The sequence below is a fragment of the Chamaea fasciata genome, unplaced genomic scaffold (assembly GCF_029207755.1).
Source record: "Chamaea fasciata isolate MVZ Bird 193981 ecotype frontalis unplaced genomic scaffold, bChaFas1.0.hap1 SCAF_27, whole genome shotgun sequence".
In the NCBI taxonomy this organism is placed as follows: domain Eukaryota; kingdom Metazoa; phylum Chordata; class Aves; order Passeriformes; family Sylviidae; genus Chamaea; species Chamaea fasciata.
In genome coordinates this window covers 3,136,928-3,399,215 of record NW_027094112.1, presented here as the reverse complement: position 1 = coordinate 3,399,215, position 262,288 = coordinate 3,136,928, and the positions used below count along the sequence as shown (strand labels likewise).

At 58.5% G+C, this 262,288-nt stretch overlaps 32 protein-coding genes across 56 annotated transcripts in view; 13 read left to right on the top strand and 19 right to left on the bottom strand.

Moving 5' to 3' along the window:
• Positions 1-1,846, bottom strand: part of ZNF385C (zinc finger protein 385C) — a 58,804-nt gene extending 56,958 nt beyond the window's left edge. For 2 of the 4 annotated variants that reach the window (XM_066204822.1, XM_066204824.1), the window contains exon 1: positions 1,795-1,842. In XM_066204822.1, the coding sequence (XP_066060919.1) occupies positions 1,795-1,831 (37 nt within the window). In that variant the 5' untranslated portion in view covers positions 1,832-1,842. Of the gene's footprint in view, positions 1-1,794 lie in introns of all 4 variants that reach the window. The other 2 variants (XM_066204825.1, XM_066204826.1) reach the window with 2 other exon arrangements.
• A 10,612-nt stretch (positions 1,847-12,458) lies between these two features.
• Positions 12,459-16,715, bottom strand: DHX58 (DExH-box helicase 58). Its single transcript, XM_066204948.1, has 12 exons — positions 16,538-16,715; positions 16,258-16,459; positions 15,969-16,159; positions 15,642-15,758; positions 15,290-15,416; positions 15,027-15,209; positions 14,687-14,943; positions 14,408-14,557; positions 14,010-14,171; positions 13,553-13,743; positions 13,264-13,360; positions 12,459-13,012 (listed from the first exon to the last, which is right to left on the bottom strand). Exons 1-12 carry the CDS (start codon positions 16,703-16,705, stop codon positions 12,833-12,835), a joined length of 2,025 nt encoding a protein of 674 aa, XP_066061045.1. The 5' UTR covers positions 16,706-16,715; the 3' UTR covers positions 12,459-12,832.
• Positions 16,716-17,183: 468 nt separating this feature from the next.
• On the bottom strand, positions 17,184-23,794 carry KAT2A (lysine acetyltransferase 2A). The gene is made up of 18 exons (XM_066205180.1): positions 23,437-23,794; positions 22,726-22,849; positions 22,502-22,647; positions 22,031-22,120; positions 21,702-21,883; positions 21,260-21,451; positions 21,064-21,170; positions 20,810-20,917; positions 20,587-20,723; positions 20,245-20,453; positions 20,048-20,174; positions 19,690-19,800; positions 19,457-19,600; positions 19,086-19,200; positions 18,957-18,993; positions 18,759-18,822; positions 18,470-18,554; positions 17,184-18,246 (listed from the first exon to the last, which is right to left on the bottom strand). Exons 1-18 carry the CDS (start codon positions 23,653-23,655, stop codon positions 18,053-18,055), a joined length of 2,391 nt encoding a protein of 796 aa, XP_066061277.1. The 5' UTR covers positions 23,656-23,794; the 3' UTR covers positions 17,184-18,052.
• Positions 23,795-24,561: 767 nt separating this feature from the next.
• LOC136301802 (heat shock protein 30C-like) lies at positions 24,562-25,429 on the bottom strand. The gene has a single exon (XM_066205013.1). The coding sequence runs from the start codon at positions 25,320-25,322 to the stop codon at positions 24,714-24,716; it is 609 nt and encodes a 202-aa protein (XP_066061110.1). The 5' UTR covers positions 25,323-25,429; the 3' UTR covers positions 24,562-24,713.
• A 784-nt stretch (positions 25,430-26,213) lies between these two features.
• Positions 26,214-27,143, top strand: HSPB9 (heat shock protein family B (small) member 9). Its single transcript, XM_066204999.1, has one exon. The coding sequence runs from the start codon at positions 26,274-26,276 to the stop codon at positions 26,991-26,993; it is 720 nt and encodes a 239-aa protein (XP_066061096.1). The 5' UTR covers positions 26,214-26,273; the 3' UTR covers positions 26,994-27,143.
• A 1,932-nt stretch (positions 27,144-29,075) lies between these two features.
• RAB5C (RAB5C, member RAS oncogene family) lies at positions 29,076-41,098 on the bottom strand. The gene is made up of 6 exons (XM_066205122.1): positions 41,010-41,098; positions 32,890-33,133; positions 31,702-31,853; positions 31,296-31,418; positions 30,485-30,578; positions 29,076-30,095 (listed from the first exon to the last, which is right to left on the bottom strand). The coding sequence occupies exons 2-6, from the start codon at positions 33,053-33,055 to the stop codon at positions 29,980-29,982; spliced, it is 651 nt and encodes a 216-aa protein (XP_066061219.1). The 5' UTR covers positions 33,056-33,133; positions 41,010-41,098; the 3' UTR covers positions 29,076-29,979.
• Positions 41,099-41,344: 246 nt separating this feature from the next.
• On the bottom strand, positions 41,345-51,209 carry KCNH4 (potassium voltage-gated channel subfamily H member 4). 2 transcript variants are annotated; one of them, XM_066205198.1, is made up of 16 exons: positions 51,131-51,209; positions 48,400-48,633; positions 48,134-48,265; positions 47,843-47,985; positions 46,697-46,940; positions 46,327-46,484; positions 45,808-46,015; positions 45,497-45,691; positions 45,101-45,300; positions 44,498-44,747; positions 44,179-44,393; positions 43,195-43,242; positions 42,742-43,109; positions 42,503-42,606; positions 42,337-42,416; positions 41,345-42,251 (listed from the first exon to the last, which is right to left on the bottom strand). In XM_066205198.1, exons 1-16 carry the CDS (start codon positions 51,204-51,206, stop codon positions 41,790-41,792), a joined length of 3,117 nt encoding a protein of 1,038 aa, XP_066061295.1. In that variant the 5' UTR covers positions 51,207-51,209; the 3' UTR covers positions 41,345-41,789. The 2 variants fall into 2 exon arrangements, with proteins under 2 accessions (XP_066061295.1, XP_066061296.1); XM_066205199.1 differs by having other exon boundaries at positions 42,337-42,413.
• Positions 51,210-51,730: 521 nt separating this feature from the next.
• Positions 51,731-52,364, bottom strand: HCRT (hypocretin neuropeptide precursor; the record flags this gene model as incomplete). Its single annotated transcript, XM_066204796.1, has 1 exon — positions 51,731-52,364. A coding segment is annotated over one exon (453 nt), but the record flags the coding sequence as incomplete, so codon positions are not given.
• Positions 52,365-54,085: 1,721 nt separating this feature from the next.
• Positions 54,086-64,000, bottom strand: LOC136301738 (inactive phospholipase C-like protein 2). The gene is made up of 6 exons (XM_066204930.1): positions 63,821-64,000; positions 57,092-59,581; positions 56,667-56,870; positions 55,973-56,048; positions 54,457-54,566; positions 54,086-54,349 (listed from the first exon to the last, which is right to left on the bottom strand). Exons 1-6 carry the CDS (start codon positions 63,998-64,000, stop codon positions 54,164-54,166), a joined length of 3,246 nt encoding a protein of 1,081 aa, XP_066061027.1. The 3' UTR covers positions 54,086-54,163.
• A 1,163-nt stretch (positions 64,001-65,163) lies between these two features.
• GHDC (GH3 domain containing) lies at positions 65,164-68,282 on the bottom strand. Its single transcript, XM_066204973.1, has 8 exons — positions 67,989-68,282; positions 67,777-67,907; positions 67,126-67,702; positions 66,703-66,886; positions 66,542-66,613; positions 66,300-66,433; positions 66,082-66,170; positions 65,164-65,989 (listed from the first exon to the last, which is right to left on the bottom strand). Exons 1-8 carry the CDS (start codon positions 68,194-68,196, stop codon positions 65,789-65,791), a joined length of 1,596 nt encoding a protein of 531 aa, XP_066061070.1. The 5' UTR covers positions 68,197-68,282; the 3' UTR covers positions 65,164-65,788.
• A 443-nt stretch (positions 68,283-68,725) lies between these two features.
• LOC136301739 (signal transducer and activator of transcription 5B) lies at positions 68,726-84,127 on the bottom strand. 4 transcript variants are annotated; one of them, XM_066204931.1, is made up of 19 exons: positions 84,046-84,127; positions 74,306-74,443; positions 74,032-74,188; positions 73,859-73,948; positions 73,534-73,708; positions 73,329-73,459; positions 73,073-73,224; positions 72,845-73,000; positions 72,585-72,764; positions 72,363-72,450; positions 72,107-72,229; positions 71,865-71,957; positions 71,521-71,727; positions 71,254-71,348; positions 71,057-71,187; positions 70,219-70,389; positions 69,972-70,023; positions 69,657-69,764; positions 68,726-69,589 (listed from the first exon to the last, which is right to left on the bottom strand). In XM_066204931.1, the coding sequence occupies exons 2-19, from the start codon at positions 74,431-74,433 to the stop codon at positions 69,463-69,465; spliced, it is 2,364 nt and encodes a 787-aa protein (XP_066061028.1). In that variant the 5' UTR covers positions 74,434-74,443; positions 84,046-84,127; the 3' UTR covers positions 68,726-69,462. The 4 variants fall into 4 exon arrangements, with proteins under 4 accessions (XP_066061028.1, XP_066061031.1, XP_066061029.1 ...); XM_066204934.1 differs by having other exon boundaries at positions 70,234-70,389; XM_066204932.1 differs by lacking the exon at positions 84,046-84,127 and adding an exon at positions 78,137-78,161.
• A 6,174-nt stretch (positions 84,128-90,301) lies between these two features.
• On the bottom strand, positions 90,302-103,418 carry STAT3 (signal transducer and activator of transcription 3). Of its 3 annotated transcripts, none has more exons than XM_066204939.1 (24): positions 103,334-103,418; positions 99,418-99,564; positions 98,734-98,878; positions 98,476-98,574; positions 98,127-98,222; positions 97,962-98,043; positions 97,483-97,577; positions 97,123-97,274; positions 96,537-96,695; positions 96,345-96,437; positions 95,605-95,664; positions 95,289-95,318; positions 95,076-95,169; positions 94,946-94,993; positions 94,674-94,757; positions 94,485-94,583; positions 94,197-94,332; positions 93,915-93,967; positions 93,733-93,827; positions 93,322-93,461; positions 92,741-92,956; positions 92,472-92,514; positions 92,022-92,134; positions 90,302-91,943 (listed from the first exon to the last, which is right to left on the bottom strand). In XM_066204939.1, the coding sequence occupies exons 2-24, from the start codon at positions 99,543-99,545 to the stop codon at positions 91,888-91,890; spliced, it is 2,316 nt and encodes a 771-aa protein (XP_066061036.1). In that variant the 5' UTR covers positions 99,546-99,564; positions 103,334-103,418; the 3' UTR covers positions 90,302-91,887. The 3 variants fall into 3 exon arrangements, with proteins under 3 accessions (XP_066061036.1, XP_066061037.1, XP_066061038.1); XM_066204940.1 differs by having other exon boundaries at positions 92,744-92,956; XM_066204941.1 differs by lacking the exons at positions 90,302-91,943; positions 92,022-92,134 and having other exon boundaries at positions 92,468-92,514.
• A 663-nt stretch (positions 103,419-104,081) lies between these two features.
• Positions 104,082-119,131, bottom strand: CAVIN1 (caveolae associated protein 1). Its single transcript, XM_066204956.1, has 2 exons — positions 118,510-119,131; positions 104,082-106,495 (listed from the first exon to the last, which is right to left on the bottom strand). Exons 1-2 carry the CDS (start codon positions 118,927-118,929, stop codon positions 105,830-105,832), a joined length of 1,086 nt encoding a protein of 361 aa, XP_066061053.1. The 5' UTR covers positions 118,930-119,131; the 3' UTR covers positions 104,082-105,829.
• Positions 119,132-121,458: 2,327 nt separating this feature from the next.
• Positions 121,459-149,094, top strand: ATP6V0A1 (ATPase H+ transporting V0 subunit a1). Of its 8 annotated transcripts, none has more exons than XM_066205272.1 (22): positions 121,459-121,530; positions 121,713-121,854; positions 122,001-122,079; positions 122,400-122,497; positions 123,034-123,162; positions 127,460-127,563; positions 128,797-128,923; positions 130,150-130,232; positions 130,838-130,931; positions 132,213-132,425; positions 133,018-133,168; positions 133,409-133,548; positions 134,316-134,473; positions 134,930-135,020; positions 135,811-135,929; positions 136,230-136,446; positions 137,017-137,124; positions 140,046-140,153; positions 140,736-140,753; positions 142,560-142,677; positions 143,079-143,250; positions 147,782-149,094. In XM_066205272.1, the coding sequence occupies exons 2-22, from the start codon at positions 121,738-121,740 to the stop codon at positions 147,873-147,875; spliced, it is 2,538 nt and encodes an 845-aa protein (XP_066061369.1). In that variant the 5' UTR covers positions 121,459-121,530; positions 121,713-121,737; the 3' UTR covers positions 147,876-149,094. The 8 variants fall into 8 exon arrangements, with proteins under 8 accessions (XP_066061369.1, XP_066061367.1, XP_066061370.1 ...); XM_066205273.1 differs by lacking the exon at positions 121,459-121,530 and adding an exon at positions 137,863-137,931 and having other exon boundaries at positions 121,666-121,854; XM_066205274.1 differs by lacking the exon at positions 121,459-121,530 and adding an exon at positions 137,863-137,931 and having other exon boundaries at positions 121,669-121,854; positions 127,481-127,563.
• Positions 149,095-150,239: 1,145 nt separating this feature from the next.
• NAGLU (N-acetyl-alpha-glucosaminidase) lies at positions 150,240-154,363 on the top strand. The gene is given in 8 exon segments (XM_066205238.1): positions 150,240-150,545; positions 150,547-150,603; positions 150,605-151,077; positions 151,198-151,345; positions 151,476-151,622; positions 151,807-151,892; positions 152,060-152,316; positions 152,508-154,363. Coding segments are annotated over 8 exon segments (2,691 nt in total). The 3' UTR covers positions 153,725-154,363.
• A 395-nt stretch (positions 154,364-154,758) lies between these two features.
• On the top strand, positions 154,759-156,359 carry HSD17B1 (hydroxysteroid 17-beta dehydrogenase 1). The gene is made up of 6 exons (XM_066205166.1): positions 154,759-154,855; positions 155,022-155,183; positions 155,482-155,661; positions 155,737-155,830; positions 155,931-156,114; positions 156,189-156,359. The coding sequence occupies exons 1-6, from the start codon at positions 154,759-154,761 to the stop codon at positions 156,357-156,359; spliced, it is 888 nt and encodes a 295-aa protein (XP_066061263.1).
• Positions 156,360-156,679: 320 nt separating this feature from the next.
• COASY (Coenzyme A synthase) lies at positions 156,680-160,583 on the top strand. The gene is made up of 9 exons (XM_066205284.1): positions 156,680-157,307; positions 157,630-157,844; positions 157,995-158,126; positions 158,301-158,490; positions 158,854-158,918; positions 159,702-159,786; positions 159,912-160,009; positions 160,099-160,245; positions 160,496-160,583. Exons 1-9 carry the CDS (start codon positions 156,692-156,694, stop codon positions 160,550-160,552), a joined length of 1,605 nt encoding a protein of 534 aa, XP_066061381.1. The 5' UTR covers positions 156,680-156,691; the 3' UTR covers positions 160,553-160,583.
• Positions 160,584-160,824: 241 nt separating this feature from the next.
• On the top strand, positions 160,825-164,593 carry MLX (MAX dimerization protein MLX). 3 transcript variants are annotated; one of them, XM_066205286.1, is made up of 8 exons: positions 160,825-161,172; positions 161,368-161,404; positions 161,540-161,629; positions 162,059-162,165; positions 162,383-162,482; positions 162,746-162,845; positions 163,083-163,284; positions 163,397-164,593. In XM_066205286.1, the coding sequence occupies exons 1-8, from the start codon at positions 161,038-161,040 to the stop codon at positions 163,451-163,453; spliced, it is 828 nt and encodes a 275-aa protein (XP_066061383.1). In that variant the 5' UTR covers positions 160,825-161,037; the 3' UTR covers positions 163,454-164,593. The 3 variants fall into 3 exon arrangements, with proteins under 3 accessions (XP_066061383.1, XP_066061385.1, XP_066061384.1); XM_066205287.1 differs by having other exon boundaries at positions 160,847-161,082; XM_066205288.1 differs by lacking the exon at positions 161,368-161,404 and having other exon boundaries at positions 160,844-161,082.
• Positions 164,594-164,764: 171 nt separating this feature from the next.
• PSMC3IP (PSMC3 interacting protein) lies at positions 164,765-166,553 on the bottom strand. Its single transcript, XM_066205289.1, has 8 exons — positions 166,428-166,553; positions 166,241-166,347; positions 166,086-166,175; positions 165,906-166,017; positions 165,647-165,792; positions 165,466-165,519; positions 165,328-165,387; positions 164,765-165,248 (listed from the first exon to the last, which is right to left on the bottom strand). Exons 1-8 carry the CDS (start codon positions 166,456-166,458, stop codon positions 165,189-165,191), a joined length of 660 nt encoding a protein of 219 aa, XP_066061386.1. The 5' UTR covers positions 166,459-166,553; the 3' UTR covers positions 164,765-165,188.
• Positions 166,554-167,638: 1,085 nt separating this feature from the next.
• Positions 167,639-174,409, bottom strand: RETREG3 (reticulophagy regulator family member 3). The gene is made up of 9 exons (XM_066205285.1): positions 174,199-174,409; positions 173,569-173,675; positions 172,395-172,425; positions 171,186-171,312; positions 170,407-170,491; positions 169,887-170,024; positions 169,342-169,421; positions 168,854-168,986; positions 167,639-168,380 (listed from the first exon to the last, which is right to left on the bottom strand). Exons 1-9 carry the CDS (start codon positions 174,393-174,395, stop codon positions 167,947-167,949), a joined length of 1,332 nt encoding a protein of 443 aa, XP_066061382.1. The 5' UTR covers positions 174,396-174,409; the 3' UTR covers positions 167,639-167,946.
• A 197-nt stretch (positions 174,410-174,606) lies between these two features.
• On the top strand, positions 174,607-181,586 carry TUBG1 (tubulin gamma 1). Its single transcript, XM_066205203.1, has 11 exons — positions 174,607-174,739; positions 174,954-175,066; positions 175,583-175,750; positions 176,015-176,083; positions 176,895-176,974; positions 177,567-177,693; positions 178,377-178,463; positions 178,671-178,820; positions 180,108-180,260; positions 180,521-180,682; positions 180,899-181,586. Exons 1-11 carry the CDS (start codon positions 174,691-174,693, stop codon positions 181,094-181,096), a joined length of 1,356 nt encoding a protein of 451 aa, XP_066061300.1. The 5' UTR covers positions 174,607-174,690; the 3' UTR covers positions 181,097-181,586.
• Positions 181,587-182,396: 810 nt separating this feature from the next.
• Positions 182,397-189,467, bottom strand: PLEKHH3 (pleckstrin homology, MyTH4 and FERM domain containing H3). The gene is made up of 13 exons (XM_066205233.1): positions 189,263-189,467; positions 187,305-187,360; positions 186,547-186,635; positions 186,226-186,420; positions 185,891-186,048; positions 185,608-185,731; positions 185,104-185,401; positions 184,799-185,006; positions 184,435-184,571; positions 184,198-184,318; positions 183,669-184,118; positions 183,401-183,592; positions 182,397-183,320 (listed from the first exon to the last, which is right to left on the bottom strand). The coding sequence occupies exons 1-13, from the start codon at positions 189,413-189,415 to the stop codon at positions 183,138-183,140; spliced, it is 2,364 nt and encodes a 787-aa protein (XP_066061330.1). The 5' UTR covers positions 189,416-189,467; the 3' UTR covers positions 182,397-183,137.
• Positions 189,468-191,584: 2,117 nt separating this feature from the next.
• CCR10 (C-C motif chemokine receptor 10) lies at positions 191,585-193,667 on the bottom strand. The gene is made up of 2 exons (XM_066205261.1): positions 193,656-193,667; positions 191,585-192,667 (listed from the first exon to the last, which is right to left on the bottom strand). The coding sequence occupies exons 1-2, from the start codon at positions 193,665-193,667 to the stop codon at positions 191,585-191,587; spliced, it is 1,095 nt and encodes a 364-aa protein (XP_066061358.1).
• A 2,153-nt stretch (positions 193,668-195,820) lies between these two features.
• On the top strand, positions 195,821-204,298 carry CNTNAP1 (contactin associated protein 1). Of its 2 annotated transcripts, XM_066204945.1 has the most exons (24): positions 195,821-195,916; positions 196,978-197,079; positions 197,232-197,425; positions 197,525-197,672; positions 197,869-198,072; positions 198,140-198,324; positions 198,410-198,553; positions 198,887-199,148; positions 199,226-199,375; positions 199,443-199,614; positions 199,703-199,809; positions 199,915-200,034; positions 200,176-200,379; positions 200,470-200,626; positions 200,782-200,909; positions 201,023-201,190; positions 201,267-201,485; positions 201,563-201,802; positions 201,878-202,114; positions 202,291-202,418; positions 202,529-202,622; positions 202,740-202,973; positions 203,096-203,143; positions 203,229-204,298. In XM_066204945.1, exons 1-24 carry the CDS (start codon positions 195,838-195,840, stop codon positions 203,417-203,419), a joined length of 3,915 nt encoding a protein of 1,304 aa, XP_066061042.1. In that variant the 5' UTR covers positions 195,821-195,837; the 3' UTR covers positions 203,420-204,298. The 2 variants fall into 2 exon arrangements, with proteins under 2 accessions (XP_066061042.1, XP_066061041.1); XM_066204944.1 differs by lacking the exons at positions 195,821-195,916; positions 197,232-197,425 and having other exon boundaries at positions 196,960-197,079.
• Positions 204,299-204,725: 427 nt separating this feature from the next.
• On the bottom strand, positions 204,726-216,525 carry EZH1 (enhancer of zeste 1 polycomb repressive complex 2 subunit). Of its 2 annotated transcripts, none has more exons than XM_066204946.1 (20): positions 216,458-216,525; positions 215,814-215,934; positions 215,340-215,468; positions 214,926-215,045; positions 214,306-214,426; positions 213,444-213,617; positions 212,482-212,584; positions 212,065-212,228; positions 211,219-211,310; positions 210,474-210,648; positions 209,857-210,053; positions 209,364-209,455; positions 208,791-208,831; positions 208,238-208,363; positions 207,541-207,719; positions 206,965-207,060; positions 206,513-206,594; positions 206,298-206,378; positions 206,094-206,178; positions 204,726-205,984 (listed from the first exon to the last, which is right to left on the bottom strand). In XM_066204946.1, exons 1-20 carry the CDS (start codon positions 216,466-216,468, stop codon positions 205,924-205,926), a joined length of 2,250 nt encoding a protein of 749 aa, XP_066061043.1. In that variant the 5' UTR covers positions 216,469-216,525; the 3' UTR covers positions 204,726-205,923. The 2 variants fall into 2 exon arrangements, with proteins under 2 accessions (XP_066061043.1, XP_066061044.1); XM_066204947.1 differs by lacking the exon at positions 216,458-216,525 and adding an exon at positions 216,231-216,246.
• Positions 216,526-220,479: 3,954 nt separating this feature from the next.
• On the top strand, positions 220,480-222,816 carry RAMP2 (receptor activity modifying protein 2). Of its 2 annotated transcripts, none has more exons than XM_066205254.1 (4): positions 220,480-220,621; positions 221,669-221,779; positions 222,159-222,261; positions 222,392-222,816. In XM_066205254.1, the coding sequence occupies exons 1-4, from the start codon at positions 220,561-220,563 to the stop codon at positions 222,645-222,647; spliced, it is 531 nt and encodes a 176-aa protein (XP_066061351.1). In that variant the 5' UTR covers positions 220,480-220,560; the 3' UTR covers positions 222,648-222,816. The 2 variants fall into 2 exon arrangements, with proteins under 2 accessions (XP_066061351.1, XP_066061352.1); XM_066205255.1 differs by lacking the exon at positions 220,480-220,621 and adding an exon at positions 220,714-220,819.
• A 309-nt stretch (positions 222,817-223,125) lies between these two features.
• Positions 223,126-225,825, top strand: VPS25 (vacuolar protein sorting 25 homolog). 2 transcript variants are annotated; one of them, XM_066205229.1, is made up of 6 exons: positions 223,126-223,215; positions 223,342-223,487; positions 223,576-223,629; positions 224,042-224,130; positions 224,614-224,689; positions 225,189-225,825. In XM_066205229.1, exons 1-6 carry the CDS (start codon positions 223,169-223,171, stop codon positions 225,299-225,301), a joined length of 525 nt encoding a protein of 174 aa, XP_066061326.1. In that variant the 5' UTR covers positions 223,126-223,168; the 3' UTR covers positions 225,302-225,825. The 2 variants fall into 2 exon arrangements, with proteins under 2 accessions (XP_066061326.1, XP_066061327.1); XM_066205230.1 differs by lacking the exons at positions 224,614-224,689; positions 225,189-225,825 and adding an exon at positions 224,464-224,607.
• A 4,695-nt stretch (positions 225,826-230,520) lies between these two features.
• On the top strand, positions 230,521-242,646 carry WNK4 (WNK lysine deficient protein kinase 4). Of its 3 annotated transcripts, none has more exons than XM_066205350.1 (20): positions 230,521-231,062; positions 236,163-236,335; positions 236,515-236,735; positions 236,816-236,973; positions 237,489-237,577; positions 237,652-237,871; positions 237,941-238,271; positions 238,431-238,561; positions 238,632-238,699; positions 238,790-238,931; positions 239,013-239,129; positions 239,203-239,358; positions 239,647-239,704; positions 239,836-239,970; positions 240,105-240,667; positions 240,987-241,083; positions 241,198-241,624; positions 241,737-241,939; positions 242,059-242,156; positions 242,236-242,646. In XM_066205350.1, exons 1-20 carry the CDS (start codon positions 230,622-230,624, stop codon positions 242,251-242,253), a joined length of 3,846 nt encoding a protein of 1,281 aa, XP_066061447.1. In that variant the 5' UTR covers positions 230,521-230,621; the 3' UTR covers positions 242,254-242,646. The 3 variants fall into 3 exon arrangements, with proteins under 3 accessions (XP_066061447.1, XP_066061445.1, XP_066061446.1); XM_066205348.1 differs by having other exon boundaries at positions 230,540-231,062; positions 241,195-241,624; XM_066205349.1 differs by having other exon boundaries at positions 230,541-231,062; positions 241,195-241,624; positions 242,233-242,646.
• A 154-nt stretch (positions 242,647-242,800) lies between these two features.
• Positions 242,801-243,490, bottom strand: COA3 (cytochrome c oxidase assembly factor 3). Its single transcript, XM_066205352.1, has 2 exons — positions 243,256-243,490; positions 242,801-243,175 (listed from the first exon to the last, which is right to left on the bottom strand). The coding sequence occupies exons 1-2, from the start codon at positions 243,452-243,454 to the stop codon at positions 243,063-243,065; spliced, it is 312 nt and encodes a 103-aa protein (XP_066061449.1). The 5' UTR covers positions 243,455-243,490; the 3' UTR covers positions 242,801-243,062.
• A 162-nt stretch (positions 243,491-243,652) lies between these two features.
• Positions 243,653-247,521, top strand: CNTD1 (cyclin N-terminal domain containing 1). The gene is made up of 7 exons (XM_066205353.1): positions 243,653-244,101; positions 244,190-244,265; positions 244,499-244,670; positions 245,141-245,303; positions 245,751-245,895; positions 246,265-246,361; positions 246,711-247,521. The coding sequence occupies exons 1-7, from the start codon at positions 243,930-243,932 to the stop codon at positions 246,870-246,872; spliced, it is 987 nt and encodes a 328-aa protein (XP_066061450.1). The 5' UTR covers positions 243,653-243,929; the 3' UTR covers positions 246,873-247,521.
• Positions 247,522-247,809: 288 nt separating this feature from the next.
• BECN1 (beclin 1) lies at positions 247,810-251,910 on the bottom strand. Its single transcript, XM_066205351.1, has 11 exons — positions 251,746-251,910; positions 251,596-251,663; positions 251,460-251,518; positions 250,978-251,068; positions 250,584-250,720; positions 250,222-250,416; positions 249,869-250,015; positions 249,235-249,384; positions 249,086-249,146; positions 248,486-248,628; positions 247,810-248,200 (listed from the first exon to the last, which is right to left on the bottom strand). Exons 1-11 carry the CDS (start codon positions 251,870-251,872, stop codon positions 248,032-248,034), a joined length of 1,347 nt encoding a protein of 448 aa, XP_066061448.1. The 5' UTR covers positions 251,873-251,910; the 3' UTR covers positions 247,810-248,031.
• Positions 251,911-252,072: 162 nt separating this feature from the next.
• PSME3 (proteasome activator subunit 3) lies at positions 252,073-258,262 on the top strand. Its single transcript, XM_066205163.1, has 11 exons — positions 252,073-252,178; positions 252,738-252,770; positions 253,048-253,110; positions 253,587-253,691; positions 253,991-254,039; positions 254,626-254,738; positions 255,232-255,300; positions 255,506-255,573; positions 255,724-255,778; positions 255,988-256,074; positions 256,541-258,262. The coding sequence occupies exons 1-11, from the start codon at positions 252,137-252,139 to the stop codon at positions 256,619-256,621; spliced, it is 765 nt and encodes a 254-aa protein (XP_066061260.1). The 5' UTR covers positions 252,073-252,136; the 3' UTR covers positions 256,622-258,262.
• The last annotated feature ends 4,026 nt before the right edge of the window (positions 258,263-262,288 follow it).

Here is a 262,288-nt window from a genome sequence, read left to right as displayed (position 1 = left end):
TCATCACCCTGCCCTGAACTCTGCATAAGGCGAGAGAGTTTCTGGCTGACAGAATCACACTGGCAGCTACTGAGGAGCCAACACGGCTCCTCCATCCCCACGGAGCCCTTCCACCCAAATGACAAACATCATCCATCTGGGCTGGATACTCCATTGGAAAACACCTGCAGTCACTTAAAAAAAGTCAGTGGTGGTGGACTTGGACGGTGGTGGCTGAAGAAACTCCCAGCCAGGCTGGCAGCCGGGACAGAGCCTCATTTATCTGCGGGCTGTCAAACACAGTGGCACTGCCCATTGATGCTGTTTTCAGGCACCGTGCCCCACATGCAGACACAGCAGCTCACAAACATCTCCACTCCCCACTCAGACCACCCCCAGGTAACCAGGGGTGAAGCCAATGTGTACACAGCGCTGAGCAGGGCAGGGCCAGCTCCTGGCTCTCATTTTCACCCAAAATTGCTCCCTGTGGGGCAGAGGTGCTGCTATACTTCGTGGGACCCACAGACACATCCAGCCCTCGCAGGGGCAGCTCCAGCAGCAAGGTGCCAGTGAGCCTGGTGCTGATCCCTGCTCACTGGTGAATCAACGCTGAAGCCCCTTAGAGCCTCCAGGAGTGTGATGCCAGGCTCTAGACCCCTCACCTTCACACAGAATCACCTCCTCTACTTAAGCAGCACTTTCAAATTTTGCTCCGAAAACAAATCGCAGCCTCTTGTGCCAAGATGTTGTTTCCCCACACGCCCATCCAGCAGGATCGGCGCTCACCGCCCTGCCATGCCGCTGCCAAGGGCAGGCACAGGCACGTCCCTGTGCCGGGATCCATGGGGTTCGCTCTGGGGCAGAGCAAGCCACAGCCCGGCTCCACCCCGATGCAAACTCCTTAAAAGCTTCCACCATAACTCACTGCTGCTCCAAGTTAACAGCAAAGTCTATTGGTAATGGCCGGGGGAGAGCGGTCAATCTGCTGAGTGCGGATCCTGCTTCTCCCTCCACATTCCTGGGCCAGGGGACCCCGCTGCTCCCACCCGGAGACACAGCCACCAGAAAGCGCTTTTGTACAGCTCTCTGAAGGTCTTTTTCCGTAAGAGCCAAGAGTCCCCGTGGAGGCAGCCAGAGCCTCGGCTCCATTCCCAGCACAGCTCTCCAAGTCCCGATCCCAGCATGGACGCATGCAGCTCCGGGCACCCTGCGAACAAGCCGGTGGACACGCAGGGTCGCTGCGCACGCCGACCAGCACAGTCGGGCCCAGAAGGGCCCAAGGACCACTCCACCGCCCCCTGCCCCGACCGGGCCACACGCCCCGACACCTGGGCCAACACCCCCACGCTCAGGTGCTGCCGCAGACCCCAGTCCAGCACACCCTCGTGGGGTCCCACGCCGTGCACCCCATAGCGCGGGCACCCCGGCGGGGATTACCGGGGCTACCGGCACCCAGCGGGTCCCGCTCGGCGTGGGAACCTCAGCCCCGCGCCGGAGAGGGGCTGCGCCGGGGCCTCGGTAAAGTTCTGCTCAAGAAGTTTCCCTCCTAGCCTGACCCCTCCGGGTGGTCAGTGGGGCCGGGGATCCGCCAGCCCCGCCGCCCCTGCCCCGTTGCCCGGCGCCGCCGGGATGGAGCGCGGGGAGCGGCGCGTGCCCCGGGCGAACATCCGGCCCCGATCCCGATTCCCGGGGCCCTTCCAGCGCATCCCCCCCACCACCATACACACAACTTTCCTAATCCTGCAACTCCCCGTGCCCACAGCCCAGCCTCGCGGCCGCCGGTACCGGCAGCCCGGCCGCCCCCGCCCGCCCTACCTGCCCAGCCGCCCGGCTCGGCCGCCGTCTGCAGCATCCTCCCGCCGGCTTCTCGCTCCCGGCCGTGCGAGCGCGCTCTCGGAGGAGGAGGAGGAGGAGGAAGAGGAGGAGGAGGAGGAAGGGGGGGGATGAAGGCAGCGCGCGCGCCGCCGCGGTCCAACCCCCCCCTCGGCGCCGCACGCCCGCACGGAGTGGGAGGGGGAACCGCGGCGGCGCATCCCGGTGCTGCATCCCGCAGCTGCATCCCGCAGCGGCGCCAGGGGCTCGGGGACATCCTCCCGCCGCGCACTCTTCGGTCACGGCTGCCCCTCGCTGGGTCGGTGGGAACACAGGGGCTCCCCAGGCTCTTTCCAGGGGATCTGGGGGGTCGGTAAGGTGTGTGGCTAGGAGCGCTAAGGAGGGTGACACAGCGGGGTTGTGGGGAGGGCACCTGAATTTCAGAGTACTGAGATGCCGTTTGCGACCAGAGCCCCGGAGGATGGCGGGTCAGGTCTCAGACCCCCCAGGGACGAGGGTCTCCAGTCCCGCACCCTGAGTGGCAGCGGACAGCCCGGCTGTCCAGGGAGGTGGCATCGCCGGGGGCTGCAGTTCTTTGGCGATGTCAGAGCCCCTGTCCCACCCTGACCCAGCAGGCAGCAGGGAGGGACAAGAACCGCGGCCATGCCCGAGCAGCCCAGCTGCTCCAAGAGGGTGAACCGGAGCCAGGGGCGGGCTGCAGGGAGGGGGCCTGCAAGGAGATGCTTCCTCCCTCAGTCGTCGCAGCTGGAGCACAAGGTGCCGCCAGGCAAAGGCGCCTCTGCTGCCATGCTCCCGCCTTGTGCTAAGGTCAACAATTTTAAGTGCAAAACTCTGAGCTGGCCTGTCGCTGTCATCATTGTTAATATTTTAGCAGCTCCCAGAACCTTTCAGCGGGGCCACACAGTGCTGACACAGGAGAGGAGATAAAAAAGCGTCCTGCTGCCCGCCCCAAGGAATACGCTGTCTAGACACGTTATATAATCACATTTTGCCCTCCGCCAGGACACTTTGCAGAGGATCTCAAAGCACTTCCCAAAACTGCTAATTGAGCTTTGGAGCACAGCTGGGAGGGAACAGCTCTGGCCAAGAGCCCTCTCCTCTGGAGCAGGTACCCAGGGGCTCCTGCCTCCCAGAGCAATTGCCTGCTCGCTACTTTGCATCCACTAAAACACGGAATTGATGCCAAAGAGGCAGAGGTGTGATTGGCCCCGTGCTCTCACTGGCAGAGGCTGGAGGCTGCAGAAGTGGGGGCAGAGCATGTGCTGCTCCAAACCCCTCCAAGCCCACAGGTGCCCACGCCTGCAGGAGCCTCCAGGGCCACCAGCTGCCAGGGAGGGGGAAGCCAGGAGCAGGGAGTCCCACTTTGAACTACTTCTGGGTCTATAAATCCTGGAACACAAGCAGGTGGCCCAGCAGCAGCAGATCCCACCCATCCACATCAGGAGTCCCTTTCCCCGCTGCCATCAGATTCAGGTCCCCAGGAGCAGCAGTGCGGCACCACTGAGCCTTGTCCTGGCTCAGCATAAATCACTTTGCTTTTTCAGAGCCCTTTTGCCAAAGCTCAGTGCATTTGTTTGCTGTGCCATCTGATTTTCACAGTGTAGGATGGGGTTTTTTTTTCCTCCCTATAAATAATTACAGGCGCTCTAATGGATCTCAAACTTTACTGTACCTTGGCTGTCAGGAGCCTGATGATGATGGTATAGCCTTCTTCTCCAAGGAGCAGATGCAGGGCTGGGGCTCCTGCACACTTTTTGGGTTTACTTTAACCCTTTCAATCTCATCTTGCCTCCACCACAGTGCAGAGAAGGGACTGTGGTGTACTCCCCTTCCAGGCACAGGGGTCAGGAAAAGCAGAGATGAGGCCTCTTACCTGACCCACAGCTCCCAGCATTCCAACATTGGGAAGCATAGATGCATTTCTTCCCCTCCATGGGAACTCTGGCTTCCCTCTTCCAAGGGCAGCCCTTCACATTGCTTCTCCCCAAGATACTGTTTGTGCCAAGACCACGGTTACCCTCAAACATTTTGGTTTGCTGCAGATATCTCCAAAGCTGAAGACAAAACCCCAAACAAAGAGAAGGTCATCCCCAGCTGCAGCACCCTGAAGTGCTATGGGACAGAGCAGCAGAAGGCAAAGCGCATCCAGCCCCTCCATCACGCTGTAATTGCTCACAAAGTTTCTCACAAGTCAGTTCTCAGTTCTGTGCAACTTTGTGCACTTGAAGAAGCAGAAATGAGCCGCCAAGGAAAGAGGATCAGGCACTGCCAGGAGGGAATGGGCCCTGTCAGGGCAACGCTTCCTCTTTCTTCATGTTTCTGGAGCTCAGCATCTCTGCTTTCAGCAAGCAGGGAGTTTTACAATTACACCAATGTTCTACATCCTTTGGCAGCTCTGACATCCCCCCCACACAGGGAGGTGCTGGCGCTGCCCAGGGGCACTGTGGTGGCACCTCTCCAGTGAGACAGGTGATGGGTAGGGGTGACAAGCTGTCCCAGATGCGATGCTATTGAGACATTGCCAATCCCAAATGTGGAACCAAAGGGCCCCAGAGAAGGAGGATCCCTCCTGCATCCCCCACTGGGGTCCCACAACACTGGCTGGCTGCAATGCCCAGCTCTCCAGGTGCAGTTAGAGCTCTCTCCTTCCTCGGCATGGCATGGCAGGGACCAGCACCAGGCAGAACTCAGGCTTCTGGGTAAGGAGGGCCATGGGAAACAGGTGGGCAGAGGAGAAGCTGTGCTCAGGGGCTGAGCCAGGGTCCCACAGCCAAGAAAGGTCGGTGTGGGGTGATTCAGGCCCAGCACCACTTTCCAGGAAGGCTCGCTGGCTCCTCGGCCACCGCGCTGAGCCGTGCCAAGCTGCTCCGGCAGCTGCCGTGGCCGTTCAGCAGCTGTTGAGCTGTAATTGCTCATTGAGTCATAATTTATTTTTTTTTCCCAGTGAAAGCAGCACTGTCAGGGAATTAAAATCTTTTCAAAGGCCCATAAAGATTTCATAAACGTTTCAGAGCCAGATCAGGGGGGGTTTAGCACCTTCACAGCCAGGACCCAGGGAAGGCGATGAGGAGATCAGCAGTGGAACACTTGACAGCCATAACTGGTTAAAGGAACAGCAGCGCTGGGCAGCACCAGTCCACAGGGAGCTGGGAGAGGCTGCACTGCCGCTGCCCACAGCCTGCACAGGGCAGGACTAGCCCCATCATAGCCTGAGTGCAAGGGCCCAGCTGGGCTCCAGGTGGTGCAATTCACCTTGATCCCCTTGACACACGGCTGACATGGGTTGTGGGATGCTGGGATGTCACACGACAGCACCTGCAGACCCCAGGAGAGCAAAAAGCTGCCATGGGGGGAGTGCAGCTGCACCAGCCCCAGTGCCTTGGCTCTCACCTGTTTCTCATCAGCTCAATTAGCAGTGACCCAGCTCTGACCAGCTGGGACGTTCAGCCCCACAGCCAGTGTGGGCGACAGCCCCACTAACACCCATGTTTGAATTCAGACAAGCCTGAGGTGTCCTCAAAAGCAGAGGTTTTGCACTCTGGAAGGATTGTTGTACACGTGGAACAAGGTTTTCTGCTGCTGCAGCTCTTCCCACATGAGCAGGTGTTTGCAGGTGACGGAGGCACCGCGTTCCCACCGGCAGCCCCTGCGCCGTCCGGGCACCTGCTATTTTTAGCGTGAGTGCGGAGCCGCCTTTGATGGTCTCTCTCTCAGCTCTGCAAAATATCTGGGCCAGGCACGCGCAGCTTCCACAGCCCCACTCTGCCAGAACACGCTTCCCAAGGAAGCACTCCGGGATGCTGGATGAGCCCAGCTGGGAGCCACATGCCTTGAGGGATTTAATGGGGAGAAGCTGTGCCCCCACAGCCCGACAGAGCTGGACTGTGGTTTGTACTCGGGGAATCTGCACAGCCACATCAGCAGGGTGATGTTAACTCTAACCCCACCCCATGGATACTGCAGGCAGGACGGCCCCGTTCTCCAACTGGGGTGCAGAAACAAGAGCACAAATGGGTCAGACCTGAGCTGAGCACCCATTTGGGCACTCATGGGTGCAGGAACTCCCCCACAGCTGCAGGAGGAAAATAGGGACTCCCAGCACTGCTCTTGGAAGCTGTTGGCCCCAGCACCTCTCACCAGCACTGGGCATTGCTTCGAGAGACACCTGAGTGTCAGAGGCACCAATAACTCATTGTTAGGGGAGAAGTTGCTGTTATTTTATGGCCGTTGTTATTTCCTTCCTATTGTAATTTTTAATTAAAATCTAAAGAAGGCCGATAACTGCTCCCTCTGCATAATTGCAGAGAGTAAATTTTACTATATAGGAAAGTGGTTTTAATTTTTAATGGACTTATTTTTAAGGAAGAGCAACACTTTGAAGGGATCTGTGAGCCCCAGTAACTTTATCAGAGGCGAGAAGAGGAACAAAGATGGGTTTATTACCTATACCCCATAAAACTGGTATTTTAGGGGAGCTTTGCCTAATAAGAGATGAATTGCACCAGCTTCATTTGCTGTAGGAGGAAAATTAAAATGAAACTGATAAGAGCCCAGCCTCTAGCTCCTGACTTACCTCCCAATTATAAATGAAAGCTCACAGGCATTCCAGAGATGGGGCTTGATGTCTACATTAATTATAAATAAATTATCTACACTTAATGTTTAAATGAAATTTCTGATAAAGCTTTATATTTAGAAAAACGTTGCATCAGTGCATAAATATTTATGCAAGGAGTCTGGGTGAACTGCGGCTGCTTCAGCGTGACGTCGCAGCAGAGCTGGAGCAGGGAGCCTTGGCTGGGTGTTGGGAAGAGGTGGTGCTGGGAGGGGAACGGGACAGTCAGATCCTAAACTTGACCCTCCCCTGGGGTTTGGAGAGGGGAGGTGATGAGACACTCTGGGCCCATGTCAGCCTGACATTGTCAGAGCAGCAGCCCATGTCCGGGGAGGCCAGAGACAGTGACAATCCCCCATGCTCCCATCTTTCTCCAGCCCTCAAGACCCTGTGGCAATGTCCCACGGGACCCCTGAGGCACATGGTGCCGGGGCTGGGGTGAGCCTTTAATGCAGCCAGAGTGGAAGAGGAGAAATCTGACAGGTCCCAGCTGAAAGCTGTGTGGAAAAACAGTAAGGGAGGACAAATAAAATTGATTGAAATTGTTCAGCCCCAGTCACTTGTGAAGGAGTCCAAATGAGGTCCAGGCAGGATCCAGCAACCTAAGCAGCCACCACTAAGGTGGGACATCACCCCTGAGGACACAGAGAGTGCCTGTGCCCACACTCCTGGCCAGCCCCGGGATTTGCTTCATGTCGTCAAGATCTGGCATGCAGCAACTTTCCAGGGCCATTAACGCATTTGTCTGATTTCTTTCTGATGCCTGAGACAGAGCATCCCTGTCAGAGAGAACATCCCTGTCAGAGAGAACATCCTGGCCAGGGCACAGCATCCCAGCCAGGGAGGACATCCCAGCCAAGGAAAATATCCCAGCCAGGGAGAACATCCTTGCCAGGTGCACACATGACCCACCAGCGAGGGCTGAGCAGGCAGAGCCGGGCGCAGTTGGCCCAGGAATTTCAGCAGGGTCACCTTTGGTATCGCAGCACTGCACAGTCCTCATTCTGCAACGGGAGCAGTATCTCATTTCTTCCTCAATTAGCTCCTGATTATCAGTGTCCCAGGGCCCCTTTCCAGTCTCTGTTTAATGCACCATTAATAATTCATTTCTCAGATAGCAGGAACGCAGTGCGAGGTTGGGGCTTTGTGACTAATAAGTACCGGAGCAACTCTCATCTCCAAGGGACAAATGAAGGCAACAAAAATAAAGTGGAAGAATCAAAGATAATATGTTTTGTGGCCTTTAATCAAACACCACACAATGGGTTTGATTACTCAGGTGAAGAACACGCACACACGCTGGGCTCCCATGCCTCCCCATCATCTCCCCCGTCCCACTGCCTTCCCCGGCACAGGGAGAAATTGAGGCACCTTGAGTTAAAACTAGGGCTGGCCTGCACTGCCCTCCTCCCAGAGTTAGAGGTTTAGGTATGAACTAGACCTTTCCTCAAGCTGGAAAATCCCAGGACCAGATTTTCCGGTGCCCAGCAGAGCCAGCGCAGTCGCTGAGGAGTCGCCGGCACGCTGGCAGCTGCACATTAAGTGTGACGGGTTTATGACAGATCCAATTATAAAGCCAGGTCTCAGCAGAATTGCAGCCCTAAGATTTAGTGCATGAAATTTTGTTTGGGAGTTTTTGGATATTGCAGCTTGTGTCAGGGGTCCCCACAGGCCCCAGACTGTGCTAGCACCTGCCAGCTGTCCCTGGGTCTTACCCCATCGTGCTGTGTCCCCTCCCTGCCACATCCTGCCAATGCCCAGCCCGAAGAGTCACCTAAAGATGACAAGAAGGAGAGCAGCCAGCCCCAGCAGCACTGAGGAAGGGGGGACCTGCAGCCCCCCTGCTCTTCTGCTCCACAGAGACGTGCCCTGGCCCAGGGACTGTCCCTGCCCCTGCACAGTCGCTGGGATCACACACGGGCTATGGGCTGTAAATCACTTGACTCCCAGTAGCTAAGGATCTGTCCAGGGCTTTCCACACAGCTCTAGAATGGTATTTTTAGCCCTTTCCTAGAAAAACACGGTGGGCATGTATGATGGTCCTGTTCTCAGCTGACCAGGGACTTGGCTGCCCTGGGAATGCTCCTCAGAGGAAAGTAGCCAAGAAACCTCCAGGGACCAAAAGATCTGAGCCAGCGAGGACATAGGGATGTGAGTCCAGCTGCTCCCACAGTGCTTTGGTCCAAAGAGAAGTCAAGTCTCCTTGCCAGGCATAGGGCTGTTGTGCCCCAGCTAGTGCTGCACGAGCTTGTTCTATCAAAATCCCGGGATTTGGGGGTTTGTTTTACTTTTTCTAGGTGGCTGAGAGCACAGGGTTGTACCCCGGTGCTAACAGAGGACCCTGGGAACGCAGGTGGGCATGAAGCTTGGGATGAAAGCTGGCAGCCCGCACCACTGCCCCCATCGGATCAGAGCAGCATCACCATTCCCTGGCTCGGGAACCCAGGAGCTGTTGGGAAAACAGATTTGCCTTTACATCCACGAGGCTGTTCCATCCTCTGCCATCCACAGCTGAGCCCAGGCTGGCAGGAGCAGCCAGAAGGATGATGCCAGGGGGCTCGGTGACTGTGGGGGGCTGGAATCTCCCCAGCCCTGGCTTTTGTACCCTCCTGGGGACACCCAGTGAAGGGCTGCAGCCCTTTCCCCAAGCCGGAATGGCTCCTCTGCGCTGGCCCCTCATGGCTGGGCTGGTGGGATGCACACCGGCCACAGGCTTCAGCGGGTACCCGAGTGCCACGGAGCAGGGACATCTCCCTGATTCCCCAGGGGAGAGCAGCCCCTGGTTTTGACATCCTCACCCCGGTGCTCCCGCAGCGCCCCTGGCTCGGATGACATGGCACGTTACATGCCGGGGAGCTGTTTTAACCTAAGCAGAATAAACCTGCACTGATTATATTTCCTGCCTCCCGGTCGGGGCGCGAGGGAAATTGTTTGATGCTAATCCCCTTGTTTAATCCGCCAGCATCCTGACATGCGAACAGTCAGGATTAACTCCCGGCGGGAATCGTTTGACATGCGGCCGTCGGTCGCGGGGCCGGCAGCGCCGAGCAGGACAGGGACGCCCCCCACGCTTTGCAGGCTCCCATGCGCTCCCGGAGAAGAGGGGATGCAGGAGCAAAATGGAGAGAGGGCTTCTGGTTTTCGGGATCGAATTCCTCCACTACAAGCACTTTTTTGAAGACTGGAATTTCCCCTGGTACAGAGAGGGAAACTCCAGCTGTCCCAGGAAAGGTCACCTCGGGGTCTGATGTGCTGCCGGGCTCTGGAAGAGATACTGTGCAATAGCCAGATTTTCAAATGTGCCTGAGAAGCAAAATTCAGTCCCCATCCCCCTCACCCAGGATGCCACCGGACTCCTGCTGCTCATCCTGCTGCTGCCTGAGCCAGAAACATGAAGCAGGATGGAGCCAGCTGCAGAGCAGGACCCCCAGCCTCAGGCATCTCTTTGATAAAGGTGCCTGCGGTCCTGCTTCGGCTGCTCTGTGCCCTCCTTGCTGCAGACCTGCCCTGGATTTCAAATTTCAATTTGCTTGACTTTATCTTTCAGACACAGTTCTCATTATTCCTCTCTCTGCCAAGTTAAAGAGCCCTTTAATACCCAGCAGTTCTCTCCCCAGGAAGATACTTGCATGCTGTAATCAAGTCACATCTCAGGCTCCTTCCCGATAAGTCGAACAGGCTGAGCACTAAGTCCCACTAAACACCAGCCTGGGGAAAGGGCTGACCTGAGGCACTGCCAGGTGGAGGAGCCGGAGGTTTCCCAGCTGGTGCCTTGAGAGGGGAATCAGAGCTTTCTGACGCACTGATGACAAATGAAATGAGCTGTGAAAAATAAATTGCTGCATTGCCCTGACTCTACGAGCACACCCGGCTGCCGGGGGCACGGCGGTGCTGGGGCAGAAGGCCACAGGCGTTCCTGAGGCTGTGCCCATGCTGGCAGCCTGTGGGCCAGGGGCAAACCCCTTCACGGTGCTTCTGCCAGCAATACTTGCTGCAGCAGCTGTTTGCTGCGGGGCTAATGGTGCCCATCTCTGCTTACAATGAGTCGTGATGGCCGGAACATAAGTGCTTTGGGGAGCTGAGATAAGCAAAGGTGCTTCGAGCCGCAGACTTCTTCCAGCCTTGGGATTTGGCCACAGGAGGCCAGCTCTTAAGGATGCCAGTCCTGAAGGATGCTGGCTCAGAAGGATTCAGGCTGAGAAGGACGCCAGCCCTGAAGGACACCGACCAAGGTTGCAGCACCGATCACTGCAGCTCGGCTGCTCCCTGCTGCCAGGCCCAAGGTGACTGAGCCCCTGGGAAGGAGAAATCAGATGCGGCTGACATTAAAGCAGGGACGCAGAGGGGAGAGCAAGCAGAGGCTGGATACAGACCCACTTGCAAAACACACAGAGACTCACAGTGCTGTCCTGGCCCTGTATCCCATGAAGTCAGCTGCACCCTCTCAAAAAGGGGCAAGTTTTGTTACAGAAATTCCAGTTTGGGGCACCCCAACAGACAGACATCTACCAGGGCTGGTGAGAGGTTGCACCACTCAGTGCTGTGGGCACCCGCTGGGCTAACTCACAACCTGAATTCTCCAAGCACAAATCAGGGCAATTTGAGCTGAGCAAAACGGTCTGGGGTCCCTGCGGGAGGGATCCTGCCTAGGGAGCGGGAGGAGAGGCCATCCCAGCCCACAAGGAGCTACAAATAACTCAAATGGCCTCATTACCCAGTTTCTGATGAACAGGAGTTTGGTTTGCCCGGGGCCATCTCCACTTGAAAGCGGGCTATGTGTGCTTGACACTGCGGGAGTCTCTGGTACCAAAGTCAGGCAGGAGCAGGACTCTGGTCCCCTGCACGTGTCCTTGACCTTCTGCAGCTCTGAGTCACCCGTGACCGCCATCCGCCCTGCTTACCGGCGGGGGAGGGGGGGGGCGGTCCCCGGACCCGCACGAACACGTGTGGCAGGATCCCGCGGGGAAGGGACACGCGTGGAGCAGCAGGTGCGAACGCTGCAGCCCCCTGGACTCGCCGGAGCATCCTCCGGCCCCCGCCGGATCATCTCGCTTTTCCCGGGCATCCCCCGGTCCTGCCGGATCACTCCCCTGCTCCCCGGGCATCCCCCGGTGCCCCCGGATCGTTCCCCGGTTCTCCGGGCATCCCCCGGTTCCCCCGGATCGTTCTCCCGTTCCCCGGGCATCCCCCGGTTCCCCCGGATCGTTCCGCAGTTCCCCGGGCGGCCCCCGGTGTCCCCGGATCGTTCCCCGGTTCCCCCGGATCGTTCCCCGGGCGTTCCCCGGTTCCCCCGGATCGTTCCCCGGGCGTTCCCCGGTTCGTTCCCCAGTTCCCCGGGCGTCCCCCGGTGCCCCCGGATCGTTCCCCGGTTTCCCGGATCCTCCCCCGGTACCCCCGGATCGTTCCCCGGTACCCCCGGATCGTTCCCCGGTTTCCCGGATCCTCCCCCGGTACCCCCGGATCGTTCCCCGGTACCCCCGGATCGTTCCCCGGTTCCCCGGATCGTTCCCCGGTGCCCCGGGCACCCCCCAGCCCGGCCCGGGGCTCCCTCTAGCGGCCCGCGGCGGGGCAGCACGGGCGGACGCGCGGTCCGGGGCTGCGCCCCTCGGTACCGAACCGCTCTCCCCAAAGCCGGCCCGGTCCTGCGCCCGTGCCCGGAGCCGAGTCCTGCCCAAAGCCCCGTGGCTCCCCCACAGCTCGGACGCAAAAGGGCTTCCCAGGGAGCTCCCAGGTGAGACGGAGGGGATGGATGTCCGGAGCCCCGCAGGGATCCCTGGGGCTGCCCCAGAGGGGTTCAGGCTCATTCTGCGCCTCGGGAAGGTTCGGTCTTGGGTGGGTGGGTGGGTGGGTGAGACGGGTCGCTTAGGCCACTGTCTGCATGTGGGGTAGGGCCGGGGCAACCTCACAGACTCCACTGTCCCCTGAAGACCCTGCTGGCACAGGGTACAGTGGGTCCTGGCTCTGGGGCAACGTCCCCACTCGATGCCTCCTGTGCCCAGCCACAAGTGATGCAGCCACCCTGTCCCTTCAGTCTAGCATGTGTGTTTTTAATGGAGACCCATCAAATTCATGAATCAGAGTGGAGAAGCAGTGGGCTATGTCCTGGACCCACAGAAACAGATGGTTCTCTTGCCAGGGTTGTGCAGGAGAAGGCAGCAGCATGGGGAGCAAGGAAGAGTTTGGGTGATTTTCTATCCCAGCATCTCATCCTTTCTACGTCACATCCACACGTGGATGCAGCAAAGCTCCTTCAGCAACCATGGGCTCCAGCTGACGAAGTACTGCTGGGGCTCAGACCACTGAGGAAGAGAGGACTGAGCCATGGCCCTCTGTCCCAGGGTCGAGAAAGTCTCCCCTTGTCCTGTAGCGCCGAAAGTGCCCTGTGAATAGTCCTCTGTTCCTGTGCTAGAGGGACAGGCCATAGGTGTCAGAACAGTACTCCAGGTAGTCAAACGCCTTGATGGGGAACGTCACAGCACTCCACTTCTTGAACCTCCTCTTCTCTGCTGGTGTCTCCACCACAAAGTTTTTGATGCAGAGCATAGGCAGCTTCACCTGCCGGTACAGCATCTCCATCCCCCAGTCCTGTGTGGGCAGGGAGGGGACAGTTACCCAACACACACACAGTGTCCCCAGGCTGCAGGACCACACACACAGGGATGGGGCAGTTCCTTGCTCCCAAAGCATGTCCCTCCTTTGGAGACAGCCTGTGTCCATGTCCTGCAGCACACACATGACACAGGCATGTGCAGCTGTGAGTTGGGGCACAAGGCACAGCCCTTCCTGTCCCTCCAGCTCTGACTGGGCTGCAGACACGGGAGAGTTGTGGTGCTCACCTGGCTGCAGGCTTTGCAGGAGATACGGCAGCCGGGCTCCCAGTCCTTGAAAGCCCGCTGGAACTGTATTTTCCCAGAGGAAGCTCTGTAATACGACCTGGAAGGAAGAGGCCACCAGACAGTAAGGATGACAGTCCAGGGGACACAAACAGGGCAGCACAGGTGCTCCCGTAGTCAAACAAAGTTCCTGCAATCTCACTGTACCAAGACCCCTGAGAAAGAGCTGTTAGCAGGCTGGTGCTACCCTTGCCCATCTGCCTGCTCAACCCTGCCCACGTGAGACTCCTACCCAAACTGGGGGTTGATGTTGACGTGGTGCATGCCCTCCACCGTGCGGATGTCGCTGCCATGGCACACGGCCGTGTTGCAGTTGACACAGTACAGGCAAACAGCGTCTGGGGCATGCAGCTGCCGCCGCTCGCTGATCCTGGCCTCCTTCATCAGCCAGCTGGCCACGGCCACCCGCTGCAGCTCCTGGATCTGTGGGGGACAGGGCTCAGCACAGGACTGCAGGCAAGGTCAGATGGCAGACACAGCAACACCCATGGCTACCAAGGGATGCATCATCCCAGGAGCACAAGCCACAGGGCAGGACAAGGAGGGACATGCTGTCCCATGCCCCTCACATGACCCCATCCCAGGAGCCGGTGCTTCTCTGAGACAGAGCAGGCAGCCAAATGCAGGGTGCAGAGGGGGGCAAGAGGTGCCAGGCCCTGCCAGTGCCCACAGCAGCACCCAGGACTCACCTTTTGGCAGTACTCCTGCTCAGGCATGGCTTGCACTGCCTGAATCGCCCTCTTCATGAGCTCCACCAGGTCCTCATTGAGCAGCTCTCGGGTCACCTCTCTGCTGTTGGCTTTGGCAAGGACAGAGTAAACACTGTTTTCAGCACGGGCACGGCCCCGGGCCTGCAGGGCGAGGTCCAAACGTTGCAGTCAGTAGAACAGGGACACAGCCCACCCTTCTGTGCTCCCCTGTGAGGATGGAGCCACCTCCACCCTCCCCTGTGCCTTGCCAAGGAGATGTTCTGCCAGGGGCTGGGCTCATCCCCAAGGGGCTGCCTGCAGGGAATGCAAGAGCCCCCATGTCCCACCCCCACAGCTTCGGGTGATCCTGGTAGGGCCAGAGGGAGCCTGGACAGCACCTGCATCATGGCGATCTCATTGGTCATCAGCCCATAGCGGACCACGATGTTGCACTCGGGGATGTCCAGGCCCTCCTCAGCCACGCTGGTGGAGAAGAGCAGGTTGAGGGCTCCCTCACGGAACTGCTTGATCACATCCTGCTGCTCATTCTGGGGAGACAAGGGGGGTGGGGTGATGCTTCAGTGGCTGTGTAGGGCTCTGAGGCCTGGGCAGCACTCACAACACCCCCAAAATGTGCAGACTGGGGTCAGTCCAGGTCATGCCCACCCTTCACTCACCTGTGTCATGTGCCTGGTCTGGTTGCTGTAGCCAGCACCGGTGAGGACGGCGGCCCTGATGTGTTGCCCGCGGAGCGTGGCCGTGGTCTGCAGCCAGCTGAGCAAGCTGTGGGCACTCTGCCTTGTATTGGTGAAGACGATGCCACGAGAAGTGCCCAGGGGCTGAAAGTGCTCAAGCAGGAGCCCCTCCAGCTTGCTCAGCTTGGGGTTCTCATAGCGCTGGTCCCCAGCAAGTGCCTGCAGGCTCGTTCTGTTCTCTGTACAGGTGAGCAGGGTGTCAGGGACACTCCTTGCACCTAAAATGCAGACAGCATCACCCCCCTCCAGGCCCTTCTGTTACCCTCAAACGTGGCAGTGAGGAACTGTTCAGTGGGGTCCTTCTTATCCCTCTCAGCGCTGTAGAACTGCTGGAGGCACTGGAAGGCGTCGACCATCCGCACGCTGTCCTTGATCAGCAAAGCGTCGTTGTACTTGCGCAGGTGCAGGGCACACACCCGTGTCTTGCGACAAAACGTCTCTGCAGCTGGTGGGGGCAGGGGACACCACAGTCACAGCCCGTCCCCGCGGCTCAGCCCTGCCACACCCACACTGCCACACCCTCACCTCTCTTCTCCAGCTCCACAATGCGCTGCTCGTAAATCTGCGTGCCGAAGTCCCGTGAGAGATCAGGCTTCTGCATGAACTGGTGGATCTGCATCATCACCTTCTTCAGCTGCTCACCAAAGGGGTCCTGGGAGCAGGGAGGGGCTCAGGACCCAGGAATTGTGGCTGTTTGCATGGTGGGACCCAGACAGTTGCAGGATCCCCCGGCACCAAAGCTCTGGGTCAACTGATTTCTGCCAGTGGCCTGAGCAAAGTGGATGAAGGGACACAGCCCCTCATCCAGCAGGGCTTGGGGGGGGTCTCATCTTCCACCCAGTGCGCAGCCCCACAGCTCTGAGCAGCTGTCCCTCACCTGCACTCTCTCCTGGCACAGGTCATACTGCTTCTTCGGTTGGGGGACATGGCTCTGCAAGTGCTGTGCCTCATCCTGCAGCGATGTGATCTTCTCAGAGTCCAGGTTGGCACAGATCTGAGAAGGAAAGACCCTGCTTTCTCCCTGAGCCCAGCTGCTCAGGACAATGCAGCACGTGGTGCTTGCTGGCAACCTGGTGAGCTTGGGGATGACTCCTCTGGGCTGCCCAGCACCCACACACCTGGGCATCAACCCGCATCCCAAGGGACACCCTGCTGAAACCCAGGGCAAGCTGTGCTGAACCAGGACAGGGGGCACAGGACGCACCTGTAGGATGTGCTCTACAGCCCCCTCAAAAGATGTTTGCCCCCCAGTGCCAGGGGATGCCGTCAGCCCCAGGACCTGTGGCAGGTCTTGCTCCCCACTGAGCTTGCGCTGAAGGTATCTCAGCATGATCTTGTTGTAAACGGCGTCCTTGTGCGTGTGGTGGCACTCGTCTATCACCAGCAGTGAGAAATCTGCTCTGGGCCAGGGAGGGGAGCGGGGTGAGATGGTTGCTCAGCTGGGGGCTCAGCCACAGCTGTGGGGCCAGCAGTATACGCAGCCTGGTGCCCACCTGTCAGCTCCACACGCGTGTCCTCCTCCGTGCTGACCAGGGCGTTCTGCAGAATCTGGGCTGTGCAGATGACAACATCGCTCTTCTTCACCAGGTCGACGAAGAAGGTTTTGTGGCTGGTGTCCCCACTGATGGACGTCACTTTGAAGGTGTCCTGCAGTGCGTGGAACTCCTTCTCGGTATGCTGGTCCACCAGGTGCACCTGTGCCCACAGGACCACGCTCAGCAACCGGCCAGAACCACCACCCGTGGCTCCCGCGGTCCTGGGGCAGGGCAGCACCTTGTTGACAAGCACGGCCACCTTGCCGCCCCGCCGGCTCTCCAGGTGCCGCCGGCAGACGTGGACGGCCACGCGGGTCTTCCCGGCGCCCGTGGGCAGCCAAACGATGCAGTTGCGGCCGCGCAGGGCCGGGGCCGCCGCCTCCCGCTGGTACCCCCGGAGCTCCATTCCCCGCCGCTCCGTGTCCCGCAGCCGCCGCAGCCGACACCGGCCAGAAACGAAACTGGAGGCGGAGCGTCCGCCCGGTCCCGGCGGGGAGGGGCACGGGGAGGGCCCAGCAAGGGGGGACCACGCCGGCCGCGCTGGGGCCAACTGAGCCGAGCCGAACTGAGCCGAGCCGCCCGGCCCGGGGAGCCGCCGGGAGCCCCGGCTGCCGAATGGAATCGAAACCAAAACCGAGTGGAGCTCCCACGGAACCCCGCACCCAGACGGCCCCTGCACCCCGGCCTGTCCGGGACCCCAGAGCAGCACCGTGCACCCCAACCAACCCCCGCACCCCAATTCTGCCCAGTGCACCCCAACCCATCCACGGGCATCTTCACATTCTCCCATCCCGAGCTGTTCCTGTTCCCCTCCCCAATACCCTCCCGAACATCCCAGGTTGTCCCCCTGCCTACCATGCTGAGGTAAGCCCCAAGGATGGAGCTGGGGCTGCACAAGGACATTTATTAAAAAACAAAACAAACAAACCAACGAAAACACCAGTCAAGTGGAATGGGGGAGTGGGGCCCAGAGAAAGGGGTGGGGGGCACAAGGAGGGGGCAGCAAAGGGGGAGACGAGCAGAGGTGGCTGCCAGCCAGTGCAGAGCAGGGAGCAGAGGCCAGCACAGCACCGGGCAGCCACCCTCCCTGGCACTCAGAGGGGCAGGACTGGGGCTGGCAGCCCCCCACCGCCCAGCTGGCAGCAGGGACAGGCAGGGAGGATGGACAGGCAGGGAAGGCAGACCTGCCCGGGGGGAGGGAAGAGCTGACAGAGGCAGCAGGAGCTGGGTGTGCAGGGCAGAGCCCCCTGCCCAGCAGGACCCCGGCCCAGGAGCAGCACCGCTGCGGGCAGCGTAGGGCTGACCCCGCCGTACATTCAGTGTGAGGGGTAGGGGCTGCCTGTACGTGGACGGAGCAGAAACCAAAGCACTTGTGTGCCCCTGCCCTGTCACAGGGAGTCAGGGCAGAAGGCACGATCCCAGGTAAGGGGGATGCACAAGGGTCAGGGGGCTCCCCCTCCCCGGGCAGAGGCAGGAGCTCAGTGCTGTCCCTGCCCTGGGAAGATCCTGATGAAGCAGCTCCAGCCTCACCCCCATTCCCTAGGGGAGGCAGCCAGAGCACCTCAGGGATAAAAGCACCAGTCCCCCAGCCCCTGCGGCTCCCCAAGAAGGAAAGCCCAGCTCCCCAGGCTGCTCAGCAGCACCAATCCCTCCAGCAGGTCCTACCAACAGAGAGAATGGGGCTGGATCCCACAGGAGCCCTGTCCCTCCCATGGGAGGGCCAGTAGCCACAGCAGGTCTAGGCCAGCCCCCACTACTTGTCGATGAGCCCCCCCTCCTTGAGCTTGAAGTAGAAGAACTTCTCGAGGGTGTTGGCACACTTGCAGTAGTCGCTGTCGGGCGGGTTGTACTCGCGGCAGTTGGTGATGATGCGCTGCAGGTCAGCGATGAACAGCTTCTTCGTAACATAGTAGCGATTCTTCAGGCGCTCCGTCATGGTCTTCAGGTCTGAGGGTGGGGAAGGGTCAGGAGCCCTCCCCAGGTCTCTGCAACCCCGAGCCACTGAGCTGGACACTAACCAGGGGTCCCAACTCATCCCTCTCCCACTCTGGACTATCACAAGGCTCTCACCACCCCATAAATGAGTCCCCAGCAGACCCCACAATTAATGTGGGGTCCTCAGCTCCTTCTTCTGCAATCCTGTCCTGGGGGGCTGGACACGGCAACCTACCAATGGGGAAGCGGATGATTTCATAGTAGTCTGGTGCCTCTGATTTCTTCACCGGCTCCATGAAAGGCCACGCACTGGGGTGCGTCTGGGGAGAAGTGGAGGGCAGTTGGAGCAATGAACACACAACCCTTGTTCACTCCACCACCCAGGGGTCCTGCTCCCCCCACACCTGGGTCACCCCCGCAGCCCCCAAAGGTAAAGCCCTGTACAACCCATCCCAAGGGAGGCAGCTCTGAGGGTTGTCAGGCGGACAGGCACCCCGGAGTGAGGGTCCTTTTTCTGCCCACACCTTGATCTGGGCCAGGAGGTTCTTCAGCATGTTGTAGAGCTGGTCCGGGTCCTTCAGCTCCTTCCTGCATGACAAAGCCAGTGGCCCATCAGCCTCTCTCCATTCCAGGGCCAGGAAAATGCCAAGACCGAGGCACAGCCTGAGCTGAGCCCCTAGCCCTGCTGCTGCAGGTCTACCCCACCCCCATGCAGCACTCACCCTTTCTCCTTCCCCAGTGGTTTCCATCCTGTCTCTCCTGGAAGACAAGTGTCAGTGTCACCATGTCTGCACTGCAACCATGGGGAGGGAGGACAGAGCCCTCCTGCCAGACCCCCTGCCAGGACTCACGGATGCCAGGGACGCTCTCGATGGGGATCTGCCGCACACCCTCCTTGAAGCAGGTCAGGCCTGGGTAGACTTTGCGGATCTGCGCCTGTTTCCTCTCAATCAGCTTCTTGATGATCTGCAGGGAATGGGGGTTGGAAGGGAACAGGTGAGTGGAGACTGCAGGATGCCCCAGGAAGCCACAACATGATGTGGGACCCCACAAACCCACCATGCAGGGCCAGAGACAACCCCGGCCAGTGTCAACACCACCAGTGCCCCCTTGCTGCCCTGCAAGTCTGCTCTCAGGGCCAGCACAGCCCCACATCTCTCCCCTGCTTTCAGGGGGAGGCTGGCAGTGCTCACCTACCCTCCTGCCCATCCCTGAGCCATACCTCTTTCTGCTTCTTGATGATGTGTGAAAGCTCAGTGTAGGGGATGCGGGGATTCAGCTCACACTCCATCAGGGTCGCCCCCTCGTAGTCCTTGATGTATCCCAGGTAGCGGCTCTTGGGGACCTTGATGTCCTTGGAAAATCCCTAGGAGAGAGGGGCAGGTGGGAGAGGGTTGGTGGGAGGGGGCAGGTGTGCAGCAGAGCTGGGGACAGCTCCCAGGGAAAGGAGCCCACCTGCTTTTTGAAGTAGCCAATGGCGTATTCGTCTGCATAGGTGAGGAAGTAGAGGATGTTGTGCTTGATGTGATACTCCTTCAGGTGGTTCATCAGGTGCGTCCCATAGCCCTTGGGGGAGTACCAAGTGAGACACGGACCCCCAGGAAGCCCCAGTTGGGATAAACAACCCCTCCCACCCATGGAAATGGCAGCTGGAAGATGCCATGAAGCAACTACCACTGTTGGGGCTGGCCAGTGCCAAGCAGGTCTGGCTGCCCAAGGGTCTGGGGCAGCCCTACACCAGAGAGACCATCCTGCCCACACCAGGCTTTGGGGGACACACATGCATGCCCATCTCCCTTCTCCCTGCCCTCACCTTCACTTGCTCATTGGAGGTGACAGCGCAGAAGACAATCTCCGTGAAGCCTTGAGTAGGGAACATGCGGAAGCAGATGCCCCCGATCACTCGTCCATCCTTGATCAGTGCCAGGGTCTTGTGCTTCCTGCAGGCAGCACGGCCGAGGGTGAGGGGAGCCCCCCACACCAGCCCCCTCGCACCCCCCAGCCACGCACGGGTCAAAGACGAGGCGAGTGATGTACTCCTTGGGCATGCGGGGCAGCTGGTGCGAGAAGACATTCTGCAGCCCCACCAGCCACATCAGGATCTTCTTGTTGGATTTCTGTGAGAGCGAGTTGCCGATAACGTGGAACTCGATGATGCCGCGGCGCTCCTCCAGCCGCGCCGTCTCATCCCGCGCCGCGTTGGCCGACAGCAGGCTGGTCTGGGGGCATGGGGGCGTCACTGGCCCTGCACACCCTCTGCTGCGGGAGCCCCACCCCACCCTGGCACACTGGGGAAGCAGCTCTGTGGGCCCTGGAGAGGACCAGAGCCACCCCAGCATCCACAGCCCATACCTCGGGGCCCAGCATGGCCGCAGGGTCCGTGATGGTCAGCATGACCTCGTTCACCAGCTCCATGGGGATGTCTCCCATGACACGGATCCGTTTGGCATCCTCCAGCGTCAGGCTCTCAGGTAGCTTCCGCTTCTCTCCTGGGATGGGAGCAGAGCGCCACGTCCAGTGCTGGGAGGGACCACAGAGAATTGCAGCTTTCTGGCATGGGCTCATGTGAGCTTACCTGGCAGGGGCTCTGGGGTGCTGGCATCCAGGCTGGCAGCTGAGCTGCTGCTGCTGAGCTTCTTGCTGAAGAGAGGAGTGGTGGGCACGGCAACAGTGCTAACCGCAGCTGCAACAGACCCATGGTGCCCCATGAGTGCTGGAAAATGCCTCCCCACACCACGGCAGCCCAGCCACTGCCATCACCACTCCTCAGCCACACCTTGACCCTTTATCCTACAGTCCCCAAACATGGGGAGCTGCTTACTGAAATACCTGGGCGAGACACTAGCTGGGCACCCTCTGCAGCTGGCACGGTGAAATCAGCCTCCCAGATTGGAGAGTTCTCACCGTAGATCTCCTCCTCCAGCATGGAGAGGAACCTGGAAGGGAGTGGCACATCAGCATGCAAGCATCCCAAAGAAGGAGTCCCCTCAGTGCTCCAGCAACCATCTCCACGCTGGGCACCTACTTGGGGAAGTGGGTGAGGATCAGCGTGCGCTTCTCCGGCACCAGCTTGTCCTTCTCTACCCGGAATTTCTCCAGCAGCTGCCGGCGTGTCACCGTGAAGATGGACTTGAGGAGGCTGCGCCCGAAGACGTGGGTGGTCTCATAGCGGGGCAGGCTGTCACAGCTCTGTGGCACATGGCAGTAGCACAGCCACCTGTGGGACAGGAAGGGGCTCTGGTGACAGGGCTGGAAAGAGAGATCCCAGAGCAACCATACCCCTCCTGGTACAATGCTCCTGGGAGCAGGGGCAAGAAGAGCAAGTGGATGAAGGGCACAGCTGACATTTAGAAGCACTGGCCCCAGTGGGTGCCTGATCTCCTAGTGGACTGATAGTCTGGGAGAGCTGGGGAGACTCCCAGGAGATAGACCCCAGGGTGGCTGGCTCAGTGGTCCCCTGCCCTCACCTGGTGTAGTTGACCTTGTAGGTGGCCACATCGTCATTCTGGGAGCGCTGACGGAACTGGGACGGTGTCTCCAGCTTCCAGTAGTTGAGGCACAGCAGGAACATCTTGGAGAGCTCATACATGGTCTGGCGCTCCTTGGGCGGCAAGTGGCTGAACTTGTACTGCACAAAATTCAGGACTCCCTGGGGAGAGCACGGGACAGTGGGAGGATGCTGGGAGGTGCTCCGGGTTCTTCCATGCTGCCTCCCAAAGAATGAGGGGTTCGTGCAAGAGCAACAGAACACAGGACAAGTCATCAGGACAGTGCACAAGCCTCACAGCAGCCTCACCTGCTCAATGTTTGGTTTCTCAAAGGGGGGGCTCCCCAGGGACCCCTCGACCACAGGCTGGCTCATCTGCAGGATGCACTTCCGCAGCAGCTACAAAGACACCATCAGACACAGTCAAAAGAGTCCTAGGAACCGGATTCTCCAGGAATGGTGGAGGTAGCTGACTGCTGCCATGGGGCTGCTCCAATTTCTACAGCCAGGAGGGCGCCGGTGTTGTCCTTGGAGCACACCCATTCATCCCCTAGGAACTGCCCCTCTAGGGAATTCAAGGCCAGGAGAGCAGCCCCTCCAGAACAGGGTCAGTGTTCCAGGTCTCTGGGCTGTGGGATCGTTCACAGCCCCAGGTTCAGTACCAGCTCCAACAGAGCACAAACAGTGGGACAGCAGCCCCCAGTCCCCCACACTGACCAGAGACTCTGCGCAAGTCCCCCCGTGAGTGAGGCAGCGAGACATGCACAGCCCCAGACATACCTTGAACAGGTAGAAATACACCTGCTTGGTGTCTGTGTCCTCCTCCTTGTGCACTGACATGAAGAGGTTCTCCACATCCACCACCATGCCCAGCAGTCGGTTGATCTCTTCCTCCGAGACGTTCTCCAGGTGGGACACGTGGTCCGCTGTGCCAGGGAGAAAGCCACAGTGAGACCGAGGGATCAGCACCGCTCTCCCTGCCCAGGAGGTCCCACAGGAGCTACCCAGTGCATGGCCACAGCTCCGGCACGGCTCGCTCAGGTTGGTCACAGGCTGCTGTAGGTCCATTCGAGGGGCTGTGGGGGGGTTGGGGTTCTTCCAGCCATTGCACTTGCAGGCGTCATTGGCCTGGGATGAGGGACAGGAGGGGTCATTACAGTGGCCCACATACTGCCAAGCACTGAGGCTACAGCCTTCTGTGGCCAAAGGATTTCCCCGGCTCGCACCTACCCCTTTTCACCCAGCCCAGCTTTTCTCAGCCTCCACCCTGCATCACCCACCATCCCAACACTCCTCCAGGACTCTCTCCCAGGACTCTGCAGCCCCTGCCCAGTGACATCCCTGCGCCTCCCTTGGATAACTCAGCACTCTCTTCCTGCACTCAGCCTGCCATCCCTGTCCTGCATTCCATGTGCATCCCAGTATCCCATCCCGCATCCTTTGTCCATGTATTCCTTGCACTCATCCTCCTGCATCCCCTAAATTCCCCTTCTACACCCATAAACGTCCTTACAACTCCCCGCTGCATCCCCAACTAGGGTCAGCACCCTCGTCCTTCATCCCTCACTCACGCACAGCACTGAACCCACACTCCTGCATCCCCTGCACCCCCTCCTGCACCCCCCACCCATGCCCGTCCTCGCATCTCCCATTCATGCACAGCCTTGAACGCCACCTCCTGCCCTCCCTGCGCTCCCGCTCCCGCTGTCCCCCACCTTGCAAGCCGAGAAGACCCCCAGCTTCTCCAGCTTCTTCCCGCGGGGGAACCCCCGCACCTGTGCCTTGCGCTGGCTCGCCCGCTGCTGCTGGCTCAGCCCGGGTCGTGCCGGGTCGCTGGATCCCGCTCCTCCAGCCGTGACCCCGCTCGCCCCCGCCGTTCCCGTTCCCGGGCCCGGCGGGGGCCGCCCGGGCTGCGCGGCCTCCGGCTCCGCCATGCCGGGCCCGGCGTGCGCCCCGCGCTCACTGCGCCTGCGCGCCGGGAACGCCGGGATCCGTAGTCCGCGGTCCAGGGGAGGAGCGGCCGGGGATCCCGGGACGGAGCTCCCGGGGCCGCTTCGCGTCACCCGCTGTCCCGAACGGGAGCACAGCTCCTACTCGGGACTGCGGGCGGCGTGAACCGTCCAGAGAGGATCGAGGTTCGGTCATGACGACCCACCGCGACAGCCCCTCACGGGGCGATGCCGAGCCGTCGGCGCCCGGAGGAGCCCTCCCACCCCTCCGGTAACCGCTACCGCTCCCGGTCCGGCGGCGCACGGCGCGCTCCGCACTCCGCGGACTCCCGCAAATATGGAGCACGGTCACGCCCTCTTCCCCAAATGCGGTGTGTGACCCGCCCTCCGCCTTCTCGCAGCCGGCACGGAGTGCGGCCAAGCGCCCGGCGCGGAGCGTGGCCGCGCCTCCCGGCCGGTTCCAATGAACCGGCTCCGCCCGCATGGCCATTTAGGAGAGGCCGCGCCCACTCCCACCGTGCGGGGCGCGGCTTAGCGTCTGGCTGGTGCGGGGAGCTGCGGGCAGCGCCTGGAAGGTGCCAGCAGTGGCCGGCACGGGGGAGGCGGGCCCCGCACGGGAGTCTTCCAGCACTATCCCAAAGATGGGAGTCAATTGTCCGAAGGCTACCCAGGGGGATGCTCAGGACCTCCCGGAGATTCTCAGTGCTGCACATGGCCTGGAGCCCCTCGCCCAACCTCTCCTGCCAGCGCAGAGCTGGGGAGAGGTGCCAGGGACATGCCCGGTGCCAGCACAGCCCGGTTCTCCACCCTGCCATCGCGCTGCCCGGGCACAGCAGGAGCGTTGCAAAACACAGGGCTGGGCAAGACCAGAAATACCAAAACCACACAAAGAAAAGTTAGGAATATTTATTACATATCAAAAAAAGCCGCATATTTTGGGCAGACACCACCCGGCGGGCCATCGCGCAGTCCCAGCGCGGTCCCGCTCTGCGGCCAGCAGCTGCCCCCGTAGCCAGGCTCAGCCTGGTCCCCGTCGCTCCTCTTCATGCCTTGGCCCGCTCAGCTCCCTCCTCAGTGTTGCCAGCTGCCTGTGCCACCGCCGGCCCCATCTGGATGGGCACGTTTCTCTCGGGAGCAGCCGGCAGTGCCAGCTTGGGCGCCTCGATGCGGAGCTGCCCATCCTTGGACAGGGAGCAGGTCAGCGCTTCGGCGTCCACCTCCTCGGGCACGTCCCACTCCCGCTTCAGCACCTCGTACTTGTAGGAGAAGGAGCCCTTCTCGTCTGTGCTCTGCGTCTCCTTCTGCCCCACCAGCACCACCTTCCTGCCCACCACCTTCACTGACAGCTGCTCGGGTGCAAAGTCCTTCACGTCCTGGCAGACAGAGAAGCCGTCCCCAGAGCCCTGGGTCAGGGCTGCGCTGGTGCTCGATGCACGGTCTGCGGTGATGCCGAGCCGCCCGGGGCTGCTCCCACTGGTCAGGTACTGCTCGACGCTGCTCATGAACTCCCGAGCCCTCTCCATCTCCAGCCGCATCTCCCGCTCCAGCTCGGCGAAGAGGGTGCCTGGATGTGGCCAGAGAGTGCGGACAGGTCCCAGCCAGGGGAACAGCGAGCTGGACATGGGCGGCATAAAGTGCAGGCGGCAAAACATCTCTGCTCCCAACGAGGGCTCCTGGTTGTGCTGCAGTTCTGCTCAGTGCAGTGGCTGGAGCGGTGCTGGGCTGGGGCAGGAGAGCAGGGGATTTTATTCTCCCCTGGCCAGGGGTGTGTCCCTTCCAGAATGCTCTCTCCCCACGCACTCTCCTGGAGCCATCGCCTATTTTTGAGAGGCTGATTATCCACCAGCCAAAATAGCAGCGCCTGTTTCTGGGGACAAGTCACATGCCACAAATAGGGAGCCGCAGTCACTGCTGGGAGCTCAGGTTTCTGCAGAGCCATCGTGATGCAGCAGGGCCCATGGGGCCATAGCTGGGGGGCTACACAGCCCTTCCCTGGACCGGGGGGCTTGGTGGAGCCAGGCTCCATTGTGCCAGGAGCTCATCACTTCTGCCAATACAGGGACTAAGTCCCACCCCTAAAGTACATGTCCCATGTTATCTACTGCCAGGCATTTCCTGCACTTTCTGGGACCCCTCTCCGTGTTGGCCACCCCCATCCTGTTGTTTCATGGAAGGATGTCCTTTTCAGCTACGCTTAATCAATCTTTAAATTCCCTTATATCACTGTCCTGACCCTTCAGCACCCCACTTGGGCATTGGCCTACGGACTGACTTCTGGTCTCACCTGAGGGGGCCTCGCTGGGCAGAGATGGGAGGGAAATGGGCCATAGCTGAGGCTGGGGGGAGGCAGGGAGGAGACGAGCCCACACTCACTCCATGCCTGGGAAATGCAAAGGGCACAGATTTTTGGCAAGGGTGGCTCAGGCATCCCGCTCGGAGGCTGAGGTGATGCTACTAATTATAAGCCAGGAGAGCAGAGCCGTAATAGTCAGGGCGAAGGTATGCCGGGCACGACGTCAGCGCTGCCTCTCCTCACGGGTGAGTAACAAGAATTAGCTGGAACGGGCTGGAAAGAGCTGAGCCCTTCTCCCGAAGGTGACGTAATGTTCAGGACAAGGCCACGCCTCCGGGAAGCGGGTATAAAAGCCTCCGACGGCGGCAGCGGGGCAGAACGCTTCCAGACCACTGGAAAGGGGACAGAAGCAGCAGCAACAGCAGCAACAGCAACAGCAGCAGCGATGCTTTGCCGGATGCACCTCGCACCATTCGCCTCCAGCTCCCTGGCCAGCCGGCTGGGCACAGTGAGGACCCTCTGGCCACATGCAGAGACCATCTTCACCGAGCTGCAGCAGGAGATGGAGAAAGCTCGGGAGTTCATGAGCAGCTTCGAGCAGCTCCTGAGCAACCACGAAGCCATCGCCGCGGAGCGCACCCCGAGCACCAGCATGACCATGACCCAGGGCTCTGGGGACGGCTTCTCTGTCTGCCAGGACGTCAAGAACTTCGCTCCCGAGCAGCTGTCGGTGAAGATGGTGGGCAGGAAGGTGGTGCTGGTGGGGCAGAAGGAGACGCAGAGCACAGACGAGAAGGGCTCCTTCTCCTACAAGTACGAGGTGCTGAAGCGGGAGTGGGACGTGCCCGAGGAGGTGGACGCCGAAGCGCTGACCTGCTCCCTGTCCAAGGATGGGCAGCTCCGCATCGAGGCGCCCAAGCTGGCACTGCCGGCTGCTCCTGAGAGGAGTGTGCCCATCCAGGTCAGCCCTGCTGCCCCACAAACTGGACCAGCTTCTGAGGACGGAGCCACCAAGAAAGCCCAGGTGTAACAGGATGGGACCCGATGGCCACGGCAGGACCAGAGCAGACGGGAGCAAGTCTCGGGTTTAAGCCCAGACAAGCTTCATCGGCAATGATGTAATTTTTTTTCCACAATACTGGAATGCTTTTGTATCCAATAAAAATACTTTTGCATTGAATCTTCTTGTGTTCTCTGGGTGTTGTCTGATGGGGAGGCTGCGCCCTACTCTTGGTGCCAGAGGAGTGGGATGCACAGAGAGGGAAGAACCTCTCTTGCTTCTCAGGGCAGCAGAAAATGGGGCCAGTCAGCTGACCCAGATGGTTCTGTGAGGGAGGGGAGGGGATCTGGGAGCACTGTGCTGCTAAGGGCGGGAGGCAGGCAGGAAGGGTAGTCCCACTCACCTGTACAGGAGCAGCAGGGGTGCCCTCACCCTCCCTCAGACTGCTGTCAGCATCATCTCCAGCTCCACAGCCTCAGCCAAGACCCATCCCCACAGAATAGGGAGGGAAGTGCATTGGGCTGCCTGGCTGGTTGTGGTGTGAGGCTGTTGCACTCACACTTTCCCCTTCCCAGCTTGGCAAGGGGTTGCTGGAGTCCACCCCTGAGTTCCCAGCAGGAGGGAGGGAAAAGCCCAACCCCGGGCGCGCTGCGTAACCACCACAAACACCCGCGCTCAGGCCCAGGCAGGCAGCAGGTGTGTGGGCAGGCAGCAGGTATGCAGGCAGGAACGCCTGTTTGTGCTAAAGCCACCCTGAGATCAGACAGACCATTGCCCAGACACACCAGGAACAGCAGCAGGTCCCCAGCCTTGAAACTGAGCCCCTGAGCACCTGCTCTGGCAAGCAGCAAGACCCTCCTTAGGGCATCACAGATGCATTCACAGAGACCCCAAGTCCAGGAAGAAACCAGGCACCCAGGGAGAGGAGCCAGCAGATGGCAACAGCACTGCACACAGTGCCCACTGGATTATTCTGAGTGGGACCAGAGAAGCTCTTCTCCAAACTGGTCCATCTCTGGCTGCCTGAGGAAACCACCAGCATCAGTCCACCCCACACTGTAAGCACTGGGTGGTCCCACAGAGATCCTGGGCACCTCCAGTAGCTAAGCAGTCTAGGCACAAACGACACCACACAAATGAGGTGTAGTGGGGGCCACTGAAGCTCACACCCCACAGTTGGAGCATGATCCCTAGCACTCCATCACCAAATCACTCCAGACCCTTCCTGCTTCCAGGATTTTAAGGCAATTCAGCATGAGTAAGAGGCACTGAGACCTTGGATAGCGGATGAAGGGCACACAAGCCAAGGCTGTTCATACAACTCTATTCACAGCTCTCCTGTGACTGAGCCTCTCACAACCCCTCAGGTGAGGAGGGCAACGGGTTCCAAATGCAGCACATCTCCATCCTCAGCCTCTCCTGAGCACAGATGGTGCTGCCAGCAGCACAAATGGTAGGGATGGAGCTGCAAGGGGCTACTCCTTCTTCCATATTGACTGCAGGTGTCCCAGGGTTTTGGGGTATCACAGTCCATGCAGCAGTGACAGGAGAGCAGCATCTTCCAAGGCCATCGTGCTCCAGGGACAGAGGCATTGTGTTCATGAATTCTGGAGCACCATCCCAAGCCTGTCCCACTGCAGAGCTTCTCCACACACTGTTCCCCTACCTCTTCCCAACTTGTATTGTAGAGTTTCCCCGGAAGTATCAGGCAAGGAATAATTCCCACAATTTCCCTCAAGCTTCCTTAAGCACACTGGAGCCAAGTGAACACCAGCAACAGCACTGTGATGAAAGCAGCTGTGCAGGAGCAGCTGCACAGCCCAGACCAGGAGCCCCATTTCTCCCTCCTCAGGAAGGGCCTCATTTCCCTACCAAGATGTGGGACATACCAGGAGCAGCCCAGCACAGCTCAGTGTCCACCAGAACTGCTGTGCTCTGGTCCAGTCCCTGCTGCATTAAGAAACATGAACATTGTTGTTATTATAGGTTTATAAAAATTTTGTTTTAATCACACAAAACTGAAGTTTGTGATGAAGACTAAGTCAACAGTTCCTCTTAAATACCAGGATGCATAAGACACTGCATTAGGCACTAGGCAGCAGCCAACATCAGTTAGAGTCTGGCAACAGAAGCCATTTAATACCTCCCTTCATTCTTTGTGGAATTACAGGCTTTTGCAATACATGTCATTCCCATCGACAGGTTACCCAAGGTTTCCCCCACCCCACCTCTGTACATCAGTAAACCTTGTGTATTCCCACCAGAGCAGGGTTAACAATATTAGTGGCATCACAACCATCAAGAAAAGGACAAATTTCTATACAAGATTTTTTGCAAAAGTTGCAACAGGATTAGTGCATTACGACAGAACCGAGAGAAAAGAAGAGTTGGCATGCTGGAGTCCAACACAAAGAAAGACAACAGGCAGCTCGTTGGATGTACTATATTGACAAGATACTGATTGGTTACATGGAGAAACATACAATACAAAATACAGAAGAAACCAGTTTTGCTTCCCTCTGCCCCACCCCAAATACTCATCATTGATTTGGTCAATAAGTGGCCCAAGAGCCGGAGTTTGTCTCTAATGCTACAGTTTAGTGGTTGTTCTGGGCGCATCATACGGGATCAGCCTCAGCTCTTACAGACAGGGAACTTTAAACACGTGTCCCAACATCCCTTTGTTTCCCATAGTGAACTACAGTGCTGTGGGACCTGGGTGCTGCTGGCCTCACCCGCGGGACGGCCACGCTGGCTGGGCAGACACCAGGTCCTGCATCCACCACCACCAGGAAGAGGGAAGAGCAGAAGTTCATATATTAAAAAAGTGACTTAAGACTTAGAATTGAATTAGTATTTGTACAGAAAGGTGCAGGTGGAAGAACTCCCTCCAGCCTATGATCAGAAAGGGATGGAGAATCACAGCGGCACCGGCAGCAGCCGCCCTACGGTAAGTGCGATCGTTAGCGTGGGTTCCAGTCACGTCCTCCAAGGGCTCGCGGGCCGGAGCAGCTGCTCAGTTGCTGCAGCACTGGCTTCTGCTCGGCTGGCTGCTCTCCTGAAGGTCCACCACCCGATTCCTGCCTGGGCCACCAGGAGCATTCTGGGGTTCATTTTTTGGCAGTTTCTTGGCTAGAAAGAAACAGGATGTTAGCAGGGTCCTCCAGAGCGGCCAACATCCTCCCACTGCACATCCCAGGCTGGGTTCAGCCTGCTCCAGCCTGAGCCCTCATCACCAACTGAGTCTGTGACAGGACAAACACGCAGTTTGCACTGCATGCCAAACCAACCCATCCTTGGCTCCGGCTGGCATCAGACCTGCTCCCATCTCCACCACCAACCCAGACACAGGGACAGGGAACCAGCTTTGCAAGGCTAAGGCTCCACACACTCAGGGAATGACCAATCACACCAGTGTGGCAAACTGGACACCTGCCCCAGTAGGAGCCACCAGCCCTGGCTGACAGAGGACCCTCTTGGTCTGCAGTGCTGGCACTCGGAGCCCTACACACAGGCCATACCTATTGCCATGAAGATTTCATTCACATTCATCGCTGTCTTCGCTGACGTCTCCATGAACAGCAAGCTGTTGTCATCTGCATATGTTTGTGCATCCTACAAACAATCACATCAGAGTGCTAAAGGCAGCCTGCAAGGAGGCCCAAGCAGACTTCACGCACTTCACTTGTCAACACACTAACTGCTGGAGAAACACTATGTCCCATCTTGTGCCAGAAATTCCCTCTCCTGTCCCTGCCTCCACCTGGCCTGGACAATGCAGGGACATGCTACACGAGCAGCCCTGCATGGCCAGTGTCCCACAGCTGAGCTGGGGCACAGCCTGACTGAGTCACATGCACATACAGAGCCTGGGAGTTGGGTCAGCTGGGAGTGTGTCACCCGTTTCAAGAGCACCACAAGCAATCCTGTGTGAGGGCTGGTAAGAACCTCTCCTCAGCGCTTGCCTCAGATGAGGTAAGAGCTGTGAAGGGCAGAGAACAAGCTAGGAATGATTCCTCATGTGTCTCGTACCCAGAAGATGCTGTTTCACACCCTGCAGACATCCCACATGAGTAAGGCAGCAAAGGAGGCTGAGGACAGAAGCTTGTGCTCTGTGGGCCTCCTCCTCTACATTCACCAGGACTTTCACCAGCCAGGGCCACATGTGCTATGACAGAAGCAAGGGAAGGGCAGAGCACAGACCCTGCTCAGTGGCATTCTGCAGTCCTCAGCAAAAAAACTCACTTTCATTCTCCCTCCAAGCATATTTTACATAGCCGCCAACTCCCTCACTTAAGCAAGAAGATGCTTTCCTGACCTGCAACAACTCACCTGGAAGTCCACAGCTCTCTTGTTAGCAAGGTCTGCCTTGTTTCCTGCTAGTGCAATTACAATATTGGGGCTAGCCTGCCTCTGCAACTCTTTCACCCAGTTCTTGGCTCGTACAAATGTGTCCTGGAAACAAACAGGAGGCAACAGTCAGGAAGGGCAGCATGTAGGAATCCACAGGGCAGATATGATTAGAACAAGGCTTTCCTGTGAGAAGTGTTCTGCCTCTGCAGCACTTGGCAGCAGGATCCTTTATCAGCTCACAGCCTTGGCCAGAGCTGAGAAAGAAGCCACGAGCAGTTTTCAAGAACTTGGCACTCACAGCCAAGTACCTGCAGGGCTCTGACCCAGACACGCTCCCAGGGCACCGAGAGCCTCCTGGCAGCCCCCCAGCCCTGCCCACACTCACTGTGTTGGTGATGTCGTAGACCACGATGGCTGCCTGAGCCCCCCGGTAGTACATGGGGGCCAGGCTGTGGTATCGCTCCTGCCCCGCCGTGTCCCAGATCTCAAACTTCACTGTTGTGTCATCCAGACACACTGTCTGTGTTAGGAAGGCAGCTGCAAGAGAAAGGGGTTTGCCTCAGCTCCAGCAGGACAGGGCTCAGAGCCAGAGCAGGAGCTCAGAGCAGCTCTGCTGCCACATGGGAGTGAGCTGAGCCCTGGAGAGGCCAGTGCCACTGGCTGTGGCAGCTGCAGCTCTGCTGTGTCACACTCCCTGCTCACAGGAACCAAGAACCATCACACAGTGACAGGAAGGTGGCCCAGAGAGCAGCCAGCCCCTGGAGCATCCACACTGCCAGACCCTCCCAGCAGCTCCTGAAAGGGATCACGCAGTCCAGTTGTGGGACCACCATGGTCAGACCTGGGGAGCACCAGTAACAGCACCAAACTCAGCCACACTCACACCACGCCTCCCAGTTTAGTAACTGGTTGTTTTCTTGTCCCAGTGAGTTTCACACCATGTGTTACACTCAGCACAAAGACACAGGTCTCAGGTACAGACTGAGGCAGAGCACTGCCCTCCACAGAGGAGAATTAGGCCCTGCTTGCCAGTAAGCCACACTTCCAGCTGTGCTTACACCCTGCACAGGTCAGAGGGGGACAACTCAAGCCTTTCTCAGGACACCCCCTAGTATTGCTGCTCAGAGACCCACATGCCAACCAGCCTTTGGTTGATTTGTGATGCTGTGCTAATGATTTCAAGCTAAAAAACGACTAGACCTGAAAGCACTCTGAAAGTAGTTTACAGTATCAGGCTAGAAACAGCCCAGAATCCCAGGTCATGGTCTGAAAAGATAATTAAGGGCTATAAACCAAGCTGAAGGCCTCAGTTCCAATTAGAAGCTGGAGCTGAGGCACAGGAAACAAAGCCTCAGAGGCAAAGTGTGGGGTTGCCATAGCGTTATTCTCTGCTGTGCTGATCATTACACCAACAAACAAATTGTGAACCAAGAGTTAAAGCATTAACTGTTTGGCTCTATTTATAGCAAAAATCTTAGACCAGACTGAAATAGCCAGCCTTGCTTCTGACACCCCAGACTGACCCAGCAAGGTCAGCACCTCCTGGCCACAGGCATCTGGAGCTGGCACTCACCTCCAATTGTGCTCTCCTGATACTCGTGGAACTGCCCCTTCACAAAGCGCAGGACCAGGCTGGACTTCCCCACCGCTGACTCGCCCAAGAGAACAAGTTTAAACTGGCAGATTTTGTTCCCAGCAGCTGGTCCATTCGGTCGGGCAGCTCCACCTCGACCTGCCATTGTGGGCTAAGTGCAGGAGTGCCGAGAGTTAAGGATGCTGCAGGTTCTGCACTGGATCCACCTGTAGGCAGGTTGCAACTGGAAGAGGAGGTCAGAGTTAGTGACACGCTCAGGGACCAGCTGCACCAGTTCTAGAGGGTGGTTTGATCTGCAGCCACCATCAGCACAGATGGCTGGTGGTACCTTCCCAGAGGGGAAAGTTATCAGCTGTGAGCACCACAGAGCAGTTCCTGCCAGGCAGCAGGATCTCAGTCTGCAGAGCCTCTCTGGAAAAGAGGTAATGGTAATACAAGCTCTCCTCCCCACCACTGGGCCCTCCAGCACTTCCACCTTGTATGGATGTTACACACACCTTGCCAGGGTGAGGCAGGCAAGGAGCACCCAGCACACAATGAGTGTTATTAGAGCTTTGTCTATTCAAGCAGCAATTACTCAGTTCACAGAGGTAACTGAGGTTGACCTTTAGCTCCCTCCTCCTTTCCCCAGTTCACAAGGAAGCAATTTCAGACTACCAGTGCCATACAGAGCCATCCCAGCGCCACAGTGGCAGGAGATCACGAGGCATTTGGACAAATGGAGTTTCTAGAGATGTCTGTTTATCCTGAGGCACTTACACCACAACATTCTGCACCTCCCAGCAGGCCCAAGGACAGCCCTGGAGCCAGGCAGGTGGTTTGCTACAGCAGGGGCATCTGAGGAGGCGCCCACCTCCGAAAGGCACCTGACAGCAGCTGCTCTCAGGGCACAGGCTGTCCCCTCAGAAACTGACAGCAGCTCCCCCTCCAGGAATCACCACCCAACCTAATCCAAGCAGAGCCAGCACCTAAAGGCTTCCCACACCCATCCCGGTGCCTCAGCGCCCTTATCCCACAGCATTCCAGGTCATCAGGCTACTGCCCACGTTCCTCACATGGACTGTTCAAAGCCAGCATGAACAGACAGCATCCCCTGGGATCAGCATTGCCAACCAGTCCCCAGCACCAGCCTCACGAGTGGTGCAGAAGCACAAATCCATGGCAGGAACAGCAGGACAAGCTGATTTGCATCCCAAGTTACCCACAAGTGAATCCCAGCTCCTCCCTAAGCACTAAGCTCTGCTGCCTGCAGAGAACAGGAATGCTTTCCAAGTACACAGTTACAGATTTAGGCACATTTCCTGTACCCTTCACAACTCCCACTTCCCTGTGGATGATAAATGCTACAGCTGATTGCATCTGCTCTGGATCACCACTTTCCCTTCTACTCTCCTAATGCAGGCTGTTTGTTGAAAGAAAATGCCCCCAAAGCCAATTTCTCCTTGCCTGAGAGTATCCCCAAAGAAACCGTGTACATCCTGCATTTTCTCAGCAAATATTAGCCATCCATGAATAAGAAGTTTAAAACAGGTTGAACTGGAGTAGAGAGTCCTGAGAAGAAGGCTCATGCCTACTCAGGACAGAGGAGAGTTTCAAATAGCTGCTTTCCAGGGAAAGGCCTGTCCAGCTGTGACTGCTTGAGGTTACTTTAACTATGCCTCAAGTTTAAACAATCCCACTGTTTGATAGGGAACCTCCAGCCATTTCAGAGCTACTGTGGAGCCTGTGAGTGCTAGAAGCTGGAGAACATCAGCAGCTTACACAATACAAAGCACTTGAGCATACACTGACCTAGAGACATCTCACCTCAAATTGCTCTGACCACGAGGCAGTCGGGCACCAGCTGTTAAGCCAGTACCAGCCACTGGAGCTGGCAGGTAGGACAGAAACCAAGGAGCAAAACTTCTGAGTGCTGTGGGATGATTCAGGAGCCAGAGCTGTGAAGCCATTGGTCTGAGTCCAGTCTTGGGTTAAGCAGTGAAGATACTGTAATTCAGAGCTGAGTCCTTGCACATAGCATGGTCAGGACTCCCCTCCCTCTTCTGAGGAAGGTCAAACACTGTTTGACAGGATGAGAAGGCTTGATATGAAACAAACCAACAACAGGCTTCGCTGGACAGTGAGGGAGCAGCGTTGGTTGCTCTTGTCAGGAGCAGCTTGGTCACTGCCAGGTTCAAGAGGCTCAGCAGGAGCTCTGCATCTCTACCAGCCTGAGGAGACGTCCACCTTTTAGAGTTTCCCCTCTAAACAGAACTTGCAAGGGAACAGCTTTGGTTTAACCTTGTATTTATAACTCCCTGGGCAGTCTACCAGCTCCTCTGCTGCTCCAGACCAACATTCTGCACAAACACTGTGTGAATCACAGTGTGTCTGAGTTATGGCCTCCCGAAATCTGATAGTGGTAATTCCCAGAGCAAAGCAAGGAAATGGGCTTGTTGACATCCTCAAGTCTTAGCCTGACCTGTATTTCACAGATATTGATGCATTTTGCCATCTGGTTGTGCTACATGATCTCCAACAGAATTAGGGGAGCACATCCATGCTGAGCTCACCATGAATAGCCACTGGTCAGTATAGGCAAGGCAGCAGCCAGAGCCTTGACTGCTCAAATTATGGAGAACCAGATCATCATCTAAGGGTGGTCTAAGGCTTGGATACAGGATTACATGGCTTCATGTTCACATGAGAAGTTGCCATATCTTTCAGACGTTTGAGTGGAATTTAGAGACCCCAACTGGTCATTGATGGCCTAGGGCTAAGGACATACCCAAGACCTGGGGGGTGATCAGCTGATGGTCACAGGAGGAAGCAAATAACTGAAGGAAATACCCACCAATGCTCCGTGGCAGGACAGGCACTTTCTGCCAATGCCAACGTGTTTGAGGATTCCAGTCTGACAGAACTCAGCTCTGCAGAGGGAACAGGTGGCTGAACTACACAGCCTGAACCTGTGCTAGATCAGCCTACACCCACCAGTGGACACTAACTTGAGGAACAGGGATTGCTTCCTGCCGTATGAAGCCGTTTCTGGTGCTTGGGGAGCTGTTCATCCTCCCACCTCTCTCAGCACAGAATTGGGCATTCACCCCTTCCTGCTCCCCACGAGAACCCCGGCACTGACACTCGAGCCACGGGTCAGGCAGCCCAAAATAACCACAGCAATACCACACAGACAAGGGAAAGCAGCTGAAGGCCCAGCTTGTCCCAGCCTGCCATGCTAATTCAAGCCATCAAGGCCAGGAAAAGGAAGGGCATGGTGGGGTACTCATGTAATTAAGATTAACAAGCATTAATTTTCCTACTAGTTTCTTTTAACTAGTGAAACCCAGCACTTGGGAGATCACAAGACCCATGAAAAGGCTCATGCTGGATTGTTTACCTGCCCTACCCACCTCCTGCTCACTGAAGCACACACAGGAGCTCTGCATCCCACAGCAAAAGCACCGATTTTTTTTTATTGTGAACTCTTAACATAGCTTCTTGTTTGCTTTGAGATCGAAGTCAAGTTCTAATTCCTGATGCTGTCCCACAAATGAGAGCTCCAGGTCTATCACTTCCACAGTCTGTGCTCCTCCAGTCTCTCCTCTGCCTGCCAGGGTTTGCCAGAGGGGGCTGTACACAGCCAGGAATATTAAATTCAAGAATCTGAGTGCCCTAAATGAGAAAGCACATGCCATGGCTGTGCACTCCCTGCCTGTCCAAGTGCAAGACCATTCTCCAGATATCTCACGATGTTGGGAAACAGCACCAGAGTCCATTTCAAACAAACCTACCCAGGACAAGAACTCAAATCTCCACAGGGGAATTACTGTCAGATCCCCATGTTAACCCCTGCAGGAGACCCCACCCCAGGGAAGCTGCTCATTTAAGGTGTCAGAAGTTAGAGAATCTGATATTTTTGCCCTATGTTCACCCAGTAGCAAGGACTACTCTGAAAGCTGAGGATACTTAGAAACCCAATCCTGAACACTCTGGTTACCCAAAGGACTGCTGCTGCTCTCAGCTATGCAAGGAGTTGCTTCACTGGGGATTTGTTGGCTTAGAACCAAAATACTCAAGACAAAAGCCCCAGTGAAGTATTTATCTCGTTAAATAGCTGACAGCGTTACACGAATTCCTTGGCAAAGGAAGCCCTGAAGTTACCCAGTGGTTTTGCTTCACCTCACACTGCACGGGCAGCTGGCCCAGGGCTGCACAGTCAACTTCAGGACATGGACTCTGGAGCAACTTCCATGAGAAGGACCAGCAGAAAGTGTGGGTCCCACCAGAACCACGCACAGACCGCCCAGGCACAGCAGGGAACATCAACCAAATATTTCAACTCGTCAATATGATTAATAAGAACAAACTTCCTGAGCCTGACTGCAGGAGGGTCCAGGCTGCAGAGAAAGGAGGAACAGACCCACCTGCTACAGAGGAGACAAACCAGGACACACTCAGCCTACAGACCTCAGTCCCATCAAGTTTTATGAGTTTCAATACTCTACCTTCCTACCTTTTCCCTCCCCAAAGACTGAGTCCTCAGTGCCCTGATCAGCAAGGATGCAGTCTGAAGTTCAGGAACTGCTCTGAACTGGCAGGAGCTGCACTACAGTCCTAAAGTGCAGATTCACAGACCCAAATCAGCTCAGACAGCAGTTTCAGCAGCACTCCTATGGCTGTGAGCAACTTCAGATAGTGTAACAACTTCTCTGGGCAGTCCCATATCCAAGACTCACAAAGACCTGGACACGCTCACCTTAATTTAGAGGTAAATACGATTTCCATTCCAAAGTTGAACTACTCATTCAGCTACAGACCTGAACTAGTATCAGCTCCTTCTCATGCAGTTGATATACACATCTGTTTCCTGACATTTGTACATCCATGGCCTCTGGACCAGCCCCAGCAGCCAGCTGTTTTCCAAAGCAGCTTTTCCAAAACAACTCTATCCTCAGAGACTTCAAGGCCACCACCCTGCTGCGACTGTGACAATCCCTCCAGCACAGACCTCTGTGGAAGAGTTTTACATCACCTTTTTTATTTCCCACTAGCTCCCTGTCCCACAGTAGCTCCCTCTTGGAGCCCTCACCCACTTTTGGTTATCCTTGCCACAGCAAGGCTGGAGGATCAACTCACAGATGCAGCCTAGACTGACTCAAATGGAACAAAAGCACCAAGGTTTTAATTCTTCGTTAATTCTGTTTAAATCCTGTTCCTGACACTGACTCCTGTTCAGATACCCTCACCTGACACAGCTTCACTTTGACCAGACACTCAGCAACACATGTCTTGGATAAAACTCACTATTCAGTCAGCAAGAAGGCGACATCAGCAATGCAAAGCAGCAAACTGCCACCTGCACTGCAAAGAATCTGTGACCTTCAGAATATCTTTCCCAGACTGCACAAAGATCTCCTGCCTCAAGCAGCTCCTTATTTGGAGCACTACCAAACCAAAGCAAACATGAAAAACAGTGTTCTCTTATCTGCTTATGCAGGGTTGTTCCAGCAGCTCATCCCTGTGCTGCAGGGGAGGACAGCATTCCCCCCAGCACTCAGACGAATTTTATACCTCCCCAATACTGTCACATCCAGGAAGATTCCCTGTTTCTGGCCAGTGTCTCGAGTGTTTTCAGTGTTATTCTGACAACTTCTCAGGACTTGCATAAGAGGCTGCAAACTTCATACCCCAAGGGAAGAAAACAGCTGACTCCAACATTTCTACATTCTCTCCTCTTTAAAGTCTGCTGACAGGAATACTCTGGGCTACACCCATTTCATTAGGAGCGTTCCCATTTCATTTCCTGTGTCTGAAAGCACTTGGCATTCCTTCCCCCTCCCTCTTCAGGGAGATGCCATGACCACCATTCACTAACTGTGCAGCAGCTGAAGAAGTTTGGATCCAGAGCTGGTGACTGGCAGGGCCTGGAGCAACCCTGGAGCTGATCCCTGCTGAGATGCAGAAGAGCTTTGCTGTGATGGAGGTAATCCCACGTCTCAGCACAACAATTAGGCTTGGCCAAGCACACGCACATCACTAGACAGTTCCTTTACATGCTGCCCAACACTGGTTTCACAGGAAAGCAAAGTGTTCTCTACTAATGCAAAACTAGGGAAATGTTTTATCTTATTATATTCATATCCACGTGCCAAGCCAGCCTTTCCCTCGTGCTCTCCAGTAACTCGAACCCTCTCCAGGAGTCCATCTCACCTTCCCTAGGTTGTTCCATCACCTGAAGAGGCAGGAGCACCTACTTGCAGAGCCTACAGGGACCCCCCCCACTACCTGCACAACCTGCAACCAAATGTCAGCTAAATCAGCCAGAGCACCTTCGAGAGGAGGTTACCCCAGAAACAGATTTTTGGTCTGAAAACTGTTCCAGTAAACTGTTGTGACTCCTGAGGGGTCTGAGGTGATCTCAATACTGAGACCCAGGTACGACCCTGAACATTCCTGTCCTTGACCTCCCAGATCCTGCTTTACCTGCTTGCCTCACTCCAAGAATGCATCAAGATCAACATTGTCTTGTAGCTGCCTGCAGGTGCTACCCTGAATTCTTAGCCCTATTCAGACGTAGTTCTTTCACCTTATTAACCAGGTGAGCTGAAAAGAAATGTAAGACTTTCAGACTCCAGGCAGCAGTGGACATTAGTGGGTATTTCCAGGAAGCTCACTCAGGCTGCATGGCATGTTAAGGCAACTGGAGTGAGTTTGCTTTTGCGGCCCCAGCCAAGGCTCAGAGGCAGCTCAGGAGCCCCAGCAGAGCACAGGCCCCGAGTCAGGCTGTAAACAGGGCAGCTCAAGTGTGCTGACCCTCCACACAAAAAGCTAAGAATAGCAGATGCAAGTTGTTCCACACCAGACTTAAAATAGTGCCTCGACATATTCGACTCTCCAACTCCCTCACAGCATTGAAAACAGCCAAGGTCAGAGCTCCAACAGCCACATCAGAGGGCAGCAACTAAAGGTCAACTGGGCCGGGGTCAGAGCTGGGCTGGGCACCACTCACAGCTCCTGCCCAGCCCCAGGAGCTCTGTCAGCACCTTGAGCATCACCAGGAATAAGGTCCCAGCAGTTTCCCCAGGATTTAGCAGGGCAAGCCTGTTGCTCACACTCACACCTGCACTTCTGGTGCAATCCCACATCAATCACACACCAGGGTCTCTCCTGCTGAGATGTAGATCCCAGGACAGCCTTGCTCGAGATTCCCTCATAGACAAGCCACAAAATGTCTTTGCAGCCTGTGGGCCTTGCTCAGGGCCCTACTGCACCGTGGGTTTTCCCTTCACAAGGGCTCTGGAGGGGCACAAAGCTGTGCTTGTAGTGACCCAGGACAGTCTCCCCTGAAGCTCATGTGCAGCACATCAAGTCACCTCCCTCATTTCAGCAGCTCCCGGGAGCCCAGCTGGGTTTCCCAGCTCCTGGAGTTCCTATTCCCACCTCAGAGGCTGAGCACCTACTACAAAACACGACCCCACCATGAAAACCCCTTCTGTCCTGGTACCACACCTTCCCCAATCCTGTTCAATTTCCAGTCAGTGACGGCTGTGAGAGACGGCAGCTGGGGCACAGCTCCCCGGTACCGGCTGCCGGTGCTCGCTCCCGCTGCCCCGCGGGCCGCTCCTGCTCACGGCCAGCCCGGGGGAGCCGGACCCGAGCACTCACAGCGCCGCCGGGACGCCTGCCCTGGGCCGGGCACCGACCCCTGGGCCGTGCCGCTCCCCGCACCCAGCGTGGCTCCCCTCCCGTTCCCGCTCCACACACACCGGTCCCACCAGGCCGGAGCTGTCGGTGCGCCGCGGCAGCGCCGCTCCCCCGCCCCGCTCGACACGCAGGGCCCCGCTAGGCCGGCGCACGGCAAGAAGAGAGGGTACCCGGCCGACCAGAGCCCCCACCCCGCCGGCGGCGGTGGCGGCGCCCGTCCGGTCCAGCCCCAGCATCGCCCCGCCCGGCACAGCGGCGCCACCGAGTCCCCGCTCCAGTCCCTCCACGGGGCCCCTGAAGCGGCGGGGCCCGGCTGCCGCCCTCGGCCGGGCGAGATCCCGGGGAACGGGTTCACACCCTCGGGCCGGGCCCGGCCACCTCGGAGCCAAAGGAGCGGCCGCGGCCCCACTCACCGCCCGCAGCGCCGCTCCCGCCGGTGCGTCTCGCAGGCCCCGGCCCTCACTTCCGCCTTTACCCGTTCCGCTTCCGGACCCGACCACCCCGTTCCGCCCCGCGCTCGCCGCCCACAGGCAGACACAGCTGCCAATCACCCGCCCCCGTCCCACCCCCGCCGCGCCCCTTGGGCCGCCCCGCCCCAGGGAGCTGAGCGTGACGTCATGCACCCCGCGGGGGCTGCTGGGAGTTGTGGTCCGGGGGCGTCCCAGCGCGACCGGCCCCGTGAGGGACTCGGCGGGGGGGCGCGGGCAGGGTGGGGCGGCCGCGGGCAGAGACTCAGCGGAACCGGGGCTGGAAAAATAGAGCCTTTATTTCTCGGTGTGGCGGGGAGCGTGGGAGAGGCGGGGCGGAACAACACGAACAACAGCCGCGGAGGGGCGGCACCGGCTGTGACCCCCGGGCAAGCCGGAGACCCTACCGGAGATCCCTGCGGATCCCCCCGGGCCTCTCTTCCCGCCAGATCTCCGCCGCCCGCCGCTCCCGGCCCCGCGGGTTCCCCGGGGCTGCGCTGCCCCGCCACGTCCCACGGCCCCGGGCAGGCGGGGGGACCCCGGGCGGGGCTGCCGGGCCCGACCGGGCTGTAGAAAAGGCCCCGTGGGCGAAGAGTATAAAACCGTATCAAAATCCCTGCGAGTGTTCCGGGTGCGGCGTCCCGGGGGACTCCGGGGACAGGCCCCGCCCGGGCAGGGTCACCGGGAGCGGAGTGCACGGCGAGGGTCCCCCCGGTGCCCGCGGGGTCAGTGGGAGCTGGTGGAGCCGGATCGCGGCTGCGGGCGGGTGCGAGGCCAGGCCCCGGCCGAGCAGCCGGGGAAGGAACGGGCGGAGCGAGGCGGCAGCGAGGGCGGCTGCGAGTCCGAGCCCCGGCGAGGGTCGGGGCCGGGGGGGTCCCCCCGCGGCGGGCGCGGCCCCTCGGCGCCCACCCAGGGGTGCAGGGCGGCGGCGTGGGCAGAGCGGCTGCGGACGGGGCAGCGTTTGGCCCGGGGGCTGGCGCTGGGGGAGCTGAGGGAGCTGGGGGGCACCGGGGGCGAGGAGGGCACCGGGGCAGCGGGCGGTGGGGGCCGCGGAGGCGGCAGGACGGTCGCAGGCAGACGGCAGGGACAGGGCGGGGGCTGCGGGGCGCCCAGGTGACCCTTGAGCAGCTCCATCATGCTCTGCAGCTCCCGGCTGAGGTGTGAAACCTCCTGGTTGAGGTGGTTGATCTGGAAAAGGACAGAGAGCGGTGAGCACCGGCCGATGTCCTCGGGGTTTTTGGGGGCATGCACCCACCTCTGGTCCCCACCACACCTCCTGGTTGAGCCTGCTGATGTTCTGCTTTATCTCCTCTGCCTCCATCACCAGGGCTGGGCCGCCTGTGTCAGTCCCTGCTGGGGAGGACACAGGTAGCAGTCAAATGCCCTGCCAAGCCCCCAGGGCCAGCACTCTGGCCTTGCCCGGCAGCTGCTGGCAGTACCTGAGCTGGGGGAGTCCCTTGCCACACTCGGCGGCGGGTCCATGCTGAAGCAGAAAGTTTGTGACTCTGAAGTCCCTCCGTTGTCTTCAATCCCATCCACGACTCTACAGCAGGAGGGGGTGAGGGATGCTCCGTGTCACCTCTCTGCCACCGCCTGAGCAGCCCCCCAGGGCCTCACACAGCCTGGCTGGCACAAACCCGCAGCAGCGGGATAAGCCACCAGCACATCCCAGCCGTACCTGGGACTGAGGTCGGGCGGGCCGTTAGTGTGCAGGGAGGGGATGAGGAGCTTGGCCGGCCTCCTGCCCACGCCACCATCCCGCTCCAGGAGCCGGGCGTCCCGCCGGCACTGTGGAGAGGAGCTGCGGCCGCGGCTGCCACGGGCTGGGGAGTGGCAGTTGTGCCGCAGGGCCGAGACCTGGCACAGCTCATCACCCAGGAGGCTGCTCAGGGAGCCACGGCGCACTGAGCTGCTCAGCGCGGGCAGCAGCAGCTTGCGGCGGGAGGTGCTGGCAGGGGACTGCTGGAAAACCTCTTCGGGCTCCTCCTCATCCTCCACAATGGAGGGAAGGGCCTTCTCCGGGGCAGCACCGCTCTCCGGACGAGGCTGCAGGCAGGCGGGAGGTCAGGACTGGCCCCAGCTGCAGCCATCCCTGCCCCGTCCTCCCCCATCGCCTCAGCAAGGGACGAACCTGTGGCGCCTGCGGCAGCCTCGGGGACCGGGAGTAGCGGCAGAGCCCCTGCGGGGAGAGCAGACGGTATCGGCTCAGCAGCAGGAGGGAGCCCCTGCACAGCTCCACAGGGACCAGTCATGGGTCTGCAGGCCCCCCCAACCTCTCAGTGCCCCCTGAACAACCAAGCATTCCCCAGCCCCACACATCAGCCTCAGTACCAGCCTCCACAACCCCTCACCCACTCTCCTTTCTCTGCTGCTGCCATGTCAATGACGACTTGCCAACCTTGGCCTGAGCATCCTGAGCCAGAGCCGAGGCTGCACCCCAAATTCCAGTCCTGGCTCAGCCATCAGAGTACCAGCTCTGTCTGGAGCCTGCAGCCAGTTGGGGAGGGTGATGCAGGTGCAGAACCTGGTGCACACTCCTGGCCTTCCCCACTCTTGCTTTGTTTACATCCCTCCTGTGTTAGGGACATGGCAGGTCTTTGGAAAGCTGTTTGGGACCTAGAGACTGACCTCCTGCACCACCTCCATCAGGCCCGGGGGGAAGGTGGGTACCAGGGACATGCTCCAGAGGAGGTCCAAGCCTCTTTCAGCAGAACCAGGGGAGGAAAAGTGCAGCAGAGCCATTTCTGGAGCAGAATATCTCCCTGGATGCTGGAGCCATCAGCATGACCAGCTGTGTGCTGCACTCCAGGGTGCTTTGCCCTGGCTGTCTGTCCTGCAGTACCCCCTCAGTTCTCTCCAACCCCATTTCCAAGCCTCCCATCTACCTCAGCCTCCTGCATTGCAAATGCTCTTTCTGCCAATTCCCCAGGTTGCGCAGAACCAGGACAGGACATACCTGCATGCCAGGGTGGCAGAGCTGCAGGCCCTGCCCCAGCTCTGGAGCCTGGGGACTGCAAGCAGGGAGTGCACAGCCTCCTCTTCCATGGCCATGCACAGCCCCAGCCCCAGGGCCATGAGGACAGGAAGGGGCCTGAGAAGGAGGACACGCACCCACCTCCATCTCGCTGCCCTCCCGCAGGTTGAAGGTCAGGTCCTGGTGGATGTCAGCTGTGAACTTGCTGGCGTACTCAGGATAGAGCTGTAGCACTTCACAGAGCCCCCGCAGCCCGATGTGCTGAAGGTCGCAGTAGGTCAGTGCCTTCACATCCGCATTGGTCTTGATCACCTGGTCGGTGCTGCACAGGTCGGCTCCAATCAAATCCCCTTTGCCTGCAGGAGGGGACCAGGGCTGGGCTAGTGACACGAGCCCAGAGCCCCTCACTCTGCCGGGCAGCAGGAAGGGCTGGGGCAGAGCCCACGCCACCTGCCCTCACCCAGGATGGCCAGGACCACGTTGTCCTTCAGCACCTCGAGGGAGCCGGAGCAGACGAAGTAATTGGCCTGCAACGCGTCACCCTGGCGCAGCAGATACTCCCCCGGGGCACAGAATGAGGTCTTTATGTGGAGGGAGAGGGAGCGGAGGCAGCCCCGACTGGCCGTCTCAAAGATGGGCAGCTGCAGGATGTCCTTGTTGAGGTGCATGGCCACATCAGCACGCAGCTCGTCGGGGAAGTCGTGTAGCAGCTGGGGAGAGAGGAGCCGGGGCTCTGGGCACGGGGTGCAGGGAGCAGCGAGCAGCTTTCCTGCAGCCCCGCAGCCCCAGGGGGCAGGTGTCCCTCCGGAGTGGGGAACCTCGTTGCTGAGCTGCCCTGGCGTCTCAGCAGTGCTCAGCAGTCCCAACTGGCAGCAGCGGGCCCTGTAGTAGTCAGCTGCTTCTGCTCCACATGCCTGTCCCACTCCCCGTGCTGGCAGGAGCTTGCCCCAGACCTGGTCCCTCCAGCACCACTCTGAGCCGGCCCTGCCAGCCCCATTCCTCCTGCGCTGGGTGCAGGTCGGGGCTGGAGGGGCCTGGCCGAGCCACCGCCGCCACCTCCTACCTCATTAGCATCAATGCCGTTGTTCACCGACCAGGTGGTCTGGAAGTACTCCAGCATCCTCTGCTTGAGCTGCTGGGGCAGGTGATGGACGCGGATGAAGTCCTTGAGGTCCTTCATGCGGGTGTGGTAGAGCGAGCGGCGCGAGTACATGCGCTGGATGATGGCCGTGACATTGCCAAAGACAACGGCGTGCATCAGCGCTGGGGGCAGGAGGGCAGCGTCAGGCCCAGTGAGGGGCAGCTGAGGGCACAGCACGGGGGCACAGCTCCCCAAATCCCAGCCCAGGGCTGTCTCACAGGGCATACGTGCCCACCACCTCCCCCAGTGCCCTGCCTGGGGCACGATGCTCTGGCAGCCCAAGGTGAGTGCCCTGCCCAGCCCCACTGCTCTCCTCACCTCCAATGAGCATGGTGCAGATGGAGAAGATCTTCTCGGTGTCGGTGTTGGCACAGACGTTGCCGAAGCCCACACTGGTCAGGCTGCTGAGGGTGAAGTAGAGGGAGGCGATGTAGGCGCTGCGGATGGAGGGGCCCCCCACCGAATTGTTGATGTAGGGAGCCTCCAGCCTCTTGCCCAGCTCATGCAGCCAGCCTGCCAAGCACAGCCCGGGGTTAGCACTTGCAGGAGCCAGCTGTGAGGGTTGCACCCCTGGCACTGCTGCCCCACAGCACAGGGGGGATCCAGTGCTCCGAGCGTGCTGCACTCACCGATGTCCCAGGTGCGGGGGTCATTGCTCTCCAGCTCCTTGCGGCCGATGACGTACCAGATGCAGGCCATCCAGTGTGCCAGCAGCGCAAACATGGACATGAGCAGCGTGAGCACCATGGCGCTGTACTGCGAGTACCGGTCCAGCTTCTGCAGCAGCCGCAGCAGCCGCAGCAGCCGCACCGTCTTCAGCAGGTGAACCAGCGAGGTCTGGGAGGCAGGCAGGAAGGTGAACCCCGTGTAGCTGCAGACAGGGACAAGAAGAGACCCCAACACTACCCCCGGGACAGGAACCCTTTGCCACCCCCCACGGCTGCCAGAAGGGTCGTGGGTTACAGGGAAAGCCAGAGGCAGCTCATCCCCAACCAGCCTTGCACCCCTTGCCCAACACCCAGCAGGCAGCCAGGGTAGTGGCTTGTCAGGGCACCAAATACCCCCAGGAGATGTGGGTGTTGGAGAGGGGCAGGGAGGTGGGCAGCGGCTTTGCTGTCGAAGGCTGCGTTTGTGCCAGCAGCACTCACCACGGTCACATTGAAGATGTAGAGCAGATCGAAGGGCAGAGCAGCAATTAGATCCACAAAGAACCACGTGGCCACGTAATGGATGCAGATGGAGCGAGGGTCGTACACAACCTGGCCCGACTGGCTCACGTATGTCGTCCGGAAGTTCAGGATGATATCTACCCCAGGAGTGCAGGACCAGCCCTCACCACCCCTTCTGTGGCTGGCAGAGCTGAGCCAGCATCCATAGCCAACACTGGTCTCACGTCTGGTGTGCCCAGGACCAACAGCAGGGACACAGCAATCCCAGCTCCCCTCTCCATCACCCCTCATCCCTGCCCCACCACATCTTCTATCCTGGATCAGTGCTCAGCCCCGCACACAGACCTACCCAGGATGAAGAGCATCTCTACAGCGATGTCGCTGACAATGGTGCTGCGGGCAGCTGAGAGACTGTCCTCTGTGCCCGTGAAGCAGACATTGTAGGGGACAGTGATAGCCACATAGAAGGTGGCCAGCAGGATCAACCAGTCCCAGAGTGCCTTGAAGATGCTGTAGTGGAGCAGAATGAAGCGAGACTTCTGTACTGAGGCCACCTTGTACTCGGGGATGGACGGCTTGTTCTCAAACACGTTCTGCAGGAGCAAACGTGGGGTGGTACAGGGATGGTGCAGGGGCCATCCCACACAAGGGGTGAAGGCCAGCACAGCCACCCCTTCTGAGTCCTGCCAACCAGCTGGTACCCCCTGATGCCAGGGTGATGACACCCTTTTCCTGCACTGCGGTCACCCTCAGAGATGGGCACAGAATGCCCGATTACAGCACATCAATTAACACGATGTCATTGCTATTAACAGTAATCCCCTGGCAATGCCAACTGCTGCCTTGAACCATCTCAAGTGCCAATTCACATGCTGGGGCAGAGGAGGGAAGAGGTGAAGGCAAAGCCAGGGCCATCCCACCCAAATCCCCAAAATTCACGACTGGTGCACTGATACCCTTTGCCTGCTCATCAGCTCTGGGACCCAGCAGCTCTCAGACCCTCTCTCTGGCCCCAAAACTGCAGGTTGTGCTCTGTACTGGCCACAGCAGCCATGCAAAGGGGCTGGCACAGGACTGACTCTGGTCCCTGCCCCATCTGGCAGCTCCACAGCTCTGGCACCCTGGTAACAGCATTCCCCAGAGCCAGGGTGGCTGTGCTCAGAGCCAGCACTGGGGTTTCCTCAGAGTGAGTGCATGAGGAGAGGCACAGCTCTGCCAGAGCTGCCAGGTCTGCTGTCTCAATGGCAAGCTCTGGGCACCCACTGGGTTCTTCTGCTGCCAACCAAACACAAGTGCAACCTGGCTACAGAGTGGCTGCCAGAGCTGGGGAGCGTTTCGGTACTTGGCAGGCCAGGGAGGGATGTGCATGGGAACAGCATCCCACTGAGGCTGGGCTGTGCTGGGGGATGCTCTCTTGAAGCTGCTGCACTGCCAGTTCACCACAGCCCCAGGATGGGAGGCACTGGGCAAAACCGAGGGTCCCCCAGGTCCTTACACGGTTGATTTTCATCTCGCCACGGTCCCTCCGGACAAACTGGCTGCTGAGCTGGTGCAGCATGGTCCGGCCCTGCCTCCGTGCAGCCCTCAGGCGTGAGTTCCCAGGCTTCTTGCTCTTCTGCTTCTCACTCCTCTGCTTCTCTGCAGTGCACAATGCATGCTGAATTAGTGAGAGCGCTGTGGCATGGGTGAAGGTGCTCCCCACCAGAGAACAGGTAACCTCTTTGCCATGTGCCCACTGCCCACACTGCTCCCTGAATCCCATCCCTATTCTACAGCCATGGCTCACCCTCCTTCTTGTCACCGGGGTAGCTCCTGCCTCGGCTCTCTGTGATGTCTTTGAAGGAGAAGAGGAAGAGCACCACCTCCCCCTTTTCATTCTTGATGGGCATGATGTCCAGCAGGCACCAGAAGGCAACTCCTGGATGGAGAGAGTAGGTGAAGGCAGGGCAGCTCTGCCACCCTCAGCAGCTTCTCCCCAGGGCCATGAAGCCATGACAGGGCCAAATCCCAGCTGGAGCTGTGGCCAGGGAGACAGCCCCATGTGCCACTCACCACCCTTCTTGTAGAAGCAGACCTCAGCCTGGTACTCCTCCCTGCTGTCCAGTGCCTTTTCGATGCTCTGCAGGATGGGCTCGCTGGTCTCAGCCCCACAGAGAAAGCGGCAGCTGCAGTTCTTCTGCATGACCTCGGTGCGGGCAAAGCCGGTGAGGTCGCAGAAGCCATCAGAGCAGTAGACGATGGGGAAGCCACAGCGGCCCTGCGCGTTGGCCAGGATGAAGTTGCTGTCTGAAAGGAGACACAGCTGCCCCCGAGGCCTTGGGGCCACCTCAGAGGGCACGAACAGCAGCCCAGCCCTCCTGGACCCCCATGTGTCCCTCTGGGAAGTGGAGCCAGATCTCCATCTGGCTGCTGGCTGCCCCTAGCTGCTCTCAGAACTTGCTCATCCCCAGACCTGCTGCCCGCAAGGCCTCAGCCTGGGCAGGGCCCCAGCCCCATGTACTGGAAGGGGAAGGAGCCCGGATCCATCTCCCGGCCCCCATCACCCACGCGAGGCAGCTCACGCCTCCCCCTCACCATCTGCCACTCCAGCTCCGCCAGGGCTCAGGGAGCTTAGTGGGAGCAGCAGCTCCCAGCTGGGCGTATCCAGCCCAGGGGTGCCCAGCTGTGTGCTGAGATCCCCAGAGGTGTGGGGTGCTGTAGCACCAGCTGAGAGGGTGGGAGAAAAGCCATGAGCCCACGGGAAGTCAGGAGCCAGTGCCCAGCTGCCATGAGCTAGAGATGAACTACAGCATCCTCGGCCTCTCAGCAACACAGAGCATCCCCAGCATCACCCAGCCCTGGTGGCGGGAGGTGGCACCAGCCACTGTAAAGTCCTCGCCAGCCCCGTGCCCTGCCCAGTCACAGAACAGCTGTTCTGCCCCCCAGACCCCAGCCGTAGGCCCTGCCCCACAGCACCAGCGGGACAGATGGGCTCATGTTAGCAGGGTGCCAAGGAAGTGGATGTGCAGCTGGCATGGACTGTGGCGGAACCCAGCATGGGCAGACCAGGGTATTCCCAGCTCCAAAATGGTCTCCAGTGCTGGGTGCCCAGCACAGGACCCTTGCATCGCACAGCCAGGATCAGGCAGGTGTGCTCTGCCCCCTCTCACAGAAGAAAGGAGCCCACAGTGATGCCAGCACCCGCACACCATGGGCAGAGCGGTGCCAGGGCAAGGCAAACGCAGCAAGAGGCCACGGGAGGGAAGGGAGGCAACTGCAGGCAGCCTTGTCTGATGGGGGTGCCGTGGGGCCACCACAGCACAGCTCAGCCCAGGATTAGCTCGGAGAAGCAAAAATAGCCTGAAGCTGTGACTAAGGCCAGATTTTGGCTCTGGGAAGCCGGGATTATGGTGATATCCAGGATGTGTTATTAGAACAGAAAACAAGGGTTTGCATTTGGGAGTGGCTCACTGAGCTGGAGGATGTGGCCCTGGCAGGCTTGGCAGACCCCAGCCATGGTGGCCAGTGTGCCTGGCTGGGTGCCCCGGGGCCCGGAGCAGCGGCTGCCTAGGAGAGGCAGGGTTAACTCCCCACGGGGTATCACTGTGTTAAACCCCTCTCCATGGCAGATAAAGCCGATAAGAGGCACATCAAACCCGCAAAGCCCCACACTGTTTAAAAGTGCCCGGAGGTGGTTGGGCAGATTTGGACAGGAGACTGCCAGGGCACTGGAGGCAAAGTCAGGCTCTTTGGGACAAATTTCCAAGGCTGTGTTGCAGGCAGCTTGCCCAGGAACTCTTCCCTTGGAGGGCCTGATCCAGGAACTCTACCCCTCCGGAGGGACAGTGGGATCACCATCATGAGGCACATGTGGCTCTGCCCTGTCACCTCCAGGCACAGCTCAGTCAGAGTCGGGGAAGAGAGATTTCTCACACATTACAGCCCCAAGAGTAACATCCCAAATTTCATCTTTCCTGGGCAAATGATCCCCTGCACCACTAGAGCTGCCCTGTGTCACTCCAGGCCAGGAGACAGCTCGGCATCGCAGCAGACACATGCTCCAGAGTGCTCCAAATGCCTCGATAGTGCCCTGGGAGGTGGCCACAGGCTCCCAGTGCCATCTTCATGCCAGTCGCTCCCAGCAAGGGAGGAGATGTTTAGCCATGCAGGCAGCTGGCCCGGGAGACACCTGCTCCAGGTGTTTTGGAGGGGAAGCCGAGGTCAGTCGTGAACACGGCCCGTCCTCGGGTGCCTTCATGGTGCCAGCAGTGCTGGAGCTGGCATGTGGCGCCCGAGCATCACCCATCTCGGCTTCAATCCGTTCCGGCCCCGGCACATGGACACGGAGAGGAACTCAGCTCCGGGGACACGGGCACCACTCGGGCACGGGACGGGACAGCGCGGGGGCCTGGGGATCCCGGGTCAGCCCGGGCGTGTTGAGACCGACCGTGCTCTGTCCCATCTCCCTCGCCCCTCCCGGGGCCCCGCGCGCCCCTCCCGCAGCCACCGGGATCTGTCCCTGGTGCTGAGCGCGGCTGCGGCGACACCGAGCGGCCTCGGGAGCGGGGAGAGCATCGCGGGGGCGGCCTGGGACACGGGCACGGGGAGTCCCGGAGCACCGAGCCCAGATACGGGACAGTCCCCGTACAGCGCGTGGGTGGCCTCACCCTGCCGAGGCGCCGGGTCTGCGGGGCCGGGCCGAGCCCTGTCCCGTTCTCCGTCTCCTGCGGGGCAGCGGCTTCCCCCACCCGGTTTCCCCCCACGCCGCCGCCACGGTCCCTCCCCGGTCCCGTCCCAGCCCTACGTGTGCCATCGAAGCGGGTGGCGATGGTGTCCAGGAAGGTGTTCTGCGGCGCCAGCAGCCCCTTCATCACCGGCATCGTCCCGCCCGACCGGCCGGCCGCCGCGGGGCTGCGGCGGCGGGGCTGCCTCCGCCGCCCCCGGCCCCTCCGCAGCGCCGCGGGCTGATCCCGGCCCGCCCGGGGCTCCTGCCCCGCCCCCGCCCCGCCCCGGCACCGGGAGGGGCCTCGGCACCGTCGAGCACGGTCCTGCGCCCGCGGGTAGGGCGATTTGGCCCGGGGGGTCTCTGGGCTGGTGGCGCCAGGACCCGCTCGGCTCTGGAGCCGCCGTACCGGGAGGCACCGGGACCCGCTCGGCCACGGGTGCCGCTCACCCCCGGCCCTCCCAGGCCCACGGGGGTTGCAGAAGGGGCAGGACGCGGCGCACCTCGGTTAACCTTCTGTCCTGGTACTGCACCCAGGCAGCTGGTTCCGCGCACGCCCCAGTGCAGGTGCCGCAGATGAGCCCCGTCCAAGCACGGCGGAGGAAGGCACTTGCTCCAGCACCTGCCCCGGCGCTGAGCTGCGCCCGCCCAGCCCCTCCCCAGAGAGACAAGAGAGCCGGGTGACATCAGGCTACCATTTATTGTAAAAGGCCGCGGTGCCCGCGGTGCCCTGAGCAGGCTGGGCCAGGGCCAGGGCTAGGAGGAGGTATCTAAAAGTGCTATTTACACTGAGCTCCGGCTGTGTGTCCCCGGAGTCCATCCTGCCAGGGATCCCCTCTCTGTCCCGCTGCCCCCATCCCATTCAGTAAAAGCTCCTTGCAGCTCCCTGGGCCTGGCTCGTGCTCAGGTCCTTCCCTGAGTGTCCCTGGCACTCCCTGGGGCCGTCAGGGCTGGTGTCAGCACCTCGCGGCACCGCTGTCGGCTGGGCGACCGTGCCCGCAGGGCAGCCCAACGGGTCGTGGCAGGCGGTGCCGGGGAGCTGCCCGCGCTTGCCCATTGTGAGGATGCCCGCAGCGTGGTTGCCGGAGCCATGGAGCAGGCGGTAGAGCCGGCTCTGGAAGGCCAGGGGGACGCTCTTCCTCTTGCCCAGTGTGAGGATGCCAGCGGCGTGGTTGCCCATGCCGTGCAGGAGGTCGTAGACACGGCAGGAGCAGGTCTTCTGCCGGCAGCAGTGGGGCAGAGTCTGCCGGGCAGCAGCCAGGGAACAGAGCAGGAGCAGCAGCAGGAGGCAGGCAGCTCGCCGGGGCTGCCGGAGCAACGGGCAGTGTTACTGCAGGGCAGCGACACGGCAGAGAGGGGGGGACTGCACAGCCCCAGGACTGACACCCCTGCTGTGCTCACCGGTGTTTCAATTCCCCCCTCCCCCGGTTGTTGCCGCAGGGGCCCAGCCCCACACCCGAGATGTACCTGGAGCATCACCCTTCGGTGCACTGGGGCACGGCCAGCACCCTCACCTGTGTTTCAACCAGCAGCCAGATGTGGGTGTCCTCACCGCACCCCTGCCCTGCTCCGGCACACGGCAGCTGTGGCAAACACCCTTCCCTCGCTGTCCAGTGCCACAGGACAAGCAGTGAAAGCACCCATGCTGCAGACATTGCATGCCCAGCTCCCTCCCAAGCAGTCCCCTCGTCAGCTGCTGGCTACAGTCAGGGAGTCCCAGGGATTTGCTGCACACTCGGAGCTTCCCAAGAAACCGGCCAGGCCCTCCCACACCCCCAGCCCTACATCCCAAACTCCCACCCATCGCTGTTCTCTTGTCCCCAGGGGCTGCAGCACCCCAGCCCCACCTTGGTGTTGGGCACCTCCATCCTTCCTGGGGTCTTCAGGTGGCCGAGTGGCTCAGGGGCATGTCCCATCGGGCAGCCGACAGCACAGCACCCTGCACTGCCACTGCCACTTTATAGGGCCCAGCACAATAGTGCTGCCAAAAATACCACTGGGGCAGCGGGAGCAACGGGTCTCTGGGAGACATGGGAGCGCCGTGGCTGGTAGCCTGGAGACCATCCAGGCCTTTCCCCTCATTTGCAGCTCCCCATTGTGAGAGTACTCACTGGACGGGGTGCCTGGCACTAATGAGGCCATAATTGCCCATGGGCCACGCTGCTGGGCTGGCACAAAGGGGATGAAGGTCAGTGCTGGCCGACTCTGGCTCTGACAGCAGCGCAGTGCACCAGCCGCTGCTCAGAGCCCCATTAGGCTAATTAACCCCCCAACAAAGGGGTGCCAGCAGCTGTATAGCTCCCTGACTGACGTGGGGAGCCGTCACCCTGCGCTTGGCTGGTGCCAGGGAGGGATAGTGCCACCAGAGTCCTGTACCCGGTGCCACCCTCCATCCCCTTTGGTGACACTGTCCCATCCTGGTCCTGTGCCTGGAACAGAGGGAGCCACAGGGCACCAGGGACGGTCTTGCATTCTTTATAACACTCCACTGGCCCAGCCCGACCCCAGACCACATCCAGCCTTTGCTTGTGCTGAACTCCCTTGCCCTGGGGGATGAACCTAAACATTCCCCTCATACCAGAAGCCACATCTGCTGTTCAAGGACACCCTGGTCCCACAACTGCTGCACCAGAGAGCCTCCCAGCCTCCCTGTATAGTGGGGACCCCAGGAATGCTATGGAGGTGACAGACCAGCCAGGATCGTTCCTGCCAACTAGATTTTCCCCAGGGGTGGTGAAGGCCAAACCTGCAGCCCTGGGGAGGGTGGGCAGAAGCCCAGACCTGGGGCTGCTTTTCCAAGTGGCATCTGGCACAGCAGGCTGGGGCTACATGCACATGGGCACTGGGGTACCAGCATCCCCACTGGCCCCTCAGCAAAGTACTGGCTCCAGAAGCAGATGGAGGGGATGAATGAGTCCTCTGGGAGCTTAGTGGGGCAAGAGGGAGCAAGGACATCTCTCCCCAACCTCTCCACTGAATTCTGGTGCAAGCCCCTCAACGCAGCAGAGCACAGGCACCCAGCCTCACACTTGCTCCCCAGGCAGGCTGGGGCTCCCTGCTCCTGACCCCTGCAGCCAGGGGTGCTCAGTCCGGGCCCCGAGCCCCAGACCGGGGTCAGCAAGATGCTGTGTCGCCACCTCCGTCTGTCTCAGGGATGGGCTCCAGCGGGGCTTGCAGCCGGGAGGGCTCGGGTGAGGCTGATCCGTTCCTGCCAATGCCGCAGGACTGTCCCGCATTGTGGATCTGCCACAGGTTGTCCAGTGCCTCCGCCTTGGCATGCTTGAGGAGGTCAGCCTGGCCCTGCGGGGAGGAGACATGGGGGGCTGTGTCAGGGTGGAGGCAGGAGGGTGACGGGGCAGGGCGGGGCAAGGCAGGGCAGGTGTGTCCGCGCAGCCCTTGCCCCTCACCTTGAGGACAGTGATGTTCCAGGCAAAGCTCTCCAGCGCCTTCTGCAGCTTGCGGCCCCGCAGCCCTTCCTTGGTCTCGATGCGGTGCAGCTCCTTGTGGAAATCCATCCCTGCATGGATGGGAGAGGCGCTCAGTGGGTGTAAGGACGTTGGCACAGGGACAGCCACCACCCACGACCAACAGGGACCAAGCCAGGGGGATGCCCTTTGCCCACCATGCGGTTGCAGGATTGGTGGGCTCCCCACTGCCCCGGCAGCCTCACAAATCCTCCGTGCCTGGAATGATGGGCCAATGGAACCCCCAGCATCCCAGCTGCAGCGTGTGGCCGTTCTGGACCCCAGAGACCACGAGGTCTGGGAGGGCAGTGAAGACCCTGGGCAGAGGCACAACTCCTGCACTCCATGGCTCATCTGGGGGGAGCGGAGCCACCAGACCCCCCCATCGGAGTGCGGGCCCCGTCACTGCGGCCCACGTGACATCCCCGTGAGTGGGTGCTATATTTACCCCTCCTGACGCAGCACCGGCTCTGGGCCCACGCGAGGGCTCCCACGCAGCTCCCTCGCCCTCGTGCTGCCAATCAGCACACCCACGGCCCCGCGCCCCCACTGCGGTTCCCCGGGCCCCCAGCTCCTGCCAGCCGGGTACTGGCTCTGCCGGCACCGCAGGGGCTTGTCCACGGCACGGCCAGAGTGAAAGCAGGGACAGGCAGCACCAGGGCACGGGGGTGGGGGCTGCAGCCGCCAAATTGCTGCCCACCACCACCCCGAGTGGCTGCACGCCCCAGAATCACTCTGCCCTGCAGCACTCCAGCGCAGCAGCCAGAGAAGTACCGGAGGGCGCAGCACTAAACTGTGCTCTGCAGCTTGTGCCCCACTGCTTCACTCCCCCAGCGCTCACAGCAGTGGCAGAGCTGAGCCAAGAGCTTGGGGAGATTTCCGTCTGCCGCGTAGGCAGGGAACAAACACGGCTGCTGGCAGCAAGGCTGGCATGGCGGGGAGAGCAGAGCAGGGCCCCCTCCTTCTTCCCCAGCCCCTCCTGCTCCTGACACTCTCCCAGCCCCATGGAGAGGCCAGGGAAGCCCCTGGAGCTGGTGGAGCTATCCCTGTGGGTCCCAGCCAACAACACGCAGCCATTGGGGTCTGGAGTGGGGCCAGAGGTCCCAGGCAGCTGCCAGTGGGGGCACCTGCGGGGAGGACCAGGGCAGGCGGCAGCAGCACCTGCCTGTGTGGGTTCTGCCATGTGTTTGGGAAGTCTTAACACTCAGTTGCCATTTCTGCCGTCAGCCCCAGCCTGTTATTTCTGGCACTAATTATGTTCTGGTTTTTGACAGCTAATGACTCTTCCCTGCTTCCTCATCAGCCTCCCCCACTCTGCTTGCTCCCTACCACACAGCTCTGCAGTCCACCCACCCACACCCTGCCCCAGTGCAGGAAGCCCTGAGCCCCAGCACCCCAGGACATGCCTGGGTCCACAGTCAGAGCCACAGCGGAGCTGGGGCTGCCCTACAGGACCCACCTGCCTGCTGTGCTTGGATGAGCTTCCCGTACACCGCGTCGGCAGACTCGATCAGCGTCCGGCTAGTCTGGATCATCTAGGGAGAGGGGAAGCATGAGGAGCTGGGCAGCCCTGACCCCGTGCCCCCTGGTCAAGAGGATGGGGAGACAGGGCTCATCAGGGGCTGCCTCCTACACCAGCACAGTGCCTGGGGTCTGGCCCTTCCCACCTCACCACACAAAGCCGGGTATGGTGTGACCAGCACCTGGCCAATGGCCAAGTTCCCTTCAACACAAAAGAAGGAAGCAGCTCTGGCTGTCACTATTAATAGGATTTCTTCCACCTGGTGGGACCAGGGCAAGGGACAGGCACAGGGTAGGGGCTGCAGTGTCTGAGGGTCAGATTGATCTGGGAAAGCCTGTGCCTTGGCAGGACTCCTCCCTGGGCAGCCCTCATGCAGCCCCCTGGCCACTCACCCTCCCCTGCTCCAGGATGGGTACAGTGAGTTCAGGGTTCCCCATCCTTGGACCTTCTGATCCATCCACAAAACCTGCCCAGGTTCATCCTATAAAACCCACTCAGGTTCATCCCACAAAAACTGCCCACCCCAACTGTTCATCCCATTAAACCTGCACCACCACTGAGTGCTGGTCCCAGTGCCACTGACCCCAGGGATCCTCCCCGAGGAGCCAAGCCCAGGCAGGATGGCACTCACCGTCTCGTAGGCAGTGAGGACCTTGCGCAGCAGGTCGGGGATGGGGCCCTGGGCCTCCATGGGGGGGTACTGCTCTGCCAGGTTGAGGGTGACGCTGGGTGCGCTGTCACTGTGCAGCAGCCATGTGGACACCGTCAGGATGCACTGCTTCATATTGGCAGCGGGTGTCAGCCCACACAGCTCCTTGAAGGACACCAACGCATTCTGCAGAGACCAGTGTCCAGTGTCAGGAGTTCAGCTGGGAGCAGACCCCCCCCACCCGGACACAGGAACACCCTCATTTCCCACAGCTCTCTGCTCCAGGTAAGGCTCCTCACTCATGTTCCCCAGGAAAAAGGGGACAGCCTGGCTCCCCACCACTGTCAGTCCGGCCCCATCCTCCCCTGCTGAAACCAGGTCCCCCAGGGCCTATGCAGAGTCCTTACCTGTACATTCTCCCGCAGGTCAGTGGCCTCCCGCAGCGGCTGGGTGGCTGTCCGGAAGACTTCATCGATGGCTTTGATGCCAGTGGCCTTGGTGGAAGTGTACTCCCGCACTCGGCGGCCCCGGCGCCCTGCCAGCCCCCGGCGGTGCCCCTTGCCCCCGCCACGGCGGTCAGTGATGGCCACATGCACAAAGAGGGTGGCGTGGGGCAGGGGCTCCCCGGCCAGCGACTGGAGGGGGACATGGCGGTAGCCAGGCTGCAGGCACTCAAAGGGGATGGTGTACTGGGCAATGAACTCGTCCCCGATGTAGTCATCGTCCAGCACAACAAAGCGCAGGACGGCCAGCTCCGGCAGGTTGATCTGGAACTCCAGGCTCTCGTCGAAGATGGGGTTGTCCCCGCTCTGCAGGGCTGTCTTGGTGCGGTGCTCAGCACAGTCAGCTGGGATGCCATGGATTTCAGCACAGACATAGGGCTCCACAACCTCCCCCTTGGCCCCCGAGCCCTTGGGCTTGGGCAGGTTCTGCCCGCTGATCACCTTGAGGTGTAGGAGCTGGGCAGACACCCCGGGCAGGGAGTCCTTGGCGTTGGCACTGAAGTAGGAGACCTCCTCCCTCATGATGGCCGGGCGGAGGACATAGCCACAGGCCCCATTCTGCCGGAACCAGCCTGCATTCAGGTCCATCATGAGCCCTGGTGTCTGGTAATTCATAGCCACCATCTGGCAGCCGCACTTCCAGAAATCCTGGGGGTTCATGTTGCTGGCATCGATGCGCATGGGGCTGGGGTAGATGCGGGAGAGGAACCGCTTGTTGTAGCTGACCAGCTCAGCTGGGCACTCATTGGCGAAGCGTCCCGCCTCCACCTCACTGAAGGAGCACATCTCCCAGTAGCGTTGCCCACGTCTGGAGCTCTCAAAGTCCTGGAAGGGGACTGCCTGGCAGAGGCTCACCAGCTCCGAGAGCTCACGGCTGAGACGCACCCGCCGCAGGCCACCTCCCTCTGGTGCCTCCCGGTCCTCCTGGCCCAGCCGCCGTGCCAGCTCCCAGCCTTCCTCCTCGTCCGACACCTCCCCCTCGCTGTCCTCGCAGGTGGGCGGGAGCTTCTTGCCCTTGATGAGGATGCGGCCCTTGAGCTCCTCCGGGGACGGCAGGTAGGACGCCACGGGGTTGGGGGGCTCCAGGTACAGCTTCTCCCCCAGTGTCTTGCGCAGGCACTGAGCAGCGAGTCGCTGCTGGGGGGCCGAGCAGCGCACCACCAGGCAGAGGATGAGGGGGTAGGCAGAGGCAGTGAAGGCGTGCTGGTCAATCAGCCCCACCACGGCACGGAAGGGCACACAGGAGGCAGCTGAGGGGCTGGTGTAGACCACGGGCTCACCCTCAGGGCCATCCCACAGCACCAGCTCGATGCTGCGGCAGCCCAGGCCCAGGGCACTGATGTAGCCACTGATGTCTGAGCGGCCCCAGAAGTTGTCCTCCAGCAGGCAGGCGCTGTGGGCAGAGCTGATGTAGTAGTGGGAGAGGGGCTGCGCCATGTCCTGGCAGACCTTGCGGTGCTGCGGGTCAAAGATGGAGCAGTCAGCAGAGAGCAGGTAACGCGTGAAGCCGTCGATGGCCAGGTAGCCCTTCTCCCGGCCCTCCTTGGAGGGTTCATACTTGCTGACAATCTCCAAGCACTTCTCCTCTGTCACACCCTCCATGCCCTGCTCCACCTCCAGGAACATCAGCAGGTCCTTCACACCCAGGTATTCCTTGTTGCTGGAGAACTGGACCAGCAGGAAAAAGATCTCAGGGCGGGTGCAGAGCTCGCAGTATGCTTCCACAAAGAGGTCGCAGGCCACCTCCGTGCCAGAACGCTCGCTGGCCTTCTGCAGTTCCTTGAACTTCAGCTCGATGGTGGAGGTCTTCATGCCAGGGTTGAGTGCCTTGATCAGCTGCACAGCCCGGGACACAGGGATGTGACCAGACTTCTCCAGGTCAGCAAGGTCGAAGACAGAGGAGATCCAAGAGGTCCGGAGGCTGGGGTGGCCAGTCCCAGGCGCCTCAGGGCTGTGCTTTCCGTAGGACACCAGATAGCGCAGCCCCATCACCCAAGCACTCACCACATCTGCTGAGCTGGCCACCAGGTCCAGGGACTCGTAGTTGTCTCCGTAGATGATGGAGAAGGCGCACTCGTCCGGGAACTGGTCGGAGAGGCCATTGCTGCGCAGGACTGGCGTCTTCTTGCCCACACGCACCTCTTTGACCGATTTGATCTCAATCTTGGCCTTCTCTGAGTCCTTCTTGGAGGGCTCCCAGCGCACGGAGCGCATGTCAGCGTCCAGCACGAAGAAGCGGCTGTACATGCGGGAGTTGGAGCGCACCTTTTTCAGCTCACAGCCCTCCAGCATGAGGGAGATGCAGGCAGCTGTGCTGTTGATCTTGCGGTCATTGGGCATGGAGCTGAAGGACACTGTCTTCTTCTTCTGTGGTGGCCGCTGCCGAGAGCCATCCTGCCAGGGTGGGAAAGGGGCAGAGCCATCAGGGAACAGCCAGGCAGCACACGCCCCACCAGTTCCTGGCATCCTCCTGCCCCACTGTCCCCCCACCCCAGCCCAAAGCAGTGTGTAGCACTGTCCCAGGGTGCCCCAGCACCACGCTAAACCCAGTCCACGCCAGCCCGCCCCTCTCCTGGGGGTTGGGAGCCAGCTCCAGCCCTGGCTTCCCTCACAGCTCACTGCCTGGCTTATTTTAACTCTGCTTTCCTTCCTTCCTTCCTGCTGCTGGCCCTGAGCTGGATCCTTCCCCACTGCTCGCTCACCCTCACAGGCACAGCCATGCGCCAAGCAGCCCAGCACAGCCCCTGTCTCCTTGGCCTGGGGACACCAGAGGAAAACAGACACCCGGCATGTGATGCATGAGCAGAGCTGCTCCTAGGGAGCCCAAGACAGATCCCCCGCTCTTCTGTGAGGAGCAGGGCAGGGCAGCCCCTGCCAGTGCCACGTTCTGGGGATGACCACAGCCACAGCTCTGTCCCACAGAGCGCAGGGTCACGACGGCATGGGCTGTTTGCTGCCAGCACCTCATGCCCACACTCTGTCCTGCCTCACTACAGGGAGGGGGGACCCAGCTGCCACGGGGCTGGCAGGGGCAGGGGATAAGGGCCAGGAGTGTATTATGGGATGGATTTCATTAAGCAGCACAGTAGGAGGAGATTTAATCCACTTCTTCAAGATTATGGTGAGTCACCTCTAATCTGGTGGTGTCTCTGTCAGAGGCAGGTCCTGCTCAGCTGCCCAGGTTGGAGGTGAGGGTTGCTCCCCTCCAGTGCCCACAGATCTTCCACAGCTCCTGCACCTGGGCTAGCACATCCCGTGCCTGATCCTGGAGGGTCGGGATCTGCCCCACGGGGTCAGGCAGCCACAGCTAAGGGCATTCGGGATAGGTCGTACAAATGGATGTACGGTTTCCTTAGGGAATGGGGAATCCTTCAGGGATGCCCAGGACACAATGGCCCAGAGAAGGAGGAACCAGCACCAGCTCTCAGCCCCTTGTTAGAACCAGGCATATCCTACTATCCTGGAGCTCGGATGTGGTGGCTGTTTGCATCCTCTCACTGCCAGATTGCTCCAGGGAGCTGGCCGAGCTCCAAGACCCTGCCTCGGTGCCAGCCATCCCGGGTCGGCAGGCGCTCAGCGGCAGGTCACGCCATCGGCCAGCCCTGCGGGGAAGGACTCGACGCCGGATGCTTCCTGCATGCTGCAATCTGAGCGCCCCGCTGACGGGCAGCCCCAGCCCCCAGCTCGCCGTGGGGCGATGGGCACTGAGGGCCGCACCTCCTGCCCCCGGCAGGACCCCCGCCCCTCTGCAGACCCGCTCCCCGCCCGGCGCACCCACCCCGGGCGGCTCCGCACCGGGCCCCACAGCTGAAAACAGGAAATCCATCCGGAAAGGAAACACGGGCGGGGGGCCTGTGTGCACCCAGAGCCTGGGACCTGCTTCCCGCCGTGCCCGCTGCAGGCGGCCAGACGCACCCCACCAGCACCAGCCCCGCCGGTGCCCCGACCACCCCGGCCCAGGGCAAAAGCCCGAACGCCCTCCCTGCAGACCCCCACCCTCCCAGGCTTAGATAGGGGAGGGGATGCCCACTGCAGCATTTTTGGGGTGCGGATGTGTGGCACAGACCCAAGAACGCCCTGCAGCACACAGGTTCTGCTTCTCCCTCTGCACGGGCAAGCAGCGAGCAGGGGATGCGAGGAGTCTCCCTTCTGCAGCTGCCCTGTGCTCCTCAGTGCGGCCTGGAGAGCAGCAGGGAAGAGCCTCTGCTCCCTGGCAGCCCCTTCACAGGCTGTTCCAGGTGGTCTTCAACCCGGGGGACAGCCCACGAAGTGCTGGGCGAGGCGTGGCAGGAGCGGTGTAGGCAGGTGACGAGTAAGGCAGCAGTGGAGCGGGGAGGACACGGCGCCCATGGCCATGACAGCATGGAACACCCCCAGACAGAGGGCAGAGCTCCGGCCGGAGCAGGGATCCTGCTCACTGTGCCACCGAGCTGGCAGGGAGTAGGCAGGGCTCCACAGAGCAAAGCAAAGACCACGATGCTGATGTCGACCACGATGCCAGTGATGAGCGTGGGCTCGCAAGGAGGGCACGTTCCAGCCCAGCTGCTTGCCCTGCCCAGCTCTGCCGCATGTGTTAAGCACCTCTTCAGCCAATTATCTCCTGCATTAGTGCCCTGGTGAGTGCTGATGCCCTAATCTCAGCCTCCACGTGACGGCCACAGTTCGCGGCCACGTAAACCACTCTCAAAGCATGGGATGGAGAAGGGTCCATCATCGTCCCTCCCTTCCCTTTATCCCCCGGCCTGGCCGTGATGTGATTCATCTGCAGCTGAATTCCCCCGGCCCCGGGTCTTCCCACTACCCCTATCCCAGACTGAGCAGCGTGGGCAGGGGTGCAGGCAGGCAGCAGCCCCGGAGCTGAGGCAGTGGGAGACCAGGCACAGTCAGGGCTTTTCTACCGTCGTTTGTTCCCTGCCAAGAAGAGAGCGACTGACACATCCACTCCCCGCGGCACCAGCTGCCACTCCCCGGCGAGGGGCCATGGAGTCAGATCCCAGCAGAGGCACCACACAGCTCCTGGGGCTGGCGCACGATGGGAAGGGGGCTCAAGGGACAGAACAGCAAAATTCTTGGGAAGGGACACCTCCTGCCGCAGGGAAGAACAGATCCAATATCCCTAAGTCCCTCTCCAGCATCCTCCCAGCCCACGGGACCACCAGTCCCCTCCGCTTGCAGCCTGGGAAGAAGGAAGGTCCTCTAGCCAGGGCACAGGGACACTGCAGGGGACAGCTCTGGACCCTGCTGCCCCAGGCCCCCGTCTCCACAGAGCCACTGAGTCGCACTTTCAGATTCACTCCTCCAGCCTTTTCTGGAAATCCCAAAAAATAACAGAGCTGGCAGCTCTTTCCACATGTGCCTCCACTGCTGCTCAGGCCCCGGATGGACTCGGAGATGCACAGCGGATCAGCACAAGCTGGGGATAGTGTCCGGGTCTGACCTCCCGCCGGGCCAGCACCCTCCCCCACCAGCGCTGGCCCTGGGCCACCCGACCTTCACGTGAGGCCAAATCCCGTGGTGACGCAGGTGGTGACAGGGATGCGCCCGGCCCCGGCGCAAGCGAGAGGTTCACCACCCCCAGCCCGCGGTGCCCACGGATGGTCCCCGGGTAAGGAAGGATGCTGGTCCATCCTGGGAGGAGCAGGAGACCTCGGCAAGGTCCCCAGGGAAACCGGGCACAGACGGCGCACTGGCAGCAGCCTCTGGTTGCACGGGAGCACCGGCAGGTCTCCGTGCCGTCACCGCGTGGGCACAGCCCGGCCGCCCCCGCAACAGTTTGCAGCGAGAGCCCAGGCGGGCGCGGGCAGGGACTCAGGGTCCTGACACCGCTGTCCAGAAAACTGGATCCCGGGGACAGAAGAGTGGGGCTGGGGCACCACGGAAACAGCCCCCTCACGGGGTATTAATAGCACCGGAGCAATCCCAGCTTAAAATAGGCTGCCGAGAGCAGGGAGGCGAGTCCCGGGCGGACGTGACCTATTGTGTCAGCGAGTACCACTGGCATCAGCACAATCAGGGGTGTTCATTTAGCAAAGCACAGGTGTGATCCACTGCCCACCCAGGTGGGAGGCCCCCGAGACCCTCCCTGGACCCCGGCCCCCCCACGGCCCGGAAACACCAACACCAGGTGTTGGGAGCAGACTGCAAGCTGGTCAGGCCAGGCCCAAGGCTCAGGCTCAAGGCTCCCTCAGGAGAGAGCACGGGAGAGCAGAAGCTGCTCGAGGGGCTGAAGCAGGCGTCTTCTCACGGGAACCCAGGGGTATCCTGAGCAGCACCGAGTGATGCTGCAGCGTGGCCATGGCACTTGACAGGGCGACCCACCCACGGACACTCCACAGAGCCGGGCCGGGACAGATTGTGCCCTTGGGGACTCTGGGTCCGGGCAGGGCGCGGGAACGCCGTGTCAGTCCCGGCGTGACCAGCAGCACGGGCAGGTGGCGACCCTCGATCGCCCGGGGATGCGGCTGCTCTGTAGCTCCTCGGAGCACAGGGGGAGCGAGGAGCCGCCGACGGAGCCGGTGCGGGGGGACGCGGGGCTCGGCGCGGGGACACGGCTCGGCATCCCAGCGCTGCGCAGGTGCCGGGCCCGGGGCGCGGGGGGGCCGGGCCGGTTCGTTGCCGGTGCGGGGCTCTCACCTTCATGATGCTGGCCCGGGGCGCGGCGGGCGCGGGGCTCCGCTCCGCCGAGTCCTCGCGGCTGCTGCTGCCTGAGCCCGAGCCGGGGCTGCCGCCGCCGCCGCCGCGGGGCCCGTTGGGCAGCGGCGCGGCGGGGCGGGGCGAGCCCGGCGGCGGGGCGCCCCGGGGCCCCTCCGCCATCCCCCGCGGCCTCAGGGCAGCGGCCGCCGCGGGGCCCCGGGGCGCCCGGAGCCTGCGCCCGCCGCCGCCGCCGCTGCGGGCTCAGTGGCGGAGCAGGCGGGAGGCGGCGCGGCCGGGAGGAGGGGACGGGCCGGGCCAGGGGCGGGGACGCGGCGGGGATGGGGACGGGGACGGCGCGGCCCCCTCGCTCCGAGCTGCAGCGGCGGGGCGAGCGGACGGGCACCGGGCAACGGCACCTTCCACCGCCGGGGCATCCCCGGCCTCCGCCCAGCACCGCAGCCCCCGGAACCGGCAGCCGCCCCATCCCGGCGGGACCCCGGCCGAACCCGGACCCTGCAGCCGGGCACGCGAACCCAGCCTGGCACCCTTCAGCCGGGCGCCCGCACCCTCTAGCCTTGGCACCAGCAGCACAAATGAGCCTGCACCCAAAACAAGCTGCACCCTGCAGCCGGGCACTCAAATCGACCTTGCACCCTGCAGCCTGGCATCCAAACCCAGCCGGGCACTCTGCAGCCTGGCCCTGCCCAGCGGGTTCCACCCCATCAACCTCCCCTCCCACTGGGGTGGCACCCACGCATGGCAGTGCCAGCAGAGCCACCCGGTGCAGCCCCGGCCCCACACGGCTCTGCCAGGCCAGTGGCTCAAGGCTTTTGTTGCGGCGTGCTCCCAGCCCAAGGCAAAGCTTCTCTGCGACCTGGAGCAGAAATTGTGCTCCAGTTTTATTCCAGGAGGGATGGGAGCGCAGGCCTCAGCCAGGTTCATCCCTGGTGGGGGTCTCGGCTGTGCCGGGGGATGCTTTGCTTTGTGTGAGCCTTGTTCAAGACATCATCTCCTGCCCACGGCCCGGCTGCCCCCCAGCAGCAGCTGCGGCACAGCAGGTGCCCCACACGCCCTCGCCAGCCCTTGAAGTAACCCTTAACGAGCAGGGGGGGAATGACCAGTCCCTCCCGATGGTACACATGTGCCTGAAAGGCACAAAGAGCCTGGTGCCCCCAGAGTGCAGCAGCCGCTCAGCTGGTTAAATATTCATGGCTGCCCCTTCCCCAGGACCCCCGAGAACAGCAGCAACTCCTCAGCCCCCAGAGCAGTCAGATTGCTTGAGCAATCTCTTTAATGAGGATTAAAAATAATAGTCTAAAAAAATCAATCCCAGAATGAGGTCCTTTATTTATTTTAAAAATATAATCCTCCTTTATTTTGCATTTGGTTTTTAAAACATTTAAAAGCAGCCCTCACTGGAGCTTATTCTTAAACCAACGGACATGCACTGGAGCCAAACTGGGGCTGCTCTGTGGCACCTGTGACTACCTGAGCCCTGCCCGCAGTGCCCCTACCAGGTGACAAAATGCCACAGGGCCCCAGTGCTCAGTGATGAATCATGGCTCTTCTGCTCCTCCTGCTCCTGCAGAGGTTTCCATTGAGCCCTCTGCCTCAGCCATGGGCTGTGGTGCACAATGTGTCCCTTGGGAAAGGCACAGGCACCCACTCCACTGCGGCTGCAGGTGCTGCTGAGTGAGGTGGCCCTGCAGCTGCAGCATCCCACTGCCCTGTGACACTCCCAAGCTCTTGCTCCATCCCCACGGCAGCAGTGAGTGGTGCTCACCAGTGCCTGCTGCCACCACGGATCACGGTCAAGCTCAATGTCTTCATTTGCTCCACTCAGCCAAACCCTTGGGGCCGGGCACCCTTGCCCCACACACCCTCCCACCACAGGGACATGGCCCCTCCTCATAGGGTGCATGCCAAGTGAACCCCAGGGTGGAAGGGCTGCAGGACCCCTAGGCTGCCCTACGAGATGACTGATCCCTGGATGAGCCGCAGCAGCTGCTCTTCACGCAGGACCCTGGGCATGGGCACGGGGGAGCCCAGTGCTTCCCGCAGCCGGGTGAAGCTCCCGGGCCTCACCAGGTGCAGGCGCAGGGGCCCAATGCTGCCCTTGAAGCGGAAGGATTTGTAGATGGGGAAATTCTCCTGGAGACACTGGTCCAGCTGCAAAGAGAGGGCAGGTGCCTGTGCTGGTCCCACACTATGTCCTTCAGCTGCCCCACACAGCCCCAGAGCAGAGCCCATGTCCTGCTCACCTTGTAGCGCTGCCCCTCCGACAGGTCCCGCAGGCCTTGCAGCTCCATGAACACCTCGTAGTGGGGAGCGCAGGGCCCCGAAGAGTCACCTGGAGCAGTACCACAAGTATGTTAAAGCTGCCCACAGCCCCCAGCCCTCTGGGCACAGGAGGGCTGCAGAGCCCCACACAGTGCCAGCTACACTTTTGGGGCGACTTGGACTGCTCAGGTGAACTCACCCAGCAGGCTGCTCTCCACACAGACATAGTCAATCAGGCGAGCACCTGGCCACATCCTCAGAGTGTGGCACAGGCTCTGGCAGAACTGCTCTTCAGGGATGCTCTCACCTCTCACGCTCAGTGTCTGGCTCTCCCTGCAGTGCAGGGACACAGGGTGGGTCGCTGGCACTCTCCCGTTAAGACCCTGCCTGTAGATGGGCCCAGCTCCCTAAGGTGAGGGACAGGGGTTTGGGTGTCCTCACCTGCGCACAGGTTCCACCATGGGGCACTGCTTGTGGAAGCCAGACACCTTCAGCACCTCCCCAGTACAGCACCTGCATGGGCAGGGAGAGTGTGAGGGGAGGTGGGTGCATGGGGCTGGGGCAGGCAGCCCCCCCAGGACTACACAGCAGGGAGGAGGCACCTGTACTCTCCTGGCTGAGCTGTCACAACCAGCCCATACTCGCGTCCCTCCCAGAGCTCATCCAGCAGCACCGTCCGTGGCTCCTTGTTGGCCAGGCATGGCAGGAACTCGCAGAAAGCCCAGTCAGGGCACAGCAGGAATCGGGGCGCTGGCTCCACTGGCCACAGGTTTATACCGAGCAGGGCTGGGCAGAGGCAGCATGTGCCAATGTGAGCTCCCCAGACCCCCCATCCTTGCCCACAGAAGCCTCACCCCTCTCCAAGGGGCAGAATTTTGCTGGTGCCAGGAGTGAGATATTTTCAGGTTGCAGGAAGGGAATGCAGCACAGAGATGCACCAGCATCACTGTCCTGTTATATGGCAACAGTTCCCTGTGGGCACCCAGGGCAGGCCATGGGGACATGCCAGTGTGGGGGACACTCACCTCCTGCTGCCTGGTAGAAGGGGCAGTAAAAGGGCAGCCCCTGGCAGTCGGCCTGGCAGAGGGAGTCGCAGTAGAGCCGCTCTGCCCCATGTGCCGTCCTCACCACCACCACCTCCAGCTGTGGCCACAGACGCAACACGATGCCCTCGAAGCCGCGGGTACACTCAGCACGGAGCTCGGCTGCCCGGGCAGCATCAGGGGTCAGCAGTGCCTGCAGCTGGGCCCGCACCCCCTCGGGCAGCCCGGGCTGCGGGCTCAGCCTGCCCAGCGCCAGCTCCTGGGCCAGCTGGGGCCATTCAGTGCGCAGAGTCACCAGCGCGTCCTGCAGCTCGGCTGCCAGCCCGGCCTCCAGCACATGCAGCGCACGCTGCCGCAGGGCAAAGAGCAGCTGCACCCGCAGCGCGGCGGCCCGCGAGGGGAGGGTGCCCGCGGCGGCCGGGGTGCAGTACAGGGTGGGCAGCGGCCACCCCGCCGGGGCGCGGGGACAGTCGGGGGTCCAGTGCAGCAGGGCTGTGCCCCGGCGGGTCAGTGCCCGTGGAAAGGCGGCGCCGAGGGCATCCAGGTAGAGCAGAGACCCCTGCGGGGGAAGGGAAGGTCAGGAGGACAGACGCTGCGGGGATCCTCACCCACTCCGCCCGCCGCTCCCCGTACCTGCAGCCGGGGGTCGGTGTCCCAGCAGCCGGGGAGCAGAGCCCAGAGACGCAGCCGGGGAACCGGATCTCCCGGCGCTTCGTCCCGACAGGGCTGCCTCAGGGGATGCCGCTCCTGGAACTCCTCGTAGCCTGCCGGGAGAGGCACAAGCTGAGAAGGGCAACCACGGGACCGATCCCTTCCCGCTCCCCGCGCCGCAGCCCCGCGCTCACCGCCGGCCGTCCCGGTGCCGGAGCCCAGCAGGCGCCGCAGTCGCCGCTCCTGGCTCAGCCGCACGTCGCTGCCCAGAGCCTCCAGCCGCCGCCGGTACCGGGCCCCGGAGCGGCGCAGCGCGGAACGGACTAGGCGATGCCGTAGCGCGGGGACGGCCACGGCCACGGCCACGGCCACCACCGCCGCGACCGCCACCGCCAGCAGCATCGCGGAATGCGGACACCGCCCCAGGGCAGGGGCCCGGCCCCGGACTCCCCTCGCCCACCCGGCTATTCCGCCTCCGGCAGAAATGACGGTAAATTATCGCGCCCGGCGCCGCCCCCCTCCCCGCTTTACTTTTATTTTCATTTTCGCCCTTACACAGCACACCCGGAGCCCCCCGCTCGGCGGGGAATTCAACCGCAATTGAACCCCGAATACCAGCGCCCTCTATCCCTCCATCAAGAGCAAGCTTCTTCTTTGCAAAAACACGGCAATTCATCCGATTTACCTTGCTTTTTGCGCGGAAAAACGGCCCCAGCCCTAGCCCAGCCCCTGCTCCCCAGGGCAGCCCTCCAGCCCGGACAGAGCCCCCCGGATCCGCCCACCTTGTGCCAACGGAGGCTCGACAATGCTGCCCTCAGCGATAGGAAACCGCAACACCGGGCCCAGCCCCAGCATTCACCTGGTGCACCCGAGATGAGAAGCTCCCCAGAGGATCCCGCCTCTGTCCCAAGACACACGTGGCACCCAGAGCTTTTGTGTTACAAAAATATTCCGTGCTTTATTTACTCTGTGATAGAAAAATAACATGGCCAGGACCCCAGAGTTTCCCGCCCAGGCGAGGGGAGAGGCAGGGGGCGGAGGGCTCTGCTTCCCCAAACCCCCTGCCCACCCGACTGCCCTCACTGGGTGCCCTCGCACCCTGCCACCCTCATGCTGCACCGGCTCCAGAGGGGACACTGAGGCCGGGAGCCGGAGGGGCTCCTGCATCCTTGGGGGCAGAGGAGAAGATGAAGTCCAGGGACCCTGCCACTGTGGAGCAGAGCACCAGCACGGGCTAGCGGAGCCCTGGCAGAACCCCTCCTCTGCCCTCTGCCCTCACGCACCCCTGGGAACGGAGCGGCGGGGGGAACAAGAAGGCGACATGTACATTCTTAGTGACGACTGCGAAAGCGAACCTGAGGCCGGGCTGGCGGCCCCCGCCCCAGCAGCTCCACGGAGGGACAGGGGGCTGCAGGGCCAGTGCTGGCAGAAGCGGAAAGCCGAAGCTGGGCCTCTTGAAAGGAACATACAGGAAAACCATGCGACAAATCCGCTGCCGTTTATACAAGGGCATAAACACCAAAGAGCTGGACGCCAGCCTGTGTTTCGGGGCAGCACAGAGCAAATCCTGGGGGCAGGGCCCACCCGCTGTCCCCTGGCACAGAGACACAAACACAGCACAGTCCCCGCAGCACCGGGGCCAGGGGCAAGGGACCAGGCGCCTGCCTGTCACGACTGGGCGTGGGGGATCCACTGACTGTCCACGGGGCGCCGCAGCAGCTCCTCCACGTGCCTCGCCACATCCATCGTGTCTTCCAGGTCAAACTCACCCTCGGGGTCCAGCACAGGGTCGGGGCTGTGGGAGGCAGGTGGTAAGGGGAGGACCAGCTGCAGCAGGCCAGGGATAGGGGTGTGATACTTACTTCTGGGTGTACATGTTGTAATGAGGCTGGGAGCAGACAGCAGGTGAGGGTGCCTGGTCCATGTAGGTGGCCCCTCCAGGGGCAGAATCTCCTGATGCATTGACAAACCTGTGGGGATGGGTCTCATGAGCACTGGCACAGGACAGGTGCCCCGCAGGTGAGGTTGCCTGTGTCTCACAAGGCCCAACACCAATGTGGCCATTGGTGGCGGACCTGGGCTCCTCAGTGCCCTGGACTGCTGCCCAACCCAGCCAATTCAACACTGGGAACCCATGGCAACCACTGCCCAGGATCTGCCTTTGGGGTCACACTTACTCTGGCACCACTTGCTTGATCTGTGGCTTCACATATCCATCCACAGCTTTAGCTAGAGAGAAGGAGGCAGGACTGAGGCCCCAAGCTCCAGCACACGCCACGACCCCAGGCAGTGCTGGGGGCTCACACGTGGCCAGATGCAGAACCCCAGAGGGGCCCTGGGGAAGGGGGACACCGAGAACACCAGCTCCAATGGGGCTGGATGCACAAAGGAGGGGACACACATGGGGTGAAGGGACAGCGCTACCTGGCGTGGACTCACAGAGAACCGGCGTGTAATACTTGGAGAACACCTCATCCTTGGGCCGGTCGGGGAACACATAGATGAGGTAATTGAGATCCCCGAGGCGGTCAGCCAAGGACCGGATGGAGAAGTCCCTGGTGGTGAAAGGCATCAGGTTCCAGAACATCCTCTCAGCTGCAAGACAAGCATAAGGATCATGGTGACTCCCAGAGTTTGCAGCAGCTCCTGGCCATGCTCTGGACATGGGTTGCGAGGTCACATCAAGCAGCAAACAGCATGTTCCACACTGCATCCCTCCCCCAGCAACAGCTGAGGATAAAGCACAGGTTGCCAGAAAATGGGATAAGGTAGGAGGCACAGCAAAGCCAAGGCAGGTCTGGCCTCATCCTGACACGTGGGGGACTGCTACCCCAACCATGGGGCTCCGTGGTGCTTCTCAGCCATGTGACCCTCCAAAGGGCACTCCTGTGAATGGCAACAGACTCCTGCATGAGGTCAGGCCACCCCTGACAGCCCCTGCACTGCGGAGCACCACCGAGTAACTGGATTTCGTACAGTCCACATCAGTCCCCAGGGCTGGGTTGGAGGGTTTAGCCTGATCCCTCCTCCCCACTGCTGACAGCATTCGGGCCTGACACAGCCATGGCTGTAGTGAGCAAGGACAGTGCCACTCCCCACGGGACAGCCAAGGCATTCTCTGGGAGCTCTGGCGCTCGCCTCTTTCTTGAGGATGGCTCCAGCGTGCCTGCTATGGCAGTGTCAGTACCCCACGGGCATGAGATGGCCTGGCTGGGGCCAGGGATACTCGGTCCAGGGATGCCAGTGCTGGGCACACACTCACAGGAGTCGAACTTCCAGGCAATGGTGATGCCACCGATCTCCGAGTCACTGAAGCGCAGAAGGAAGGTCCCGTCGGGCTTGTTGATGAGCAGGTCGTGCGCCTGCTGCTTGTTGACGAAGCCCAGGATGGCCCTAGGCAGAGTAGGGCGTCAGGGCTTGGGGCTCGGGCCCGGCAGCACAGGGCAGGACGGCTCTTACCCGTCATTCCAGTGCGGCTTCAAATGCTTCTTCAGCACCTCCATGACCCCATCAAACCACTGCCAGAAGGTGTAGTTCCTCCCAGGCAGGTTTTCCTGTTGAAATCCCCAGAAAATGAGCACTCCTGTCAAAAGCCTCTGAGCCTGTTACACAGCCCAGACACTGGGGGCAGCAGCAGAGACTCAGGGACCCCCAGGTGGGTACGCCTCATCCAGCCCCACAAACACGAGCACTTGGGGGGCTCTGGACAGAGCCCAGGCCACTTACCCGGTTGAACTGGGACCAGGACACTGTGGTGCTGCTGTAGTCCTCCAGGTGGGAGCTGGTGCTGTTGAAGAGCTTTTGTGCCAGGAACACCAGGTTCTCCTTGGTCAGCCCACGGGTGCTCTGCACCTCTGCCTTGAACTTCATGTTGAGCGCCTCGCAGAGCTGCGGCCACTGCACCTTGTCGGGCACAGCGAAGGGCACACGGCCCTGGGGGCAAGAGAGCATGGTCAGCGCCAGCTCTGCCTGATGCCTCCAGGCACGTCCCACCTGGAGGCTGAGCCCTACTCCCGCAGCCACTCAGGGCAGAAGGGGCTTGTCCTGCCCCCCGTGGCACTGGCACTCACGGGCTCAGCAAAGGCATTGTCCCAAAGCACGGTGGCCGTGGCGTTGTTGTCCTGGCTCCCATGCACAATCACCACCACAGGCAAGGACAGTGTCTGCCGAGAGGAAGGAGACCGCAATTGGCTGTGGGGCACCAAGGGAGCATCACCCATGGGCACCCATGTGGCCCCAGCCCAGCCCCACTCCTGTGGGCATAGTGCCCACGGCTTGCCTAGGGCCTGCAGAAGGGACATAGTGGCTTTACCTTCACCTGGAAGACCAGCTCATTCCCACCAACACTGAACTGTGACTCAAAGAGGATGGTGAATTTTTCCTCTGTCACTGACTCAGCCCCGCGGCGATCTGAGCGCTTGATCCGCTTCAGGGACTGCAGGGACACAAGGGGTGAGCATGGAGGAATAGATAGGGACATGAGGGGTGAGCTAGGAGGAATAGATGGGGACACTGGGGTGAACACAGAGGGACACAAGGGGACAGGACGGGGAACCAGGGGCACTCACCATGTTGCGGAAGTGGGCGCTGAGTGTCCCAGTGGCCTGGTGATACTCCATCACACAGCAGTTGTTGAGGATCTCCCCGCTGCTCTCACTGCCACGGGAATGCAGAGAGTCAGGGACCAGCAGGACTGGGAGCCATGCAAAGTGCAGCCCTTCCCCCCTGCCACAGCCTGCTCCCCACTGCCTTGGCAGCCCCAGTCACACACCCCCAGCCCCCAGCATTACTTGCGGGTGCTCTCATTTTTCAGCAGGGCCTTGGCTTGCTGCTCGCTGATGATGGTGGCCTTCACTTGGGGGGGGTTCATGTGCACATTCAGCTTCCCCCCCACCAGGAGCCGCACGGTGGCTGCAAACTTGGTCTGTGTCTTCAGCACTTGGGGAGGCTGCTTCTCGATGATGAAGGTGCTGGGGGGTAGAAGGATCAGGGGGACTGGGAAGGGGGCAGGGCCAACCTGGCCCCCCGCCCAGCTGGGCCCAACTTGTACCTGGTGACCAGAGCAGAGATGATGTCGGTGATGGTGCCGTTCAGCTCTGACAGCATCTCCTCCACTGGGCCTGGGATTGGCAGCTGCTGGCACAGGTGCTCGGCACGGCGGATCTGCTGCCGGTTCTGCCAGATGATCTCTGCCAGCTTCTCACACCTGGGTGGAGCAGGGCTCAGCACACACTGGGGCTCAGCACCCCGTCCCATCCCCACCCCAGCAGGCACTCACCAGGTCTGCAGCACATCCAGGGTGCCTTCGGGTGGGCCCCCATTCCCTGCCAGCTGCTGCCGACGTTTCCACTGGATCAGCTCATCATCCAGGATGGTTGTTTGCTGCTTGCGCAGCAGCTGCAGCGTCTTCTGGTGCTTCTCAGCCAGGTCCTGTGAGATGGGACAACATCAGGGGTTCAGGGACAGGGCATCACAGGGACAGCATTATGGGGAGAAGAGGACAGCATCATGGGGAGCCAGGCAGCATCACTCACCACGCGGTACTGCTGTAGTGTCTGGGCCTCACGGTGCAGCCAGGCCTCCAGTGATGCCTTTTTCTGCTGCAGCGTCGTCTCCCGTGACATGCGCTCCTGAGGGCCCAGCTGGGAGAGCTGGGAGAATTGGGCTGGGGGACAGGGCATAGTGTTAGGGCTGGCCCTGCCAGTTCCCCAGACCCATGCCCCTCGGCTCCCCATCCACCTTGTAGTCGCATGTTCTCCTGGTACTGGATGATGAAGTATTCCTGTGTCTGCTGCAGCTTTTTGAGCTCATTCTCCGAGTCTTGTGTGATGAGCCGCAGCTCCTCGAAGGTCTGGTTGATCTGCAGGTGCTTCTGGGACATGGCGTCCACCAGGGAGCCGGACGGGGAAGGGCTCTACACGGGGCACAGGCTGCGCTCAGCACAGTGAGGGGACCCTCCCCATTCCCTGCCTCAGGGCTGCTCCCATCATGATGGCGAGGAGCCCCTGAGCATCCCCCCGACCCTATGGAACCCTCTCCTTCTCCTGTCCCAGCCCACACTCACATTGTTTGCCTCCCGCACCAGCCGCTGCTCGTGGTAGAGGATGTGCCGGATGCAGCGCACCAGCTCCATGGGGCATCGGTCATACGTGTTCTGTGGGGAGAGCACTGCCTGAGCCAGGCACAGGGCAGGGACCCCCCTGGCCTTGCAGCCCTGCCCACAGCCCCCCCACTCGCCTGCAGCTGCGTGGCGTAGTGCCCCAGCTTGATCTTCAGCAGGAAGCCGTCCTCACCCACTTGGTGGTCTGCCTTCTTCTGCAGCTCCTGGATCAGCCCCTCCAGAAGCTGCGTCGCCTTCACATTCTCCTGGGGGTTGTCAAGGTCTATGGAGTCCCTGCACGTGAAGCAGAGTGGTGTCAGGGCAGCCTGGTGGTGGGGAGCAGCCCCCTGTACCCCCGGGGCAGCCGCTGCCAAGCCCAGCACCCCCTGGGAACGGGAGCCCCTGACTTACCATGCCTGGCTCTCGATCCACTGTGACAGGTAGTGCCGCACCTCGATGGGGAAGTGCTGCCCATAGAGCGCCTGCATCTGCCGCAGGGCTTCGCCCTGGAGCTGCTGGGCCTGGATCCACACCGCCATGGTTCAGCACCTGTGGGAGATGCATTGTAAGGGCGCCAGCAGAGACAGGCAGGCACTGGGCTGCAAGGGCTCCGGCCCTGGCTGTCCCCACACCCGCTGCAGGAGTGTCCCGAGTCCCTGGTGCTGCCAGCGCTGCCTCCAGCTGCTGAAAGAAAGGACATGTGGGGGCAGGGGACACCGGCTCTGAGTCACCCCCTCTTTTCTAGGAACAGCCCTGGGGGTGCCCAGGGCCGGGGACGCGCCTCTGCATGGCCTCTCCACATGGTTCTCATTTCCCCTCACTGCACCACGGGATCGCAGCCATCGCTGGCCACGCGAATGAGGAAACAGGCCAGGGGGAGGAAGGGCTCGCCAGAAATCCAGGGTGACGCAGAGCAGAGGCCCCCCCTGCGCTCACTCTGCTCCTGCCCACACCCTGGCAGCGCCAGCAGGCAGGAGCAGCCCCAGCCCCAAGAGCCCACGTGGCACCACAGTCCCTGATGAGTCCCCAGTGCCAGGGCCACTGTGTGCCCCATGTCCTGGTGGAGACGCTTGAACCTTCCCAAAGCAGTTTTTGGGGCAGCTCTGGCTCCATGCAGGGATTCCACCCACCACACAGCCTTGGCTCCCACAGGGGCAGGCAGTGATAAGATTGCGGTGACAGGACCTCTACTAAAATCCAGTGTGTGTGTCCCCTGAATCACCTGTGGCTTGACGAGACTGGAGAAACAACCTGCAGTTGAGTGTGTGAGCGTGACGTGATGGTGAGTGACATAGGAGGGCCTGGGGGGCTCAAGGTGAGGGCTCACTCTCCTGAGTGAGGAGACAGCAGTAAACAGCATTTAGATACACTCACACACAAACCACCTGGGATTTGGCACCACACAGAGGGGCCAGGCAGGGGTGCAAGGCCTTGGACGTGGCCCAAGGCCGGGTGACCAGGCCAGGACCTGATCACTGCACTGGGTGGTGACAAACAGAGGGATTGAGCCAGTGGGGGCTGTGCTTCCCCCTCTCCCCGAAGCATTTTGTTCAGCCTCAGAAATACCCAGTGGTTCACAGGGCTGTCATATGGTCAGGGGCACATGCTGGGGGACAGTGGCAGCGGGTCCAAGCAGAGCAGCTACAGCAGGAGCCCCTGAGCCAGGCACACCCGCCCCTGAGCAGGAAGAGGAACAATAACCCAGAGTTGGCTAAAAATGAATTTTTCCCCTATAAAAAGGGAGGAACGTTTCCACATTCACAGAAATCACCAAGCTGGAAATGCTGCTGGCAAGGAGGGGCCTGGGGAGGCAGAAGAATGCCAGCAAGGAGGAAAGGGAAGGTGGGATGGCCGACAGCAGGACATGCTGCTGTTGGAAACTGTGGACGCTTGATAAGGGGCAGAGCCAAGAACAGCCATGCCAGTGCCACTGCACCACAAAGTGACCGAAGTCCCCAGTACTGTGGGGACATCTGCACGGACACAGAGCAAACAGACACTGCCCTGCCTGTTGATAAAATGGTGATCTCTTCCCATCTCACAGTGACAAAACATTTCCTACTCCACTCCAGCATGTTGTTAAGCAACGAGCCTCTGGCTGCTCTGTGGTGAGCTGGCAGACTCTGCATTTGGCCAGTGCCAGCCTGGGAACCGGAGCACCAGCATCACATCTGCCTCTACAAGGGGCCATGCAGTGGCAGACAGTGGCACAGCTCACCTGGTGTGAGCCCCAAAACACCATTTGCACCAGGCTTGAGCATAACCTCCACAGACACTGTCAATGCAGCAGGACATGCAATTTCTCCTGGGTGAAATCTGTCTCACTTTTGTCTCTGTGTCTCACCTGTGGACAAACCAAAACTCCCTGTGGGCTGCGGGGTACACTGACCACCCCAGCACAAGCAACCAGTGCCACGTGCCATGGGCAGACTTTTGGCCCTGAGACTCAGTGTGGCTGGGGCAGAAACTCTGTTTCAGCATAAGCTGCAGCACCATGGTCCCACCATGCAGCTGGAGCTGCCACTGCCAGCCTTTCCAGGCAGGCCTGCCTCCTGCAGCCACTGCCCTGCCTTGGATCATGCCTAACATCACTTTCCAGCATCACACTCCTCCCTGGCACCACCAGCTGCCCGAGGGATGGGAGCCCAGGGATGGATTCACCCTCACATCCAGGGACATCCACCCACCCCAGTGCCACCTCCAGCCCACCAGCCCCAGCAGGGCCACTGCAGCTTCAAGCACTGCCATGGGTCAGCCATGTACGGCAGCCACCGGCCCCATGCGCACTCCAACAACTGCAGGAGGCAGATAATTGTGGTGGTTTAGGCTACTTTGCATTTACTCGCCAGCAGCGAGCTGGAACCCACCCGTCACTGCAGCTCGGTTAACCAGCAGCACTCGACCACAGCGACGCGCTCACCGGAGACTTATTGCCTGTGAAGCAGGTACTGCCCAGCTTCCCGGGGTAGGAGCACTGCTGAGGACACCAACCCCAGAGCTGTGGGAAGGGACCCCAGCGCCACAGGGACCGAGCAGAGAGAAGAAGATGCCAGCAGTCATCATTTCTATCTCTTACAGCCTCACTGCCTGCTGCTGACGGGGAAGCACTGCCAAACCCAATGCAAAACAGGAGAAACTCACTCAGAAAGGGCACTCAGAAGGCCAGAGGCAGCAGCAAGGAGAGGGGGAGATGGGGAAGGTGGCAGCTCTGCTGGGGCTGGGGGCAATCAGGGGACTGACGTGACCACACTGCGGAAGGGTCGCAGACACACTGGCAGTAGGCACCAGCAAGTCCCAAGCTGCAGGAGAGCCGGAGCACATCCGTGGGCAGACAAAAGGAGGGAAATGCCTCACAGGGTGAGGCTGGCAGGAGCTGCTTCCCACGTGCCACGGGCAGGGCAAAACCCAAACACAGACAGCGGCTACCCCGGGGCCGGAGCGCGCTCTGCACGGGATGCTCACTGCAATCCGCCGCGGGACGCTCCCTGCACAGAGCCAGCCCGAAGACCTCCTCGTGAGCAGGAGGACACCCGTGCCCCGGCGCTGGCACAGCCCCCGACAGCAGCCACTTGCCCAGACCCATGCCGTGAAGGGCCAGGCAGGGGTCAAGGGCTAGGCAAAAGCCTGCGGGGACCACAGCGAAGGGCTCTGGCTGTAACCCCCCGCCCCACTCCCTCGACCCACGCAGTCCCTCCGCGGCGGCGGCTCCCGCACTGCCCTGGTGCTCTCCCGGCCCGGGGGTCTCCGGAGCGCAGTCTTCCCGGGGCAGGGGCGCGGCGCTGGGCTCCGGCGGCAGCGGCCCTGCGCCCGCTGCGCCTCCCGCCGCGGTAAACACGGACACGTGGTTTCTCGGCACCTCCGGGAACCCGCGATCGCTTCCAGGTCAGAGCCGGCCTCGCCTGTGGCCGCAGGGCCGGACTCTACCGTGGTGCCGCCCCGGGGCTCCGGTGCTGCCCCAGCCGGCGCTGCCCCTGCCCTGGCAGGCCCGGCGGGAAGGTGTCCTGCAGCCCTCCAAGGTGGGCGGCCCCGAAGATCCCTCCAGGGCAAGACCCGGCCCCCAGACGGGCCCCGGGCACCGTGGAGGTGACAGCCGGGAGCGGCCGCTCGGCACAGCCAAGGGCTCCGGTTACCCCAGCACAGACAGCCGCCCCTCCGCCCACAGCCGCCTCCTGTCCGCACCAGCGCACCGCAGGGCCCCGCTGGAGCGTGGCGTGGAGTGTCCGGTCCCGCAGCCGCACTCACCGCGCTCAGGCCCCGCTCTGCTCTGGCGTCCGGCCCCGGGACAGCCCGGCTACGGCTCTGGGCGGGCGCAGCCGGCACGGCCGGGCTCCCGGGCGGCCGTTTCGCTGGCTACGCACTACAGGAAGGAGCAGAGAGCAGCTATTTCCTTCCAAAATGTCAGCTGCCTGCGCGGGACAGCCTGCCCCCGGCTGCTGGCAGCCTCCTCTGCCACGGCTGCCCGCGGGGCGCCCGCCGGGCAGCGGGGCCGGCACAGGCTCCCCCTCGGCCCCTCACACCCCCCCGGTGCCAGAGCAGACACAGCCTCTGTCCTCAGCAGGTCAGTGGCACTGAGCCCCCGTGGCTGGCTGAGAGCCAGGGATGGGACCCCCAGGGGCCCGTGCAGGAGTTGGGCATGGGGGGAGACGGGACCCACTCACCTGCAGCCCCCAGGTTCACTCCCAGTCCCAGCACACGGCCCTGGAGCAGAGCCTGCAGCAGGAACAGCCGGGTGCCGGTGAGCAGCCCCCAGCCCTGCTCAGAGGGGCTGTGACACCGGCACACTGTGGAGCCGGCACAGAGGGCAGAGGGCTGCTCGCGTTTTACACCGGCCTGTGGTTTCCAGCTCTGGCTGGGAGGAGGCAGCACCCACCGGCATGGGAGCGAGCTCCTTCTAGAAGCTCAGTGCTTTGATGGGGTTTGTTTGTCTCCCACAGAAAGTGGCAGCAACTGATGGCTTTGCCCTGGTGGCATCGGGGAGGAGGCAGCTGAACCGCTCAGCCCACGCTGGAAACATCTGGGGCCAGGTACCATGACACTCATGAAAGAGGCATGGCTGGCTCTGGTAATCCAACGTGCCCCCCAAAAGCAGGTTACAGGCCCCACAGCCAGTAGGCAGAGCTGGAACTAGTACCACCAGGACTGTCCATGTGTCCCAGCAACTCTGGGAGCCAAAAGCAGAGAATTCACACCATTGCAGGAACAAGAAAATCGCATGCATGACCTGGTGCTGCCCAGAGGGGACATCAGCCCCACACAGGCAGAGATGTGCCAGGGCATCAGTGCTGGGGGCTGCTGACAGCTCATCTCACACCACGGGCCAGGCTCTCTGCCTGCCAGCACTTGCCACCGTGGGAAAGGTTTTCCTCCTCACTTCAGATTTCTTCCAATCAGAGAAGCCCAGAAAACTGCGTCAAACCAAAACCACCAAAATACCCAGCAAAATCCCAGCAAAATCCCTTGAATCCAATGGCTAGAACCTCGAGAAAACCTCGGTGCACCACGAGCCACTCTGGGGGAGCCACAGACACATACTGGCACTTGCCCTGGCACCACTAGTATTCCTCCAGACACGGAGCATGTAGCTGGACCAGCAGTGGTGGGCAGGACTATCAGCAGAGCCCAGCGCCCAACCAGCCCCACAGACACGAGTCCAGTGCAGCTCCTGCAGGACATCTGCTGTGGGGAGCCCAGTCCCTGCCAGCACTGGTGCTGCCCCCACCATAAACCCCCAGACAGGATTAGAGAGGCTGGGCAGAGCTTTAATTACTGCTGGCTCCCTGGGGCCAAGCAGCCGAATTAACTAGCTTTGGGGCTGGCACAGCAGGGAGTTGCCAGCTCAGGGTTCTGGAGATTCCCCTGGCTTGGTGGGGGAATCCCAGGGCAGGCACAAAGCCTTGACCACTTGCAGCATCCCAGCTTGGGCAGACTCTGGCCCTTGCCTGGATGTGCAGCTGCCCCATGCCAGGACACTCAAGGAAGGGGTTTTCCCTCCATGCTAATAATGACCAACCCCAAGCCCCTGTAATGCCACGCTGTGGGCACAGCCCTGGGGTCGCACAGGTTCTGTGCCAGCCTCCTGCACCAAGGCCAAATCCATCACAGCTCCTGGCTCGGTGCTAATCCCTGCTCAGACCTGCGCCAGCCCAGGAGGGACAGGCTGGGCGAAGGACCTGAGGATTAAACTCATTTCAGCATCGAATTAGTCCCGATTGGGGTCTGGAGACACAATTTCATTTTCTCTGCCATGCTCCAATGAGCGCACACAATGGCACTAATCCTGCCACAGCCAGACTGGATTTGCTGGGCAGGACCCAGGTGGGCTGGGGGAGACGTGGGCAGCACAGGCACCAACAGCATTGCTCTGGCCACATCCATCCCCTCTGATGCCATGCTCCAGCTCTCCTTGGGGCTGGGGACATGGTGCAGGAGCCTCCTCACCCCTGGCATGGCTGCAGGGCCAGGCCAGCTGGCACAGCACAGGCTTTTGGAAGTCTGATGAGCAGGGAGAGTCAGAGGGACAGCAGAGCAGCTTCTGCATGCCCCCACCGCACTCCCAGAGCTCATCCCCAGCAGCTGCAGCAGCTCTGCACACAGAGATGCTCTCACACCAAGTCAGCAGAGCAGGATGGAGGGGGGTAAAGCCTTGCCTTTGAAATAGGGGATACACAGACATCCAGGGATGCTGGCAGGAGCGGGGACTAGTCAGACAGAGAATATAGAACAAAAACACCAGTGGTTTGTGCAGCAAAATTCTCAAACTCAGGGGTAGAGCACAGCATGCACACACATACACGCAAACATGTTCCAACTGGGTTTTGGCTTTCCTAGCCCTGGTATGCAGCCCCTGAAGCAGCAGCAGAGCCCCTGCCCCTGAGCTGTACTATAAGCCTCAGCACAGCATCTCCACAAGCAGGGCCAGAGAAGCTGCACCCCTGGGTCCACAGCCCAACAGCAGCAGGGTCGGGTGTTCACACCAGAGAGGACAAAGATCGTTTTACAGAGATTCCAGCTGGTGCAAGGGGCCAGAGCTGCCAGCAAGAGTGGCCTCTTCCTCTGCTAAAGGCTTTGCAGGGCCATTGAATGATAGGGATGAGAGGCCAGACAGAATGAGAGCCCAGCACGTGGTGGGCAGGGCTGGGTGGATTCTGCTCTTGGCTCTTTGAGGCAGTGACTCTCCAGCACCAGCCTTTTCCCCAGTTCCCTCCCCAGCATAGCTGTGCTATAAACCAGCCCATAACACAAAGTTACACTGAAAGTGGAGATTGCAAAACTCACCAGTGCCTGTTTGAACCTGGAATGGGTTGTGACTGTGCTGTGGGTTCAGCTATGCTGCTATGGCTGTCCCAGCCCAGCACCACATCATTCCTGATACAGTGGGAAGCAGGACCCAGCACTCAGGGAAGCGCTGGGCATGAAGTGCCTGTGAGTAGCCTGTGTTTCTGGCCCTCTGGTGCAGGCAGATGGGTGGATTCTGCTTTATCAGCAAGTCAGCTCAGCCCTATCGGCCAGGAAGCCGTGTTCACAGTGTGCCTCCCCCTCGACGTTTCCCAACGCGACGGGAGCAGCGGCGTGCAGCAGCCTACCTTTTATCAGCCAGCAGATGTTGCTAGAACTGTTGCTGCATGTGAAATTCAGGCATGCCCAGCACCACTTGGATCCCTGCACCAGCCATGCGGTGCCAGGGTAAACACCCCCGCCCCCTTCCTCCCGGGATCAAAACACTTGGGGGTTGCAAAATAGACACCCCATGAAAGGAAAGGCATGCCACAGAAACATTACAGCTGTCGAGGCTACTTCTCCCGGAGCGTGCCGGAGCCCCGGAGCCAGCACAGCCTCCCAGGCTGGAGCTGCCTGCATGGCCACAGAGCCGAGTCCTGACCCATCCTGGCAATGTGGGGACCGTAACCGTAACCCCAGCCATGCCCTGGCTTCCCTGCAGTGGCTGCTTCAAGGGCAGCACTCACAATGTGGGACACCGCAGCCGGGCAGTCAGAGGGACGTGGCCTCCAGCGCAGGTACCCAGGGGATGCCAGTGCCATTCACCCCACCTGCCATCCCACTGCGCCTGGGCTCCTGCCAGCTCCCCAGGGCTGCTGTGAAGCATGTCGAGTCCAGCCCAGTTTACAGTCATTTCTTGCAAATTAGAAAGTAATTTCCCAGCTGATGGGGCTGCTTCACTGTATTTGGCCCAACACAGTCACCACGCACCACCCACAACACAGAGGAGTGCAGGGAGCAGGGATTTTTTGCAAGCAGGGTATCTGAGTTTTGCTATCACTCGAGAAAGGGCTGGGAAACCCCATGGCAAAGCCTTCACAGTCACTTTGGAGTCAGCACTTCCCCTGCAGCGAGAGGGGAAGGTCCCTCCAGAGGCTCTGTGTGCCCTGTGTTAAGCATCCCCAACTGCAGCTCGCTTTACGGTGAGGGCATCCCTAATCCTGCCCCAAAGCATTGGCCTTGGCACAAGGCAGGTGCAGCAGACCCGGTGAGGTGGCTCTAGTGGCAACTGTAGGGGCCCAACGGGACCAAAGCAGGGCACTGTCAAAGTGCCACAAAACACAGAGTGGGTGACAGCCACCCGTCACGCCCTGCTCCCAGTCCAGCTCTCCCGTGTCCCAGCACACAGGCTGTTGGTACCTCTCACCCCACACCAGAGCTCCTCCTCCTCACGCTGCAACCACAGCACAGCAGGGCACAGCCCAGCCCTCTCCAGCCCCAGGGATGAGCAGCTCCCCAGGAACAGTTATAAAATCCAGAGAAGCAGTCTCCATCCTCACATCCAGCACCTTGGAATCACATCAGGTCAGGCTGCAATACTGATGGCTCCAGGAGCACAAGGACCTGGGCCAGGAGTCAGGACCCAGAGGGGAGAGCTCCCACCGTGGAAGGCTGGTTCCCGATGCCCACGGCAGTGGTCAGGCTCTGCAGAGCAGCTCATTGTGCCTGCACTAAGTGTCCCCTCTCATGCCACTGCTAGGGCTCACATTGCTCTCAGCACAGGCACGAGCACTGCAGGGATGAGGGCTGGCTGCAGGCAGCCAGCACAGTGAGCCAGCTCAGAACCAGGAATGTCCTGCTCTAATCAAGCGCCCCGCACCACAGGGACATTGTGTGCCATGCCCCTGCTGTGGGCAAACCACGCTGAACTACTCGGAGCCCTGTCTCCCCTCCGCAACAGACACTGACACTGCTCTAGACACTGTCATCAAACTGCTGCTGGTCACCGCCTGTCCCTGGCCCTGTGCCACGGGGTACCCAGCAAGGCGCACGGAGAACTGAACGAGCCAACACCAACCCCGGCCCATCGGTGGTGCCACCGCAGCTCAGGGCGCGCTCAGCAGTGCCGGTGCGAGCTGAGCGCTGGAGCCCCGGAGCCGCTCGGCAGGAGCTGCCCGGGGCCGGGCTGGCACCAGCCCGGGGCTGGCCGGGCACGGAGCCCTGACAGCTCCGTAACCCGCTGGACAGGTGGCCGCGGTTCCCGCGGGCTCCCAGTCACCGGCCGCGGCCGAGCTGGGTGAAAGGCCACTGAGCGCTGCGGTCCCCGCGGTGCCGCCGCTCCCGCCGGGGAACGATCCCACCCGCCCCGCGGCGCGGAGCCGCCCGTCCCAGCGACAGCAACGGGGCTCGCGCTCCCGCCATCCCGGTCCGGTGTGCTGCCTGCGGCGGGACCCCCCCGTCACTCCACGGGACGCCTCGCGTCGTCCCGGATCCTCCCCTCGGCCCGGGACCAGGACTCGGAGCCGCCCTCCGCGCCCGCCGCTCCGGCGGGGCCCGCGTGCGAAGAGCGGCCCCGCTCCGCCGGGCGAGGAGCGCCCCCGCCCCGGGATGCGCCGCGGCACCAGGACGGGCCCGGGACGTACCCGCCGCCCCCTCGGAGCGGCCCTACTCGGCGCCTCCGCCCGCCCAGGAGCCCGCGGGCCCAGCCGGGCCCCCGCCGACCCACGCGCCCGGCCCAGCTGCACCCGCCCGGGGTTACGAAACACCCACAGCGCGGACCGGACCGGACCGGACCGAGCCCCGGCCCCGACGCACCCCGCCCGGCCCTGCTGCGGAAGGCGGACGGGGTCCGGGTCCGCTCGGTTCGGTCCGGTCCAGTCCGGTCCCGTCCCGTCTCGTCCCGGCGGCGATGGCGGCCCCACGCCTGCCCCCACCTGCGGCCGCGGCGGCGGCTGCGGCTCCGCTGCTCCCGCGGCTCCGGCGGCTCCCGGCGCTCGGCTCCGCCGCCGCTCTGCCCCCGCCGCGCCCCGGCCCGGCCCGCGCGGCCCCGCCTCCCCACGGCTCCGCCCCCGCCGGCCCCCGCCAGCGCCGGCAACGGCACCCGGTAACGGGAGCGGTACGAGTCACTGGACAACAGCAGCAGGTAATGGCACAGAGTGACGGCACTGGGTATCGGGCACCGGGTAACAGTGCCGGTACCGGGCACGGGATAATGGCATCCGGCAGTGGCACTAGGTGACGGTACTGGGCACCAACACAGGTTATCGCCACCAGTACCAGCACCAACACGAGGCAATGGCACAGGGTGTCATAACTGAGTAGTGGCACTAACACCGGGTACGGACAGAGTCCAAAACAGCTTCAGGCATCAACACCAGCAGCTCTAGCAGGACGCAAACCAGCACCAGAATTTGGCAGTAAGTACCAGGGGAAGCCCAAAGCAGTGCCAAGCCTTGATTCTAGGAGCAGGAATGACCAAATTAGTAGCAAGTGGCCACAGACGTGGCTGCAGGGCTGCCCTGTGCTGACGCCAGGCCCTCTGCATGAAGCAGCCGTGGCTGCATGGTTCCCGTTCCCACTGCAGGCCTGAGCTGACAATTTGCAGCCATGTGCACGGCCAAGACCCCAGCACTGCCACAGCCTCAGGCACCTGCTGGGACAAGACACTGCATCCCTCTTCCAAGCTGCCACATCCCCTGCAAGCTGTGAGGAGACCCAAGGCACTGCCAGCTCCTCTGCAGTTGCTCAAACAGGGAAAGTTGACAGCAGTTATAAGAAAACCATCCTGAGGAGCTCTTGCACGGCTTCCACCCACAGCAGACTCCTCCTGGCAGCACTGGCACCCCAGGGCAGTGGGGTACCCCGGGTGATGGGCACCCCGGGGTGCGGCTGCTGTGCGGTGATGGGCAGAGGCGGCGGCAGGAAGCAATACTGGGTGTGCTCGTTCTGCCCCAGCACTCGCACCCACCACATGGGATCTCCTGGGCTTTCACTTTCGTTACCAACTCATTTTCTGTGGCCTGAAAAAACTCTGGAGGGAAATTCAGCAAACGCAGGTCCCTCTCCTGCACTGGGCTGGTAGAAGCACAGGTGACCCTTCCCCGGTGGGAATCCAGGAAGGAGGGGCTCGTCTGTCCTTGTGCCAGGGCTGGAAGACGATCACTCTCAGACAGTTGATGCATCAGCAACTGCAAATCACTTGGCCACTGTGTCAGCACAGCTCCAAGTTCCCACCTCTCTACTGCTTTTATCTATTGCTCTTGTACTAAAGTGCTGCGGCTCCAGCTTGGGCTCCTCACTGCCTCATCGAGCTCCACACTTCCAAGAGATAAATACCTGTGGGCTGGGCAGGCACCAGCCCAGCACCTGCTCCATGCAAATGCCAGCCACAAAACGGTGCTTTCCAACTTGCCAGCCCCACTCTGTGCCTGCAGCAGCCCTGGTGAATGACTGAATGACTGACTCCAGCCCGTACAGCTCCCAGCTCCCACCAAATGTTTTGCCGCCCGTGCTCACCCGCTCAGGAGAATCTCACGCACAGAGGCTGACACATCGCTGCTGAGCTGCTGCCAGCAGAGCCCTGGCTGCGCTTCCCAGTGCTCCTGGGGCACTCCAGACCTCACAGAGAGGTGAGCTGGGACCCTGGCAAGCAGGGACAGGCACTGACTGTGAAGCCAGCAGCTCTCACACTGCCTGTATTCAATGAGACAAAAGAAAAGGAATGGAGAATGCAGCGCAGGGACCTCATGCTTGCCCACCCTGCTTGGCCGGGACGCTCTTGCTCTGGTGTGTTGCATCACGCAGACACGCGGCTTTCACAATCCCTGGCCCACATAACCCATTGGCACAGTCAGCCAGGCGGGCACTGGCTGCTCAAGCCAGAGAATCAAGGTCACACACAATGTCTGTGGCTGCTGCTGGGGCTCTGTCTGGGCACCACAGATCCAGGGGTATCTGAAGGATCCCAGGGACACAGAGCTCCCTGTGCCAGAGACCTGCACAGCCACATGAGCTTGGGAAAGCTGGAAGTTGTATAGAAAACACCCTCCGTTCCCTCTCATTTCCCTCCTTTTTCCATCCCCTTTCTGCTATGAAGAGGGAAAAAAGGATAAATTTGTGATGGGAGAGAAAGTTGAGAGTGGTCCATGCTGAGAGGGCAAATGGAATCCAATAAAATCCAATCCAATCACAATTTGTTTTCACCAGGTCTCAAGGAAAACTCCGAGCTGGCTGGTGGGGATGTTACCCAGGAGATGTTACTTTTCCTTTCCAGAGGAAAAGAACAGAGCAGCAGTGATTGCAGTCACTGACAGAGAGGCTGCCCCCGGATCTGCCCTGTAACTGCCCCATCTCTACCCCAGTGATGCCCCGAAGTGGCTCTAGCTCTACCCTGGCTCTCTCCGGTATCAGGAAACCTGTGGGAAGATGAGCATTATCCAGGCTGAGCCGCAGCCGGACGAATGGTCACCTCGCATGAGCTCAGCAGGATGCCAAATGACGCCGTGCATTCCGGGGACAGAGGGAGCCTGGAGCTTCGTAATGGATTTCCGAGAAAATTGCCTCTGTGTTTGGAGCAGGAGAGCAAAGAGTGCAGGCAGAACAGCCTTCCTCTCTAAGTGGCATCTCAAGGGTCTTAATTATTTCTCAAGAGTGGAAACATTTATTTAGGCGGCTCTGGAGAGGTCCCGACGCTTCTGGCTACTGCCCTCCGGGCACATCCTGTATGCGAGGCTCCTCTGCAATCCGCCCTGCTGTTCCGGGCATGTGCAGGGTGCTGGGCTTTGGCAAAGCATAAACACCCAACCACGTCACCTGCGGGCAGGACATAGCCTCGGCTCCATCCCCTCCTGCGTACTGGGAAGCAGGATGTCTCATGCGGGAGCCCAGCCTCATCCCATCCCTGCTTGGCATCCTTCACATTCCCAGGTCTGTGCTGAGGCCACAAAACCCTGTTGTGATAATCCAGCCCAGCTAATACGAACCAGATGAATCCCCACATTAGTCACAGATTCATGTTTTCCCACAAAGGTCCCATTGGAGAACCAGTCTGGATGGGCCCTGTGGGGTTCCAGCCCTGGTGCTGGTGGAAGAAGCAGCCTGTGGAGAGTGAGGCCAGCAGCCAAGGGGACAGGACAGCAAAAAAGACCCTGCCAGAACCCAGCCAGCCCATGGGCAGCACACGACTTGGAGCCATGGTCACGGGGAGGTGGGGCACCAGAGAGGCTTGTCACTGGCACAGGCTCAGCCTGATGGTGCCTAGTGCCAGTAGGAGGGGATGATCTGCTCCAGCAAAAAACGGAAATGACAATTTATCCAAGGGGGAATTTCCAGTAAACCTCTGCTTCCAGCCACTCGGATATGGCTGAGAACAACCCAGCAAACACGTGGCTTCAGCAGCCAAGCAGTGCCATTGCTTAGGCAAAGAGTCTTTGTTTCCTCCATAGTTCCTCCAGCTAGAAAGAACATCCAGTTTCTGCTACTGAAACACCCAGAACAGCGAGAGCCCAGCTGGGTCTGCAGAGGGCACCAGAATCTCCCATCAGCTCAGTGAGTATCTCTACACCTGAGGGGGCACAGGGAGGGGGGGGCTGCAGCACCCACAGCCCAGCTGGGACCAAGGACACAATCATCTCATGCCCACCCCAGTGCCAGGGCTGGTGGGGGGCATCAGGAGCACACGCACCGGGGCTGCACTTGGCCCCCATCCCACGCTGGTGCATCCTGACATCCCTGCACATCCCATCCCCATGCATCCCTGTCCTCTCCCTGCATCCCTGCTCTCCCTTGCAGAGCTCAGGTTGCCACAGTAACCACTCAGTCCCAGCCGCTCTTGCCATAACGTGCTGCCACAGGTCAGCCCAGTCCAGCGGCTGCACCAGGGCCAGGGCCCTTCACCCCATTCGGGGTGAGTGGAGCCCTCGGTGCTGGTGCCACCACAGCCAAATGCTGCATTCTGAGCCAGGATGGGACACCTGTAGGGAAACAGGCAGGTTGTGTCCTCCTGGAATGGCTGGGAGGTGGTGTTTTTGGACATCGCGTTGTGCTGGAGCTCTGGGTCTGACCTCTGCCACATGTGGCAGTGGAAGCCACCACTGCTTGGCTCTGCCCTGCTGTGTATTAATCTGAGTGTGATGCAATATTTGACTGTTGTGTTCCGAGCACTGGAAGCAGGGACTGGGATGGATCTTGGTTTGGGCAGCAGTGGCATGTGCTCTGCAGCTCACCATGTGTTGCTGTGAGAAGATCCTACTCAGCACCTAGGAGGGCAGAGGAGATGCTCAGGCTGGCCCTTGGGCAGGTGGCAGCTCAGTCCTGGGGGTCTCTGCCTCCCACCCCTCACTGCAGGCCTGCTCATTCAGTTGCTTGGCCCTGGAGATGGAGCTGGAACCACAGATAAACTGTCACCTCTCTAATCCCTGTCTGCTGCTTTATGCCCAGGGAACTGTCAATATTGCACACCTCAGACACCCCAGGTACCAGCGGGACCCTACACGAGAGCCTGCTCTGGACTGCCCCTGGTCCAGGGGCTGCCCTGGCAGGTGGCTGCCCATCCCCACGGGGCCGCCTTGTGCCCGTCACGCAAGTGTCCGCATCCGAAGAGGATTATCTGCATTTGGAAACCCCTAATCCGTTTGCACGCTTGGCTCAGACACCGTCCCCACTCCTCCCCACTTTGCTGTGGCCCTGTCCAAGGAGCAAAGCCACCCCGTGACCTCCTTTTGGAGCCACAAACAACCTTAGGCCCCAGCACAGGCAGAAAGCAAGGGCTGCAGCCCCGCAGGGCTGGCCGGGGCAGAAGGAGGGGGACAGGATGTTGGCAAGTGCCCCTTGCCCCAGTTGCCGCTGGTGCTGAAGGGGTTTTACCAGCCCAGCACAGGAACCTTCCCTGGGCACTTTCTCCTCTGCACATCAGGCTCCAGGACTTCCCAGAGCATAGACAGCAGGAACCCCGAATAGGGAGCAGTGGTCCCTTGACCCCATTACTCAGGGCTGGCCCCTGGCTAAGTGGGGCAGGTTCCAACAGGGAGACAGTGGGCCCAGGGAGATAAGAAACCCCTGATCCACAGGAATATGGAATAGGACACCATATTCCTGACACCACAGGGTTGTGGCAAACCCACAGACAGGTAAGAAAAGTCCTTAGTCCTGGGTTCTTAATTCCATCCTAAAGCTGCCAGAGAGGAGCTGGTACCTGCCAGGGCAGGAGAAGGGGGTCCCTGCAGACAGGCTGGGCCTCATTCCTTTGTGAACTGCCCCCCACCCACAGCACCCTGGGCTGCACCACTGAGGCAGGTAATGATCTAAGACAGGGATCCTGGGAGCAGGAATGAGTTTGTGGGGTCTGGGCAGAGCCCTGCTTTGGTTTGACAGTGAAATGGAGGAGTCCTGGAACAGGGCTCGTTTCCAAAGCAGGGACACGGTCAGCTCAGACCTGCGCCGGATGGTCCAGGGCACAGAGAGGGCAGAGAAGGCTCCAGGGCACCTCCAGCGCCTCAAACTGTCCAGCACAGCTAGTTCCACATGACCCGCATGAACAATCCCCCTAATCCTGCTCTGACAGAGAAATAATCTCTCCCTCTTGGCCTCACCAGAGCACAAACCCTGGAATGATCCTGTTCTCCATAGTATTGCAGAGGGCTTGGGGGTGGAATCCACCGGGGCAGAACATGTCACTGTCACTAGCCAGTGCTCCCAGCCTCATACAACCCTTGCCTTGCAGAGCATGGGACCTGCTGCCCCCAGCCTCAGGTCCTGCCCCGTCACCTCCACTCAGAGCCCATGGACCCCCAGGGCAGAAGCCCTCTCAGGGGCCCCACTGCAGCCTCAGACACCCTGGGCTGAGAGCAGCCAGAGCAGGGCCCCAGTGCAGCCGTGTCCTCCCACGCTGGCACCGGCATTTCCTTTACACAAGTGGAGGAGACCCAGGCACAGCTCTGAGGCAGACAAAGCAACCACGGGGGCTGGGACATGGTTATTGCCCCCTACATGCCCTGGGAAGGGCCCTGCAGGCCCCGATAAGGGGCAGCTGCCCACGCGTGTCGGGCAGGTGCCGGCAGTGCCGGGGCTGGTTCGCACCGAGCAAACCGCAGCTGCGGCACCGGGGCTGTGTTGTGCTGACGGAGGCCCCAGTTCCCGGAGCAGGGTCAGGCGGGTGCCGCAGGCAGAGCCAAGCTCACACCCCAGAGCACGTCGCTTCAGGGCCTTTATTTTGGAGAAAGTTAAAGCCTGTAGATACAGCAATAAAATATACAAAAAATAAAATTTTTTACAGTATTGAATGCTGCCCTGGGCTCCAGGGACTGCAGCTGGAGGCAGCTGTGGTGAGCGAGCAGAGGGGCAAAGGGCCCTCATTGCCCCTGAGCATCTCCAGGGCCAGCCACAGACCCCCCATTCTGCTCCCACACAGCTTGGAAGGGGGCTTGCCCAGACCCCACAGCCATGGGGATCCTCCCCCATGCCCTCTGGTTCCCTGCCCACCAGCTGTGATGCAGCTTGGAGGGGGCAGCTCTCCCACTGCCTCCCTCACCCCTCCACTGCTCATCCATGTCCGTTTGCCCACTGCATGGAAAGGGCAGGAGGGTTCCCCCAATTCTGATAAATGCAGGACCACAATCATCAACCCCCCCAGAAGTCAGGACATCTGCCCTTCACAACATCCATGTCACCGTCCTGCACTGCCCCACAGCAGGTTCCTCTCCTCACATCCACCTGCTCCCTTCAACTCATGCCCCTTCCCATCTTAACTGTGCGGGCCAACCTCCAACAGAAATGCCACATGAAGCCCCCAAAAAGCTGCAGACCCCATGCCTGGCCCCTCACAACCCAGAGAGACAGGCCAGGTGCCCCACTGTCAGTCATGCTGGTTCTCCCAATTCCCCAGGGTTCAACTGGTCTTAGCACAGTGCTGGAAGCAAGACTGTGCTTCCAGCACCAGCCTGGCCACAGGGAAGCCAGGGCGGCCCCTGTGGCTTCACCCAGCTCCCAAAATGGGCTACAGCTGCAAATGCTGGTTACACACAGGTGCTATTACTGGGTAGCAGCACTGCTCTACCTCAGGGACACCAGCCCTCCCAAGAGGAGCCCAGGCTGCTGGCATTGGTCAGACCACTATGCCCAAAGCAGGAAGCTGAGGATAAGGACAAGCAGCTCCCAAACCTGTGGGCTCCCGGCAAACCCAGGCTGAGTCCAGCAGGGACAGTGCCGGCTGAGCCCAGGGCAGGAGCACCTGGACACAGCCACCTGCAGCTCCAAGCCCTGTACTGGTCATCCTGGCCAAAACCAGGGCCAGGTGGGTGCAGAGAGGGGACTCACCCCAGCACCCTGCAAGCTCTAGGAGGTGCTGGGAGCAGCAGGGCAGATCCCACCACATGGCCAATCCCCTCTGCAATTCCAGACTTGTAGGGTCTCGTGGGTTTGGGTGTGGGCACTCAGGGCAGCAGCTTCCAGCAGCGGGACCAGGGCTGTGGAAGCGTTTTTAGGAACTGTGGCTGCAATTGGAGGCAAATAGGCACTTGAATGAGCAAAAATAATAGAAAACTGTTATGGAAGGAAATAGAAAAAGGTTCATCCCCCTCCCCCAGAGATGAGCGGCACCACCCCAGAGAGGGGCTGCTCTGTTGGGTCAGGTGAGGACCTGACCCATTCAGGGACCCTGGCCCCCAGCTGTTCCCGAGGGCAGGCCCGGAGCAGCTGCAGCCGAGCGAACAAATCCAGGGGAGTGCTCTGGAGGTGGAAAGGCTGAGCCCAGGAAGGGCCCCGCGTGCCGGCGCAGCCCCTCACATGGGCGAGGACGCACACTCTGGGGTCAGCTCCATGTCGAAGGTCAGCGACTCTGCGGGCAGACACAGCCAGGGTTACGGGGCCCGCGCGTGGTGGCGGCCAGGGCCCCCTGGAGCCCCCCCCGACTCACCAAACTGCCCACCCGCGTTGTTCTCTGCGCCCTCGCTGCTGTTGCCGAACTGCATGAGCGAGTCCAGGGTCCGCGGGGACATGGGCAGGTCGATGGTGTTGCTGAAGGAGGTGCTGTCCGAGGGAGAAGAAGCACAGGAACCTCCAGAGTCAGGGCCTGGCCAGAGCTCTCTAACGCCCCCTCTACCCGCTGAGGGGCCCCCGGGCACAGCCCAGCGGCCCCCAGAGCTCTCCAGAGGAAAGGGGCCCCGGAGGGGAAGAACAGGGCTGTGGTTTGGGCAGCAGCCGGAGCCTGGCTCAGCCCCCACCGTCACCCCAGGCTGCGAACCCCACGGTAACCAAGCAAAGCTCAGATAGAGGTGGAAAGAAAGGAAGGAAATCTCTCCCTCAAGCAAGGCTGAGCACACAAACACCCCCCAAGCACTGACAGACAACCCCCAGGAACACTCACGGGGTGACACAGATGAACTTGGTCTTCAGGTATGGAGCAGCACCTGCAAGGAGGGAGAAGCTTCGTCAATAGCCACCCAAGGACGAATCCTTCTCTCCGCCCCCTAGAACACAGGCAGTGCCCACTCTCTGCCCATACCCAGTGGGTTCCCATGGCTGGTCCCACACTGTGGCTGTGCCCTCCAGGCATGGCACAGGGTCCTGACTGGTGACAGCCACTGCTATTCCCAGAGCCTCCCTGTGACAAAGGAGCCACAGAAAGTCAACGACTACCTGAGTCCGTGGCTTCTGAGTGTTCCTGGCTCTCAGAGCGGCAGTACTTTCCAAACGCCTCCTCCTTGGGGATGTCTGGGTACAGGTACACCAGTGGGGACACCAGGATGTTGGTGGCATCCATGATTTTGTAGCCCATGATGATCTCCGCAAACGACATGTTGTTCAGCTGCTGCTTGGTGTAAGGCTCCACTGACTGGATCTGCGTCTTCCCTGTGCAAGGAAGGAGAATTTGGGCACAGAACAAAGACAGGGCTGCCTTCAGACACCCCCACAGCAGTAGGGACAAGATGGGCCTGGGGCTGTGTTAAGCTCTACCAGGCATACAGCAGACCACGGGGCAGGACTGGGACCTGACTGTGTTCAGTGCCACAGAAAACTGTGCCCATGGGCAGCACGTGGGCACATTCACCCAGAAGGCAAAGACCAGCAAAGGGCAGCCAGGCTCAGAAGTTAACCCATGCAGACAGTTTGTTGGGACAAGGACGAAGGACAAGTGCTTATCAGGGCATCCAAGCCCCCTGTAGAACCTGGAATGTCAAGCCAGGCACCCAGGGTAGCGAGGGTAGAGCTCGTACCACTGATGTCCTTCTCCACCCACGTGAAGGTGATGCCACCTTCTTTGCTGCTCTCACTGAAGCGCAGCAGAAAGGTCCCTGGGGGCTTGGTGCTCAGGATGGCTCGCTCCCGCTCCTTGCTGATGAACCCCATGATGTACCTGGGCAGGACAAAGCAAGAACAACAAATGTGGGTCAGGGCACAGGAGCAGTTCCTCCAGGATGTAAGCTCTGCCAGTTCTGCTCGACAGCAGAATTCAGCCTAGCCACTGACATTTTGTGGATTCCCAGGTGAGTTTTCGCTCTGAACCAGCAAAAAGTATGCCAGGACAGCACACCTGCACATGGACAAGGCACCCCACAGCATCAGGATGAACCTGTGGGACCCCTTCCAAGGCCCAGTCTAACAACAGGCTCTGGGCTGGCACTCACCCTTCGTTCCACAGCGCCAGGATGTACTTCTTCACCAAGTCAATGATGTTGTCCAGCCAGACCCAGAAAGAGAAGCCTTTGCCAGCCATGTTCTCCTGAGGAAAAGGCAGAGAGGCTGCTAGCACAGCTTGGAGGAAGGGAACAGCCAAGGGAAGGTGCTCAGGGAAGAGAGGAAATTATACCTTGCAGAACTTGGCCCAGGTGATCTGACAGCCAGAGTAATTCACACCTGGTCCTGGCAGGGAAAAAAGAACACAACCATTTAAATAGAGTTGTCCTTCCAAAGACACCATTTCCAGGATTTGTGCCATTTGGAAGAAAACCAAACAACTGAAAATTACTCAGGCCAAAAGCTCTCAGGCCAAACACAGAACTTCACTCTTGGATGACATGTACAGGTGGGGAATCACCCCAGAGGACAACAGGGACAAGCAGGACATCCTGCCACATCACCCCACACTTACCCAGCAGTTTTTCTGCCAGAGTGGTCAGCTGCTCGATGCTGAGACCGCGCTTTGTGGTGGAGGAGAACTGCCAGCTCAGCACCTCTGCCACCTGGTCCCAGGTCCCAATGGGTGGTTTAGTGAAGAAGTTCACGTTCTGCACGAGGGAACACACAGCCCTGAGTAGGACATGGGTCAGGAGCAGGGCCAGGTACTACCTCAGCCTCACCCCCCAGCCTCAGTTTCCCTCTCTCATTGTGACACCCCCATCCTGATACCTGCCCTGCTACCTCCCCACACCAGCCCTACCTTGGGGTTGTTGGTCAGCATGTTGTACCACAGGATGGACGCCCAGGCATTGGGCATCTGGCAGATGTTGGAGATGACCACCACAGGCAGCGAGTGGGTCTGCAAAGAGAGGATGTGACCATGGGCTGGGACAAGTTCCAGGGCTCCACCCAGGCCCGTGGCAGTGGGAGGCAGTGACCCATGCCTCACCTCCAGGTCGATCTTCAGCCCCTGGTGATACACTTCTGTCTCAAAAGTGATGAGGTGTAGCTCCTCGGTGACTATCAGCGAGGCCTGGGGCAGAAAGGGACACCATGAGCACCACAAGACACCCACCCTCAGCGCAACACAGGACCACCAGACCCAGCACAGCGGCTCGGGGCTGGTGGACCCCCTGCCTCAGGGCAGGGCTCCTGAATCCCTTCCCAGCTCAGCTGCCCCTGTCAACGGCCAGTTCCCCTCCCAGGGCCCCCAACACTCACATCACAGTTGGCTCGGCCTCCATTCCCACACCGCTGCTCCCGCAGGGTCTGCAGAGAGAGGGACACGCTGCAGCAGCACCACAATGACACGTGGCCATACAGGAGCAGCCCAGGAGCTCATGGTACCCACCAGGTGTTTGAACTCTGCTGAGAGACTGCCATTGTTCGACTCCTCCATGTTCATGACCTTGGTGTTGGTCCCCAGGATGTTAAACTTCCGGGACCTGGGAAGAGGAAAGAGTATGGCTGACAGGGCTATCTTGGAGTGAATGTGTGGTAGGTTGTTTGCTAGGAATAAAAGCAGAAACGAGAAACAAAGAACCAAAGCAAACAGTGCACTTACCCCCGAAGTGCTGCAACATCCCCAGAGTCCCTAGAAAAGGGGAAAGAGACACCAGGTCATGGCAATGGCCTTCCTACCCTGATGCAGACAAGCTGGTGTGCTAGCTGCATCCCAGCACAAGTCCCATGAGCCCCACAGGCCTTCCCCCGATGTGGGGGTGAACCCTCAGGACTCAATGCCACCCTGCACTCTCCCCTTCAACTGGGGGCCACGCTGGCTGTCATTGTGGAGATTGAGCCCAACCCAAGGGCAGCAGGAGTCAGTTCCATCCCAGTAAGCCCACCCAGTGCCACTGGAAAGGAAGCACAGGACTCACTTGTCAATGCAGACTTTGATTTTCAGCTGATAATTCAGCTCTGGAAACTTGACCAACAACCTGCAAGAGTCAGCAGACACAGAACATGAACATCCTGTGCACAGAAACTGCTCCTGTTCCACAGGGCACCTGGAACAGCCAGCAGTATGGACCAGCTCCTCTGGCAGCCCTGGGCACACCACACACGGGCCTGGGACATGTCAGCCCTGGCACCTGTCCCCAGAACCAGGGAGGTGCTGGTGCTCCCCTGAGCATCCCAAGAAGCTTGTTTGTGCTGCTGACTGCCCACAACCAAGCTTTGAACAAATACCCTCCACACTACTCCAGGCCAGAGGTTGCTATGAAGGCACAGTTGGAAAAGGGCAAGGAAGCTCCAGGCAGAGCCTGGTGTCAGAGCTGCCTCCCTCCACAGAGGATGGCAGGGAGCAGAGCCCAGCTGAGCAGCAGCTGGCCAGGGATGTGCTGATGCTTCCCACTCCCGCAGTGGGATTTACCAGAACACAGCTGCCTCCAGGAAGATGGCGGATCCCCAGCCAGCCCTGCACTGAGTCATGTGGGCAGCACTCCAGCCAACTGGGATCATCCCCCTGGGATCTATTCTGCTGGTATCCATCCCCTCCCATCACCAGTGCTCCCCAGGTAAGCTGGGGGCTACATCTGCAGCAGCACCTTCACAGAGTGATCCCACACTGCCCTCCCTGCTCAGCTCCCCTCCCTCACCTGCAGGGGAGGTGACCCACCTGACTTTGGTGGTGAACTGCACACCTGTCTTGATGACGAGGGGCCGGTCAGGGTGCATGGGCATGCAGGGCTGCCTCTCCACGACAAAAGCGCTGCAGGAAAAGCACAGAGACCACAGTCAGACCTCACTGCCCACCCTCCACCCAGGACCATGACTGGGAGTGCCTGTGGCTCCTGCCTGCCTTCAGCACCTTTTCATCAGGTTCCTGAACAGCTCCACGATCCGCTCCTCCAGCATGGGCCGGTGCTGGACGATTGGGTCGCCCTTATAGGATACTTTTTGCTGCAATTCTTCCAACTTCTTGATCTGCTGTCGGGTCTGTAGCTGCGATTCGGCAAGAGAGGTTATCCTAGGGGAGCAGGGAGAACCAGCATGAGCTCTGGCTGCCAAGCCCACGCTGTCCAGCCTGCAGAGCTCTCCTCTTCCCATGCAAGAGTATACTCTCCATGCCAAACCACTCAAGAACTGAGTGTATCTGTGGCTCCAAGCCCAGAGCATTTTTCTAAGCCATGCAATACAAACAAAACCTGCATGTGCCCAGGTGACTCCAGGGCCAGAAACTTTTCAGCAGCCTCAGAATCCTGCAGGCACAGAGCTGGGGACAGTGGGACACCTTTCCAGCACTGTGCCCACTATTGTGACTCAGTCTAAGGTACAGGCTATATTCTCATGTGCAAGCATCAGAAACCATTTTGCAAGGACATTTCCAGAGACCAAGAACTCATTTCCACAGCAGGTGTATGAGTGGGACTGACACAGTCCCAGCCAACTCTCACCAGTTCTCAAGCCGGTCCAGGCAGATATTGGGTGGGCCACCAATGCAGGCAATCTGCTGCCGCCTCTTCCAGTCTGCCAGCTCCTCATCTGCCAGCATCTTCTGCACATATTCCATGGCCGACAGCAGCCCAGCCAGCTCGCTCACTATGCCCTGACAAGAGAGAAAGCAGAACCTTCAGCACCCTGTGACTTCCCCCACAGACCCACAAGTTTCACATTCACAGGCAAGGAAGAAGTCACTCAGGGCTATGCTTGCTGCACTGCTCCCAGTTCTAGCCATGCAGGAACTACCAAACTCTGACCCTGAAGAAGGGGGATCTGCACCCGGGGGAATCTGGAGGGCCAGTTGCCCCACTCACCCTGCGCATCTGGTCCAGCGCCGTCAGCATTTGCTCCAGCTGCTGCATCTTCTGCCGGGTCACTGACTGGTTGTTCCCGTTCAGGTCCTGCATGTCTGTGCAGAGGTGAGAAACTTCAGTCACACACATGGATTCTTCCCACCTTCTCAAGTGCCACAACAACACAACACTAACAGAAAAGTGCAGGCACCCAATAGCCAAGCAGGAATCTGGCACAGCCTTCAAGCACCTCTGTGGCTCTCCTACACCCACAGAAGCCAATCCCTCCCGTGCCACTGCTGTGCTTACAGCAAAGCTCAGTTCAGCTCCCTCAAGGGCAGCATCAGTGGCGGAAACATAAGACCAGGTTTCTCCAATTGCCATGCAAATGCCCTGAGCCTGAGCACATTCCTGCTGGGAGTGGAGGTTGGAACACCTCTCCAGCAAGTTTCCTTGCAGGAATACATTGTGGTTTGCAGATGCTAATGAGCTGTCATTACCTCCTTGGCTTTTCAAAGTCTTGTAGTTAAAATCAAAGTCATCCTGGAGATTCTCCACCACTTTCATCTTCTGCTCCAGATCCTGCAAAGCAAGAGATGTGATTTCATTCAAAGCACTCAAGAACTGTGCTGGGGAGAACAGAAGGTGCCCAGCCAGACACATACCTGCACCCTCTTCCTGACATCCTGCAGGTGCTGCTCCAGCATCTGCTGCTTCTCTGTCACCACAGCTGCTGTTGGATGTGTTGCCTGTCCTCCTTGCTGCAGAGAGGACAAGAAGGGCATAAAGACAGGGCTGTAACCTGGGGAAGCTCCCCCCCAGACTGAGGAGGTTCTGCAGGGTCTTCAGCCCATCCTTAACACACACTGGCAGCTGGCTGCTCACTTCAGCATCAGCTCCAGGACAGCACAGGGTCAGGGAGAGGAGAGATGGGGGCACCCAGCTCACCACACCCAGGCTCTGTCCTGGCTGTCAGAAATCAGGATGGAGGCCCTGGGATACCTGGCCACTGACCTGGGCTGCGGTGGCAGCTGTCTGGAGGAGCCGGGACTCTTCCCAGAGGCAGCGAGCCACGATGCGGGCTATTTCCATTGGCTTCTCCAAGTATCTGCTCTGTAAAGGGTCACACACCCCACGGTCAGCAGGCACAGGACAGCCCCCAGGATCTCCACATCTCTGAGGGCTGTGGATGGTGAGCTGTGCCAAGGAATCGCTTGGACTCTCAGCTACCCACCATGCCTACCCCTGCCAAGCTGGCACTTCCCACCTCACCTGCAGGAACTGCTTGATGCGGCGCAGGTTGTGCTGGTACAGGACGTTGGACTCCTGCAGGAAGCGGCTGTACTGCTGGTCGATCTCCCCCAGCAGGTTGTGGAACACCAGCGTGGCGTGCGACTCCTTGCTGGCAGCATATGCCCTGCACAAGGGAGGGAGAGCCCTGAGTGCCCGGCATGGGGCAAAGCAGGGGACCATGCAGGGGGGCTCTGCTCACACCCGCCATCCCTTGTGCAACCTACAGAATCACAGAATCATTTAGGTAGGAAAAGACCTCTAAGATCGAGTCCAACTTGTGACTAATCACCATCTGGTCAAATAGACCAGAGCACACCAGCACCTGATGTCTGTGAGCACGTCCCACATGCTCATGGACAGGATCCAGGGATCAGTGCTCTGTGTCAGCCCCTTTACAACAGAGGTCAGTGTTAGCCAGCCCTGGATGGGGGCATCCCCCTGCTTCAGAGCTATCTGTTCTGGTCCAGGGTCTAACACAGTGCACAAAGTCCCACTCTATGCATACTCCTGCTTCCCTCGATGCCACATGAGCCCCAGGGAGAGAGGCCAGTCTCAGCACATGAAAGGCGAGGGGAAAGTGATGGAGCTCCTCCAGCCCACTTGAGCCCCTGCAGGTGGGTGTTATGAGTAAAGTCCCCTCAATGGTATTTCAAAAGGCCTTACCAGTCCTGGCTTTCAATCCACGGGGCCAGGAACTGCCGGAGCTCCATGGGGAAGCTGTCACTGTAGAGCTGGTGGAGCTGCTCCAGGTACCGCGTGTCGAGCTGCTGTAGCTGGTTCCACTGCGCCATCCTGGCCAGCTCCGGCGACCTGAGGGATGGGCACACAGGTGGCTCAGAGCTGGCTCCCAGTGGGCTCCTGGCTCCCTCCTGCCAGGACCCAGCTGTGACTACTGCAACACCCTGAAACAGGCTCTCTCTGGACAGAACTGGAGACAGCCAGGGCATGAACCCAGGGCACAGTGCTCCAGGACAGCTGGCACGGGCAGGCTGGTCACTGGCAACAGGTAGGAATGAGGCTTTAATTTGGTCTCAAAGGCACCCCTGATCAGCCCTGCTGGGAGGCAGGGAAATGGCTGTGGAGCTTACAGTAAGCACGGAAGGCGGAGACTGCCAGGAAACTACAGAAACAAGGAAGGAGCAATTTTCAAGTTCACGACTTGTATCAATGGAAATCAAACTGACGATAACGTGGGGACTTCAGCTGTGCTGGCAAATGAAGGCAGAGCTCCACATGACACCAGCAGTCACTTCCCTGCAGAAAGAGGTTTGCTTTTCCCAAAGGTCCCTGTGCTGAGTGATGCAGCATCACTGCATGGCCTGCTCTCCCAAGGGATTTTTTTCCCCATTGGTCTGGGTGTGAAGAAAGAAAGGGGAAACATCCTCTGTGGGCTGAGGCACCAGGAGGGGACATTGGCACAGACATAGGAGTTAGAGAGGCTTTTAGTACTTCACAGCACTGAACAACCCCAAAGGCAGGAGCAGCCTCCACAGGACATTAACCTTGAACTACAACCTTCTGGTGCAATCCTCAGAGAAGTCCACATGAACCAAACCTCCTTTCAGTGGAGCAATGAGTGAACACAAAAGGACAGAGCCAGTGGCCATGCAAAGTCCTGCAGACAACAGACTCCTACAGCCATGGAATCAGACCTGGCTGATGTGACAGAGCCTCTGCAATGCTGCAGACCAAGGGCTGTGAGCTGTGGGCCAGGGCTGTGTGTGGGGCAGCACAGCAGAGCCCCCATCCCACAGGGGGTTCAGCTCTCCGTGGCCAGTTCTCAGCTGCAGCAGCTCAGGGAATGCTCCTTCTGCCCCAGCAGCTGCAGGGCTCCAGCCCTTCCACTCAATCCTGGAGTCCACTCCTTCAGCATGAGCGGTGCAGGAGTTCCCCATGGAGCTGCTGGGGGGAAAACCCAACAAATGCACAGGCCAGGCAAGAGCGAAAGCCCACCAGCCTGGCACGGATTGCCCCGCCTGGACGGTGAGCTCAACCGCCTCGCTTCCTATTGCGCCATGCACCGGGGCGGGGGGGCTGCACCAGCCCCTCCGGAAACAGCAGCAGCTGCTGCCCCAGCCCAGATCCTGCCAGAGCCGTGTTTCCACCTCTGAGGAGGACAGTGCTGCAGCAGCATGGCACAGAAGGCAGTTACCTGGGCAGCCCCTGCAGCGCCCGGTGCCAAGTGGCTCACAGGCGGACCTTCCCATCAGGCTGCAAAAACCGAACCAGATGCCACATCCGGACCCATGATCCAAGCAGATGTTCCACCTGAAAGCCACAATCTCGGCACTTCAGAGCAGTGCTGCAGCCCCAGTCTGAGAGCACCAAAGCTCCCAGGCTGCCCCGCGGCAGCGGCACTTGGACGGGACTCAGACACTTCCCACTGCCACAAACAGCTGCGGGACAAGACAGCTTGCAGCACTAAACTCCAGCTCCTCCTGGCATCCACACAAGGCACTCTGACATTCCTGGAGGAAAAGGGTCCCTTAGACACTCCTTACAGCAGCAGCAACCACTATCAGGGAAGTTCTGACCCTGCCAGCCCTGGAACCCCACACAGGAGCCTCTACCTGGCCAGCCCCACCAACGCAAAGCCAACCTTGCCTAGGTTAAAGATCTGAGGGTTGAACCTTTCTGATTCCACCGGGCTTGCCCATCTCTGTGGTTTGCCTCTCCTCCCTCTCTGGAACGGAGCCAGAAAGCAGCCGACATGGCCAGAACCAACACAGCATGATGCAAGCTCAGAGGTAAACATGCTGTCCAGAGCACAGAGCACAGCTGCTAAAAGTAGATCAAGAGCTAAAGTTCATCTTTCTTTATCTCCCTGCAAGGGCGGAGCACAAGAATCAGGCCAAGCTGCACAATGTCACCTGCAGCCTCTGGGACAGCTCTGCACACTCCAATCACACCACTCAAAATGGGGCTGCCCTGGAAGTGACCCTGCAACTGCTTTCTGTTTGCCTTCTCATCTCTGGGACACACGTGGGAACACCCTGCACGTGTGCCCCCACAACAAGCAACGAGCCCTAGGGCAACGTGTATGGGGCAGTCACTGGGAAGGGCCTTAGAAGGACCCTGGGACTCCATGTCCCCTGCAGTGACATGAGTAGGATGAAGCTCAGTCACTGACAGCGTTGCACAGGCCACATCATCACAGTGCTGTCACAGGGTCATGACGGGTGTCATCACCAACAATCCTGCACCAGGCACTCTGCACCAGCACCAGGCACCTTGCTGCCCCCTCTTCCACACAACCATCAACAGCCCGATGGAAAAGTGTTCGACACAGCAGCCAGTCGCTCTGGCAGCACAAGAGCCAGTTTGGAAAGGCTGCTAGAAGAACTTGGCTCTGCTCCTCTGGAGCGATTTCAAAGCCAGCCTTGGAGGTGGAAAACAGTGATGCAGAGATTTGCAACAGGAGGAGGGAGAAGGCTCTGGGCAACCTCACAGCCACAGCAGGAGTTCCGGTCACCCCACACGCCACAGCCTGCTGTTCCTCATCACAGCTCTCCAAAGTCCATCCCCGTGGAACTCCCACTGCAGCAGCTGCGAGTGACACTGTCACCATTCACCCCCGGGCACGGGACACCCAGCCCGTGCTCCTTCTGTCCTCCATCACCGCTGCTCCAGCAGCTCCAACAAATCCACAGGAAGCAGAAGACCGGGGAGTGACAGTGACAGCGATCACGGTGGGGGCGGAAGCGGGGTCTACTCCCCGATGTGCACACCGGGCAAGGCCGGTCCCTGCAGGTGCAAAGGGGGCGGGCCCAGGGCAGCCCACCCTCCCAGTTCCACCCGCAGGGCCAGTCCCGTGGCTGTGTCCCTCCGACAGGAATGCGGGGGTGTCCCATGGCCCGTGGGACAGGAGCCACCCACACACGGGCAGCGCAGCACCGGGAGCCGGGGGGGGCAGGAGCGGTGGGCAGCACTGTCAGCCCCCGCACAGCGCTCGGGCGGCTCGTTCTCCCGAGCTGCAGAGCCCGACTGCTCTGCTCGTCACACGCAGCACCCACGGGGACAGTAACCGAGGCAAAGCCAGCTCCAGGCAGGAGTCCCCGAGCTGCTGCTGCAGTCCAAGAGGCATGTGACAACCCTGAGCTCACAGCTCCACAGATCCCAGCCGGCTGTGCCCGGGCCACCCTTTCGGCTCCCGGTCCTGCTTCTGAGTCTTGCCATCAACATAATGCTACCAGCGCTGGGACAAGCCGCACCAGCCCGTGACCCGTTCCGCACGGGAACCCCGGAGCCGCGTCAGCCTCGGCTCAGCCTCAGCCGGACCCGGGCGGGCCACACCTCCTCTGCCCCTGCCGGTCCCGACGCTTTTCGCTCTCCCAGAAGCCGGTTCAGACTCTGCCCCTGTGCCGGACCGTGTGCGGTGCCATCCCGGAAGATCGACCCGGGCCGCACTGACCGACCCCGCTCCGCACCGGGGCTCGGCCCTCCAGTGACGGGGGAGCCGGGACAGGCCCCCCCCCGCATTATCCCGCTATGCCGGCCCCGCTCCCGCCCCGGCCCCAAACCGGCCCGGGAGACACCGGCTCCCGGCGACGAGCGGCGCCCGCGCGCCTCCCAGGCTCACCGGCGGTCCCGGCGGGCGGGGCGGCGGCTCCCGGTGACGGCGGCGATCGCGTCCGGCTGCGCCGAGGGACCGGACCTCCCGCGGCCCGGCCCCACCCCGCCGTGACGTCACCGTCCTACTACCAATGGGGACCCGGTGCTCCCGAGGCCCCACCCCGGTCCGTCTCTGACAGCCAATCAGCGCGGCCGTCGCGTGGCGCGTCACGGCGCGCAGCGAGGGGGCTGCCCCCCCAGCTATTCCCGGATGGCACCGCCTCCCGCCGCAGGGCGTCTCTAGGCAGAGGCGGTGCAGGGGGCCGGGGGGGGAGGGCGGCTGCCGGGAACAGCCGTGCGGGAAACCCAGCTGAGTTCCGGGCAGCGCCGTGACGTCACGCGGTCGCCGCCGCCGCAGCCTCTTAAAGGGGCCGCGCCGCCCCGGGCGGGCCCGTGCGCCGCCCTGGGAGCAGCGCCCCCGCGTGGGGAAAGGGGGATTGGCCCCGTGGGGCTAACGGGGATGGATCTGGATCCCTGTGGGGCTGTGGGGATTGATCCCATAGGACTGTGGAGATCAGCCCCTAGGGCTGTGGGGATCAGTGCCTCTGGGGCTGTGGCGATCATCCCTGTGGGGCTGTGGAGATCGATCCCCTTGAAGCTCTGGGGATGGATCCCCGTGGGGCTCTGAGTGTCAGCCCCATGCAGGGCTGTGGGGATCAGTCCCTGTGTGGCAGCCCCTCCCCAGCGCCCGGTGCCATGGACAGGCTGCACACTGGTAGTTTACAAAAGAGACTTTATTGCTGCACGGCTGCCTGGGCACAGCCAGGGACAGGTGAGGAACGTCCGGGCTTCTGCCACCCGGGCCCTGCTGTCCTGGCCCCGCTGCTCAGAGAAAACCCGCATGAAAACTGCCTGTGGGCCCGCAGACTCCATGAGAGCAGGTGACCTGCGGGCTGGGGCCCACACTGGGCTGGAAACCACCAGCAGCCAAGAGCCGGTGCCCAGTGCCTCCCCACACCGGGAGCCTCGGGGCCACCGGTGTCTCAGGGCTGCCTGCAGCCGGCACACGGAACCGACCGGTCACACCTTCTGTGGGGAGGGGAGCTGTGGCAGGACCCTGAGGCCAGGACAGCACTGGACAATTTAAAGGCAAATAATTCTTAAAGGAAAAGCAAGTTTATATATTGGGCTATGTGAACAGCAGCAGCCTTGTGCCGGGGGAGCAGGATGGGGAATGCGGGGATGTGTCTTGCAGCGGGGGCTGAGTATGTAAAGCCAAGTGGGGCTGAGCCAGGCAGAGCCCCTCAGCCCCCAAGCCACTGTGTGCTGCCTTTGTGCTGCCTCACTCAGGGCATGGAGTGAAGCCGCAGAAAGCAGGACACAGGGAGGAAAGCACAGGACATGGGCATGGGTATGAGCCTGAGCTGTGCCAGGACCCCTGCAGAAAGCAGACCCCCAGAAGTGCTCAAGGTCCGGTGCTGGACAGGTGTCAAGGCCTCTTTCTGATGGTCTAGAGTCTCACATGGCAGCAGTGCATCCCATATCCCTCTGGAAACAAGTCCCTAGCCATGGTGGCTGCTCCAGCATCACTGCCTGGGTGTCCCTCTCTCCCAGGGCAGCAAGTGTGGACCTCACTGCCTGCTGCCACCACTTCTTTGGGTGTGGAGGGATCCAGCACCCCATCTCCATGCTGCTCCCTGCCCCTGGGACTCACCATGGACCCTGGATCTCTGGCTGCCAGATCTGTGACCCCAGCAGGAAGCCTGCAGCTTGCGCTGTTCCTGCTATGGCCCTGGGGCACAGCGGGGAGGAGCAGTGGGCCCCAGCTGTGTGACACCCTGCAGGAACCCATGGCAGGCCCAGCTGCAGGGTGGCTTCGAGCAAAGGTCACCCAGTCCTTGGGAGGGCAGAGAGGAGCAGCCCCACCTGCCCCACGCCAGCTCAGCTTTGCCATGCGCTGCCCATCAACAGGACTTGCTCAGCTCTTCCCTCCCGTGCACCGGCTGCATCCCAGTTCCTCTGGTCCCCTGAAGGAGCAGCCGGTTTGGGTGCTGGGAGTCTTCCTGCCTGCGGGGTGGCTGTGCAGCCTGGCACAGGGGGCCGGGTGGTGTGGGCTACTGGGCTACTTGCAGGAAGCTTTCTTGACACCAGGTTTTTCTTATGGAGGACTCTTGAATTTTCAGCTCTACAGCCATCGTCTTGGGATCAGCACTCTCCAGCTGGGTCAGGGCCCTGTCACTCAAAGCCCATCTTCAGGTGTGGGGCAAGAAGGCTGCAGCAGGAATGGTCTCCGAGGGTGATTTAGTAGTGTAAGAAAAACAGTTCCGTGTTCCTAATGTTTATGTGCTAAAACTAAAATATAAAATACACCTTGTACAAGCAGGCAGGGGATCGGCATCGGCTCTGCAGGGTAAGAAGGATGCATTGTGTACACTTCCCTGGGGCTCCAGGGCAGGGAGAGCTCGAAATGTGAGTGATAATGTGTTCAGCTGTCATCCACAACTCTTGTGCTCTGCAGCCTGCCCTACTCGCTGTCACTCTTGTCCACCAGTACCGCGTCAGTCTCCTCCGTGATCTCCAGCAGTGTGTGCATGTCGGGGCTCTCTCCACGCATCAGATCTGAATTTTCTCCTTCCTCTCCGCCAACCTCCACCAGCTCTGTGGCTTTCACCTCCACCTCACCCTCTCTTATTTTCTTGACATGGAAAGTGAAGGGTGGCACTTTGTAGACGGCTGTCTTGGACCTGGCATAGATGGTGTGGTCAGGGGTGAAAGACTTCCTCAGTTTGTCCCGAGAGCTCTTCATCTTCTCTCTCCTTTCATTAGTCACAATTTTAGTGCCCAGTTTGTTCATCCTCTTCTCCAGGTTGTGGCGGGTCTTCTCCAAGTTATGGCGGGTCTTCTCCAGGTTTTCCTTGGTCTTTAGCTTAGTCTTTTCCATCTTCTCCTTTGAGAATGCCTTCTTAAAGTCATCCACCCTTTTCATGCCACTCCTTTTGATGCGTTCTGCTCGTGACTCTTCGATAATCTCCTCAATCTCCACCTCCTCATCTGAGGAGAGCTGGATGTGGTCCTCCTCCGCATGGTCCTCACCCACAGGGACCTCCTCACCTTCGCCTTCCTTCTCAAGCTTTTCACCTTCCTTTAGGGACTTGCTGATGCTCAGTTTAGATGGGAGCTTCACTTCATCCTGCAAGACACAGAGCGGAGCCAGTGAGACACACAGACACTGGCAACCCTGGAGCCAGCCCGTCCTCCCTCCCACGGTGCCACAGAGACATCGGCCTCCACCCAGCTAAACACACCCAGGTACCTCAGGCCTGGGCACATCCTCCCTTACTGCAGCTGATAAGTTATTGTGAAGAGGATCTTCTTAGAAATCTCCTGTACCAGGACTCAGGCACCAGCTCTGCTCACCCTAGGCTGGCTCCAAACTCATCTGTGACACCAGAAGTATGGGAAAGGCAGCGCAGCACTCGAACTGGAGCCTTTTCCCTTCTTTCTCTGCCTGTGTCACAGTCTTGTGCCCTCCAGTTTCATCTTTATTCCAGGACCTGGCCATCATAGCCCCTCACTCCTGGCTGCAGGACAGTGGTCTCTTCAGGTCTCCAGCCTGGCCAGGTCCAGCTGAACCCCACAGGGCTGCAGAGGCATGGCCAGAGCTGAGAGTCTCGCCACAGCACTAGTGTGCACATGCTGTTCTGGCTGCCCCCCAGGCTACACTCAGACTTTCCCAAGGCCTCAGGATCCAAATGTGGGGCTGGGACATCTCTTGGGATGCAGCAGGCTGCTCTGTTTTTCCTACTTCTTCACTGGGAAAGAAATTAAAGAATTTGCCCGAGTCCATATCTGGAGATGTTGGAGACAGTGGTCTCAACTCACACAGCCTGGTCTGCAAGGATACACAGCTCTGCTTGGGACAGGGCTGGATTCATTCAGCTTCTCCATGAGCCTGAGCCAGCCAAGTTTCTGATCCCAGTGGCAGAGGACAAGCATGCGCCTGGGAGAGGGGGACAGGTCTGGAGCAGGATTGGTTTTCATCTGAGCAGCACATAACATGCGTCCCTGCTGCAGTGATTCACCTCTCTGTTCCCAGGACAGGCTGGAAATAGCCCATCACTGTACAGAGCGTCACAGCTGCAGGGCTGCAGCTCACGCTTGGAAATTTATTGCCCAAGCAGTTTTAATCTACAGAGCCGGGTGGGAGAGGTGGGAGCTGCCAGGACCAGTGCTGTCGGAAATCCAGCAGCAGCCAAAGGGCAATGTGTGAAACAGGCACACAGCATGCGGAGCTGCTGGGCTAGGGTTTGGAGAAGAGCCGAGCAGCAGGACAGCCAGGTGCCATTCTGAGCCCTGGGGCAGGCAGCAGCAGAACGGAGCAAGGATGAGATTCCAGTCCTACACTGGCAGGAACCAGACCCAGGGAAATCAAGGGGCAGTCCCTGGTGTACCCCAAGTGCTTGAAGTGCACGGCAAATCCTGGAACACGGGCAGTGATTTGCCTGCCCCCGGCTTGGGGAGGTGCCCTGGGACCCAGAAAGGTGACTTTGCTGTGGCACCTCCTATGCTCTGTGTGTCACAGCAGCTGCCACTGCTCCACTGAAGCTGTGCACGAACGAGCTGCACAGGTGCCAAGAGCCAGGACACCAGGGATGGTCATTCCATCAGGCATGAGGAGGGGCGTTCCTGGCGCTGCCATGGGACAGAACATCCCGCTCCCTGCTCAGCGCCGGAAGGGACGGCGTGTGTGCACACCCTCACCCTGAGCTATGACCCCGTGCACGCCACTGCCCTGGCGGACCGAGGTCACTGCCTCTGTGGCTCTGGCCTGAGCTCCTGAACAGAGGCAGGAGTTGCCCTCCCTGCAGACATGGGTGCTGTCCCCAGCCCCGTCTTCCTTTGCACCCCAGGAGAAGTGACACAACTCATCGAATACGTGACTCCAGCACAGCTTCACCTGGGTGAAATCCAGATCCTCTCAGCTGCTTTCTCATTTTTTCCCAAGCATAGGTACTGTTCATTGGGCCAGCTGAAGCTCTGGAAGCACAAGGGCATCTGGAGAAACCTTTGTGAGCAGTGAAAGGCATGGAGCGCTGGGCTCAGTGAGGATGGCATGGGCTGCAGTGTCTGTGGTGAAAACACAGAGCCTGCTGGAGTAGAGCTTTCATTCTGGGCTTCCTTCAGAGCAGAGAACTGTGCTGGGTGAAGCTCTTCACCCTCCAGATCACATGTCAGGTCTCATATACTTTGTGGAGATTAAGGTGAAGTGGCCAGCATGTGTTTTCTTCATTTGATGAGCCACTTCAGCAGAAAACAATACACATGTTCTCCAGAGGGCCAGGTCAGCCCAGGGCAAACCCACATCATGGGGAAGGCAGGGATCCTGTTCTCCACAACAACACCTGCCAGAGCAATCCCAGAAACTTCCAGGGACCCTGCCCAGCCAGCAGAACATCAGGAACTCCAGCCACTTCCTTCCCTCTGAGGCAACACAATGAGCCAGAACAAAGGCATCCCCTTCTTGCTTGGCACGGCTATCCCTGGAAATGGGCCATATCCTGCAAACCCTGATCCTATCAGCCCCTTGTGAGCTCCAGAATATGTGTTTGCAGAAAGAAACACCACCTCAATAACTCCACGTCTGTCACATAAATAACAACCTTTCCTCGTGCTACACCAGTATATCCAGCTCCTGACTGAATTTTCTGATGTGATGAGCTGCGCCAGCAATGCTCCCATCCAGCCTCTGCAGTATCCTGCAGCTCTTCCCTCACAGCCATGGCCAGCAGCGGCTTTGGATACATGGGACAGTGGGAGCAACCCTTCTTGGGGTGCCTAATCCTGCGCTGCACCTGGAGAGCAGCAGCTGCCCAGCTCTGCGATCCCACGGGCTGCATTCAGGCACTTCTGCCACTTCTGCCGGCCCCGCTCCATCCCCACAGCCCAACCCCAGCCCCACAGCGCTCACGGCTCTGCTCTTGCCTCTGTTGGGAGGCACCTCATGGATCAGACCCAGAGGCACAGAGGGAGCACAGCCCTTCCCATACTGAGGATCCCATCCTCCCTCCTTGGGACTGTTTCCAAGAGCTTTTCTCCAGCTGTGTTTGGGAAACCCTTCATGTCCTGCTCCCGGCCTCTCTCTCTCTCTCCTAGGCATGGTATAATTCCTGCATTTCCCACCCACAGCTCACCTCTTCCTCACTGATTGCTGATCTGACCAGTAGATAACCAGCTGGGGGACCACTGGAGGATTTTCAGCATTGTGCTAAGGGACAGTCCCCAGAGTCCAAGCTCACCTGCATTCAGGGAGCATTCCTGTGGGTTCAGGCACAGCACAGCTGGTGGGAGAACATCCACAGCTCTGACACATCTTTATGGGGATGAGCACATTCTGCTGAGCATCCCTTGCATGTATCTCCCCACTGCACCCAGGCACTCCCCAAAAGCCACGCAGAGTCTCCTCCTCCCTGCCTGGGAGGTTTCTCCAGTGGGGAAGGGGAAGGAGAACTGCCTGGTGTGAGCAGGACATGCCTGCAGACACAGGCGTGGAGGATAATGGGACGTGACTGGAACAATCAAGAGCCATCCCAGGCCCACGGGTGGCTGCTGCACAAATCCCTGCTCCAAGCAAAGCACTATGCTCTTTGCACTTCATTTCACTCATGACTCATCTAGTTGAGCCACATTTTTAACACCAGGCATTCTATTTTTACTTGGAAAACACTGATCCTTAAGTGGGCGAGTCCAAAATCCTGGGTCTTGGCATCCCTGCTTGTTGGGGTGCTCAAAACCTGGCTCCCAATCAGCAGAGGCAAACCAGTTCTGTCCTCTCTGCTTGGATCCAACTGGCACAAGGACAGCAGGGAAACAACATATTTCAGAAGATTTTGGTACCAGCAGCAGCAAACTCTGGCCCTACTCTGTGTACAGTGCAGAGCAGCAGGACAGGGACAGGGAGCATGTGTCATCCCTGCAGCACAGACCTCCCGGGAGCTGTGCTTTGGGAAGCTCCCTGGCACTGGGCCGGTCCATCTGTGGACTTTGTGGGCACCCAGAGGGGCCCCAGTGCCCACAGCCAGCCCCAAAGGCAGCTGGCTGCCAGCTGCCCTGTGTCCTCCTACTTCAAACAATTCCGAGCTGTTGGATCCGCAGCAGTCTCTCCCCAGCTCCCCTGAGTGGGCTTTTATCTGACATTGTTTTCGAGTTCCCTGGCAGTGAGTCACCCGCAGCCCACGGCCATGGACACCCGCCTGGTTGCTACAACACACGTAAACACTTCCCCTGGCGTATAAAAGGCCAAGGAGACTCAGAGCTGAGCTGCATTCCCAGTCAGTGTGTAAGGAACAGAGTCCCAGCACTCCCAGCCACTCCAGTCTTCAGTTGGAAGGTTTAATGGAAGGTTCTCACATGCACATGCAAATCACATCTGCAATTCATTTCACTCCATTATTTTTACACAACTGCAACAGCACAAACAGTGAGTTTGGTTGACATTTGCAGCCATAACGTGCAGAAAATTACCAGCTCACTTTCCCGAGCTCCACTGTGACCAAACTGGGCTGATCCCAATGCCGAGTGAGCTGGAGCCTGTAGCCTCTCCTGCAGCCCAGCCCTCCCTCTGCCCACCCCGGGCAGCACAGCCTGGCCCTGGCCTCGGGGAGGCCGGGGGAGGATTAGAAGGAGCTTGGGCAGCAAAGCCCTCCAGGTCAGGTCAAACTGTGCCAGAGAACAAGTTCTGCTCTCCCGTTGCCATGATAACTGCTCTGTTCTGCCAGGCCTCAGAGGACACTGTTTTGTGCTGACCTTCCCGCAGTGTCATGGGAAGGAGGATTCAGCTATTCCTGAGTAACAGCAGCATGCCTGAGAAGCACCCTGAGCCTAGCAGGGCTCAGGAGTGTCCTGATACCCTGCACAGAGGGGGCTTTGCTCTCCTCTCCAGTGCCTTGGTGGAAGAGATCTTTTCTGTGGACACTGAAATTGCTAGATTTTTTTTTTTTCTAGGTCACAGAAAAAAGGGCTTTTTTTACATCTGACACTCTCCTTGAAAAGGAGAAGTTTTCCCTGGCAGCTTTGCCCAGAGACCACAATTCCTGGACTTGGTTCACCCTCACCTGGCTCTAGGAATAGTCCTGTCCACCCAGGTGGCCATTGCCACTGGACAGTGCTGCACACGCTGCTGGGTGACCCCCAAAGGGCAGCTGGAGCTTGGGGTGTTTTGTCCAGTAGCTGCACAATGACAGGAAGGCAATAGGCCACTGTGGCCTCTGTGGCCCAAATGTTCTATGAACAGCAGTTAGAGTCACCAGACCAGTGTGTGCAGGGCTTGACTCCAAGCAAGCAGCACCAGGGGCTGTGGCCAGACAGAAATGAGAGATGCTGCAGGGGCTGCCCGAGGCATTGGAAGTTTCTGTCACAGCTTGTGCTCTCTGCCTGTTTTACCTGTTTAAAACAACGACTTCAAACCATTTCACAATCACAAACTAACGCTCACAAGAAGCCTGAGGAGATGGGTATTCCAGGGCTGTGTTTCAGAGGGAGAAATGGCAGCTCAAAGAACAGGTGGGATTTGCCCAGTCACAGCAGACGCCAGCAGAGCCAACTGCCCCTGGCCACTTGCCCTTCATGCAAGCCACACAGCAACTCCTCCCTCCCAGATCGCCAGAGGGAAAATCCCAGCTCCTCACACCCCCGCTCATGCAGCAAGCACATTAGTCAGCAGCAGGATCAGCCTTGCAGGTCTGAGAGCCTGAGGCAGCCCCAAGCAGGCGAGAAGCAAAGGCTCGGAATCAGCAGCTCCCAGAGCTTCGGAAGAGGTTCCGAGTGATCTTCGGGGGGTGCCGCTGACGAGGCCCTAAACTGCTGCCTCCTCGTGTGTCTTCTGCTGCCCTGGGCCTGTCTCCACGGGCTGGGCTCAGAGGGCAGTCCCTGGCGAAGACTCAAGGCACACGCGCGGCATCTTCTCGGGCTAAGATGAGGAAAACTGCGTTTCAATGGCCGGGGAATGGAAGCACAATGGAAACACTTACCTGTTCCTGCCGGGAATCTGATTAAGAACACGCCAACAGTGATCCGGGTTAGCATGAGAACAGGCAGAGAGAAAAGGCACAGGGTATGTTTTAGTAAAGGGAGAAGTCAGGAAGCAGAATTTGACAGAAGAGAGAGTGACCAAAGATCTGTGAGATGGAAAAGTGTCTGTGTCTGATTCAGAAGGTCCCAGGAGGCACAGGATTCCTTCTGTGGGTTCAGGCACGTTCCCACTGACACTGCCACAGGGCCAGACTCTGCTCACAGTCACAGGGATTCAGTGTCACCTGTTGGGGACATGCCTCCCTTTGCTGAGGTGTAGCTGAACTCAGAGTTTGCTTGTAAGTGTAGGATCATGAAAAAAGGCTGGTGATTTTAAACCCCTGTGTTTATTGATTCACATGCAGAGGCCGCAGAGATTGAAACAGGCGGGTGCAACTCCAGAACTCTTTCAGCTGGTTTTCTCAGATCTCTGCACCCAGTGACACAGCAAAGTCAGGCATGGCCTTGACCCTGGGTTCCAAGGGCTGGACAAAGCTTGTCTTCAATAGTGCCAAGAGGTTCATGAAAAGAGAAGCCTCAAGCCTTAGGAACGTGACTTTTGAGTCCTGCAGTAAGAAGTCACCAAGGAATACTGCTGAAATAAAAAGATCTAAAATATGAGGGGAGAAAGCAAATCAGGTTGGGATTAGGTGAATGTTAGGGGGATAAATAGTTCATTCTCCAATAGTATCTCCCTGACGAGCAGAGTCCTCCCAGCCTCTGTAATTCTGGGTGTTGTGCAATCTGCCTGGCACTCCTTTCTATCAGGCACATCCAGTTACCCTGTGTCCTGGACGCTGTGTCTGAAAAGCTGGATCTGCTTCATGAGCTGTGAGAAACAGCAGCCTGGTACGGGCACCAGAGCTGGTGCAAAGGAAGGGAGGGAGGGTGGGGAGAGGAGGAGGCTGTGCTTGGCAAAATGCTTTTGCCTTTAGTGAGTCAGAAGACAGGCAGGGCTGTAGGAAACAGAGAAGTAAATAGATTGAGAGTGAAAAGGAGCTTTCCCCCCGCCCCTGACAGCATCAAAAGTTTTGATGCCATGATCAGTCTGTTTGTACCATTGGCTTTGCTCTCAGATCTACTCCTCCCGGATAAATCTGTCTGAGCTGATAGATGACTCTGGAGCTGCTCCTGAACAGCAAAGCAGCAAAGATAGGGTTTGTATTACAGATGCTTTGCAGACGCTGACATTTGCATCCTCACATAAAGCTGGAGACTAAACATCCTGAGATTTTTTATTCTAAATATTTGATTTTCCTTTAATGATACTGCACATTTTGTTTCTGTGCTTTGTCTATCTCACAGCTGAACAGTGGACCCACAATTCTTTGGGTACCCTGTAAGTTACAGGAGATCTTGCAGAATCAAGAGGACAATCCCAAATGGGATAAGAGAGGGCTAAGCCTGTTGCTGAATAGTTTATGAGTCATTGCTGTTCCTTCTGGGTAGTGCACATGAGAGGCCTGAGGGAGGAATATGTGATCAGGAGGGATTTTACCTTGGGTTTATTTTCATGAGCCACTACTCATCCAATCTAACCCTATCCCAATGACTGGGCAGCCTCTGGCCCTTTGCTCTGAGACAATTTCTGGCTGCACAGCTCAGTCTGGAACTATAACAGTGAAAGGATTTTAGCAAAGCAAACAGTTCTGGCACCAACTGCTTATAAATAATAGCTGAGCAATTAAATATTAATGCAGTTGATACTAGACTGCAACAGAGAAATCCATGCTCCAGAGTTGTAGACTGGTAATCTGCACTAAAAAAAAAATCCTAAGAGTCAGAGCTATTAACATCCTAACTTTTTTTTAAGGCTCAGTCTCCTCTAAATTATTACCTTGAGACTCTTATAATTCCATAATATGCAGCGAATATGAAGATTTTTGTGCATCGGGATATTCATGTGGTCCCCCTGCAGTGGAGGCAGCACAGACAGGAGCTGCTTTGGACTGGATTTGCAGTGAAAATGAAACCTGCTTTTTTATTTTAAAGTATTATCAGAAAATAAATACTGTGGCTGCTGCAATGCAAATCCCTGCTGTGACCCACCGGGAAGAGGGATGGATGTTCCAGCACACAGAGCTCTCAGCCATGTGGAGCCAGCTGTTCTTGCAGGAAAAGCACCCCGTGGGTATCTGGTGCCCGTGCCTATCCCAGTGCTGTCACCCAAATTGCTTTGGAAATTCTTATTTACTTTTTAATGCTGGTAGCTGGGCAAGCTCCACTGAACTGCAGGCATGTCACCCACCCAGGCTGTCCCTCAGGCCTGCGGATCTTGCTGGCTCTTGTCAATGCTCCACTGCCATTAAACTCATCATGAATGAGTTTCTGAATGATTAATTTGAAACAAAACCATAGCTCAGGGCAGCTGCCACTCTGTTTGTGCAGTGGAGAAAGGCTGTAGCCCAGGGGCAGTGGGTTTGTATGCCCTGGGGTCCCTGCCCTGTGCTTCTCCTCAGCCCTCTGAGCTCATATACTTTTCCACACTCTCTTCTGAGGAGTACAGACCCAAAACCGAGGCAGTTCAGGTCTGGCCTCTGAATCTGTCCCATTAATGTGTGGGTTTGAAATCTACCCCTCCCTCTCTTGATGTACAGTCTCGCTGCTCCCGTCCGTATAAGGCCCACGCGAACACAAAGCCAGGCTGGGCTATTTATATTTCCTTGCCCAGCCCTACCCACCCAACACTGCATGGCTGGGATCCAGGTCCCACCCTGCTCTCCCAACAGCACAGCCCTTTCCCCAGAAACTCACATCTCACACAGCTCAGAGCAGCCACCAAAGCCCCCTGAAGAGCAGATGAGCCCCATGGGAGCCTTTGAACAGGACAGCATGGAGAGCACACAATCACTCCCCTTGGACAAAGGCTGCTCTTCCCAACAAAAACACTGCACATCCTCAGCCAGAGCTGCCAGAGCTCGGCACCCACACGAGCCTCAAAATAAAGGACCGGCACGCTTTAGAAATTCAATACTCCGTGTGCGTGCCGAGTGCTGCAAGGGTTTGTCTGGTTGTAGCAAAATCAGCCTTTGGCATTTGCAGGAATAAGTTTAATTGTCAAAAACCACTTGGAGGAAAATGCCAAGCTTACATAAACTGCCACGTGCCAATCTCCAGCTGAACACGGCACAAAGTGTGGTTTCAGAGCAGAAGCTGCTTGCACAGGACATCCATTATTTAACCATGAACTGCAGTAACCAGCCCCCGGTTCAGGATCCTAAAACCAGGAGATTTGGGATGAAGTCACTTTAGTTTGTTTTTATTAGCAACCACTCTCACGGAATTTTTTGGTGTCCTGATTTCTCTGAAAGACAGGAGCCCGGGACAGAGGCACAAAGGAAGCACTGAGTTCTGTTCCCAGGGGCTGCTGAGCAGTGCAGGCACTCACATCAGACTTTTTAGGAAGGTAAGTTTTGCACTGAACATCTGCGTACACACACTGGCCTGTCAAAGCTCTCACCTCTGCTTTGGCTCAGCAAGTTTTCAAAAGAGAAAGATGGGGCAATTTGGAGGGATAGAGTTATTTTTGAGTTTTATTCTAAAGAATTGATCTAATTTCCTACATTAGGTCTATACAAAAACTCTTAACTTGGAGAAATCAGACCAGCTCCTGGCAAAATCAGGCTCGGAGAGGGTAAACAAGTGAGAAAACGAAAGCATGGACAGAACTGAGAGTGATGCCTGTAAATGTTCTGCTCAATACCTCCACTCAGCCACGACGTGGGAGTGATATCCAGCCCTGCACTTTCTCTTGCGAATTTTGAAACTAACCCAGCAGATGTGCTCAGGATCATGCCACAGGTCAGGCTTTCCCGGGCAAAAATTTGCTTTTCATCTCCTCCTAATCAACACCAAGCAAAACACAATTCTCACAGGCAGTCTGACTTCCCTCCAAGGTGCAAAAGGTTTTATTTGCAGTCCTGAAATAATCCCTCCACAATGCCTGAAGCCTCAGGACTCAATGCTGAGAGAATAATCAAACATCAAGAACTAGCAGAGAGCTCATTTATCTTTACCTCCCTTATTTCTTCTAACTGAAGAACTGCAATATTGAACCCTACAGAGCATGACTTGCTCTGCTCAGATCTCTCACCCGAAAACAGCCACTGCTGGGATTATGGAATTTTTTATGTCTCTTAGGATGAGTTTATCTCTTGTTCACCAAAAGAAAAGACTAATAAATCTTTGAACTTTTTGCCACAGCAACTGAAAACACACAGGAGTCACCCCCAGCTTGGGAAAGTAGCTTTCCCTGAGTCAGAGAGGAGCGATAATGTGCTCAGCATCGCAGAATTAATTACCAGTAACGAACCCAACAGACACTTTGGTGGGGGGGGGGTCAGAGAAGTGAAACACTGAATTAGATGAGAGTTATTTCGTAAATATTTGGTTTTAAGTATAGACACTGTTAGGAAAGCACAGTGAATTCCTCAGTTAACCCCAGGGTGGACCCCAGTGCTGGATGCTTTCCCGTTGAGGCTGGGGCTGCTCTGGCTCCCACGGAAGTGCCAGCCTGCCCATGAAGGCACAAATGTCTCCATTTCACATGCTGCAAACCTGGGGAATTCCTTACCTGTGCTCTGTGACATTCAAATCACACTAAATTCCATGCTGGGAAATTATCCCAAATCCCAAATAATTTCTTCCCCTAACACCTCCATGATTCCTCAAGTCCCTGGCACAGCCCCTGGCCAAACAACTCTCTCTGTCCTCACCACAGCAGCAAGGGCAGGCCCCAAAGCCTTTGGAAGCAGGATTGCTTTTTCGTATTCAAAAAGAAACTCTGCTCAATATCAATACGCCACAGCAAACCAAGACAAACTGCTCGTGAAACACTAACCTGCAGATGTTTGGGATGCTTCCCAAGGACCTTGAACCTTGCCAACTTCCTACCTATTTCCGTAACCGACATGGAATGTTATGTTTAAACAATTCCCTTCACTCCCTTCATATTGCAGTGGTTGTTGCTTCTATTTTATTTTTCCGTGGATAGATTGATACAAAGAGCTTGTAATAAATCCATACACATATATGTGGCTATAACTGGTTGTTTGGTTTCCTGTATGATCTGAACAGGCTCAAGTATTTCAGCCTTTCAGCAGTGATAAAACAACAAATGCTCAAGCTCTGAACCAGGGAGTCCCACAGGCCCTGTACGTGTCTGACCCAAGCCTGTCATGAGCCACTCGCCCTCGAACCTCACAGTAAGGACCATCCTCCCTTTTATTCTGCTTTTCTTCTCTCTCTTCCCATGATCAGCACTCGAAGCTTCTCCATTTGTTCCTAGCGCTGGCTATTATTAACCCAGAGGCTTTCAACTGTAGCATTAACTGTTTCACTCACTTTTCTCCCGTGGCCCAATAGAAGAGTTTGCTCTGATGGGGAAAACTAACTCCAGGCAGGAAACCTGACAGAATCATGTTCCTCTCTCCCTCCTTGTTTAATGTTAAGTGAAAACTCCAACACTTAGTGCAGGGGGTGAACATCAAATAAACCAAAGCTGTTATTGAGACCAAACAACAAGGAGGTTCAAGGCTTGCAGGATGCAGAAGAAAGAAGATGGGAATTGTACAGGCTCTCAGCAAAGGCTGCCCCGAGTACTGCCAAGCTCAGGGGGCTGGGCTGGATTTTCTCTGACAGCTCTATCTGCCCTGGCTGGACAGATTAACCCTGAGGCTGGGGTTACTATCACTTGTTACCAGATGCATGTCACAAATCTGAAATATTATCAGTCTCCACGTAGCCATACACATGGTGTCTCTTGGTAGAAGAGACGTTGGCAGACGGATTTACAACACCCCCTTCCAGATCCCAGAGCACTATTGCTCCTTGTTGAGATAAGCAGTAAAATCGAGTCATTTTGATACTTCTGGCCCACTGCAGTGAGTTCTTAGGGGCTCGTTCTCTATCTGCATTAAAATTCCTGTTAAATGGGACAACTCTGTCAAACTTTGTCCTAGGACACACAGAAAATGTTAAACCACAAACGAGAGTGACGGGGGACCCGCCTCAGTTTGGACTGCCAGGCAATCTGGGGAGTTTGGGACAGGGCTGGGCCGAACATGCAGCGTGACAGGACCCTCAGCAAAGAAAACACCCACCAGCAGGATGTAAGGACACAGTGAAACAGTTCCTTACCTGATAGATCATGACTTTGAAGTTCCTGCGTTTCAGGAGCTCCGCTTCGTTGGCCTCCAGCTTCTTGATCTGCCCGGCTTGCTTCTCCAGGTTCTGCCGCACCGTTTTCACATTGACGCTCACCTTGCGCACCTTCTCCAGCATTTTGTTGACAGTGTTGCTGGTGGTGGTGTGTGCCTTGGTCAGCTTGGTCAGCTCTCCCTGGATGCTGGTCACTGCGCTATCCATCTCTTGCTGTCTCTCCTCCAGCTGTGTTTGGGTCAGCTGGATCTGATCCACCGCCCCGATGATCTTGTCCAGAAGGGTCAGCACCATCACGCCGTTGATCTGGTCTGGTTTGATGGGCTCTTCGGGCGCCTGCTCCTCCGAGGTCTCAGAAACAGTGGGTGGCTCGATGATTTGCAAGGTGGTGTCCTCCATGGTCGCTGGGGAGTCCTGGCTCACGGAGCCCGGGGAAGCTGTCACTGCAGGGAGAGAGCAGGGAAAACTGAGCCCGAGCCTCAGCTAAACTCCGCACTGGGAGACACGCCAGGAATGGGGAGCGCAGTGAGTGAGTGTCTGTGCTGAAATTCAAATGGCACAGCTCCGCACAGCCGTCCAGTGGAACTGCCCTGCAAAATTTTCCAGGCTTGCAGGTCATTGGCTGACTCCACCTCAGCTATAGAAAAGGAGCCGCTGCCAAATGCCTGCTGACCCACCCTTTTGAAATGATTAAAATAGTTGGAGGGGAGACGATGGCTCTGCATGCAAACACTAGCACAGCTCAGCCAGGAATGCAAAGCCCTGGAACTACAGCCTCCCCTTCTGTACCCTCAGTCTAAAGGCATTGAAGTAACAGGAGGAAAAAACAAAACCCTTTAGTAAACGGCTCGGGAAGCTGCTGGGAAGAGAGTGGGAAGCAGGCAGCCCCATCTGGGCACAGCTGTGTGCACTGAAGGCTGGTTTAAACAACTGCACGTGCTGAAGTTCAGCTGGAAGTTCAGACCTTTTGCCAGTACTTAGGTTTGGGGTTTTTGTCCAGGACTGTGAGAGTCTGATTTTCAGTATCTTAAAGAAATGCTACAATTTGAATTCAGTAGTAACCGCTTGAAAACGTCTGTATCTTAGGAATGCCCCCTCCCATGTCAGTGAATGTACAAGAGGCACACACAGAACATGCAGGGTGCAACAAACACATCTCCACACAGATTTAACACACAGAAGGATAATTCACTCCTGAAGTGAGGCAGCTAGGAACTCCCCCTAAAGGAGCTCTCCCAGCTCCACAGTCCTTGAGCCCTCTACAGATCCAGTCACCAGACTTTAAATGTGGGACACACTGCAGCGTACACTGCTTGTAAACAGCCCAAATTCAGTGGGTTATTGTGGATTTAGTGGTAAAACCCCTAAATTATTCCAAACAGGGAGACACGTGGAAGGCGCCACCAGAGACTTTGCAACACCCCAGCTGGAACATGCCAGGAATGTGGAGAAGGAAAATTCAGATCTTGGGAGTGACCCTAGGACAGGCCTCGGCCAGACCCTTCACTATTTCGGGGCTTGGCTCAGCCAGAGGGAACCAAGTGCCCATGGACAGAGCTGCCACTTGGGAAGGCTGTGGGCACATCGGGAATGTGGCAGCTTCCCTCATTCTATACCTTTGACAGCAGTTATTCATCCTCAGCACCTCCTTCCTCCCTGCCAGGCCAAGTCTGCTCTCGGCCTTTGCCACTGGCTGGCAAATACCAGCGAGAGCCCTGGGCTCCCCCCAGCTCAGCTGCCTCAGGGCAGACTGAGCCATCCCAGCTACAAACTGGGCATCCCACAGATGCAGAGGGACATTGTTCATTCACAATGCTCACAGCAGTCAGCACTTTCCCTGCCATGTCCCTGCCCCGTGACTGCTCACTGTCCCCACTGACCTGGTGGCTCTGTCACACAGTGAAAACAGGCTGCTTTCTGTACACTGTTCTCTCCTGGAGGGACCTTTTTCCAGAGCATTTATTTCCATTGTTTACTGCAGCTGAGAGTTCCATGAAAATACCTGTAGGCAGCCAGCCCAAGGCCCCACAGCTGTTTGTCCCTGGGGTCACCTGCTCCAGGGTGGGCTCCTACAGATAAATGTGTAGGGATTCAGGTACAGGACAGGACACACATGGAGCAGAGCTCCTTGAACTTCTCTTCAGAAATTCTGAATTTCTGAATTCAGCCTTTAAAGTGTTATGTGGAGATTCATTCGGGTCACAATACAAATTCCACTGAAGTAATTAATTAATTAATTGAGCATTTTATCAAAGCGTGAAGCTTTCGGAGGTCAGTTGTGTAGCAAAGCTGATATTTAAAGTCTTCGACATCCATTCCGTGTGCGACTCCAATGCATCTCTGTGCCTTTGGATGTCCATTTGGGAACAACAACAACAACAAGAAATCTGCCTGGGTAGGTCAGTCTGGATAGAACCAGTTGAACCAACAGTACAGGGATGTACATCTGTTCCTGGGGCTCATTGAGATAAGGTGCCCCACTTGGTGCCTCTGTGCCCACACCAATTGCCCTGGAATGCCAGGAGTCGTTTTGTGTGTTTGGATTAACTTCAGTTAAGCCCCTTTTCTGCTGCGGATGGAATTTACAGCCTCCCCTCTGGAGCCTCAGTCTGGAGTCGATCTGTTCCAGTGGGAACGAGGGCGGGATCTGGGGCTGCTCCTGGCTCACATTGTGCCTTGGATATCTCTGCTCCGGGCCGCACACGGGCCCACACCCGCGGCCTCACCGAGACCGGGCCGGACCGGCGGGGAGAGGCCGCGACTTCGCGCCTGGCACACGCTCCTGGTGACGTCACCTCTGCGTCACCGCACCGCTCATGACGTCACCGACCGCGGGGCGTGGGGCCGCCCCCTACCACCACTTCCGGGGCGGGGCCGCGCGCCGTCGCCAGGAGACGTGCGCGTGACACCGCCCCGCGCGGACGGTGACGCCGCGGACGGGAGCCGGCTCGGGTCAAGCGGCGGCGGCGGCGGCAGTGGTGGTGGTAGCAGCGGCGGCAGGTAATGGTGGGGAACGGAACGGAGCGGAACGGGGCTGGATACGATGGGGACAGGATGGGATGGCGTGGGGACGCCGCGCCGGGCCGGGTTGGGGTGGGATCCCGGTGCAGCCGGGCTGTGACAGGGCGGCGGAGGCGGGAAGGCCTCAGTCTCGGCCCGGTTCTCACGGCTCTTCTCCGCAGAGGCCGCAGCGGGAGCGGCGCCGCCATGGGGGAGCTGTTCCGCAGCGAGGAGATGACCCTGGCCCAGCTCTTTCTGCAGTCCGAGGCCGCCTACTGCTGTGTCAGCGAGCTGGGCGAGCTGGGCAAGGTCCAGTTTCGCGACGTGAGTGTCCCCCGCGCACCCCGCGGCACCGGGAGCCCCGCGGGATCGGGAGCCCCGGCCGGCCCCGGCCCCGGCCCCGTGCCCGCCGCGGCGCGGGGCCCGCCCCGGCCCCGGGGGTTTGCTGAGTCCCGGGTCTCTCCCTGCAGCTGAACCCCGACGTGAACGTGTTCCACCGTAAATTCGTCAATGAAGTCCGGAGGTGCGAGGAGATGGACCGAAAACTCCGTACGTTCATGCTGGGGGGATGTGGCTCTGACTATGCAGCTTTTGCTTAAAAATAAAACCCAGTCAGGGCAGGCTGAAGCTGCAGGGCAGCGTTTGGAACAGCGCGGAGGGATGAGGGCACAGGCACGGCTCGCTGCCTCCAGGGATTCACCTTCCCCTTGAAAGATAACTCTGGCCAAGTCAGACAATCTTGGAGTAGGAGGTGAAGGAATCAGTTGCTGCTGGGGCCAGGTGCAGGTTGGGGTAACTGTTTGACACTGAACTGTCAAGCATAAATATGTCAAGCATAAAAATTAACACTTTTAATGCTGTCTCTGCAGGGTTTGTGGAGAAGGAGATTAAAAAGGCAAATATTCCTATCATGGACACTGGTGAAAACCCGGAAGTGCCTTTTCCACGTGACATGATTGACCTGGAGGTAATGATGTGTTAAGACTTAAACTAGTATTTGACTCTGGATGGAAACAGGGAAAATTGTCTCTGTTGGTCAGTGCTTGCAGAATTTAGTGGCAGGGGGGCATTAGCTCAGTCTGCAGCTGTCCCTGGAAGCAGCTCTGCCAGCTCACATTGGGTGGTGTTTGTCCAAATACAGAAGTGAGAGTACTCAATAGGAATTTCACCACTGAAATGAGCCAAAAACTGCTGGAACTGCATGATTTAAGGTGGTGGGTCATAAAGTTTACCATGATTTTATTGATTTGAAGAAATTCTGTCAATCCAGTCCATAGAAGTCTGGCTGAGTGTGAGAAGTCTGCAGTTGCCTGCAGATGTGGCAGATCTGGATCTGTGCCACAGCAGCCTGGAGATGCACCTGTAAATCCATGCAAATTGGGTGGGGATGTGAAGCATCTCACTTGCCTCTGTGTGTTGACTGACTGAAACTGACTGACTGAACAGCACTTAATTATATAATTGCTTTAAGTCCTTTTTCTTTCTTCTTTTCACATCTTCCAGGCAAACTTTGAGAAAATTGAAAATGAGCTTAAAGAAATCAACACCAACCAGGAGGCTCTGAAGAGAAACTTCTTGGAGCTGACAGAATTAAAATTTATACTGCGTAAAACTCAGCAGTTTTTTGATGAGGTCAGAATACCGGTGGGGTTTGACACTTGGGGAGCTGATTCTTCTCATAGAAATTACCATTTTTATTCTCAAATCTCTTTTAGTTGCCGTTTTGGACAACGGGGTCATTTTATGCTTTGTTGGAGAAAGCTGCACAAATTGTTTTCCATTTTTCATGCACTACACATAGCTACCCATGGTTTATCTCCTACAATGCTGATTTGGGCTTGTTCTAGTTAATCAGTGGTTTGTCTAAAAATTGTGTGAAGTAATTAAGATGTGAGTAGTTTGGAAAGCACATCAACAGCCCCAAAATTTGGTGCTACAGCAAGCACTGTCCCCAGTGGGTAAGAGTCCCTTTGGTGCACGTGCAGAGGAGTTACAATTGAGCCGAGTTTCTCTCCAGCCTTTAAAGTGTTATGTGGAGACTCATCAGGGTCACAATACAAATTCCTCTGAAGTAATAGATTAATTAATTAATTAATTGAGCCTTTGATCAAACCCTGAAGCTTCCAGAGGTCAATTGTGGAGCAAAGCTGACATTTAAAGTCTTAGTCATTTTGTCAAATACCATCTGAGCCAGGAACTGGCAACTTTCTCTGGAGCTGAGAGCAGCTTCTCCAATGTCATTCATGGCACTGACATAAATCCTGCTTAGGAGAAGACATAACCCTTCCTTGTAAAGCTGAAGAATCTCGAGAGTCTTGGCAGTTCTCTCAAAGAGCTCCTGTACATTTTTCAGGACATGTTTTTGCTGAGTAGATGTCCTGTTTCCTCTAATCTCAGGGTTTGATCAAAGAATTCTTAACGGAAATGGCTCCTGGTATTTACAAGGGCTATTGTCGAGGGGAGCTGGACTCCTGCACACTTCAGGCCATTTATCTCACAGTTTGTTTTTTGTTGTTTTGGCTCGAGGTATTGCCTGTTCAGGCACCAAGGTTGGTCCTGTGCCAGTCATAGTCACTGCTGACACAGATGCTGCTGGTGTGAGGGCTGCTGGGTTGTGGGGTTGATTTCAGTACAAAAAACCCCTTGTCTTCGAGTGTTGAATGTTCACTTAAAAGTGTCCTGTGGACAAACAGGATTAACCTGATAATCCATTACTTTGTTGTGTTAAAGTAGCACTGCCTGTTCTGAGTATCATGTAAGGCCAAGTGCTGAGCACTTATATATTGAGAATGAATCCCAGACTGGTTTGGGTTGGGAAGGACCTTAAAGCTCATGCCCGATCACCCCCCTCCATGGGCAGGGACACCTTCTACTAGATCAGGTTGCTCCAAGCCCTGTCCAACCTGGCCTTGTTAATTACTGTCCTCTCTGGCCACTGCTCTTCTTCAGCTGCAGAGGGATCAAACTAAATTTAAAGATCAAAATCAATTTTCTAAACAGTTCATAGCAGGTCACCCTCAGCCTTACACAAACCAGCCACAGAAAGCTTAGATACGTTCTGCTTCTCTTCCATAACTTTTCTGTAGTAATAAAACAAAATACACCAAATAACATGTGCTGCTCTGTGTAAAAGCAAATGAAACAGCTTACAGGTGGTGTTCAGCAAAATGTAAGTGTGGACAGTTTAAACCTGTCTCAGCTTTCTGTGCTCAGCAGACAGCTGGGGTGAGCCCTGAGCAGCCCAGAGCTGCCTCTGCTCACCATCCTGGAGTGACCAGCACTCCCTTCCTCCATGCACAGGACTTTCAACACTTGAAGACTACAATAACATGTAATTAAGATTGTGTTATTCATAGTAATGAGTTGCACAAGAAATGGCTGACTCTGCAGTTCCTTCATGCTTTACATTTGCTCTCCAGAGTTTGAACATGGGGGGAGGGAGGGTGGCAAAACGTCCCTTTTTTCTTCCTGTGACCATTCCAGCCCAAGCAGCCATTTCTTGTTCCAACACACCATGTTGATGATTATGCTCCTTTTCTCAGTCTTCTTGTCCTTGCTTATGAAGAGCGATATGAGCTGGAGAGATTTCTCTGAGAGCTTTGCCTAGAGTGTGAGCGTAAAAGAAGACTGGAAAAGTAACGGTTAATGGCATGCAGTCCCTTCTTCCTCCCTCTGACTCTTCTGCCATCTGCTTTTCTCTGTTTGCTTTGCATCTGTCACTTCTGTCTGGCTCTGGGTTAATAGATGGTGACATGAATCCTTTTTATTTCTTGTGAACATTGATTTTTTTGTCCTGTTTGTGACCTGGAAGGGGCTTGAATTGTATGGGCTTGCACTGGGCATCCAGAACCATCACAGGGCAGGGCTGGAATCATGAGTGGGGAAAATGAGCCTTTTTTGAGATTAAAGGTGCTGATCTGGATGCTGATCAGGGGATCAATAAGCAATTTAAAAATGTTCAATAATGAAAGCTCTTGTATTATGCTTCTTGATTACTGTCATGTAAATGCTTGGAAGATTCCAAGAACAACCTTATCTAGTAAAAAATACTCCACAATAACTCTGGCAAAATTTCACTCACTGCTGGCAAAAACTCATATTTAAAGCAGATTTCCCAGAATCCTGTCTTCCTGCACTGGAACTGGATAGCTCTTCCATTTCCACATAGTCCTAATTTTTTATTTCTATTAAATTCCCCAGCAGTCCTTTAGTTATCCTTCCTGCTGCAGAGATGCTGTAGCTGTGTCATTGCCTTTCTAGAAAGGGTGTGCTCATAAATTCAGAGTTGAGAAATAAATTTGAGGAACGTGGAATTTGTAATGCAAATAATCCTTCCAAAAGAACATTTTCTTTTAGTTAAACTAGTCTAATCCACGTTTATTCTAAACTGTTTTGCTTCATAATTCCACTCCCTCTAAGCAGGACTTGTCCTGAATAAAGGACATGTAGCCCAAATGGGCCAAGCTAATATTATATACATACATAACAAATTCTCTCTCAGGTGAGGCAAATCCAAAGGTGTTATGTGTGCTGTCCTTCCTTTTCCATGAGTCATCTGCTAAAATGTGCTGCACGTCACGAGAAATTACTGCAAACAGTGTCTTGATTACTGGAAATACAATACAAGCCTCTAACAATTGTAACTTACTGTTCTTCAACATCCTGAATTTGAGATGTCAAACAGTTGCTGGGATGTTTGGTCTGTGTGTTTTGTTTTCAGGTACCAGATTTTCTTATTTTAGTTGTGTTCTCTGTGAACTGAATTTTCATTCAGTTTTTGATGTTGCAACAAGTCGCCTTAAAGTTGGAAGGGTCAGGAATTCCCTGTGTTGCCTTTCCAAGCCGAGTGAAGGGCTCCCTCCCTCATGTTACACCCTAAGCTGCAGCAAGTGTGTGTACAAGCAGTTGAGCTGCGTTTGGTGTCAGCCTTGCAAAAACTCTCTTGTGTATGGCAAACACTTTAATTTGACAAGCAGGTAAAGTGTTGGAGAGCTATTCACTCTGACACAACTATTGCCCAAATACAGAGACTGTGGCTAAGTTACTGCACTTGCCACAGGTTTTGTAAGGCTGTGCTCTGTGTGTGTGTGTGTGGATATGACATATCCTTGGGTCAAACTCTTCCTTCCAGTGTGATTTGGCAAGTTCCTTGATGGCTTTGTGGGAAAGACCTCCTGCATACCACGGGGGGTAGACTTTGGCCCTTTGGTTGTGCTCAGGAATTGTAATCCTTGGCATTTCATTATATAAGCTACAGAGGTAGAACTAAGTGCGAGGCGGGGTTGAACAAGTGTGAAGATGGTGCACAAGAGGATATGATTTGAGCATCCTTGACCTGAATTTCTGACACTTACCAAGGCATATTCCTAAGAATTTCAGCCTGCAAATGAATTGCAAAGAAGGACAGTGTAAAACTGTCCTGTTTTAGTGCCTGGCTGGCCAAGAGATGAGCCATGTTGCCAGCCCGCTCTATGAAGTGATTACATCTGATGGAGAATCATATGGTGAATAAGGATAAATTAATTTAATATCTGGAGAAATACATGAGTCAAGTGTGTTTCTCTGATTTGTGCCATTAAAAATGGTTCTTGGGAACATCACTTGTGTTTAAAACTTGAATTTTTTTTTTTTTTTGCCTTTCTTCAGACTTCTATATCTCCCAACCCCTTTGTTGCAACAATCCTCAAGCCTTTCTTGTATGGAAGCCCTGCTGAGCCATTCCATTTTTCCTCTTGTTTTTCTCCTTCCATGTGTGATTCTTGCTGTCTTTTCTGTCATCTCGTTCCTCTTTTTGCTGTCTTACGTTTGCTCTTCCCTTTCTTTTCTTTCCTTTCTTCTTTTCTTTGTCTCCCACAACTATCTCCTGGCTCCTCATTCCCTGCATGCCACTAACTGGTTTCATTAGATATTAATTGATTTGTGAATTCAGGCTGAATTGCATCATCAGCAGATGGCGGATCCAGACCTGTTGGAGGAATCCTCTTCACTGCTGGAGCCGAGCGAGATGGGAAGAGGTGCCCCACTCCGACTTGGGTAATTGCAGTTCAGGATTGCTGGATTAGGGATTATCAGCCTGTGGAAGCAGCAATGATTTGAGCACAGTTGTGGAACTTTCCACACTAAGCAGATGAAAACTGATTTAAAACTGGCTGTTGCTCTCTGCTCTTTTCCTGCCCATATTAACTTCCCAGTTCATGTTTGTGCTTCACCAAGTTTCTCTCTGCACCAAACCATTAATCCAGTTTGTTCTGTGTAAGTGTGTCTGGTTGTTTTTCTCAGACATTATGATGTCTCAGAGCTCTGTTGAAAATTGTAACTACTGCGGGCACATAATGGTCTGAAATAACTGTATAGTTCTAAACCCTCTTTATCAGCTGCTTCCAGGCTTCCTTGTGCTTGTGTAATACTTTATCTGGACATGGAGGTTTGGTCCAGTGAGGTCTAAGTATGAGCCCAGAACAGAGTTACTGGCAGCCATGGCTGCTGTAACCCTTGCAGCCAATGTACCAGGACTCTAGGGGAATGAAAGCTGGAGACTGCATATCTAAATGCATTTGTTTCTCCTATAAGCAGTGGTTTATATATATTTTAAAGATTATTTCATTCTGTTAAAAAGCAGAGCCTGGGCCATAGTGCCGTTGTTTTGTGTTACCTCCATGTATTTAGAGAACCTTCCATTTTGCTTGAAGAACTAATGTTCTTTATAAGAGTTTTTTATAGCTTTTGGTGCAGTGCCAACTATTGGGGTTCCCAATACCTCTGAGGGTCCAGCTCTTGTAGAGAAGTGGTTAAAATCAATTAGCGAGACGGCATGACTGAGTGTGTCTTGAAAAAGCAAAAACATTTTAGTAAGGAAAGAAAATAATACAAACACAAAGGCAAAGCTGAACACAGTATAGAGAGAAGTCTCATACTTGCTACAACACCTCGAAAAGTGTGGAGCTTCTTTGTTCTCTCTCTTTAGTACTTAATAGTTCAGGTGGACTATTTGGCTCTTGGCCCAGTGAGATCAGCAACAGGCTTTGAGTTACACTCTCCGAGCCCAATCCATGCCTCTGTGCTGGCAGCTGAGCCAATTACAATGAGAAAGGCACAGGACTTTCTAGTTAAACTTCCTAAAATGTCTAAAGGTAAACTGAAACCCTTTTCTTATACAGAGATGCCCACTTGGGGGTGGGGGATACTTTATTACAGCCATGGTGTGCTGGGTGGGAGGCTGTGGAGAGGCTCAGGTGCAGCCCCTCAGGCCGTGCTGTCCCCTTGCAGGTTCGTGGCTGGCGTGATCAACCGCGAGCGCATCCCCACGTTCGAGCGGATGCTGTGGCGCGTGTGCCGCGGGAACGTCTTCCTGCGCCAGGCCGAGATCGAGAACCCGCTGGAGGACCCCGTCACGGTAAAGGAGCTCTGGGGAGCAGCAGCAGGATCCAGGAGCTGTGGATCTGTAGATCTGTCCCTCAGTGAGGTCTATGCAGTCAGGTCCATCCCAGCAGCTGCTGCAGCCTCTGAGCTTCATCAGCAAATGTTTTCCCGTTTAATTGAAAACAAAAATAGGAGGCTGGATGAGGAGCGCTGTTAAAAGGGGGAAAACAGCTCAAAATGTGGCAGGTCCTAGAGATTTCTCTGGCCCAAACTGCAAGTGCAGTTCTGAATGAGCAGTGATGCTCTATGGAAGATGCTCTTTGGGACACGGGCGGTGCGTAATACCTGAAGTTCATTTCTCTGAACTTGAACCTTTCATTTTTTACTTAATTCACTAATCAATAGTTTAAACATCCACCTTAGAATTGTTTGCATTAGTATAGAATTAAATGATAAATGTTGTGATTGGGCCTGGTTTTACATCCAGTGTCTTCTGTGCTCAGACCAGTCAGCACTGCCCAAACTTGGGGCACCCTTGCTCTTACCTAGTAGAGGGCTGCCCTGGAACACAGATCCAGGAGGTGAAGCTCAGTAACAGCCTCTCTTTCTCATGTCAGGCTGATGTGTTCCCTTGTCCCACCAACCACTGGTAGCTGACCTGTGGAATCATCTGTCTGCTAGGAGAGACTTTGTTCTTATTGTGCAGAACTTCCTTAAATTGAGGTTACACCTAATGTAATTATTCTTGAAACATTATGTTAAAATTTCCTAAGTAAGGTAGAACAATAACTTGTCAACAAATGCAGGAAAGGGGCCCTAGCTGCCCCCACGGACACAGCTGTGCAAGGAATGTGCCTCTGGCCTCCCTGGGAACCACACTGGTTAAACTCCACTTTTTTTATCTTCATTCACTCTTCTGGCTTGATTCTGTAGGTGAGCTGACTGCACTAAGTGCTGATAAATACTTCATTTTATCTTCATTATCTTTGGCGATCTTACCAGGTTTTCCCATCTACTGTATTGCATAGAATCAATAATGGATAACCTGGGGCATTTTGCTTCAGTAAACACAGATACAATGCAGGTATTCTGTGCTGAGACTGAGAAAATTGCTTTCCTTGTGACTGTTCCAGTGTTACTCAGGTACATTCTTGACCTGCTGTGCATATCTGAGCTCTGATGGACAAACTCAGCAAAAGGAAAAGTAGAACTCTGGTTATTATCTAATGCTAATTTCTACAATTCTTTCCTTTGTTCTAGGGGGATTATGTGCACAAGTCTGTATTTATCATCTTCTTCCAAGGTGACCAGCTGAAGAACAGAGTCAAGAAGATTTGTGAAGGGTATGAAAGTCTGATAGCTGGGCAGCTCTCAGTTATTTGGAACACACTGACATGACTTAATATTTCTCAACTCCCTGTTTCGCAGTGGCTGCAGGAGCACATATTTAGACAGCAAATGAAATGTGCCATAAGTGACTGAAACACATTTTGCAGTCAGACTCACCACTCCCCAGCCTGTAATGCTCAAAGTACACAAGTGCAGTGCTAGGGAGTGCAAAATACCAAAGGAGACTTGATTTCTGGGGCAGGGCTGATGGGACATCAGTGGGATATTCTCACAAGGGAAACAACAGTGACTGTTTCTATCAGTGGTTGCACTGGTATGACAGCATGCCCCCTCAGCTGGGTGGCTGACCAGCCTCGTGACAGAGCCTGGAGACACTGGCAGCACAGGGAGCAGAGGATTCTCTCCCACTTCTGTTTTCTTTAGTACTCAGCTTCTTCTTTGGCCTAAAGCAAACTTCTGCATCCCTTTGTTGTTGTATAGGCTGGAGCTCTGCTTGGCAGTCTCTGCTGATCAGAAACTTCTCTTTAGGTGCCTCTGGCTCACTCCTGAGTGATTGATCTTTCCATCTCTGTCACTGAGGTGCTTCCCTGTCTTCCAGGTTCCGGGCCTCCCTCTACCCCTGCCCAGAAACACCTCAGGAGCGGAAGGAAATGGCTTCTGGTGTCAATACCAGAATTGATGATCTTCAGATGGTAAAATAACTGGGGCCAATGACCTTTCTCTGTTTTTTTCCTTTAATAATATGGTTGAAAGCTATATTTGGAAACTTTGGATCCCGTTAAAACAGGAGGGTATTTGCCCCTATTAGATGACTGTGTTTTCAGCTTCAGGTGGCTTGAGACCAGCAGTGCAAGAGAGGTGTTTGGAGACTGCACAGTTGTTTCTGTGGCAGGATTTGGGATGGATGGTTTGATCTTTCTGGAGGGCTAAGCAATTCATTGTATATAAATAAGTACAGAGAAGTCCATACTGGGGAACAAAGAGGAAGTTGTGTAGGGAGATCCCATAGGTTCTGACTCTGAGAGCCTGTTGTGTAACTGCCTGTTTCATCTGCAAGGACTTTGTAAACATTTAAACTTTTTTCCAAGCTGAAATAACAATGCTAACATTAACTTAGCTCTTCTTTTTTCTGCCTGTCTTTATATTTTCACATTGTGCTGTCCTGAAGAGCTTCTGCTTTACAACTAATCTCTTGTGCAGCAGCCTGAGTGTTGGTAAAAAGTAATTAGCACCCAGATCTTGTGGGTGCCAACTCTGGAATACCTGGTGCTTGCTTCAAGGAAGAAAGGCAGTATGTGATAATGTAGGAAGATTTAAGGGATTTGAGGCAAAAATTGAGAAAAGGCTCAGAAACTAGAAGGAAAAGGGGTTGAATTTGACCTGCTTATTTGATACAGAAACCGTCTCCGGCTGGGAGTTGTACAGTGTAGCTCAAAAGGTATTTTAAAGTAGACAGGAACTCAGAAGCAGTGTAACTGCTGTAAGCTGTATGTGCCTCGTGTCCTCACTTTCCCTGCAGTCTAAGACTTTCCACTCTGGAAATCTGACTTGGCCTGAGTTTGATATGTTCCAGTTGGAAAACACCCTCAGTAGGAAACACTTTCTCCTTTTCCCTTCAGTAAACAAGTCTTTCAGGGTAATTTGTGTTTTCTCAAGGCAGCAAACGCTTCACTTGCGGAACTCTTCTCTGCTCTTTTAACCTGGGTGGAGGTAAAATTGTTCCCTGTGATCTTGGCACAGTTTGTTGTTTGAAACAACCGCTGACCTTGGAGCTGGAGGAGGACAGTAATCAGAAAGCATCCCTGGAAAAAACCCTTAAGCCTTTCAGCAGAGTTAATTAATATGGGGGTACATCATAGACTGCAGGCGTGGAGAAGCAGGCTGGTCGTTCATCCTCTGTGGGAAAGGCTTGTTGGTGCACCTTGAACTTCAGTCCATGATTTGGCCTCATCTTCCTCCTGCTTCTCTGAAAGGTGCTGAACCAAACCGAGGATCATCGTCAGAGGGTTTTGCAGGCAGCTGCTAAAAACATCCGGGTCTGGTTCATCAAAGTGAGGAAGATGAAGGCAATTTACCACACCCTGAACCTGTGCAACATCGACGTGACACAGAAGTGCTTGATTGCTGAAGTGTGGTGTCCTGTTGCTGACCTCGATTCCATCCAGTTTGCTCTCAGGAGAGGCACTGTGAGTAGATGCTGTGCCAGTCAGCTGTGGCAACACCACATGGATTCATTGCCTTTTCTGTATTGTGAGCCTCTGAACACCACCCCCTTGGGCTGTTGGAATCAGCCCTCACAGAGGATAAAATGCAGGAGTGGTGACTTAGAGATAAACGTGGTAACAAATATGTTGGGTGAAGCTTAAAGTTCAGGTGAATGCTGGAATGGTGAGGATTTTAGCACTGTGGTATGCTTAGTTATCCTGGCTGGGCTCTTTAGTCCTGGTGTCTGGATAGAGGAGCTCTCCAGAATGTTGGCAAACTCACCCTCTCCTCAGATAGTCAAGAGAGTTGAATTTCTTGAAGTCCTTCCACTTGCTTTTTGTTTTCTTGTCTGTCCTGCACAGACAACGTTCACCTTTACTCCTGCTACGCAAAGTGGAGAGCAGTGGAATCCTGGCAGCCTTCCTCAGCTGCTCCAGTGTCTCGTTGTGCAAGCACACTGCAAACACTCAAGCTTGTAGTTTTCTAAATGCCAATGGGACAGCTGTGTTGGATTTCGTCCTCCACTGCTCTGAGGGTGGGTTTGCTGATCTTCCCTTTGTTTTTCTCAAACAGGAGCACAGCGGATCCACTGTCCCATCTATTTTAAACAGGATGCAAACCAATCAGACCCCACCCACATACAACAAAACCAACAAGTTTACTTCTGGCTTTCAAAACATTGTCGATGCTTATGGCATTGGGACATATCGGGAAATAAATCCAGGTAAATTCAGACTTGGAAAAGTCCAAGACTTCTGTCTTAAATTTTATGATCATGATGTTTATCTGTGTTGCCTGTCCTGTATGGAAATCTGTATTAGATAATTCTAGTAGAGGCTCATCAGCTTTCAGTAACAGAGGGGAAGCTGGGGAATTACATTTGCTAAATTGCCTGAACTGTACCATGGTGAATTGGCCCTGACTAACACACAGTGCTCTGGGAATGTTGTCTTTCCCTTTACAGCACCCTATACCATCATCACCTTCCCTTTCCTGTTTGCTGTGATGTTTGGGGATTTTGGCCATGGAATCCTGATGACTCTGATTGCTGTCTGGATGGTGGTGAGGGAGAGCCGAATTCTGTCCCAGAAGAGTGACAATGAGGTAAAGCAGCAGATCATGCTGAGCTTAGCATTTCAAACAAAGAGTTGCAGCTTGGTTTACTCCCATCCTTTTCCTCTTGAGCTGACAATTGCCATTACTCCTCCTTTGGAATTTTTGAAGCGCGTGGACAAGCTGGGAAGCCTGAAGAGCACACATGCACACTGACTAGTGTAATTTCATAATTGTATTGTGTTTGCTTGGTTTTCCTTTTGTATATTTATAGGAAATTATTAATTTCAGTTGTCTGAAGGAAATTATCAAGTTGGCGTAAACAATCACCCCAAATTTAGCTGGATCATAGTGGGGTTTAGCCTCTGCAGAACTCCCAGTTCCTGTACATATATATCCCATCCCTGGCATTTTCCCTATTTGCTGCTGAAAGGTTGTTTTTGCTGGCTCAGGGCTGACAGGAGCTGAACCAGAGTTAAGATACACTGGCAGAGCTGGAGGAGGCAGGCAGGGTCTGTGCTCTCTGTTCCAAACTCATGCTGCCAGCTGGGAGTTGCATCAGGCTATGCAGTGCAGTTTGTCCTCTCCAGCTCTTCCTGAGTCCCCTGTGGAGATCCACGCTGCCCCTTCATCCTTGTTACCTGTGCTGCTGTGCTCCCTCTTGCACCCTTAATCCCTGCCGAGGGGAAATAGAGATTCTGGGCTCCCGATTCGTGTGGCTGATGTTTGTCCTACAACAAACTGATTTCCCTGGTTTGGCTTTAGGAGGGACCTTCCCTGTTCTCATGGACTTTGTTCCTTTTGGGTTTTCACACCAGATGTTCAACATGGTGTTCAGTGGTCGGTACATCATCCTGCTGATGGGGCTGTTCTCCACGTACACGGGCCTCATCTACAACGACTGCTTCTCCAAGTCCCTCAACATGTTCGGTTCCTCCTGGAGCGTCCGGCCGATGTTCAACAAAGCCAACTGGTCGTGAGTAAACCCTTGGTAACTTTGTAGAGACAGTGAGAAGTAGGTGGCTTGTCCTTCTCTGTTGTCCTTCCAGCTCAGGAAAACAAAAATTTCTAACCTCTGTCTCAGGTAGATTTGGAAGAGGGGTGTAAATGGGATGATATGTGCCAAGATTCAAAATGGCTTTTTTTCCCCCCCAGAAAACTTAAAAAGATGCAGTTTCTCACCTATTTCCCCATAGACATTTCAAGATTCCTGTCCCCTGCACCTGTCTTCCTTGTGACACTAAGTAAAAGGTTTTTAAAACAGGGTTTTATTCATTTGAGAAAATCTCTAGAACCATCCAGGTTCTACAACCTTGAACTGCTCTCAATTTAAGCTATTCCTTGCTCTCACAAGGGAGGAGTGTTGTTAGTTTTTACAGAAGGAGGGTGCCATTGCTATTGTTAATGTTTGTATGATCTTATTCCCAAACAGAGATGCTTTGCTGGAGACCACCCCCCTGCTGCAGCTGGATCCTGCTATCCCAGGGGTGTTCGGTGGGCCCTACCCATTTGGCATTGACCCAGTAAGAGTTCATCCTTCCTCTGCCGTGTTTTGGGCAAAATCCTCTGTGTCAGCAGAAAGAAAAGTACCTGTCTGTTCACTGTTCTGTGAAAGATTCCCCAGCCCAGCCATTCCCTTAGCAAGTCCATCAATGGCAGGAATATTCCTGAACAATAAAATTCCTACTGAGATGTCAGATTTGGGATAGAGACCCTTGTTCTGAGGTCCATTAAAGGCTGCTTTCTCACTCTTTCTAACCTGCAGTGCTTTAATCAAATCTGATTAGCCTTGAAAGTCACTTTCTGAAGTTACTTTTTTACCTTGGGGAAAGTTGTTAATCTCTTTTTCAGTCACCCTTGGAAATGCACATTTCCCAGTAATCCTGTCACTTTGTACCTGCCTGCATCAACACCTCTGCTCTTAACTCTGCTTGTAATATATGACAAACCTTGTGTGGGTTCCACATAAAGAGGAAGTGCAGGAAATCCCAGCTGTGTGTAATTGTTCCTTTCAAGGTATAATCATATTCTTTCTGTTAAGGATGTAGCCTTTTTTCTTCTGCACCTTTGAGGTACCATGAAAATAGGTTTGATTCCTGCTCAGTGGTGGGCTCAGTTACTGTCAGACTGTTCCCAGCTGAAAGCTTGTCTGCTCATTTCCCCAAAAGATATCCGTTGGACAAACACATCTTTAAAAACCTGCTTTTTCAGCCTCACACTTCCTGACTGGTTCCTACTGTTTAGCTTACAGGGAGTGTTTTCCTTCTCCTGTTTTCCTTTCCCTGGTATCTGACTAGGTGTTTTTTTTCACAGATCTGGAATATTGCCAGCAATAAGCTGGCCTTCCTCAATTCCTTTAAGATGAAGATGTCTGTGATTCTTGGCATTTTCCAGATGCTCTTTGGTGTTGCTTTGAGTCTCCTCAACCACATGTAAGTGCTTTGCTCTGGTTTTCTCATGGTGGGGGGAATAGAATGTCTTTGGGTGTTTTGTGGTTTAAGATGCCTGTCAGCCCTCACCTTCTGATGGAAGGTGCAGGGCAGTTATCTCTTGCTGTGTGTGGAATTGTGCCTGTCAGGCAGTTCCTGTGCTCCAGTCCAGCTCTTGTCAAGTGGCTGAGCCCCTGCACTGTCGTTCCAAAGACTGTCTTCACACTCTTCTTAAAACCTTTTGCCCTAATGCTAACCAAATCTAATATAAACTTCCTTTTTTTTTTTTTTTCTTCCCTGTAGTTATTTTAAGAAGCCACTGAACATATACCTTGGATTTATCCCAGAAATGATTTTCATGTCCTCCCTCTTTGGATACCTTGTTATTCTCATCTTTTACAAGTGGACAGCCTACGATGCTCACACGTCCAAGGAAGCACCGAGCCTTTTAATACACTTTATCAACATGTTCCTGTTCTCCTATGAGGACACCAGTAATAAGATGCTTTATAGTGGGCAGGTGCGTGCTCTTGCTAGAACAGAATCAGAGATGCTTCGTGATACTGCAGTGTTTCATTGACCTTGTCATAATTGTGAAATAAAGCATGAGACATCTTTCCACAGAGCATTTCTGAAGGCTGATGCTATGTAATGTTGAAGAAGGAAGGAATAATCCCTATACCAGGAATTTTTATTGGTCTGACCATAAGTCAGCTGTGGCTTCAGAACATGTGGAACCTGATTAATAGCGGAAGGCAATTAGGAATGTTGTCCCGTGTCTGCAATGTGATACCTCTCAGCTTAGCTCAGACACCAATGCTGTTTCCTCCCAGCAGTATCAGACACCTGCTAAATTCTCATTCCCTTCAGAATCTTTCAGTTTTTTCTCCAATCTTACCCAGCCTCAGCATTAACTGCTGTGCTCAGTCAGAGGTGGCAGCTGCAGGCATTAAGTACTTAATTGCCATTCCCAGAAGAGAGAGAGGTAGTGGAGCATCCACAAACTGGGAATTCAGCCGTTCTTGGTGGATTCTGTGTGTGTTTGAGCAGGGGCTGGTGCTGAATTACCTGAGACTTGTTTCTTTTGCAGAAAGGGCTCCAGTGCTTCCTTGTGGTTGTAGCCTTGCTGTGTGTGCCGTGGATGCTGGTAGCCAAACCCCTGGTCCTTCGCCAGCAGTATTTAAGGAGAAAGCACTTGGTGGGTGACTCCCTTTTATATTTTACGTAGAAAAACTGTTTATGGTTGAAAAGCTGTGTTCTCTGTCCTGAGCTTGTATTCATGGGTTCACACTGCATTGAAACCTATAAAGTGTTTTTTTTGCATATTCCTGGGCATACCAGCAGGTGGGTGTTACTGGAGACAGAGTGTTGCCTGCCTGCTTCCCAGACCTGGATCCAGCCTTAAACCTGCTCTTAAAAACCCCTTATGTTGGTAATGATCAGAACAGTGTCTCTGGCTTGGGCTTTGGTAGCTGGTTTAGGAACAGTCTCACTGCCTGCTGGATGAACTTCTGTGGCTGGGCTAGGCTGGCAGTGGGAAACAGAGATGGAATTGGCTGGCAGACGTCTCAGCTATCTTTGTTAACGCAGCTTGGATGGTAAAAAAAAAAAAAAAAGCAATTAAAAGGAAAAAGAGACTTAGAGACTCACGTGAGAGGTTGTCTGCTGGGGTGCTGTGTAGGTTTCCAGCTGCACTGTACAGTACCTGTGTGTGAGATGCAGGAATGTGGCACACGTGCTCTGCGGAGACGTGCGAGTGCTCCCTGCACGTCTGGCAGCGCTGTGAGGATGTGCAGCCAGTCCAAGAGCAGTTCAGTTACAGACACTCCCTCTCCCTTCTCTGACCACCTTTCATCCTCCCATGTCCCCTCCATTCGTCTCCCTTTCTCTTTTTGTTTTCTTCCTCCTCCCTCTCTCTTCTTCCGTCCACCCCCAGGAAGGGCAGCCCGAGGAGGCCCAGGGCAGCACGAACGCGCAGGCGCTCGAGGCAGCAGCGGCTGCAACAGTGAGTGCACTTCAAACTCGCCTGATGCATCACAGATGGGAGTTGGCTTTGTGTCTGGTTATCGAGGGAGCATGGAATGTATCTGAATCTCATAAGGGAATGGCAAGTGCACCTTTAGGGTGAAAAACACTTTCTCTTGGAAAGAGCAAAGTTTAGCCAAATTGATACATTCTGGATGAACACCCAGGCTGGAGGATGGTAGTTGTGTGTGCACAGAGACGTTTCCTTGCAGGAGTGCTGCTGAACCCAACCTGCAGAGCAGCACAGGATTTCCTGCTACCACATCCCCCCATGTGAAATTCCCTTTTTTTCTTCTGCTTCTGTATTTGTTTAAGATAGATTAGGATTCTTCTCAGTGCAGCATTTCTGTTTGCATTACGTGTTCCCAAACACACAGTGATGTGATGGCCTCCAGCAACTCCATGTCAGTAATCATTGGATTTGTGACACATCTGTCCTGTACACACTTTGACCTGAAATTATGATAAAATGGTTGTGCACAAACAAGCTGCTTGGTAGTGGTTGTTTTGACTTATGTGTTTCTAAGCCTACAGATAGCCCTTTGCTGCCAGAGCATTTTGCTCAGGATTGTGGCAGCCCCTAGAACTTAGTCCCTTCCCTAGTGCTGCCTATTTCAGCTACATTTTAGTTCTGAATCTGCCTGGCTGACTAGGAGGTGTCAATCTCACCAATAGTGTGAAGCACATCATGCTATCCAGCTGCCAGAGGTGCTGGGAGGGACATGTCAGCTGGTTCTCTCATGACATTTTAGTCTCCTCAGAGAAATGTCAGAAATGAAAATGGATCTTTTGTTCAGGATCCATCCAGCGTATGAAATGCATCTCCATCGGGAAGCTGCGAGGGGAGGTCTTGTGTGAAGTGTGCTTAGAAGGATCAAGTAAACAATTGGAGCTGTTGGAGCTGTGTTTAGGTTGGCTGGTTTACAGGGAATGGATATGAGTCGAGTGCAAGGGAAAGGCTGCTCAAGTGCAAGTTCACACAGGCTAGAAATACATAAATAGAATATTGACAAGAGTCATCAGTGACTTGTGTGTTTCAGAGATACTGAAAATCCTAATAAAAGCATTGTTGTAGTTGTTAATACGGAAGGGGTTTTAAATTTTATTTCTGTTTTCAGAGAAAAAATGCCTGCCTAATTTGTTTTTAGAAACCTGACAAAATTCTAAGTCATATTTGGCATTTTGGGCATGTTTATAATTCAGCCTAAAATAAAAACAGGCTTCTAAGGACAAAGGAGGTAGAAGAAATCAGAGCAGCTGTTCTGCTGGTCTGTGCAAGCACCAAGTCGTGGGACCTTCAGCCTCTTTTGTCTGCACGGGCGTCCCTGGACTTCTGCAGAGTGGATTTGGCAAGTCAGGTCACATCCTGTGTCACAGGTGACCCAAGACAGTGCTGAAGCTGGGCACAGGGTTTATTTCTGTTTCTGGTGTTGTAGTTTGCCTCTCTAGGGGTCAGACTCAGGGATCAGGTGGGAACTGCTCCCGAATTCAGCATTTCAGCTCAGTCTGTGTGTTGTTCTTTTCCCTTTGGAGTCCTGGAGGTGCAGCTGAGGGTCAGATGCCGAATGTCAGAACCAATGTCTATGAAAGGACCTGCTTGCACAACGTAGAGTTTCCAGGCAGGGGAAGATCTGGTTTTCCATGCGGTGTTGGTGTGCCTGAGGCTGATGGGAACAAGTGTGTGTGTGTTTGTGTTAGCGTGTTCAGCTTCATGACCTGCTCCAGAACCCAGCAGTGGTGTGTCCATGCCTGTCCAGCTGTGCTGGGTAGGATGTGGGGTTGGTGCATGTCAGAGCCAGCAAATGTCCTCTGAGAGGTGTGCCTTTATTGTCCTCGTGGTTGCAGTTACACTGTAGAAATGTACCAAGGATTCACTCAGACAGACTTTTTTTTTTTTTTCCCCAGCCCCAGCAGGAATCAGCACCTTTCCCATCCAAGCTGGGAAATAGAATTGTACCTGCCTTAATCTGGGCCTTAATATTTAATATTTTGTTTTCCTCTGTGAGCTGCTGCTGCACATGGAGTCATGAGAAACCTGCACTTTTGCACTAAAACCCAAACAACACTTTGCTCTTTCTTTTCTGCATGTGTCAGGGCACGCACAACTTTGGTGGGATTCGGGTGGGCAATGGCCCAACGGAGGAGGATGCTGAGATCATTCAACATGACCAGTTATCTACCCATTCTGAGGAGGGGGAAGAGGTAAGCACCTGAGCATCCTCGCTCTCAGGGCACTGCACTCGACAGCAGGATGAGCCCGCTGGGACTGTAGTTACTAATTTCCAGGCTGTTTAAACAGCAACATTCCCAGTGAAGTGTGTTCCTAGCAGTTTTCTCACTGACTGTCTCTTGGTCACTCCCTGGATTCCAGAAAAAGCAGCATAATTTGAATATCCTGGGAGATGTGGCTCTGTTTGTCCCCAAAGAGCCACCATCTCAGGGGTGCACAGCACTCCCAGGTGCCACACGTTATCTGCGTCTCCCATGCCAGTGGAAATTCAGGGGCTGTATTTCTGCAGCACTGAAATTTTGTTTATATATTCATTTTGACTGCTGGGGGTAATATTAATTACTTCCCTTTCCTCTGGGAGAGGAGAAAAAAACAGTCAATCTCACATAGTTGGGGCGTTTTCTGATGCCTCTGAACGACTGCAGCAGATCCTGCCTCTGTAGTGCATGGGATGTGTTACTGCTTTCCGTGGCGTGCGTAGGAGGGAATTGCTGAATGTGTTCGTGATTAATGTGATCAAAACACTGCACTAAATGTAAATTTATGTTTTCAAGCCTACAGAGGACGAGGTGGTAAGAGCACAGCAGCTTTGCCTTCATGTGTACCTGGGCCATTTCCCATCGGTGTAAAACGTGCTGAATGGAACTTGTTATGTCACAGCATCTTGTTTTCCAAAAGATCTTGCTGTTTTCATGTTACAGGCCATTTTTAGTTCATACACACATACATCAACAGACTTTTACTTACTTCATCTATACAGCTTGTCTGTCTGATCCCCTGTCTGCAGATTGTTCCGAGTTACCTGGGAAACTGTTCAGCTGGAGGTCTGAAACCGAAAAGTTTTCACTTCTGAGCTTCCAAAGAAGTCTCAGTTTTTTTATGTTGTGGCCTTCTTAATTTTGTGCTGCGGCAAACTGTTTAAGATACTACTTCCCACAAACCATCTGCCATGTTAAGGATGACACTGGTTGACCCAGTGAGCAAATGCAGCACAACCAGTCCAGTTTCATGTAATTCAAGGACTGAACTGGCCAGAGGCTTTGTGTAGAAGAGAAGTTCCATTCTGAGAGACTGCGCATCCATAAGCACTTGTAAGAAGTATTAAAAAAATGGGGGGTTAATACTGATGCAGGATTGAGTGTCAGTTTCAGCACAATCAGGTAACCAGTTTTACTGAAAAAAAAAAAAAAAATTCAAATGGCATGAAATCAGAACAGCTTGACCAGGGCACTGCTGCTGAAAATTGTGCTGAGAGTGGTTTGCTCAGAGCTCTGCTGTGCACAGGCCTGTGTGGAACGGGAGGGAAGGGGAGGGACAGGGGTTCCTTTTCTGGTGTACCTGATGTCTCACTGAACCTGGAGGAAATGTGTCCACCCACAAGGACTGTGCCACAGCAGTCCCGATGCTCCCACTCCTGGCTCAGTGGTTGTTCTCTCTGGCAGTTGCACTCAGCTTTGAAAGGTCATTGTTTAAACATTTCCCACATTCCCTCCTGCTGGCCTGCTCGTGTGTCCGGAGCTGGAACTGTTGGCTAGGGCAGCCTTTGGTGAAGAACTTCACATCTCATGCTCTGTAAAGAAAGGATTAGGATTTTGACAGCTAATTTAACTGAATTGCTTGAAATATTTATTGTCTTGGATATACAAGGGGAGAATTAAGAGTATAAATAGCCTTGCGTGCATGCCTAGAGCATTAGTCACTGGATGTATTTAAAACATCATGTTCACTTAAATCTGAGCAGTTTCTGAAGCATGGATTAAATCCAAACTGCAGGGAATGCTTTCCCAGGCTGCAGGATAAGAAACTGCCCTACATGGCAGACTTCCTTGTAAGTTCTTCTTTTATTGCAGAAAATTACTGAGACATAGAGACTTTGCCAGTGAATGGTGCACAGATGTGACTTTTTCAGGGTAGCTTGATGCATTATTTTTGCTTTCAAAAAGGGCAGGGTCATGTCTTGCAAAATGCTTGCAAAATGCTCCTGTTGCTCCTGTAGCAAAGGCACACACAGCCCAGCTTGGGGCACTGCCTCCTTCCCACAGGCAGCACCTCTGATTTACCAGGGAGTGCACAGCAGCACCACCTTCTGCTGAACAGTCTTTTCCTGGCTAAGCCCATGGATGAATTTGGAATATCTGACTTCCACATGCCAGAATAAGAAAACAATATTGACATCACAGCATTTGTCATTCCGCAAAACCTGTCAAGATGAGATTCATTTTTCGTTTGCGGCGCTGGCGTGCTAAACCAGGAGAAGACAGTGTCAGTGTGCAGTGTCACACACAGTGTCCCTGGTGATAGCAGCAGTCCCCCTGCCCGTGTCCCCACCCAGCCCGTGCTGTGCTCCCAGCTCCACTCATCCTCTGTTCCCTTTGCAGTTTGACTTTGGGGACACTGTGGTGTACCAGGCCATCCACACCATCGAGTACTGCCTGGGCTGCATCTCCAACACCGCGTCCTACCTGCGGCTCTGGGCCCTCAGCTTGGCCCACGCACGTGAGTGTCCCCAGGGAGCTGAGCTGGGGGTCTCTGCTCAGCCCGGGAGGGTGGGAGGCAGCAGAGGCCTCTCGGGGCTCAGCTGGCACGGGACAGTGCTGTTTGTGCATTGCCTGGGAGCAGCGAGCTCCACAGAGCGGGGTCTGCTCCCACAGCTCTGCTGAATGGGAGGAATGGGGTTAAAATCACTGAATAAAGCAAAGAGCTGCTGAGCAAGGACTCTGCCCTGCCCTGTGTCACTGCTGGAGGCAATGTCCTGACACACTTGGCTGCAAAAGCTCTTGTCCCTCTTCAGTTTCCACTTCATTGTAGCAGGGGTTTGCTTGACTTTAGCTTTTACTTTACCAGCAAACAGCCCTGTGTTCCTGCTGACATGAGACTTCTCCCCTTTGTCTCGGCAGAGCTCTCGGAGGTGCTCTGGACCATGGTGATCCACATCGGCCTCAGCGTGAGGAGCCTGGGGGGAGGCTTGGGCCTCTTCTTCATCTTTGCTGCTTTTGCCACGCTGACAGTGGCCATTCTGCTGGTCATGGAGGGGCTTTCAGCCTTCCTCCACGCTCTGCGCTTGCACTGGTGAGTTACTGGAACATCAGAAACTTGGAGAGCTCTTCATAACAAGAAAAGTGGTGTCACCTGGACTGTGCAGAAATGCCATCTTCTAGAAGGCAGAAAGTTTTAAAAAGGGTCAGAGATTTCAATCCTGTTTGTAGTAAAACACCTCCCCCCAGTTGTTTAAAGTTGTTTAAAGGAGCTCTGCTTAGAAACAAGTGCTAAAAGACTAAAGCTTTGGGACCAGGGACTGGGGAGGCTGTGCTGGCTGGAGCAGTGTGCTTTGTGCCTTTCAGCAGGACTTTCTCGTTCCATCTCTTGGTCTTTTCCCTGGTTCCTGTGTTTGATATCCTTTGTGTGCAACAGCCATTGACTGCAAGTTCCTTCTCATGCTCTTACTCATTGCTATAAAACCTTACCTTGGACAGGAGTGGCTTTGCCTTCTGCCGTTGGGGTACTTTGGGATGGCAGCGAGTTTTTGCTGGTCTTGCTTTTGGAAGTTGCTTTTGCCTCTCCTTTCCTGTGATCATTAAGCTCCTGTGTATGCAGCCAGCAAAGCAGAAGGAATTGCTCTGCTCCCAAGTATGGAAAATATTCAAGAGCTTTCTCTAATCCATGTTTAAGAGCACTCATTGTTCCACTTCAGATTCCCTCATTAGTGCACTGGTGGGATCAGAGGAGCAACTGGGAGTAGGATTTTCTCAGCCTGAAATGTAGGAGAGTCTGTGCCTCTCTGGGGTTCAGGCTGCTGCCACCTCCTCAGGCTGCTGATTTCCTGGGGGGGTGAGGGGGATTATGAGAGCAAAGGGAAGTCTCTGAAGATGACAAGAATTACTCTGTCTTGCTTAAATGGGAAGAAAAGGTTGGGAGCACTTTCTGAACGTAGTTCTGTAATGCAACAGGAAGCAAGTGCCTCTAAAAAAACCAAAAAAAAAATCAGCCTTTTTGCACTTTTCCTCTTCTTGTGGGGAAGAAAAGCTTTGGCCTTTTGCCCTCTCCCTTGGCAGCTAGTGAGGTGCAGGCTGGGGGTTGCAGGATGGAGTGTCCTGGCTCCTGGGGGTGCAGGCTGGACGTTCCTGGTCCACCTGTGTCTCTGTAGCCACACGAGCCAAGCTGATCCTGGGGCGAAGCCATCTTGTGCTGAGGGAGCCAGGGGGGCACTCCTGGAAATGGCTGCTGGATGGTGTCTCTGTTTTTCCTGGCATCCAGCCTGAACCCTGCATAGCAGTCAGTCCAGAGCTCCTTGCTGACTGGCCAGAGGTCCCTCATCCTCTCCCTGCTGTCACTGTGCTGGGTCACTACAGCAGTGACAGCAGGAGCCCCACGGACCCTGCTGGGCACTGAGCAGTCCAAGAGGAGCAGAGGGCAGCAGTACTGTAACTCCAGATGTGGTGGGTTTACTCTGCAATTCCTTGAGGATTAGAGGATTTCCAGGGCTGTGGCCTCTCTGGGCTGTGGAGCTGCATGGCCATTTCTAAGCAGCAGTAGGGGAACAGCTCTGAGCAGCTGCTCTAGACAGGCTCCATGGAGCAGGAAACACATTTTTGGGGAGGTACTTGTCTTGTGTTAGCCACAAACTGCACCTCCAGATATGGCTCAAACACCGGGAACAGGTGTGAGCTGGAGGTGGTGGTTCACATTTCTAGGTTTTTCCTAAAGGGCCATTAAAAAACCATCTGTGTATGTGTCAGTGAAATGGCAAAGAGGCAAACCCTGTGAGAGCATAGATCACTCTGCTGCTGCAGACCAGTGCAGGGCAGCTGTGGAACTGGAGTGCTTAACAAAGTCCTGTTTTCCCTAAACGTGTGTTTCAAACCTGCAAGCCTTTCATGCCCGGGCTCTGAGAGAAAATCTGTTCAGGCTCAGAGCCCAAAAGGCAAGTTTAAGGTTCTATTTCAGACTGCAAGTGATCTGCTGAAATGATTTTGAGGTTGCTGGGTGTTGGTTATCACAGGGAGGCACCTGCAGTGGTTCCAAAGAGCACACTGTTCTCATTCCTTTCTGCTCCTGGACCGAAAACAGGGTGTTCCAATGGCAGGTGCGCCCTTTTTAGGAAGAGGAAGGGAGAGCGGAGGTCAAATACAGCTGTCCTGGGAGGAGCAGATGGGATTTTCTGGCTATGGGAGAACTGTCACCTATGAGGAATTTGAGGTGTGGGTGGTTCAGTCTTCCTGGAAAGGAGGAGGAATTGAGCATGTGTTTTACTGGTCAGGGAATTCACAGGTTGTTCCGTATGCTGTGCCTGGTAGTCCCAAATGAAGGAGGTTTGTTTTGTGCTTTTTCAGTGTGCATTCTTTGAGCAGGTTGGGCTTTTCAGGCCATTCTGGGGTGGAGGCAGCACTCTGGATTGCTGCCAGGATTGCAGGGTGTGAACTGGGGCTCCACTGCAGTTCTGTACGTGTCTGAGCTGTCGTGCTGTCAGCTTCTTCTGCTGTAACTCCTCTGAAATATTTAACCTTTCCATTTATTGCTTTTCAGTGATGTAGTTTGACATGAACATTCAGATTAAAGCAGCTTCCCCCTTTTTAAGCTAGTCACGTCTTCTAATGTGAGCAGAAACAGACTGTGCCCAGAAGTAAAAGTTTGTAACTGTATTCAGGGTGGGTGTGTTGGAGCTGCATCCCACTCTCAGTACAGTGAGTGGGGGTGGTGAAGTCCAGCTGCTCACCCACCTGCCAGGATTTGATTTTCCTTTTTAAGTGTCATGAGCCAGGACTCGTCTGCAGTGTGGCTGCAGGAGCCACTGCTCCAAGGGGCAGCTGCAGCCTCCTGTCAGGCAGGATGGAATATCCCAGAGACAGATAACGGTACCTCTGCTGTTTTTGGGAAGGAGTAACTGCAGCAGTCTCTGCACAGACACCCCAGTGGGTTCTGTCTGTTGGGTGAGCCACCCTTGATGTGTGCCTGGTTTGCACCCCAGGCTCTGGCACATATCTTTAGGGACACAAACATAGAGTGGGAATTTGCAGTTTTACTGAGTGACAGTCAGGGTTCCCGTCGCATTTTTACCTCCTACTCATGGGACTGGAACTGCCTGGTTTTCCAGCGTCGGTACCCTGACTCTGTGGAGTTGGAAAATCCACAGAACAACAGTCTGACAAACACTGACACTGTTAACAAAAAGCTGCAGAATGGGTCTCCAGAAGTGCTGCTGCTGCCAGAGGACTCCTGGGCTGTTTGCTGATAATGCCACTGTCTGTAAATTCTCTGCAGAACTTGGTCACCCATGTGAGACACACAGAGGTCTGACATCTCACAGTAAACTGGGAGATGTATCAAGCGGTGAGCCTGGCAACAGCAGTGCTTCCTACTGGGTTCTGGGTGTTCCTGGAGACACCTGCAGAAAACCCTGCTGTCCATTTACAATGATTATTTGGTTAAATACACTTTTCTGGCTCGTTCTCTAACCATAGAGCAGCCTCTCTTCCAGTGTCAGGCCTCCAGTTGTGGCCAGTTGTAACGGAATGTCCAAAGGGAGGGTTTGGATGCTGAGGCCAGCTGGAATTGTGAATCATCAGGGTTAACATGTCAGTCACAGTGAGCTTGGGTGACTCACATACCCAACCCTCTGCCTCTCATTTCCCTTTGCTTACAGAACAGTTACTTAGTCACAGGATACTTGTGGAGATTATCAGGGTTCCTGAAAAACTGGAGCATACTGGCAAGGAGCCCTTCCTCCCACATGGAAAATCCTGCTCATCCTGGGGATCCCTTGGCGTGCGAGGCAGCAGAAGATACAGGCTAAAGCTGGTTTTCCCGAGCATTTCCCTCCTGGGCTCTGTGGGAAAATCACATTTTCTAGCTGAATCCAGCAGCTCTGGAGTTTGCCATGATTGCGAATAATTCAAGTTTGTCTTTTCTGGCTGAAAAAAACCCATCTCCTGATCTGTGTTAAAGGCTCCCCAGTTTGCTGTCACTTGCTGCCTGCTGAGATTTTGTTTTCCACCGGATTGTGTGGTGGAAAGTGTCTGTGAAGCCTGGGCTTGGTTTTTTTGCTGGGAATCAGGGGATTAGTTTTCCCTGTCCCTATTTGGCTGTCACTGACTATTGGGTTGTTCTCCAGAATAATTCTTTTTCACTCGAGTTTGTTAGGGACAGCAGCAAATGGGGCTGTGCTAACACTCGGCTGGAGCTGGCGGCGCGTCCCGGTGCAAATGTGCTGCAGGGAATAAACTGGTGGGGAGTCTGAGCTCAGTGTCATGTGGCTGAGGCTTGTGCTAATGAAAAAGGGAACTTTAGCAGCTGGTGTAGAAAGTGCTGTCTCTGCACCCTGTGCTTCCTGGGGCACTGCGGTCAGGGCCGGCCTTCTGCTCCTGTTGCCATTTTTTGTCCCTGAGGGTGGGATCAAAATTTCTGGACAGCTCTTTGCTCCACACAGAAGCATCACACATAGATGAGGGGGGGTGGTGTGCCAAAAGATACATTATGTTATGATACCTCTTCTTCTCTTCAGATCTTTTTACAGTCGGTAATCCTACTTTTAATGGAGTTCTTGCTAATTGTTCCTATTGAAAACTGCCTTTTTAATGAGTAATCACTCTCCTATCTCTTGCAGGATTGAATTCCAGAACAAGTTCTACACTGGCACTGGGTTCAAGTTTCTCCCTTTCTCCTTTGACATCATCCGTGAGGGGAGGTTTGACGACTGAGGCCCCCTCACTCCAGCAGTGTTAAACGTTGTGTGTATGTGTGTGTGACTGACCCTCCCCATGTGTATAGTGACAATAACTTATTGCAGCACCCTTGAGCGTTACCATGGCATCCCAAAGCCAAAAGCTTTGACGTTCTGGGGTAACGACACTGGATTACAGAAACTTTTTGTTCCTTAAGTTTACTCCCAAAGGTACCAAGTGCATGAGGTGTCTGTTTGGTGTGCAGTCGTGTGCTCCTTGTATTGTGCATTCCTTGGCAGCTGATCAGGGCAGAAAAGAAATGGCAGCTGTGCTGAGGGGACAGAACAGCACATGGAGAGAAGGCCAAACAACCTCAGCTCAAGAAGAGGCTGTTTCCCCTCTTTTTACTGCAGTCAGTGGTGAGGAGTCCTCATGCACTGGGACTCAGCTGTTTGACTGTGGCCTGGGGCAGGATGGGGAGGGATGAGCCTTGGTGCCGACTGTCACTGGTCACTGCAGGTACTGCCACTGGCAGTAAAATTTCTGGGGTTTCTGGTGTGAAACCAAAGCCCTCGAGGCACATCAGATAGTGCCTGTGTGGGCTTGGCATCGGTGGAGGCAGCTTTTGCACAGGTGGATGTACCAGTGACTCACATTGTCCTGTGCACTCAGGGTCTGAGGAGCCTTTTAAGGGAGAACAGTGGCCCAGGCTTGCCAGAATAGCTCCATGGCAGGGGAGGTCTCTGTGGTGTGTCCCTGCATTAGCTGTTGCTTTCTTTCCTGTCCAAGCTGTCAGTATTTCCTTGCACTCCTCAACTCGATGTAGCTGTAGCAGCAGTGGGGTGTGTGTTAGTGCTGTGTGTGACTGTCACATTCAGTTCTCGCAGTGGAGACGAATATTTGTGTATGAACAGATCAGAACAATAACGAGACTCATTAACCTGGAAGCAAGGAGGAAATGCCTCAAGGTGCCAGGCTGCTTAAAATTGGGTGAGAAAGTTAGGTGTACTTTGCACACTGCAATGTGCACGTGTGTGGGGCACAGGGACCCTTGTGCTGCACCTGGGCAGGCCCTGGGCACTCGCTGTGTTACAGGAGGGCGTGGTGGGTATTCACAGAGGTGTTTGCAGACTGAAGGGTGAAATCAAAGCATGGCTGCAGGTGGAGCTTTGACATGAGTCCTGCTGTGTTCTGCTGCCTGGGTGAAACATGTTGTTGACGGTCGCTGTATAAATTAAATGAACTCCACAACAAACACTGTGGCCTGTTTTCTGCTTCCCCAGGGATGAGGGGCAGCCCCTCATCCCTGACCTACACTGAACACACCCCTCAGAGCTGCTGGGGACAGCTGGGACCTTAGGCATTTCTGTGCAGGATCCTGTCACCTCGGTTGCCAGAACCATGGGGTGGGCAGGGCTGGTTTGTACAGCAAGACCGGCGTGACCCTGCCTGGGCTGCGCTGCCTTTGTGCTTATCGAGCCCCAGCGATATCCTGAGCTAAGGCCGGGCAGGGCCGTTTATTCCGGGGCCTCCTGCCCACCCTGATAGACCCTGTGTGGGTGGAACGAGGAGTTGTGCAGGGGGAAAAGTTCTGGCTGCTTTAACCCGAGTGCTGCGGCCACTTTTCTACGGGGAGTGGGACAACACGCTCTGCCTGCCCGGGCCTGTGCCCTGCTCCTGCTTTCCCCAGCCGCAGGGACCCCCGCTCCCCCCGAGGGCTGTGTTTACTCAGGCCCTTCCTGCCGGACAGGGTATTCCCACATGTGCGGGAGCAGCGGAAGGGAGGGTTGTGCAGGGGTTTGGCGGTTGGTGTTGCTGATGTCGGTGTGTTTCCCATCTCCTGATCTCTCCGGGAGGACGACAAGCCGCGCTGAACTGCCGCCCCAGCCTCCCGCCCCTCTCGGACGAGAGACGGGCTCCCCGCCGGTCCGGGGAATGCTTTTCCTACAGCTGTAGGTACTAGCGGGCAGGGGGAATGTTCTCTCCTCTTTCACCATTCTCCCGTGCAAACAGAGCATTTCTGCCCGTTTCCATGGCTCTGGGGTCACAGGAGCAGCCTTGGTGCTGGCAGGAGACCCCGGCCCCCCGTGGGCTGCCTTGAGGTGCTCGGGGAGCCCCGAGTTCCCCCGTTCCTCCTCCGGAGCGCCCCGCAGCCGGGTTCTGTCCTGGAAACGTCTGCGAATTCCCCCTGCAGCTAAGAGAGATCGGGGCAGCCTGAGCTCGCCCCGGCGCCGTTCCCGGCCGGGGTTCGTCTCGGCGGCCAGGGCCGGGGCCGCTCCGGTGCTGCCGGGGCTGGCGGGACGCTCCCCGGCCCCGAGGCACCGGCGCTGCCCGGTCTCGCAGCGCCCCCGGCCGGCCGGAGCGGGTCCCGGGCAGTCCCGGGAGCTCCCGGGCTGATGGATGGGCGGGGCCGCCGCGGCCCCGTTGCCCCGGTGGTGCAGAACCGTCACGGGTGGAAAACACGAGACTGGAAACAGCCCGGAGCCCCGGGGGTCCCGCTGCCCCGGGCAGGAGTCGCAAATCCGGTCCCTGCTCGGGCACCCGGAGCGGGCGGGGAAGGGGCCGCAGTGGCCCCGGGGCTCAGGGAGCGCCTGCCCCCAGCCGGCCAGGGACATCCCCAGCAGGGACGTCCCTGCTGCAAAGGGCAGAGACCCGCCCGTCGAACCAGCCCCGCTCCGCTCGGAAGCCGGCAACAGATCCGGCCCGCCCCCCGCCGCCGGGACCGCCCAGCGCCGCGGGGCCCTGAGAGGCGGGACGGGCGGCGGGCGGGACGGTACCGGGAGAGGCGGGGCTGGGCGCAGGGGCAGGCAGCGGCGATGGCGGTGCGGCGGGGGCCGGAACCGGGACCTGAACCGGCACTGGGTCCGGGACCGGGGTTGGCGCTGCCGTTTCTGCTGCTGCTGGCGGCGACGGCGGGGCGAGCGGGGGACGCGGGGCAGGAGGAGGCGGTGCGGGCGCTGGCTCGGCGCCTGCTTGGCCCACGGGCCGCCGCCGTGTCGCTCTCGGTGGACCCGGCGCTGGCGGCTGGCGGGCCCGACATCTACCGGCTGTGGTCGCCTCCCGGCGCCGCCGTGGCCGTCGCCATAACGGGCTCCAGCGGCGTGGCGGCGGCCACCGGCCTCTATCGCTACCTGCGAGACTTCTGCGGCTGCCACCTGTCTTGGTCCGGGGCGCAGCTCCGCCTGCCAGACCCGCTGCCGCGGCTGCGGGCCGAGATCCGCGCCGCCGCCGCCGGCAGGTAACGGGGACGCGGGGCCGGGCGCCGCTCACGCCTCGTTAGCGCGGGACAAGGCGCTGTTATGTAATGGGGGCCCGGGGGGCGCGGGGGGCCCGGGCGCAGCCTCCGCCGCTCCCGCAGGTACCGGTACTACCAGAACGTCTGCGCCCAGAGCTACTCCTTCGTCTGGTGGGACTGGGCGCGCTGGGAGCGGGAGATCGACTGGATGGCGCTGAGCGGCATCAACCTGGCACCGGCTTTCGCGGGGCAGGAGGCGGTCTGGCAGCGGGTGAGGACCGGGACCGAGGGACGGCAGGGACCGGGGGGGGGGCGTCGGAACCGAAGCCAACAGGGTGGCGGTGGCGGGACCTCTGGAACCGGGAGCGGTGGGACCGACTGAACCCCGGCCCCCGGCGCAGGTTTACCGTAACCTGGGGCTGAACCAGTCGGAGATCGACAAGTACTTCACGGGTCCCGCGTTCCTGGCCTGGAACAGGATGGGCAACCTCCGCCGCTGGGCCGGGCCGCTGCCGCCCACCTGGCACCTCAAGCAGCTCTACCTGCAGGTACCACGGGCGGCCCCGCCCACCCGGGGCAAACCCGTGTCACCCCTTGGTCCTCCTGGCCGAGGCTGCCCTCAGGGAGCCTCGGGGGTCCCCCTGCCCTGCCCCGAGCTGCAGCAGCGCCCGGGGTCCCCTCGCGGGAAGGTGGGGGCTTTTCTCCTTCTGTTCCCTCCCTCCTCTCTCCCAGTACCGGATCGTGGAGCGGATGCGCTCGCTGGGGATGACCACGGTGCTGCCGGCCTTCGCGGGCCACGTGCCGCAGGGGATCCTTCGGTAGGTGCAGTCCCTGCCCCGGAGGCTCAGCCCTGGGCCCTTGCCGGGGTCTCACCTCCAGCAGCACCTCCCACTGCGGCTTCCCCAGGAGGCTGCCCTGTCCCCACACTGGCACAGTGGTCCTGTCCTGTTCTTCTTCTCATCCCCATCTCTGTCCTCCGGTGCAGGGTCTTCCCACGCGTGAATGCCACTCGCCTGGGGCGCTGGAGCCACTTTGACTGCACCTACTCATGCATCTACCTGCTGGACCCAGAGGACCCCATGTTCCAGGTGATCGGGACCCTCTTCCTGAAGGAGCTGATCAAGGAGTTTGGCACAGACCACGTCTATAGTGCAGACACATTCAACGAGATGACCCCCCTCTCCTCTGATCCAGCCTATCTCTCGAGAGTCAGCAATGCCGTTTTCAGTTCAATGACAGGAGGTGGGTCCTTGTGTGGTGCTGGCCTGGCCACAGGGGTCCAGGTGGGATAGCAGGGGCATGGGGAAGTGCAGAACCCATTGGTGCCAGACCCCCAATACCTCCTTGAGGTGTGATTGGTGGCCCCAGGGCCTCATGAGACACCTGTAGGCCCTGTCTGGAGAGGATCTCACTCAATGCTCTTCTGTCCCCAGCTGACCCCAAGGCGCTGTGGCTGATGCAGGGCTGGCTCTTCCAGCACCAGCCTGACTTCTGGCAGCCAGCACAGGTGCGAGCCCTGCTGCATGGAGTGCCCCTTGGCAGGATGATTGTTCTCGACCTCTTTGCTGAGTCCAAGCCCGTCTACCAGTGGACAGAGTCCTTCTATGGGCAGCCCTTCATCTGGTGCATGTTGCACAACTTCGGGGGCAACCACGGCCTCTTTGGCACTGTGGAGGCCATCAACCACGGCCCCTTCGCAGCTCGACGCTTCCCCAACTCCACCATGGTGGGCACGGGGCTGGTGCCCGAGGGCATCGAGCAGAACGACATGGTGTATGAGCTCATGAACGAGCTGGGCTGGCGTCAGGAGCCCCTCGACCTGCCCAGCTGGGTGACCCGCTACGCCGAGCGCCGCTACGGCGCCGCAAACGCCGCTGCAGCCAGCGCCTGGCGCCTGCTCCTCCGCAGCGTGTACAACTGCACCGGCGTCTGTGTCAACCACAACCGCAGCCCCCTGGTGCGCCGGCCCTCGCTGCACATGGACACGGAGCTCTGGTACAACGCCAGTGATGTGTATGAAGCCTGGCGGCTGCTGCTGAGCGCTGGCGCTGAGCTGAGCTCCAGCCCCACCTTCCTGTACGACCTGGTGGATGTGACACGGCAGGCAGCCCAGCAGCTGGTCAGCGACTACTACCTGAGCATCCGCCAGGCCTTCCAGAGCCACGCGCTGCCGGAGCTGCTGACGGCCGGTGGCGTGCTGGTCTACGACCTGCTGCCGGAGCTGGACAGCCTCCTGTCCAGCCACAGCCTCTTCCTTCTCGGCCGCTGGCTGGAGAGCGCCCGTGCCATGGCCACCAGTGACCGGGAGGCTGAGCAGTATGAGCTGAATGCCCGGAACCAGGTCACGCTCTGGGGGCCCAGTGGGAACATCCTGGACTATGCCAACAAGCAGCTGGGGGGGCTGGTGCTGGACTACTACACTGTGCGCTGGAGCCTCTTCGTCTCTGTGCTGGTGGAGAGCCTCAACTCAGGCCGGCCCTTCCACCAGGACCAGTTCAACCAGGCTGTCTTCCAAGTGGAGAGAGGCTTCATCTACAACAAGAAGCGCTACCCAGCTGTGCCAGCTGGGGATACGATGGAGATCTCCAGGAAGCTGTTCCTCAAATACTACCCTAGCGCCCTGCGGCACAGCTTGGCTGGGCCTGCGTGACTTCGGGTTCTGCCTCTAGAGCCTTCCCCAGAGAGGGTGGACAGAGCCCCTGCACCCTCTCCCATCTGGGCTTCTGGCCTGATGGCTGTGTCCTGGCTGTACTGGAAGAGGGGCACAGAGCCCTGGTGGCCCTCAGCCAGCCTGGATTCACCCCTTCCTGTGCATGGGCAGGATGTGCCCCACGAGGGGCTGGCAGATGGATAGGGGGGCAGGCTGTGCCCCAGGGTCTCATCCCACACCATGCTTTGTGCTCAGCTCTGCCTAGCTGCCCTGAGCCTGTTCCCAGGAAAGCTGGGCTGCCCCCGTGCTCTCAGCTGGAAACTTGGTGGGACACTGCAGAGGGACAGAACAAATGTGTCCCTGCTGAGAGGCCTTGGCTGGTTAGCAGGGGCAGTGATGGGGGAGAAGCAGACAGGGAGGTGGCAGTGGGCAGGGGGAGTAGAGCAGCCTTGGACCCCAGTGCCTGTGGGGACATGGCACTGCATGGCCCTGCCCACATTTGGTGCCTTTTGTATCATAAAAGACTTTGCAGCTTTGCCTGCAGTGTTGCTGGGGCTGCGCTCCCCAGGATGGAGTTTCTGAGCCTTTTCCACAGCTGGGGCTTGGGCAGAGCCCAGCCATGGAGTAAATACAGACTTTTCTCCCATGTGTGTCCAACTCCTTTTGCTAGTGCAGGACTGTGGAACATGAGGGCAGAGGAGCAGCTCGCCCCTGAGCCTGCAATTGCAGGAATACCAAGCCAGATGTGTCCTGGCAGCTGGGATGCCTGGCACAGCAAAGTACAGTTGGTGCAGACCCCCGGGGCTGCAGCTCCCCATGTGCTCCAGAGCCTCCTCCCGCAGGGAGGTCCTGGCTCGATGGAGTCTTTATCACAGCACCTGCATGAGGATCAAGGCACAGGGAGCCCCAGGCATGCACAGGGAGGTGGGTGGAGGGGCCTTGAGATAAGGCAGCAGACACAACACGGTGGCGTGGGGCGGGGGGACCCCCTTCCCAGCCCTCTTAAATGACGTGGCCCCGTTGCACTGTCAGCCATGGAGAGAACCACGGTGCTGATCACAGGCTGCTCCTCAGGCATCGGTCTGGGGCTGGCTGCACGCCTGGCAACCGACGCCACTCGCCGGTTCAAAGGTAAAGGGGTCGCCGCTGTCCCGGGGGCTCCAGCAGCCCCGGGTGGTCTCCGGGCTGGGCCAGGCAGCGCCTCACCAAGGAGGGACAGAGCCTGGGGGTGGGCTGGGGCTGGTGCTGGCCGTGCAGCTCGGTGGCAGTGCTGCCCAAGGCCATGGTCTCTCCCCAGTTTATGCCACCATGCGTGACCTGGCCAAGGGTGAGCGGCTGCTGGAGCGCCTGGGGGGCTGCTGCCCTGACACGCTGGAGGTCCTGCAGCTTGATGTCACTGACCCATGCTCGCTGGCAGCTGCTGCACAGCGGGTGCAGGAACAGCGGCTGGATGTGCTGGGTATGGCTCTTCCTGGTGCCCCCACTGTCCCTGGGGTGGCTGAGGGGACCTCTCTGGGGTCACAACCCTCCCCTGGGCACCTCGAGCAGATGCCAAATCATGGGAGGTGCAGGCAGTCCTAGAGCTGGGACGGGACGTGTTTAGTGGGGCAGAGGTGCACTAGATGGATTTGGGGGTGCCAAGGGCCCATCAGTAGGGAAAGGCCCTCCCATTTCTGCCTTCTGGCACTCGGTGGTGTGTGGGGGTACAGTCGCCGGCTGACTGCCCTGTGCCCAGCTGACTGCACCATGCCTGGCAGTCTGCAATGCCGGGGTGGGACTGATGGGACCGCTGGAGACCTGCTCCGACCAGGCCATGAAAACTCTCTTCGATGTGAACCTCTTTGGGGCTGTCCGCACCATCCAGGCGTTCCTGCCTGCCATGAAGAGCCGCAGGGCCGGGCGGATCATTGTCTCCAGCAGCATCGGGGGGCTGCAAGGTGGGACCCCAGCACCCTGTGGCATAGGGAGCCGTGGGGAAGAGCTCTGGTGCTCAGAGTGTGGCTCTGCCCCAGGGCTGCCCTTCAATGCTGTGTACTGCGCCAGCAAGTTTGCAGTGGAGGGGCTGTGCGAGAGCCTGGCCATCGTCCTGCGTCCCTTCAACATCCAGTGAGTGCCGGTGGTGGCACGGGGCCTGGATCCTACCCACCAGGATCGGGGGAATGCCAGGGTGGGGGAACGGCGGCAGCTCATGCACTCCCTCCCGCAGCCTGACGCTGGTGGAGTGCGGGCCCGTCCACACCAGCTTCCTGGCCAACCTGCAGCGCCCCGACCCTGAGGGCAGCGAGATGCGGGGCCTGGATGCTGAGACACAGGGGCTGTACCGCCGGTACCTGTGGCACTGTCAGAGCATCTTTCGCGACACGGCCCAGGAGGTGGAGGAGGTCCTGCCGGTCAGTCACCGCGGGGCGGGGGGGGGGACCGTGGGGTCGTGCCAGGGACGGCTCTGACCCCTCTGCCGTGCCAGGTGTTCCTGGAAGCCATCGGCAGCCCCTGCCCACCCCTCCGCTGCGCCAGCACCCAGCTCCTCGCCCCGCTGTGGCGCCTGCGGCTGAGCAGCCCCGACGGCTCCGCGTACGTCCGCGCCATGCACGACTTCGTGTTCGGCGGCAGCGAGGCCGGCGGGGACCAGCCCTGAGCGGAGCCACCGCAACACCGGAACCGCTGCCACGGGAACCCCAGCCCGGACGCGGGCCCGGTCGCGTGCTCGGTCCCGCCGTGTCCCCAATAAAGCCCTTTGCAGCCGCACGGTTCCGGCTCCGTCCCCCCGACGCCGCGGTCCCGCGGAGCCCCCGCGCTCGTTCCGCCCTGCGGGGCGGGCGGGGCCGCACTGAGGCCGGGCCCGCCGCTCTCCTCCCCCGGCGGGCGGAGCCGGGCGCGCTCCCGCCCGCGGCGGGGCTGCCCGGGAGGCGGTGCTGTTCCGGTCCCGTCCCCGTCCCCGTTCCGGTCGGCGGCGGTTCCGGCGGGGCGATGCCGCCCTTCGCCTCGGGGCTGCTGGTGCTGACGGCGCCGCTGCCCGCGCTGCCCCGGCGGGCGGCGGGGCTGGTGGCGGCGGCGGCGGGGCTGGTGGCGGGGCCGCTGTACGTGCATCTGCAGCCGGGGCTGCGGCTGGGCGGCCCCGCCGCCGGTCCCGCCGCGCCGCCCGCGGGCCCCGCGCTGCTGCGGGCTCTGGCCGCGCTGTACACGGCGGCGGCGGCGCGGCGGGGGCTGGACCTGCGCGTCCTGCTCGGCCCCGGCCGCCGCCTGGCACGGCAGCCCCGCGTCCTGCTGGCGGCCGCTGCCGAGGCGCCGGGGCCGCCGGAGCCGGTGCAGCTCGGGCTGCAGCGCCTGGCCGCGGCTGCCTACGGCTGCCCGCCGAGCCTGCCCGCGCTGCTGCTGGGCGAGGACACCGCGGGGGACGCCGGGGGCGACCCCGAGGGGGACCCCGAGCAGGGTCCTGACGCGACGCTCCCCGAATTCTTGGACGTGGCGGTTGGCGGCACCTTCGACCGGCTGCACGGCGCCCACCGGCTCCTGCTCAGCGCCTGCTGCCTCCTGGCCCGGCGGCGGCTCCTGGCCGGGCTGGCCGAAGGAGACCTGCTCCGCCGTGAGTCCGGGGTGGCCGTGGCACTGCGCGGGGACGAGGGGTGAGCCCGGTGCTCCCCGGGGCGGGGCGGTGGTCTGGGGGCCCAGTAACAAATGGAGTGCTGGCAGCCACCTACCCAAGGCGGTGCCGTGCAGGCAGAGCGTCAGTGGGGATCCACTGGGGGGACCTGGTGTCCTGCCCACAACCAGCAAGGTGTACAGGTCCAGCGACGGCGAGGGGAGGGGGAGGAAGCGTTCAAAGTCCCAGCCGGGTGTTTTTTCCCATCTCTCGGTCTTGTTTTTCTGTCACTCTTGTGCTTCTCCGCCCTCCTGGCACCCGGCAGACAAGGTCCTGCCGGAGCTGATCGAGCCGTACGAGCTGCGGGCGGCGAAGCTGCGTGAGTTCTTGGAGGACGTGAAGCCCTCACTGTGCTACGACATCGTGCCTCTGGCCGACCCCTTCGGCCCCTCAGTCACAGACCCCAACCTGCAGTGCCTGGTGGTCAGCGAGGAGACCCGCCGGGGAGGGGAGGCTGTGAACAGGAAGAGACTTGAAAATGTAATTCCCATGCCGGAGCCTGGTGGGCTACCCCTGCCCGCCCTCTCGCCCTCCCTGATGCAGTCTGGGGGCAAATTTGATCTCGATTCGCCCCTTCCCTCTGCTGCATTCTCATGGCTAATGGCCCTCAGGGCTCCCTTCTCTTATCAGGGGCTCCCCCAGCTGGCTCTCCATGAAATCCAATTGATGAAGGACCCCGACCACCGTCAGAACGAGGAGGAGAAGATCAGCTCCTCCAGCCTCCGGCAGAGGCTGCTGGGGACACTGCTGCAGCCCCCACGGGTGAGGGGGGCCTGCAGAGCCACAGCTGCAATGAGAGTGCCCGGGAGGAGGGGTGGGAGTCTCAGGGGTCAAAGAGTTTGGCCAGGGCCTTTCATGGCCATCTCCAGGCCAGGGTGTCTGGATCCTTCTGCAGCAAAGCCTGCTCTGCTGCCACGGCTTTCCTCTTTCCCTTAGCAAGACCCAGCCCTGCCATTGCGCCCGTACGTGATTGGCCTGACTGGGGGAACTGGGAGTGGGAAAACCTCCATCGCCAAACTCCTGGGGCACCTGGGCGCGTTTGTCATCGACGCCGACAAGCTGGGCCACGCCGTCTATGTCCCTGGTGGCCCGGCCTACGAGCCCGTGGTGGCAGCCTTTGGGGCAGGTAGAGTCACTGGAGGCTGCAGGGAGGAGGAAGGGGAGGGAGGGATGTCCCAGTGTCCCAGAGACCCCTGGCCTGTGCCCCCCTCCCGCCATATGAGTTTTGCGCTCCCCAAGTGTTGTGTGTTCCATGTCAGAGCTGCTGGTGGGGAACAATGAGCCAGGCTGCTGTTTGCCTGGAAAAAGCTCTCCCGTGTCCTTTTCAGGAATCAGGGGAAGAGCTGCCAGGTTAGGTGGCAACAGGTTAGGTAAACAGCCCTTTTCTGCGTGCTGTTGAGAGCCCTGTGCCAAAGCCCTTTCCCCAGCCCAGGCTTGCCACAGGGATGGGAGTTGTCCCTCCCAAACCTGTTGTGCTTCTGCCTTGCAGAGATCCTGAACGAAGATGGAACGATTAACAGGAAAGTCCTTGGGGCCAAAGTGTTTGGAAACCAGGTAAAAGCAGGTTTATTGTAAATACTTAACGCTGTGAGTGGGGGCCGTTCTCCTCTTGTGTCAGGGGGTTTTAGTTTTCAGCCCTTTGAGATGACGACACCTTCCTGGCTGTACTTCCTGACAGTGGCATGGGGACAGAGTGGGATAGATCATATCTCTATAGCTGAATCAGCAGCTGTGCTGGATACATTGCTCTTGCCCAGCAGCTGCTGCTGCCTCCCTGTTCCCATCGCTGTCCCTGTTGCCATCCCCATCTCCTCTATACCATGCTTTTCCTTCACCCAGCTCAGAACAAAAGACCTGACATACACAGCCAGTGCTCTCTGCCTCTTGTACCTGGGGGGCTCAGTGGCACCTGGCCTTTAGAGTGCTCAGGCTGTTGCTCTGCTGCTGCCTCAGACCAAGGTGGAGGCAGCTCAAGAGGTTCTCTGGATGGACATGTCTTCTGTGGGACCTGCTGCATGGGGAGCCTGTTGTGCTGTGGAGCAAAGCACCTCTCACAGCAGAGACTGAGATCTCTGTTAATAGCAGGGCCCTAATGGCAGGACAAGTAAAGTAAAGGAAAAAGCACACTGACCCTGGCAGCAGGAATGGGAGCCTCTGGCCAGTGTGAAAGCTTTCCTTCTTGGTGCTTGGTGATGGGCTGGACCCACCTCCCCAGCTTCTGTGGGTCCTTCCTGGGTGTCCCCTGACTGCTTACACCCCCACTCTCCTGGCTGGCTGCACAATGGTTCTGAGGGTGGTAAGGGCCTGACTCTCAAATCCCGCTCTGGTCCTTTCTAGGACCAGCTGAAGAACCTGACTGACATTGTGTGGCCCAAAATAGCCCAGCTGGCGAAGGAGGAAGTCAGGAAGGCTGAATCTCAAGGTAACAAGGGCGGCTCTGTGGCAGCCTCAGCTCAGCAGTGAAGCATCTGCACTGCAGAAAGGTGGGACTGAGCCTGGGCTGCTGCCATCCACAGCTGGGCACTGAGGAATGCCCTTGTTCCGTAGGCAAGGCCGTGTGTGTGCTGGACGCTGCTGTGCTGCTGGAGGCCGGCTGGCAGGACATGGTCCACGAGGTGTGGACAGCCATCATCCCGGAGGACGAGGTGGGCCATGCCCTGGGCCCCTCACCTGCTGCTGGGGCTGGTCCTCAGCCTCCCCCCAAGCACCTGAGTGTCCCCTGTGTCCCTGCCAGGCCGTGAAGCGCATTGTGGCCAGGGATGGGCTGACAGAGGAGGCTGCTCGCCGCCGGCTGCAGAGCCAGATGACCAACAGGCAACGGGTGGAGCAGTCACAAGTGGTGCTCTGCACCCTCTGGGAGCCGGACATCACCCGCCAGCAGGTGAGCCTGGGGCTGCTGCAGCACCAGGGCTCTTCTGGGTGATTGTGACAGGAACTGAAGGGCTCAGTGCTGTGCTCAGGCCGTGCCTGGTGTGCCTGGGTGTGCTGTTCACCATCGAGGCTGCCACAAGGGGTGCATTTGGGGATGTAGATTTTCTGGGAAGGAAGAGGGACTGTCGCGTGACGCTCCTGCCCCTTTGCTCACGTTACCGGTGGGCTTTGAGGCATCTCCCCGTACGGTTCTCTGGCAGGTGCAGAAGGCCTGGGACCTGCTGCAGCAGCGCCTGAGCCCGGAGCCCGGCCCGTGAGGGACCGTCCCGACGGCGCCGTGAAGCTCCGTGTCCTGCCACCACTGCCCACCGTGAGGCGGCGGACAGAGCAGCGTGGGACCGACACCACCGGCGCCGTCCAGCTCCGGCGAGGGTCCGGGGCGCCCTGCGGCCCCCCGCTGATGGGGAGCCCTGCAGGCCCGAGCCCCGCTGGGTGACAGTAAAGAGGCTGCTCCTGCAGTGCGTGTCCGTGCGCCGGTCCCGTCCCCTCGCCCGCCCCCGCAGGGGCTCCGGTGCCCTCCCCGCTCCATGCTGGCCCCGCGGGGCTCGGTGCGGGACTCCCGGTGCCCCGAGGGCTGCCCCGGCCAAGGCCCGGCACCGGGAGCACGAAGCAGTGACGTCGCTCCCATGACGTCACGCGCACGCGCGCTCCGGGGCGGAGTTGCGCGGCGCCCCCTGGCGGCGCGGGGCGGGCCGCGTTCCCCGGCGGCCGCGCGGCGGTCACATGACCGGGCGGGCGGAAGATGGCGGAGCCGCCGGGCGCCGCCGCCGAGGACTCGTGGGGGAAGGTGGGGCCGGGATCGGGTCGGGCCGGGCCGCCGGGTGCCGCGGGGGCGCAGCGCGGCGCGCCGGGACGGGGCTCATGGCGGCCGGGCAGGGTGAGCGCCGGGCTGGGGGTACGGGGGCGGGGAGCGCGCACGAGTCAGTGCCCGGGCGAGGGGCGGCGGCTCGGGGGTGGCGGGTGCTCCTCGGGCCGACCAACGCTCCTGGGGGCGGGGGGGCTCCGGGGCGCGGGCCGCGGTCGCCGCCCCAGCCCCGCTGACGTGTCTCCTCCGCCCGCCGGCCCCGCGCAGGTGGACGCGGCCTACGGCGACAATGGCCTGGACTCTGGTAGGTGCCCGGGCGGCGCCCGGCCCGCGCCACCCCCATTCGCGGGTGGCAGCGGCTGCCCGGGGACGTCCCTCACGTCCCTGCGCCCGGTCACACCCCGCGTTGGGCACTGACCCCGGGACGCTCTTCTTCCAGCACTCTTCATGGAAAATGCCCGGAAAAGCAGCATAGTGTCCCGGGCCAACAGCATCGGCTCCACCAGTGCGTCTTCTGTCCCCAACACAGGTGGGGTTTGTCCTCCATGACCGCGTGTTTCTGCTCGCCGGGAATCCGGCAGGTGCTGGGCTCCAGGTCTGCCCTGCACCGAGGGAGTGAGCGTGGCTGGGCAGGATTCCTATCCTGAGGAGAAAGAGGAGGAGGAAGGTGGTGGGAACAGCATCAGGGTTCTGTGGTTTCCAGCAGGGTTTGGAGTTGAGAATCACTCTGGGTTTGACACCTTCCCAAGGAATCTGCCGGCATCTCCCTCCTGCCCAGCTCCCCGAGGAGAGAAAAAGGGTTGGCAGGGCTCCTTGGAAGGCTTTTCTTCAGCCCAGCCTGATGTAGCTGAGTGGGGCGGGGGCTATGCTAGGCCTGGCTGCAGCTGTAGTGGTCCCTTGAGCTGTCTTGTGCCCCTCCTCGTGTCTCCCCACCCCCAGCCACGCTCTGTGCCCACAGATGACGAGGACAGTGACTACCATCAGGAGTCCTTCAAAGAGTCCTACAAGGACCAGCGCCGCCGGGCGCACACCCAGGCCGAGCAGAAGCGCCGAGATGCCATCAAGGTGAGGCAAGAGGCAGCAGGCAGTGCTGGAGTGCTGCTGTCAGCCTGCTCCAGCACGCTGCTCTTCCAGCACCTCTCTGTTTTGCTGCTGGATCTGCCCTTCCTGCATGTGTGTGTGCTGGGGGCTGCCCTGGCTCTGATGGGCTGTGTTGTGGGAGCTGGGTTGGACCTGGCCTCACAGGATGAGCCCCACACTCTGTGGCTCTACTTCCCTGCAGAAAGGCTACAATGACTTGCAGGCCATCGTCCCCACCTGTGAGCAGCAGGATTTCTCCATCAGCTCACAGAAGCTGAGCAAGGCCATCGTGCTCCAGAAAAGTGAGTCCCAAGGGCGGCAGGGAAGGAGGTGCTACCAAGCCCCAAAGCTCCGCCCTAGAGGTGTGCAGGGCAAAGTTCAGCACCTTAGAACCTTCTGGTGTGATGAGGCTCTGGGGGAGCTTGGGTGCTGCTCACCTGCACTCACCTTCCCCAGGGGAACTGGGTCAGTGGGAGCTGATGGTGCCCTGGCTCAGGCACCTCCCCTGAGGATCTTGGGGGTCCACATATGCTCCCAAATCCTCACTCGGTGTTTTCATGCTCAGCTATTGACTACATCCAGTTCCTGCACAAGGAAAAGAAAAAGCAGGAGGAGGAAGTTTCTACACTCAGGAAAGATGTGATGGCCCTGAAGATCATGAAAGTGTAAGGGAAGAGCTGTTGGGCTCATGCCCTCTACTTCCTGTTGTTCCCTCACATCCTTGCAGGGTTCTGCAGTGATTCTCCATCTGGGGACAGGCGTGGAGCCTGGAACCAGCAGCAGGAGCTGGGTGTGGGAATTCAGAGCTGGGAGCAGGAGCTGGATGTGGGAGCTGGGAGTGGCAGCTCAGAGTCACGTGTGGAGGCCTCACTGCTGACCTTGGCGTGCCGTGTTTGTTTCAGGAACTATGAGCAGATTGTGAAAGCTCATCAGGACAACCCGAATGAGGGGAAGAACCAGATCTCTGACGAGGTGAAGTTCAATGTTTTCCAAGGCATCATGGACTCCCTGTTCCAGTCCTTCAATGCCTCAGTCTCTGTGACGAGTTTTCAGGAACTGTCAGCTTGTGTCTTCAGCTGGATTGAGGAGCATTGTAAGCCCCAGGTGAATGCAGGGCTGCAGAGGGGCTGGTGCCATGGCCAAGGGGGCAGAGACAGTGGCACAGGGGTGGCTGTCCCTCCACAGGCCAACTGATTGTGTCCTCTCTCTGCCACAGACGCTACAGGACATTGTCATCAGGGTCCTGCACAAGGTGAAGAGCCAGCTCTACTGAGTCTCCCGTGCCACTTCTGAGCCCGTGGGGACGGGGCACTTCTGCCCAGAGGCCTGGGTGCCAGGCACCAGCCTGGGCCCTCTCCCTTGTGGCTGTTTTTAAGGTTCTCTGAATTATTTATTGTATTCCTTCTGAAGCCCAACGGTGGCCGTGCAAACACTGCTGCTCCATTCAGTAGGGACTGGGCAGGAGGGGAGGGAAAGGTGGTGAGGAGCAGAAGGTAGGGAGCAGTCTCTGGCTCAGGCAGTGCCATGGGTTTGCCTGTGCCATGGACTCTCCTTGCAGTGTCGACCCCAGAGCAGCTCCATCTGTGCCCTCAGGCCTGTGACAGCCCTGCTATCCCCACGGTGGGGAAATGTGACAAATGCATACGAAAAACGATGGGTTTCTGGTTCAGCAGTAGGAGTCACTTTTCCTTCACCCACTGGGCTGTCCTCTGCCCCTTTGCAGCAGCTGTTTTGAGTCAGTTAATGCCTTTTGGAGGAGCCTGGCAGTGCTGGCAGCAGGATGAGCCCATCAAGAGCTGGGAGCTGTGGCCCTGGCAGCACATGTTGAACCCCTAAGTGCTGGTGCAGCCATGAGTCCCTGGGAAGGAACACAGGAAGTTCCTGCAAGTGCTGGAACACCTCTCCTTTTCAGAAACTCTGGCTGTACTGCACAGGAGAGTTCTGCAGCTGTAGCATAGTGTGGCCATGTGCATTTGCTGCTCCTCCTTAGAACTTCTATACACACACATATATGATCAACCTTGATTTGATTTTTATGATTGTAAATTTTGAAATGGTTCCAAAGTGCTGCCCTGTGCCAGCTGTAGAAGCATCTGCTATCAGGGACATGTTTGACCCTGTCCCATGCCCAGTTTGGGTCACAGCTCTACCCAGGTGAGGGTTGGTCACTGTCCAGAGTGATGGGACCAGGGTGCTGCCAGCAGCAGGGTTTGTTCTCCATAACCATGTTTGTGCTCCTGCTCCAGGGGCACATCCAGAGAATGTTAATTTCAGGCAGTTTTTCCAGCACTGAGGAGGGACTGCTACCTCCTGCCTTGGGAAGAGGATGTGGAATGTTACAGACCTCACACATGAAAGTGATGTATTTTTCTATTGTGAAAAGTAATTAAATAAATTACGCTGAATGTTTTAATGAGTTTTCTGTTGCTGAGTTTCTGGAGCTGTGCCCTAGAACTGATAGTTTACAGAAGCCCATTCCAGCCCCTGTGGCTCAGGTTACCCTCTCCTGCCTCCTGCCCTCCCCACTCATCAGGGCCTAAACCCTGCCCTGACACCCTTTGAAGAGACAAACACCACAGGGATGTGCAGCTGAACCAAAATCCTGGTGTTTAATCGATCATGTGACCAACTCAGGCACACACAGCAGGAAGCAGCTAGAACACATAGAGAGCTCTGCAGCCCAGACAGTCCCTGGCTCCCTTTCCTTACCAGAACACCAGGAACACAGCACCAGTGTCCCCACATGTCCCCTCAGCCACATCACACCCAACCAGGCAGCTCCGTGCACTGGGGGCAGGAAGAAATGACATTCCACTGCAAGGAGAGGGCCAGTGCCAAGTTACTCCCACCCACCACCCTTCCAACTGCAAAACATTTTTAAACAAAAACAAATAAATACACAGGACAAGCCCCGGTCCTGCAAGAAGAGAAAAAGAACAACCCAAGAGCCGAGTTTCAGAGGCAGCTCCACAGCAGCTTCTCCCCAGAACAAAGGCTCCCCCAGCACCTCACACGGTCGCTGGCAGCACGGCACCGTGGTCCTCATCCGTCTCTATCCCAACCTCCTCCTGCATGGCACCGAGCAGATCAGAACAGGCTCAGGCTCTGGCTCAGCAGCCACGGGCACAGCCCAACCTTGGTACTTACAAAGAATTGCTTCTTGCTCTTGGGATACCCCTCCAGGATGGCATCCAGCAGTTCAGTGGCCTGGCGGGACAGAGCACGTGAGGGCTGCGGGCAGCAGTCGCAGGGAGCCGTCCCTGCCCACCCACACCACAGCCCTACCATCCGCTTCCTCCGGCGCCACTCCCGGCGGTACAGCTGCTGCTCCCGGCACACCTGCCAACAGCACCGGGTCAGAGCCACCCTCGGGGCTGTCAGGAGCCCCGGGCAAGCCATGCCTGTAAGGGAAGTGCTGGATCCTGGATCCAGACTGGCCCCGGGTTCGGACACAGCAGCTGTTCACCTTCTCTTTTTCCTCTGGAGTCACGTGGTTAGTTGCAGATTTAATCCTCTCCAGTTTCTCCGTGTAACTGGCACAGTCCTTCCTCAGTGCCTCGATCTCCCTGGCAATCTCAGGGGTCGTCATGGAGCTAGTCAAGTCCTTCAGCTCTGGGAAGGTGGCACCGATCACCGGCCGGGCTGCCACCTGGCAGCAGGGCACAGCTGCCCGTGCCCTCGGGGATGCCGGGGTGGCTCAGGGCTGCCCGGCCAGGCACACTCACCCGCCTCCATGTGCCGGCAGCTCTGCTGCAGCGCTTGCAGCTCGGCGGAGCGCGTGGCAATTTCCCCGTCCAGCCCGCGGAGCTCCGCATCGCTGGCGGCCGGGAGCTGCTCCTGCGGGGAGCGGCGGGTCAGGGGTACGGGGCAAGCGGGGCCAGCGGGCGGCGGCGGCCGGGGCTCACCTGGTCAGCGAAGTAGATCTTCTGCTTCCCGTAGACCTTCTCGCGCACACGGCCCTGCTGCGCCAGCTGCTCCAGCGCCTTCACCACGGCCTGCGGGACGCGGCGTCAGCCGGGCCCGGGCCCGCCCCGCCCCAGCCCGGCCCGGCTCTGCTCACCGCCTTGCCCAGCCCGTGCTCCCGCTGCAGGTTCCCGAAGGCATCCTGGGCGCTGTACGGGCGGTTCTGCTCCCGCAGGTAGCGCAGCAGGACGGCGGTGGCGCCTCCTGAGGGACCAGCCCCGGTCACCGCGGCCTCCTGGGACCGCAGAGGCCGCCCGGTGCTCCCCCGCCACTCCCGCACTCACCGCCCGCCGCGGCCTCGCGCCCTTTGCTCATCCCGCGGTCCCGGGCCTCCAACCCCGCTCCCTTCCCGCTTGGCGCCGTTCACGCACTTCCGGCGCGCCGCCGGCTCCCCGCCAATGGCGGCGGCAGACCGGTTCCGGCCCGGCCCCGCGCACAGCCCGGGGCGGGAGCGGGGCGGGGCCCGGCCCGCGGGGGGGCTCGCCCTCAGGCAGGAACTCACCCACCGGAACCGGCGCTCCCGCCGCGGGGCGAGAAGCGCGGCACCCTCGGCCCCTGACCTCCGCACGGGGCTCGAGCCCGTATGGAATAACCCGTTACCGACCTTCCCTTCCCGGCTGACACCGCCCCCCGCCCCCGACCTCAGCCCCGGCACGGCCGACGCAGTCGAATAGGCAGAGTCAGACAAACAGCAGGCAGTAACGGGGTCCCTGACGAGGTACGTTCTTGGCTGCACAAACGTGATCAGAACCGGGTCTATGGCTTAGGAAAAGTAACGGGGGCGCTCGGTGGGCAGAGGGGGGCGGCTCTCCCTGGGGTCTGCTGGTTTGTTACAGGACCGCGGCAGGTGCGACCTCCTCAGTCACTGGTGGTCCGGGGCTGCTGTCCCTGCCCGGTTCCCACTGCTGGGCTCTGCCTGCACGAGGCTGGAGGCAGCAAGGGCCCAGGGGACAAACCACCGCCCTGTCAGCCCTGCTCCACCTCCTCCTTCCTCCAGGAAAAGTGCCAGGGGATGCGCAGCCCCGGCTCTGCCCACGGGAACGCACTGGAGCAGCACGGGGGTTTCTAGCAAAGTGTTAGTTGGCTCTTAACAAAGGCTGTTAGTTCAGAAAAGCAACACAAGAGCAGGGGCTACACGTGGATGTTCTTGCAGGTGGTCTGGTGGTCACAGCAGGTGTCTTATTGCCATTGAGCTCTTACAAAACAGCATCACGAGGAGCTGGAGCCAAGGGAGCAGCCAGTGCAAGGAAAACATTGTGGCTGCACAACATCCACAATGGAGCAAGGGGCTCGGTTCCACCTGGAGTTGGATATTGCTGAGAGAGAAGACTTGGATTTGTGCACATATTAGGAGGGGGGAACAGCTGTCTGAGACAGAACAGCATTGAGTCCCAGACACCATGTCTGAGGGGCTCCATCCTGTTCCCCTGGTTACACATCAGTGCCAGAACTCAGTGCACAATTGTTCCTGGCGATGCCGTCAGTCCCACTGGACTTGAGAGCTGCAGACAGTAGATTTATTGTCTCAGAGAAAGTTTGGAGCAGGCAGCATCCTGTCAGACAGTGCAGGGTGATTGTGGAGCTATCCCATCAACACCTCTTCCCTACAGATTGCCAGTGTCCTTGATTTTAAAATCCAAGCAAGGCTACAGAGTCACAAGTCACGGTGGTGTACCCAGCCAGGACTGGCTGTCACATCACTCAGACTCACAGGAGACGATTGAGAGAACTGTGCAAGACTTTTCCTTCTAGGATTCCCTCCATGATATGCAATAGAAAACCAGAGGGAAGCGACAGGATGGTCTACTGGCCCCGGGAGCCAGTGGGATCCAGCTGGTTCAGCTCAGACTGATCCAGCAGTTCAAAGTCATCCCCTTCGGCGTCAGTGTCCAAGTCCAAACTGGCCGCTCTGAGGTGAGTCTTTGCCCCTCTCTGGGGATTGGTGCTGCGTGAGGAGCCTGGCTGAGGGCCTCCTGACAGTGCCAGCTGGATCATGCCCCTGGTGACAAAGCCAGCAATGTTGTTGGTGAGATTCTGCACCGATGGCAGTGTGCCAAATTCCTCCTGCTCATATGGGAGCTGCAGATCCTCTGTCCCTTGTGAGCGGTAGGCCAGGCTCGGGATCCCAATGCTGGTGTCATCTTCATCATCTATGCCGGTTGCTTCTGGGTTTATGGAAGGGAAGTCAGGGAGATCCCTGGCAAAAGATTCTTCTGGGTCGCTGTGACCATCCAGGTCTGGAAGAGGAGAAAGTGCTTTAATTGCCAGTACTCACCAGCACCCACAGGCCAAGGCAGGAGCTGGGCCAGCACCTCCCCTGGACAGACTGTTGGGAGCTCACAGACCACACTGTCTTTGTCTCCCTCCCCTCATCCCAGCTGTTCAGATCCCATTGACTTCTCAGCTCACTCGCAAGGAATGCTGGTGCCAAAGCAGCCACCTGCCAGAGGGGAGCACCAGCACCCACAGCAGATTGGCAGAGCTGGATCTGCCTTTGCAGAGCTGCTGCCCTCACTCCACTCAAGCACCACAGGAATGGAGGAAGAAGCTTCAGTTCTGAACAAAACAGGCAGTTGGAGCTCATTTCCAGCAGCAAGGCCGACATCAAACAGCCAGACTTGAATGATGGGAGGTAACACATCCTCCCTCCAACCCATCACACTGGTGCCTGCTTGGCATTCCACACCTTCCAGAAGCTGTTTCCTCTCACCTTCTGATCCCTCTGTCAGGGGCGTCTGGCCCCTTGAAAGGTTAAACATCCCACTTTCAGTATAGGAAACCTCAGCATCTGAATGCTCCGAGTCAGAGATGGTCAGTTCCTTGGCAACCACGGAGTCATCCAGCTTTGAAATAGAAGATAAAATTGAAAACATCAGCACTAGAAAGGTTATCCCCATACCTCAAGACAAAACAGATGATGGAGTGGCCTCCAGATAAACCTGGCCTTTATGGGAGACTGGTACCTGAGGCTCATTTACATTTACTGCATAGTCTAGGAGACTGCAGCTGGCACAAGCAGCTCTGGACGTTCTTTAGTGGAACAGAATGGGAAAGACCTATCTGAAAGGACAGTGTCCTCATCTACTCTCCCATCACTCTCAGCTACACTGTGCAAACACGCAGCCAGATGCTGCATGTCCCCACAGTGTGGTTTGTTCTTTCCAGCTGAGCTCTTCCCTCTCCCAGAGGCTCTGTTACCTTGGGGCAGAATGCAGCCAGCTCCTCTTCACTGTCACTCCCATCGTCCGTGGCTTCCTGACCGAGGGCCCGGCCACGCACTGTTAGAAACCAGAACAAAGCTGTTACTGCTGCTGGGGAAAGGCTCTGTGCAGGACCAGAAAACCCCAAACTGCACATAACAGAGCAGAGCCAGCTCTGTTCCCCAGCAGAGCTATGATCATTTCTGACTGCGGCTGTAGCAGATTTTTTGCTGAAATGAACACATTTAGAACTCCCTCGCACAGAGCCTTTCCTCCTTTCTCCAGGATAGAGAACACACAGTTCTGGCAGCCAAGAACTGGAGCAGCTCAGTGCTGTGAAAAGCCCACAGCAGCTGCTTCCTAGGAGATGGCTGCAGAGGCGGAACTGCCTCTCTCTCTTCCTACGGCAGTTCCAAGTATTTGCCATGCCAGACATGCAGCCCCTACTGCCCACCAAGGCCAGAGCCTCTGTTCACAGCCCGTTTTGGGTATCAAAGATCAAGGTGTAAAAATCCTTGGGGCCACAAACGGCACAGAACTCACGTTGCCTCTCCCGCTGCCTCGCTACCATGTATCCCCGGACGCTGAAGTCCAGCCGCTGCAGCAGGGGCTCCAGGCGCAGGTACAGGCGCTGCCCCAGCCTGTGGTACACGGCCAGGGGCCACAGCAGGACAAAGAGCACTGCAGTGAGCAGGAATGAGGGTCAGAAGGTTGCTCAGGATGCTGCTTGGCAAACATTCTGCCCGTTTCGTGATGCAGCACAACACACAGAGCACGGCAGATCTGAGCACTGAGGGCACTGCTGTGGGAACAGGTGTCATCACCTCTGCCAATTTAACAAAATTGAGAGGCCAGCCTGTTAGTGCTCAGATCTATAGTTACTAAGCAAACATGTTCTCTCCAGACCAGACTTCGAGTCCTGGTCAAGAACCACCACATTCCTGGCAGAATGTGTTATTTTAAAGCCGTTCACACAAGCTTTCCTTCTGAGCCCCATTCTTTGGATATTTGGCAGCCACTCATCTCTTTTCACATGTAAGTCTTGGCACAGAGATTTACTTACACAGCAAGTACGAGAGCAAGAGCCCAGGGATATACCGGCCCAGGACAGCCAGGAAAGTGAACACTCCACACACTAGAAGACAAAACTGAAGACATGAGAGAGAGTCAGTTTCCAGGGTTAAGCAGTAGGTTCACTCACTTCTTGACCATCTCAGCCTCTGCAAATTCTGGGACAAGTCATTGTTCCAAAGAGGGTGAAGCCTTCACAGTGTCCAACCACCTGCTCCAGCATGGGCACAGACACAGGGGTATCTGCCCTCAGAGCCACAGGCAGCTGAGGCTTGCTCCTCAGGGCAAGAGGAGCTTCCCAAAGCAGGGACACAACAGCAAGGGAGAGGCTAAACTAGAGAGCTCTTCAAGGTGAAGAGGACAAGGACAGTATCACTGTGCTACAGGTTTCTCCTTCCATAAACTCAAAAAAAGAAGAAAGAAAAAGCTTGACACACTTTCTCAAACTGTTAAAACCCAGTGAGGAGACAAGTCTGACAGACACGTGAAAAGCCAGACACCTACAGAAGGAGCAGCCACGCTCTCACTTCAGTGGTGCAATCCACACACTGACATTCACTTTCTCCTCCCTCCTCCACAACCTGATTATTCTGCCTGTGCTTTCTATTCTTCCCCACCACCTAATAGGCACAGTGTTGTGGGAGACTTCCTGTGGCAACCTCCCATCCAGGAACGTGTTCAGCCAGTGCTGGATGCCAGCACAGGAGGATCCTCGTGGTCAGCAGAGGCTCCACACCAAACAGGTTATTTCTGAAGACTCTACATTCTTACCTTGCCAGGACTTTGCCTCTTGAAAACGAAGAGATTACTTAAGAAGTTGGTCCCAGTCACCCATCCTTCAGCCAAATGATGACAGAGCTCTGGCACTCCGAGCAGCCGAGGGTGGACGTATCCCCAGCTGCAGTGAAGGCAGAATTTGGGACACAGAGATTGCTGCATCAGCGTCAGAGTTGAAGACCTTTGTTACAAACACTTGTCTCAATGCTTCCTTCTGTTCCTGCCCAGCACAGAGCTCTAGAGACGAGGGTCACTTGCCCTCCAAGCAGTGCCCTGCCCAAAGCAGTTCATCTACAGCCCCTCTAGCAGCATCCCAGAGCTCCCACAGCAGCTGAGGAGCAGGAATTTCAGTCAGTGGCCTGGACCAGTTTCCATGCCGCTGGAGGGAGTGCACAGTGCAGACGCAATCAAGTGAATCAATTTACTTTTTCTGTGTTTATCTGGTCAACTGCAGCCTCCAAGTGTTCAGCATGAGGTCTAGAAGCAGCCTTGCACCTCACTTCACATACTCAGTTACTCTGGAGGCCTTGAACTGGTCAGTTTTGTTAGTGCTGCCTAACTGCTAGTCACGAGTACCTGAAGGTTAGAAAGAGCAATTCCTTTTGTGCTTGGGCCTCTTAAAAAAACAAAAATAATGAAGACAATTGTCCTTTGGCACCAGCTCAGGTGATTTAATCAGGAACTGACATCCAGCACAGCCTGGCAGTGGGGCAGGAAGGTGTGCCCAGAGAGGCAGGTGTGAGCAGTGAGGCAACACCTCAGCATTTCTCAACCCATTATTAATGCTGCAGTCAGATCATAACTATGCAGAAACAACTGCTGGAACAAGCCTGTTAAATATTCCCTATCAAGTCTCAGAAGACTTCATTAATTCCCACAGAAATGCTGTTTTCCTGCTATTGGAGGCCAATACAAGAGGAATTGCTCCGAAGGCAGCACCTCTAACTTCAGGGCACAGTGAACCAAGCAAGCATATCTGGGTGCCGGTATGAAGGCAAAGTATAATAAAATGGCTTGGGCAAGTCAAAAACTTCTCACGACCACCTGACTGCATCTGGGTCTCCATCTGCCCTCCATCAAGCAGCTCCCAGCTCCCTCCTCCCCCTCCTCCTCGCCCCAAGGAGCCAACGTTCCAAGCATGTGCAGGTAACAACACAGTATCACAGCAAAGTATCACAGCAGAGGAGTCAATTAGTTGCCTACCTCTCATTGTCTAATTCATCAGGTCTTGCCACTAAAATATTAAGAACAGACACTACATTAGTTGCAAGGAATTTGCCACGGGAGTGCTTAGCTCTTGGGATTTAAGTAAAGCTTTAATGAGCTGGGGAACACCTGGAAAAGACATTAACTGTAATTACAGGATGGAGACGCATCACTCCATAACAAATCTTGAGTGTGTACGTGTGACAGTACAGGACTACAAGAGTCTCCCTGTTGTTCCTCGGTGTTTGTTGGACACTACATGCTGCCCACTTCCCTCTCCCCCACTCCCTGCACACACCAGGGGAGCAGGAATAGCCTGCACACTGGAGGCATCAGGGATTTAAGTCTTTTGATACTTTCCCACCTGGGCTGGGACTTGAAAGAGATGTACCAGCCACTCTGAGAGATCAAATCAGAGGGATGAGGGAGCTGGGCAGACACTGTCTCCTAAGGAGGAGCCTGAGCCAAGCTTTGAAACCGAGGAAAACTTTAATGTCTTCCCAGGAACTAGAGAGAACACAGACTGAAGCACAAAGCTGGGAGCTGAACTTGCTGGTTAGTCAGGGAACCAGCCCTGGGAACATGCAGACCCTCACACTCCTCCAAACTAACCTGTCCATGCAAAGCCGAGGGACCTTGAGCTGCTCGGAATGGGGGTGGTCATCAGTGTATTAATGTCACAAAGGGGGGATACAACTGCTTTGGTTACTGAAAGCTGAAAACTAACTTCATTAACAGCTGTTCAGATGCCTCTTCTAAAGAAATCTCTGATAAACAGCAAGGCTGGGACGTGTCTTCTTCCTAAACTGGGTTGTTATGGATTCTGAGGAGGAATCCAGATGAGTTCCACATATGCTTCAATTTCTCACTCTGGTACTGAATGCTCAGAATATGAATCACTGTCTCAAACCTGCACTAGGTCACGTACACCCTGTGGTTCAGGATTACAAGACTAATACCAGTGTCACAAGCACAAAAAGAACTTATATTTACACAGGTTAGAATATTCCAGCTCCAGGAAGTTCATGCCTGCAGTACTCTTACCGGCTTTTAGACCCTTACAGCAAAAGGCCCAGGTTTTAACAATGTAACTGCAGGCAGTGCAGAGCCTGTACTTGTGGGGCTGGAAACAGGGCTTGATTTGCTGCTATGAGCTCAAAATGCAACTTACCACCAATTTCTGGCCAGATTTTGTGCTTCCACTGGTCTAGACACACTACTACTATGAGGGTAAGTGCAGTCAGGAACAGCAAACGAAGGGAAGTCAGAGCAAAGAACCTGTGGGGAAGAGACCAATGAGTTGGTACTGGCCAGATCTTTGTGAGACACACAGGGGTAACACAAACCAACCTAAAACCAGTCACTCAGGGGGAAAACTCAGCACCTGGTATTCAGTCACGACGCAGTGTGCCCTGGGGACAGCTGCTGGGTGACCCTGGTTTGCTCGTGTCAGTTCTCCCGGGACAGCCCTGCTGCACAGCTCCTGTCCCGGCAAGCTGCCCTCCCTCCACTGCCACAGAGCAGGCTGAGTTTTCCCGGCGAGTTTGATGCTCTCACGTAGAAGGAGAGCACGGGGACGTGGCTACAGCAGACCCAGCGCTCCCAGGTCCCTCCCGTCCGAAACGGGACACGCACCAAACCCGCGGTCCCTTACGGACCGTTCACCCCGGGGGCAGCTCCCCCAAGCCCACCGACCCCCGCAGCCTCGGCGATGGGGGCTCGGCGGGGCCGCCGAGCCGCCCGCCCTGCGCGGCCCGGTCCCGGTCCCGGCCCCGGTCCCGGTCTCAGCCCCTCCGCTCACCAGAACAGGCCGTGCACCGCCACCCAGCACAGCGCGCTGCGGCCCGGCCGCTCCCACACCAGCGCGGCCTGCACGGCACCCAGCAGTGGCTCGTAGGGCCCGAGGCGGCAGCGCAGCGCCGCGCTCACCGCCTGCACCCGCCGCTGCCGCTCGCCGGGCCCGGGCCCGGGCCCCGACGCCGCTGCCGCCGCCGCCATCGCTCCCTCACGGCGTCAACATCCGCCCGCCCGCCGCGCGCGCGCGCCCGCCGTAGGCATGGCGGCCCCCAGCCGCCGACTGCATCCCGACTCTGTGCGCCGCCATCTTGGCGCAGGCGCGGTGTGCACCTCGTGGCGGGACGCACGCGCGTTGCCAGGGCGCCGCCACGGGCGGAGGTGAGCGGCGCTGCCCCGGAAGTGAGCGGTGTGCACGCGCACTGCCGTTGGCGCCGGCGGGAGACGCGGCGGTACCGGAGTCGGGCGGGGCGCGGAGCGGAGCGGAGCCTCGGCCGCGATGCCGCGGGAGATCATCACCCTGCAGCTGGGCCAGTGCGGCAACCAGAGTGAGCGCGCCACGGCCGTGGCGGGCCCGGGGGAGCGCGCACCGGGTGGGGTCGGGATGCTGTGGGGAGGCCAGTTAGCGGGGCCTGGCGGGACGGGGCGGGGCTTCAAGCGAGTGGGGCGGGGCCCGCCGACCGGGGCGCTCCGGGCCCTGCCCCTGCCCCGGCCCCGGTCCCGGTCCTGCTGCCCGGCCGGTCTGACCGCGCCTCCCCGCAGTCGGGTTCGAGTTCTGGAAGCAGCTCTGCGCCGAGCACGGCATCAGCCCCGAGGGCATCGTGGAAGAGTTCGCCACCGAGGGCACCGACCGCAAGGACGTCTTTTTTTACCAGGTACCGGCGGCCCCAGGCCGTGGAGCGGGGCACACCGAGCGAAGTGTGCCGCCCTGGTCCCTGCGGGGCTCCGTGCCCGGGCAGGTGCAGCTGGGCCGTCTGTGCCCATGCGACGCACTCCTCAACCCCTGCGGGCACAGGGACGGCTGGGCGGGCCCTGACCGTGCAGGTGGGAGCGGCGGCTCAGCCCAGGCTCCTGCTTATAGCCCGCTCCGGGCTCCCGCCTGCGCTCCCGGTCTGTTTGTGGAGCGCTGTGGAGGCGGAGCAGAGGCACGAGGCTGTGCCTGCCATAGATAGTGTCTTATGTAAGCACGAAGAGTCCCCCCCTCCCGCGCTGGCAGTGCTCTGGGGCACAGAGACGCTGCATTGAGGACGGGCTGCCAGGACCAGTCTCTCTCCCTCCCTCCTCCCTGTCGCCGTGTGGGGCTCACCTGCAGCCAGGGGGTAGCTGAGGCTCTGGCAGCGGAAGTGGCACCGAGCTGCAGCAGCATCAAGATCCTCTTGCTCCCGTTGTAGGCAGATGATGAGCACTACATCCCCCGGGCTGTGCTGCTGGACCTGGAGCCCCGCGTCATCCACTCCATCCTCAACTCTCCTTATGCCAATCTTTACAACCCAGAAAACATCTACCTGTCCGAACACGGAGGGGGAGCTGGGAACAACTGGGCCAGTGGCTTCTCGCAGGTACCAGCTCTAGTGCTGCTGGGTGAGACACGGGGCAGCTCTTCAGCCCTGGGCCTTTGTCCTGGCTCCCTCATGTCAGCTCAGTCCCAGTTTTTGAAGAGCATCTCATCACTGTCAGGGACTGATGTCCCTGGGACTATGTCCCTGTGGCACCCTGGGCACAGGACCACACTGCCAGTCTGACTGGACTTCACACCGAGCTTGAGCAGCTCTTCTCCGTGTTCTGCGGGAAAGGAACAAAACCAGTCCTCATCTCTCTTGCAGGGAGAGAAGATCCATGAAGATATTTTTGACATAATAGACAGAGAGGCTGATGGGAGTGACAGTTTGGAAGTAAGTAAACAAGGGATTTGGATCTGGTGGCCCTGCCTGGTGTTTTCCCGGCAAGGTTGCTCTTTGTAAGGTTGAGCTCAGCACTCTAGTGGGCACAGACATGCTCAGTGAGCTTCTGGGACTGAGCACAGAACATGTAGAGAGAGGATCTAGGGACTGGAGATCTGTCCATCCCCATTCCACCTGCCAGCCTGCCCCAGTTCTTTCACTGTTTGCTCGTGGGGCGTTTTTCTTTACACTGTCCACCTGAACCTGTACCCTGTGTACAGACAGGGCTTCCAGGTGTTCATGTCAGGCTGTGACCTGGCAGCAGGGGAAGGGAGAACATCACCTAAACAAACTGGCAGGAGATTCAAGTGCCTGTTGTGGGAACTGAGCAGGTGGGAGCTGCACTGGAGTCAGGCAGTGGTAGCTTGGCCTCAGTCATTCTAGAAGGAGAGAGGGGTATGAAGGACCCAGGAAAGGGCTGAGAACATGCAGTTCCATTTCCTGTGATGGACTGAGCCCTGGAAGTGACATTGGAGTTATTCCAATCCTGCTGTGGGTGGGAGGAATCCTGAAAGCTCCCGAGCAGCTGTTGCACTTTGTGGGGTGGGCAGAGATGTAGATCCCACTGTGTAGGCAGAAGTGGCCTGAGGAGCTGAGGCTGCTCCTGGGGTCTGGAGGAGCTGGGATCGGTCTCTGCTGCATCCATGCTCCCAGCTGCCACGAGGAGCTCTGGCCCTGTCTGGCAGGTCTCTGCTGGAGATTGTGGGGGTGACACATTGTCTGCCTGCTCTGGAGCTGAGCTTCACCTTCTGCTTCCTGCCAGGGGTTTGTGCTTTGCCATTCCATCGCTGGTGGAACAGGCTCTGGGCTGGGCTCGTACCTCCTGGAGAGACTGAATGACAGGTGAGCACAGCCCTGTCCCCTTCCCACACCGCAGTGCCTGGCCCAGCCTGGGCAGCCTGCCTGGAGCGGGAGCAGGAGAGCGCTGACTCAGAGCCACCACCCCCACCCAAACACTGCCTTGTGCAATCCCTGGCATGCTGCCTGCAGCAGGCTGGCTCCTGATACGCCTGGGGACTTCAGAGGCTCTGAAACTGGACTCCTTCTGTCCAAGCTCTGCCTTCCCTCAGCCATCCTTATCAGGCAGCTGCCTGCGGACACCCTGTCGGTGCAGGGGAGGGTGGGAGGCTCTGGCTGAAGGCTTCGAGCTGCCATCCTGGCCTGTTTCAGCTTGCATCCTCTTGAAAAGACTTGTGAGCAGCTGCTTAATCAGCCTGTGGATGGCTCAGCCTCCCTGTAGCTCCTCTGGCAGCCGGCTCCTGTGCTGCTGGGGTAGGCATTGCTGGGACACATTCTCTCCCTCCCTGGGAGCCACTCTGGCTGCAGCTTTGGTGACTCACCCTGTCCTGAACCCTGGAGACTGCTAAGGCAGCTTGTGGGAGGGGAGAGTGCAGCTTGATGGTGTTAACCCTGGAGATGCTGCACTTCTCACTAGGTATCCCAAGAAGCTGGTGGAGACCTACTCAGTGTTCCCAAACCAGGATGAGATGAGCGATGTTGTAGTCCAGCCGTACAACTCTCTGCTGACACTGAAGAGGCTGACCCAGAATGCTGACTGTGTGGTAAGAGGTCCATGGTGCAGCCAGCCCTGAGGAGATGGCCCTGTCCCCACAGCTCAGAACTGCAGCCCATCCTGGGGTGCAGCCCACCAGGTACCTGCAAGCCCCCAGTGCAGCATGAGCCCCAAACAGAAGGGCCAAGCAGATGCGGCCTCAGGGACCCTCACTGGTGCTAACCCCTGCAGAGCTGCCTGGCATTTCTGCCTTGGATCCAGCAGATCTTCCCAAGGCAGTGAGGACTGGCTGTGCTTCCTCTGTGTAGCTGTGCTGCAGCCCCTTCCTGAATGCAACACCTGTGTCATTTGCAGCACCCACAACATCCCCAGCCAAGCAGCACCTTCAGCCTGCCATCAGGTCTGGCTGAGACACTGCACATCCTCCCAGCTGGTCCTTGCATGTGGCAGCGGAGGAGCAGTTGCACTGGAGCTGCTGGAACTGACACTGCTGCAGGGGCAGAGCTCTTTGAGAGCATGGGGAGCACAGCCAGGAGGGAGGGAAGAGGTTCCATTGACGGTGTCAGTTACGTGCCACAGATGAGTCAGCCTGTGGTTTTAAGTGTCTGCCACTTGTGCAGAGGGCTCCACTCAGGCCCTGTGCTGGACCACCAGTGCCCTGGGACACATGGTCAGGACTGCCCTTCCTTGGCTGCCTCAGGGACCCTTCATGGAGCCAGGTTTCTCTTGCAGGTGGTTCTGGACAACACAGCCTTGAATCGGATCGCAACAGACCGGCTGCACATTCAGAACCCGTCATTCTCGCAGATCAACCAGCTGGTGAGAAGGACTTTTCCCTCAGGAGAAGCTACCATTGGGTTTCCCTGCTGTGTTCGGCTTAGTCTGAACTTGCTTCATGGGCTGGGCTCAGGGGGGGGCAGTTGGAGCTGTGAGTGAGGCTCCTGTGCCCTTCCAGGTGCCCCAGCTTCCCTTGGCACGTCTGCATGAGGCTCTGCGACCCTCTGCTGACCCTGTGCTCTCCCCTAGGTCTCCACCATCATGTCTGCCAGCACCACCACACTCAGGTATCCCGGGTACATGAACAACGACCTCATCGGGCTGATCGCCTCGCTGATCCCCACGCCCCGCCTGCACTTCCTCATGACGGGGTACACGCCACTCACCACCGACCAGTCGGTAAGGCAGCCCCAGGCTCTCCTTCCCGTCCCCAAGGGCAGAGAAGCTGCCACACTCACCTTGCAGCCTCTGTCAGCCCTGTCTGGTCTCGGTGTGAGCTGTCACTGCACGTCCCAAATCCCTCACACCACGTGGCTGCTGCATGTGCAGTGAATCAGACATGAGCAGGCAGTTGTGCTTGTGCCAGATGCTACCTGCTGCATATATCAGGACAGATGTCGAGAGCATCGTGGTCAGGACTGGCATAAGCCACCCTTAGCAGTGATGACAGCAAGGCCAGGAGAGTCGTGCTGCCAGTCCTGCCACCCCCATGAGCCATTGGCTTCTGCAATTTGGGTCCAAATACTAATGCTCAGTGTCACTGGTGGTGGGCTACAGGTGTCAGCCCCTTCCTGAAGCTCAGTCTGTGTCTGAGAGTGTATTTGCCACCCCTCTGCACTTCAAGTGCTGCTTCTTGTGTTTGGTTTGTCCCTAACCAGTGCCCCCCAGCCCCTTGGTGCCAGCAGGGCAGTTCTATTTTGGGAGGTGCTCACCTGCACTGGCCCACTGCGGTCCGGAAGGAACTAACAGCTGCTCTTCTCCTCTCCCTGTGTGCATTTCCTCAGGATGTTTCTCAGAGAAGCAAATCTGAAAAACTGCTGGCTCTGAAAAGGGTATCAGTGTGTGATCTGTCCTCCGAGGGAGGAGTGTGAGCAAGGCTCAGCCAGTGGCTCAACCAGTGCAGGAGGGGGCTGCCACCTCACCCAGCTGTCCCTGCTGTGGGTAGTCTCGGTGTTGACCCTGGCTGTGGCACCCCCTGGCCAGTAATTGCTGGGCAAAGGCCCAACAGCACTCAGGGAGGGCACTGGCCAGGCTGCCCATGGCTCAGAGCTGGGCAAGGCAGGGAGGGCATGCAGTGGGGAACAACCTCTTTCCTGTTGAACCTCCACTGCTCCCTGCCTGGCAGTGGGACAGGACTCATGTTTGACAGCAACAACATAAAACAGGTCCCTGTCCCTCTGTTCTCAGCTGAGCTTCATGCCCAGCCCCTGCTGTGCTGCAGGGTGGGAGTCAGACAGCCCCCCATGCTGGAGCCTCCACTGACACTCTGTTTCTTGGCCTGGCTGTGCCTGTTGTGTGATGTTGGGATTTCCCTTTCTTGCATGTGGCTTTGCATGTGACTCCATCCCCAGGGTGAGGGCATTTCTGTCCAGCTGCCCCCTGCTCCTCTGTGTGTGTGTGTACCAGGCAGCAGGAGGGCAGGGAGCAGCACACCTACTCCCTCTGACCCCTCGCTGGCCTGTGCAGGTGGCCAGTGTGAGGAAGACCACAGTCCTGGACGTGATGAGAAGGTTGCTGCAGCCTAAAAACGTGATGGTGTCCACAGGGCGAGACAGGCAGACCAACCACTGCTACATTGCCATCCTCAACATCATCCAGGGGGAGGTGGATCCTACACAGGTGAGTTCCTGTGGCTGTTCAGGTACTGATGGCCATGGTGTGGCCCAGGGAAGAGCAGTCCTGGGGTGAGACTAGGCAGTGCCTGAGAGCTGGCTTCAGATTGCTCCTGTCTGGGCTTTGGCCTCATGGAAGGGCTGCAGTCATGCTGAAATCCACCTTCCCACAGCTGTGCCTCCCGTGAGGAGCAGCTCCTGGGTCTGCTGCAGCCAAGCTGTTTGTCCCTCACCCTGCTGCCCCCCTTGCTGTTCTCATCTCACCAGGTTCACAAGAGCCTGCAGCGGATCCGGGAGAGGAAGTTGGCCAACTTCATCCCCTGGGGCCCTGCCAGCATCCAGGTGGCTTTGTCCCGCAAGTCCCCTTACCTGCCGTCCGCTCACCGCGTCAGTGGCCTCATGATGGCAAACCACACCAACATCTCCTCGGTGAGTGCCTTCCCTGGCCACGCCGGGCCCTGCAGCCCCAGAGCTTGTGTCTCTTCAGTCTGGGCCTGTCACAAAGCCAGGGATGAGGGTGGGTGGCTCCCAGCAGGGCTCAGGTCTGGCACAGGGTCCTCCCATCAGTCCTGCTGGCCAAGTTCCTTCTCTTGGGAAGGGTCGCTGGGTGAGCTCTGGCCCCCCTGACCCTGCGCTGCTCTCCAGCTGTTTGAGCGGACGTGCCGGCAGTACGACAAACTGCGCAAGCGAGAGGCTTTCCTGGAGCAGTTCCGCAAGGAGGACATCTTCAAGGACAACTTCGATGAGCTGGACAACTCCCGGGAGATCGTGCAGCAGCTGATCGATGAGTATCATGCAGCCACACGCCCCGACTACATCTCCTGGGGCACGCAGGAACAGTGAGTGCCCCGCCAGGAGACAGGAAGGTCCCGTGGCCACCCCCACGCACGCCGGCGGGGCTCGTCTCTGCCGTGCCCACGTTTATCACCCCTCAGCGCTGCCTGGCGCGGCAGAGCCGCACACGCTGCGCTCCTCTGCGGAAGGCTCTCTGCGGGGAGCCTGCAGCTCCTCAGCGGGGGACAGCCCCCGCCCCACCGTGTGCCCTGGCCCAGGACAGGACTGGGGCAGCTGCGCGTTCTGCTGGGAGGGAACCTCTGCCTGTGGGAGCAACACTTGCTGGAAGGAGGAGGAGAGTGACCCTGGGGCTGGGAACAGGCCTGGCCCCCTGAGTTGGGTGCACACAACCCCCGTGGCCAAAGGCTCCGTGTGGCTGAGCTAGTCCTTGCCCTGGGCAGGAGCCTTGTTCCTCTTTGGCCTGATCAGGCCTGGGGCACGGGCTGTATCTATATTTTTGTAGGTTATTTTGCTTTAATAAAGGCTGTTCCTGCACTGATGCTGCCTGCATGACTCCAGATTGAACAGCCAGGCAGGGAAGCCGGATGCAGAGACTGGGGCTGGTGCTTGCCTTGTCTGGCCGGCCAGCTGGCCCCATGGCACAGGAGCACCATGGCTGCTGCTCACTGGCACGTCCTGGGGTGTGCAGAGCCAGCTCTGCCCCGGCTGGCAGTGCCACGGGGCCCAGGCAGCACTGGGCAACTGCTGCAGCAAAGCCAGAAATACTGGCAGGACCTGCCGGCACGGCTGACCAGGGCTGGGACCGGCACCGCCCTGCCCGCAGAGACACGGCACCCACATGGATGTTCTACAGGAGTGAGGCCCTGTGCAGGGGTGGGCCATGAGGGGCTGGGGGTGCCCCCACCACTCAGGATCCAAGGCAGGGGACAGCAACATCAGGAAGGACATGGGCTTGAGGCCGTACAGTGTCAGGCGATATGGATAGAGCAGCTCTGGTCCTGACCTGTGGGAGTTGAGCTGTGGGCTGGGGACAAGGGGCACTGCTGGCGCCATCCCAAGCCCAGGCAGCCCAAGGTGAAAATTACCATTTTCCTCTTACCCTTTGGGGCACAGAGCAGGCGACTAAAAATACAGCCACGGTGGCAGCATGGGCTCCCACGCCCTCTTTGGCAGCAGCCCCTGTGGCCGAGGCAGTTCCCCCCGCCGGGGCAGCCAGTGCCAGGGGCTGCCCGGGAGCTGGAGCTGCCTGTACTCTTGGTGAAATGCCAAAGGTCGCCTGGCAATGACCAGAGGGACAACAGTCCCTGCCCCCAAGGACACGCTGTGCCGCTCCTCCCCACTGCCTGTCTCAGGCTCTGCTGCCCTGGCTGCCCCAGGGATCCGACTGTCCCAGCCTCCCGCTGTCAACCCACGCTCCAGGACAGGAGGCCCAGCCTTTCCTTTGTGCATTTATTTAGAAAAACAACCAACCAACCCCCCATCCCAAGACAGAACCAACAAACTACAGAGGCAACACTGAGGGGCTGAGCCCCAGCCGTACCAGCTGCCACTCCATCAGCCACCCCTGTGACATAAACCTGGCCACAGGGCCACCACAGAGCCCAGCCACTCATACAGGAGGAGCCCACGGGTCCCCGGGGCAGCTTGGCCCAAAGCCGCCCGCAGCTTTCCAGAAGGGGTGGGTGCAGAGGACGGACAGACAGATGATGGCACAGCACTACTGCCTGGTACCCTCCGCTCTGGGTGAAGCCCCCAGGGCACGAGCAGAGTGGCCAGGCAACACAAGTGCTGCAGGCAAAGGCACCAGCGTATAGGGGATGGGGACAGGCCTGGGGGCAGCGTGGGGGACCACAGAAGGGTGACCCTGCTGCCCACCAGGGAAAGTGCTGGGAGACGTGGGGCGCGCAGGCGTCTCAAAATAAATTAAGGGAAGAGCCAGAAAGGCAATGGCAGTGGGGGGAGCACGACCCCCTGGCCCCCTGCTCTCTGGAGCAGCTGGGGGCCAGCACAGACCTGCCACTCGCTGCTGGGCTTGGCTGCTCTCCCACGCCAGCCATCAGAGCACCTGCGTGGCCACACAGCTGCTGGGCTAGCTGTGGGAGGAACCCACTGGTGGCCGGAGCTGCCAGGGCCCAGCTGCAGTGCAGAGCCCCTGGGGCAGCACAGTGGGCTCCGAGGTGGGGGGACTGGTGGGAGGCTCCTGGGGCCGGGGCAGCCGCTGGGTACCCGCAGAGGCGAGGTACGTGTTGAGGAGCTGGGCGATCTCTTCCACCTGCAGGTAGAGGGGGCATAGGGGGTCAGTCCGGGGCACCCTTGGTGAGTGGGGAGGGTGGAGGGATGGCAGCACCTTACCTGGGAGGTCTCAAAGAGCAGGTCTCGATCCTCCACGGAGAGGCGGAAGGTGCTGCTGTCAGAGGCACCAAAGGAGGAGATGCGGCCATAGCAGAAGCTGTCCAAGGGCTCCGGCTCTCCAGGCTTGTAGAGCGAGACAGCCTTGGCCCCGATGCCCAGCCACAGGCGCTGGGGCCCACAGCCCACTGGGCTCTGCAGGGAGAGGGGTGTCAGGGCTGCCCACTGCCAGAGCTGCCCCTGTCTGTACCACACCCAGCTGGGGCCTCACCGCGTGCAGGTCGACATCGAAGAGTGTGGAGCCAAAGCCAGGCCACTCCCGCACCAAGGCCATGTAGGCAGCCATGGCCTCGGGCCGGCCCATGCCCTGCAGCAGCTTCCACTTCTCCACAATGGCAGCCATGGTGCTGGCCCCCTCCTCACGCAGACGGCCCCGCAGGCGCTGGTCCCGCTCCGCCCGTTGCTTGGCCAGCGCCTGACCCCAGAGCCCGCCGGCCAGCAGCCCTGCGCGCAGCCGGGCCCCCCGGCACTTGGTGGGGGGCCGGTGGGGCGGGGGCGGCAAGCGGGCGTGCAGCACGTGGGGCGGGAAGAGCTCCTCCAGGCGCGGGAAGGGCGCGTGGGTGGAGAAGTCACTGTTGAGACTCTGCAGGCGCAGGGCCGCCAGTGTCTGCAGCGTCTCCTCTGATGTGGGCACGTAGCCCCGCAGCACCATCTCGTGCGCCTGCGGGAGAGCGGGGTGAGCTGGCGCGGCCACCACAGCATGGCATGGCACAGCGCAGCCACCCCAGCGTGCCACCCACCTGCTCAAAGAGGAGGGCGAACTCCAGGCTGTCCCGTGGGACATTGTCTGTGTCCAGGAAGCCGTAGTGCTTGAAGCAGAGCCGGCATGGTGGGTCCTGCTCCCGGTCCTCTCCAGCCAGGCTGCAAAAGACAGGACCAGCTCCATCAGCTTGTGGACGTGCCCCATACCGTCTGTCCCCTCCCACCCATAGTCCCCCAGCCCCTCTCCACCATAGGCAGCAGAACAGGACATTTACTTTTCAAACCTGGTGAGGACATCAGCCAGCAGTGTGGCACTGCCCACTGGCTGCTCCCGTCGCCGGGACTGCTCGTAGAGCGCAAAGAGGTTGGGGCTCTGGGACAGCCCCAGGCGTGACACAAGTTCCTGGGCCACCTGGGCGAGACAAAGGCAACCGATGGTGACCACGTGTTCCTGGCCACGGCACTCAGGGCTGCAAAGGGACACAGATAGGTCATGGTGGGCAAAGGCAGACAGCCCCTGGCCCCTCTCCACCATGGCTCAGGGGGAGACCCTGCTCATCTGCTGTGGCACACTGCCCACCCAACCCTGTGCACTAAAATGTCCCCAGCCCCCTGTCTGGCACAGCCATAGCCCCTCACCTCCTCGGCTGTGGTGTGGGAACTGATGGCCACACTGCAGGCAGGTGCCCCAGGGCAGTGCACTGTGCAGATCATCTCTTGCCGCTGCATCAGCACCAGGATCTCCTCCAGGGAGGGCACGCACTCCCTCCCCTTCGTCTTTCTCAACGCCTCCCGGATGAAACAGGCATACTTGGCCATCTCTGAAGCAGGGAAACGGTTCTCTGTCCTGCAAGAAATACCAGGAGGATCAGGGTGGCACTGATCTGAGGGGTGCCCAGCACCTGGCGAGCTCCCTGGTGACAGCTGACACCCCTGGCACTAACCTGTCCAGGTGGAAGCACAGGAAGCGCAGGACAGGCGGGGAGGGCAGGAAGGTGCAGCTCATGCAGGTGAGGAGCTGCCAGTAGTGCAGGTCACCCTGCCCACCCGGCGCCGGCGGCTCCGTAGTCTGCTTCACCAGCTGGCAGTAGATCTCATCCACCAGCGGCGGCAGGTCCAGGCAGGTCTGCAGGACACCCTGCATCAGCGGCACTGGGTCCCGCTCTGACTCCAGCTGCTGCAGCGAGTTGAAGAGCTTCACAGCCTCGTCACACAGCGTGGTGTAGCTGCGGGGGCCAGGGGCTGTGGGATGGGATGAGGGTTAACAGCCCCGTGGTCCTCCCCAGGACCCCCCCGCCACAAGCTGGGCACTGTCCTCACACCCAGGGCCAGCCAGGCCCCAGCCCAGTGCCCACCTGCCCCGCACAGTGTCCAGCCCAACCATCACTGCTGCCAGCCTAGACTGCAGGCTGCAGGACCCAGCTCTGTGCCCCCCACATGCCCCTCACCACTTTGGTCCAGGCTGCCATAGGGGAAGGGCAGCAGGGGAGCGTAGAGGGGGCCACTGGTGTAGCGCAGGATGGGGTTGCAGCGATAGATCTGCTCCAGAACCTCAGGGCTGTCTCTGTGCTCCTGGGGGGGGCAAAGCAATAGCAGCAGCTGCAGAGGAATCACCTGGCCAAGTGCTTGGCACAGACCCCCACCACCACCCTGGGGCATGCAAGGCCCCAAACATCCATCCCAGTGCTGCCTACAGCTGTGGGCATGGGCAGCCCAGTGCCACGGGCTCACCTCAACATCACGCATGAGCAGCTGGGTGGGCGTTTGGACAGGTGCTTTGCTGTCAATGACCTTCTGCACGGCGCACACCCAGCGCACGGCCTCGTTGAGGTGCTCCGTGTACAGGCGGTAGCAGTGCTTCCTGCCAAACACCGTCACGCTCCAGTAGCCTGCGAGGGACAGACCCACTCACCCACTGCCCACCAGCACCACAGCCAGGCTGGCTCAGTGCCCCAGGGCTCAGCATAGCCCCTCTTCTGGGCAAAAGAGGCCCTCAGGGCTGGGAGGGTAACACAGCTCAAGTGGCTGGGAAGATGCAGCCCGGCCAAGGGGCACGGGCATCTCACCTGTCTCCTTGTAAAGCTGCTTGTCCGGCCAGAGCACAGAGCAGAGGCTGGTGAGCACCAGGGAGCCCAGCCGCCTGGCCCCCTTCTCGTTGCTGCTGTAGTAGTCCAGGGAGTCAGGTGTCAGCACGAACCAGTACTTCCGAGGACGGATCCAGGGGGTCTTCATGCAGCCCCGCATCTCCCGCTGCAGCCAGCCTGGGAAGGGGAACCCTCAGCCCTCACTGACATCCACCCCACCGGCTTCTCAGCACAGGGAAGGGTCTGCACAGGTCTGACCATCCCTCTGGGATGGGACCAGCCACAGCTGGGGCACAGTCCCACCTTTCACAAGAGCATCAGGGTCATCCTCCACTGGCCCCGGGCCCTTCTCCACGATGAGGCTGCGCATCTCCTCTGCAACAAGCAGGGACCTGTGGACAACATGGGGCTGAGCTCAGGTACCCGCAGGGGTCTCCCACAGGCCCTGAGCAGGGAGCTGGACTCGGGGCTGGGATGAGCTGGGTCCCAAGGGACTCTGGGCACCCCACAGCCCCGCGGTGGGAACGCGGCAGAGTCATTGGGTGCAAATGACCCCGGCTAAAAATAAGCTGTTTGCAGTCTTGGCCCTGCCAAGGAATTCGGAAAATGAACAACCAGGAAGGAATGTTGGCAGCAGTGTCAGTACTGCGAGTACAGGGAGAGAGCAGGCCCCTGTGCCCCGGCACCCCGTCTTCCTCAGCACCGACCACCCCAGGGCACAGCCTCTGCTCGTGGACACAGCCCGGAAGATCCTCCTGGCACAGGAAGAGTCATGCACAGCCCCATCAGCTAAGCCTGCGGCAGTCAAGCTATCTGGCATGGCAGGGGGATGGAGACATGCCTGAGGATGCGCCAGGGATGGGGACAAGCACAGCAGTCCCGGCTCTGCCACTCCCTGCTCTACCTGACAGAGCAGCACAGCCTGGTGCTAGCTAGTGCTGTGGGCAAGATGGTTCAGCACACGCCAGCACCAGGGCAACCTCCCACAATATGCCAGTCCCTCAGCTCCTGCAGCACCACACAAGGGATACAATGCAGGACAGAGGCAGGGGATCACTCACCGCTCCGAGCCACTGCTGCTACGGGTGGGCTGGCTCAGGCTCACCTCCAGGGATCCCTGGGGAGGAAGGAGACATCTCAGCCCCATGGTCATTACCTGGCACCCCCGGCCATCCCCCTCCATGACTAAATGCCTCCTCATCAACCCAGCTCTGGGCTCAGAGAGACAGGCTCGCATCCTGCTGCCACGAGGCAGAAGAGCCCTGGCACCCGCAAGATCACAGCAAGAACCAGAGCTGCAGCTGGGGCACCCCTGGTGCGGGGGCAGCCGGCAGGCGCGCTGGCCGTGTGTCCTCAGCTGACCCGGCTGGCTGAATACCGTGCAGAATTGCACAAGGTCAGTGCTGAGTAATACGCTTACGGCACAAAGTCCCATTGTAATGGGGCCGCTGACTTCCTGCCCGCGGCGGTGGGACGCAGCACTGGGAAGTCCCTGGCCCTGCAGCAGGACAGGGTCAGTTCCTCCTCACGCAGCACAACTTGACATGGACAGTGCCGCTCACGTGACAACCCTGGCACACATGCTGGGACACGAGGCAGAGCCCAGGCACAGGCAGGCACCGGCTCAGGCAGGGCGCCCAGCAGAGTGGGGTGTGGGGACGCGGATGCACCGGCAATGCCGTCCTGGGAGATGCACGGGAGCTCCTGCCAGCTGCAGCCCAACAGGGCAGCTAGAGGCATGACAGGCCGGAGCACGCAACGCCAAGAAAAAGAGACAGATGCTAAAAATAATGACAGGAAGGGGGGAGCCGCCGCAGGTATGGTTATGCTGTGGGGCAGGGCCAGACACCACTGACCCGTGGCATTAAGGGCACCTGTCACATAATGATGCACAGGGCCAGCACCTCCAGACACTGTCCCACTGCCGAGGCTGGGGAGGCCCTCACACACTCCTCAGGGCTGCAGGCATGGAGGCAGTGCCTAGTTTCTCGAGGGCAGTCCAGAGGAGGCAGCGGTGGCAGCCGGCTCCTTCTCAGGGATATAAATAAACAGGAGAGGAGCTGCGGCGGCAGGGCCAGGGTAGCTGCTCCCACGCTCCCACAAAGGGGCAGTCGATGCTGTGGGTTTCCAAGGACCCCCTGGCCACAGCAAAGGGCTCTCGGGGGAGCTGGCGTCACCAGTCGCCCACGCCAGTCCGGAGCCAGTGTGGCCCATGGGATTTGGGAAGCCCAAAGACGGTTCCTGACATAGTTGTGCCCTTGGCACTGCCACCAGTTCCCAGAGGGCGCAGCTCCAGCCCTGTCACTGTCCCCACTTCGCACCGTCCCACGGGGCTGGCACTGCTGGGAAAGAGGACCTGCTGCTAGGGCACCGACAGCGCAGGGTTGCCCCCAGCCCTGCACAGCCAGGGCCGTGCTGCAGCCCCGGCAGCAAGTGGGACCAGGCAGTCACCACCCCCTGCGTCCCCCGAGTCCGGGCTGGGACTCGGCCCCACGGCCCTTGGTGCAGGAGACCGCCGGGACAGCCAGGAGCCCCCGGGAGCCGGGGGTGCCCCCGCACCCCGCGCTATCAGCCGTCGCACACGCAGCCCAGCCGGAGGAAGCACCGGTTTCCGCCACTCCGTTTCCCTCCAGAGAGGAAGCAGCCGGAGAGGGGAGATCCAGGCCTGCTCTCCGCGCCCCGCACGTGCTCCCGGGACAGCCCTGGCCCGCTCCGGCGGGGCAGTCCGGGGCCCCGCCGCGCACCGGGCCGCCCCGGGTCTGGCGCGGGTCTGGCGCGGCAGCCCCGTGGCTCCCGTCGTAAGGAGCGGGCAGCGCGGGCCGAAGCGGGCGGGAGCACCAGCCGGCTCCCGTGACGGTGGCCCGTGCCCCGCGGGCCCGGGACCTCCGCGCCCGCCCGGAGCCTTCCCTGGGCTCGCCCGCACCCGCCGCACCGACCCACCCCTGCACCCAGCGGAACCACCCCGGCGGCTCGTCTGTGCTCGTCCCGGTGGCCGTCCCGGAGCCGGTGCCGGCCCCACCTGGTCTCCCTGGGCGCGGAGCTCGAAGGACGCCTCCTCCTCCTCTTCGGCCTCGCCGTCCACCTCCCGCTCCGCTTCGCCGTAGTCCCGCCGCAGCAGCGTGAAGCCCCGTCGACAGCAAAGCAGCCACCACAGCCCGCCTGGGAAAGGCATCGCCCCGCCGACACCGACGGGACGGCACCGGGACGCGACGGGACCGGCCCGCCGCCCGCCCGCCCCGCGCCCCGGCCGCCGGCACCGCCGCCGCCCCGGGCGGGCCGGGCCGCGCGTCACCGGGCGCCGCCAATCGCCGCGCGCGGCCCGGGGCGGAGCTCCCGCCCGGGGCGGCGGGGCCGCCGCTGCGTCAGCTGCGGGGCGGGGGCAGCGCGGCGCCGGTGCTCCCGGAGCCTCCGCCGGCGAGGTGCACCGGGTACCCTCGGCGCTTGGCGGGGCAGCTTCATTGAGCACCGCCTGCACCCGGTGTGGGCACCGGCACCGGGCACGGCCCTTGCCCTGCCCTGCGGCATCCGCATCAGGCGCTGCTCTGGCTCCTGCGTGCGGCAACACTGGCGCCCGTCCCAGCATGGCGACTCAGCCCGGTGCGGTGCCAAGTTTGTGCCAGCGGGCAGCACCATGGGCTCTGTGCTCGGGCAGGAGGGCACCGTGCGCAGGAGGGCACCGTGCCTGGGCAGGCCTGACCTGCAGGCCCTCATAGTGCCATTCCACAAAGGAGATGATGGAAGGCGTTCATGGTGGGGTCACGACCGGTGCCACAACTATGTGGCTCAGCTCAGCCCCGGGCTCTGCCCAGTGGCAGAGGGTCTGAGGCACCCTCAAGCCATGGGTGCCATGGCAGCGTCCAGGCCCTGGCCCCACTCCGGAAGCCCCAGGAGTTAAGGCTCTGGCTTTGCTACAGCTGTTGGGTCACTCCCAGGTATGTCCCTGGGAGCCTGGGTGCTGGGATGTGCAGGCAGGAAGCTCCGGCTGCCAGTTCCCCTCCCACGCAGCCTGCTCTGGATTGTGCCTGGGGCTGAGCCCCTGGTGTGGGGCCGGCTGTGCAGCCAGGGCAGTCACGGCATCGAGCAGAGCCCACCAGCTATGGGGGCGGCAGAGGACTGGAGCGGGACCACCCGAGACCACAGGCTGGGTGGGCAGCAAGGGCAGCTGCGCTGTCTGGGCAAGAACTGCCCGAATCTGGCCCCTGATCCCACCGAGGGCTGCGGGGGACAGAGGCACATCAGCCCGCCTCTGCGGCTGCTGAGTCAGCAGTAACCTGTTTCTAGCCCAGCAGTAGATGAAGCTTCTGGAATGGCTTCTTCCAGTCGAGCCCTGGGCTAAGCCCAAACAGACCGGGGAGGTGAACAGGAAGTGGCCTCCAGCCCCTGCAGGACTGGGAGCTGCTTCTCTGCATGCCCAGCTCTGCTGGGAAACTCCATGAGCAGCTGCACCACAGCCAAGCCCAGTCCTGTTCCCGGCACTGTGGAGTGCTTCTTTAGCCAGGCCTGGTGAATGCACGGCGGCGGCGCTGCCGGCCTATGGCACCAGCCCGTGGGACATGTGTCGCTCGCCATATCCTAGCCCGTGGTCATGTGTTGGTTGCCACGTGTCCGGGCCGGACCAGCCCCAGCGCAGCACCCTGGTGCCGAAGAGCGTCCGGGCCAGGATGTGCCCGAGGAGCTCGTGGGGGGAGTAAGGAGGAGACAAACGTCCCTCTGCCCCCGCCCTGGGGTGCAGGACCCAAGGAGGGTTTTTCCGGGGGGTCTCTGCTGTCCCCTGACTGGGGGCTCCCTGTCCCTGCGGCGGTGGGGACGAAGGAGGGCGGCCAGGAAGCGCGAGCTTCTGCTGCCTCCTGCAGGCATCGCCCGCCAGTGCCGGTGGCCAAGGAGCCGCCCCCTGCCCCACAAAACCCCCCGTGGCAGCGTCGCCCCGCATGAAGACTGCGCTCGCCCACCGGGACTTGTTCGGTGTTTATTGTGAGAGTGGGAACCAGCTGCCTGCCTGGCCCTAGGGTTGCACCCACAGACCCGGCTCATCGGCACCGCTCGGACCCCCAGAGCACGTTGCATGGCCATCGACGCGCGTGACATTGCAGGGTTCCCCTGAAACACGCGCGACATTGCGGGGACCGGAGCTGGGCAGTGAAGGCACTTGCAGGGCATGTAGGCGCTGCGGGGCTGCTCTTCCCTCGGCCCAGGCGTGGGCAGGAGCCGTGCGGATTGGCGCTGCCCGTGTCCAGCTGCTCACTGGGGCAGGTCCGTGCACGGGCGGGGCTGTCCCTGGGGAGTGGTGGAGGGACCGAGCCCCGCGGCGCTGGTCCCTGCCCCGCCCGCGGGCACTGTGCTCCTACACCAGGTCCAGGTAGCTGGACAGCGATGTCCGCCGGCGGGGCCTGGGGCAGCCGGAGCAGAGCGGCTCCAGGGACCCCACACAGCCGGCGGCGCTGGCAAGCCGCCGCAGCTCCCGGCGGAAGCGCTGGCCGAGAAAGGCGTAGAGAAAGGGGTTGAGGCAACAGCGCAGGCACGCCAGCCCGCCGGTGACCAGCAGTGCCAGGTCCTTGCGGCGGCTCTGGGCGCAGCTCATTTCCCAGCTGGCCAGCAGCTCGGCCGCGTCCAGCAGCACCATCAGGCTGTGGGGCAGCTGCAGGACCACAAACGCCAGCACGATGGCCAGCACCATCCGCAGCGTCCGGTAGGGCTTGGCGCCGCGGGCCGCCAGGAGCGTCCGTGCCACAGCAGCGTAGCAGCCTGTCATCACCAGGAAGGGCATCACGAAGCCAAACACCACCTGCACCAGGTTGGTGGCCGCCCGGGCTGCCCGTGAGACCACGCTGGGGAAGACGACATAACAGAACTGGAGATCCTGGTGCTGCTGTGCCTGGCTGTAGATGAACTGGGGCAGTGCTAGCAGCGTGGCCAGCAGCCAGGCCAGCCCCACCGTCAGCCAGCCGTGGCAGCGAGCTCGGCGGTGCTGGCGCCAGGCGGCCGGCCCCTGCACAACGGCCACATAGCGATCCACGCTGATGCAGGTGAGGAAGAGGAAGCCGCTGTAGAAGTTGAGGGAGTAGAGACCCTGCAGCACCTTGCAGGTGGCTGTGCTTGGGGACCAGCTCTGCAGCGTGTCCGTGATGGCGAAGGGCACCATCAGGAGCAGCAGGAGATCAGATAGAGCGAGATGCAGGAGGCAGGCATCGGTGACACTGCGTGGCTGGCGATAGCGGGCGTGTGTGAGCAGCACCAGCACATTCCCCGCTATGCCCAGCGCTGAGAGCGGCAAGTACACGGGACGCTGGAAGATGCGGGCTAAGTCCTGTACTGCCGGCTTCTCACAGAGCTCAGGCAACACGCCGGCCCCGCCCGAGTACTCATCCTCCCAGGGGTAGAAGTCAGTGGTGGCCATGAGCTCTGTTGAGATGGGGATGGGAGTCACCTGTGCAGAGGGAGGCTCGGCAGTTGTGGCTCGGCCACGAGGTGCAGAACCACAGCCCTTCCCCGCCCAGCCTCACCACTGGGAGCCCCGGTGTGCTGCGGCTCCTGGCCCCTGGGCCCACATGCGGGGTTTGTTTCCGTCACACCCACCCCACAGCAGCGCAAGGTTCACCGTGCTCAGTCATTGCAAGAGTGACCACACGCTTCCCGAGCAGCTGTCTGCAGTGCAGAGCTGGTGGAGAGACATGACCCCAGCCATGGCGTCCCTAACACAGCACTGTGTGCCACCACCTAATACTGCATCTGCCAGGGGAACTGCTCTGGGGCTCAGCACCCAGCCTATTGCCCCAGCTGCCCTGGGCAATTGAGTCTTGTGGACCCACACAGCATCCCCAGGTGCCCAAAGCCCCCATGCACCACCCTGGGGACCCCAGTGTAGGCACAGCTTTGCACTGCCTGGTCCTGTTCCCAAATAGGGAGCTCCTGACACACACGCAGCTGAGCACAGTGCTCCCACCTCCCAGCTGCTCAGCCCTGCTCTGAGGCAGCAAGACAGTCCTGCTGCCTGGTACTGGTCAGTTGGGAGCCCACTGGCCTGGAGATCAGGATCTGACACTCTCTAACTCACAACAATGACACTCACAGCGGTCTGACACTCACAGTAGCCTCACAAAACCAGTTTCACTCTGTCCCCTGTCAACGAGCTCAGGCAGCTGGGCTTAAGCCCCTCAACTGCTCTGGGGCCCCAGGCGGGATCAGAACCCAGTGCCAGGGCAGGTCAACTCTCCAGCAGCTCCTCTAGCCCCTTTCCTTCTCGGGGCCCCAGGGGTCAGTAGCACCAGGCACTGCCTTGATTCCCCAAGCTTTTGCCTTTCAGTCTAAACCCACAGGACTCACAAAAAAACTACCTGAAAAAACTAAGAAAAGCCCATGATGGGAGCGGGTCCTAACTGGCTCCCAGCAAACCCCCCACCCTGCAGCCCCCTCACCTGCTCTGTCATTGCACAGCAGAACCTTTCCTCTGACCGGTGGGTCTGAAGCTACTCGTGTCTCTTTGCTCTGTTAAAACCTGTGGTTTTACCACATGCAGCTCCTGATACCGAGAGCGGTGCAGAGTGTAGGCCCAGCCCTGGGGAGGGAGGCAAGGTGGCAGGTGTGACTATGGGGCCTGTGTTGAATCTTAAACATCTGCATGCTGGGACAGAAATAGCAGCTCTGCTCAGTCCCTGTCATGTGGGTGTGCAGGCCAAACCTGGGAGCACCCAGTCAGGGGAGCAGGGTCTGGCCGAGGGCATCCAGCACATGCACCAAACCCCAGCCCACCCCAGGGATATTGTTGGCTCCTTGCAGGACCAGAGGGAATGGGGAACATGGTGGTTCCAGAAGTTGGGGTGGCTGCTGGTGCAGGGCAGGGCACTCACCCAGGGGTCCCAAGCTGGCGCTGCATCCCCACAGTGTCGGGCAGGCGTGTTGCTGGTTGTTGACAACAAATTTTCCAGCTCCTCATTAAAAAGCAGATTAGTTCCTGTGGGGCAGAAGCCCCACTTTCCTCTCCCCAGGGGGAGAAAATTGATCCCTAGCTTTAATGGGCTCCTGGCCATAATCCCTCAATCCCCCTTTCTCCCAGCTACAGCCGTCTTTGCCATGGCTTATCTCCACTCTGCCCTCGGCCCTCCTGCTGCCTCCAGACAGGCACAGGATCCTGGGTGCTTGCTTGTGTCTGTGGAATTGCTGCACCCTGGATGAAGAGCAGCCAGGACAAGTGTCCCCAGCCTCCAGGTGGTCCCCAGGGTTCTTTGCTGGAGGGTCTCTTCCCCCTCTCTTGCTCTTTCTGCAGTTCCAAGATGCCAACTGCAGATCTCTGCCCTGTGCTGGCTCTGGGGATGCCTTCCTGCACCCTGCATCTTGGGGGAAAGGGCAGGAGGACGATCCTGGGGCTAATGCTGGCCCTAGAGCCAGCTGTGGGTGCGGAGCAGGGGTTCTGCATGTCCATGTTGGGACTGTCACAGGTCTGACCCAGCACAGGGTCAGGACATGGGGCTGTGGCCAGCACAGGCAGCCCCCCGGGGTGTCAGGATAAGGCCAGGTGGGCTGTGCCTCTCCTGGGGATGGACCTACAGGCACTGCCAGGGTTTGGGGGACAGGAGGGCGAGTGCCAATGTCCGCAGCATACAGTTCCACTCCTAGTAGCAGAACTCCCAGTGCGCTGCCAGGTGTCTCACATCCCCGCCACACTTGGGGCTTTCTGTTCTCACTCCCCAGCCGCAGCCTGGGCTCTGCTGAGGTGGGGAGGAGGTCTAGCACCGGCTGCCCGCAGCTGACTGCTGTGCTGCCCTGCCCTGGTAGCCAGGCCCTGCACATGCTGCCAGGGCTGGAGCCAGTGGTGTGGAGCTGCCTGCCCCGGGCACAGCCTGACCGTGCTCCTGCTCTACACTTGGAGCCAGACCGGACCCAGCAGCTGCTGGGGCATCCCCGTCTCTCGGGACTGCTCGAGGTCCCCGGGAGAGCAGATCTCCTGCTCCTGCGGGGCCAGGGGACACGGAGCACCGCGGGGCTGTAGGTGTATGTAGGGCACACAGGCGCCAGCCCCCCCCAACCCCTCTGTGTGCATCTGGGGGTGGTTGAGAGCAGATACAAGCTAAATCCCTTCTTCTGCACCACTGGAGAGAGCAGCGACCCCGAGACCTGCAGGCCTTAATCCACGGCTTGATTACAAACCGCCGCCACACCACATCTGCTGCGGGGGGGTTGGGGTGGGGACGGGACTGCGGGCACCGCTCCCACCCTCCCTGCGCCGGGTTCCAGAGGGGCAGGCACGGGGAGGCTCGGGGTGCTGCGAGGACCAGGCGCCGCCTAGGAACCCACCGGGGTGCCTGGGGAGCTCCCGCATAGCCTCACTGTGCGCCCGTACCCCCATCCACAAGATCCGTGACCCGGTGCAGCCCGGGGCGGCCGGCAGCTCGCCGTGCCGAGGAGCGGGGAAATCGGGCTCCCGGGCGGAGCATCTCCCGGGGGCGCGGCGGCGGGTGCGGCGGGGGTGGCCGGGGCTCTGCGCCGCACCCGGCCCGGCCCGCCGTCCCCCCCGCCCCGTGGGCGGAGCCGCCGGCCCCGCTCCGCCGCGCGGCTGCAGCACCGGGAGCGGCGGCGCCGAGGGCGCTCGGGGCGCGCAGCATGAGCGCCCGCCGCCTCCTCGGGCTCCTGCTCGCCGCCTGCGCCGGCTTCTTGCGCCCCGGTCCCGGCTGCCTCGCACGTAAGTGGGGCCGCAGTCCCGGGAGCGGCCGCTCCGCACTGCGGGACCGCGCCCGCCGCCCCGTTCCCGCATCCCCGAGCAGTCCCCGCATCCTCCGTTCTCTCGGGCATCCACCCTTCTTCCCCGGGCATCCCCCGGCATCCCTCGGTATCCTCCGCTGCCCCTGTTCGCATCGTTCCCAAGGTCACTGCCGGACACGGCCGTCCGGGCTCTCTCCCCGACCGCGCCCCGCCCGGGGCGGCCCCGCCGCAGCCCCCCCGCCGGCGGTGGCCCCGCTCCCGGCCGCAGCCTCTGGGGACCCGGGACAACCGGGTCGCCCCGAGGATCTGGGATGCCCCGGAAAACCGAGGAGAGCGGGGCCGCCCCGCGGGACCGGCCCGGCTCTGCCAGCACCTCGGCCAGCGTCGCCACCCGCCGGGCTGGCCCCGCCGCGGGGCTGCACCGGGCCCGACCCGGTACCGGGGCTGGGGGCAGCCGCTCGGGAGCGGGGATCGGCGAGGCCCTGGTCGCACCGGGCAGCTCCTCGTGGCCCCCTGAGTCGGCGACGGGGGCCTTTTCCCCGGGGCTGGGGCGAAGGGGCATCGAGGCGGGGTGCGGTGTTACAGGGGACGGTAGAGTCGGAGTGCGGTGGGCTGGTGGTTGATGCAGCACGGTTCCTACAGCGAGAGCTGGGGATGCTCCTGGCTTCCCCAGGTTCCGTCTGACCCGGTAGGGGACTCTGAAAGAGGTTCGGGACCCCGGCCCCTCCGTAGGGTCTTTTGCCTATGCCGCGAGGGTTTGCACGGGATCCCCCGGGATCGCTCCCCGCCGGGGCGGGGCAGAGCGGGGGGTCCCGTCGCCCACGTCAGTGCGGAGGCGGCTGGTGCCGGCGCCGGGGCCCGCAGAGGTGTGTCAGCTCCGCTGCAGTGGGAGGGGAGAGCAAAGCCGGCCCGCCGCTCCGCCGGCCCGCGGGAGCCGCGGGGTCCCCAAAGCCCGCAGGGTCCGCAGGGTTGGGGAGCTCCCACAGGCACACTTCCCGGCTCAGTGCTCCGAGGCCGCCCCCAGCTCCATTCTCCCCTCAGGACCCTGCTATGATGAGCTCGTTGCTCCCCTTTACTCCTACTCCATCGGTGCCTCATCCAGATACAACATCTTCTATTCGGCCAGCTTCGCCCGTCTGCACAGTGAGTCCCCCGGCCGAATTGGGATGCAGCAGGGGAGGTGGGAGGGGGAGTCCCTGGCCAGGTTTTACCTCTGACTTTGCACTCAGTCAGGTGCTTTGGCGGGGCCGAGCAAGCAGCTCGGGAGCAGAGCCGCTGAGCTGCTCCCCCCACAGGCACCAGCGGCTGGTCCCCCGACCCCCGGGATAAGCAGCCCTGGCTCCAGATTGACCTGATGCAAAAGCACCGGATCAATGCAGTGGCCACGCAGGGAACCTTCAACACCTATGACTGGCTTACACGCTACATTGTGCTCTATGGAGACCACCCTACGAGCTGGAAACCCTTCTTCCAGCAGGGCAGCAATTGGGTAGGGGGAGCCCGGGGTATCCTCTGGGAGGGGGCCCTCTGAGGGGAATAGAGACCCCTGGCCTGGGGCAAGGTATTGACAGTGACCTTTCATCCCCAGACATTCTTTGGGAACGTGAATGAGAGTGGGGTGGTGAGGCATGACCTGCATTACCCCATCCTTGCACGATACATTCGCATCATTCCGGTGGCCTGGAACCCGCGCGGGAAGATTGGGCTGCGCCTGGGCCTCTATGGCTGCCCCTACCGTGAGTACCTGGCCAGGGCCTCCAGCAGCCCTGTGTGGCAGAATCCTGGCTTTGGCATACCTGGAAAACTCTCTCAGAGGGGGTTGTGCCCAGTCTGCAGACATGGCAGAGACCATAGCAGAAGGGTGTGCTCTCCGTGCCAGGGCACCTGCTGCTGCAGGCAGTGACATGGGTGGGGCTGTTCTGCTCTCCCCAGGGTCCCATGTGCTCTACTTTGATGGGGATGATGCCATCTCCTACCGTTTCCGAGCCAAGAGGGTCAGTACCTTCGAGGATGACATCTCCTTCAACTTCAAGACACTGGAGCAGGATGGAGTGCTGATGCACGGGGAGGGCTCACAGGGTGACTACATCACAGTGGAGCTCAAACAGGCCCAGCTCCTCCTGCATATCAGCTTAGGTGAGCTGGGGCCAGGGGCCAGGGGTGTGGGGCAAGGGGGCCACCAGCTGATGCTGGTCCTCCCCAGGCAGCAGCCCACTGCACGCCAGTGAGGGCCACACAACGGTGGCGGTGGGCAGCCTCCTGGATGACCAGCACTGGCACTCATTGCACATTGAGCGTCTCGGCCACTACGTCAACCTGACGCTGGATGGGGAGGTCAAGCGCTTCCGCTGCCGTGGCACCTTCGACCAGCTTGACCTCGAAACTGAGGTGGGTGCACTGGGCAGGGGCCTGCCAGGATGTCGACCTGTGGTGTCCTCCAGAGAGGGGATGACACTCTCCCTCTGCCTACCAGGTATTCTTTGGAGGGGTGATCGACCACGAAAAACAGCACCTCACCTACCGGCAAAACTTCCGGGGCTGTGTGGAGAACATCATGTTCAACGGGGTCAACATCGCCGACCTGGCCCGGCACCGCTGGCCCAACATTCGCTTTGAGGTCCAGCCTGGGGCGTGGCCCCTTCTCTGGGAGTCCCCTCCCTGCTGTGGGGGGATCCCTTTCCTGGGTGTCCTTAGCCTCACTGTGGGGTGACCCCTTCCCTGGGGCAAGGCTCCCTGCCCGCTGTGGGGTGACGTGGGGCCGGGCAGCAGCCGTGCTCAGCTGAGCGGTGCTGGATTGACCGTGCAAGGTTAACCCTGGCCTGGGGGGCCTGCCTGGCTCTGCCAGGCATTGGGATCAATTGGGCATGATTGAGGCCAGGACTGCAGGGATGAGAGGGCCTCCCTTCTATGGGAACATTTCCTTCCTCACCCCTCCCATGGTCACTCCCAGGGCAAAGTGGGCCACTACTGCCAGGACCAGCTGACCAGCCCCATCACCTTCGCTGGCATCAACAACTACGTGCAGGTGCCAGGGATCCCACGGAGGAACCGCCTGGCTGTCAGCTTCCGCTTCCGCTCCTGGGACACTGTGGGCCTCCTGCTCTACACCGGCTTTTCTGACAACATGGGCTCCCTCGAAATGGTGCTGAGTGAGGGGCAGATCAATGTCTCCATCGCACAGACTGGCAAGAAGAAGCTGGAGTTTGCTGCAGGTGGGCTGGGGAGCCAGCATGGGGCTGGGGGTCAGTCTGGCAGTGGAGCGTCCCCACACACCTTCCTCTCCACACAGGGCATCGCCTGAATGATGGCTTCTGGCACTCGGTGCACCTGGTGGCACGGGATGGCTCAGCTGTGGTGAACATTGACGATGATGATGGTGCCGAGTTTCGGGTGGCGCACCCCCTCCAGCTACGCACTGGCAACAAGTACTTCTTTGGAGGTGGGCAGCAGGGCAGGGTCTGGGGCAATGGGTGCCTGAGGGCTGCTCACCCCGATCTGTCTTGCAGGCTGCCCCAAGCCGGCCTCAGTCACTGGCTGCCGGTCAAACCAGACAGCTTTCCACGGCTGCCTGCAGATGCTGAACGTAGACATGCAGCCTGTGGATGTGGAGTGGCTGGCACAGCAGCGGCTGGTGCAGTACCACAACGTGTTCTTCAACGTCTGTGGGATCACAGACAGGTATAAACCGGGACAAGAGTGATGCCTGGGAGTGGGGGGCATTGGGGGGCTGTGCTGGTGCTGGGACAGGAGCCCTCTGTGCCCTCAGGTGCACTCCCAACCTGTGTGAGCATGACAGCCGCTGTATCCAATCCTGGGATGACTTCATGTGCATCTGTGACCTGACGGGGTACAAGGGGGAGACCTGCCACAAATGTGAGCCTGGAGCCTTGTGGGTCAGGGACAGTAGGGGCACCTGCAGCCCCTACTCCTGCCTGGTGCCTCCCTTGCACTGACCTCCACCCCATTCTTCTCTTCCAGCCCTTTACAAGGAAACATGTGATGCCTACCGGGTCAGCGGGAAGACCTCGGGCAACTACACCATTGACCCAGATGGCAGTGGGCCACTCAAGCCCTTCACGGTGTACTGTGACATCCGAGGTGGGGGTAGCAGGAGGGCAGAGGGGACCTCTGTCTGGTGCCCCTGAGAACCAGTCCTTGCCTGTGTACTGAAGCTGGAACAGGACAGAGGGAGTGAGGGTGTCCTAGGGGTCAAGTCCTAAAGCTCCCCTTTCACTGCAGAGGACCGAGCATGGACCATCATCCGGCACAATCGTCACTACGCTACGCGGGTGACGGGCTCCAGTGTGGACCAGCCCTACCTGGGGGCCGTGGAGTACTGGAACGCGTCCTGGGCGGAGGTGTCAGCCCTGGCCAATGCCTCTGAGTACTGCGAGCAGCGCATTGAGCTCCACTGCTACAACTCCCGCCTGCTCAACACCCCCTGTGAGTGCCGAGAGAAGGGGGCGGTGCTGCGTGGCTGCGCTGCAGGGCCGTGACACGGGGCTGTGTCCTGACCCTCCCCTGTGCCTGCAGCTGGGCTGCCCTTCAGCTTCTGGATGGGTCGGAACGATGAGCGGCACTACTACTGGGGGGGCTCGCGGCCAGGCATCCAGCGCTGCGCCTGCGGGCTGGACAAGAACTGTGCTGACCCCCAGTACTTCTGCAACTGTGATGCTGACCATGCAATTTGGTGAGTGGCAGCAGCTGCGGAACAGGAGCGGTGGGGTGGGGGCTGCAGTCATGGGGGGCACAGACTCTGGGACACTCAGATGGGGGTAACAGGGCTCTGGGCTGTTGAAGGAACAGAAACATCTCATGGTCCCTCTGATGCACCCATGTTTGCAGGAGGACAGACAAGGGTCTATTGACATTCGTGGATCACCTGCCTGTCACCCAGGTTGTAGTTGGAGACACCAACCGCACTGGCTCTGAAGCCCAGTTTGTGCTGGGGCCCCTGCGGTGCTATGGAGACCGTAAGTGACCGACCCCACAGAACATCCCCTGCCTGCAGAGTGCCACACCTGCCTGTGGTGTCCCACATGGAGGGACTCTGCTCATCCCTCACTGCCCCTCCTGTTCCCCACAGGGAACACCTGGAACACCGTCTCCTTCAACAGGGGTGCAGCCCTGATCTTCCCCACCTTCCAGGCCAACCACAGCCTTGACATCTCCTTCTACTTCAAGACCACTGCCCAGTCTGGAGTCTTCCTGGAGAACCCGGGCTACCGAAACTACATCCGCATTGAGCTCAACAGTACGGGGGAGCAGAGGGTGCAGGGTTGTTGCGGGCAGAAGGGCTGGGGCCTCTTCTCAGCATTGTGTCCTTGCAGCCACTAGGGACGTGGCATTTATATTTGACATTGGGAATGGGGACGAGAACGTGACGGTGCGGTCGGTGGTGCCCTGGAACGACGATGAGTGGCACCAGGTGAAGGCTGAGCTCAACGTCAAGCTGGCGCGGCTGCGGGTGGACAAGCTGCCCTGGGTGGTGCGGCCATTCCCCCCACAGAGCTTCGTCCGCCTGGAATTTGACCGGCCCCTCTACGTTGGTGAGAGCCCCTGGCCACGCCCCTGCACCCCCAGGTTCCCACGTGCCACAGGGCACTCAGCCTTGGCCCCGCTGCAGGCGCAGCAGAGCACAAGATGCGCCCGTTCCTGGGGTGCCTGCGGGGACTGCGGATGAACGGGGTGACGCTCAACCTGGAGGGCAAAGCCAACGAGACAGAGGGTGTGCGGGTCAACTGCACCGGCTACTGCCAGGACCCGCCGGTGCCCTGCCAGAACAGCGGGCTCTGCGTCGAGCGCTACAGCCACTACACCTGCAACTGCAGCATCTCCGCCTTCACCGGGCCCTTCTGCAACCACGGTGAGTGGCTGTGCCCCGCGGGGTGGGAGGGGCCGAGGAGCCGGCGCTCCCCTCACTCCGCAGGTTTTCCCACAGACATCGGTGGGTATTTCGAGGAGGGCACCTGGGTGCGGTACAACATCCTGCCCATGTCGCTGTATGCCGCCCGTGAGTTTGCCAGCATTGTGAGCAGCCCCTGGCAGCCGCTGCCTGGCTACAACCTCACCAGCGAGGAGGTCAGCTTCAGCTTCAGCACCACCTCAGCACCTGCTGTGCTGCTCTACGTCAGCACCTTCGTCAAGGACTATATGGCCGTGCTCATCAAGGATGATGGTGAGGGCAGGGCCACCTGCCCTGGGGCTCACCCAGAGCCTGCATGGGGTCCCCTGTCCGGTGCTGGGGCTGCACAGGATGCTCCTCTCTGTGGATGCCACTTACCAACCCAATAGATGGGCTGGATGTGCCCACTGAGAGGTCCAGCCCTGCTGACAGGCCTGTGCTGTCCACAGGGAGCCTACAGCTGCGCTACCAGCTGGGCACCAGCCCCTACGTCTTCACTCTCACCAACAAGCCAGTGACAGACGGGCGGCCCCACCGTGTCAACATCACCCGCCTGCACCGCACACTGTACACCCAGGTTCGGGCTGGGGCACCCTCCCAGTGGGGTCTGGGGGCTTCAGGTCAGGCTGGGAGGGGGCATGGGCACAGTGGCTCTGTGGGCACTGATGCTGTGCACCTACCTCCCAGGTGGACTATCTCCCCATCATGGAGCAGCAGTTTTCCCTGTTTGTGGACAGCAAGCTGGACTCGCCCAAAAACCTGTACCTGGGTCGTGTGATGGGTGAGCTGGGTCCTGCCCTCAGCTGGGGTTCCATGCTGGGGTCTCCAGGGTCTCCTCTGCACAGCATGGCCCTTGCCCTCTTAGATGGATGAGTAATCTCCTTCTGTGGCCCCACAGAGACTGGCGTGATTGACCCCGAGATCCAACGCTACAACACACCTGGCTTCTCAGGCTGTCTCTCAGGGGTGAAATTCAACACCCTCGTGCCCCTCAAAGCCATCTTCCACCCCACCAGTCCCCTGCGGCCCTACAGCATCCGGGGGGAACTGGTGGAGTCAAGCTGTGCCTCAATGCTCCCCCTCAGCACCATCCTTATCCCTCCTGAGATGGACCCCTGGTACATGGCCACAGGTGGGTGCTGTGCTGGGACCCTGGTGGGGATGGAGCCCTCGTCAAACACCAGCTGCAGAAGGGAAGCTCCAGCGTGAGACCTTGCAGCAGCCTGGTCTCAGCTGCCTGCTCTGTCTCTGCAGAGTTCCCCCACGTGCACGACGACGGCTGGATTGGCATCATCATTGGGTGTAAGTGAAGCCTTTGGCTGGCATTTCACACTGGCAGGGCCCCGCGGCCCCTCCCCGGTCCCTCACTGCTGTCTGTTCCCCGCAGTCGTGATCTTCCTGCTCCTGCTGCTGGCAGGGCTGCTGGTGCTGCTCTACTTCTACCACCACCGCTACAAGGGCTCTTATCACACCAACGAGCCCAAGGCCATCCAGGATTACGGCGGTGCTGCCAAACCACCATCGGCACGCAAGGAACAGAACCTGCCCCAGATCCTGGAGGAGCCGAGAGGGGACTAGCGGGGCCGGGGGTGGGACGGGCTCACAGCCCCCGCAGCCCCGGGAGCTGCCCGGGAATGAGCGAGCATCGCGGGACCAAAAGGCCGAGCACACCTGAACTGCCAACACCCGCCTTCACACTGACCGGACCGGACCGGACCGACCGCCACCTCCTCCCCACGGCCTCCACCCACCGGCCCCCGGAGTGCGGCCACGATCCGCCGAGCCCCAGCCTCGCTCGCCCCGGACACGCCGACAGCCCCCACGCCGGAGGCAGGCTGCTGCCTCCACAGCTGCCAGATCCTGCCTGGCCTCTGTCGGGGAGCCCCAGGCCCGGCTCCCACCCTCCCTCAGGCCGGGGGCCCCTGGCTGCTGCCGCCCGTTAGTGCTGCCCGCGTAGATGCCCCGCTGCTTCGCTCGCTTCGCCAGCACCACGCAGAGCCACGAGCACCGGCCCCGCACAGCCGGGCTGCCAAGCAATACTCCACACCGGCGCCGCGCATGCCGCCACCGCACCTTGCTGAGATGCTGCTTTCATAAGATCAGGTACAGATCCTTTCTACCATTTTTTGTTGCTGGATATTCTACTACTACACTCTGGTTTTTTTATTCTATCGGTTTGTATAAAAAACCAAACGGAAGCTCCCGCGGGCGTGACGTCCCGCGTGTCGTGGTACGTGGTCTGTAGTTTGCTACTTCTCTGTACGAAGTGCCAGTCCTGCTGATTACCTCCAGCCCAGGGAAAGCTCCTGTTCACTTGCTGTGTTGTGGTAAGACAATGTTACAGATATGCATTTATCTACCCAAAGGCCTGGCTTCACTGGGCACTTTATTTTTAAAAAGTCTGTTCTTTTGAATGAGATGTGAAGATAATCAAATAAAAGGCAGAATGATGGCGTTTGACACTCCCCAGCTTTCACCTTGGCAGCCTGGGCAGATCCTCTCCTTCCACCCTGGCTCAGCCTGCACCAAGGGAGGGACCACAATGACAGCAGCAATTCCTGGTCCCAGAGTGAGATCCAGCGTGTAGTGAGCCAGGGCTAGAGGCAGCTCAGCTGCTGCTGCACACACACATCATGTCCTGCTCTCCCCACACACATCATGTCCTGCTCTCCCCACACACATCATGTCCTGCTCTCCCCACACACCTCTGCCCCCTCCCCACACTGAGCCAGTGTGATTCAGGCAGCTGGCAGCACCGGCTCACTTGTGATTCCCTCTGGACCCAGGGAGCCACGTTGGGGACAGCCGGGCTGAGCCCAGCAGGCAGGGGACAGTGTGGGGACAGGCTGCTGCCCAGGGTAACAGAGGCCAGCAAACGGGGGAGGGTCTTTGCTACCACTTTATTATGACAAAGGCTACAAGCCATGTTATTTAAAGTGCATTATTATTACCATTATTCACTGTCAACAAACCACAGACACAAGCCTGGCATAGTGCAGATATGGCCAAGGTGGCAGAAGACGCTTAGGCAAGAGCAGGGTTGGCAGGAGCTGGGCAGATGGAGGTGGCAGGGAGCAAGGCTCAGGCACGTGCTGGGATACAAGCACTGCTCCAGACAGACCTAAACACCTCCAAGCTCCAGGGGGCCATCATGGACAACGGGAAGGACAACCAGCCTGGCCTGCCATGGCAGGGCACTGGGAAAGCAGAGTGGGGGCTGGGCCAGGGAGGGCTTGGCTCCCGGGGAAACCCAGTTCCTCTGTGTGTTCCTGGACTAAACAGCTGGGAGCGGGCTGGGGCCCTGGAACCAGGTCAGGGCTCAGCCAGGCTCCCCATGTCATCCTGGGAACCCAGCCCTGGACATTGGGAGCACAGCCCAGCACCCAGCACCAGGCCAGGCAGGAGGCTGGTGGCATATGTGGCTCTCAGGGGACAGCCCCAACCTTCAGGTCACCCCACGCCCCTCCAGCCTGTCCTGTCCCAGGCCTGGAACAACATCCCAGTAAAGGTGCTGACAGATGCAGGACACCTGGGATGCCTGCAGTCCCTCCATCCCAAAAGACAGGGCCCAGCCACCAGCTGAGGATTATTTTAAAGTGCATTTTTCTTTCCTTTTTGCATGGGGTGCCAAGGCTAAGCCTCACCCTGCCAGACAGTATTTCCCCTTTATTCCCAGGGCCAGGGGGTCACAAAGCCCAAGGCAGGTTTCTGAGAAGCCTGCCCTGGGTCACAACAGGCAGTGACTGTAACATTGTCCTCTGCCCAGCTCAGTGGCACCCCTACTCCAAGTATCGTGTTGCATAGTGCTGCTCTCCCATCCCCAGGCAGCCCTTGGTGCCGCTCCAGCCACAGCTGGGCAGTCCCCGTTTCCCAGCCAGCTGGGGCAGAGGGGATACCACCCTGAGACAGCCATGGCCCAGGGGCTGCTTACACTCCTGCCCCAAATCTCTCTGGTGTCTGGATGGAAAGTAGCACTTGTGACACACACAGCAGCAGGAACAGCAGCAGTCATGTCAGCGTGAAGCAAACATGGCATTGCTTACAAGGTGCAGCAGCAAGGTGTGCCAGAACCACCCCGGAGCTTAGATGATGTCCGTCTCCCTCTCTATGCCGACATACTTCAGGGCATCTGCCTGGCTGTACCTACAGGACAGGAAGCCAAGGCTGCAGCAATGACATCCCATGCTCCCCACAAACCTGCAAAGAGGGTGGGGCCAACCCTGCAGCCCAAAGTCCCCACTGGCCAAGGTACCTGTAGTCAAAGAAGAGCTCCTCTCCTGCCTGGATGGCTCTCTTGGCAAAGATACCGATCCGGTGGTCTCCGTTCACCATCACAACTGCAACCAGAGATGATACAACATCAGAGATACAACACCAGACATGTGCAGCCCCAGCTTGGGCCAGAGTTCTTGCAGTACCATGTCCTGCCTGGCCCAGCTGGGCAGGGGGACCTCACCTTTCGCATAGCAATTGGGGTTCACCGAGTGGTTGGCAAAGCGGATTTTATTTCCTTTGCGAGTAGCGTCAACAACGAAATCTATTTAAAAAAAAAGAAAAAGAAGGAAACCATGGTGTAGGGCCAGGCCTGTCACCCAGGCAAGAGGTGGGCTGAGCCTGCCCACTTGGCCAGCAGCCCTGGCCTCTCCACCCCTGGCAGCCTCAGGAAGTTACCATTGTTGAGGTTGAAGAGGAAGCTGGACATGTACTTGTCGTAGACCTTTCCTCGCCTGTCAGCCTCATCCTGTGAAATGAGCTGTAGAGAGAGATCACCTTGAGAGACTCAGCAGTTGAGGGCTGAGCCAGGTGATCGCCTGCCTCCTGGAAACACCCTCCTGCTCTCCCTCCCACCTCACAGGCAGGAGCTTGCCAGGGCTCCCAGGGATGCGGCAGGGCCAGAGCAGGGCTCTCAGGCACACACACAACACTCTCCTCCAGAGTGGAGGGCCACAGGCACTGAGATGTGCCCCCAGACAGCACAAGGCTCCATCTCCAGACCTGGTCAGAGCGAGCCCACGGGCACAGCCAAGCTGGGGAAGGCAGCTGACCCCACAGCCAAAGCTCTCCCATCACACACAGCCCCCGTGTGCCTGGCCAGCAGCCCCAGCACAGGCAGCAGCACTGACCTCCCCGCAGTACTCGGAGATGAACTCGTTCTTCTGCACAGCCTCCTTGATGAAAGTCCCCCAGCCAGCCACGTCTGACGGGGCCAGCAACAAATGCTGGAACCAAAATGAAAGGAAATGGGCAGAGTTGGCAGGCACAGCACCTCACAGCACACAGATCGTGGGGGCAGAGAGGAGCCAGTGTCCACCCAGCATCCCCTTGTTATGGTGACCCACAGCTCCCTGCAGACTTACGCCACTACAGGAGCTACACGGGACCTGACACACACTGATTTGCAACTTTCTCTGAATTTCCATTTTTTTTTTAACGTGCAATTCCTTGCTCTGACCAGCAGAATTCAAGACTAAATCTTTCTCTAGAGCCACTTTCTACACTCCATTGCTCTCACCATTCCTCACATAACTCCTATCTCCTGATTTTCACATCCATAATCCCTACTCCAGAGTAAGTGCTGCAGAGGCCCAGGGCAGAGCAGCTTCTTTTCTACACTCTAGCAGCTGCAGCGAAGTTGTTGCCCCCGCACACACAGCAGCAGCTGTGTGTCAGCTCTGCCCCTGCCACACTGCTGTCAATACCTTTTTGAGGCCTCTCTGGATGCTGCAGTTCTTGCAGGAGACCACCTTGCAGTCCCAGTGCTCTGAGGCGCCGCAGGTGAGGCAGAGGTCTGGGTCACACTCCCGCACAGCCAGGTAGCAGGGGCACTGCTTGGTGTTGCACTGGGTCTTACAGCGGCAGCCTGGGAAGCGGTTCTGACCTGCAGCAACACAGACCACGGGTTTGCACACTGTGAGGTTTGGCAGAGAACAGAGGGGCCATGCAGGGTCTCTGCCCCAACTGCTCCTCCCCAGCCAGATCTTGCCCTGGCAGGCCTTGAGCAGGGACAGAATAAAGTCTGGCTGTTTTCTCCATTGCAGAGTTGGGAATGGAAGCCCAAACAGGAAAAACAAACATGGCAGAGCAGGGACCCAGTGCCCACCCTAACTGCTGGAGGCACAACCTGCTCACAGGGAACCAGCAGCAACACCCACAGGATACAGACACAAGAATGAGCATTAACAGGAGTGTCTCTTGGCTGCCAACAACTGTATGGCAGCACAGAACCACTTCCTTTTGGACTTTAGCAGGCTGCTAACAGAACTGCTGTGGATGGACAGAGCAGCAAGTGCAGGATTAAAGTAGGCCCCCAGCAAGCTCCAGCTCTGCACCCTCCCTGTGCTCTGTGCCAGGAGAGCTGGCTGCTTTCCTGCCCAATAAGTCTTGACTTCTTCTTACAGTCGGGGTTGCACTGGCAGAACTTCTCACAGAAATTCTGAGTCATGATGCAAGGGCAGGAGCTGTCACAGGGATGCTCGGGGTGGTCACAGGGCTGGTAGTTGTACACCTGGGTCGGTGAATTATCTAGAACAAGAAGAGAAATGCCAAGATTGGAAGCTGCATGTTGCAGGAACCTTTTCAAAGCAGCAAGTGCGGGGTGCTGGAGCTGAGGAGGTGCAAGCTGCCATCTGCCTGCACTGGGCAGGGAGCCTGGCAGCACCCAGCTCCCACAGGCACACACATGGCTGTGCTCACTGACCACAGCAGGGCTGCACACCAGCCCTCAGCCTCCCCTGGCTACAGCAAACCCCACACCTGCAGCCTCAGCAGGTATTGGGATGGCCATGATGCCCCTGGCACCCCAAGGAGCCTGGCCAGGGACAGTCACTCCCCTCCATGCTGCTGGACCTGCCAGCCTGGTGAGCAGGACACGGCCATCCTGCTGCAACAGTCGGAGCTGGAGAACTCAACCCTCACAAACCTCCCCTGACACAGCCACAGCAAACACTACCTTTCTTCAGCTGGATCTTCCTGCAATGTGCAGCCCACAGCCTGGAAAAGGAGCAGAGAAGGTTAAGGGGATGTGTTAGCCATTAGGGAGAGTCAGCCAGCGCTGCTCAGCACCAGCAGCCAGCACAGCAGAGATGAGCCTGGCAGATTCATGCATTAATGATCAGCAGCCACCATAAAGTGGAGAGAGATGAGAGTGATGCAGCTGCAGCAGAAGCTCTTTAAGCCAAACACCAGAGCCAGAATAATACTGCACACATTGGGATCAACAAAGTGGGTTACAAGTCAGGGAGCTGGGGCTGCTATTAGGGAAGTGGCAGCAGCACCAGCAGCCAGTTCTGCCCTATCCTCGAGCTGAGCCGGGGGCTGCAGGGCCACTGAGGCCCCAGGCAGAGCAGAAGCCCTGGAGCTGGGCCAAGGCCAGCGCCCAGCAGCAGCAGCACCAGCAGCCCCATGTGACAGCAGGACGTGCGCACAGATGGGAGCCAGATGGGGATTACCAGGAATGCGTTGGCACAAAAAGCAGAGGATCTGGTTGCATTTTAAGAACAAAACAAGCTTGTCCAACACTTGCCTGTGCTTCCTTTTCTTCTTCTGGGATGGATTCATTAACTCATTTGTTGGAAGTTTCGTTATAAGCGATTCCTTCACTGCAAACTGAAAGACCTAGAGAAGAACACAAGCAAAAACAAGTTCAGTGCACTCAAGTTGTTTTATCAAAAGCATAAGGAGAGTGTGAGTAAGCATAGCAAGGCTCCCAGGCCTGGGCCCAGGGAGCAGCAGCTCTGCCCCATTTTCCTGCCTATGGCACACTGCCTCCTCCTGCCTGGAAATCGAGTGCTCACACACCTGGCTGTGACACTGCACGTGGGAGGGAACCCACAAAACCAGCACACAGGGCTCTCTCTGCCAACAGCTGCACTGCTGCAGAGTAACACCCTGAACTCCAAAAGCATTGATCTGGCACCTTCCTCGGGAAGGTCTGTGGCAGAGAAATAAAGCCACCAGGCAGTGGCTCTGGCCCTGGCCCCTCTCTTGCTGCTGCATTGCCTGCTCTGGGCACCCACCTGCTTGCAGGTCTTTGTCCCCAGCAGCCTGGCAATTGAGCAGAAGTTGTTGAAGTAGGTGCCATGGAAGACACGGAAGAGTGACTCCTCAGCTCCTGTCCACTCCACAGGCTCCTGCGGCGTCTCCACTGCAAACAGCTGGGAGGAGGCCGGGCTCAGCTTCTGCTTAGTGGGGGTTTGGCAGCGAGAGTTGGCCTCTGGCAGGAAAGGCAGATGTTAAGCCAAACACACCCTGGAAGAAGGCACTTGGCCACCATGGTTTTGGGGACCATTGGTCTCCCCATAGTGCCCTGCAACCCTACACTGCACTCCCAGCCACACACTTCTGCTTCTGGCCAGGCACAGTGCTCAGGACCCAAGGGCTTGCTCTGGGTTTTACAGGTCCCAGCAAAGCTCTTGCTTTGCTTAGCAACATTCCTCCTTCCTGGGAGAGGACAGTGAATCCAACAGCAGCAAGCGCAGGGCTGGCGTCCCTCAGCTTTGTTGGGAACACTGACTGCTAACTCCAAATTCTCCAGCTGTGCAGGAAGCAGAGAGGAGCTTTCCAGCTGCAAGGAGCTGCCTGCCCTCACTGCCCACACAGAGAGGAGTGGGTTGTCTCAGGACTGGCACCATACCCGAGGAGCTAGAGGCCCACTCGTTGCCCGTGTCCCGGTCGCTGTCGCCCTCCCTGGTCTCAGTGAGTGCCGGGGTGTTGGAGCAGGAGGCGCTCACCACGTGGTGCCGCCGGCGGCGACGGCCCGAGCACTTGGATCGGGGGTTGTGCAGGGCAGCAAACTCCTTGGCTCCTTCCTGCAAGCAGAGCAGAAGACAAGACAGGTGGCAGATGACCAGGGAATGCAGGAAGGCTTTTCCACAGGTCCTGGGACAAGCCCTGTCCTGCCACCACCACCAAGAGCAGGTGGAAGTGGCTGGCCATGTGTGGTCCCTCCAGCAAGTGCCAAACCCTGTCAGCTGCTTGTCTTGCACGTTCCCACTTTGCTCCCTTTGGCATTGCTGCCCTGTCAGCAGAGGGTCCCTGGCCCTGAACCCCCAGCCCACTCCTCTAGATCCTCCTGGCTTCTCGCTCTGCTCCTTTTTAACGTGGGCTTAATTTTGCTAACACTGCACTGAGTCCAGAGAAATCACCTGTCATACAATTTCCCATCTGCTAGCTCTGGAATTGGGCTTTGTTGGAGATCTGCTATAATATGCATCTGGTAAGGTCTGCATTTGCATTCATGCTCTTCTGAATCCAACAAGGACCAGAACTAATCCTGAAATAATCATCCAAGTTGTGAAAAAGATCCACAGAGCTCTGCAGAGAAGAGCTGGCCAGGGCACTTCTCTCATGGTTTCTAAAGCAGTGACACAGAAACATACCAGCCAGAGGAAACAGTCTGCGCCGCAAGGATCTGGCTCAATCTTGGTCTCTCTATTCTTTCGTTTGTACACATTAGGAGTAGCATGAAAAGCTGAAAAAGTAACAGTTATCTTTACTATTAGCATTCTCCAAGAGTCTCCACCAAATCTGCAAGGGACAGGAAGCAGGAGCCTGTGTGCCTGAGGGTTCCCCTGGCAGCAGGGTAACCCACAGGATAACCCTGCTCCAACCCCCAACGGGGACAAGGCAGCTTGGGAAGGAGAGGCCATGGGAAAAGGATCTGCTTTCACACTGAAACAAAAAGACCACGTCATATTAATATTATATCTTTTAATAAATAATTCACTGAAAAAAGTCCTGTGACTTCCCAAAGAAGCCCTTAGAGAGCCCTGGAGAACAGCAGGTCCAACAGCTAATGAATATCCAAAAGGCTTTGGCAGGACCAACCGCAGGAACATGACTAAGACGAAGCTGTAAGTTCCAGGGAGGCAACAAAACACAGGGGCATGTCCAGACTTTGGCAGTGAAACATTCATGCCTTTCACTGACGAGCTTCTGCAAAGCAAGAGCAAAGTCTGGTGGCGGAAGGACTACTGCACAAACTGCCGGGAGCTCGGACGCGGCGCGCTGAGGGAACGGCCACGCTCGTCGTTCTGCCGTCCGTGGGAGCAAAGAGCTGAGCCGTCCGTACAAAAGGCTTCTGGGCACCTGTCAGCTCCTAAGGCCCCACTGCAAACTCATGAGGCACCACCCTCCAGAGACTCCAGCACAGACTAAGCAAGGCGTGCAGAGGAAAACTGAGGAGAAAGGGCTCTAGGGAAGCGTCCGGCTGAGACGGCACTTACGATGCAGAAAGCAGTCGTATTTGAAGCAGCGGCGGCAGAAGAGGGTGTGGAAGGAGTGCAGGGACTGCTCCCGCTGCACCGACTTGGCGCACGGCCCGTCGATGTTGGGAGTGCACTGCGGCGGCAGCACGTTGGGGTCCGACACCTCCGTGAGCTCCCGGTACCTGTTGACAAACACAAACACCCAGGGATGTGCCTTCCCCATCTGGGACAGCTTTACGTGCCTACATCACCATCTGGGCCTCCCAGGTACCTCAAGGCCAAAGTGCAGTTTGTACCACTCAAAACACACTCTGCCCACAGAGCCTGCAGGCACTGAGCTTTGTGGCCCAGCCAGCCCACAGTGGAGGTCTCCGAAATAAGGGTTTCAACTCTTGCTGAGAAAGGGAACAGACAACCAGTGCAGGGATTTTCTACCTTTCTTTCATATCCTCTGGGAAGCCATACTCGGGAAACATGGAAGAAATAGCAGTGAATATCATGTCATTGGGGAACCTCTTCTTGGAACACTTCTTGTTACCTACAAAGAAGAGGAGACACAATTCTTCAGCCAAGCTGATGTGGATGGGTCTTTCCTTCTCGCACAGAGCAATTCCAGAGATGCTCAGGATTGTATTTTAAGACAGAAACGTAATCCCATTCACAGCAGATAGACCTTGTGTCCTGCAACCAGGATGAGGTATTTCCAGAAGCAGTGCTAGGCCACTTTCAGTGCAGCACGATGTACTGCTGGAAGTACCAACTTTTCTTAAGCACTATCACTATTTATTTCTGCCAGGGCAGAACTTGCAGACAATGCTTTTCTACATCCACAAAAGTGTTGGTGTTTGTGCCGCCCGCATCACTACAGATCAAGGACAAAGACAAAATTACCCATCAGCATTTGGAAGGTCATCGAGGACACATGAAAATCCCACAAACCAGGCAACAAGAGCTCCAGGTGGCACAGGAGAGGGAAGAGGAACACTAATACATGGAAAGCAGGTCTGGAAGGGATTTGAAAACGTCCATCTCCCTGCCTCCCACAGAAACAGACCCACCCACACTTCCCTGACAGGTGCTTGCCAGACCAGCACTTGAAAACATCCCACAGCCTCTCAGATAACACCCAGCTCGCTAATCTCACCAGGAAGTGGGTTTTCAGATTCCTCATCTAAATTACTCCTCACCACACTTCAAGATGGTGATTTCTTCTCCTGTCCACAGCGGACAGTGAGAACAAACCACTTCCCTTCTGCTACAGAACTTGTCAAGCTGGAACTACTCTTGGCAACACATTAACAACGCAGTGATGGCAGGAGAGCAGTGCCCAGTGCTCAGGTGGGGCAAGACAGAAACGTGACCAACATAATCCCCACTTCTCTGGGGGCCAAACCCACCTTCCACTGCAATTCGCTTTCTTTTTCTTGTCACTGGCAGTTCCTCTTTTCCATCCTCCTGCTTCACCTCAGAATCGTTGTGTCCTTCCTCTTCCTCATCTGAGTACTGATTCAGAGCATTCACTAGCTCCAGGAACACAGCATCACTGATGAGGACTGACCCTGAGATCATTTCTGAAACACACAGAAGTGGGAGTGCCACCATCTTTCTCATTTCTTGCCATGGCAAACCACAAGCCAATGTGCTCTGCTACCCACCAGAGCCCTTCTCTCAGTGTTTTTGGGGTAGGTGGGATTTTAGCACTAGAGTCAGTAGTGGTATATCATTTTCAGCGATATGGGGAGAGGCCACACCAGTTTTCCCTGTCTTCCTCCCCGCTGGGCAATTTTATGATGGGGCAGGCAGCGCTTTTCATTGATTAAACTCTTTGCTAAGGCAACAAGCAGAACAGGGTTACTGAGCTATTCCCCCTCTAGCACATTTTCAGCATCCCAGAGGATGCCTATGAATCCCTGTACACAGAAGCACTGGCTCCAGAGCACTCCAGGCATTAAAATGGAGTGTGGTATCCAAAGGCAGGAATGTGCCCTTGCAAAGGAGAATGGCAGGCACAATCCTGTTTCCCTGCTCTGAGAGCTCCCACAGAAAAGCTGGTTGCTGCTGCCACCTTTCGACCTCTGAACTACTTGGATATGTTATTTCCAAGAGACTGAATCATAGAACCACAGGAAGGTTCGAGTTGGAAGGGATCCTAAAGCTCATCTTGTTCCACCCCTGCCATGGACAGGCCACTAGACCAGGTTGCTCCAAGCCCCATCCAGCCTGGCCTGGAGTGGACAGAGCTGGTTGCTCCCAGGTTACCTTCTTCTCCGTGAACTTTCCCATCATAGTTATTAATGAGTTCTTCAATGAAAGTTTCATCTTCTTCCTTCACCTCGTCCCCCATGTAAGGAATATTGCACAGAACCGTTTCATCCTCCACCTGAAGAGAGATCAGACACAACTCAGAAAAGCAGAGTTTGCTGACCCCAGTGGGGCTGTGCCCAAGGCTTCTCTGGTCGCTCAGACCTGCCAACAACACAGTGCACAGCAAAGGTTCAGATGTCTCATTACTGACACATCAGAGCTATCAGTCACAAACAAAAGGACTTGCCTAAGAAATAAAACTCTTCATATAAAGGGAAATAAACATCTTAGGAAAAAACACAAACAAACAACCCACCCAAAAAAATATTTTTACTCCTTGAATCCTGTGAGGAAATGGTGACTCTGTCAAGAAGTCATGTGTAAAGGAGACTACCTGGCTGAGGTAGCATGGACATAAAGCTGGCTTATGGGATTCTACAAAACAAGCAACTAACACAACACTTTCCATCATCTCTTAAGCAGATGTTGCCTGAAACAACTGGGATGAAGAACCACTTCCCAGCTATGTAACAATCTGACAGTCACCTCACTGAGATCCTGCACTTCCCACGTACCATGAAATTCTGCTGAAGAGGGGACCAGGAGTACATAATGGGCACCAGTGCCACTGTGTTCAGGGTCCTCATGTACAGTGTCTGGCTGGAAAATCCTGGGAAAATGCTCTCAACAGTGCACTGGAATACAAGTACAGAGAAGGTCAGTGAGGAACCACCCTGGGAGGCTGCCACAGCCTGAGGAAAACTGAATTCAGGACAAACACAGAAGCCCCACATCCACCCTGTGGAGTCCATCACAGGAAAAAGCCTTGGGGGTACTTTTTATCCATTTCTGCATTCCAGAAGTGTGAGGCACGGCCTGGCACTGACCTAGGACAGCCCAGACAAAAACTCATCCATATCCCCACAGCTCCCTGCAGAGTCCTGGCTCCAGTCCCCACTTGCTGTTGCTGCCCCTTTTCCTCTGCACACCTGCTTCAGGAACGGGTGCCCGCTGACTGGCTTCATCAGCTGCACTGGCTGCACTCGAAGCTTCTTCCAGTCTTCATTAAGGATTTGAGTCTTTTCATGAACCTTCGCAAAGTTTGCCACAAAGAGAGCCTGAAAGGAGAGAAAGGAGCTCTCAAAATTTAAGAAAACCGATTGAGAGCTCCCACAGCACTGAAAGGGTTCAGCAGGGAGATCCTGTAAAAACCAACTGCAAATGAGCTCTCTTGCTGCAGTTCCACCAGTGCTTGTCCAGTGGCCTCGTGTGTGCGACAGCTGCTGCCCACACGGCTCAAGACAGAGCAGGAGAACAACTGGCATCTCTTCCCATTGATCCAGCTTGCAAGTCAAGCACAGCTCATCAGTTCCCCTTGCTGACAGCCTCTGGTACCACTCAGACACTGAGCTGAAACTAAACCTTTTTGGGGCATCCCAGCCCAGTCCCTGCTGTGGCTGTACCTTTGCTCCCATGTTCGCCTGGAACCTCTTGAGCTGCCGCAGACGCATGTATTCGGACTTGACTTTCCTTTTCCAGTACATGATACACTTGGATGTCGGAGGAGTAGTAATTTCCATTTTTCTGTAACAGTACAGAAAGAATAAATATTAAATAATGGTGAGCTCAACCCCGAAACAAGTAACATCAGAAAAATGTTATGTCCCTAGGGATGGGAAAAACACTCTATACATCATAGACTTAAAGCAAGCAAAATAACGCCGTCGATCTGCGGTGCTCCTGACTGCGGAACACCCACAGCCGAAGCGCACGGACAGGCCCGGGACAGCGGCGAGGGGCGGTGCTGATCAGAACTGCGTGCTCCCGTTCCCCGAGCCCCCGGGGCAGCACGTGAGCCCGGGGGATGCTGAGGTCCCCACCCTTCCCTGGGACACGCCGCGGGTCCACTCCAGCCGCCCTCCCTGCCGCTCCGGCCGGGCCCGAGCACTCCCCGCGCCCGGGAACTAGAATCGGAGCGAGCCGAGGCCGGCGGCGCCGCCGGGCCGGAGGAGCGGGTCCGAACCCGGCAACACCCTGTCCCCGGGGCTTGAGCGGTACCACGGGGACCCGATGCCCCCCGGGACCCCCCGGCCCCGCCCGCACTCACTGCTCGGCCATCGCGACAGGGGGAGGCCGCGCGCCCCCGCGACACTGCGCGCGCGCCGGCCCGCCCCGGCCCCGCCCCCGGCCCGCCTCAGGCCCCCGGTCTCCGCCCCGGCCTACCCCGGCCCCGCCCCCGACGCTCCTCAGGCTCCGCCCCGGCCCGCCTCAGGCCCCGACCCGCCCCCCGCGCGCCCTGGCCCCGCCCCTAACACAACCAGGCTCCGCCCCGTCCTCGACAACCCCAGGCCCCGCCCCGCCCCCGCCTTTGGCCCCGCCTCTCCCAGCCGCAGGCCCCGCCCCACGTCGCCGCCGGCGGTGCCGGTGCCGGTGGGGCCGGGGCGTGTGGCTTGCCGTACGCCGGCGGAGCGGACCCGTTCTAGCCTGGGGGACACCCCTGTCGGCTGCGGGGAACGGGTTAAGCATGGCGGCTCGGTGCCGTGTCCGCCCATTCTCGGTGTGCCTGGGCCCTCCCGGCCCCTGTTGCGGGCCCGGCCTGTTCCCGCGGGAAGCGCTTGGTGGGACAGCGCCTTTCCCGCCCGGTTCCACCGCCCTCCGGGCTCCGGTACAGCCTTGCCCGCCGTGGCCACTCTCCCTGACGAGCCGTCGCGGTGGTCCCGGGTCCCTCTGGCCCCACCGTCGGGCCTCCCTGCGGCGGCGCCGAGCAGGAAGCGGCTGCTGGCGGCAGCTTTCCTGCCCCGGGGGCCCCGGCGATGGGGAGCGGAGGGAGCTGGCTCCTGCCCCGGCGGGGGCCCCGTCCATGCGGCGTCCGCGGTGCGGACTGTCGGCTGCCCCGGGGCACCCTTTCCCCGCGGCTCCGGCGGGGTGACTGCGGGGGATGAGCAGAGCCCGCCCGCGCCCGCAGCCCTGCATCCCGCCCGCATCTGGGAGCTCCGCTGAGTCAGGTGGGGCAGGGGGCCCGGCGTCCCCCGACCTTCCCGGGTATTGGCTCGGGAGCGGGCGGACAGCGCTGGGACGGGCCGGGATCCGGGATCGATGCCCGGGGGCGCCCCAGCCCGGGTGTAGGGATGCTGCTGTCGGGAGGATGAGGATGCTTCCAGGGCTACGGCTGCTCTGCTGCCTGCTCCTGTCTCTGCTCCCGCGGGTGCGGCAGAGGCAGCTGGGGGTGCTGCACGGAGGCCCCAGAGGGTTGGGCACAGGGTCTGGCCGACAGCGAGTCCCCACAGGGCCCCTGGCCTATTTCTCTCCTCTGTCCCAGTGCAGCTGTGCTGGGGGACAGCTCACCTGGCCCCTCCTGGCCTTCTTTCTGAGGATCTCTGAGCAGCGTTTGCAACGCCCTTCTCTGCCTCCAGTGCTGGTGTTGGCTCAGAAACTTCTCTTCCAGGCTGCAAGGGTGAAGGCAGAGCCAGGAGCCTCCTGCTTCCTTAGCCCCTTTACCTCTACTGTGCTCAGCTTTGCCTGGGAGGAGGAGGAGGGATCTCAGATATACCGGGACCACCAGTACTGGGCACTGGGGCTATTCCTGCCTGTGCAGCCCTGGCATCCTGTGTCCCCTTGCTGCAGGACATGGGAACACTGAGCATGGGGATCTCAAGGATGAAGGTAATACTCTGATGCCATATCCCATGTGGCTCCAGCCCTGGCTTCTGCAGCAGTGCCATAGTAGGGGCCTCTACCACTGGCAGGTCCGTGTCCAGCACTTCTTGGACCTCACATGGTCCCACAGGTCCTGCCACCACCAATGGCACAGTCTGTCCTTCCAGGTGAATACTGGATGAGGATTATGAGTAGAGCTGCCCTCCTGCCATCCTGGCTGTCCTTCCCATCCACCGCAGACTTCGATGAGAATCTGTGCAATCATGCAATCTTTGCTGGGGCTTGCAAGAGCCTCAGAGGCTCACTCCTGGCTTGGCTGAGCCCACGGGGCCCCCACAGTCACAGGCAGCCCTGGCAGCCCTAATGTGGGACTCCTAGGGCTGTGTGCAGGACTGCACAATAAACAGAGTGCCTGCCTCATGCTGGGCAGAGTCCAGGGGTTATCCTAAATAGCTCTCCTGAAACCACACCTGGGGGGAGAGCTGGGAGTGGGGTGACATCCCAGGGTCTGTCTGATGCTCTGAAGGGCCTCTGGAAGTGCTGGTGGTGCCAACCCACTGCCAGGACACCTACCAGGGCTGGATTTCCCTCTACTGCTGGGCTGCTTTCCACGCCACCTTCATGGTCATCCCCAAGAGAAGTCACTGCCACTGGGACCAGATCAGCAGGTGGGTCAGCATCAGCGCCAGCAGTGCCGCATGCACACTCGGAGCAGGACCATCGCAGGGATGTGTCCCCAGCCCTGCAGGGTGGCCTCATGCTATCCCCTCCACAGCAGCTACAGCGAGCTCTCCAGTGGCACCCAGCTGCTCTCCTGCCCTGGCCTGGGGCCATCCTTAACACCTTCCTGCGGGTCCACACTGAATACTTCACCAGCTGCACAGAGGCCAGGCTCCCCAAGCGTGGCTGTGGACAAGGGGCTTAGCTGCCTCGTGCCCCTTGCAGCTGCCCTCACACTCAGCAGAGTCTGGAAAGAGGTTCAAATCCCATGGAAAAGCTGCCCATCTCCTGCGTGCCCCCAGGTCTTTGAGGGGCCAGCGACAGCCTCCTTTCCACCCAGTCCTGGCAACTAATGAGTGGGAGGACTGAGCATGAGGGTGAGAGGTCAGAGCAGGTATGGGGAGTTTGGGATTCCCTGCAGTTGGAGTGAGTCCCATGGCAAGAGGGGAGGCTGGGCACAGGGGCACCAGATCCCTGCATCTGTCTGGGGGAACACTGGGAGAAGAGTCGCAGGCAACTGACCCTGCATGGGCTGATCCCCTTCCTCAACACCCCGAGTTGGGGCTGGCAGGGAGCACCGGGGATGCCAGGCTGGGTGGGGAGCCTAGGCCCTTGGCAGGCAGCCACCATCCTGTCCCTGCCCATCCCCTCCGGACGGCCCAAGAGGGGGGTGGCCGTTCCAGCCCTGGGGCTGCGCTGAGATCATTGGGTGTCTCCCTGGCAGAGGCTCCTGCCACCCGGCTGGAGGCTCTGCCGGCTCCAGCAGAAAGAGAGACCAGGGACTCCAGCCTTACAGCCACTGGAGTGCTGGGGATGACTTCCAGATGTGGCCACTTGCCTGCAGAAGGTGGCTGCTGCAGCCAGGGAAGCATCAGACAGCTCTGCCAGGATCTTTGCTGGGAAGCTGAAGCCCAGTGTGATCCACAGCAGGGAAGGTCCCTCCGAGCTGCTCTTCACTGCACTCCAGTCCCTGCTCTGTGTGCCTGCAGGAGGAGGGTGTTAAAGAGGAGGCTTTGGGCTGTGCTCTGCCCCGACCAGGCGTGAAAGGTCCTGTGTAGGAAATTTGCAGACTCACGGGCTGAAGTCGCCCTGTGTAGGGGAGACATGGGCCCCTGGGCGGGAACTGCTCCAGGAAGGGGGGCTCTGGCAGAGTCAAGCAGGCGCCAGGCTGGACAGTGCAGAAGGAAGGCACTGGGGCCAAGGACTGGCAGGGTCGGCCAAGTGTCTGCCCTCTCCCCACCTCCTCGGCCTCGTGCCTGGGGGTAGGTTGTGTCATCACCCTTCCCTCCTTGGCCACGGGCAGGAGCTGGGGCTGCCCCAGCTGTGGCTCCGGTGGGGCAGGTGCCTGAGTGAACCAGAAACTGCGGTTTTGGGGCCGTGGGTCCCCCTACCGCCCCCATTCCCGGGCGGCAGCACCCGTCCGGGGACATTATGCTTTCCCGTCCACTCCCCCCGCTGCTGGGCTGCCTGCCCTCCACGCAGGAGACGAGGGATTTCACAACCCAGCCCAGGCAGGATTAAAGAGAAATACACAAGTAAACAAATCGCGGCCTCGTAACGCTGGACGTGCTGTGCAGGGAGTGGATCCTCCAGGCCGGTGGGTGAGGCGCGGGCGTCGTGGGTGCCGGGGTGCGGGAGCGATGCCCGCGGGGGCCGGCACCGCACGGGACAGCGCAGGGTCCCGCCGGGAGAGCCGCTTCAGAGCAGCACTGAGCAATCTCATTTTTCACACGTCTCCTGTAGTCAAACTGCCCCTGTCAGAGGAAAGGAGTTGCTTCCTGTTATTTCCATTGAAATCCTTGTCCCGGTCGTTAGCCGGCAGGCTTTGGCAGGATGGCACTGCGTGCACACATGAGCTCCGGCCGTCTCTCCCAAGGGCTCCTGCTGCTCTGCGGTAAGTGTGCGGGGCGCGGCCCCGGGGGGCTCCGCACTCCGAACCACCCCGCACGTGGCCGCCCTCCCACCCGTGGGGCCTGGGGCCAGGGTCTTGACTAAGCCCGCCCCATCTCCCCAACCCAAAACGGGACCAGCCTGTCAACGCTGAGGTTAGCTGGGGCAGCCATCGCTAGCACGGCCAAGGGGGGAATGGCAGGTGAGTACCAGGTGCTGTGGGGCAGCTCCCACCACGCTCATCCACGATCCAGCAGGGAACCCTGTAAAGATCCGGGCTGGGACAGGAGCTGTAGCACCACACATGCCCAGGCAGGGGGGCTGGATGGGGCCATCAGGGACAGAGATTGGGACAGGGTGGGGTGCCCTTACCACAGCCAGTGTACTAGCCCAGGAGCACCCCGTGGCCAGTGCCCAGATGTGCTGGATCTCCCCACAAACAACCCAGGCAGGGTCCACTCCAGTAGAGCCAGCATCAGTGCCCCACATTACAGGCCTGCAGCTTACGACGGAAGATTGATCGGGCAGTTTCCTTGAGCCATGAGGCTCCCGTGGGCCAGGCGAGACGTGCCTCACGCCCTTGGCAGGCTGTGCTGGGTGTGGGACTGATGGCAGGCGGAGGGGCTGTCCAGCGGTTCTGTGCTGTGGCCAGTGCTTCCTCTTCCTGCCCCAGCCCTGTCCAGCTGACAAGCAGCACCACGCTGGCTCTCTGTGGGTGGGGGTTCCAGTTTGCCCCCGTGCTGTGACCATGGCGAGGGTTCATAGCCCCTTAACAGCCCCTCTGAACCTTTGGATAGCTGCCTGCAGCCTGGCTAGCCCCTCCTCACAGCCCCTGCCCATAGAGGGGGCTGGACGCCCTAGCCCCAGCATGTGCATGGTTCTGGGTCCCTGTGCCCCACCTGCCAGCTCCAGTGTCCCCTGAGAGTCACCCAGTTATTTCCTAGAGACAAAGCCTCTGCCAGGGCAACTCCTGCGCATGGAGCCCTGTCAGCACCTTTCCCCCCTCACCAGACCCTATGTCCCCCCTCACCCTGCATCCCTCCCTCTGCAGTGCTCCTGGGGATTGGCCTTTGTCACACGGACGCCGTGACAACAAACTTCACCCAGGATGCTGGGACAAGCCCACCCATGGCCACATCCAACAGGACAGCCCAGCCCTTGGGTGAGTGTTTGGGTTCAGCGAGGGCTGGGCAGCACTTTAGGACAAATGGTGCCCTGGCCAGGGCTGGCCCTGTGCCACAGAATGACCCCTCCTTTGCCATCCCAAAAATAGCTGGCCTGTGCCATGAAGCTCTCCCTGACACTGCCCACAGTGGGGCCAGCCAGCAGCAGCCTGCCCTCCCTCTGTGCCCCTGGCATTGTCCTGGGCTGCTGCAGGCTCCAGGCAGCATCCCAGGGCTGCTGTGAGGTCCATCCCTCACTGTGCTGATGTCTCTCCCACTGGGCTGGGCAGGGCTCCAGGTGTCACCTGGCAGCAAGGGCAGGCAAGGATGCACTGTGGGTAGAGGCATGCGGCCTGTGCTCAGCACCTTTCTTCACAGAGGGGAATTACACCGACATCACACAGCGCTGCTGGGATTACTTCGTCGACCTGATGAGGAATGTGATGACATCGGAGCTGTGCGAGTGGAAAGTTATCAGCAGGTATTGGGCACCAGGACCTTCCCCTCTAGTAGCTGGGTGCAGAGGCTGGGCAGTCCAGAAGGGTACTGCTGGTCTGGGGTCTGTGCCTCTGGTGTCCCATCCCCTGCCGGTGTCCCCGCTCTCTCCCCAGGCCCTACAGCGAGCTGCAGCGCTGTCTGGAGTTCTGGGCCGAGCAGCTGAACTACAGCTACCCCAACGCACTGGCGGAGCAGTACATCTTCCAGAGCCATCACCGCTACTTCCACAACTGCACCCTGGAGCACCCAGTCTACTTCGACCCGCCCGAAGATGTGCTCCTGGCCATGATCATCGCACCCATCTGCCTCATCCCCTTCCTTGTCACCCTGGTCATCTGGCGCAGCAAGGACGGCAAGGCGCAGGCCTAGAGCTGCCCTCCCGTCCCGTGTCGGGGCATGGACCCCCGGCTGCGGGGTTGCCCGACCACCCGAACCGCCCGGGGGGCTCTCGGGGCCACCAACCCACGCTGCTGAGGCGGCCGGTTCCTCCTGTGCCTTCCCCCACCCTGCGGCCCGAGATTAAACGCTTCTCCCCCCACGCCTGGCGCTGGTTCTTCGGCCGCTCGATCCCTCCACGGTTCCGGCCTGGGCCAGGTCCCACCGGCAGCGCCCTCCTGGCACGGGCCTGCCGGCAGCTTCTTGCCGTAGGGAACTCTCCCGGAGGGGACACCGGGACCAACACCGGGCACCAGAACCGGGGCGGGCGTCGTCCGGGAGGGGCGGAGCTACCTGAGGGGCGTGGCCGGAGAGAGGCGTGGTCACACAGGGAAGGCGTGGCCCCGCGCTGGGGGCGGGGCCCTGTTGGCGGGGGCGGGGCCCGCGGCCGGGGCGGAAGCGGGGAGGGGCGGGAAGCGGCGGCGGCGGTTCCGGTGGCGGCGGCAGTAGCGGCGATGAGTTTCGTGTGGCCCTGGCAGTACAGCTTCCCGCCCTTCTTCACGTGAGCATGGCCGGAGCCAGGGCCGGGGCCGGGGCCGGGGCAGGGCGGGACGGGGCGTGCGGGAACCGGGGTCGCGGGCCGGGGGTGCCGGTGCCCCTCCGCCACCGTGCTGACCCGACCCCGCAGGCTGCAGCCCAACGGCGAGACGCGGCAGAAGCAGCTCTCGGCCTGGTGCGCGCTGGCTCTCGCCTACAGCCAGGAGCACCGGCTCTCCGCCATGACGGTGCGGGAGGCTCAGGACATTCCGCTCTTCTCCAACCACCGCCTCCAGCGTATCCTTTGGGCCCGGTGCCCGCGCCCCCGCCGCCTCCCTCGCCCCTACCCCCCGCCTCCGTCAACGCCTCCTTAACCCGCGCCCAGGGAAGTTGCCGCTGGAATCCATCCAGGTGGTGCTGGAGGAGCTCCGCAAGAACGGTGGGTGCCTTGGCCCTCCGTCCGTCCGTGCTCCCGGCCGCGGCCTGTGCCCGAGCCGCAGACTGCAGGGCAGGCAGGGCGGCAGGCACCGGGCAGCTCCGTCCCGGGGCCGGGGCTTGCCCATCCCGCGGGTGTGGGCTGTGCCCCAGCCCGGATCAGCTTCTCTGCCCGGGCCTGCTCCGCGGGACCCGGCCCTGCCAGATTGAGCTGTGTGGGGAAGAGAGGGCTCGACAGGGAAATCACTTTCTGTTGGCACGGCAATATTTAGGAAGTCCATGCGAACTGTAGGGCAGGGGCTGGTCTGTGAGGCTGCCTCTGGGTGCAGTGTCTGACACATGTCCTGAAATCTGCATGTTTGATCCTTATTTCTGACTTGTGCTCTGCTTCAATCTGTGTTTCCTGTTGTTTCTAGGGAACCTGGAATGGTTAGATAAGAACAAAACCAGCTTTCTGATCATGTGGAAGAGACCAGAAGAATGGGGAAAGCTCATCTATCAATGGGTGAGAGCACGGGGGCTGCACACCCAGACCAGGCTGTGTCCATGAGCACAGGGGGTCCTGCCCTGGCTACCCTTTGGGAAAGACCACTGCTTGCTTCCTCACTGCTTTTACCTTTCTCCTTGCACTTCTCTCTGTTGCAGAGAGGTGGGGAGTTATTAGTAGCTTGTCACTTGCTGTGAGCTGCAGTGTGAGTGGAGCGTGTTGTTGTCCACCCTCAGTGCTGTTGGCTGTCCCATGGTGAGGGCAGGGCAGCATCACTGCCTGGCCTCTGTATGGCCCAAGTCCTCCCTGTGAAACACACAGCCAGGAGAGGAACTGTCTTCATTCCCTCAGGCTGTGCCTCCTGACCCCGCTGCCCCAGCGTGTGTCCAGGCTGCTTCTGCCTGCCAAGTGCTGTGTGACACGCTCCAGGATGTGTGAGAGATCAGACAAGGATGTTCAGCCACACGGACGAGCTTTGCTATGTTGCCTTCGTGTTTCCAGGTATCAAGGAATGGCCTGACCAACTCTGTGTTCACACTGTACGAACTGGCCAGCGGAGATGATACAGAGAATGAAGGTAAAGTTGGGGGCACATGTTCTGGAGCAAGTTTTCAGAACAAACTGGATTGGAGCATGTAAACAGTTGATTGTCAGATTACAGCTTTGTGGATTAAACATTTTGAAATCTCAGATGCAAACTCACCCTTTCCCACCATTGGCACATGCTGCTCCAAAGGCTTTTATCACTTTGCAGGAACGTCCTACTCTGTAATTGCATTTTCCCTCTCCCAGTGCCTAGCGTTTTATCTGGTGTGGTGAGGGGTGTTTTATTTTCAAAACAAGCTCCTGCTCTGCATTAGAGGCTGCTGTGACTCATCCCTGCTGCCTGATGACCTTTAGGTTCTGTTGCCAAAGCAGAGATGATGAGGCTGTCAGTCTAACCATGACTCTGGATTTACTGTAGTGTTGTGGTGCTCTTCAGAGCCCTCAGCATCGCTGCCCCCAGTCCCTGGACCTCACTAGCCTGTTTGTTTCCTGAGATTATCTTTTTTTCTTTTCCTGTTGTTCTTCCCTAGAGTTTCATGGCTTGGATGAAGCTACCCTGCTCCGAGCCCTGCAAGCCTTGCAGCAGGAGCACAAGGCTGAAATTATCACGCTGGATGACGGCCGAGGCGTCAAGTTCTTCTGACAGGAGCCTCCTCCCCTTCCCCACTGCAGTCTCGGGTCTTGCTGCCAAGCATTGCTCTCTGGGCCTGGCTTCAAACTGTGACTGCAAGTAGCTGCATCTTGGGATTTCTTGGGGCAAGATGAGTCTGCGAACCCTTCCAAAGACTTAGGAATATCCCGAGATCCTCTGTCTGTCTGTTCTCCCTGTTGATGTGTTTGAGAGGCTAAAGCTCCTCTAGGCAGTTCTGAGAGGGACCACCCAGAAGTGAAACTGGACTGCTGCTGGTCCCTGTTCCTGTGATGGTCTCGAAGCAGTCCCAGCTGGCTGGTCAAGCTTGGCCTCAAAGGACCCCCCTGCCAGACACGTGTCTGGGTCCTGCAGTCCTGCTGCAGTCCCAGGGGGTGAGGCAGGAGCTGGGGACTGGCCATTATCGCTATACTGTGGAAACCCTCAGTGGCAGAAGGAAATGCACTTGCTGCCAAGCAGGCTGGGGGAAGCCAGGGAACTAATTTCAGGTGATTAAAGTGAGATGTATTTATAGAGCAGCCTGGCTGTTTTCATCTATCTTTATTTTTCCATCAGAAACAAAGCAGCAGTGTACCAGATTTTTGCCCTTCAGTCATATTTCCTTGCTACCCCAGGGAAATGCTGTGGTTTCAGGATGGGAAGCAGCTGCACAAGTGTGTTTCTCCACTTGGCAGAGTTGTGGCCTGTGGGGGCCCTTGCTGCCCTTCTCAGGACGAGGTTTGCTTTAAATTTGCATGTGCAGCCTGCTGGAAGCCCCTGGGTTTGTGCAGAGGTGATGGGGTAAGCTCTGTACCACTGTGGCTGGGGGAGGGATGACTCAGCTTTAGGCTCTCAGTGCTGATAACAATGTCCCCAGCTTGTCAGAAACTGTGGTCCAGGTGCAGTCACTGACCTTGTCAGCCCTGGAAAAGCAGATGGCAGTGCTGGGACAGGATCACCTTTCCCTGATCGTTGTGTGCATGTCACTGGCAGAGGTTGGGGACAGTGCTGAAGTGACCTCAGGTCAGACCAATGTGGTCAGTCTGGGGGTCCAGCAGAGCAGATGGTGCTTGCACCCCACAGGCTGCCACTGTCTGCCCCTGTCTGGCATTCCCTGCCCTTGGGGACAGCCTGGCACAGGCTCAGCTGCTGCTGACAGCTGATGTCAGCATTGAGGGATCCTCAGTGTAGGTGAGATGCTGGAGTCTAGGGGCTGTGCAGTGTGAAAATTTGTCTTGTTGCAGGACCCCATTGACCTGAACTTGGTGGGATGTGCTGCCCTGGTGTGTGCTCTGGAACTGTGGCTGGAGTCCAGGCTTCCTCTCCCTGCCAGGCTCAGGAGTGCTGTGGAGGAATTCCTGAGTGCCAGCACTTCTCTGCTGAACAAAGGCACCAGCAGTGCTTCTGAAGAGTCACTGACACAATGGGCTGGTGTGATCTCCTTTCCCCTTTCTGAGGATCAACACCCCTACGAGCTCTGTCATGGTCCTGCCATGCACTGATGGTGCTGAGCAAACCCAGCAGCAAAGGCTGTGCCATGAGCCCTGCAGTGCATCTGTCCCCACAACTGGCACAGGCTCTGCCCAGCCCAGAACTCTGCTTGATCAGGGATCATCCCTTTGTGTCTGCAGCCACCAAAGTCTCTGTGTAGGATTCATGTGCTCCCAGTGTCTGCCCGGGGTTTGTTTCCATGTCCAAGATCTGCCTCTGCCTTCCTCCCCATGCCACCCGAATTGCCCCTTCCCTCCGTGGTTGCTCTGACTGCCCTGCTGCTCTTGTACCCCTGCAGAGAGCCAGGGTGCTGTGTCTGAAGGCAGAGTCTGCATTTGATCCCAAACAATGAGCCTTCAGCAGCCGGGCAGGAGTGTCTGTTCCTGCTGCCTGTGTGCATGATGCCGACCTCCCAGCACTGTGTTCCGAGCTGGGAGTGCTGTATGTAACCTGGCTGTCCTTGAGGGAGTCTGTGTTCTTAATTAAATTTGCTCCCTTCTTAGGAAATGGCTGATGTGACATTAGATAAGCCTAAAACCAGCTTTTCATTCCAAGGCACTCCTGGCAGCAATTCCCTTCTCCTTTTCAGCTTCCTATTTAGTTGCTTACTCAGTGAGGTGGGGAGGAGGAGGAGGAGGAAGAAGAGTACGTCCCCTCTGCAGAGTGGACATTGTGTGAAATTCCTTTTCCACACCCTCTGGGCTGGTTACCAGAGGCCACAACCAGCCGTGCCTGTGGGGACCCTGTGGGATCAGCTTCCCTGTGCTGGGCAGTGCTGCTGCAGAGAGGTGTCACTGCTGAGGCTGAGGTGTCACTGCTGAGGCCATGGGATGAGTCCTGGGAGCAGTGGAGCTGCTGCTGGCTGGTGCTGCTCCCCTGGAGGGAGCAGATGTCCGTCTATGTCCATTGTGGAGGTGCTGTCCAGCCCAGCCACACGGCCCTGGGGAGGACCTTGCTGGAGGAGGTGGCTCAGGGTGGTTTGGGGGGGGAGGAGGAGGAGGGGGGCAGGCACAACCCCCTCCTCCAGGCTGTGGCCCCTCAGAGGCCCTTGCCACGTCTGGCCGTGGTGATTAGGGCTCGCTGGCCAGGGTGAGGCAGAGCTCAGAGGGGCTGGAGCCAAGATAAGGCACTATCAGGTTGGGCACACTCGGATCCCACTGGTCAATGAGGAAAGATTCCAAGAGAGGTTTTATTTAACATAGCTGCTTAGGAGCAAGAACTGTTTCAGTTTGATAACTTTATATGTTGGGATAAACGTGCAGGCGGGTCCCACCTGTGCTTCTGGGCTGAGGAAATCCTCTGCAGTGATCTGCCCAGAGCTGAGGTTTGGGTACCATCTCCACCTCCCTGAACTCATGTGGCTTAGGGTGAGAGACACAGAAGGTCCCATGGGTATGGGGTGGTGAAGCCAACAGTGAAAGAAGCCCTGGGTGTCCCTGGAGCCTCCCTGGGACAAGCACTCTGTGCTGTGCAGCCCCAGCTGTGCATCCTCTTCGTCCAGACCCATCCTGGCCCCTCTGTGACCCTGCCCTAAGCTCTGGGATCAGAATGGACAATTCCTGGCAGGGCTTGGTGGAGCCTGGAGCTGAGCAGGGCTTTGATTCATGATCTAATTCTGAGGAGAGTGATTACACAGTCCCCTGTACTCTTTCTGGCAGCCAAATGCAGGCGAGAAATGGGTTATGTTCCCTGATTGTGGCGGTTCCTCAAAGCGAAGGCTGGCACTGGCACCTGCAGCCCAGAAATGTCACCCTGATAACGCTGGGGAGCTGCAGTGGGCGCCTGATTGTGGAACAGGAGCCTTCTGGTTTCAGGCCAAGCTGGCTGCAGATTGGTATTCCTGGCCAGGTCAGGAGAGGACCTGTTCCCCTGCCCGAGCTGCCTCCCCCCCACCAGGTTCTGGTGTGGAGTGGCATTTGGGGGGATCATATAAGGAATTTCTCAGACCACTCACAAGGGAGGTGTGGGAGGGCATCAGCTGGAGCAAACTTCACCCCTAATTTCCTCTCCTGTCTGCAGGGGCCTCACTGGACTGGGATCTTCCAAGGTGTCTTATTTCACGATGGAAACCCTTGATAAGGAGACATGAGCCTACCAGGGACCAAGCTGAGATCCCTACCTGGCTGTGTCTCTTGTTGGAGAGCTGGGGCTCTCTGCCAGCCTGGTCTGTGTTCCTGGGCCTGGGCAGTGCATGGGCCCTGGCAGGGACCCCTGTGTGGGGGCAGCCACAGAGTCAACCTGCAGCACCTTGTAGGTTGGCCCCCTTTCTGGCAATGCTGAGAAGTGGGCAGCCTCTGGGCAAGGCTCACCTGAACAAGGAGTGTTGTTTAACACAGCTGGGTCAAACCATGTTGCATCTTAACAACCTGAGAGGCACCCACGGCAGGGCCAGTGCAAGCACTGTACTTGTGGCCTGTCAGCCTTGGCTTTTTGGCTCCTGTGGCCATGGGCACCCGGTGCCCCAGCAGCAGGCAGAGCCCTGCAGGGGCTGGTGCTGGACATGATGTTCTGCCAGCGCTGGTTGTTCACCTGGGACCGTGCCCCTCAAATGCTCCAAGGAGTGCAGGGCTGAGTGGGGACGTGGTTGCTGCTCCCTGCTCACCGGCAGCTCTCAGCAGGGAGGCATCCGTCAAACTCCTTGGTGGGAAGGAGGTACCTGGCTCCTCTAGTGCTGCAGAGGAAGCTTTGGGCAGGAAGAGCTGGATCGAGTGGGGGTAGCAGAGCAGAGATCAGCAGTGTGACACAGGTCGGCCAGGAACATTTCATTAAGTGCCTGTCCCTCCCTCTTGCCAGCGGGGATTTGTGGGGAGCAGCCGTGCGGGACGTGGCCACAGCCGAACTGCAGGTCAGCAGCCCCAGTCACCCGGCGTCACCCTGCGGGTGCCAGGCTGGCGTTTAGGAGACCATGACTGTGTTCCCTTGTCGATCCACTCCTTAATGTTTCCGGTATCGTTGAGTAGAAACAATCTGACCTCAGGGAAAAGAAATTAGCGGTGGCCTCAATTGCTTTGTGTTTTGTGTAAACAGCCTCACCGGCAGAACAACCTTCTCCTTCAGCCTGGAGAGACAACACGCTCTTGTCTGGCTGTTGGCTCCCGCGGGGCTGACACACACACCTTCGACTCTTCCTATTTGCGTGACCCTAATTTCGGGATTCCGGACCGTAGTAAACCCGAGCGGGATTGTCTGGGGCAGCGTGAGGGGGAACTCACGTCCCGGCAGCGGGACTCGGCTGCTCCAGGACGCGCTGCTCAGGGACCAGAGTCAGAAACTCCGAGGAAATGTTTAAACCAGGGACGTTCCTACGTCCCGGCTCCGGCTGCGTAAGTCACAGCAGCCCCGGAGCCCCACGGGGGCGGCGGCAGGGAAGGGGCTGTCCTGCGGGGAGGGGACAGCCAGGAGCCCCTGGAGCCGCCGCGGCAGCGCGGATCCGGGTGGGCGCCAGGCGGTGACTCCCGGCTGGGAGGGGACATCCCGACATCTCGGGGTGGTCGGGAGCGGTGCCGGGGTGCGGGGCGCTCGCCCGCTGCTCGCAGCCCGCGTCTGCAGCTGCAGCGCTGGGCGCCGTCCCGGGGCCGCTGCCCGGTGCGGTGTCGGTGCGGTGCCCCGGCCCGGTGCGGTGCGGGCCCGGTGCGGGGCCGGTGGCGCAGCGCGGCCGGGCGGGGGGCGGCGGTCGAACGGGGGCGGGCCCGGGCGGGGCGGGGGCGGTGCCGCCGGGCGGGGCGGCGGCGGTGCCGGGGCCGGTGCTCGGGCCGGCTCTCGGCGGTCGCTCCTGGTTGCGGGGTGGCGGAGGCAACGGGTGCGAAGCTGCGCTGGAGCAGCCGCTCCGACCGGGTTTGAGCCGATGCTGGCGGCCGAGCCCGCCGCTGCCGGAGCCATGTCCCATCCCGAGGCGGAGCGGGCGGACAGCAGCTCCGCGCCGGAGCCGGAGCCGGGTCCAGGGCTCACCGGACGGGCCCCGCACCGTAGCCGCAGCCGGCGGCCCTCGGGTCGCGATTCCCGACGTGCTTCCTCCCGCTTCAACCGGCGGAGCTCGGCCGAGCTGGAGCTGCTGGGGTACCCGGCGCCGGACGGAGTGCGCGGGGGGTCGCCGCCGCCGGTCGCTGTCGGGCTCCGGGAAACCGAGGAGACGGAGAGCGAGGAGGTGGAGACGCGGGCGGTCGCCACCTCCCCCGACGGCCGATTCCTCAAGTTCGACATCGAGATCGGCCGCGGCTCCTTCAAGACCGTCTACAAGGGGCTGGACACGGAGACCACCGTGGAGGTGGCCTGGTGCGAGCTGCAGGTACGGCCCCTGCCAGCGCCTCCGCCCCTACCTGCCCGCACCCACAGGCCCCCGCCCCGGGGCAAGGGGATCGAGACAGACACTTGCACCCTCTTCCATCCAGTTTTCCTGGCGTGTGCAGCCCTCCCCGGCCCTGACCCTGCTGCCCACTGCTGCCTGCCTGGGTGCTTTACGGGACCACGGGGCACTTCCCCGGGCTGGAGTCGGTGCCGGCGAGGGCGGGCACCCTCGAGCCTCCACTCCTGCCAGTCAGTGTGGTGCCCCGCTGCAGTCGGGCCACAGCAGCAGTGCAGGGCAGGGACCTGCAGCTGGGTGCGGGCTCCCCTCTCTGCCTTGCACTGTGCCCATCACTGCCGGTGCCTCGTGGGTCTGCTGGCCCGCACCCAGACTCCTGCTTAGTGCCGCCGCTCCTGGCCCTCCTGCTCATCACGTGCTGTTTTCTATTTGCTTTCTTGCTCCCTGCACTATTGGGCATGCCAGGGTGCCCGCGTTCTTGATGCCAGTCCCTGTGCTGGCACTTTACAGGTGGATCTGGAGCTGAGCATCTCGCTGTTTTTCTGATGCTCACCAGCTCGCAGCTTTCCCTCCAGGAGGACAGCGAGGGCAGCAGTGCCCTCTCTGCATGCCTGCCTGTGCTTGCACTGGAGCTGCCTTCAAGGTTTGCTCCAATAGCCCTTGGTGTGCTCTGGGGCATGAGCCTGCAGTGAGCTGGGGCTGGCTGTCAGCTGGGGGCAGGGTACGACACGACCTTGGTGCTCTCTGCCTGCTTGACCTTGGCTGAAGTGGTGTACATGGTCACCTGGGAGTGGTTTCTGTGATGCTGCCAGGGCCTCTCTGCTGGAACCTGTGGTTCCAGATCTCTGAGGAGCGTCCCCATCTCCTCTCTCCTGCCACACTCCTCCATCTCCTTGGCTGTCCTGCAGCCTGACAGCAGGATGCTGAGAGCAGTGGTGATAGTGTTGCTTCCACAATGCCTTTGCCCACTCAAGTGCTTTTGAGAAGACTGATCTTGTCCATGAAGGTGGCCAGGTAGATCTGTGCTGTGGGGCTGCCTTTTCTCCTTGGAGCCCCTGGGGAGGGGCTTTGATGAAGTCCAAAGTCTCCCACAGGCTCCTGACTCGGGGATGGCTGCTGTGATGGGAAGGTCCAAGTCCTTGTTGACACAGAAAACGTGTCTTGCGAGTTTGTTGTCTTGTTCCTAAAAGCTCAGTGCAGTTGCGGGTAGCTGCCTGGGCTGGGTCCTTGGGGTGGCTGCAGCCCAGCAGAGCAAGCAGAAATCCTGAGAGACTGGCAGGTGGTTTCTAGAGGGGCTGACTGTGACCTCTTAGTGAAGACAGTGAAGATTTTCCCCCCACCCCCATGGGCTGCACAATTGCTTCAGTTATTGAGAGTTCAGTTCAGAGCCAGCTCAGTTCTCCTGCCCTAACAAAGCCCAACAGCTCTGTCCAAATGCCCCTGAGCTCTCTTGAGTCCTGTGTCCCTTCAGGTGGCAACTACTGATTGGAACAGGCTCTCCTTGGTGAGCTCAGGACCTTCCTTCTCTGGTTGAGTCAGCTGTCCCCAGTGCTTCCCACTCAGCTGGCTTCATGTCCCTCCCTGTGGGTCTCAGCCCCATGTCACAGCTGTGCCCCAGCTCCCTGTCCTGGGGCCTGGCATGCACAGCAGGGCTGGCAGCATGTCTTGTTCCCTGTACCCTGCTCTTCCCTGTGGCTTTGTGCAGGTAGTACTGGTGTCTTGCAATGGGATGAGCCTGCACAATCTCAGCTGGAGGGGAAAAGGGAGTGGGGAAGCAAAATGCTTCCGTGTCCCAGTCCAGCAGGCACAGGCTGGCCCCATTGCTGCTCCCTGTGAGCCAGCCAGGCAGGAGTGGCAGAAGCCACTCACTTGTCCCCTGGGGGTGGTTGTGGAGAGGCTGGGGTCCAGGCTGAGCTGGGACCCTCCGTTGAGCATCCCCTGATGTTGGAAAACCTGGCAGACCTGACCCCTCTTAGTCCTCACCCTGTCACGAGAGTGCAGCCAGGTCCCTGCTCCCACCCCAAGCCTGCCCCTCTGCCCCAGCCCTTTCCCCTCCCCACCCAGTATTTGGCTCCATTCCACTGACTGCTCTTTATCCAGTGTCTCTTGTACCCAAATCTGTGTCCCACAAGGGGCTAAGAGCACAGATGCAGACATTTAGAAGTTTGTTTTTTTCAGCAATCATGCAAAGAATTGGACACTGTGACACAAATACGGGATTTGGAACCACAAATAAAAATGGTTGTGGTTCTACCATTTTAAAAATAGCTTTGTCCTGTGCACTTCACAGTTCTCCTTCTATTGCCTTTCAATTCCAAATGAGTACTTAACCTCAGGCCTGACCTGTTCTGCACCAGAGAACCTAGTTCAGCTGCTGTGATGGATCCCAATCCCAAACCCCAGCTCTCCCTACTGTCCTTGCCCTGTCCTTCCCTCCTCAGAGCCTGGTGAACTAGAGGCTGGCTTTGCCTGTCTTCTGCCTTCCTGTGAGACCCCTCTGGGGACCTGCCCATCCCTGTCCCCTCTCCTGAACACAGTGTCTGTCTGTGCCTTCTGCCCGTGTCCACAGCCCCACTGTTTGTGCTTTCCAGCTTTAGCCTGGCACTATTTCTGTCCTAGGTGCTGCAGGCGGTGGGGAAAGAGGAAGCAGGGAGGAAACCAGAGGCCCAGAGTGGGGTCGGGCTGTAAATACCTGACTGTGCGATTATCCTGTGGAACCCCTTGGGGTTCCCCGGTGGGCAAGAGCATTCTGGGCAGCAGGCGCTGCTGTGCCTCCCCCGGCTCCAGCGCCCGGATTGGGCAGGTAACCTTAGCCAGCAGCCCCGGGGCTGCGGGGCACGTGGTGTGTGTGCTCACACGGCTGTGAGCACGCACAAGCTCCTACTCAGTGGGGCAGACCCACAGGGAGAGCAGTGAGGCCCTGGCACCCACTGCTGACAGAGAGCTGGCTCCTCTGTGTGGGGCTTGGGGTATCCCTGTGGCTCGGAACACAGCTGGAGGAAGGGTTCTGGGCACTTTCAGCACTGGCTCTGTGCCCAACCATGGTGTTGCTCTGAATGCCCCTCCAGAGTGCAAGTGTCAGTGCAGAGCCAGGGCCTTTGGGGGCAGCAGGAGCAGGGCAGCCGAGGACTGCGGGGATTGGAGAGCCCTGTGAGTGCTGCAGAGGGCACTGAGCACCGCACTGCCAGGCTGGGGACAGCCTCCTGCCGCAGAGACAACAGCCGTCCTCGGCCCCTCGGCCCCACCCTACCCACTCCTGCACTGGCCTCGGCTCCTGGTGTTGGCTGTGCTGGGCTCCTCGGCAGCCAGCTCCTGGCTCACAGCATGGGCTGGACCATTGCCACCCAGCTCCTCATGGTCCCCCCTGCCACCATCCCCAGCGCCCTCCTCCCCCCTGTGCTGTCAGGAGAGGACATGGTGTGCCCATGCCGTGTGCCATGTCTGTGCTGGCAGCCCTGCCTGCCCTGCCTGTCCTGGTGTTCCTCCAGCCAGGCTGTGGCCAGGCTGGGCGGTGATGGCCACACTCAGTGGGGAGAGTATCAGCACGCACAGGAGTGGGAGCTGCTGCCACTTTGGTCATGTGGAAGGAATGATGCCACTCGAGCCCAGCAGCCCCAAGCCCCACAGGCTTGGGGGACATGCTTGGCTCCCCCAGACCTTACTCCAGGCAGTCTGGGAGAGCTGGCCTTGTGCTGGGGTTCTGCCTGGAACTGGGCATGGCACAGTGAGGACTGTACTGGCACAACTGCTCCAGTTGGGGTCCACTCTGACTGAGCTGGGAGAGCCACCCATGACTCCCCTGTTCACAGCCCGTGTCAGCTCCCTCATGCCCTGGCAGGTTTGTGGGGTGCACAAACATGCCTCTGGACACCTCTCGGTGGGGAGGAGGGGGCCAGAGGGGTGATGGTGGCTGTGGCACTGGGCAGGGAAGCCGGTGTGTGCTGCTGGCCATGCAGGAGTTCGGGTGATGTTTTCCTCCCTCCATATGAAAGGTCCCATTCATGCCGCTGCAGCAGGCTCAGGTTCTCGTCTGGGCTGAGCCTGTCCCTGAGCATGTATTAAATGCAGGGGGATTATGGAGCAGCTCCAGCCAAGCCATGGGGCCGCCTGTGATGCAATGAAAATATTACGAAAGCTGATGGGCTTGATGGATGGTGGCCACTGGCCAAGAGGCTGAGCACAGCTCTGGCAGCACTGGTGGTGGGAGCTCTGTGGCAGCTCCAGTTTCCTTGGCCTCTGAATGTAGGCTGGGCAGGGGTCCCAGCTTGGAGGCCCCCAGGCTCTGCAGGACTCCAGGCTGTGATGTTTTGTGACTGCTCCTGCTCCTGCCCAGGGCTGAGCACTTGCAGCTGCCGCACTCGGGGCTGGACCTGGCTCCTCTAGCTCTGGCCAGTCAGCTCCTCTCTTCCTGCACCCTCGGGCTGTGTCCCTTCAGGATGAGGGGGCTGTCCCCTCCGCTGGCCCCTGCCCCAGCTGCAGTCAGCACCCTCGGCTTGTGTTTCCATTTTAATTAACTCGAGCAGGAGGAACATGGAAAAACCTGGGCTGGAGCCTCCCCCGCCTGCTTTCCCCAACAAAGGCCTCATTGAGGCTGGCCCAGCACCCAGCCACACAGAGCCCAGAGCCGATGGTGCTCCAGTGGGGGCACGAGAGTCATGGCCATCGGGTCTGCACGAGGCAGGACGGCAGAGCCCCCCACATGTCCCCTCCAGGTGCAGGCTGGAGTTCCCTGTCCTGAGGCAGCATGGTGGGCTCCAGCTGGGGGCTGAGGGAGGGGAGTGGGGACGGGCAGCCCCAGCACAGGGCAATGGGGAACTGCACGAGTTCCTCAGTGCCCTGTCTGTCATACATCCACCCAGAGTGGTGGGCTAGTGTGGGACCACAATCCAGGGTGGCCCCAGCCATGTGTGTGCCACTGTGCTGGGGGACAGCAGGTCTGATCCAGAGCTCTGTGCTGAAGCCTCTGCCTTGGATGTAGGGAGTGGGGACAGGCACATGAGGGTCTTTAATAGCCAGGACACCCCCCCCTGTGCTCAGAGGACAGGACCCCCTGTGCCCTCCTCACACCCTCCCTGGCTCCCACAGACGCGGAAACTGTCCAAGACGGAGCGGCAGCGCTTCAGTGAGGAGGTGGAGATGCTGAAGGGGCTGCAGCATCCCAACATCGTCCGCTTCTACGACTCCTGGAAGTCAACCATCAAAGGCCAGATCTGCATCGTGCTGGTCACAGAACTCATGACGTCCGGCACCCTGAAAACGTGATTGGGGCGTGCAGGGGAGGGAACTGGGGCCCTGCTGAGATGCTGTTTGTTGTGTTGCTTGCCCTGTGTGGTCATCTGAGTCCAGAGGGGCTTGGCATGGGAGGAGAGTGGGCTGGAGCCAAGGCTGGGGCACCAGTCTGAGCTCCACGGCTCTGAGCCCTGTTGGTCCCTGGCAGGTATTTGAAGCGCTTTAAAGAGATGAAGCTGAAGGTGCTGCAGCGCTGGAGCCGGCAGATCCTCAAGGGTCTGCATTTCCTGCACACTCGCTCGCCCCCCATCATCCACCGCGACCTCAAGTGTGACAACATCTTCATCACGGGCCCCACGGGCTCCGTCAAGATTGGGGACCTGGGCCTGGCCACACTCAAGCGAGCCTCCTTTGCCAAGAGTGTCATAGGTGGGGCCGGGCTGGTGGGAGCTGTAGGGGCTGCAGGGGTTGGGCATCCCAGGGGTCCTGAGCTCCACTGCTGCCTGCAGGCACCCCCGAGTTCATGGCGCCGGAGATGTACGAGGAGAAGTACGACGAGGCAGTGGATGTCTACGCCTTCGGGATGTGTATGCTGGAGATGGCCACCTCGGAGTACCCCTACTCTGAGTGCCAGAACGCCGCCCAGATCTACCGCAAGGTCACCTCGGTGAGGCCCCAGCTGCCCGTGATGATCCCACAGGAGGCAGGCCAAGGGGCTGGGGGGATGGTCAGCTGGAGCTGGCAGGCCTTGCTGCTGTCAAAACGTGTCACTGTGCAGGTTGTGTGAGTGGCTAAAGATAGTCTGGGGCAGTGAGGGGTTGCTCTGCCAGGCCATGGAGCTGTGGGTGGTGGTAGTGGTGGGGCCATGGCTTGGCCAGACCCCACATCCCTGGCTCTGCACCAGCCACTGCCAGTGTGTTAATGGGGTGGAACGGGAGCAGACTGCTCAGTCACCCTGGCCTGGGGCACTGGAATTGCTCTGACTGGTCACAGCCGGCTCCTGCCAGCTCCTGCCTGGTGGGGTGGAAACTCAGAGCCCTGGGGCATCCTGGCCCGCGCAGGCAAACGTGGCCTGGCCACAGGAGCCGTTGCAGAGCTCGCGGGGCCCTGGGCTGGTTGTGCCCTGGGAGCCCCACGCTGTGGCGGGTTTGCACAGGAGGTGCTCACCCTCATTACCCCCAGGGCCTGAAGCCCAGCAGCTTCTACAAGGTGAAGGTGCCAGAGCTGAAGGAGATCATTGAAGGCTGCATCCGCATGGACAAGAACGAGAGGTGGGGGCAGAGCGGGGCCTGGGTGGGAGGGTCCCCCCTGGCCCCGAGCCCGTGCTGAGCTCTTCCCTCTGCAGGTACACCATCCAGGACCTGCTGGAGCATTCCTTCTTCCAGGAGGACACAGGGGTGCATGTGGAGCTGGCTGAGGAGGATGATGGAGTCAAGTCTGGGCTCAAGCTCTGGCTGCGCATGGATGACACAAAGAAGCTGCATGGCAAATACAAGGACAACAACGCCATCGAGTTCCTCTTTGAGCTCTACAAGGATGTGGCAGAGGAGGTGGCTCAGGAGATGGTGGGTACAGAGATGGGGGAGCCCTGTGGGGTCCCTACACCCCGAAGTGACAAGCTCCCTCCTGTGCAGGTGGTCCTGGGCTTTGTCTGTGAGGCCGACTACAAGCTGGTGGCCAAGGCTGTGCGGGACCGTGTGGTGGCCATCAAGCGCAAGCGGGAGAAGCTGAAGCGCGCCCAGGAGGCGCCATCGCCCGCCGAGCCGGAGCAGCCGCCAGGAGTCCTGCGGCTGCTGGAGGAGCTCAAGTCCCCGCTGTCACCTGGTGCCCCCACGCCTGCCCTGGCCACCCCTGGCTCTGGGGACTCTGCCTTCAGCAGCACCTTCCCCCTGGAGCCCGAGGAGCCCGAAGCTGACCAGCACCAGCACTTTACCTACCGGCACACCAGCTACTCCTCAGCCACCTGTGCGTAGGCACCAGGGGGGCAACAGTCGGGTGGCCGGCAGGGGTTCTGGAGCGGGAGGCGGGTGGGGGCTCCGTCAGCCTCTCCCAGCCCCACAGCCCTTTCCCAGCTGCCCAGCCAGGGAAGGGACCGGCTTCAGTTCATGCCTGCACTCCCCACAGCCGACTGTGAGACGGATGGCTACCTGAGCTCCTCCGGCTTCCTGGACTCCCCAGATCTGGCCCATCGCAGCTTTGTGGCAGCGGACCCCACCAGCCCACCGCCCACGCGGCCCGTGCGCTGTTTCCCCACGGTGAGCACGGCCCCACGGGCGGGGGCTCGGGGCAGTTGTGGCACTGGCTCACCCCACCCTCTCCCTGCAGAGCATCGCGGTGCAGCTCCCCACCGAGCGCTTGCCCTCCGCCAGCGGCTTCTCCTCCTCGGTGGACAGGTGAGGCTGGGGGGTCGGGCAGGGGCCGCACGGGGAGTGTGGTACTTGGGAGTGGCCGTGCTGATGCCCCGGAGCTGGGGCCTCCTGCAGCTACACCTCAGATGTGGCGTCGGGCATGAGCGATGGCTGTGAGGGGCTCTCGGCCAGCGAGCAGAGCACAAAGCTGCCGCCCAAGCGAGCCTCGGGGAAGCTGCTGCGGCGCCGAGCTCGGTCCAGGCTGCGCATCACCAACGTGAGTGCCACAGGTGCCAGGCAGGTGCCAGGCAGGTGCCAGGTGGGTTCTCCTGGGCTGAGCCAGCCCTGCCATCCACAGATCTCCGACAAGAGCGACCGAGTGGTGGAGTGCCAGCTGCAGACCTACAACAACAAGATGGTGACCTTCAAATTCGACCTGGATGGGGACAACCCGGAGGAAATTGCAGCCGCCATGGTGAGAGCAGGGTGAGGGTGAAGATGGGGTCTGCCTGGCTGGGCTGGGTGCTGACCGGCCCCTCCACCCTCAGGTCCACAATGAGTTCATCCTCAAGTCAGAGCGGGACAGTTTCATCAGCCGCATCCGGGACATCATCCACCGCGTGGAGACGCTGCTCCGCAAGGACGGGCGCAGCGGCACCGAGCTGCCCAAGGGCCCCGAGGCTGCGAGTGCTGTGGGCAGCCCCGTGAGTGCCAGCCTGGCCCTGCCAGTGCTGGGGAAGCTGCTGCTGCTGAGCATGGCTTGGGATGCTGCCTGGCCCCAGGGAGTCCAGGGTGGGGTGGGGGGTTCTGGGGTGCCTCCTCCGGCAGTCACTGGCCCGCTCCTGTGACAAGTCAAGGTGCTCCCCAGCCCAGAAGAGTCTCCAGCTTCAGTCCCCACAGGTGGTGGGGCCAGGTTGGGGCCCAGCAGGGGCTTGGCATGGCCTGGCTGGGGCCTCTTCCCCAGTGCTGGGCTCAGCTCATCCTTCTCGCAGGTGGACCTGCAGCTGCAGGGGCTCTCGCGCTCCATCTCCTCCTCATCCTCGCTCAGTGGTATGTCCGTGCAGGCCCTTCCTGTCTCCCCAAGCCCCATGCAGGGCAGGTGATGGCCTCAGCCAAGCCCAGAGGGTCTCAGAGGACATGTCCTGCCCTGGCTGAGCCTGGCTGTCACCCCTGTGCCACAGACCTGAGCTGCACCAGTCCCAGCCTCTCTGTCCAGTCCCCCGTCCTGCCGTTGCTGAGCCGCTCCCCATCAGAGACCAACCTGGCCAGTCCTGTGGAGCCACTGGCAGCCCCGGTGCCACTAAGGTCCCCCACAGGTACCAGTGCTGACAGGGCAGGCACGTTCACTGCTCTGGGGCTGCCAGCTGCTCGCTGGCTTCAGGCTCCAGGTGCCTGGGCAGGGGTAAGAGGTGGCCCTGGGGGGCTGCTCCTGATGCTTCTCTCCCTGCAGGCTCAGCCTCGATGACTCCCTCCTGGCTCACGTCATCACCAGCACTAACACCAACACTGACTCTCCAGAGGACCCCAGGGGGGCCTGTCCCCCCAACCCTGCCCCAAGCCCTCCTGTCCCCCCAGCCTGTCCCCACATCCCCTGTTCCCTGGGAGCCCAGCAGTCCCATGACCCCCCCTGTGACCAGCACACCCTTGTCCCCCACTACCCCCCTCTTGTCCCTGGCCAATGTCTTCTCTCTGGCAGTGATGACCGTGGCCCACACTGTCTCCTCCATTGTCAGCTCAGGCGGGCACCTCTACCCACCACCGCTGCCACGGCCACAGAGTCTTGTCCTGGGTGCCCCACGCTTTGTCTACCCTGACCCCAGCAGCACAGACAAGCCAGTCCCACGTGGCAGTGGGGTCCTGGCGTCAGTAGGAGCTGATGTCCCCACTGCCGGGGTGCCCATATCCCCCCTTCCATTGGCACCAGCCCCAGTGTGCCCCACAGGCAGCGAGGCCATGGGGAGCCCTCTGCCACTCCTGAGCACATCCACATCTGGGAGTCCTGAAGGCAGCACGGTGAGTGTGGCTGTACAGGGGCTGTCCAGGGCTGCTCCAGGTGCAGCTCAGTGTCAGGAGGGCTGGGTGGTTGCTGCAGATGCTGCACTGGGATGGGATGGGATGGGATGGGATGGGATGGGATGGGATGGGATGGGATGGGATGGGATGGGATGGGATGGGATGGGATGGGATGGGATGGGATAGAGCCTCATGGCTTGTGGAGCTGCTGGGATGCAGGGAGGGCTGAGTGGGTGGCGGATCCCAGGACACAGAGGGGAGGACAGGAGATGTGGTGGGGCCTGGGGTGGGGCTGCTGATGGTTCTCAGGTGCCCACAGGTGCTGCCCAGTGCCCCCAAGCCCAGCCACTCTCTGATCATCTCAGAGGCACCAGCCCCCAGCGTGCCCAAGGCCCAGCTCTCGCCCATCAATGAAGGTAAGGTGGGGCAGGGCCAGGGCTGTGCCGTGTGGCTGTGCCTGTGCCAGGGCACTGCAATGCCCCAGGCAGCCCATGTGCCTGAACCCCACCAGCTGCCCCTGTCCCCAGCAGAAGCCAAGCCCCAGGTCCTGGGCCGGTTCCACGTGATACCGGCCAAGGACCTGCCTGTGACCTCTCCGGGGCTGGGCAGCAGTGACGGGGAGCAGCACAGCACGGAGCCAGCAGCGAGCGGCTCCCCGCCTCCCGCGGTCCCTGACAGCAGCCAGAGCTCAAGCAGTGACTCGGATGTGGCACTGGAGGCAGCGCAGCGAGACCCCAAGGCTGAGGAGGCAGCAGCCGAGGGGGGCCCGGTGCCTGCGGCGCCAGTGGGGAGTGACCCAGGGGAGGGCCCTGGGGAAGCGAGCACAGAAAATGTGCCGCAGGCCATGCTGAGCCAGGTGTGGCTGAGCTACTCCCGCAGCTTGTCCTACGTGAGCAGCGATGACACTGAGAGCGAGGACGAGGAGATCTGGGAGGAGCTGCAGAACCTGCGCCAGAAGTGAGCAGGGGGCTGGGTGGCACCTGGGAGGCGACAGGTGTTCCCACCCAGCCCGGGGGGAGCTCGCTGTCCCTTCCCGAGGGCCCGCTGCCAGCCCCTGTCTTCTCCCCAGGCACCTGGCCGAGGTGCAGCAGCTGCAGAGCGCCCAGAAGAAGGAGATCGAGGAGCTCTACCTGCGCATGGGGAAGCAGCCGCCGCTGGGCATCGTCTCGCCTGCTGCGATGCTGTCCAGCCGCCAGCGCCGCCTCTCCAAGGGCAGCTTTAACCCCTCCCGCCGCAACAGCCTGCAGCGCCTGGAGCTGGGGCAGCCCGCAGGTGCCAGCCCCGCTCCCCGCTCCCTCCAGGGCACCCGCGCTGGGTGGGGGCTGCACACAGGGACCCCCGGGCTGAGCTGCACAGCCCCGCGCCCTCACTCAGGGCCGCTGTCCCCGCAGGCATCATGCGCCGTAACTCGCTGAGCGGCAGCAGCACCGGCTCGCAGGAGCAGCGGCTCAGCAAGGGCGTGACCTTCGCCGACGACCTCGGGCGCGTGGTAAGGGCAGGGCCGGATCCCACGGCGCTGCCGGCTGATCCCGGGGCACTCGGCTCACGGCTGCTTCTCTCCCCAGTAGCTGGCTGGCCAAGAATGATTCCATGAACTACCTCATCCAAGTGCCTGCTGCCCCGGAGGGCAGTGCCAGCCCTGGAGAGCCCGGACTCCCTGCTCCCTTTGGCTGTAGCCTGCAGCAGGGAAGCCGTGGGCTCCGCAGGGGTGGGAGTGCTGGCCTGTCCCACAGGTGTCTCTCCGCTGTCCCCAGCCCCTCTGCTGGAGGACACGTGCGAGGTGTCTCCGTCCTTTGTGGCTGCAAGGAGCTGAGCCCGCCCTGAGGATCCCCGGCTTGTCCCAGCCCTGGCACCACCTCAGCCCTGCAGCAGAGCGCGCCCACCCTGCGGCCCTGTCAGCCGGAGCACCAGGATCCGGGAGCACTTTGTTATGAACTGGTGTTGGGAAAGTGTTTTCATAAACATGGATTGAATACGAACTGGCTCTGCGTGTGTGTGTCTGTCGGGCAGGACGTGTGCCTGCTTGCCTCAATGTGACAAAAAAGAGCAAAACACAAAATCCCCCCCAGCCCCTGAGCAGGGGGAGATCCTGAGCGGCGCTCAGCCCGAGAGATGCTTGACAAGGGGCACTGACACGGTCTCCAGTGAGAGGATTTATTGGGGGAGTGGTGGGACCTGGGCGTCCCCGTCCTTCCCGTCGGCACGGCCCCGGCCAAGGCCCCGGGGCGGGGTCTGCCCGCGGGGGGGCCCTGCCTGCGGGGAGCCCCCGGGGCCTTCTGGCCAAAGCGGACCCGGGGCAGGCCCGAACCCCTCAGGCGCATCTGCCTCGAGGCCCGTCCTGCCCGGCGAGGGCGGCAGCTCAGTCACGGGCCGGGCCGGGCCGGGCGCTCCCCGCTCAGCTCGCCGCGCCCTCGGCCCGCGCCCGGGCCCGCTCCCGCGCCGCCTCCGCCTCCTGTTCCAGGTCGTCCAGAAACCGCTCCTGTGACACCGAGTAGAAGGTGTAACCGTCTGCGAGGGGAATTAAGGAAAAGCTGCGGGCGCGGCCCCGGAGCCCCCCGGTCCCACCCTGCCCCGGCCCCGAAGGATACAGATGCCAAATGTCACCGCGCCGATGCCGAGCGCCAGCAGCACGTTGCGGCTGCGGAGCCGGCGCTGCAGGGCCCGCTGGCGCTGGGCGAACTCCACCTGCGCCATGAGGCGGCGCTGCTCGGGGCTAAGCCCCGGCTCCCGGGCCGGGTCGATGCGCCGCGCGAACGCCGCCTCCCCCGGCTCCCCCGGCGCCGCCATCTTCCCCCGCCGGCTCGGCGCGGGGGCGTGACGTCACATCCGCCGGGGGCGGTGGCCAATCGGAGGGCCCGAGCGGCGCGCGGCGTCCAGTGGTTGGCTGAGGCCCAGCGCGTGTCGGTCGCGGCGTCGGTGCCTGCTGATTGGTGGAGCGGGGTCACGTGACGGAAATGGCGCTGAGGCGCTGCCCCGGCAGGAGCCGCGCCCGGGCCCGGAGCGGGGCCTGAACCGGGCCCGGGGCCTGAACCGGGCCCGCGGCCTGCCCAGAGCCCCGCCCCGCCCCGCCACCAGCCGCCGTGGGGCCCTCCTCCAGCGGGGCCGCGCCCGGGGGCCGTCCCGTCCCTGGGCCGTATCCCAGCGGGCGGGAGTCGGCGCTGCCGGGAGGAGGTGGTCGGGCCCTGTTTCAGTCTCTCCCTGTGGGGCTGGGGAAATCGGAGGGCCCGAGCCTGTCGTTACGGCTTCGGCCCTGACCCGCTAAATGGGGTCTCAGGTGCCACTGGAACCCCGGGGCCGTGACTCAGGGCCCGTGTTCAGCGGGGTTGCTCCTGAAATTATCGAGGACACACTGATCCACTTGGCCACGGAGAATGAGCAGTACTTGAGTGAGCTGCCAGAGCAGGCTGGGTACTTCAAAGAGACACGGATCGTGGGTGAGAGTTACAGCCGCTCCCGGGGCCGGTGGCAGCTGTACAGTGAACTTCAGGAGACTAAAATGAGTGACTGATGTGCTTTTTGCAGAATTTATATTCCTTTTGTCTGAAAAATGGCACTTGGACCAATCGACACGGTACCAGGCAGTGGAGTTACTTGAAAGGTGATAAGAGTCCTAAACACTCAGCTTATTTCCCATTCCCTGATGGGGTTATATTGCCCATACTCTGTCCCCCTCACCCAAATCACACGTGACTAATATGTGTGTTGATGGCTTTGTCTTTCATTTAATCCTAATTATTAGTTCTACATATACCCTTAAATATACGTGGGACTGCCTTTCTTCCTTTTTCTCAGCAGACAGAACCGTTCTCTGAGCAATTGTGGGTTTTGTAGGTTTATGATCAAGCAGGTAGAGCAGATGTGTGGTGACAGAGGGAACTCTAAGGGTCGTGCCCAAGGCCAGAGGAGCAGCTGGAGCTCCGTGAGGGATCAGATAACCAACACCTTTGTCCTGAGACTCGTGTCGTGTGTTCAGCTTGCCAGCAAACTCTCCCTGCACTACAGTGTAAGCCAGCTCAGCCTGTCCTTGCTTTAGCAGCCTGGTTAAATCTGCAGTGTATTAATCTCTCTTAAAAATAGATTTCCTTTTTGAAAGACAGTAGTGATAATGAAATGCCAAGGACACGACATTCCCTTTAGGGCAGGCAAATTGCTGCTCGTCCAGTAACAAGTTTCTGGGAAACGTTCCCAGTTCTGGGGGGGGGAGGGGTGGGGGGTGGGAAACGTGCAGGGAAATCTCGGCCTCTGGTTGTCAAAAGCTGTGTGTCCACAGGGGTTCACATCTGCCTGGGGATGGTTTATTGAGTGGAGGAAACCTGTGGGAAAGGTCAGAGCTGGATTTCCCATGGCAGCCCCAAGGACAGGCGGGTGAGCTGCAGCCTCGTGCTCAGCAGGACAGAGAGGTGATAAAGCACTTTGCTCCTAGCAAGTGCCTCATTGCCTGGAAGACATTTTGTCTCTTTTCTTCCTCTTCAGAGAGTGACCAGTGACACAGCTTTAAAATTCCTGCAATCCTTAAAATACTCCTACACTAAACAGGAATTGTTGGAGTCGGAGCTTGCTGTTTTAAAAACTCTGCACTTCCACATCAATGTGTCAACTCCGTTGGCCTACGTGGAATTGCTTCTGGAGGTTCTAGGTGAGAGTATCAGTCAGAGAGAATGGGAAGCTAGTTTTTCTAGTAGGCTCATAGAGCTGTTGCTGATCTGAACCAAAACGTTACATATTTCAGATTTTTGCACATGGAACTGTTCAGATTGTCCAGGGCTTCACTTTTTAGATGAGAACTTTGTGCTCTGTAGAATATGATGAATGTTGTTGGAAAGCCAGTCGTAGTTCATTCAATAAAAGATTAAGTTAAAAGCCCCCAAACCTGGTGCCAGGCCACATTTTCTACAATCATTTCTACCATTTTCTTGGTTTGATGGCCTGAATTTCAGAGTGAGGTTATACTGAGGCTGAAGGGTCCTGTGGCATTCAGACACAGGGCAGTTGTCCTCAGAATTCTCTCTCCCTTATGGTACCTAACACTCCTAATTCAATTTAGTGACTCGAAATGTGGGACTGATGGTGTGATCTCTGCCAGGATACAATGGGTGCTTGCTTCCTGCCAAACCCTTACACCAGGTCTGTGTGCAGCTGCTGGACTTCTGCTACCTGGCCAGAGAGACCATCTATGACACTTTGCTGAAGATTGCCATCGAAAACTCCACACCAAGCAAACTGCAGATGTAAGGGCCTTACCTGACAATGACTTAAAAGAACTCTCTGAAATTAAAACCCTTAAAAAAAAAAGCTGATAAACAGTAGCATAACTCTTATTATGCCATTTTGGCGGCATGTTTTAAGAAATAACTAATATGGGGGGGCATTCATTGTTTCTGAATAGCAACATGCTTTTCCACAGCTGCTTCATGGGCAAGGAAAGTGTTTCACTTGGTTGTTACAATCCAGCCTTGCACCATCAATTCCAGCTTCGGGCGTTGGGCTTTGGTTGGCCTGAACAAACCAACACATCCTGGGCACTGGCAACTGCAGCAGCAGGTGCTTTTGAATAGTGAAGCAGCCTTTTACACCTGAACACACATTTCTTTCTGCAGAGCCAAGTTTTTAACAGTGAAGGAAGATTTCATGCTGTTGGCTGTTGGAGTCATCAGTGCAGGTGTGTTCATCCTGAGCCCCAGGCACTGGGAGCAGGTACAGTCACTGCAGCCTCTACAGGAACACAATGCCAAGGTGCTTTGTCTCTTTCAGCACTGTGAGTGCACTGGGAGTGGCAGGAGGGAGGGGACACCTCTGTCTTTTTATCGGGAAGCATGTGGGCTTGTGTCAGAGCTGAGGGCATGGGGCAGTTCTGTGTGCAGGGTGTGCTGGCCCTGGTGACTGTCCTTGCCTCACAGCCAGAACAAAACCCCACAATGTTTCATTGGCAGGTAGAGAAGCAATCTCATGGGACAACTCACTTTGAAATGTTCCTGTGGAGCAGTGACTCCTGTCAGTCTGTAAACTCATGGCCTTTAGGTGCTCTATCTTTTCTTTTTTCCAGGTTGTGGAGCATTTAAACTGCATCACTGGCATCACTCCACAGAGTATCCTGGAGTTCTCCTATGCCGTAGTGAGGCGCATCCTTGGCAGCAGCACACCTGAGCAGCACCGTGGCAGCTGTGGAACCAAATCTCCTGAGGACAGAATTTTGCCTCAGAAATAGAACCACCCTGTGCATCCAGTCACTGGCCCAGCAGCAGGACCTGTCACATTGCTAATAGTCAGCAGTGACACTCTGTGACACTGCCCAGGCACCCAGCACAGCTCAGGGTTACCTGGAGTCTGGAACAGCCCATCAGTCATGTGTTAATTAGCAAGGCTCATCCTGTTAGGCATTGCACTCATGCTCTGAAGACAGGTCCAACGGCACCATAGTGTTTAGAAATACCCTAAAAGCTTTATTGTAAAAGCTGCATCTTTTAAAGTTTGAATCTAAGTTGCCTTTAACCAAAGAGACCCCTCAGAGTAGTTGTGTTTGAAAGGTGCTGCCATGCCTGGTGCTCAGCTGGGAGCAGCTCTCACACCCGCGTTACAAATGGGGCTGCTTTTATAAAACCTGTCTCAGGTGCCTGTGATTGTCCCCTCTGTGCCAGCACCTGGAGCCTGTTTGCTCTTGCCCTACCACAGCCAGCAGTGACCAGAGTTGTGATGGGGACAGAATCAGGGCAGTGCTGTGACTGTCACTGCCACAGTGCCCAGGCTCTGTGTCCTGTGAGTGCCAGGGGTTTGTGCTGTGCCAGGCACTGCTGGCTGGAAACACCTGGAGTGTGGAATAGTTTCACTGTTCCCTCAGTGCAGCCCTGTGCAGGAACAGGCTGCAGCAGGGATTACAGTGTTCTAATTGTATCAAACCTTGTTAAGTTCAGTAGCACAAAGAAGTGATGATGTGACTTAGGATATACTTTATTTCAAACTGTAGTTATTCTTTAATGACCAGGAAGAATTCTGGCAGTTTTTCCACATTATTCCCCATGTTTGTTATGTTCTGCTTTTCCAACCTTGCATTAGCTGTAACAGAGCAGCATGAAACTGATAGGTGTTGTGAAGTTTGACAGTGATTTATGTGCATGGCCATAAACCCCAAAAGCAACAGTTAAGAATCCATTTAATAGCTGAGTTTTATTCTGTTCAACTCAATGATACAACTTTGCATATTGCTTTTCTATTAACTACTTGTAATAATGGTATTTTAAATAAAGTGTCTTGTGGATTTTTGGTATTGTAAACATTTTGTACTGGTTAATATTAAGAGACATCTTAATTTGTCTTTCTCCAACACAATGCAGACACTCCACAGCTGCCAGAACAAGTTCTGACCACAATTACTTGTTATAGAATTGGGATGAGACCCAGGCAAGGCCCCATTTCAGGTTAGTTAACATGAACTTCAGTGCTTTTGTCCATTGCTCTTCAGAGTTAAATTGTGTTTTAATTGAGTAAGAGCCACCACTGCCACCTGTGTCTTCAATCTTTCCTTTCTCCACGTCCATCCTGTATCACACACAAGCTTTAATTAGTGCACTCCTACTGCAAATATTTAATGTCAGTATAACATCAAGCACTAAATTTTAAATCTCATAATACTATCCTGTTTTTAAAGGGACTTTAGCAAGCCTCAGGACTCCACCCAAGGGGCTGGCTTTAAGTTTCAATGAAACTAGCAAACACACATCATAAAGAATTCCAGATGATTTCTGAAAGTCAGGACTGGAACACCAAGCAATGCTAGGGAGAGCATACAGAGCTGAATTTTGACACTTCTCTGGCAACACTCACCTGTAAGGCAAACAAAACCGAGTTTCACCTTTTTCCACTTCTTCCTTAAACTGTTGCACACAGTCCAGGAATGCCACCATGGCATGATCAAACTTATTGTCCCAGAAGAACCTCAAGCCTCCAGAGCAGTACAGGGGAAGCTCCTAGAAAAGAGATTTGTATCAGGCACCCCTAGCACTTGTTTTTGATATAGTCACTGCAGCTTTTTAACCTCATGTGAGGCTTAAATTTGTCATGGGATTCTGAGAAATGGCTTGTGGCACAGAGCAAACGTGACTGGTTTTGTGCAAGTGCCTACCACATGCAGGCATTTGTTCCTGACTTCCACCAATCCCAAATCATGCCATTTACCTGGCAATCACCCCAAAGCATGCCTCTGGCCAGCCGAGCCATTCAACAGCTCTGTGACTGTTAACACTGCTGGCTGGCAGCACCAGTGGCTTCATACAGGATGTGGAGTGAGATGTTACCATGTTGGAGGAGCTGGGGCAGCCAGCTTTCCTGGACTCCACACTCACAGAGACCAAATTTTGTTTCCTGCATCCCCCAGGGCTCTGGCACCCAAGGTCAAGGTCCCATGGTTTGTATGGGATCTCCTACCTTGGATTTGTCTGTGAGGGACTCCAAATAGGAGTGGTTGCCAAAGGGGACAAGACGGTATCTGAAAAAAGGAGACAGAATTCACAGGCACCTGAGTCTGCCTGTCTTCCTCTGGGTCATAAATGAACTGTGTGTGGTATTGCACACACCTCTGAAACTTCAGGCCCATTTTGTTGGCCAGGGCATGCAGCAGCAGCACAGTCTGCCCCCAGGCAGCGTTGATCTCATTCCATTCCACAGGAACGCTGGGGAGGCGGCCAAGTCTGAAGTTATTTATTGTGCCAAACTGCCCGCTGTGCCTGTGATAACAAGAATTATAAATAAGTGTGCTAGGCTGAGAAAAGCTCTTGGTCTGATAACCAAACAGGGGCTGTGTCCCAACAGCACAGTACACACAGTGCCAGCCATGCACACAGAGGGTTTGGGGCTGTTCTTAGCAAGTGCATGTAAATACCAAACACTTGTTCTCTTTTTGTCATAAAAACACAACAAAACCCCCCAGCCAGCCTCTCTAAGCTGCCTGCTCTGTGAACCCTAATGCCAGTGTCACTGCTGCCTGGCACAGGGTTCCCAAAGTGTTACTGGGACTGGTGAAGGAGCCATTTCCCAGTCCCACAGCCTGGCACACTTTACTCAGCTGTCACTCCTGGGAGGTGGCACTCATTGCTTTGCTGGGAGGTAACTGTGAGCTGGCTTGCACCTTTCCTGTCAAATGCAGTAACTTAACAGCCTCGCACTGCAGATTCCGAGCAAGTGGATATAATATTCCAGTGTCTACGTTACCAGATGTGAAAGGTTGCGTTGAACACGTTGGTTTTCTTTAATTTATCCAATTGCATCTGGGCATAGCGCATTTGGTTGTCCACACTTTTCAGCTCATCATCCAGCTCCAGCTGTTGCCTCTTGAACTCACAGTATTCCTTCTGATACCTTTGAGCAAAAGCAAGACAAGAAGTGCTGAGGGCTGGTTTCTACATCAGAGTGACAACTCTGCAGGTCAGTTTGGTCTCGCCACCTTTCCTTCTGCAGAGAGTGAGCCACTGGCATTTGGGCACGTTTACAGGTTTCTCATGTTACAATCTCATTTATCTGTTGCCTCCAACCCCTGCCACAAGCCGCAGGTGCAGTTCACTCACTGAGCCTCCTCCTGCTCCAGCCTCTCAGCCTCTGCCCTGACTCTCTCGAAGTCCTCAGCCACAATCTTGCGGTTCTTCTCAACATCCTCCAGCTCCTGGATCAGCCGCTCTTCCTCCAGTGCCAGTTCTTTCAGCTCTGTCTGCAGCTTCTCTTTATCATCCTCATTCATCTGTTCCAGTATCTCCAGACATCTCCTGAAGGAGAACAACAGGATTACCAAATCAAGTACCCTGGTAAGTCCTGCACTGCCAGTGCCCAGTTCTGTGGCAGCCCCTGCACCTCCTGTCAGCCTCAGGCTCTCCACGCTGACTGTGCCTCATGCTACTGCAGCTCTGTCCTGGGTCATCTCTGAATCACTCACTTGTAGTTCTGGCACTCGTTCTCTGTGATGTTGAGCTGTGTGTCCAGCTGGTCCAGCAGAGTGTCTGTGCATTCCTCACACAGTGGGTGATCCACATCTGTCTGCCCAGACATGATGTCAAAGAGGTCGCCAGTGACCTGGAGGAAGGGCTCACATCAGTGCAAGTGAAACCACAGGCAGCTGCCTGCTAGTTTCCAGCAGCTTCAGTTAGCAGAAATCTTCTTTGCAGGTCAAATATTGATTAAAATAACCTATGTTTACTTAACTACTCACCAACCAAGCCCCCTGGAGGACAAATGCTACAGAAAACTTTGCAGTTTAGTTTTGTAGGGCATCAGGAAAGACTGCTGCCCGCTCCCAAGGATCTGAGTTGAGCAGGTCACGAGCCACTTGCCTTCAGTCTCCGGCTGAGGTTTTCCATCGTGCCACCATCCGAGGCCTCTCCGATCAGCGTGAAACTGTTGGCACTTTCTGTTGACATCATTCTTGGAAACAATGTTACTGAGATGAGTGCTAAGTGCTGAGGGGAGGCAGCTCAAGCGCCAGACAAGAATCTGGGGCTGGGTCAGGGAAAAGGGAGAGCAGGAGGCTGGGGCAACCCGTGTTTGAGGGGCTCTGTCGGGTTTGTGCTGCCCCACAGCTGAGGAGCAGCCCCCCCAAGGACTGTGCAGTGCTGTGTTCAAACTGACAAGGAGCCCGAGGGCCACGGGGATCCTGCAGGGGAAACTCTAGGGGGTTACACGAACTGTTCGGTGTGACCTCCCCCATGAGGGGAGCTTTCTCAGGCGCTGCCACAGCGCCAGCTCAAGCGGCCCGGAGGGAGAGGCCAGGCTCCAGGATGGGCCGGGCCAGACGGGAGTGTGGCGGCGGCTGTACCTGGCTGGCGGGATGAACCTCCTGGACACGCCATCCTGCCGGTTCTCCACGAAGGCTTCCTGCAGGCAAGGAGCACCGTTACCGGAAGGCCCGGGGGAGCTGCCGCCGCACCCCGCCGCGCCCCGGCCCGCCGTACCTCCGTCAGGGCGCTCTCCTCTTCGTGCAGGTCCCCGGGCCTGGCAGGGGGGGCGGTCACCAGCGGGGCTGTGGGAGAGAAGGCGTCAGCCGGGCCCGGGCCTAGGCCCGGCGCCCAGCCCCGGCTCCCCACCCCACCGCGCCGCGGTACCGGTGAGCTCCTGGATGGTGAGACGGTCCAGGACCTTGAAGGAGGTGTCGAGCTTGAGCGGCTGGCAGCAGCGCTGGCACACGAAGCTGACGTGCGCGGTGCCGCCGCCCGCCCGCGCTCCCTCCATCGCGCCGCCCGCCCGCGCCCCGCCATCGCCGCGCGCCGGACGTGACGCAGGCGGGGCGCGGTCCTGGCAGGGGCGCGCGGAGCCGCCCGCGCCATTTTCCGTGTCCCCGCCCCGGGCGGCGCTGAGCGGCCAGGACCCGGCGGCGCGTGCGCGCGGGGGGTGTCACGCGGGCGGCGGGCGCGCGCGGCATTGGCGGGCGCGCGGCGTGAGGTCATTTCCGGTGTGGGCCCGGGGAAGCGGAGCGGCCCCGAGACCGGAGCCGCCATGGCCTCGCTGCTCAAGGTGGACCCGGAGGTGAAGCTCAAGGTGCGCCCGCCCCCCTGCTCGCCCCGGCCCCGCCCGGCCCGGCTCGGCTGCCGCCTCCGCCCCGCCGGCCCGCGCCGAGCTCTGCTGGCGCCGGCCCGGGGCGGGGCGGGCTTGGGGCCGCCCCACGGTGCCTCCCGGCCGTTCCACCCTGCCCGCCGAGCGCGGCCCGCCCGCCCCGGCGAGCCGCCGGTGTCTCCACCTCCGCCCGGCCCTGCACCGCCGGGGGGGCGGGGATGCGGCCGGCGCTGGGCTGCGGCCGCCCCCGAGCCGGGCCCCGGCAGAACGTGGCCGCTGGCCCGGGGCGGCCGGGCGGATCTTCCGCCCCGGCGGGAGCTGGGCGGTTTGCAGTTCTCCGCAGCGGCCGGAGCGCGGGGCGGGCGGCCGGAGCCGCTCCGGGGGTCTCCGGGCAGCCCCCGCTCGGTATTGGCAGACTCCTCCCGTTTCCCGGGAGAACGGGAGCTGTACTGGGAGGGTCACGGGGCTGCGGGGCCCGGTGCGCGGCCTCCCCGAGCCCCGCTGCTCAAGGGCGACCCTGACCTGTCCCTGTTTCGTTCTGTAGGTTGACTCCTTCAGGGAGCGGATCACGAGTGAGGTGAGTGTCACAGGTCGAGAAGGAAAGAGGTTTTTTGGCCGTATCTTTCTGACAAACTCGATTGTGAGTTGAGCCTGCCCTGGAAGCTTAGCAACACCCTGCAGTGAGGTTCCTGAGTCTCGTGGCTCTCTTCTCACCTGAGCTTTGTTTGGTTTTGGCAGCAGGAAGAACTTGAGTTCTCTGTTTCCTGCTCGTGCTCAGATGATTTCCCTGGTGTTCTTGCTTGCTAGTGAGAGCTGTGTGACCTTCTTTCACATCAATGCTTGTTCTTTCTTAGGCTGAAGACCTCGTAGCAAACTTTTTTCCAAAGAAGCTGTTAGAACTCGATGGATTCCTTAAGGTAGGGTGTGCCTTGTGCTCTGTATCCTTTTCCATTCTCAGCTACGTTTTGAAAGTGACGTGGCAGCTCTCTTCACAGGTGTTTTCTGTGCATTTCACCTTGTTGCAGAGGAACAAGACAGCAGCTAGTTGCTGACATGCACTGCAGTGCTGTTGGCTCTGGAGGGGCATGCTGCCTTTTGCAGTTTGCTTTGTGTGACCTCTCACATTTGTCTTTCCCCACATTTCCCAGTGGGCTGTCCCTGGCAGTGCTGGAGTCTCACAGGGACACCAATAGCTCACCATGGCCCAATAGCTCACCATGGCCCAGTGCTCCTGGGTGGGGGGATCACAGCTATTGCCAGACTTCTTGTCTTCATTCATCCTGATTTTACACTTGGACAAGAGAGAGGCCTGAATCTTTTGTCTTCTCGTTGTGTTTGGTGTGGCAGAATTTGTTAGTTCATAATCAAATAAGGAATCTGCTTTGTTTTGCAGGAACCCATCCTGAATATTCATGATCTTACTCAGATCCATTCGGACATGAACCTCCCAGTGCCTGACCCAATTCTTCTCACCAACAGCCATGATGGACTGGATGGGGTAAGGTTACTCTCTTTGGCTGTGATCCCAGCTTCTGTTAGAACTGCATGGTTTGCTCTGTGCTGGGTAGGATATTCTTATTTAATAACAGGCCTTGGCCCAGAGGCTTTTAGAGATTGGTCTCTCAAGCCTGGAAAGTCTGCTGGAGGTAACACTGCTCTGCAGTCCTTCCTGGGCTTTAAGGAAGAATGTTTAGAAACCAGGAACGTGGCAGGGCTCTAAGTTTTCCTTTCTTTTTCCTTTGCAACGCTTTTATAGCTTACGACTAGTTTGTGAGTAAAACATTTTGTATATTTTAGCCAAATATGAAAAAGAGGAAGCTGGAAGACCACGAAGAGACCTTTCAGGGTAAGAATCCCCAATCCCTTGTATTGCTGCCTGATCCCTGAGCTGCTGCACTGAGCCTTGGGGATGCAAATCATGCGAGCTCCACTTGCCCTGCCCTGACAGCAGCTGCTGTTCATGCAGGCCGGAGCCTGACCTACAGATGTTTTGATGTGGAGGAGTCAGGTTCCAGCTCTTAGAAGCATAATTAGTACTTCTCTGATAGACATAAATAGTACTTGGCTGGATCTTGCCTACTGATAGAGGCAGCTGATCTCCTGGTGGCTCTGTGCAGTTCCTCTCTTTGTCTGGAAGAAGATTCCAGGCTTTGGATTAAGCTGAGGCAGAACGCTTGCACCAGGAAAACCCTCTTTGCTCAGCATCCTCGAGCTCTTCAGTCTCGTCCTGCTCTGTGTTCTCTCTTTTCCTTCCCTTGTGGTCACTGCTGTGTTCCCATGCCCCGTTTCCCCTTCCCTACAGGTGGCCAGAGCCTGGCTCAGCCCCTCTGTGGCCGTGGTGGGAGATGAGCGAGGCTCAGGGGGCCCCTTGGCCCGGCCCCAGCGCGGCCGTTCCCGGAGTCGCTGACGCTGCGGGTTTGTCTCTGCCACAGGTACCAAAGTCTTTGTGATGCCCAATGGGATGCTGAAGAGCAACCAGCAGCTGGTGGACATCATTGAGAAAGTGAAACCAGAAATCAGGCTGCTCATTGAGAAGTGCAATACGGTGGGTGTGAGCCTGGAGGATGGGGAGGCAGTGGGGTGATTTTACTCCTGGAGAGGTGGGGCTGGGAAAGGAGCAGGTCCCTTCTGTGCTGTAGATGAGGAAAAGCAGGGCTTTTTCCTCTCTGATGGGGTCTGGGAGGCAGGTGAAACCCTTGGGGAGCTCCATGTTCACCAGAAGGAGAAGGATGTCTGGTATGAGGCCTCATGAGGCTTTGCTTTGCCCTTCTTCTGCACAGGCACAGACTCCTGCCAAGAGCTTCTGTGGCATGGTGAGGAGAGCTTCCCATGGGAAGCTGGGCCTGTGCTGGCTTGCATGGCATCCCAGTCATGTGGGAAGTGATCTTGGAAGTGTTACAGGTGCATAAGGGACCTGGAGCAGTTTATCTTGAGCTGTGTGGCAAAGGCAGGGTCCTGGGAGGCTTTTGCTGACATTCGTGAGAGAAGTCTTTGTGCAGATGTTAGCATTGGTCAGCGTTGTGATCTCTCCACTGCAGGTCAAAATGTGGGTGCAGCTTCTCATTCCCAGGATAGAGGATGGGAACAACTTTGGTGTTTCTATTCAGGTAAGGCACTGCTCTGTGCTCCAGGGACTTGTATCTCTGAGGTTCCTCTGAATCTTTCAGTTTGTGGTGTCCAGCGGCTGCAGTCATGGGGTTAGCTTAGGTTTTCAAACCCAAAGCTGAACTTGATGTGATGCTGCTGGGACAGAGCTTCCTGAGCCCTGAAGGCCAGCTGCAGCCTACTGGAGCTTCCTTGTCTCCCCTGCAGGAAGAAACAGTTGCTGAGCTTCGGACTGTGGAGAGTGAGGCAGCATCTTACCTGGACCAGATTTCTAGGTAGGCATGCAAGAACAGACTTCTTTTTTGGGATTTCCTTGGAAAAGGAATGTGTTTGGGAAAGGTCCCCCAGCTGTTGTTACAGGGCAGCTTGGACCTGAAAATAATCCTGGTGCTGTTTATCTGAGCTTTAATCTCTTTTCCTGCCAGATACTATATCACAAGAGCAAAGTTGGTTTCCAAAATAGCCAAGTACCCTCATGTGGTAAGTACAGGGACGTGGAGATTTACACGTTCGTGCTGCTGCTTCTTGGGACTCTTTGAGCTGCTTTATCACTGTCCTTTCTGAGCTGAGGGTGCTGGGGGAAGAGGAGGGATCACACAAGGATTGAGGGCAGCAAGCTGCAGGTGGAGGGCTCCTTTTTGGAGGGCAGGGTGTGGGAGGCTGTGCTGAGCCGTGTCTGCCCCCGGCAGGAGGATTATCGCCGCACCGTCACGGAGATCGACGAGAAGGAGTACATTAGTCTGCGCCTCATCATTTCAGAGCTGAGAAATCAATATGTGAGTGAAAACACAGAGCTCACACCGGCTCCTCACGTAGCAGTGGAGAGCCCTTGTGATCCTGCTGCTGCTCCTCTCCCCTTTCCCCCTGAGCCTGCCTGTTTCCCTCTTCGGCTCCAGTGAGACAAGCCCACTGTTGCTTCTCCACCATCTGCTAGAGATGCAGATGTTTCCAGCAGTGTTCACAGGGCCCTAGTGCAAAATATTCATGCCCCCTCTGTGGGAATCTGATCCTAAGCTCTTCATACAGTACAAGTCAGTCCTAGGGTTTCTGTATAAATGTTTTTGGTGTTGCATGTACTGGCTTCTGTAAGGTTTGTCTGAAGGAAGCCCTTATCTTAACCAAGTGTGTGGTTATCACAAGGGTTGAGGATGGTGCCAAGGGGAGTGGTGCTGCTGTGGTAGCCAGTGCTTGTGGTGAAAGCTGGATGGTGTCCCCTCTGAGTCCTGTTCTTCCTTTTTGCAGGTCACTTTGCATGACATGATCCTTAAAAATATTGAGAAGATCAAGAGGCCTCGGAGCAGCAATGCTGAGACCCTCTATTAAGTGTCAACGTTTGAACTTGAGAACTGTTCAGTCAACTAAAGACCGTCATTGCCTTGGTTTGTTACGTGACTATCGAGATGGGAAACTGGCTGGAAATAGTATTGCATTCTTAGTTAAACTCTAAAGAAATTCTTGCCTAGTTTTGTGATTGGTTTTGTTCAGGTCTCAGGAGCTCTCCCTCTTCCTCTAGTCACTGGTAGTAGAGGCCATGCTGCATTGAGTGCCCCAGAGGCTGCTGCAGCCAGACAGGGACATTCCTTCATGCCTTGCTTCCTACCTGAGTGGGAACACTATAGACCAAGCCCTTGTCCTGTCCCATCTCTTGTCTGGTGGCTGCACTGGGGTCTCTGGAACAGGGCAAACAGCCCAGCACGAGGGCAGGCCCAGCAGTGCCACAGCAGGGAAGCTCTCCCCACCGCTGGCTGTGGCCAGGCCCCTCTGCCACCAGCTCTGCACTGACCAGGGACCCTCCCCCTTGGCAGCTGTGCTCTGGTGCCACTGAGCCATCTGCACTCCCTTTCTGGCACTCTCCTGGCTCAGCAGAGGCTGCCCCACAGGTCTCTGCCTCACCAGTGCTGTCTGGATCAGTGCAGAGCATGGGGCAAATGCTTGGAACTAGAGCTGGTGCTGTCATGAGCTCAGGTGGCTTCTGCCATTTGACTAGAGCCACTTTCCTGGCTAAAACCAATGTTCTTTCACATACATCCCAATTGCCCCTTCAGCATGGGTTGCTTTTGCCTGGGCTGAGGGAAGGGATGGGCTGGAGATCTGATGCTAAAGTCCTAAAATATCTGTGCATGTGATCAGACTGAGTCCCCCTGTCCCTGGCAGTGCTCCCTGGTGCCTGGGCAGAGCAGGCTGGCTGCCACAGCTGCCTGCCACAGCTGGTGCTTGACGGTGAGGGTGGCTGATACCCACCTGGTACCTTGCAGACCTTGCAGTCTTTCCCCTGCAAAGGGCACACTCCCGTGCCTCGTGACTCCTCTAAGCTGCCAGAACATTTCGTGGTCCATTACAAACCCCTTTGGAAATGACTGGTTGTATTGCGTCAGTTTTTGTGTGTGGCAAGTGGGCCCATAACGCTGCAGGCTTCGAAATTTTCTTATTTATAGTATTTCTACTTAAGTCCCCTAATCAGGGAACGTTAAATCATTTGTTTCAGGAACCTCGCTGTTTCCCAGGTCTCGCTGTTACACCTGTATATTCTTATTGTGCAGTAGCCTTAAGAGTTGTGTTAATCTCATTGTAACAACAGTGACAAATGGAATGAACTTTCTTCCCTTACTTTTTTTTTACTTTGTTTTTAGTTTTTTTTGGTTTTTTTTTTTTCCTCTGCTTCCACATCTAAGAGCCATGTTGTCTCTTGCTGGTTTCCCAGGGATTTGCCCAGAGTGTGGCGGGCTGCTGGCCCTTGCTATAGACTCTTCTGTTGTTGTTTGTAGTAAGTCAACTCTTAGTCTTCCCGCTAATAAATATTCAGTAACAAACCAACTGCGTTGAGCTGCTGTCTGGGAGCAGCACTTCCCCTTGTGTTTCTTTGTATTGATTCCTTTTAATTTGTTCAGCTTTCTTTGCGAGATGAACGTATGTAAACTTTTACCATGTCAAGAAATTAAAATAAGGTACTTGGAATTCTTTCAAGGCAGCCCCCTGTGTGTGATGCTGGGCTCTTAGGCCATGCAGTTTTAGTGTCCAGTTCTGGTTCTGCCTTTCTCACATTCAGTTGCTCCTTCCCTTCATTCTCCTCATTCCTCTTTTTGACTGTTACGAACTAGTCTGCTGTGTAGGTTGTTTGTTCCTTCAGCATGCCTCTCACTGGGCATGATTTTGCCCATGGGCTTGGGGTTTGATGGAATCTGTGCCATCTCAGCCCAGTGTGCGACTTGGACTGTCTGAGTTCAGACAGCTGTGGGGACGTTGCATGGTGTTTCTCTGAGCCTGTAGTTGCTCCAGGGTTTCTCTGCCAGGCAAGTGTTTTCTGGGCAGGTGTCTCTTGGCTGTCCTGGATGCAGCACCTGGTGTCTGTGGGGCACAGAGTCTCTTGCTCCTGGCTGCTCCCTACGTGTGGTACCCAAGGAGAGGCAGCTGCCCTGCTGTCCCCAGCCACAGTGCCCTCTGCTCTGCTGGGGCTTGTCCTGTTCCTCCCTTCCCTCCGTGCTGGGGCACAGAGGCCTCTTGAGGGGCACTCCAGGCTTTCCTGAGTGTCCTGCCCCCAGCTGCAGAGCTGCAGCCCATCTGAGCCAGCCCCTGGTCCAGGGCTCGGTGCCTGTTTGGGGTTGTGCCTGTCCTGGTCACGGTGCTGCTCAGCAGAGTCTGAGTGGCCCTGGGAGCAGCTCCTGCAGACCAGGGCTCCCAGCTGTGGCACGTCTGGCTGCCCAGCAACAGGAGCAGCCACTTGTGCAGGAAAGTTCCTGCGGTGTGGGAAAGCCCTGCAGGTGCCTGACCCATGCAGGGAGGGGGCACTGAGCTGCAAACAGGTCTCAGGGCTAAGGCAGCTGGAGCAGAGCCCAAAGGAAGGACTTGCTGGCAGGACTTGGTGTGGTGCAGCATGAGGGGCTCCTCCTCACTACAGTCAAAAAACCTGAACTCTCAGGAAGCCAGTGCCAGCACTCCCGTGGAAGGATGGAGCATCCAGGACAAATAGTCTTGGCAGGTGCTGGCAGGGAGTAAGGTCCATCTCTGGGAACAGGGGAGGGTTTGTTGTCTGTCTGTGATCCCAGTGAGTCTGGGAGCAGTCGCAGTGGGCAGTCAGGGCTCTGCTTCACCAGTCCTTGAGACATCCCAGCTTAAGGGCAGGGGAGGAGAATAATGGCTCAGCAGCTGTGTGCAGCCACAGGCACTGCCAGCAGCACAGCTGGAATAGAGGAAGGGTCAGGCAGGTTCCACTGTTGTGCTTTGCATAAGCTGACCCCATGAGGTGAGGCTTTGAGAGTGGGAGCTTTCTAAAGTCTGAGCTCTGGTCTGGGGCTTAAGCCTTGCTGGTTTTGGGAGTGTGGGCAGGGGTTTTCCTACTCTGCCCTTTCCCCAGCTGTCGCAGTTGCTGCCTCTGAGTTTCCCCAAGTCTGCCTCTGGTTTGGGTTTCGGTAAATTTCAGATGCTATTTTTTGCCACCTCTACCTTTCTGTGTGCATGAAAAACAGCACTCCCATCTCCCTTGCTTTGTTTGGGGAATGTGGGCAATTTAACAAATATAAGGTGGTCAGTGCCTAAAAGCAACCACGGAGCCAAAATAAAACATGGGTAGGATGTGAGTTCTGAATATGGGATGTGGGTCAGTGATGGGCTGATCACACTGGGGACTGGCATGTGGGAAGCAGTACGTGCACTGAGCAGGTCATAAACAAGTTACGCTGCTGTTACAGAGGCGTGCAATTTCTTTAATTCTAGGTTAGCTTTAAGCTGCTGCAGGCTCCTTTTGGAGAGGGTACACGAGCAATTCCATGGTGTATTTGTTCCCCAAAGATCCCTCATTGCTTTTCATCAGGCAGCTATTGACACAGGTTCTGGCTCTGCAGACTTAGTTAATTACTCTGCTTCCTGAAATTCCTACTGCAGGATGAAGGTGGACTTAGGGCTGTTTTGTTTATTCTGAAACAGCTCTCAACCAGAGTTGGAAAAGTACAGCAGAAACGGACAGTACTAAAAAACCTGGTATCAGACAAGGCCTCCATGGCACAGGCTCTGCAGTGGGACAGAGGCAATGCAGGAAGCTGCCATCCTTATCCAGCAGCCCTGGGGTGTGTGCTGTGGTTGGTTTGTCATGGCGATGTCAGTACCGATTAGGGTTTCTCTTTCTTTCCAAGCCCCCGACATGCAGAGAACCAGGAGTGTTCCCACACTCTATTTTTGGACCTCTTTTCAGCCCAGCTGCAGGGTTGAGTTGTGATTTGTGGGGCAGGAAGGCCTGTGGAGTTTTCTTAAACTACTGCTGTGCTCCTTGGAAAGGCCCCTTCCGTAATTGCAGCCTGTGCCGTGGCTTTGAGGAGCTAGAGATGCAAACCCAAGAGGCGAAGTCAGACCCGAACCATCTGCTTTTTGTGTGCTTCTTGAAGGAAAGGTCCACGTGAGCTTTGTTGGGCAGCCGTGGAAGTTCTGCTACAGTCTCACCTTGGCTGTGCTGGTGTGTGTGGCAGCAGAGCACTTAATCCCATTCCTGGGAGGCAACAGGTATGTCCTGGCTGTGCTCCAAGCCTGGACCAGGATAGCAGTGCTTCTGCTCTGCGCTCCAAACCTGATCCAGGACAACAGTGCTTCTGCTCTGTGCTCCAGGTGAAATGGGCACCATGTTCCAGGCCGGAACCAAAAGGGAATTTTTCTTCCAAGCCTAACCCCAGGTAATCCTTGAAGCCTCACTGACTTCATGGATTGAAAGATGACTTGGAAATCAGCGCTGCTTTGCCTTGTTTGGGGTTACTCAGAGGCATTTGATTCTGCTACTGTGAGCCGATGAGAGCAGGTACTTCTGCCCCCTGTGGCTGCTGTCCCATGCAGCCATGGCTCTGTTCTGTCCTGTCCTGTCCCTGCCCATTGCTGTGTCCGTGCTGCAGTGAGCCCCTTTGCTGGCACTCTGACTACGTGGAGCAAGATCTGTGGCTCTGAGGCTCTCCTGGCGTGGTGGCTGGTCCTGTGTGTTGGCACAGAGAGGACGAGTGTGTCCCTGAGCTCACAGCTGCAGCCTGCCCTGAAAAAGGCCCAGGCTGCCAGTAGTGGTGAGGATAATGGAGTGTGTCCCCACAGCAACGTGGCCTTCTGCCTCCCAATGTGGTGTCTGAGCACGGCCAGAGGACCACAGAGGGGCTGAGCCCCAGGCGGGATCTGCTGCAGAGGGAGAACCAGGGATGGTGGGTGCTGCCTTCCATTAGGAAACTGACGCAAGGAAGAGGAGAAGACGAGGGTGAGGTGAGGTGAGGCTGGCAGCAGGAGTGGAAATTTTGGGTTGAATCTCCAGCCCTGGTTCTCTTGGATGCCTCGTCCTACTCAGCACCAGCTCCGGGACTGTAGCCAAGGTGGTGCGTCTTGTCTACCCCGAGCATCTGCTGCGTGGCAGGATGGAGCACCGAGTCCTTCTGGCTGCCTTGTTCTGCCAGTGCCTGTGAGCAGCTCTGTGAGGCCAGCCGGGACTGTCGTCGGGGTGGCAGAGGGCAGCTGTGGCTGCCCAGCCTGGGCACTGTGGCTTGGCATCACTGATAACAGGCACTACCCTCACCTGCTACCAGGTGCAGTTCAGGGTTGTTCTGTCCGTGAGGGAACCTCTTGGAAGCTGCATCTCAGTTTATCTGTGATTTGGATGCAGAGACAGAGGCTGGATGATCCTGTGACAGTACAGTGCTGGGGGTGAATTGACTCAGAGCTGTTCTGAGGTGCAAACTCAGAGCTGGTTGTTCACAGCGCGTTGGGGCCTGATTCTCATCCTGAACTACAACTCCATGCCTGCCAAAGTTTTTCTACTGCTACACAGAAGGATGTGTTTTCAGCAAAGGCTTCCATGTGGAAGACTGAAAAAAATTAAATAAAAAGTAGTTCCAAGCTTGGAATGGTGCTGCAGGGGAGATTGTTTACAAGGAAGCAGCCTGATAAACAAAGAAAATCGGTGAGTTTTAAAGAGGTGAAGTTGTACCGTGTAGCAACAATTCCCAGCTTGTCAGAGCCTCACAGTGGTCACAGCCA

Excerpts from the sequence above, each read along its gene's own strand:
- LOC136301738 (XM_066204930.1), bottom strand. The coding sequence starts at position 64,000 with ATGGCGGAGGGGCCCCGGGGCGCCCCGCCGCCGGGCTCGCCCCGCCCC. Across the intron at positions 59,582-63,820 it reads CCCGGGCCAGCATCATGAAG|GATGGCTCTCGGCAGCGGCC; the intron begins GTGAGAGCCCCG and ends CCACCCTGGCAG. Across the intron at positions 56,871-57,091 it reads ACCTGCGGGAGAATGTACAG|AATGCGTTGGTGTCCTTCAA; the intron begins GTAAGGACTCTG and ends TGGTCTCTGCAG.
- COASY (XM_066205284.1), top strand. The coding sequence starts at position 156,692 with ATGCCGCCCTTCGCCTCGGGGCTGCTGGTGCTGACGGCGCCGCTGCCC. Across the intron at positions 157,845-157,994 it reads ACAGGAAGAGACTTGAAAAT|GGGCTCCCCCAGCTGGCTCT; the intron begins GTAATTCCCATG and ends TTCTCTTATCAG. Across the intron at positions 158,491-158,853 it reads GGTGGCAGCCTTTGGGGCAG|AGATCCTGAACGAAGATGGA; the intron begins GTAGAGTCACTG and ends TCTGCCTTGCAG.
- STAT3 (XM_066204939.1), bottom strand. The coding sequence starts at position 99,545 with ATGGCGCAGTGGAACCAGCTACAGCAGCTCGACACGCGGTACCTGGAG. Across the intron at positions 94,994-95,075 it reads CAGCAGAGTTCAAACACCTG|ACCCTGCGGGAGCAGCGGTG; the intron begins GTGGGTACCATG and ends CTCTCTCTGCAG. Across the intron at positions 91,944-92,021 it reads CAACGCGGGTGGGCAGTTTG|AGTCGCTGACCTTCGACATG; the intron begins GTGAGTCGGGGG and ends GTCTGCCCGCAG.
- PLEKHH3 (XM_066205233.1), bottom strand. The coding sequence starts at position 189,415 with ATGCCTTTCCCAGGCGGGCTGTGGTGGCTGCTTTGCTGTCGACGGGGC. Across the intron at positions 185,402-185,607 it reads TGGCAGCCTGGACCAAAGTG|CCCCTGGCCCCCGCAGCTAC; the intron begins GTGAGGGGCATG and ends CCCATCCCACAG. Across the intron at positions 184,319-184,434 it reads GTCCTCACCAGGTTTGAAAA|CCTGGCTGGAGAGGACCGGG; the intron begins GTAAATGTCCTG and ends TGTCTTTTGCAG.
- CAVIN1 (XM_066204956.1), bottom strand. The coding sequence starts at position 118,929 with ATGGAGGACACCACCTTGCAAATCATCGAGCCACCCACTGTTTCTGAG. Across the intron at positions 106,496-118,509 it reads TCAAAGTCATGATCTATCAG|GATGAAGTGAAGCTCCCATC; the intron begins GTAAGGAACTGT and ends TGTGTCTTGCAG.
- VPS25 (XM_066205229.1), top strand. The coding sequence starts at position 223,169 with ATGAGTTTCGTGTGGCCCTGGCAGTACAGCTTCCCGCCCTTCTTCAC. Across the intron at positions 223,216-223,341 it reads AGCTTCCCGCCCTTCTTCAC|GCTGCAGCCCAACGGCGAGA; the intron begins GTGAGCATGGCC and ends CCGACCCCGCAG. Across the intron at positions 224,690-225,188 it reads AGATGATACAGAGAATGAAG|AGTTTCATGGCTTGGATGAA; the intron begins GTAAAGTTGGGG and ends GTTCTTCCCTAG.
- KAT2A (XM_066205180.1), bottom strand. The coding sequence starts at position 23,655 with ATGGCGGAGCCGGAGGCCGCGCAGCCCGGGCGGCCCCCGCCGGGCCCG. Across the intron at positions 20,724-20,809 it reads CACCCCAGAGCCCCTGCCAG|GAGAGAAGCGGAAGCTACCT; the intron begins GTAAGCTCACAT and ends CTCCCATCCCAG. Across the intron at positions 18,247-18,469 it reads AATCATCCGCTTCCCCATTG|ACCTGAAGACCATGACGGAG; the intron begins GTAGGTTGCCGT and ends CCCCACCCTCAG.
- LOC136301739 (XM_066204931.1), bottom strand. The coding sequence starts at position 74,433 with ATGGCGGTGTGGATCCAGGCCCAGCAGCTCCAGGGCGAAGCCCTGCGG. Across the intron at positions 73,460-73,533 it reads GGAGAACATGCGACTACAAG|CCCAATTCTCCCAGCTCTCC; the intron begins GTGGATGGGGAG and ends CCTGTCCCCCAG. Across the intron at positions 69,590-69,656 it reads TACAACATGTACACCCAGAA|CCCCGACCCTGTGCTGGACC; the intron begins GTAAGTATCACA and ends TGCCTCCCACAG.
- HSD17B1 (XM_066205166.1), top strand. The coding sequence starts at position 154,759 with ATGGAGAGAACCACGGTGCTGATCACAGGCTGCTCCTCAGGCATCGGT. Across the intron at positions 155,184-155,481 it reads ACAGCGGCTGGATGTGCTGG|TCTGCAATGCCGGGGTGGGA; the intron begins GTATGGCTCTTC and ends CATGCCTGGCAG. Across the intron at positions 156,115-156,188 it reads AGGTGGAGGAGGTCCTGCCG|GTGTTCCTGGAAGCCATCGG; the intron begins GTCAGTCACCGC and ends CTGCCGTGCCAG.
- KCNH4 (XM_066205198.1), bottom strand. The coding sequence starts at position 51,206 with ATGCCGGTGATGAAGGGGCTGCTGGCGCCGCAGAACACCTTCCTGGAC. Across the intron at positions 45,692-45,807 it reads CCCCCGCACCTGGGACATCG|GCTGGCTGCATGAGCTGGGC; the intron begins GTGAGTGCAGCA and ends TGTGCTTGGCAG. Across the intron at positions 42,607-42,741 it reads CCGCCCGACCTCAGTCCCAG|AGTCGTGGATGGGATTGAAG; the intron begins GTACGGCTGGGA and ends CTCCTGCTGTAG.
- COA3 (XM_066205352.1), bottom strand. The coding sequence starts at position 243,454 with ATGGCGGCGCCGGGGGAGCCGGGGGAGGCGGCGTTCGCGCGGCGCATC. Across the intron at positions 243,176-243,255 it reads CGCGGTGACATTTGGCATCT|ACGGTTACACCTTCTACTCG; the intron begins GTATCCTTCGGG and ends TTCCCCTCGCAG.
- RETREG3 (XM_066205285.1), bottom strand. The coding sequence starts at position 174,395 with ATGGCGGCGGCGGCAGCGGCGTCGGGGCCCGGGCCCGGGCCCGGCGAG. Across the intron at positions 172,426-173,568 it reads AATCTGGCCAGAAATTGGTG|TGGCAAGACCTGATGAATTA; the intron begins GTAAGTTGCATT and ends TTAATATTTTAG. Across the intron at positions 171,313-172,394 it reads GATGAATTAGACAATGAGAG|CTGGGGATACGTCCACCCTC; the intron begins GTAGGCAACTAA and ends CCTTCACTGCAG.
- TUBG1 (XM_066205203.1), top strand. The coding sequence starts at position 174,691 with ATGCCGCGGGAGATCATCACCCTGCAGCTGGGCCAGTGCGGCAACCAG. Across the intron at positions 177,694-178,376 it reads CCCAGAATGCTGACTGTGTG|GTGGTTCTGGACAACACAGC; the intron begins GTAAGAGGTCCA and ends TTTCTCTTGCAG. Across the intron at positions 178,821-180,107 it reads CACTCACCACCGACCAGTCG|GTGGCCAGTGTGAGGAAGAC; the intron begins GTAAGGCAGCCC and ends TGGCCTGTGCAG.
- EZH1 (XM_066204946.1), bottom strand. Across the intron at positions 211,311-212,064 it reads ATACGACTGCTTTCTGCATC|CTTTTCATGCTACTCCTAAT; the intron begins GTAAGTGCCGTC and ends TTACTTTTTCAG. Across the intron at positions 208,832-209,363 it reads AAGAAGAAAAGGAAGCACAG|GCTGTGGGCTGCACATTGCA; the intron begins GCAAGTGTTGGA and ends CTCCTTTTCCAG.
- GHDC (XM_066204973.1), bottom strand. The coding sequence starts at position 68,196 with ATGCTGCTGGCGGTGGCGGTCGCGGCGGTGGTGGCCGTGGCCGTGGCC. Across the intron at positions 67,703-67,776 it reads ACACCGACCCCCGGCTGCAG|GGGTCTCTGCTCTACCTGGA; the intron begins GTACGGGGAGCG and ends CTTCCCCCGCAG. Across the intron at positions 65,990-66,081 it reads CGGAGGGGCAGCGCTACAAG|CTGGACCAGTGTCTCCAGGA; the intron begins GTGAGCAGGACA and ends CTCTCTTTGCAG.
- WNK4 (XM_066205348.1), top strand. The coding sequence starts at position 230,622 with ATGCTGGCGGCCGAGCCCGCCGCTGCCGGAGCCATGTCCCATCCCGAG. Across the intron at positions 238,932-239,012 it reads CCAGGCTGCGCATCACCAAC|ATCTCCGACAAGAGCGACCG; the intron begins GTGAGTGCCACA and ends TGCCATCCACAG. Across the intron at positions 239,130-239,202 it reads AGGAAATTGCAGCCGCCATG|GTCCACAATGAGTTCATCCT; the intron begins GTGAGAGCAGGG and ends CTCCACCCTCAG.
- HSPB9 (XM_066204999.1), top strand. The coding sequence starts at position 26,274 with ATGTTCAGGACAAGGCCACGCCTCCGGGAAGCGGGTATAAAAGCCTCC.
- DHX58 (XM_066204948.1), bottom strand. The coding sequence starts at position 16,705 with ATGGAGCTCCGGGGGTACCAGCGGGAGGCGGCGGCCCCGGCCCTGCGC. Across the intron at positions 15,759-15,968 it reads CTGTAGAGCACATCCTACAG|ATCTGTGCCAACCTGGACTC; the intron begins GTGCGTCCTGTG and ends TTTCCTTCTCAG. Across the intron at positions 15,417-15,641 it reads TGTGCCAGGAGAGAGTGCAG|GACCCCTTTGGTGAGCAGCT; the intron begins GTGAGGGACAGC and ends CCCTGCTCCCAG.
- BECN1 (XM_066205351.1), bottom strand. The coding sequence starts at position 251,872 with ATGGAGGGAGCGCGGGCGGGCGGCGGCACCGCGCACGTCAGCTTCGTG. Across the intron at positions 251,519-251,595 it reads AGGAGAGCGCCCTGACGGAG|GAAGCCTTCGTGGAGAACCG; the intron begins GTACGGCGGGCC and ends CCTTGCCTGCAG. Across the intron at positions 248,629-249,085 it reads CCCTCACAGACAAATCCAAG|GAGCTTCCCCTGTACTGCTC; the intron begins GTAGGAGATCCC and ends TCTCTTTTCTAG.
- LOC136301802 (XM_066205013.1), bottom strand. The coding sequence starts at position 25,322 with ATGTTTTGCCGCCTGCACTTTATGCCGCCCATGTCCAGCTCGCTGTTC.
- ATP6V0A1 (XM_066205273.1), top strand. The coding sequence starts at position 121,738 with ATGGGGGAGCTGTTCCGCAGCGAGGAGATGACCCTGGCCCAGCTCTTT. Across the intron at positions 128,924-130,149 it reads CGCTGGAGGACCCCGTCACG|GGGGATTATGTGCACAAGTC; the intron begins GTAAAGGAGCTC and ends CCTTTGTTCTAG. Across the intron at positions 130,233-130,837 it reads GTCAAGAAGATTTGTGAAGG|GTTCCGGGCCTCCCTCTACC; the intron begins GTATGAAAGTCT and ends CCTGTCTTCCAG.
- PSMC3IP (XM_066205289.1), bottom strand. The coding sequence starts at position 166,458 with ATGAGCAAAGGGCGCGAGGCCGCGGCGGGCG. Across the intron at positions 166,018-166,085 it reads AGATCTACTTCGCTGACCAG|GAGCAGCTCCCGGCCGCCAG; the intron begins GTGAGCCCCGGC and ends CGCTCCCCGCAG. Across the intron at positions 165,388-165,465 it reads GGCGCCGGAGGAAGCGGATG|GCCACTGAACTGCTGGATGC; the intron begins GTAGGGCTGTGG and ends CTGTCCCGCCAG.
- RAMP2 (XM_066205254.1), top strand. The coding sequence starts at position 220,561 with ATGGCACTGCGTGCACACATGAGCTCCGGCCGTCTCTCCCAAGGGCTC. Across the intron at positions 221,780-222,158 it reads CAGGACAGCCCAGCCCTTGG|AGGGGAATTACACCGACATC; the intron begins GTGAGTGTTTGG and ends CTTTCTTCACAG. Across the intron at positions 222,262-222,391 it reads GAGTGGAAAGTTATCAGCAG|GCCCTACAGCGAGCTGCAGC; the intron begins GTATTGGGCACC and ends CTCTCTCCCCAG.
- CNTD1 (XM_066205353.1), top strand. The coding sequence starts at position 243,930 with ATGGGGTCTCAGGTGCCACTGGAACCCCGGGGCCGTGACTCAGGGCCC. Across the intron at positions 244,671-245,140 it reads AACTCTCCCTGCACTACAGT|AGAGTGACCAGTGACACAGC; the intron begins GTAAGCCAGCTC and ends CTTCCTCTTCAG. Across the intron at positions 245,304-245,750 it reads ATTGCTTCTGGAGGTTCTAG|GATACAATGGGTGCTTGCTT; the intron begins GTGAGAGTATCA and ends GATCTCTGCCAG.
- MLX (XM_066205286.1), top strand. The coding sequence starts at position 161,038 with ATGGCGGAGCCGCCGGGCGCCGCCGCCGAGGACTCGTGGGGGAAGGTG. Across the intron at positions 161,405-161,539 it reads CGACAATGGCCTGGACTCTG|CACTCTTCATGGAAAATGCC; the intron begins GTAGGTGCCCGG and ends CTCTTCTTCCAG. Across the intron at positions 161,630-162,058 it reads GTCTTCTGTCCCCAACACAG|ATGACGAGGACAGTGACTAC; the intron begins GTGGGGTTTGTC and ends CTGTGCCCACAG.
- PSME3 (XM_066205163.1), top strand. The coding sequence starts at position 252,137 with ATGGCCTCGCTGCTCAAGGTGGACCCGGAGGTGAAGCTCAAG. Across the intron at positions 255,574-255,723 it reads TACCTGGACCAGATTTCTAG|ATACTATATCACAAGAGCAA; the intron begins GTAGGCATGCAA and ends TTTTCCTGCCAG. Across the intron at positions 255,779-255,987 it reads TAGCCAAGTACCCTCATGTG|GAGGATTATCGCCGCACCGT; the intron begins GTAAGTACAGGG and ends TGCCCCCGGCAG.
- CNTNAP1 (XM_066204945.1), top strand. The coding sequence starts at position 195,838 with ATGAGCGCCCGCCGCCTCCTCGGGCTCCTGCTCGCCGCCTGCGCCGGC. Across the intron at positions 200,627-200,781 it reads GATGCTGACCATGCAATTTG|GAGGACAGACAAGGGTCTAT; the intron begins GTGAGTGGCAGC and ends CCATGTTTGCAG. Across the intron at positions 202,115-202,290 it reads CGTGCTCATCAAGGATGATG|GGAGCCTACAGCTGCGCTAC; the intron begins GTGAGGGCAGGG and ends TGCTGTCCACAG.
- RAB5C (XM_066205122.1), bottom strand. The coding sequence starts at position 33,055 with ATGGCAGGTCGAGGTGGAGCTGCCCGACCGAATGGACCAGCTGCTGGG. Across the intron at positions 31,419-31,701 it reads TCTACGACATCACCAACACA|GACACATTTGTACGAGCCAA; the intron begins GTGAGTGTGGGC and ends GTTTGTTTCCAG. Across the intron at positions 30,096-30,484 it reads TGAAATCTTCATGGCAATAG|CCAAGAAACTGCCAAAAAAT; the intron begins GTATGGCCTGTG and ends GTTTCTTTCTAG.